The following is a 288,358-nucleotide window of genomic DNA, read 5'->3' on the forward strand; positions in this document are numbered from 1 at the left end:
TGTTTAATATCTTCATCAATGGCATAGACAGTGGGATTGAGTGCACCCTCAGCACGTTTGCAGATGACCCCAAGCTGAGCGGTGCGGTTGACATGCCTGAGGGACGGGATGCCATCCAGAGGGGTGTGGACAAGCTTGAGAAGTGGGTCCATGCGAACCTCATGAGGTTCAACAGGGCCAAGTGCAAGGTCCTGCACCTGGGTCAGGGCAACCCCCGTACCGATACAGGCTGGGGAATGAAGGGATTGAGAGCAGCCCTGCTCTCTGAGGGCTGAGAAGGACTTGGGGGTACTGGTGGATGAAAAGCTGGACATGAGCCGGCAACGTGTGCGCTCGCAGCCCAGAAAGCCAACCGTATCCTGGGCTGCATCAAAAGGAGCGTGACCAGCAGGTCGAGGGAGGGGATTCTGCCCCTCTGCTCCGCTCTGGTGAGACCCCCCCTGCAGTACTGCGTCCAGATCTGGGGTCCTCAGCACGGGAAGAACACGGACCTGTTGGAGCGGGTCCAGAGGAGGGTCACCAAGATGATCAGAGGGCTGGAGCACCTCTCCTATGAAGACAGGCTGAGAGAGTTGGGGTTGTTCAGCCTGGAGGAGAAGGCTCCAGGGAGACCTTGTAGCAGCCTTTCAATATTTAAAGGGGGCTTATAAGAAAGGTGGGGACAGACTTTGTAGTAGGGCCTGTTGCAATAGGACAAGGGGTAATGGTCTTAAACTAAAAGAGGGTAGATTTAGACTAGATATAAGGAAGAAATTTTTTATGATGAGGGTGTTGAAGCCCTGGCCCAGGTTGCCCAGAGAAGTGGCAGATGTCCCATCCCTGGAAACATTCCAGGTCAGGCTGGACGGGGCTCTGAGCAACCTGATCCAGTTGAAGATGTCCCTGCTCGTTGCAGGGGGGTTGGACTAGATGATCTTTAAAGGTCCCTTCCAACCCCAACTATTCTATGATGCTATGATTCTATGAATTGTAACACTTAGATGGAGTAAAGAGTAAAAGTGAAAGGCTGGGAACAGAGATGTATCTCTTCAGCTGAAGAGACACCACCATAATGATGCTGGTAGTCTGACTTAGAATTTTTGGTGCCTTACGTAATGCTGACTAGCTACTCTCCCCCCCCCCCCCCCCCCCCTTAATCTTAACCCTTGAGACTTAAATGTGCTAAAGGATCGAGAGCAATATTTACCCTCAGTTTTCAAATTTCAGTGTCTTCAAAACAATGAATGTAACTATCTTGTTCAGTGGATGAAAACAAAGGCAATCTTTGTCCAAGCCACGGAGAGCATTAATAATGGCATTTTCCTACTTCTGTCATGCAGAAAAACAATGCTTATTATAATAAACTGCTGTTTCCTGATAGAAATATTTTTGAATAGCCTAACACTTCCGTGAAGTGACAGTATTTTAGATCAGCTGGATATATACACACTCCACATAGTTACACTCCAGTGTAATTGTATTCCATGTTAACAAATGTGTGTTACTAAACATATTTTTTCCCCAACTTTCTGAACGGTGATACGTAAGATGTTTTCAGTTTTAACAAGATGGGTTGTTTCAGGATTTCACACTACAGTAACAATTTCTAGAACCACTTCCTTACTACTCTTCATGTAGCTGTTGATGATAAATTTTCTTCCAAAGTTCCAACGTTTCTAAATTGGATTAAGTTTCCCAATAACTACACTGAAGCATGTGCTAACACAATCGAGTTTCGTGTTGTTATATGCTTAAAGGAAATTACTATGTGCTGGTGCATAGTAGAAAATAAGGCTAAATTAAAGCAGACTGCCAAAATTGTGAAGAGTGAGGGAATGGAAGTTTAGCCCTCTTTTTCCTCCGCCATATCCCGAGGAAAGTTATTTCAACACATAACAGGAAAAATCCCAAATGTGATTACAGTTCCCCTGACTTGTGGCCCTTTCTGCAAGATCCCACGATAAGCAAGCAGGAACTAAAAATATAGATTAGACTTTTTCGAGACAGACGTGAGCCTTGGGCTTCTGGCCAGTCACAAAATACAGGGACAATTTTCATTCTTTTTTGGCAAAGAAGATATTTTCTTGAGCTCATGGAAAAATATTCAACTGAGATCACAAAAGCCTCTTTGTTTGTCACCAGTTCTGCTGTGCAGGATAATAGCATGATAGTAAAATTGGCCCAATTAGAGTAAAGAAGCTGCAGAGCAGAATGTATAGCTTTTGTCAGTTTAAGTGACTACCCCAAGTGACAAAATGTCATCTTAGAAATTTCACCTTGTCATCTCCTACATTGTGATTGATGATTATTAGGACCCCACAGGTTATTTAATCTGTCATGTTCTTAAAGTTAAATATTTTAGACCTTCCTTTTTCTCGGCAATGCTGTCATCATTAACAAAACACAGAACAGCCTTCACCTTTAGAAATGACAAAATGGGGATGTGTCTCAAAACCAATTAATAGCATCAGTGAAGGCAAAGAAATAACATCTAAATCTTTTGAATCGCATCCCCAGGAATAATGCAATGAGTTCTTTGGGGCAATGACTCCTTTGAGTTGAGTAGAAAGAAGAGAAGTTGAGAAGAAAGTATCCCATCAGCACGGTGGTACCACTCAGCAGTTAGTTGTTAAGTCTTGTTTCATACTATTCCAGAGGAATCCAACTGCCTCAGTCAGTAAGCACTGTGTTTTCTTGAATTTTTTTTTAAATGCTTTAACCCTCGGATCAAACAAAGACTTGTACAAATGAACGAAGCTGTTAGGTGCTATAATTGGGTACTCGCCGCATTTCAAATAGAATCTCTGATACACAGCAAAGTTTCGAGCAGGAGTACTAATGTACCTGTAATGTAGTGCGTGCGTGTGTGTGGGATGGAGGGTGCTGGAGGGGGGGGTGGAGGAGGAGCCGGCGTTTGGATTTAGCAGACTTTACAGGTAACTACCATGAATTTCAATCACACACCCTGAAGGGACGGTTGCACGTTACAGAATCTCTTCACAAATCCAGCACTTGGCAAGAGCGAGCCTCAGGATTGCCAAGCCCACGCGCTGATCAAAAGCCTCGCTGCGCACCCCACCCGGCGCTGCGCTCCCCAGACATCGGCGGCTCAGCACCGTCACCCTTCCCGCTCCGCGGCTGCACGTGCCAGAACCGCACGCACCTACCACGTCCCTGGGGGCACCTAGAATGAATCCATCTATATTTCCATATAGGCCACCAAGGTTATTTCATTGAGAGTCAAGATCTGGCTCCGGGTTGCATGACTCAAACAGGTCTTCTGCATTTCAACCTGGATCGTAGCTGGAAACTCTCCAAAGCCCCAGGTTTCCTCTCTTGCACACCTCAACCTTTGTGTCCTGTCGCTATCCAGTCCCTCCTTCAGCCCCTACCCCGGCTCCCCATGCTCTCCTCTTGAGTCATATTTTGTAATTAAAGCCTCACATGTCCCAGCTGTGCTTAGCAGCCCTACCGTTAGCAGTTTATGTATAGGCAGTAAACATTTGAGTTAGTATTTAGGAAGAAAACTCTTCAAATTTTTAGCAAAAGATTAGTCTTCTGAAATTGTCCCAGGAGGCTTAATCTCAAAAGTTGCTGCCTTTGTAACTGGGATGAAGGCTGAGGTCACCAGGACCACCAGATGTGGACACGGTACAGCTATAACTGAGGTACTGCTGGTCCGACTGCAAAGTGTACTGCACAGCTGTACGCATGCAGGCTGCAAGCATGGAAAATCCCTGCGAGACTTTCCTCAGAGAAAAAAAAAAAAAAAAGGTTATGTTGTATAGATATATTAAGCCTGTTTTCCCCTAAAAATATCTTCCCATCAGATTTAAGATAGCAACAGCTGCTCAAGTTAATCAGCTGCTTGTTTGTGCAATCAGTTCTCATAGGGTTCCTGTTGACAAAACTGCCTGGACAGACCGACTGAAGTCTAACCTCTCGCTCTGGTGAACCTCTTGCTGGTCTTGCTCAGACCGATTGCAGCCTGAGCTCGTTTTGCTGCGTTTCTTCTTGCTGCACCCCCACCACCTCCCGCAACCCTCGCCTCTCCAACCATGAGTCAACTCCCCCCCTGCGCTCTTCCCACTCCTCGCTCCGTGTTCATCACCCAACCTTGCCGTGTTGACCAAGGCTGAGGAGCAGCGGGTCTTTCCCGACCCGAGACGCGTCCTGCACCCGGCCCAGCACCGCCCGCACCTTCTGATGGCCAACCAGTAGCCAAGCTTGGATGCTGTGACCAGTCAGACACCAAGAGGGAAGCCTACGGCCTCGGCGGGCAAACAGCATCCACCGCCTCTTCCCCCTGCACCACCGTGCCGTGCCCGTCTTGTCTTCCCTCTGCTCTGGTCTCGGACGGCTTGCGCTAGATTTTGCACAGCGACCCTGATCCGAAGGGAGAGAGGAGCACAGCCTCCCTCCCGGCCTGGCAAGCAGAAAGTTGAGAAGCCCTTTGATTTAATTTTTCCTCCTTCCCAGGCAAATGATTTAACGATTAAGCTATTAGGTAACCAGAGGAATATCCTTCGGTCTCCTTGTGTGCAGTGATGGGGAGGTGGGTGCCTGATCCCTGATATTAAAAAAAAAAAAAGCATAAGAAAAGCAACATTTCTACAGAAAATATAAAGATAAGCAAAAATGCAGGAAGTCAGGCCAACTGAATGCAGCCCGAGATTGTTGTCAAATTTCCTGATGCGTTTGCCGTGTCTAAATATCACGACAGTGACTTAAAAATAAACTGCAAAATTTTACTTTTCTACATTTTTGACATCAGAAAAATGTAGTAACTCTGAAAAACTGAACAGCAGCAAAAAAGTTACATAGCCTTCACAAAAGTGGTGAAGTTTTAAATTCTACTATATCTGCCTAGCTCTGTATATATGACAGCAAGCAACCCCCAAAATCAAGGAAGTAACATCAAAGAAGCAAGTCACGTTGTACAGCAGCTCTGCACTCAAGAGATCAGGTTTTGGAGTTTTACAGGTCATTTATTTTTTAGGTACATGCAGTCTTGTGAATGATGTAATTAAGAAATACTTATTTACAGGTCCTGGAATTCTATAACTTCTTTGGAAGGACAGAATAAGCACAAAAGAAGAGGGCAAAGTTGCAAATTATTAATCCATATTAACCGGTTAATTATATGAAACTCTTGCATATAAACCATAGAATTCCACACAGGGATTCCTGAATTCAATCTGCCAATTTATAACAGACCTTATACATTGCAAATACCCTTTTATTTTAAACTGAAAGAGATATGGAAGCAAATTTACAACGCAGAAAACTATTAACTGTCCTTATGTAAAAAATTAATTTCATTTCCACTTCAAGCTTTTCTGTGTGGTTCTATAAAGTGACAACAGTGCTCTAATAAGGGCAGAGTTCAACTGCAGGAGACAGAGGCAGCCATCATATGGTTTTGGCAATTAAATAAAAGCATTTGAAATATCAAAACATGCCATCAACTTGATAAGCTGTTACTCTTCTTGAAAATGTAAAAATATTTTTAAGGAGGAAGCAGCAAAACAAGAAAACACAAGTTTTTTCTTTGAAGAGTGTAAGATATCCTTTCTGTTCACAACCGTTTTTCTGACCGTAAATACTTCTCTGCTGTATCAGCAAGGTATTTAACTTGTTTTCAAATCCACCAAATACATTTCTGAACAGAGCTTAATTTGTGACTGATTCTTCATAAATTGTTTCCAGTCTCATTACAAGTTTCTTTCTGTTTCAACACATGTTTTGAAGCTTAGCAGTTCTGGAAATCAACCAAAGCTACAGCTCTAGTAAAAAATTATCTGCAGAGGAGTGTCTAGAGGCTGTGTATGTTACAGTTTCCCACCATTTATCACAGCTCCTCTCTGCCTGAGGTTACTGCTTTCAGAGCAAAGCTGGCAGAACAGCTCAGGTAAGCATTTCTTGCCCGTTTTTGGTACAAAATCAACCAGGCCAACTTTAAACGCTTTCGAAACCGCTGCTATTTAATAAATGAAGCTGAAGTAGGTGATACAGCACTGCGAGAGCTGAGGCCCTCTCTCATCATACCTCCTGCCAGCTCTGGAGGGAGAGACGGTGTCGGGCAAAGGACTGCTAATGGACACCTGAATATGTGAAAAATTACATCACAGCCTGTGGCAACCATCTGACTGCAGTCAGCTACTAAGAATAAACAAACATGCCAACAGAGTGAGCTTGCAAATCACCCGTCCCAAGAACAAGCGTGTTAACTGAGCATAGCAACATAAAAACTGATATTTAGTCGTACCATGTGATCTTCAGAAACATCAAAGCACAACGTCCAGTTCTGAAGTTATTCCCTAGAAACTAGATTTACGAAACCCTCCCTTCTTGCCTAATTTCCAGTTATATGAGGTGCACTTTGCTCATTCCAGGCAGCGTTTCCCAATGACAGCCAGGACCTCAGAACATCAGTGGGGCAAAAATAACCAAATCCACTGGCTGCTGCAGCTGGAAACAGATACAAAAGAGAAAGGAGTTTTAAAGTGCTTTTTCTAAAACACTGCCTCTCTGGGTTCAAAAAAAGCTTTTGAGTCAGTCGGTTTGTTTGCTGCAAGTACTGATGTGCAGAATTTATTTCCCACTGTAACTTTGAGGACAAAGATTCAAGTTTTTGCCCTAGAAAAATAACACCAGTTACATTTTATCCATCTATTGGGAATATTTACTTTACCGTGTACAAAACTGATTAGCATTTACAAAAATTTTCCATTTAGAGTTCAGCCAAGCGTAGTATCTCCATTCTTTATTCCAAGGACTATTGTACTTTTCCTTTTTCTTTTTTCTTCACAATCTTTCGCAATCTTTTTCTCTTAAACTTAAGCCACTTCTGGTTGTTTCTCTCTTCAAATCTTGTTTGACTTTTTCAGCCTACCTTTAGAAATAGCAAACTAGAACATTTTGTCAAATGGAAGTTTTACAAAAATAGTAAAGCCTTTTCAGCAAAAAAACCTGTTAACCAATTTTTTTGAAAGACCTAGCATTTAATGTAACATGGATTTAACTCAGGTTTAGCATGTTAAGGTGGGTCTAGATAAACCTCATTATATTAATTAGGTAGCATAACAAAGATACAAAAGATGAAAAAGCCTCATAGTAATCAGTCAGGCATTTCAGCTTGTGAGAGATCACCTGTTTTCTTCCCCTACTTACAACTATCTGTAAGTTCTCTTCTCCCTTGTGTCTAGAAATATGATCTGAAATGTTTTATCGGAAGCTCCTACTGGGTTGTAAAGCTTTAAAATTGATCAGTTTCTTACTCTGGTATTTTAGGAAAATAGGCTAGAATAATAGGCCATCTTCCTATCCAGCACAGAGTCGGTGGTATCTTTGTCAGTCCTGAAGCAAGCAGTAATAAAGAGCCCATGGTCTCCCTCGACCTACTCATCTGAACACCAACCTTTACTCTTAAATAATGTCCTTTAGTGTCTCACTTACAGCTCCCTCGCTGCACTGTGTTACTCACTCCCCTAAAGAATGGAGAACAGACTATTCCCTTTCTTTCTTCAGAAGCCTTCTATACATTCAAGGTCTGTTAACTTGTGTCTTTTCAGCCTTTTCCAGATTAAACAACCCCGCTTACTTCAGTCCTTCTTCACAGGCCATGTTTCCAGCAAGCTCCACTTGCTGCTGTCCTCTGGACTCCAACTTACTCAAATATATCCAAAAGGTGTTGTCTGTAAATTAGCGGTATATTCTTGAAGTGGCTGCTATTCGAAATAGGATGAAAGTATTTACTTACTTCTCTGGACTCGATCAGTAGATGCCAAAACACTAGAACAGGATCCCTCAACGATTTTACTTTTCTCTGATACAATATAGATATGAGTTAGCTCCTGTCGCTTATATATTTTCTGGGTCAGAGTACTTTCTGTGAACTCTATCACCTTTTGAAGAACACAGCAGTAGGTATGCTGTTTATTTTTATTATTTAAAGTACTGTTATCCAAAATATTGAAACATTATTTAGAACTAGCAGTGGTCCAGAACAAAACAAGGTGGGATCTTTGCAAATGAGAAAATACTAAAAATAATCAACTGTCAGCAAATGAGTTCAGCCATATAGTGGTTTTGATCAACAAAATTATGTTGTGTATTGAGAGGCTCTCTTTTCTGAGTGCGTTATGATGAAATTAGACATAGCCATTTCAGATTTGTTTTTCAGCTAGGAAGTCACTGTGAGCCTCAGAAGCCATTCCACAGCTTCTCCAAACATCGAAGAGCTGATGTGCTACTGAAGTTTTCTGTTAAGAACCCACCATATATATTGAACAGAAATGTTCACAAGATGTTTTCCTGACGCTTTCTGGAAAATGGTAATTGTATGTGACTTTAAAACATAAGCATTTTTTCAGACAGTACAGCATTTTCCTAAAGAAGGAAATTCCAGCTCTGTCTCTGAAGGAAGATAAAAGTTTGCCTACATGGGAGTTGTTCCAGAATAGCTACTTCTGATTAAATACAGGAATGTGCCTTCTAAATCTGAGCTAATACTGTCTGCTTCCAAATAAGTTAACCCATTTTGAAAAGCGATTAAGTTCATTTGGTACAAACAGTCTCATTTTCAGTCAGGATGTCCAACACTTTGTACGAATTAACTGCATAATGTAGATAAAGAAGAAAAGGGATTTTTTCATTTAATTTAATCCTTGCTTTAATAGAAATTAATTTTGCTGATAAACAAGTCACCAGTCCAAACACATTTCTGGTGCAATATAAATGCCAGCAATGGAAAAGTGTCAAAAGCCGTTAGACGAATGTGTTGTACAAAGCTGGAAAATGTACATTATCTGAGAACTAATTATTCATCCAGCTTTGTAATATATCTGATTATTACAGGACTTTCTCAAAATATTAGTATCTATTATTCCACTTCCTTCAATAAATGCACATTATATAAGTTATATAGCAATTATGTCTCTAAATATCTGTTCATTTAAGTAAAAATGCTATTAACTTTTGGGCTCCAGTCATTACAGCCATTCTAAGTCATCAAGTTTTATATTTTAGGGCAAAAAAATCAAAAACATAAAGAGCTCTCTGGGTCGTATTGGAATGAGATCAGTAAGCACTGGCCTTTCAGCGGGAGACAACTGCAGTGAAACCTGTTTATAGACATAGGCTTTATACTAGGGCTCTCTCTTGCTTAGATGAAGAGTCACTCGCTATCAAATGATACTATCGTAGCACCCTTTGGAGCACTAGCCTATTCGAAGTATATTAGAACGGTCTGTAAAAACACAACTGGTATTACCAGTGGACTTGTATACGATAAGGTTTGCTTTTCAGAGAAAATCCCTCTAGCCAATTCTGTGTCACAGGCCAAAAGCCCAAAAGAAGCTCCTTTTGAGCAGTTTAAATCACACCTAAGTATCGTTACGTATTTGAGCGGTCTCCTTTTCTCTGGGAAGCCACTTAAGTTCAAGGCGGGGATGCGACGTTTCAGACGGACTATTTTGTATTTGCGGATCTGGCAGCAGGCACCCGAAGCCGATTCCAGACAGGGGTGGGAGCGGGGTGGTGGCAGCAGGTTTGGCAGACCGGGAGGTGACCTCTCTAGCTGTACGAAGTTCTTCACTGCCAGTCGCAAGGGCTGGACACCACACTTTTCCCTCAAAGGGTACGGAAAATTGCTGCCCAGCCCAGACACTGAGCAGGTCTGCACTCCTCTCTTTCCTATGACTTCTCCTCCAGAATCTGGCTCTCCTCTTTTGTGTGCCAGGAGAGGTTGAGAAACAAGTAAACACATCAAATGGTGAGACCTAGTGAAGCACAGACCACCTTAGCACGGATCAACACCTTCACCGTGAAGACCTACCCGGGGGTCTCGTGTAAGGGCATCCCCAGGGGTGACGTATTTGCCCTTGTGCATGGCGGGGACGTTATGGGAGGAATACTTCATCCGCCCCACCACCGCGTTAAACTCGCCTTTCTCTGAATTCGTTTGCAACCTGCTCCGTCTATTTCTTTTTCATCTCACCTAGCACGGAGCTTCTATCTGTAGCAGTGACAGGGAGAACAATACTTTATGTAAATAACTTCCAAGTGGAGGTAGTCATTAATGCAGACAGTTCTGAAGACGAGTGAAACAGCGTTTGGCAGCGAGCACCGTTAATGAGACTGTCCCTTAGGATTGTAGTCTGATTCAGAACACGCCTTTCTGACTTCCTTATTTTTCACTTTTTTTTTCCAGGAATACAATCCCCCCCCCAACTATAGGGCTTTCTCCCATTGCAGCACAGATTATTTGGGAAGCTCTTGTTAGCTCCAGTGCGGAGAGGAGATATGGGGCAAGCAAGTGCAGGCTTGAATGACAGCACTGGAAGGAGGGATGTGTTCAGTATCCATCATTAATCTGTAGTCTGTAGGTTGCCAACCTATGCAAACTCAAACTCAAGCTTAAAACTACACCCACAGCCACAGGTGCATACCTCCCAGCGTTCAAAATTCAGATAGCGTTAGGTAAGGGCCAGCTTGCTCTTTGTGAGTGGCCTGCTCCTCTCCTCCTGCCCCGGCACGCAAACGCAGCAGAGCACGTGAGCATATTTCATCTGAACGTGCACAGCCCCATAAAACGTTCTTGTGCAGATGCCAGCTTGCAGTGGCTGCACACAACAGACTGGTCTCAACTGAAGGCAAGAAAAAGCAGAGCTAAGTGTCTCATGTAAAGGGTTTTTAGGGGAGGATGAAAGAACAAGCTCTGCATTGTTGACGGAGACACTGCAGAACGCTTGCGGGATGTGGATTATTTTGCTTTTGATTTTTTTCCGACAGCACATTAGGAAAGCTGAAAGATTAGCAGGGAAATAAATGAACATCTATTTTCTCAGGCATGTGTTACCACACATAAACCCAGAGCCAGTAGCTGACCCACAAAATGTGCAGTTCAGTCCCCAAAGTGGGACACCTGGCAGGTACGTGCTCCCTTGTCCATGCTTAAACTACAGGAACAAATCAAAATCATAGGATAAGAATGCAGGTTGGAAGGGATGCCTAGAAATTGTCCAGTCCAACCCCCGCCAACGTTTAGCAGCTCTATCACCAAAGTGATAGACGGTATTCTAACCTTTCAGAGAAGGTTAGAGTGCTTTTTGTTGTGGGAAGTGGGAGTTTTAAGTGTAGCACCTGAGTTATATAGACAAGATAACTATAAGGAGAAGGCACACCTAAATGATGTGAAGAAGAACAAATGAAAAACACAGTAGAGAAAGGAAATTGGAAATGGAACGAGATGTAGGAAAAAATATAGAACATTACTCACACTTTCTGAAGGGTACCATACCCACACTATGTCTTGTCTTTAGGACCTGCTTCTCTCTCCCTCAGACTCTGTGGCCCTGTGACCTTCATTAAATGTGGGCTAATGAAATACACTCTGTAGTTACATTCATCCCGTTTCATACGAAATTTGTTGGAATACGATGTGGTAAATAAATAGCTTTGCCTCACCCTCCAGAGGAATGGCTGGTAAGTTCAGAGCCAGTGCACAATCTGTTTTACCCTGAAGTAAGTTTTCTGTGGGGTTAGGGGTTTTGTTTTTGCATAGGCACCGAGACATAAGATAATTTTCTGTAATTTCCTAGGGAGACTGAGAAAAGAAAGGGATCTCAATCTTTTCAGAGAGTGAATTAACATGACATTGTGGCAGAGCGTTATGCTGTGTGTATGACCAGTGAGTGGACACGCAATGAATCAGAAACGTGAGCCCGGATAGCCTGTATTTTTTTTCCAGATATTACCTTAATTTTCCCAAGGAGTAAATGTTCCTTTCTGACCCATCACAGTGTAGAAAGCATAGAAAAGTTTAACTCTGTAACCTTCCAACAAAAATATATGTTCTGCCTCACTCCAAAATTACTCATATACTGTGCTTTCAATGTTTGCATTTAACCTGTGGAACTTGGTTTCCATTCCTTACTAGTTACTGGACAGTGAAAAAAGACTACAAAACCACATGAAAATTGAAAACAAATACTGTGCTAGGTGATGTGGAAGGAAAAGGAGGCGCTAAGTGAAATTGTTTACTGATTTCCAAGTAGCACAAAAGGTTAAAATTGCCTGGGCTGAGTGATCCCTAATGAAGAAAGAATGAGAAAATGTATGGTTTATGTGATGCGGAATTTTCCTAGAATATTCACTGAAAATTATCTTTTATATACCAGCAATTCTATATGTTCCATATAAAAGTGAATGTCCTGCCTCCTCAGTGGAAACTACTGGAGTTTCCAATATTAAAAGAGAGTCTATCTATATAAAGCCACTTTAGAACAGCCACCATGTAAGAGCTCTACCAAAGTTTATATTCTGATTAATTTTCTGATGTTATACAACATTCAGAGTAGTATTTCTAAGTCTATGTTTATTTACAACATCTTGTTTTGCAGAAGGGAGCAAATGGCTGCAATATGACACAAGTCTTGAACTAAAAGGAACAACTCATACAGCCAGTGAGTTTCCCAGCCACACATCGTCAGGCTCAACAAAAGACCAACTAAGCTCTCTTGGATATTAAAACAACAACTAATTTGGAAGGAAATGCCAGAGTACTGAGATGTTAGACACTAACATTCAGATGAGGATTTTCATAAGTCTCCATTTAGTTTCGTATCCCATCATGACTGCACAACAAGCCCAGAATGAAAAAAACCTCAGATAGAAAGGGCTACTGTTCAAGCATCTAATCATGAGCTTTCTCCAAATCTCATCTAGGAGCCAGTGTAGGGGTGACGGTGTCAGCACCAGCTGTGGGGTTCTGAGAGGCCAAAGTGGCAGATGGTGTTAAAACGTGATGCTAGGAAGAAGGAAAGAAGCCAAAGCTGTTTCAGCAAGAAGCTTACTCAGGTGGCATACCTGAGTATTTCTGAGCAAGAAAAATGCTTGCTTGCTGGTTTTTTATTTCTCTGGTTAGGCAAGCAAGACACTGTGTTTTTATTGTGAATAAAGATTTTACTAAAGGCGTAGCTGTTCCATGTAATAAACTTTTCATCCTAATTGAGAAGAAGTAGCAAGGCCTTATTTTGGGCTTTAATAATGTAAACATATTTTAAAACATTAACTTGTTATTAGTATCAATGTTTCAGCAAAATTTTCAGATGCAATGTTATTTCACAAAATATTTAATGAACCTATTTTATTTTGTACTAAAGTAAACTAGAAGCACATTTATAGGTACAGTTTATCCATAGATACAGACAGAGGAAATTACAATATCTGGGTTAAAAGGTGATTAAACTTGCCACATCCTAACTGCCAAACCCGATCGCAAGACCCGTCCTCTAGATACTTAAAACCTCACTTAGTTACTGAGCATCAAAAACACCCACTGAAGACGGTAGGTAGCATTCTTCTCCATAACTTGTGAAAAGCAGACCCTGGCACAAGGCAGCGGTTAGAGATTTTGAGCTGTGTACCTTAAGTCCTTCTATTCACATTTCAATGTATTTGTAAGCATGTAAGTCATCTCTCACTTAAAACTTGAAACTTTTCAGGCAAGAAGTGTATTTTGACTGAAATAAACAAATACATCCAGATCACCTATTGCTAGAAGCCACAACAAGCACTGAAGTAGGGCAAATTCTGAAATGGCAGTACATTTCTAGGTGAGAGATGTTGTAGACCGGGGAGCCTACAAATTGGCAATCTACTTAGTGAGGTAACACCCAAGTATCAAGAGAAAATCAAGGCCTTTCTGTAATCCTGCCCTATCTTCTGCCTTCACTGAGCTTACAGGATCAAAAGTACATTTCAGGGCAGCTTAACAGTTAGCAGACTTCAAACAGAAAGAGAGAAACGTCCGCTGAGCTGATGTTCAGGCTGTCATTGATCTCAGTGAAAGCTAGGAGAAAAGGAAACCTTTCCGTGGCGATCAGGTCACAGGAGTGGGTAGAAGAGAGCCGGCACAGCGCTCAGCTGATGGGGACGCCAGGCAGCCTCACGGCGTGCCCCAGGCTCCCAGCTTTGCTCCTTCCACAAGCAATATTGGAAGAGTCTCCACAAGCAATACTGGAAGAGTGTCCACAAGCAATATTGGAAGAGTCTCCACAAGCAATATTGGAAGAGTCTCCACAAGCAATACTGAAAGAGTCTCCACAAGCAATACTGGAAGAGTCTCCACAAGCAATACTGAAAGAGTCACCACAAGCAATATTGGAAGAGTCTCCACAAGCAATACTGGAAGAGTCACCACAAGCAATACTGAAAGAGTCTCCGAAAGTTTCTGGCAGGCTTTCAGCGCCCATCCTCTGCCCCGTCCTCGATGGCGGCGTGCCCAGCCCTCACCCCTCCCTCCCACCGCCCCGATCCGCATGGTCCTGCACGTCTCCACTCCTCCCCTTGCCCTCCTCTCCTTTCCTCAGCCCCACCAAGCTCTTCAACGTCCAACGCCTCCTTTACGTCCTTCCACTGAACTCTTTCTAGCCCCCAGAAAGCTTCTCCTCTCCACGGCGGAGGAGCAGCCGGGTCGGTAAGCGGAATGGTGCTGGGAGGACCCAGCGAGCCCCAGGGGCAGGAGCAGAAGGACCCGTCCCAGGCAGGGCTGGGTGCGAGGGCTGGGAAGGAGGAGGAGGAGGGCTGGCTGAGGCAGGAGACAACCTCCGTCTGCTCTGCCAGGCTGCCAGGTCCCCTCAGCTGCTTGCAGACATACAGCTTCAGCCTAGGGCGATGCAGCTAGAAGGTCCGACTTCCTATGGACTGCAAGAGGTGTGTGACATCAACGGGTGAAGAGGGGAAAAAAATAGAGGAAAAGAGCCACGACAGGCTAGGTGGAAGAGGAATACCCAGGTGCATTAACTGAGACCGTGACACGCAGCCTTCTGTTCAAAATCAAACCCAAACTTTTTTGCAACGGAATTGAAATTGGATTGAGATATGGTATTAATCCAAATGATGACAGTTACTTGTAGGAGACCATTCATATATGGAATTACTCAGTTATGTAGAAACTCTGTATATAAATGTTAAATCTCTATCCTCCCAGTGGAGAAATACGACAAAATAAATTTTAAAAAAACATGATGAAGGGAAATAAAAAAACACAATCTTATTTATTTTTCAAAAACCTTAGTGTCAAAAACTGATTTCACATTTATTATTCTGACTGACAACCTTTTCTCATATCTGAGACTGATAGTATTACTGTCGTCTCCATTTCCTCCCTACTGTCCCTCCCTAGGAAACTTACTCTTTTTCTCTTGGCATATTTAGTTCTCAGACCTAATGGACTAAACGCTTCTAATTATGACAGAAGATTCTCTGTCTATTTTCATCCCCTTATTTTTTGGTTCCCTCTTGAGAAAACGTATCAGATCTGCTTCCTTCCACATGGAACATTTCTGGAATACTGTGAGGAACAGCCAACAGTAGCCACTTCAGATATATTTAGCTTGTTAACTCTTTTTTTCCCTTGCTCAACTCAAGGATTATGTATGTCAACACAATAAAAGTATTTTTATTTATAAAACTGTGATTTTGCCAGTTTTCATAATCAGATCCTTTGTAAATGAACAAAATTTTTCTATGAATCCATAATGTGTTAAACTGACAACTACAGATAGACTGTATAAATATCTTACTCAATAGGAAAGGAAGCCCGCAAATGACTAAGGAATTACTACTACACTGTTCCCACCCTCCCGTTCCCATCCCCCTCAGAAAAACCTTTAAGAACTTCTCTTGAGTGAATGAAGCTCTATAAACTTAGACTAGATTGCGGGCAGACTAAAAATAACTAGATCTCAAATAGAAGTAACTTTTTTTATTCAAGCATTACTTGCTAGCAAGCTAGATCAGATCATTTTCGTTAGAAAGATGAAGGAGTATAAGGATTGTGTTGAAGCTCTTAATTTTCACAGGGTCTTACCAGATTAAAAAAAAAACTCCACATCATACTAATCAAAAATGATACCCTCTTTCACTAAATGAAACTTCGCATTGAAACGTACAGAAGTATCATTTGATATGAACTCAGCTTATAGAGTTAGCAGTGTTTCACTCATTGCTTGAGTAATTCTGCTTTTGAAATGTGAAATGTACTTCCTGTTAAAGTACATTGGCTATTATTTTAAGAACGCCAGTCGGAAATAATTCCCTCATAATCTTAGGAAAACTCAGAACTCCCATCAGGTATTCACATACACATTGAGTTAAATCTAGGAAACAGACATCCATAAAAGTTTTATAAGATTAAATTTCACATCAGTGGTAATGAAGATGAGAGAGAAGGAGAGAACAGGCTGGCCCAAATCCATTTCGTTAATGCCTGGGGAAGGGAGTATTAAATGCAATTATTCACCTTAGCCTATGGGCTATGTTTCACTGAACAAAATTGTCTCCCATGTCTTTATTTAGTTCAATCAGAATTAACTTTTCCTCCTCTTCCTGTCTGTCTGTCCGTCTCTCTCCCTTTTGTGTGAGAGCAAGAGATTAATAAAATTTGTAGAAAAACACGGGCTTTTTTGTGGAATTTTCTGCTTTGCCTCAACTAATCCAGCCACACTTAATACAGGCTTTCTGCTTTCTAGAGGTTAGGTGGTCATAAAAATTAGCCACCCTAGGTTCAAACATCAAAGATCTATGTTTGTGTTTGAGGCAGAGGGGTTGTTCTCCAGTGCAGCAACTGGCTTCTGAAACCCCTGGCTTTGACACTTTGAGCTGTGCTATAGCGTGCGTGTAGCCCCGACCCGCATCAGCCGAAACTCCGAAGCTGCCCACGAAACAGCACCCAACTTTTTTAAGGAGTAGTTTTCACCGAGAGCACGCATTACTCTGCTAGATCGTAACTGTGCCTACGCTGTCAGTGACACTGTCCCCGGGGACGATTCCCTCAAGTCCAGGCCAAGTCGCGCAGCGTGGGTCACGTTCTCACTGCAGATGGAGATGCTCTTTGAAGCGCACGAGCCGTGCGCACGCTGAATAACACTTGGCCCAAAGCCCTCCTCTGAATCTCATGTGGTAGCTCTCTGAACCGTGACAGATGTATCATTTTGTTGTGATTTTTCGCTTGAAAGTACCTAAAATAACACAGTGAATGCCACAGAGCCCAACAGGGCGGTGGGATGTTGGTGGACGTCGCATACACTGAGGTATGGAGTAAAGGTGAGGAGACTTAGGTGAGGACTCCGATCCTGCTGAAGCAGAGCAGGGACACTCGGATCTCGTCCAGAGTGACTCTGAGAAAACATTACTGGAGCAAAGCACTTCCCAAGCTACGTCACAGAGGGAAAACCGACCAGTTTGTTCCAAACAAGAATTTAGGAGAGAACTAACGTATTTATTATGTGCTAAAGAAGATGGGACCTGAGGAGAAACCAGAAGGTGAAGTTACTCTCAGCTCGTCTTCCCTGATGGCTGTCTGCTTGTCCTCAGCTGGAGGTAACATGTCCAAATTCCAAAGAGGATTTGTGAACCTGTCTCTCACCTTGCCAAAAAACACTGGCTTTGTGTAACACAGTCCGCATCATCTGTCACAATTCCTGTTTATGTTTCCACTTTTAACATTATATTTATGTATAAAAAACAAACTTTGAAGAAAGGCTTCTGTTGTCTACTGTTTTGCTTTGCTTGAGGGAGCTTTTCGTAAAGAGTAGTCTTCTGAGATTTGCCCAAAGAGAATTTGAAATGGAGTTTTCCCTTTAAATAGAAAAACTGTTTTGAATGAATAATTATTGGGCAGACTTGGATAACGAAAAAGCTGTTTTTATCAACTCAGTTTAGTCTTATTTAGCTATGGTTTTTACTGCCTAGTAAGGGAGTAAAAACTATCAAAGAGGATTTGGGCAAAAAGGGGATGAAAAAAGCCACCATCACCCGTACCACAGCCTGGCTCGGTACCTTCAGAAGGCTTCTGCGGATGAGCCAAAGGCTCCCAAGCCAGCTGGCTTTCAGGAGAGCACCGGCATTGTTTATGGCTCGGGTCCCTAAATCATATTCCTGGACTAGATTTCTTATCTCAATTCTTGCATAAAGCAGGGGCGATGCTGTGCCCAGGCCCCTGAATTCCTCTAAATATCCTTTGATCTCAGCTTAGCCCTTCCTGTAAACGCTTAGGTTGTCAGCATTTGAGGCTGGGCAGAATCTGTCCTATTTGCACGAGCCCTTAGGCTACGCGGTAAAAGGCAGACAACGCCGGCTCCTGCTCGGTCTCCGGAGCTCTTGGCTGGGAAATCGTGTCCCTGGGACCCGCACCCCACCTCTGCCGCGGCCTCTGCCTGCTCCGCGGGAGCGAACGGCCCTTCGTGCCCGGGAGATCGGCCTCGCCTCCCCTTGGGCCATGGTTTCTGCCACTGGTTTCCCCAGCATAGACCGTGGGTTTGATGCCTTTTTAATGAGCTGGCATTTCTCCTAGTGCAGCCAATCCTTCTCAGGAAGCAGCGTTAGGTCTTTCTAGGTTTCATAGCTGCATGGGCTCTGGTGGTGGTGGTTTTATGCATTTATTTTAAAAAGCAAATAAGGAAAAAGATATTAAAAAGATGCAATATTTTTTCTTTATCTTTCTTCTTTTGCGTGATTTTCTAGTAAAGGAGATAATCTGCATTTTCAAAGACCTTGTGTATGTATCCTGAAATAATCTAAAACCTTTAGAAAACAAATTTCTTCTCACCAGCCCTAACGATCACAACCAGAAGGTAGGGCAAGACATGAGGTGGAGGATCTCTTTCAAAGTTCCTTTTTCTTCCATCCACAACTATTTACTACAGAATCTCTCAGTTTGCTTTAGCAAGTACTTGTAAGCTGATTCAAAATCCTGACGTGAAAAGTTCTACTGCAATACAAAATGTCATTAGCTTTGAACTAGAACTGCTTTATTAAAGAAGGCTGATAGTAAAAGAAGTACTAGAAGGCCACTCAAAAAGATTTTTAAAGGGACTGAGGTTGTTGGCCTCTTCACAATGAATCGGGACAGTGTTGTATCATTTGTCTTTGGAGAAAACAATCTCATTTTTGGCCATGCTGCAACTGCCAGCAATAAGATTTGGATTTTTTTTTTGTTCATGTACGTTACTTGTAATACACAGAGATTAAACAACAGAATTACAATGATACATGTTTCTTTAAAAAGAAAGGAAGAGACTTATTTGTTTGCTTTTTTTGGTCTGCTGAACAATACAATGGTGGGAGCCAGTTTATTACAACTTTTCCCACAGGCCTGCCCTTGGGAATAGCTCTCTATAAAATCCCATTCTTGTGGCCCTACAGAAATAGAACGTAGTGCCTTTTTTAACTTGAAAATTATTACACCAGGCACCCTACTGCAAATGAGCAAGAACAAAGCTGTGTCCTGTAGTATGATACTAATTTCTCTGAATATGGCCATATGCTTTGATAATAGAATATTTAGGGACAGTGGCAGAGACGCAAAGCGTATAAACAAAGAATAAAGTAGCTGTGGCATTCTCAGCAATTTTTTAGTGTTCTAAATGGAAGTAAATTTTAAAATATAAGCAGTCATTTTAACTTGGGCTTTCTGATAAGGTCTGTCACAATCACCCTAGCTGAGACATAGAATACCTATTCTCCACCTGTAATGTTTAATATAATGCAAAAAGTAAGAAAATATTTATATTGCATCACAAAACATCCATCAACACGCTGGCACAAAGCGTATACAATCCCCAGAGCAGTCTGCAAGGAGCACAAAACCTAGCCAAAGCCCGGAGATGCTAATGCAGATTCCTTGGGATTCTGTGGATCGTCTCCTGAAGCTGCAGAAATGCTAGTGGCTTTAGATAACATAAAGAGCTTGCCAGAATTTAGCAGGGGGATGGGAGAGAAAAACATCTTTTCACACAGGAAGGTTAGATTCAAAGTGACTTTTAGCAGGGTAAGGTTTTTACAGCCTCCTAAGACATTCTGAGTAATCCCTGCAGATCACAGATTTTCTCAGCATTTAACTAAGAGAAATAATTGAATTGCAGCTCGCTCTCTCCAATGTCATTCTGTTTGCACTTGCGTATGCAAATTGCTTTCTGCCTGAAGTTCTGCAGAATCTGCTAGGACCTTGTAAGGAAGGAAAAAGACACAAAATAGAAGAAAAGCAGATGGAAAAGTAGATGAAATTTTTGCATAGGTTGCCACTTCTCATTTCTATGCAACATATATATGCATAAGCTGCTAAGCCCAGGGTTGTAGCCAATATTCAGGCACACTGTGATGGATGTGGAGATCAATTGTTTGTGAAGGCAGAAAGGGTTCTAACCCAAGCTGATACTTTTCAGTTAAACAAATTATGTCACCTTTTTTTTGCATAGCCACAATGTTTACAAATATTACCTGCTCATATGTTATGATCCTTTCTTTTTCAGAGAGCCATAGTCTAAGCTAGGCTAATGTTGTTTGTTTTTTTAATTTGCTACAAGAAATCCAGGGCTGTAATCCACATACTTTATTGACACGTCTTTCAAAAATTCACTGAGAATGTTACAGAAAGTGTCTCCCGTAGCCTGCAAGGGCAATTGAGCCATAACTTTAAAAAGTTCCAGATAGATAACCAGAAATGAAGAATGAGGCACAAATTATTTCTCAGTAGAAACTCACTTTATTAACATAACTTGTTGCTGTGTGTAGTTTATTCTGGTGCTAAGCTGTTGTTCAAAGAAACTTGAAATCCACAACCATCCAAAGTGATCCATTAATGTCATGTCCGTTGAAACTGCCTTTCAAAAGTCAGAAAAAAGCTGTACTATTAGTACAATGTATATGTCAGTATAACATGAGGTTGTCCAGTTATGTTTCTAGAAAATATCAGGGTCAATGTGAAAAGATACCATTCATTGACTTAGGAAGTAGGAAATGCTTTTGCCCTGCAGTGAATGAGTTAGCTACTCGCTCAGCTCACCTTGAAAATAATCCTTCATTTGCTGTATGGAGAAAGAAGGCTAGCCCTGGATCATACCCAAGAGACATTAACTTTTCCAGGTTAGATAAAGCAGATACTTTTCTGGTGGCAGGAAAGTTGAAACTTTGCCCAAAATCGTCAGCCTTGCAGAGGCAACTTTCATTCTGTTAAACCTCAGCAGGAGAGTTATGATATTTGTGAAGCAGGAACAGCAAATCCAGGATCTACTCCCGTGAAGGCAGTCGGACAAAGTCGGGTTGCTTACAAAACAGGCTTCAGAGGGGAAGGCTGTGAAGCATCTGTCAGCTTCCTAGCTGACCTCTGCAGGGTGGAAAGGACCTTGAAAGCTAAAATGCTGTGTAGATATACGTTACTTCTTTTTATTTCTGAATGTTTGCAAACAGCGTCATATATTTATATTTGGCAAATAAATACTTCTTTTGTTTGTTCTTATGTAGCCTGCCTTGAGATAAAAGCTGATTTAAGTGTGTTGCCTGACCTCACAGCATTCCATCCTTACTGACATTGAGAGCTTAAAAGCAGGTCCTGGTCCAGGCTGACAACGTTCTGTTCCCAGTGCATTTCATTAAAGGAGCCAAGAGTAGTAAGAGCATGCTTCTGTTTAAGCTGAACAAGCTGATTTGAAAGATGCTAATGCAGATGTCTGGGAAAAAAAAGACTCTTCTGGGCAGGTGCTAATACAGCTTGATTTCTACCAAAAGATAATTTCTTTCATGAATTACACCTCAGCTTTATTGTGATGAACACAAATATTATTGAGTGCAGTGTTAGTCTATCGATGCAAGTTAGTCCATCAATGCAATATAATAAAAGTGCCATCAATGGTACTTGCATTATCTTTAATTTCAATTTCGCTTTATCACTTGCATACTTTAGTATCCCATATTTTTATTACTATAAATAGAATTAATTAAAAAAAACCCATACATTTTACTGCCATTATACATAGCTGAAGAAAGCCCCAGTTGGTATTACTGGAATTTTCATAATCAGAAACAACCTATTACTTCTCATTTTGCAGATATATGGTCAAGATAATATAGGAAGTTTAGGAAGTTGCTTTCCCAATTTATATACTTTATTGCGGAATCGCTCTGGGAATGTTCTTCAGTGACAATGGTCCTATGAAAGGGACTCTAGTTATCATCCCTGCTGCCCAACAAACGTACACTGAGATAAAAACAGTACTTTAAAAATTTGTTTAAAGAGCTTGTAAGAATAGGACACATGTGACACATGCATGTATGGTTTGTAAAAAACAAAATAATTTTGGTTTTGATCAAACAGGAAAGACAAAGACTGGCACAGAACACCTGTCCAGCAATGAAATAAACACACACCAAAGACCTCTGTCCCTAATCTGAAGAAGTTTGTTCCAAACATAACTTTTTAAAAAGGTTTACAAAGTATCGTGGCTGAAAAAACAGATGCCACAAGTCTCACAAAAATGAACTACTTATTTCAACAGTCGATGCAATAAATAAACTTAAATAAATATGTGCGAAGATAGCATCTTCAAATTTAAAACTTGGTTAAAAAAGTTTAATGCAAATTTTTTATATCATCCTTGCTAAAAATTCTAGACATTGTAAAAAGATCCTAGACACAGGTAACTAGATAGCTCTGAAGCAAATATCCACCCTCCCTCACGTTAGAGTGCTTCCAACGCTAACAGAAGGCAGCGTTTGTAGTCATGAAATCACTTAGCTTTCACGTGACATCTTTAGTTACTTTTGCAGGTGAGCAACCAAAAGTACACCAGGAAGAGAAGTTTACAGTAAGGTTTTGCCCTTCAGCCGAGGTGCAGAACGGCGCGTGTCCCTCTCCCAGCACGCCCCCACCTCGCCGCTCTGTTTGACCGCCGCCGCCGCCTGCCGCTCCCTCCCTGCAACCCAGCACGCCCCAACCTCCCTCCAGCCTTGCTACCGCCTTGCTCGCCCCACGCTCTCCTTGGGGCGTCTAGGAATTACGGTAGCATCCAGCACTCACCCCAGACCCTCCCGCCTGCCTGTGCACCGTGCACACCCCGTAAGCCTTCACGCCTCTCCCAGGCAACTCTGCTTTCTCGTTCTGACACAGTTTTTCCTTTCCCTTCTCTGCCTCGTTTGCCTACGGGGGCTTTCCCTCTGTTGCCATCACAACTTTTTAAGGCTGCTCAGCCCACTCAGGTCTTCCCTGTTCTCTTTTATCAAAAAACATCTCTTGTTTGTAAGTAAGCGGCTAAAATATAGCATCCCACCTACTTTCTGCTGAATTTTTTACTATTTGGTTGCCATGGTACCGAAGGCTTGCGGGGGCTGGCTAGCCTTCTGTCCCTTGGTGCTCACTGCCCAGACTCACATATCTCTCCACTGTCCTTGTTCTCCTGCGTACATGACTTGAGGGTCATACAAAATGCTTCCCAGCTGGAGCAGAACTCCTTCTTGCCCAGATCAAGGCGCAGGTCAGCGGCTCTTGCGCTCCACCGAGACCGGGGAGGAGAGGTGGAAGTTAGGGAGCTAAGAGCTGTCTAAAGTCAAGAGAACAGACGAGATGTTTTAAAGTGCAGAAATATTTTCTTATTGTCAAATATGAAAATATTTTTCTTTTGGCAAGCACAAACTGTGTTGGCCCTGAAAACCAGTCCATACTTAACAGACTTCAGGAACTGACTGCCCTCTTGGAAAACTAACAGAAAACAACAGAGAGAATATTTACATCTAGGCTGGGCCTTCTTGCTGGCCAGGACACATTAGTCAAAGCGCAATGAGAATACAAGAAAAGCCACCCTTTCCTACTGGGGCCATCTGGACTCTCTCAAAGCCTTTGAGATTTACGTGCCCGGAGGCCCTCTTCAGGCTGTGGTCTGCGGAGATTGCTCACAAGAAGTCGTGGCATACACATAGCGGCAATGCTCCTGCTTGGCCTTTCAGAGCAGTTAAGGAATAAAGTTTCACCTACAACAGGAACCTGTGGCCAAAAAGCAGTTAATAAGAATAAGGGTTGTTTCTCCTCTGCTTTCATAATAATGGATTATAATTATGAGTTTTAATAAGTGGGAACTGGGGTGTCTTTGAAAGCCCTCAAGAAAAATTGTCCATTGGGAGAGGAAAGAAAAACCTGATGGACCTTTACTGTCTTGTAGACCCATCCTGCCAGGCACCATTCCCAAACACTCCCTTGTCTCTTCCTACCTGTTACAAGAGCCATTTCTTTAGGTCAGGAAGCCTCTGCCAGCACCACTGCCATTCTGACTGCAGGCCAAGGCCCACCGGGCACGGACATCTATGGAGTTACCCATTTAGTGGATCTGCGAGAATGCCACCTGTATGTTAGGAGCAGGGAGAAGAACTGCTCTGGTCTGGCTGGATTGCCAAGTATTTGAAACCTATGGAGTTTGAAGCCCTCTAAATCCCAGCCCTGGTGCCCTTTGACAATCTGAGACAAGGTTGTTCTTTCACCATGTCCTGTGGCATGAGTTTGTCATGCCCTGGTCATAAGAAATGCTGCTGGGATGATGCCAAGTTATAAGCCTTTGGAAAGAGGCATCTCGTTGTTATCAAATGATGGTCCTGCTCAGGTTAGTGGACATTCCAGTTGGTTTGGTGTCACAAAAATATGAGGCCTATGCATATTGTCCTTTTCCACGTCAGAGTCAGAACCTTAAGTGTTCTCCTCTTGCCTCATCCTTTCTACTTTGCAATGGGATGGATTTTCTTTTATCTTCCCAAACTTCTGAGAGGCATAAATGCATCGCCACAGACCTCCCTTCTATGGACCTTTTACCCTCAGGACTTCTGCTATAGGTCTACTTGACCTTGTCCTTTTTGAGACAGAAGAGTTTCTTCTTCACCGTTCTTCCTTTGCCTCTGCTCTCTCTCACCTCCAAGCAGTTATTCCCATCTTTGATCTTGCTGCAAAAGTGCTTTCACCTTCATCCACCACTGATCTCCTACCCTCATATAACACAGCTCACCACTTGATCAAAGATGTAAATAGCTATAAAGAGCCTTTCAGCCATTTATATCCTTCCTCTTCCATGGAAAGGAACATATGAGCCTCCTTGAAGATTCAGAACAAGCAATGTGTCCATTTGAGACAAGTGCTATTAGATTTAAGTGGAGTCATTCAAAACTGTGTATCCATCGTCCAAACTGTTTCTAAAAATACTGTGGAGGGCATGGTAGCTAAGTGGTCCTGATATTTTACCCTTAGTGATATTTTAGCCCTCAACATATTACAAAGGGCATTCCAGGAGCTAGGAAGTGGGAATGGTCAAGGAGTTTAGCCTTTAGGATGACCACAGTGCTGTTGTATAAAACAGTGCAGCACAAGCCACTAGTGCCTGGCTGATTTTGTAAAATGAGGTACATAAATATGATGCTAATGTCAAGGGTTTAGAAGTCTGCAGCCTTCCGATTTGTGGTACTTATTAATCTGACAACATTCATGCTGCGACACCGTTCTCAGTCTGGTAGCATGTATCTCTCTGTCACACACATTCGCAGCTACTCTGTCACTTCCATGAGCCAGACAGTTTGATCCGCAGGACTCTGATACGCAGGAGAAATCAAGGCCTTGCGCTTCAGCAGAGGAGCGTACCACAGAGTGAATTTCTGAGCTTGTAGCCGCCCCGCTAGAAGAGACCTGAGCAAAGCTCGGTGCCAGAGCCTTCCTTCGTTACATAAATGGATCCAGCACAGACTCCTCATCATAGAGTGGAGAAGTGACAGCTCCCTATTTATGTTGCAATGGCAGCTAGTACTGCAATATATACTGTAGCTAATGGCAGACTTCTTGAATAATACATTACAAAAAGCTGCATATAGATTCTGTGTGCAGTCCAGTGCTTTATGTCTAACTATTGAAATCAAGGGAGGTAAATAAGATGACTGTGTTGTTTTAATTTGAAGGTTAAAGAAATTATTTATAGATAAGGTCAATCCATATGTTTCTAATAGGGCAAGGCATTGTGAAGAGAAGGTGAAAGACCTCCATGTCTTTCAGTGCATCAGTATGTCTAAACAGGAGCACTGTTTATACTGAAGGGCTATGTTTATGTTGTTATCAGATGCATAGAAGCCAGGATTTAAAAGATTGACTTGGTAATAAGCTTAGCTCCAAATGGATATGGCTAATCTTCTAAAACACCATTAAAGTATGTTCCTTTCCAAAATGTGTTAAAGAAAAAAAATCTTCTACTTTTCTTCTTTATAGAGCAGCCGACTCATTAAAATATCATATAGCATTTTATTCCCCAATAGACTAGATATGCAAATAATCTTATGGCTAACTGACAGCTTCAGTGTGTCAGGTCATAGGCAGATCAATACATAACACAACTATCAGATGTCCTGTTGAGAAAGGCTGGTTAAAATGGGAATTAACAGTTATGTAGCTAGTATTTACAAAAGCTATCCAAAATAATAAATACTCACTTACAGTATATGGTAAAATGTCATCTAAATGTATCTTGAGACTTTTCCAGTACCTGATTAGCTGGGCTAGAAGGTAAAAGATTTGCTTTCATTTCCAATGATGTTAGGTACCAACCAAAGAATCGTCAATAGTTATTATGGAGAATGTATCAGCCTACATGTGAAATTCACAGTAGTTAGACTGATCAGAAGAGTTAGAAAGAATTTCCAGTGACTTAAATTGAAACTGAAGATAAAAGTGAGGGAAATTTTGGGTCAAAGGTGTTTAACTGAGAACGATAATGATAGTAATTCATTTTTTTAATGGGCTTCTTAGAGTAAAGAAGATAACAGTAGGACTTTTAATCTGATTAGAGCAAGTATGTTGTTAATAATCTTGTCTGATTACTCTGTAGTTAGTTAGAAATCTAAGAGTTAAAACTTTGACTAGAAATGTTGATAAGATTATCTCCTTGTCGTGCATATGATTCACCTAGAAAGAAAAATCTTTGTGCAAAACCAGAGATATTCACCTAAATTTCCTGGCAAACGTGCTGTCTTTTTAACCACAGACCCGTGACTAGATCTAACTTACGCTCAGAGAATGGAGAAAGATGCTTCTCCTGGAAACAGAGAGAAATGACCTCCCTCAAGTGGAAAAGAGAATTAAACCTTGACTTCTCACTTCCTCTGTAAGTATTTTAATCAGATCAGAAACAAACTCTTTCCTACCATTGTATTTCTAGAGGGAGGGAAAAAAAAAAAGGAATCAATAAACTCATTTTGAGAATAATCCAAGATTAGCAAAGCACATTAGCTGCAGAGACTTACTAGGTTGGTCCATCACTGTATTCCTTCTAACCAGTTTTTGGAAACCCATTCCAGGAAGCATCTGCTCAGTTGCCTTCGTAAAGACAATAGAGTATGTTCACAACACAGTTCTGTTAAATACGCCTAGGGAATTGTCAGGTCAAAATGGGAGAGACAGCATGGTTGGGTTATTGCTGAGCATTTCAGATGATGATTTGGGATTTGGGCACCTATGGCCTTTAGTTGATCTGTCTCATGATTTTGCTACTTCCTGAAATGCTACAGTCCTGAAATGGAGTGTCAATACGCTGGGTAATTTTAAAATATAATAGCAAAGGTACCCATTTTACAACATGGGGAATAAACTCGATGGGACAAGGATGAATGTCCCATCCATTTAAGAAGCAGCAGGAGGGAGGAACACATCTTTAGCTGTGAGAGAAAAGCCAAATGGCCTTTACGTTTGGGGATTCCTTTGGCACACTCTCTTAACTGGACTGTGAATCAGATTAATACCAGACAGGCTAAGTTGTTACATTTCTGCCAAATCCGGCGGGGAATTCTCAGAATTCTTGTTTTTAACAAAGGTCTTGTTTTTAACAAATGAGTTTTGTAAATGTATTTACGAAGTGAGGGTCCTGATATGTTGTTGTTATAACTTGTCACAGTTCCACTGATTTCAGAAGTGTATAGCTGATTTACACCAGATGAGAGTGTGGACCAGTGAACAATGCCACAAATATGAGATCATCTTAAACAAAACAGGCTTAAGTCCACAACTAGGAAAGCCATTATCCCCATTTTTTCTTTGAAAAGCCTGCACTCAGGCCTTCCATAATATTTTGAAAGACTTCAGAGTGCCTGAAGCCTTCCTGCTGTTTTGAGTCCTGAGAAGGATAGTTCCCAGGAACTCACAAAGAAGATGACTACTGAAGCCAAGCCTGTTCAAACTGGGAGAGCCTGTATTTTAGGCTTAGCCTAGCACTGGATGTTAGCACAGATGAGTGGAGGCTGTGTCAGTAGTCCAATTGATGTAAGAGATTGACCAGTCTCAAGTTCTAGCATCCTACTTATGGCTAAGACTACCTAGTTATTGTATTTGTAGAAGGGATGTGCTGCTCGGCTTCAGCCTTAAGCAACTGGATGAGATTTGACTACTGGGTTGTATTCTGTAGGAATACAACTTTGTCTTCTCAGACACTGTTACCTAGACATGCCAGGCTTCCAAATGAGTATTCTTCCTAAGTTAAGAGGAGGAGATAATAGCAGTGCATCAACAATAACCCTACTCAACCCCATAATGTGACAAAGAAGAGGTGTATGTTATGTTATGTTATGTTATGTTATGTTATGTTATGTTATGTTATGTTATGTTACCGGGGTTGCTATATTTCCATTAACACTTCTTTGATAAATCTAAGTTTGCTTTTGCTGGCTAAATAGGTGAAAACACTAACCCAAGGAACCCATCCCTTCACTTCAGCACCCATGAGCCAACCCCAGAAGGAAGAGTATTGCCATAGGGAGACATTTACCTGCCAGCTTTCCACATCAGCCCACTAGCTTCTGGTCAGTTGGCCCTACAGAGCTCCAACAGAAAAGCTGCAAAACTGTGCATGTTTCCCACGTGGGATCCTATAGCAGGCTGAGACTGCACTTCTTCCACACAATCTGTAAGCAACTCTGATTATATTTTGGAAGGGCAGTATTGTTTGAAGGAGAGTCTGAATATTTCTGTAGAATACATTTTTTTTCCTGATCTCTGTAGCCTAGAAAGTGAATATAAAGTAAATCCCATTCTCTTCCTATAAAAACTTGGATCATTTTGAATGTGTGATGGGTTCCAGAAGTCAGAGAGACTGTGTACAAATCTATGCATTACTGTACTGCACAGCAGTGCTGAGTGAGTGTACGCAGAGGTTAGTTTCAGACAAGTCCTGCTACATTCTTTCTCCAGTTAATGGAAAGAGATGAGCTACTCCAGGGGGCAATCCAGAACATCTTAAGAGTTTCTGAATTGTCATCTGAAATAACCTCTTTCTATTCCTCTAAGAACCTCCTCTTTGCTGTAGGGAGAATCCACCAAAATATCATTAATCTTTGGGCCTGTTCCCTTTCTCCCTTGAAAAAAAACCATTCACAGTGAATGTAGATTCTTCCCTAGTCACTCCTCTTAGGAAATGAAATTTCAGCTTTACCTAACAAGCTATAGTTTTTTCTAGAACTGATACCAGTGATACAAACTTTTGCATCATATTTCTCTTTCTCTCGTTTTTCTTATTTTTCTTCCTTTTTCTTTCTTTCTTCATCTTTTCTTTCTTCTTCCTTCCTTTCTTTCTTCCTTTGTTTTCTTTTTCTTTCTTTCTTCTTTCTCTATCTCCCTTTTCTTTCTTCCTTCTTTTTCCTTCTTCTTTCTTTCTATCGTCCTTTCTTTCTTTCTCTTCACTCCCTCCCTTCCTTGTCTTGGACTCTCATGTAATTTTGCCCAAACTTGCATAAACATCCTGTAGCTTATTATCCTACAGCAAATCAGGGGCAGAATTTGAAACTCTGCCAGACATCCTGACTTATTTCACTTAGTCAACCAAACAAGTATCACATCTGAGCAGTCTTAATCTGTCATAATTAAAATTGATACAGGAATTTTCCTGTGAAATAACTTTTGTTGAAAGATGTTGATTGACTGAAGCCAAAATTTTTATGAAGTTACTCAGTTCTGGGATGAGATAGCTGATGACAGCTAGTCTAGCTAGAATAGATCAGGCCTGTAGCAGCCTTATAGGGACTATAGCACCTCAGCATATACCTATGAAACTGTATGGACTCTAACAGCTCCTACATTTAGTCATTTGTTCTATCTGCATTTTCTACAAACTAAAACTGATAATTGGATCTGCTTCACTTTCATGACTGGTTGTTTCACATACACAAAATGAAAAGTTTCATTAACTAGTGGCAAGGCTCCTTCAGTCTGTGGGAGACCAAGCTTCAAGTTCTACCTCTAAATTAGACAGAGATGGGAATTAAACTTGGCCATAAGACAGTTTATATGAATAGTTTGGCTACTCAGTGGTTTTCCTTCTTGCGGAGGTGTGAGAAATTTCAGAAACATTAATTTCAGCTGTACAGAATACAACCAAATTCCCTTAAGCCACATTTAAACATGACACAGCCTGACTTTCACCAAGCAACTTAAAATTGTAGGCTCTGATGCTCCAAAACCTCTACTGCATTTTCTTTCATGCAAAACAAGAATCAGATGTGCTTCCATTGCTTACTGGCCCTTTTCCCAAAGTAGATGATGAGAGGCAGGCCTAGAAGGAAAGAGAGATTTGGGCAAATTATTTCAGATTATTCCTATTTCTAAATTGTTATAAGTCAAAATTGTTGCCAACTGGCCCTCAAGTTAATAAGAAACTTTTGTATCTTTATATTCTTTTTCCTTGTACTTTCACTTTATAGCAGAAGTGTTTGGGAGAAAAAAAAAAAGAAGTTTCTTTATAGCATAATGGTGTCTGTCTTATCAAAGCTTTCAAAATATTATGGTTGCTAATGATATTCAGTATGATCAGCACATGTCAGAACACAACTGTGTCAAAGCAAGTGATGTGTCCCTTTTTAGTATAACAATAATGTTTTTTGAAAGATTTTCAAGGTTCTGAATTTTCTATGCTATAAATAATTATATAACAAGTCAGATATGTTTCTTGTTTTCATTGTACTTTTGCCTTACAAATGGTTTAATTAAATGCCATTTATCAAAAACACTCATAAGCAGGGTGTTTTAAAGCAGTTCTCATTTGGTGCTCCTCTTGAAAGTATATTATAGGCATACAGACAGAGCTGTTGATTCTCATGAGCTGGAGCAAAGCAAAACACGCTTATAGTGTAGCCCCAGGATTATATCCACAAAAGATGTAAATGGCAAAGCTGGAAGTAAACACCCAGGTCAGAACCCTCTAAATCACTTTTCAGTTATTACTCAATTCTCAAGGCACTAAAATACAGAGGACACATAGTTTTTGCAAATAAGAAACCTGAAGTTCAGCCTGCGGATATGACCGGGATTGTTGTATCTCACCTTCTGCTAGACATCTGTCTCATGTGTAAGCCTAGTCAGAATTCAGGGACTGGACATTTGTCTTCTCCCTTGTGCATCCTACAGGCAGTCTCACTACACCCCAATAGATCCAATGGGAGAAAGTACACCCAGTTGCTTCAGTAGTGCTTGGGATGCAAGAGATTAAAGGTCCGCTCCTTTCTCTGTTACGTGTCCATCACTATCTCCTGGAGAGATCGCCAAACAAGCAATTCTCAAGCCTTTTGTAGCCATGCATCACATGAGAAAACTGGTGTTGCTCTATGTTCCACCTACTATCACCCAGAGCAGCTCTCTCCGCTTCCTTGCTTTCCTGTACCCTGCCCAGGGCTGCTTCCTACTCCTTTCCCTCACTGCTCTGTAGATTTAACTATTACAATTTACATTTTCATCTCCTGCACTTTCAGGACACCCATTTCTGAGAGAAATCATTTGCTTGGATTGTGTCTATCATCTTGGGTGAAAATCGTGGTTATTATATGTTCAGGAATTAGGTTTCTCATTATCACCCCTTTAAGCTGCTCCACTTTACATAGCAAAATTAAGTATTCATGAGACAAGAGAATGTAAGAAAGAGTGTGATCCTGAGGGCATTCACCTGGGAAGGAGAAGAACTGGACTCCAACGTCTGCTCCAATTAATATTTTAATTTTTTTTTCCTTAAATTTTCTCTGACTCAATGAATATTTCCCTGCAAAGCTGAACAGCTCCCTCAGACGTGTTTGAGAAAATCACAGCCAAGAGTACTTCCTAGCAAAGATGAGAAACCGTTCAACCAAGGTGTGCCGTGTCACTTACGTAGGAAATGGACAGTTGTTTCTGTCGCCCTACCCCTCTTCCCTTCTGTGACTGTGAGTGCACATGCCACAAGGCCAAAACCCACATAACAGTAGAAGAGACTACACAGAGCTCCAGGTGCTAAGGGTATGGACAGTAGGTCAGGAGAATTTGTCTCTCACCTTTGGTTTCCAAGCTATCCTGATTGCAGGATGTCTTGGGTTTCAATGACACAGTCAAATAAAATCTCCAATAATTTTTATTTTCAAGAAACAGAATGTAGGTATTGATCAAAAATATGAGTATGAAAAAAAAGATGAAGACATAGAACAGAACAGAAAATTAAGGTGTGAGATGTTATAAAGCTGTTTGTTAGTGATTTTGACTACTCTCAGTGAAGCAGGTCAGGAAGCCTTTGCTTCCCAATCTGCGACTGTAGTGTCATGCCAAAGCCAGCCATACTCTTCCTAATTTCTGCTGCAAACTGAATTATTCCAAAATTGTATCAGACATGGGAACGTAACTAAGGCATAAGACCATCTCCACAAAGAGTAATTTGCTTTCCGACGGAAACAAAAGGGTAATTGTCTCTACTGGGAATCCAGTATGATGAATGCCTGGTAATATATTATTATTTAACAATCCCCATGTGTGCTTTTAAGTAGAAGAATGGTACATAGATTGCTTTGTAAGCAGTGTTCTTTTATTGCTTCCCTGATGTTACAAGAAGCTGTTCTATAAAATTTATGCTAAATATCACTTTTTCAGTTCTTATTGCACCCTAGAGAAGTTAAAGTTTAATCATTAATACATGAGGGAATTTTTAGAATGAAACTGGACCTTGTTTTTAGGGAAAGATGAGATCAAAAGATATTCACTAGAGGCAGGTATGATATAATTAGCAATAAAACAATGACGCTTATGTCATATTGGCTTAATTAATTATATTCTCCAGTAAAATTATTTAAAAAAATAAATATTAATAACAAATTAATAGGCTGTGAAGGGCTTCAATGTGATATTATAAAATGGAAAACTTGCTGGAATATGAGTCACTGTTCAACAGAAAAAAAATTTATTGCAAAGTTATTTATTAGAATGGCCAAAACTCGTAAATGGAAAACAGCACAACCAGACCTGAATGGATGACCAATAACAATACATCCCTGATTCCCCCTGTTATGTTAAAACCCTTGTTTTCTAAAATCCAGTCTTTTTCATATACATTCATTATTTTCCCCCTATAAAATTATTATATCCTTTTCATTGCTAGATATTTTTTTTGTTCAGCTTTATCTAGCTTACAGCACATGAGATTTTGAATCATATCAGAAATGGTAACTTGCATATTTTGTTTCACCTCTTCCAGCTGACCTAACTGTTTGGAAGTCTGCTTATCAAGTTAATTTAATTAACTGCACCTAATTTATGTTAAAGGCAACTGGGGTTATAACAGCCAAAACCCCTCAAAACTATCTTGAAGTTAAAACTATTATAAAATTGCCTGCTTGTTCAGCATTACTATTTGCTAGAGTGGTTAGCTGGACTCCAGTGACTTCAGAAAGTCTCCTTTGAGACTGACTTCCCATTTATTCCATGTTTGTCTAGAAACATACTTTAAGTAGTCAAATCAGAGCTCTGAGATCAAATATCAACTGTGACAAATTAGTAATTAGACATTACATTCTACTGTGTATATAAACCCTTCCAGATAGTAGGTGATACTCTATACTTAGAGAACTGCTTCCCCCTTCAATCTTCAAATTAAGTGTTTGCAGCGTATTTCAAAATAAGCTCTCAGGGGGGAGGGGGCGGGGGAAGACGTGCAATATTATTGCACAGAATGGATTCAATAAGTGAGAAGCCACAATATTTACAAACGTTTTTTCCAACCCAAGTTTTTATTGATGGAGTGGGTGGGAAAAGAAAGCAGTGCAGTTCTCTAATTATTCCCCATCTTCATGTAACTCTTCTTCCCCAGCCAAAGATAAAATCAGCTATGATGTCAAACACTTGTCCAACCTTTCTTTAGTATCTTCCAACCATGTAAAATGAACAACCTGAGATGAACCTCACTCTCTTTTTTATTGGAGACTTTTTCTTGATGTCTACTCTTATTGTAGTTTACATTAAAAAAAAACTTTTTAGTTTATTTATTTTTTACTGCTTCCTTCTACATATTTTTCTCTGGATTAAATATACCAATTTCTCTGGATTAAAGGTATCATTTTCTTTCAAGAATTCACCACAGATCACTTTTCAAAACTTCCATCATACAGCACCAGATAGCACAGACTTACTTAATGCATTTCACAGAAAATACTTTGATTTATTTATTAATGTATGACTTTTTGTCTTTTTTTATAACAATATGAGAGATTTACCTTATTTTCAGCATGCGATTTACTATAACTGTACATGCTGCTCTGAAGTATTTGTGCACCCTCCCCCAAGCTATATTTGTACAGCCAAATATTTCTGTGTAAAGATAGATTTTGCATTTATCCTACTGAATCACAGCATGTTTTCATCAGACCATTTCATTGATTTGTCAAGATGATCTTGAATTCTAAATTTGCCTCAAAAACGCATGCAGCCAGCCAGCCAAGTCACTAACAGAAGTGTCAAACACTCATAGGTGCGGGAGAGAACCCACAGAAACCTACTTGATTTAGCTGCTAGTCTGACAGTGGAACATGAATGACTGTTCCTCTGGATATATGTTTCCAACCAGTTGTGCAACTGCTTCATCCCATCGTCATTTCCCTAGCTCCCTCATGAGAGCGCCTTTATAGTAGCACCAGACAAGACAGATAATATCTGCCAATTCCCCCCTTCCAAAAAAGGTTGCTACCTAGTCAAAGTAGAGGAGTAATTTTTTTTTTTTAAAGTAGCATATTTGGAGAAGTCCATCTTGATTGTTACTTATCTCCTTGTTATGTTCTATGTGCTTAGAAAATATTTGCATTTTTTTGTTTCATCAGGCTTGTTTGTTTGGTTTGGAACTGAATTTAAATAGACTAGCCTAGAGATCACTAGTTCCTTGTTTTTATTAGTACATTTGGATGACTCTCTTATGCCTTCAAAGTATTTGCAACTCATCCAGCTATTGTATAACCCATTCTTCCCTTACTGAAACAGTGTAAACACTTTTTTCTCTGCTGCACCTGTACCAATTGGCTGACTACAGTTGACTTTTTAAGTGACAAAAAGAGAACATGAAGCATACTGTCAAATCAAGATAATAGCTTTCTGTGCTGCCTCAGGAACAAAGTTTCTCCTGAGTCAATATTAACCCTTACATCTCTTGTTCATTTTGCACCTTGGACTTTTTGACTGTGTCCCTTTATGTCGGTGTTACCACTTTCTATTAATATTTAGCAATATCAGTTAGAATCTACTTTCTGTGCTCTCCCTTCTTGTTTTCAGGGTGACTGAAACCTGGTCCAACCACGATGATCTTCCAGCCTGTGTGTGACAACTGATGCAACCCTGTACCATATACATACAAATTGTGTGTTTTGTAACAAAACTGTGGGCAACAGAGGGAGGCTCCCTGACCTGGCTGCCGTGCTTTTGGTGCCACCTCTTCTGGAAGGGAAGAGGAAAGAGGAGTTTGTTCCTCCCCTGAGACCAGCTGAGCATATCCAAGAGCAGAGAAGCCCTTGGACAGCAGCACAGGGCAAGCAGCCAAGGACAGAGAGTAGAACGGGAACATGAAGCATTGAGATAAACCAGTGGGTTTGCTCCTGAAAGGAGCAAGGGGCCTTTTCGAAGCAAGAAGTATGTCCAAAGCTAAGACTCAGAAGCAAAAGAAAGCAGGAGAGCCAGAAGGGACTGTGTGGAGTTTGTGGAAACCCAGGAAGCTACTGAAAGTTGCTGGAATGGACAGCAAGGCTGAAGAAAAGGATGTGTCCTTGCAAGGGCACAACTGGCAGGGTACTGGTTTCTTTCAAACATTTAATTTCCATCACCTTTGCCCAGGAGATCTGCGGTTTTCCTTTGTAAATATCTACCTTGGGGAGGTTTCATATTTTGTGTTATAGTAAAACCAATCTTAAGACACTGGTTATATTTTTTTTCTGTCCTTGTGTAAGGAATAGACTAGACAATTCTACGTCAAAGTTTTGGCAAATTTAGGATTTTCTCACACCATATGTGGGGACCAAGTCCAAAAAAAGAAAAGCATGAGGATTCATCATCTGAATTCTTAGACTTCTAGAGCTGACTAAAGCCACAAGACAGTAAGTTCTCCTAAACAATTAGTAAAGAGGGAAGGAAAGGGAGGAATCATCAAAGAGTTGAGACATGTTTTGGTGCTCTATTTGCTCTAAAAGCAAACTAGAAAACCTCCAGGTATGACTTAGGAGTCAGACAGCCACAAAACAACATTGGAGTCAAAGTGCTGACGAGTTAGTACCTTAGTTCCCACAGATGAACTACAATCATAAGTGTCCCTAAACCAACGAACTGCCAAGCAACTAATCTCTCCAGCAATGGAACAAAGAACTGCAGGGGAAACTGCAGGGTCAAGAAAGTTCCTCCGTTTATTGTCTGTGACTCTGCGTTAGGTGGTGTTTCTCTGGAATAAAGAGGAGGAGGCATCCTTATGAAATCTTTTGGCTTGTCTCCATTAATTAATACATTAGAATAAATACTATATGAAATTATCCAAGTATAAAGGTCAACATGAAAGAAAAAATCATCAAAATTTTTCTGGAGTTCCCCCTACTCTCTCCACCACATGAAACATAAAAAAGCAGAAAGCACTGGAGATGAGCCAGCAGTTTCATCATTGGTGAGAAAGAAGTTTCCTGTTAGGTGGAACACTCAGCCATATTTCTATGGGATGGGCTGGGATGCTACATAAAGAGTTTTCCCTGCATTTCATAGGTTTTGAGGAGCAATGCTTGGGGATGGGGTGGTGGGTGAGTTCTTACCAGCTGACACACATGTGCCAGGTTTAGACTTAGAAAAAGCTACATATTACAGTAATCTTTTCTGTTGCCTGGAAAAACTGCTTTAAAAAACTATTGGATCTTTTGTAAAAAAATCAGCCAAAGTATCACAATTACTTTTCCAAATATAAGCTTAAGATTAATCAGAGCTGTTCTAAGTGACCCACCCACCTGCTAATCTCAATTGTATCTGTTCCTTCTTGGAAATGTAGCTTCCTGTAAACTTGTGAATCTCATTTTCAAGATATTTTGTTTTCACTGGTGGTTTCGGGTCTGTTGGCGGTCAAGAAAATCTCTTTCTTTTGAGAGTTCCCCTTCCCCAGCCAATTCCATCCAGACATCAAAGCCTCAGGGTTCTACAGCATTCCCTGCGAGCTTTAGCTCTGTAAGGACTCTGCTGTTAGACCTCCTGTCTCAGTCCCAACAGTTATCTTTTCCAGTCCTCACTTCTTTCTCTAATTGCCATTTTTCATACTTTACAGCATTTAGGTTACTTACGCTGGACTTCTAGATTTATTATGATTGAATTCCAGAAAGCAGGTGGAGCCCATGAAACAGAAGTGATTGTTCTGCCAAGTCTTTCTGTGTGACAGATAGGCTTTGACTGATTCTTGCTGCTTATGTCTGAAAGACACTGTTACATCTTTCACAGTGTTATGAACTCCTTGTGATGCTTAACGACTAATTCTTGAACTGCGGCTTGTGCTGTAAGAAAAAGGTTATCACAAATTGATTGCCTTCGATATAGCAAAACAGAAGCATCTCAGCAAGTAATGTATACACTTAATTCTTCAAAAAGGTTAATTTCCCAAAGGTGAGAGAAATTGCAGATTAAACTGTCTTGAAGGAAAATAAAACAACCGTTTTCTTTAGAGGCAGTTTGGTAGTAGACAAACCCAGAGTTCATGTGATATCAGTAATGAAATGGGATATACCAGAGCAGATTTGGGATTATAATAGTAATAGTCTGCCCTCTAATTCCTGAAAGTCTGTCTGTACACTTTCATGGAAAATATGTCTTTATCGTGCACTCCACCGTAGCATAAATAAAGTGTACTTTACATCTGTATATATCCTTATTGAGGTGCTGAGATACTCTTTCTAGCTTTAGTCTGTACTTTTTTAAGAGTTGTTAAAATGTCTCTCTTAGGGAAGATGCAGCCATAAAACCAATGCAAGTACTGAAAAAAAGCGTAATGGGAAGGGTAATAAAAAGCTCAGTCTGTCAAGTTTTTCAAAAGATTAAGAGACTACTGTGTACAAATACATTCAGAGAGAGGAAAACAAACTACTAAAGTGGCTTTTATTTTAAGGAAGAAGACATAACAAAAGCCAGTGTTTGAAAGCTCAAGTCAGAAATCCAGAGGAGAAAAAAGACACATGTTTTCAGCAGTTTCAGTAAAAATCATCCAAGAGGTGTCTTCAAATCAACATTGCATGACTTTCTGAAAAATCAATTCTACGTACACTGGTATGGTGTAGTGAAATACAAATTACTGCATCAAAAGGGGGATAACTAAATAAAATGTAACTGCATATGACATTCAAATTAGATTATGAATGTTTTCCTTTTAGCTTTTAATTCAGTAAACGATAAAGAAGTTTTTTGCTGAAATGTCTATAGTTGAGTATCTCCTCTATAATTTGCATGTTCTTACAGAAATGTATGAAAATGGATGATAATACAAAGAAAGACCCATTGGAAAATCTTTGCCCAAAGGTGGATCAACTTTGGAAGCAGTTGGGACTTCAGCTACTGTTTACCCATCAACATAAGTGTCTTACAAACTAATGATTCATATTATCACAATTTAGCTACATAAATAAACTTAATTAAAGCATGAAAAAATGTCTCCCACTTCTGAAAGGTTTTGCATCTTTTCTGTGGTAACAGTCTAGACTCTCCTGTTCCATGGTATTCTACCAAGTGAGAAAGAGTAGACTAAAATTATTGGTGGAGCTCATATGCTATTGCTCCTTTGAGGAAGTTGCCATTTTAATGTATGTTATGAATAGGACCTTTTCGCTCTCCAGTAGAAACCTACTTTGATTATTTGGGAGTGCTATTACTGTAGGTTTGTTGTCATGGATTACATGATTATTTAATTTTTTTTTTTCTTCGTGTGCACCAAACAGCAAAAATAACTAATTGAGCTATTTGTTTTTATAGTTATTTTAAACGATCCCAGCAACTTGGTGGTATCATGCAGGTATTTGTAGATTGCTCAAACCATAAACTATCCTTTCAAGTACTGCTGTCATCATATTTTCCCCTGTATCTTTTTTTTTTTTATTGTCTGAAAAGAGTCATATTTCAACCTTCGCACTGCTTCTTTTAAACAAAAAGATGAACCGCTCCTCATCGCTGGCCTAGATGCAACTTCCTGTTGTGCTGCAAAATGTAACCTTAAATATTTATAAATATTTATAGGCATTAAAATACACTTGATATTCAGTTTCTCGGGTTTTATTATGAAGCATACACATGCACACACAGATAGATATATACACAATTATGAATAGACTTCATTTTTCAACTCTCTATACTTGAATTCACCACACATCCAGAGAACAAGCTGTTACATGGTTTGAATAAACGTTGTGCATATCCAAAATATTTCCTGCACAGATTGAACAAATCCTTCCTGCAAAACAAGAAAACATAAGCAACTTTAGATAAAGATACGTCTATATATTTTAGCCTGTTTAAAACCTATTCATGTAGTCCTAATAGATGTATTTTAACCACTTTTTCCAATATTCCTATAGGGATACCAGGGTCAAAGGAAATCTTAGTAAACTTTTGCAATCTAAATACACCAAACTGCAATTTTTTTTGTCTCCCAAGCTAGAAAATATAGAGAAAGGGAGAAAATAAACAAAATACTAGCTAGTATAAACAAGAAAATGAAGGCTGCTGCCAGAACATTTTTCCTGTTTTAAACTTCCTCCCACACCAGTCATAATGCCAGAAGACATTTTTCAAAGAATTTTAAACACTGTTCAAAATAACTCAAAGATTAAGATGGTTTTGACATATAGAATCAGAGAATCACAGAATCACAGAATGGGTGGAAAGGATGAGGTTGGAAAGGACCTCTGGATACCATCTAGTCCAATCCCCCTGCTCAAGCAGGGTCAGCTAGAGCAGGTTGTCCAAGACCGTGTCCAGTCTAGTTTTGACTATCTCCAAGGATGGAGACTCCACAACCTCTCTGGGACGCCTGGTCCAGTGTTTGACCACCTGCACAGTAAATGTTTTCCTGTCTTCAGATGGAATTTCATGTGTTTTAGTCTGTGCCCATTGCCTCTTGTCCTGTTGGTGAGCACCACTGAGAGAAGTCAGTGGCTCCTTCTTCTTCATTCCCTCCTCCCATATTTGTACACATGGATAAGATCCCCCTGAGCCTTCTCTTCCCCAGGCTGACCATTCCCAGCAATCTCAGCCTCTCCTCATATGTCAGATGCTCCAATCCCTTAAGTCATCTTCATGGCCCTGCACTGAACTCACTCTAGTAAGTCCGTATCTTTCCTGTACTGGGGAACCCAGCACTGGACCCAGGTCTCCAGATGCGGCCTTACCAGTGCTGAGTAGAGGGGAAGGATCACCTCCCCTGACCTGCTGGCAACACTCGTCCTAATGCAGCCCAGGAGGCTTTTTGGCATTCTTTCCTGCAAGGGCGCATTGGTGGCTCATGGTTTGCATGTTGTCCACAAGGACACCAAATTCCTTCTCTGTAGAGCTGCCTTCTAGCCCATCAGCCCCAGTTTGTACTGGTGCCTGGGGTTATTCCTCCCAAGGTGCAGGACTTTGCACTTGCCCTTGTTGAGCTGCATGGGGTTCTTGTTGGCCCACGTCTCAAGCCTGTCCAGGTCCCTCTGCATGGCAGCATGATCAGCTGGTGCATTAGCCACTGCTCCCAGTTTTGTGCCATCTGCAAATCTGCTGAAGGTACACTCTATTCCATCATCCAGGTCATGAATGCAGATGTTAGACACAGTTTGTCCCAGTATTGATCCCTGGGGTATGCCATTAGTGACTGCCTTCCAACTGGACTTTGTGCTGCTAATAACAATCCTAGGATCCCAGCAGTTCAGCCAGTTTTCAGCCCACCTCACTGACCATTTGCCTAGCCTGTATTTTATCAGTTTTTCTATAAGGATGTTAATGGAGATAGTGTCAAAAGCCTTGCTGAAGTTGAGATAAACAACATCCACTGCCCTCCCCTCATCCACCAAGCCAGTCGTCTCATCACAGAAGTCTATCAGATTGGTCAGGCATGATTTCCCCTTCATAATTGTGTGATGGCTTCATGTTCGGTGTCCTGGTTTCAGCTGGGATAGAGTTAATTGTCTTCCTAGTAGCTGGTACGGTGCTGTGTTTTTGAGCTAGGTATGAGAAGAATGTTGATAACACACTGATGTTTTCAGTTGTTGCTAAGTAGTGTTTAGACTAAAAGTCAAGGATTTTTCAGCTTCTCATGCCCAGCCAGCAAGAATTTGGGAGGGGACACGGCCAGGGCTGCTGACCCAAAGTGGCCAATGGGGTATTCCTTACCATGTGACGTCACATCTAGTGTATAAACTGGGGGGGGATTCACTGCTCGGGGACTAACTGGGTGTCTATCAGCGGGGTGGTGAGCAATTGCACTGTGCATCATTTGTATATTCCAATCCTTTTATTATTATTGTTGTCATTTAATTAGTGTTATCATTATCATTATTAGTTTCTTCTTTTCTGTTCTATTAAACTGTTCTTATCTCAACCCACGAGTTTTACTTCTTTTCCCAATTTTCTCCCCCATCCCACTGGCAGGGGGAAGTGAGTGAGCAGCTGTGTGGTGCTTAGTTGCTGGCTGGGGATAAACCACAACATTTGGAAATGGTTTCCAGGAGGATTTATCTCCATTATCTTCCTAGGTAGGTATTGACGTAAAGCTGACCAGCCTGTAGTTCCCCAAATCCTTCTTCTTGCCCTTTCTAAAGATAGAAGTGATCCAAAATGATCAAGAACAACATCAGAGCGACATCAGCCAGCTCCCTCAGCACTTATGGGTACATCCCATCAGCTGCCAGAGACTTGTATATGTCCAGTTTGTTACATGTTCGCAAATCTGAACCTCCCCTGTGAAGGGTATGTCTTCCTTGCTCCAGATTTTCCTATGAGTCTCAGGGACCTGGGATTGCTGAAGACGAGTCTAACCAGTGAAGACTGAGGCAAAGAAGACATTGTGTACATCAGCTTTTTCCATGTCTTTTGCCACCAGGTCCCCTGCCCCCATGTAGCAATGGGTGTGCATTCTCCCTACTTTTAATTCTTTTTTTGTCTTCTGTATACCTTAAGCACATACAGCTCCTATCCTCTTAATACAGAAACTAAAGCTATTATTTGTTTAGAAGAAATTAAAACAATGAAACTTGACTCATTATACCAAGATCTAGTACCCAACCAGTCTCAAAGCCTTAGAATTCGGTTGAATTGGGCTTGTTTTATCCTGAGTTCTACAAAATCACACTTTCATTCTGTTTAATTTAACCAAAAGTTGAAATGACAGAGTCTATATGAAACAAACAAACATTGCCTAACTGCTGATTAAGTGATTTTTAAAGCAATCTAGCTATTGTTTTCAGCTGAAAAACAACATGAGGGAAAATTTAAGTATCAAGGAAAAAGTACTTAAATTTGGCCACTGTGGCAGCTAACAGTGCTAAATGAAGCTCAGGGTTAAACTACTGTCTTCTGGGAGTTTCCCTTTTCTGTTTTATGGGTGTGTGGAAATATGTGCAAAGAAGGTTTTGAATTTCATAACAATATACAAGAAAAGATGTGATAACTGAAATTTGCACATGGATTTCAACCAAATTATTATCCTTACCAAAATTTAATATATACCAGTAATTCTTTCTCATATTCAGTCTTCATAGTGCTTTTTAGGGTTAAATTTCTGTCAGCATTCAAGCTCTGATGAAATGGGGATTATATAACAAAGAAATATATTTTTTTAATTAATCTGTCAAATGAATCTCATTAACACAGAGTCTCATCATAATAATTGCTTAAGAATCAGGCATTAGAACATCTAACATCTTTAAAAGAGTTCACTGTATTCAACCTGATGTTGCATAAGTGTCTTTGAATATCATTTTTATCTCCATATTTATTTCTGACAAAGTAGAAATAGTAGAAGTAGAACACAGTATAGAATAAAAAATCAACAAGAAAATAGTGGAAACACAAAAATAACAAACGGTATTTCTAGCATTTTGTTTTCTTTCACTGCAGCAGGTTCTAATACCAAATGTAAATCACTTGGTTGTTAGATTTTGTCCTTTTGAAATGCCTTAAAGAATGATAATTCTGTGGACCAGACTGATGGATATCTCTTGCAATGTGGCTGTGGTGACATCTGATAATAGAATGCCTTTGATCACGTACTTGTCGTACGCATACACTTGTTGCAGTAGGTCCACATAAGTTGTGCCAGAAACACTCCCCTTTCAAAAAATTCAAGAAGCAAATAGGCAACGAATTGAAAATACACTAAAGCTATTTTACAACCTGCAACTCCATTGATGCTAGGAGAGACTACAAGTATTTAGAAGAATGTAAATCAAGTCTGGGGGAAATCCAGACACCTGATGATCAGATTAAAGAGTGGACTTTCTAGCATCAAGAAAATGTAATGCAAATTCTCTTGTGAACAAAACTAGTTAGTTCCAATATAAAAAACAGAACTGATTTGGCTAAATGTGAGTCATGTTTGTATGCCATGTTCGAGGCACACCAGACAAGAACCCATTATAGGAAATACACAAAGAAACACTATTGTGACCTGCTTGTGTTGCACCATCACTTCTAGTAGTGAGATCTGGGAGGTTTCTGCAATGATTCAGTAGCCTAAAGCTGTGAAATCCATGCCAGTGGAAGCATTGAATTAGCCTGATTCAACACAGAAAAATTTACAAAACAGGCTTTGCTCCCTTTCAGATCCAGATCTTGTATCCTCTGCTTCCAGAGACAGGATGTTAGATATTTGTTTTAATCTAATATTGTCCAAAAATTATTCTTAAATCAGTGTGATATTCTGTGCTCCTGAAATCTGTTACGTAAATAGTTTTGCAATAAGTTCTCTTTCTTTCAGTAGAGTAAGGGTCCTGTAAATCTTATTTCATATCTAATTCTTAAGAATAAAATCCTGGCAATATAAACCATAAGTCCCTTTTATTGTATTCTCACTTTTACAGGGAAGTTTCATCTTTTTAAATTTTGCCTTTGCATATAAATACAGGTCTACTTTACTAAATAGGTCCTTTTAGTAGAACCCTGCATTGACACGTTCTTTCTTTTTACAATAAAATATTTTTGATTACTTTTTTGCATTTATAAATTTCCAGTACTCATTGCAAAGAAAATGTGAACTTTTAGAGGGAGAATCTACTGAATAGCTCACTAGGATAATTTGCACTTGATAGATGTCTGATATTTTACCAAAAAAGTGCAATATTATTCCTTAGCTTCTGAGAAATACAGCCCTGATTTGGGTAGACCACTATTTTCATGTTAAGATCTAGGCCTTTACTGGGAGAATGGGTTTTGTTATTCAGAGTTTTCTCTGACCACTCTGGTTAATCTCATTCTCTAAACAAAACTGCTTCCTTATATAAACACTAAAATGTGCATTTAATTTATCACTACTTGCAGACTTGGAATTTATTGGATTTATGGAAGAGGAGAATAAAGCCTGTTGTCATCTATGTGGATCAAAACACTTCTTTGTTACTGGGATGTGCACAAAGAGCACTGCTACTGACAAAATTGTATCTTCAGAGCAAGCCCTGTAAAGATTTAAAGTTGGAGTAGTATTCAGAGGTGAGGAAAAAGGACATGGCAGAAATAAAAACCAATAAGGTGGTTTAACTTTTTAACTATAGACTACAATGAAATAAGAGATTCTGTTTCTTTTGTAGCATTTTCATACTGACAGCTGTACTTGTTTTCTTGTTTCCTGAATATACAGTGCATATTGCCAAGAGCTCCATGGTATCCAAAATAAATTAAAGGTGAGATATTTATGTATTAGATTTTGCTCAAGACACACATGAGTACAATAAAAGAATATATACAGCAGGTATTGAGGGTTTGTTTATTTCAATGGGATTTTTACCTGGACCTCAGTGAAATTATTTCTTTACTATCTGTTTCTACTTTTTTTCTTATGCAGTGCAATTCACTACAAAATAGCTAGTGGACTCTTTAAAATACCACCAATATGCATCTGTTGTGCAACACGTAAATAGAGGGTCTAAAAAAGACACTGTCACTCTTGCCTAGAGGACTAATTTTGGCAGGATTTTCTTTAAAATTTACTCCTATATTTTGAAAGTGACAGGGAGAATTCAGGGTTCTTTAATACTAATAGTACTAAAGGTACTATTTTCAAAGGAATAACTGAAAAATCACAAGATATCAAGAAAAGAGTTGCAGGGTTTTTTTCCCATGAAAACCTTACTACAGCATGTTTCCTATATGCAAACCCCACAGATGTCTACATTTTATAATACAGAGATATTTTTAGCCAATCCATCATCCATGCCTTACTGCACAAAGTAGCTCAACACAGGCTACCATTTGCATGAAACCTTTAAGAAATCCAACACCTGAATCATCACAAGTGATAATATTTACATTCACAATCTCTTTTGCCTTCAGGGCTTTGCAGATGCTACTGATAAAATGTAGAATATCCACAGATGACACGTTAGCACCTGAAAAATAGTTACACAAATCAAAGATATTATTTGTGAAGTTGTTTATTAGAGGATATGTGTAAGTGCTGCAAGACAGAACTATATGAAGACATCTAAGCTAACTCTAAAAACACATTGTCACTAAGAGGAAACGGCATTGTCATTCTAATGTGATATTCTGCCTTGGCCGTGGCATGCCATTTCTCAGCCAAGCTAATTTCCTTGGATGTAATTCCACAGAGATGCACGCAGCTCTCTAGCACTGACTGAATGAGACTGCTCTGTGCGAACCTGGATATCTCTGTGATGTTCTGCTTTGCTATGTAGACTGACACATAAGACAAATTTTGGAGGTTTGGTCCAGTTCGACTTCTCACGGGACACAACAAATCACAGCTCTTACACGAACTAGCAAGGACTCTAATTATGCAACTCTGAAAATGAAGAACTTGACAGCCCTAAGGTCACAAAGAGGATGAGAATGCCAGAGGGTTTTTGTGCCAACATTTTTGGGATCCTTTCCGAACAACCCTGAGTATAAGATGAATACTAAATTTATATATGAGAAACTAAATAGAACTGTGCAGATGAATTTGAGAGCCTCTCTCACGGGATTAAGAGATGATTAATATGGCAAGCTGAAAAGATGAGTGAAAGGTTTATTTTCTTTAATTGGTCTAGCTGCATCTGAACAGAGGAGAAATTAGGTGCTTACACAATTCAAAGGCGGATGACAAATGCTAAACTTTACCAAACGATTGATCTATCATGGATTTGTTTTACATAAGGGTTCTCCTCCCTCTGAAGGATGCTTATTGAACTACTCAGATATCTAGGGAGGGTGAAAATTGTCCTAGAATGACTACGAGGGTCAATTTTTACATGAGGCTGGTAGTATGCTTTAAGAATCACTGCAGTTTTCTTTCTTAACTAAAAGTACATGAAAGCAAAACCAGGTAAGAGAAACCATTTATAACAGCTTTTAAACCCCAAGTTTATGTAGAAATATGGCTTAGACACATTTTTTCTTAGCAGTGACTTAAAGGACTTAAAAATGCACAAGATGTGTAAAAGCCCTGAAGAACTGCAAAGACTGAGGTGTGGATAAAGAGGATCCCACAAGAAAATCTAGGACTAGGGAGAAGTTCATTTACCTTACCTAACCAAGCTGCTAAAAGAAAAAACATGTTTTGGCCTGGGATTCTGCCTTGGGGGTGGGGAGGAGAAGTTATGTTTTAGGAAATAGTTTTGGCTAGTAGGTAACTTGAAAAATGTAAGGTTCTGAGATAAGGAATTTTGCGGGGGCAAGAAAGGAAAAGAGTGTCCTCTTTTCAGTTCACTTTCTCTGCTATCCTGCTTGTGATGAGATATGGTGTTGAAGACATAATTTTCTGTCTTTTCAGCCTGCATTGACTAGATCCTCCTTTAACCCTTGTAATGGGTTGACCTTGGCTGGCCACCAGGTACCCACTAAGCAGCTCTGTCACTTCCCCTCCTCAGCAGGACATGGGGGAGAAAATAAGATGAAAAAGAACTTTTGGGTCGAGATAAAGGCAGTTTAATAAAGAAAAAGCAAAGGCCATGCACAGAAGCAAAGGCAAACAACAAGATTTTATCCTCTACTTGCCATGAGCAGGCGATGTCCAGCCACTTCTTGGGAAGTAGGGCTTCAGTATGTGTAGCGGTTGCTCCAGAAGACAAATGCAGCTTTTATTGCTGAGCATGAAGTCATATGGTATGGAATAACCCTTTGGTCAGTTTGGGTCAGCTGTCCTGGCTGTGTCGTCTCCCAGTCTCTGGCCCACTCCCAGCCTACTGGCCTTTGGAGGGACAGCCTTGATGCTGTGCCAGCACTGCTCAGCAGCGGCAAAAACACCGGTGGGTTATCCACACCTTTCTAGGTCCCAGTACAGAGCACAGCGCTATGAGGGCTGCTGTGGGGAAAGTCAACTCCATCCCAGCCAGAACCGGTACACCCCTGCAGGATTTGAAGGGCATTCAAAATTTACTTCCAGAAGACTATCTTAGCCATAAATCCTTAAAACTGAAGGAAACATGCCACTGTCTTCTGCTGGGGGGAAGGTCCTAGCTCTGAGAAATATTTATTTATGTGTTGCTTATCCAGATGTAAAACCAAATCTAACATGGTTCAAATTTACTGTGTTTTGCAACAGATCTCTGATTTCTTTAAAGGGCTGTAAAAGCTAATTTCCTTACATGAGAACTAACACAAGTATCTGCAACCAAGCGCACAGAATGAAAAATGCAGCATAATATCACCTCAAGCAAAATCCCAGTTCCTTCTTCCCCCTATGAGGTAAATTTTTAATTATTTCCACTGTTTCAGCTAATCACTTTTTATTTCTTTATTTTTTTTAAGGCTAAGAGACATCGAAATTTTCTCAGATGCAAAATGGTTCAATAAATCTGCTGATAAATCTGTGGCAACTGCTACTCCCAACTCAACATCCAGCCCTCAAGAGGGCCCTATAATCCCCAAAAGAAAGGAACTTCCTCAAATCCTGACAACTGAAACCAGGGTCTGAAATCATCATCCTGTTGGAGGACTAGAGGAGAACAGTGGATTAATCTCTTCCGTAATTCTTAAAAGGGCTGGGGATAAAATACATGTATCCTTTTTTGCTGGCAATCCCAGTAAAATAAATTCTCAAGTTTTTCAAACTGTGAATGCTTACAGGCAGCCTATTAATATATAAAGCCTGTGTAATTTAATGCCTGCCACGTCTATGGTGTTTAACTGCACATTATCCACACAGACGAGCTATTAAACAAGTATGGGTATATCACAAAAACTTATCATCCCAAAGTTGGACCAGTTACACAGGCAACAGGATAACTGATGTTACTTTTTCTAATATGGTGTTAGGAAATATCCATCTGTCTAAACAAACACAAAAGGCAGATTTATGGTTAAATCCTTAAAAGGTAGGTCAGATTTCAGGCTTCTGGAAGAGTCACATAGCCTGCCATAGAAAACAAATGAAAATGTGATGAACACACACAGTGTTTCATTATAAAGTAATGTACATAAATATATATATATATATAAAAACCAAAACTTACGTTGCATTACTTAAACTATCTTAAACTACTAAACATTTGCATTGGATTGCAAAAGTACTCTGGAATTACATGGCAATGGATGGTAAATACAGCTCAAGGAAACCGCATGCTGCAAACCTTCCTGTATTTTTTACAGTTGTTACACAGCCTGTTAAAAGGTGTGCTACCACATCCATCAGCCATTATCAAACCACAGTCACCACATGTTCCCTAACCTCTGGCAGTGGGCATCCTTCCCTGCACATCTTTCCTTCACAATCCGCCCCATCTGACCCACAAGTTCCGCAAACTCAAGTTTTCTTTGTCTGCTTTGATTTTATCAGGCTTAACTCCTGTTATGACAAATGTGGGCAATTTTCTTCTCATTAGTCACATCTAAGACATGGGTAACATGTGGTAGTCTCTCACAATATTTCAATGTGAAAACAATGACTTCTTAATATCTCGGTTTTTTTCAATATGCAAGTTTCACATGCAAACGGTAAAACATTTCACATGAACCTAGAACAGATTCATTGTTTTCACTATTAGATTGCTAAATTGAATGTAAAATAAATTATTCTATGTAGTATTTTACTCACCGATTTGAATTCTCCATTGTCTCTTTGGGCTCGGACAGAAATGGCAAGACAATGTTCCAGTATTTTAGATGTCAGAAGCAACTTTTGACATTGTGTGGCTTTAGGCCTAACTTGTTTGTTTTTCCTGCTGTTCTTCCTCAAGTTCTCCACATTTTGTTGCAATAACCCAAAACATTCAATACCTCAAAATATATATATCACTATTTTTTTTGGCTCTCCCTATGCAAATTCCATCCCATAGGTTTCTATTAGTGCTGGTTCTTGTGAGGTCTTCTAGGCTACAAATAGAAAGGATTTGGACATACTATGGGATTCTATCTAACCCCTGTCTTCAGGTCAAACCAATTAATCTTATTTTAGCCTTATATGATTTTGACTAACTCTTACATAAGGCATGAATAGTAAATACTTGTTTTTATAAACTTTTCTGGATCTAAATAGTGCTGCTTCATCAGCTAGAGGTTTTCTGCCTTGGATGCAATCCTCAAAAAGACAATCCATAAAAATATTTTGCAAGGGTGTCAATAATGTGTTTACACAGTAATTTTTACGGGGAACGTAGCAACCATCAGAGGCCATGGATGTGTATCCTGTCTTTGGCCATTTTCCAGGCTTCCTAGTCATGTTAGAAACTTATGAAATATCTGGGTGACTGCCCTTTCATTTTATTTGATTTGTATGTTATTCATTTAGACTTACTATTTAACTATGCATGTCCTCACTTCATCTTCAGCTAGATCTCTTATGTTTTCTTTATTTCCCACAAAAAATTTTGCAATTACTAGAACACAGGCAGATTTCACCTTTCCTTATGGATAGTTGAAGGTTTCTCTAAATGTAAATTCTGTACCATATCCTTTTATCCTTACTTTGATAGAATAAAAAAGAACATGTTTTCACAGATGTTCCCACAGTTTCTCTCAGGCTAAATGAATTGACAAACTAAGTAGGGATTAGCAATGCTGATCTTTGCTGCAAGAAACATTTGTACTTAGATCAAATATAACAGTTTGTCCTTTAGTTGTACACATCCCAAGATGCTGTATTTCAGAATATGGGAAAACTTCTAAGCTTTCAGTTTTCCATTTTTGTGTTTCAGCCTGGCTGCATAATGATTTAGGGAAGTCGTGTTCAATAGTTCTGCAAAATATTCTGTATTTGACAGCATCTATCCATATTGTTAAGTTGGAAAGAAATGTTTGATTGAATAGCATAACAAGTCTGTATCTCAGATGAAAATTCCTCCTTTTGCTCTATGATAGCTCTCAAAAAATGGAAACTTCCTTCAGTTTAAGCATTTTTCACTGGGCTGCTCTGTTAGTACATCACTAAGCCACAATATAGTCTTCTCATCAGACAGAGGCTTATTAAAGGTCTGCTGCATGTCTTTTTCTACTGACAGAAGAAGATCCCAGCAGGGAGGAGGCTATAGTCAAATGCTTAATTTGGTTATAAATAAAGGATTCAAAAAGCAGTTCTCCATTCTTGACAGATCCATTGATTTCCTGAATTTTTGGCAGGTTTGTTATGGCAGATGTGCTCAGTAGAACTGTAGGGTATGCTTATAGCTACTTACAGATTTTTGGAAGCTGCTGTTTCTGCTAAGTTATTCAGTTTAGAACTGGAAACCCACATTTTATAATAAGACTTGATGACATCTGTCACAGCTTGATTACTTATGTTGAGGTAGTACCTTAAGTCCCTTAGTATGAATAAATAACAGTGTGATAGTGTATGTGTAATGCTGCATAGTGTATGTGTAATGCTGCCATATATCCAAAGGCTAAAATCAGTTTTCTATCAAGTCTTGAAACAAAAAGTCTCCAAATGGGTATAAGGGCAAACCTTTTCACCCTGAAGACAGTCAAGCTCAGGTTTCCCAGAGCAGTTTGTGCACTCTCATTATTGGAGACTTTTAACCTAGACTGGTTAAAGCCCTGAACAATGTGGTCTGACCCTGCTTTAAGAAGGACTTCTTGACATCCCTTTCAACCTGAATTTTCCTATGATTCTGTAAGAACTGGTTTGTTTCTGATTTAGAAGAATTGGTGTATTATTTTTGCTCCATGGAAGTTCTAACTGCACATCACCTTAATCAGATATTAGTTAATGTGGCACATCCAATGAACATCTCTATAATTTTAACTGTCAAAGTCTATTTTTTAGATTTAATATCAGAGGAAATTTTAAAATGCAAATAAAATGTTGGGATGACTTTCCCCCTATTCTGTAATTCTTAAACTTTGGCAATAGATGCACCAATAAAACTTAAATTGCTTGAGATATGATGAGGAAGGAAGTACACCAAAATAACAGAATTTTATTGATAATCTAGTTTCAGTCTACAATTTTATGGACTTTCCAATGCTAAACTAAAGGAACAATTACTTACTCTTCTTTTTATTGTAGTTAGTAATTCAATGCACTAAAAAGATAAATTAATCATAGAAAGACAAAATCAAAGTGTAAGAGCAGCCATGACTACAAAACAATATCCACATGACTTAGAATGTCTCCAGAAACAAGACTGAATGCAGACATAGTGGAATAACAGAGAAGGGAGAGGAAATTTTGGTTTTCTTGATGAAGATTTTTAGTAGCAACAGTGGTAGAAAGGCACTACTGAAATTCCAAAACATATTGCATTGCTGTGTACTCTAAAGGGAAGGCGATAAACATAGTTCTGTAGCAGTTCTTCAGAGATAGAAACCACAGAGCACTACATATACCCTAATTTGTAACAGTTCTGCTTTCATATACCAGCTCTACCTGTAAATTGCCCAAAGCTGTCATCTACCTGAGAATTAAATAGAAAATTTTACAGAAATGGCACTGAAAGGCTAGAACTTAGGGTGGACTGTAGGAGTTCAAATGACTTTGTAGTGTCAGGGAATCAAACACTAGTTTTGTTTTCATCGTGTGACCAAAAGCTCTCTCTAGAGACTACATTTCTCAAATAACGACGGAGTCCATTAAAACTTACTGCAATATGAAAAAACTAGACTAGGGCTTTAGGAGGAAATTCAGTTCGTGTGAAAAGTAAATTGGACTTATCCAAGATTTTTGTCTCTAATTGAGACAGAACAAAAGGGGAATATATACCAAGCATTCACAATGTTAATCTGTTTCATTCTTCATAGTTCAACTATGAAATAAACAGGAATAAGGCAGTGATCATTATCTTTAGCTAGCTTGAGGCAAATTCTCTTTGTAATCCTAAAATTGGGTAACTTCTGAGTACTTCATGTAGAACTAAACATGTTCTGCTGAGTTAAAAAATGATACTTTCAACACCAGTAGTAATTTAGGCCCTACTTTATGGAAGTACTGTCATGTGTCCAATGCAGATAACTATCTAGTAGATTTTACAGGAGTCTTCAGGCACCTAAAGTTCATTGCAAACTCCATCTGTGGGTACTTGTTTGTTGTACATTGTGGCCAGCAGATGCATCTAACATTAGCATCCTATAGTAACTTTCAGAAGTACCTCCACCCAAAAAAAATGAAAGCAAAAACAAAAAGGAAGAAAATGCCCAGTTTATATCAAATTAATCCCATTACTCTGAGTATGGCAAATGTAATCATTTTTCTGGGCATGCCCACAGGTAGGCTACACCCAGGTACACTGGGCTTCAGGGTTTAAGTATAACACAACTAAATAAAAATGCTAATTCTTCTCCTGAAAGGCGGTTAGCTGAGATGGAGCTGGGAACAAGGGCTAAAGCTTTCAACAGCCGAAGTCCCTACAAACTGCTTCATGCAACAGATGTATTCTAAAAGTGTAGGTGTGAAAAGTGTATTTCTGGTATCCTTTAAAAGAGAGCAGACAGCTTAACACAAACACCCCATATAGGAATAATTCAGATCAGAAGTCTTCTCTTAAAGCCCATGTTGATCAGCCAGTAAGGTAACAGATGCTATGAACATAATTGACTCTGAGAGAAATTATAAGATGAGGCAAAGACACTGACTGCAGTGTCCAGGCGAACTGATCCATTTGCACTTGATCACCCCAACTGTACATTCATGAAGGGCAGGTGATATTTTAAACTATTCTGTTGCCTTAGGGAGTGCTATACGCCAACAAGGCAACGATTGTTCTATGGAGACAGGTTATTTCCCGAGCATACAAAGGGTGTTCTCAGTGTGTGGGTTTAGGAAGACTGCCTGCACTGTGGGCTGCTGTGCCTCACGGTGCACCCTCAGTCCTCGTGCGAGGGGCTGCTCCTGGAGCACGCTGTGACTCCCACCCTGCCAGACACAGCGGGACGAGGGCTACCGGGTCCACCTCACCCTGCACGTCTCTATGGACTTGCCATGAATTCAACTGGTACCAAGGCAGAAGGAAACTTGTCAGTCTGCAGCAAGAAGGACAGAATAAAACAACCTGTGAGGGTGTGGCTGGTTAGAAAACAAACTAGCTTCTCCGTAGGGTGGGTCTGAATTTATGAGGTTATAGGGAAAGTGGTGCCTGTCCCCTGGTTCTTCTCCTCTCTTTCCCCAGCAAGCTGGCTTTCTCTTTCTGGTGCAGCACTGGCCTCCGTTCTGCTCAGACAAGCCAGAATGCTGAAGGTGCCCTCGGAATATTCCCAAAGCCAGTACTCCAACAAGAGAAAGCCATGAGTTGATCCCTTTCTCTAAGTCATTGGATGAGTTGTATCTGAACTGGGCTAGACTGCGCTTCCCGACTGCTGCCTTTGGAGCTGCCGAATCTGTGCCAGGTGGATTGCTCCCCCACTGGGAAAGCTGAGGTGGAGTAAAAGCTTCAGCGTAGAACCTAGACCACAGGCATCACTGTATCCTTTGGATCCAGGGATCACACTCCATGCTCTCATTGCAGGGTAGGATTCAGTGTAGAGGTTAAGACATCTAAGTTTACGTGTACATGTATGTGACTGTTAGGATCCTAGCGATCCGAGCTCTTCTTGCCAGTGGAAAGCAACTCACCCCAAAGGAAACGTGAAGCAACTATCAGCTGTTTCACTGTATAAGCTCCACTGGCTGTATGCCAACATCTCCAGTCACTTTATTTGGAATTGAGTAGTGCACATCTGGAAGAATAAATGTAGGTGTCTTAAATTTGGACAGAATCCCACCCTCAATTCTCTACAGATGAGCTTTTCTTCCAAAGCTGGTAGAGCTATAAGGGACATTTTCTAAAGAAATCACACAAGCCCAACAAATTATTGAACTATCCTGCACAGCATCCTACAAGATGGCCTGGTATGTTTCTGTGTTCATTAGAAGGCAATGATAAAATAGATTCATCTAGTGTGAGGATTTATACCCAGAACAGAAATCAGAAGTGCTGCACTTCTGCTGGTATTTTTCACTATATATTTTCTATACAGAAAAGTTGCTGTTATAGTCCATCCTTGTTGAAGCTGCTGTTGCTCTGAATAGACCAAAGTCCCCTGTTTTTTCATGTGAGGCAGATTAGAATGTCTCTAAGGGAAAATGACCAAAAAAATAGTGGAATGGTGGCCAACAAGGAAAGTCTATGACAGGTAGGTAAACAATAAGTCATTTCCTGTTCACCGTGTCTATTGTTTTTCAACTATGTTTGGATTTTTTTATAGTAAAGGTCAGAGAACTGTGGTCAGGTTCAATACACAGGGGCTTTCATAATTTTTCACCAGATCTAATATGAGGCAGAGAGGAAGCAATCCTCTTTTAGACAGAAAAAGAGACCTCACAATCTCACAATGACTTGAAAGTTTAGACATCTCTGTATCATTGTTGGAGATGATCCCACTATGAAAATAACTGCACCAATGTAGAAATCTTCCTGGAGGAAGACCATAATTGGGATATCTACATTCTCTGGCACTCCATATGTCAGCATCACCCATGATGCTATCAGAAGTAACAGGTTTGAGACTATGCTTATCAGGACAAACAATTCTAGTATGCTTATAATTAAAAGAGCTGTCATCAGGGGAGAAAAACTTGAGACTAACTTGCTGTTACTACTCCAAGATGATTCAGTTCAAAGCTGCTGTCAGCGAGCCAAGGATCTGTATGTCAGCTCTAACAGTCATCAACTCCTGGCTCCCAGCAGAGGCTCTCAGACTACATCTGTATCACAACATTTAAGAGCACCAAGCCATGGGCTCCATCCCAGGTGGAAATCATCCATGCAGCACATCTCCTGGCATACTTTGCCCCATGCTAACTATCACTCCATGGTTCAGGTACTGTTCTCAGCTGGCAGCACAGATGAGGGCAAACTATTTTGCATGAGGAGATGGATATAAACGCTTTCATGACGCTTACTCTGCAGGAAAAAGAAAATGAGGGCACTAATAGGGCATTAATAGGCCTTAATGTCCCTGATCAACCTCACCTGTGGGCCCAGAAGCTCTATTTGAGCTCAGACCTGGGTCTGAGTTAGAGCAGTGCTGGTCTCCAGTTCAGCCATGGTTATGGCTGGTGGTGGACCTTGTTGATCCAGACACCAACCTGCAGGCTGACTCCCTGGTTTTTCCTTAGCCCTGCCTCATCACTACAGGCCTGCCAGGTGATTCTTGGACCTGATCCTGACCTGCAGATTGACTTCCAGGCTTGATTTCAGACCGACCTCATCACTGTGCTACTGATCTGGACTGATGGCTGGACCTGGCTGCCACCCAAGAGCCTGACCTGTTCCTATAGGAATCCCTGCTGCTCCCAGCCCTCATCCCAGAGGGAGCAGCTGGCCTGTGCTGCTCCCTGATGGCCCAGGTGTATTTCATTTATCAGTGTGAATTTAGGTCTGCAGTGCCTGTGCTGCCAGGGTGTCGGATGCCCGGCTCCAGAGCTGGTGTTCGGAGCAGGTCCTCAGGGAAGGGTCCTCCAAGGGGGGATCCTCCAGCAGTTCTTCTGCCGTGCCATTAAACCAGGTAGGGACACCAGTGTTTCCAGATTCCGGGCCAGCAACAACTTGGGAAAAGTGGTTTCAAAAACAGTTTCACTGTTTTGTGGTTGGGTTTTTGTCAATCTGTTCTGGTTTAAAAAAAAAAAAGAGCTCATGATATTTCTGATGGATCTGGCCAATGTCAAGGTTTGCTATGCAGTCTTCCTTTGAGCAGACTGTTTTTGACTCTTCGTGCTACAAGGGGTTGGTATACCTGCTGTATTCCTGTACTCACATTTAAGGAAAATATTTCTATGGCATAAGCAGACATGGGCGGGGGGAGAAACACTACAGTATAGAGGCGTTAGCTGGAGCTTGCAGTGCATATGAACGTATGTTCTCAGCCACCGCCACTGTGTTTGACTAAAACTTTTAACAAGTGATTTTCCTGCTCAGTGTTTCTATTACAGGTCTGTAAGACAGCACAAGTTTGTTTGTCTGAGAGCTGTATTAAAAAAAACAAGCTTACAAATGCAAGTGTTGGCATGAATATGCAGTGCTAATTTATTTCTATTATGTAACCCTACCATGTATCACTTGCAGATCTGCCCAGACAAAGCTTTTCTTTGTATAATAGGAATCTGCTTCAAGAGTGGTCCTTGACAAGTCCTCTGGGATTACTTGGTAATTACACTAAAGGCTTCAGCATTAAACACATCCTAAAATACCAAGCAAGATTTTGTACCATTTAAGATATTCTCTTCTAGTAACTACTTTTGCATTTCATAAGCAAATAACTTCTTTGATAATTCATCTGTAAATCTTTAGTGTAATCAGCTATTTGCAAAGTGATGGATTTCACTGGAGATTGTAATTTGTGGATTTAAGCAGCCTAAATTTGTGTGGTGAATTATGAAAACTGCAAACTTAGTGTCTGGTGCCTGTAAGATGAACAATTGTCTCTCCAGGAAACCAGAGGACTGCAAATCATCCTGCGGTGTGGAAGCGAGTATGTGTTCTGTTGTCCTTTTCTCCTTAAACAAAGCGCTGTCTTTTAAGCCGACTTATTTGTACTCCTGAGCAGGGCATGTTAATTCAATGGGTGTTAGGAGGCCACCTCCTTTTTTTTTTTCCCTGATGACTAGATAGGACCTGAGATATTGTTTATTAGTTACCCTAAAATTTGAATCCAGCCCTTGTTCCTATGAAACAAAGCTTAGCAGTAGGCCTTCCATGTTGAAATTAAAGCCAAAAAAAGTATTAATATGATTAGGAAGACCTTTATTATATTCAAAACAATTGCACATTAAAAAAAGGTCATCTTTTGTCACCAACAACTTCTATTTGGTAGGCCTGAACATCTCTGCCCTTTGGGTACTTAATTATCTTCATGTTATATTCTCTTAATTAAGTATGCAGAAAAAGAGTGGGATTCCTTACTAGACTTGTTCTGTATTGTGAAAATGGATTTTTTTTTTCCATTGTACTCACACTTCTGAGGTCAAGAGTGAGTTTAAAATTTTTTTATGATATTTATAAATGAAACCACAGTTGTGATGGTATTGTCTTAACAGCAGTGATTTTGGAGAAATATCTTCTAAATTATTAGCTGTTGTTCCCAGTTTGAGATTCTTAATGAAACCAACTGTAAATATGCATAATATAAGTGGTTTAGAGGTATTTTAGGAGGTCAACTGCTCTATGGATTGTCCGGCTCATAGTTCACAAAGGAGTTTCACCATGTCTAGCGCACACAGGCGGCTCACGGGGAGTTACAAAAGCGACCCAGCCTTGGGTTGCCTTGAGGGCCTGTCTCTCTGCAGAGATGACTCATGGGGGAGCTGTGTGGACAGCTTAGCCCTGCGTTGTCTGATAAGCCCTAAACTAAACAGGGCGGTGGCTGGGCCATTCAAAGAACCAAAACCTGAACTGAGCCTTGAAATCCCTTAAGAAATAGTTTGCCCTGAGTCTCAATCCAACCACTATTCAGTTGCCTAAGGAAGCAAGGTGGGGAAAAAAAAAAAAAAAAGCTGGAGGGTTTTAGCTTCAGTTTCAAATGGCAACCATGCATATTCAAACAATCACAGACCAGCAAAGGAAAGATAAGGGGAAACTCCACTCAGATATGCATAATCCATTTAGGCATATATCATAATCCACTCAGACACAGTCATACACACCATTCCACAAGTCAGGGGATAAACCCCCTGATATTCAGGTTGGAAATGGGGGAGTCACTTCTCCAACTATACAGTTGGCTTGTGAAGGAGACCCTTCCCCACCTTGATCGGGATGCCGGTCGAGGTAGCTTCCCTGGGATTGAGAGCCCTTACCTGGAGGGGTAAATGAATATCGTTTATGCTTTAAGTTTGTAAACATGTGTGTGCTTGTGGTTGTCTGTGAATAGCTTGTGGTTGTAATGGTGTACTACTCTTGCTTTAAACATTGCAATAGTGCATTCCTTCATTGTATTTGTAAAACCTGCAATAGTGGCATGTTAAGACTGTAAGTGAAGTTGAAATAAATTGTTTGCTTGAACCTTTTCTGCCACAACTGTGTACCATGCAAGGAAGATGTTAAAAACAAGCAAACAAAACTAAAGTAGTAAGCCTCAGAAGCCTCAGTCTCTTGCTATGGATGGTAAATGGTAGAGCCTGGAGCTTTGTGTCCTTTTTTTTTTACCTCTCCTTTCTCCTCCACACTAGGTTTATTAAGACCACTTTTTGCCTAGAGTTTTAGTATGTAACACAAACTTATACATCATGTTATTTTCTAGTCAATGAGTAGTTCCCTTTGAATCACTGAATGGCCATATAAATGTCTGGTTTGAGCTCTGGTCAGTATAAAAGTACAAGAAAATGCCCTCCATAACAGTTTTTCTTGCAAACAAATAAAAAGATATTGTAGACATAGCCTTAGGTTGCAAATTCTTCAAAGCAAGGATTACAAGTTACTTTGTTTGCATACCTCCTACAGCCCAATAATATATCTAAACGCTAAGATGTTTTGAAAAAGTTGGAAACTAGTGCTAAGAGACACCTGCAGAAAGCCATAGTAAATAAAAGATGGCTATTGTTTTATAACTAAGTAATAACAGAGTGATTACACTTCATCTGTTTAAGTAGACAGTGCTTGTTTAATTTCTAGTGAATGTTACAAAAAAATCTGACAAGCATATTTTAATCTTCTTTTTTAATACTTCTCTTGTGGAGTTAAAAAAATAAAGTGTTCATCTTCTGGAAAATAAAAGAAATGTTTCTTCATGTGATGAGATGTAATTATGCAAAATAGAGAGAGGGACACCTTAGATATATTCCAATTTTGTAAATACTGAGAAACAAGAAGAAAATACTGTTTATTACAACATAAATACTAGTTACAGCATGACACCATCCCATCCCTTCTTTTAGATCCCATTTACATCTGGGGTCATAAAATACTGTTGCAAAACCCTGCTAGAATGTGTTAATGAAACATACACACTAAGTGCTGGGTCCAGTTCTGGGCTCCTCAGTACAAGGAAGCTATGGACTTACTAGAGTGTGTTGAATGTAGGGCCATGAAGATGACTTAAGGGATTGGATCATCTGACATATGAGGAGAGGCTGAGATTGCTGGGAATGGTCAGCCTGGGGAAGAGAAGGCTCAGGGGGATCTTATCTATGTGTGCAAAAGTTAGGAGGGAATGAAGAAGAAGGAGCCACTGACTTCTCTCAGTGGTGCTTGCTGACAGGACAAGAGGCAATGGGCACAGATTAAAATACATTAAATTCCATCTGAAGACAGGAAACACTTATTTACTATGCAGGTGGCCAAACACTGGACCTGGTGTCCCAAAGAGGTTGTGGAGTCTCCATCCTTGGAGATAGTCAAAACTAGACTGGACACGGTCTTGGACAACCTGCTCTAGCTGACCCTGCTTGAGCAGGGAGATTGAACTAGGTGGTCTGCAGAGGTCCTTTCCAACCTCAATCTTTCCGTGATTTCCAAAGCTAAACAATGTATGAGGGTCAGCAAAGGTGAATACCTAAATAATGTCCTAACAGTGTTTTGTAACAATTCCCACCAGGGCCTGCTTTAAGCCACCAGTCCTCACCATACTCTAGCAGAACTCCATAACCACAGCACGGTGTTCCAATGCATAACCACCCTTCCACTGAGAGTTCAGTTTCTGGTACCATAACAATAAGACTGAAGAAAAATTAAATTTAAGTCTTATCTTTGTGCTTCTTCCTCATCTTTGTGCCTCTCCCTTAAATTCACACACACATATGCATGTCTTTGTATCCTGTTTCCTCCCCATTCCGGCTGCCCAGGTCATTATTCCCACATGGAGCATGTTGAGGAAAGTGCTAGCAGCTACTTCTCCCCTAGTGAGTCAGCAGGAGACAGCTGGCAGCTCCCCGGAGAGCTCCAGTGCCTGAGAACAAGAGACTACATTTTTCCTGACCAGGGTAAGTTATGTGTCAGATAGCTGCTGAATCATAAGAAATTAAACAACACGGCAGTTGCCTGAACACAACATTGTTTTGAGGGAACTACAGCTCAATTACAGTGGAAAGTCTGATACACCCTTATGGCAAATACTCTTGAAAAATTGAGAGAGTGAAAACAGTCCTTGAAAGCATTTAACAGCTGCAGACAGGCTCAGAACATAATAGCTCTTTGATCTTGTGTATGATGGGAAGAGCACCACTGGGAGCTTAATGCCATCATTATATGCAAATGTCACGGAAGGAGACTCCACATAGTTAAATTGTTCCGTCTCAAATACAACATTTATGAAAGCCATCGCTTCTTCATTATCATCCAGGTGGATACAATAGATCATTATATAATAGAAATTAAATCTAAATGTTATCTTTGGAGAACTAGAAGATGCCTTGATGAGAGCGAGCTGCCTGTGATGTTTATAAGCCTGTTTGCAAAAAGCTACAGTTGAGAAACACCAATTGTAACTAATAATGCAAACCCTACCATATCATAAGCAAAACCCCATATAAACTGGCAACTGAAAATGCACAAAGACAAAAAATAGTCATTTTAACAACAACAAAAAAAAAACCCTGGGATACAATTTCCATTTTCTTTGTGCAATCCTATTGTGACTGAGATCAGCAGAGATTTTTTTCAAAATAGGCTTCTGCAAATAAAAGATCTTTGAAAACATTGTTAGCAATGTTTTCATACAATGCGTTTAAATTAAAGAATAGGACTTCTCCTACCTTATCCTGAAAAAAAATAACGAAGCAGTGACTTCTGACCCTGCTGTAAATTCAGTCTTTTTTTCAGGGGCTGCAAGGATGTTTTTATCTTATTTATCTAAATAAAAAGGTGTTTGTTTGATTTTAACTTTCTGGTCTTTCACAGGGTGAGTCCATTTTAAAACCTCATGAAAACAAACATGATCTTCTGAGAATACTCTGCATCTTTAACTTGCAGCAAATGTTTCTAAAGTATAGCTGAATGTTTTTTTACTGCACAAGAAAAAAAGTCTAGGAACAATATGCAGAACGTTTAATGAAAAGAATAAAGCAAATCAACTTCTACATAAGACCCCTTGGTTAAAAACAACTGAGATCATAACATTTTTGGTTCACTGATATGCAGCCAAAAACCAAAGCCAATTGAAATATAAAAGTTCAGGGTCAATCCTTATCCTGGACTCAGGAAGGTTACTAGATTTTTTTTCTCTTGCTCTCATTTTTACAAGTTACTGGCTTTGACTTAAATTTAAAAAGTAAGGTGCATATCACTGAAATGTAAGATTTCCACTTTAAACGTAAGGTTTTGACGGTTATAGATGGTAACTAACAGTTACTTTTAATATGGATTGATCCTGCATTTTTAATAACAGGCAGCATAGCGAATACAGGCAATTCAAAGAGTTGTATCCAATTGTTACAGTAATAGCAGAGCTTTAGATCAGATGATTGCAGTTAACTAGTATTACCACTTCAGAAATAAAGTAGTGTTAGATTTGTTATACTGCTTTCTGTGGGAAGTCTATGGTTTTTACGTATTTACTCGCTTATTTTTGTAGTAGCAGTAGTAGTATTAGCAGTAGTAGTAAGTTCTCCCTTTTGCGCTGACCTTACATTAACAAATATAGAATTGAGGAACTGAAGTAGGAAACAAGAATTTGTAAACTGAACTCTCCTCCAGTGGGACCATTAATAACCTACAAAGCCTTATTCCTATACGATTTATGACTTATATGTCAGTGTTCCCCCCACCGCAAGAAGTAACCAGCTCTGCGCATAAGCCGTTCTGCAGGACCCCAACTCCTTCGCTATGTTTCCCTCTTATGCTTTGAATTACTGCATGCTATCACTGGTGACACACATCCAGTTAGGCTGGTTGCTAGACGAATGCTGGTGTGCTGCAGTGATGTCTTTTGTGCCAGAGCACATCAGAGCACAGTAAAACCCTTCCTTGGCTCTCCTTCAGAAACCTTTCCTAAAAAGGAAAGAAAAATAAATCTCTCATCTACCCGACTTCAAATTTTTATAAAGCCTATAGCAACCTGGTATAACTTTGATACCTCTGCCCCTTTGACAAATTTGGTTGCAATTAGACAGCAAGTTCAAGAACTATGGGGAACATATTAGTAAGAGATAAACATGACACCTTCATCATATAATTGAAATTGTATCTGCCAAATTGAATGTATTGGGGAAAAAATAGGCTGTATTGTGGGGAAAGAAATCATTAAAATGTTGTTCAGTATTTAAAAATTTGTACCAGGAAATGTAACTGATCAATCAATATTAGCAAAATTTAAAAAGAGAGATGAAAGACCAAGTAGGTTTCTTATAGAATAAGTAACAGACAGCATACCTTTTTACTATTTAGAAATGTTTGTAAAAAGCATATAATTGTTTTTGCAAGAATATTCACTTAGGAGAATGTTTTCTTCAATTTTTCCCAAAACAAAAGATTCATCTATTACAGAAAGACCTGACATGATTCCCTTTTTACATAATGCTGATGAGCACAGTATGTTTGCTAAGGTAGTGCCTAATAAAAATTCAGTTTCAGAGCCAAACCCTGGCAATGCTGGCACACTGCTACAGCAGATGTTTCTTACTTGAAGATAGCTGAAATGGCTCTTAACTATATCCTAGAACGGAAGAGCACAAGGGGCAGAATTTGACAAGAACAAGGTATTGCGATTCATAAAAATTGGGCTTCATAGAAAGAATGGAATTGTCTCCTTAGCTCAGGGAAGTCTGTTCTCAGGGTCTGACTTTGTTCTCTTGCTCTCATACAAAAAAGCATTTTAGTGGGATTTATAGTAGTTCTTCCCGCATCTTATTTTAAATATTTAATTTTAATGTTATTTCATAAACCAAGACTCTCTACTCCATGTTCTGCTGTCAAAACCATACCCCTTGGTATCATTTTTGTCCCTGAACCCTGCTCCAACAATGGGTTGAAACATTTACTGAGCCATAGATCAAGATTCAGATTTTTCCCATAAGTAATCCTGCTATCCATAGATGCAGTTCTACCGCTTTTGGGGCTTGAGCTCGTAGTTCTGCCTAGTGCCTTCCTTTATCAGGAGGACATACTCTATAGCTTTGAGCAACTCCAAGGTCTGATCTGGTGCTCTGTTGAGCCCTGTACAGTTTTAGCTATCCCCTCTTGAATTCCCATCTCTGAGGAATTCCTGGCATCCCCGTCAGGGCAGATGATGTCAGTTACTCCATTTCTATACTGCTTAGCACAATGGAGCTCTGTTCTTGGATGTCCCAAGGATGCCACTCTAACACAAAAAATAGTATCCTTTTCTGTGCTCTAACTATTGAATTTCTCTTAGAAATCCAGCAGAGCCAAACTTTCTTTGAATTTTACTTCTTGACATCCTTCTCAAAATTAAATGACTACCTTAAATGTCATGGGCCATGTCTACAAGTCGTGTGTCATACTGATTTGCACAGAGGTTTTTTGCAGATTCACCAGGAAAGCAAGCATAGAGAAGATTCATTATAGCTTGCACTTTTTTTCTCTTTCAGTAAAGGGTGGAGCAGTCACATGAGTAACTGCTTGCAAATATTAGCTTACCTTTCTCACATTAAAATACCTTTCACCTACAACCTGAACAAGGTATGTCAAATTACTACATAGTAAATAATCACTTTCCACTCAGCACTCAAAGTGATGCTTCCTCTATTAGTCATTTATTTTCCTCATAAAATGAATAATTATCTGCCCAAGATGAAATACAGAGGCTGTTGCAAGTTCTGAGCTGTTGCAAGTTCTGAGCTTTATGTGAAGTTAGCGGGTCCTCAAAATTCAGTAGGATTTCCTCTGTTTTTCTTCTTAATTTTCCTAAACTGAAATGCAGTTACAAGATTGAATAGTCAATGAAAACAGGCTTACTTTTTGCAGAAGCCATATGTCAATCCCTTGAAATCACCAGATTTTTATATGGGTTGCTGTCCCTAACAGAGCTGACTACAGGTATGGGACCAAAACACGTTTTAAAAGATAATTCTCTCCGTGTTGGGTAAATACCACAGGAAAAAAGGAAGTGTTCAAGTCTTTGCTGTGTTTTATGAGTACACTGTAGATGATTATTCCTAACTTGACCAGAAGTCCCTGCCATGTGTTCTTTCAAAAAAATGAACCATAGAATCAAAGGAAGGTGACTGCCATGGACATAAGGTATGGCTGGATGTGACAGCACTGATATGCTGTATCTACAAAGAAGAGGGAAAGAAGCAAGGAACTGTCACTGGGCCAAGAGGCCCAAAATGCTCGACCTTTTACAAAAAAAAGTAGCTTGGGAAAGAAAAAACATGAATTAGAAAGTAATTCTTGTTTTCTATATCCACAACAGAATTCATAGCTCTATTTATCCCCACGAAACAAAAACTTTACGCAGTGTTCCAACATCTGCTTAACAGGATTGATAACACCCATGGCCGTAGGGGGACATGGCCATCTCTAATTGCAAAAGCACCTGACAGGTAGAATTGCACTGGCAGAGATAAAGCTCAGGAGTGTTCAGGCAGAAAGTAAATTGTAGGCGTGACACTTGCTCACGGTCTCTTCAGTCTTGCCATAATCATGTGAGTCCTGACACGGCTTCTGTTGGTGCTCTCTGAGTGCTGGGACATACAAGTCCCAGCTATACAAGCTATAGGCGCTTCAGGAGATAAGTCCCCAGGTGGTAGCCCATCTTCCAGTCCCTATGAGGTCATGAACAACATTTTCTCAGGGATGAGGTTCTGAAGACGTGCACTGCATGCTATGTGGAGCTCAGAATGATCGGGAGCTTCCTGAGCTGGACAGACCCAGTGGGAGAAGCTGTGAGTGAGGCAGAGCTGGTTTAGTCCAGTAAACAGGGTATTTTATGATTATTTATGACTATTATGACTAAAAGTCAACAGGTTTGGTGTTAACCTGGCAGTGTAGGAGCTCCAGCGCTGTCTGGACTAGCCTATGACCTAAGCTGATTTTAGCTTGTTTTAGCTACAATAGCTATTACCTAGCAGTCAGGTTTGGTTTAAGTTAGCTTTAGTTTATAGTGAGAAAAAGTAATTATTCTTTGTAGATTGAACTATCTATGATCATAAAATAAAATACAGCTTGCAAGAGTGTAAACACAGAATGGTACCAGAGATGCTGAACTAAACAAAAATGACAATGGTCAGCCAGCAGTCACTACAGGAATACAATCTTGTTAAACCAGTTTAGACGTACAAAGAGAACAGAAAACTAAGCAGCTGAAATCACATGAAAATAACTGAGAACAAATTAAGAGAATGCTCACGTACACATTAAGAAAATGGATAAAAGTAAACACAAGTGGACCCCAAGACCAAGGAGGAAGGAACCCCTTCCCTTTTCCCAAGAAGTATCAAACTGCTGCTGGTATAGAAGTGGGGACATAAACAAATTGCTGGCACCCTTTCTTGTCTCCTCTGCTTGAGAAAGACTGGCCAACAACCTTAAAGACCTGGAGGGACACTGAAAACTGAGCCTAGCACCAGAGAAAATAAGTAGAGACTAAGAATTTTTTTCTGTGTTATTAGCTGTATTACAGACATTTTCCCATATTAATTTGAACTGTGAATGGTAGTACTATTAATAAATGGTACTACTGTGTTAGTATTATTATAACTCTTTGTTTTACTTTGATTAGACTATCAAATTAGACTTACAAAAAAAACATGGCTCCACATATATAGACTGAGTTTCCTTCTGGCAATAACAAGATTTGGCATGTTAGGCATGCAGTTTCCAAGTTCATGCATTAATAATAGCTGTCTCCCTTCCATTCACCCAGAATTTAGAAAACCTTCACATGAGCAGAGCCTCACCACCGATCACCAGGAAAGGGGAACACCGTGTTGCTGCGTAGCAGCTTGAGCCAACATAAAAGGGGAAGAGGGAGAATGCAGCCAAGAGTAGAGAGAGGGATTCCCTCTTTTGAAGCCAGGCCACAACTGGATTGGATTGGATTATGCTGAGCTGTGAAACTACAGGACAACATGGCTGTTAACATGCATACTCAAAATAGGAATTATTGGTAAGGTTTTTTGTAATATTATTGGTAATATTTGATAATATTTTCATGAAGAACTTGATTTTTCTTACTGCCTCTACTGAAGCAAATTAGTCATCATGCTGGTTTTGGCTTGGACAGAGTTAACATTCTTCATAGTAGCTGGTATGGGGCTGTGTTTTGGCTTTGTGCTGGAAGCAGTGCTGATAACCCAGGGACGTTTTCGTTCCTGCTGAGCCGTGCTCACACAGAGCCGAGGCCTTTTCTGCTTCTCCCCCCACCAGCGAGGGGGGCACAAGGAGTCGGGAGGGGACAGAGCCGGGACAGCTGACCCCAGCTGAGCCGAGGGAGATTCCAGCCCATAGGACGTCATGGGGGAAGACGAAGGAAGGGGGGACGTTGGGAGTGACGGCGTTTGTCTTCCCAAGTGACCGCTTTGCGTGCTGGAGCCCTGCTGTCCTGGAGACGGCTGAACGCCTGCCTGCCCCTGGGAAGGGGTGGGTGGATTCCTTGGTTTGCTTTCCTTGCACTTGTGGTTTTTGCTTTCCCTGTTCACCTGTCTTTATCTCAACCCAGGAGTTTTCTCACTTTTACCCTTCCGATTCTCTCGCCCATCCCTCTGGGGGGGGGAGTGAGCGAGTGGCTGTGTGGGGCTTAGTTGCCAGCTGGGGTTAAACCACGACAGTCATTCAAATTCATTGTATAATTCTTATAATGCAGAGACTCTGTCCTCCTTTACCTTTTCAATTAATTTACTGCAACTTGGAAATATCCACAGCAGTAACATTTTTTTTGAAACCATTGTTATTTTCCAGTGCTTTATGATTGTATTTCCTCAGTGAACTTTTCCTTTCTTGAAGTATTGTACAAATATCTGCATTTGAGTCATTGTCTGCAGTTGTGAACAACATTTATATGTCATGTGCATTTTAATTCCTTAACAAATATTGTAGGCCTATGATTATGATATCTAAAATTCATATCTCCTGTCAGTAGTTTACCTGGTTCATCAGATAGACAACCCAGAAAAACATAAAAATTCAGTGGAAAAAAGTTTGACTTCACCTAAAATCAAACAGAACAGAAAACAATAAAGATTAGTTACCATATGTAGTGCTGGAATCAGACCTTTTTATGTTGACTTAAATTAGGGTAGCTTGATGTGTCCAAGTCTTGAATATGAATGCAATGTGTCTCACAATCACAGAGTTTCTCAAATAACAACAACAAAAAAGTATTATATTTACTGAAAAAAAGATGCACTGCAAGTTCCGCCTCTCAGTTCCTCTCCCCCAAAATCTATTAGTGGCTCCAAAGCCACTAGCGCTTAGATTCCAGCCCACCTCTCCATGACCTAGTGTAAAGCCCTCTAGCACACCAGCCTTCCCACTTCACATGCTCTACCTCACCTCTCTTCCCTGGTGATCAAATTGCCAGCACAGCATCGATGGCATTTGGTGGGATCACAGATATTGTACCTGTCTAGTGAGAATTCTGGATTTAGGTTCTTCTTTCTCCATCTGCTGTGCTGGCACACTTCAGGCCAATAATGTTTCATCATTATTTGATGAAACAAAATAATGAATATCTATAACCACTAATTACATGCACACATAAAAAGAAATAGTATTTTGAAGCAGTTCCTCACTTTTGTTTATTGCTTTGGAATCTCCAAGGGGTCTCACTTCTTCTTTTCAGGCTCTATCAGGAAGGAGTTCACATACCTAAAACACTATTTAGAGCTTAAATTAGCCTTGTTAAGGAAGCAGTAAGGTTTGTATGACTTCTGTGTTAGGACAAACTCTACAGTCCCTCAGTACTTTGTTGAGCATGAGGCATGCTCTTGCCTCACAGGACAGCTTTCTTAGTCATTTATCCCTTGACACTAGAATGTAACTTTGAGATTTTTGTTTTGTTTTTTAATAGACAAAATAAAGATGGCAGTTACAGATGTTTATAAGAGACCCATGTGAATATAAGAATTAATGTCATATTCAACCTCCTCACATAGAAGTAAATGTTCATAGTTTCTTTCTCTCCACTTAAATGCAGCTGGCTGTCCATGTGCCTTTAACTGATGCAGCTCTCAGATACTATGCAGCAAAAAGTTTTTCTTTAGTAAACCGTGGTAGTTTTCTAGGAATAATCTCATTTTCCTCTAGTGATCACAGTCACATTCAATTCTTTCTCCCCAGAGCTAACCACCTTTAACTTTTCCTGGATGCCATTCTGGCAGTACCTTTCTGCTAAAGAAGGGACAGTGCCACCTGTATGAAGATTCCAGTATCTCTGCACTTGACTCGCCTACTAGTGATTCCTTGAGTTATGAGTAAAACTGCTCCGAGTCTATAGCCATCAACAATTTAGTATAAAATGCCTCCATCCGTTGAAACTTAGTATTTATTTCAACATCTAATATGAAGAATACTCTTCACACAAATGTGTGATTAGTATTAAGCCATGTAGCTCTTCTCTGGCTCTTGGTGGAGAACGTTCGTGATGGCAATCACCTACTTCACATTGGACTCAAATGGCCTGGATCTCCTGAACTACTATTGAGAAACACTGTAACTTAAAAAAAAAGAAAAATATCTAGAAAATGTAATAATCAGGAAGGTAAAGTAGTAAGAAAAATAGATCAGAGAGGACAGATACACATTGAAGAAAAATAGATTTTTTTCTTGGTGCCAATTTAACTCAACCTAATGGAGATAGATCAGACAAGAAATGTTTGCTTCCTTCAACTGGCTATAAGAGGGGACTGGGATGAGTAGCACAGATGCAGAAGTCTACCATGAAGTGAGATGAATTGACCCTGGATATTTCACAAGAGGCTTGTCATTTAAGCATTTGCATTTAAAACAAACAGCACTGATTTTTCCCTTTTTTACACCATTGATAAAGGTTTAGAGAAGAGTAAATAACATAAAATGGTAAAGCTAATAAGAGCTTTATTTTCTTTTTAGAAAAATAGGTTTTAAGATCAAATCAGAAAGATACACTCAAGTGTAGGTCCCTTATCAAAGGTGATCAATATGTAAATAGAAAAAACTACATCAGGATGAAACAAACCTTTGTTCACTGGTTTTCTTCCATACTGAGTGTAGCCACTGATGTCCACCCTTTGTGGTTTGTAAATTGAACAGATGAAATAATATCTGTAAAATTAGAAAATGAAATTGAGTTATTTCCTCTTCACTAGAAAAGGTACTTTAGGAAAAACAAAAAGGAAGCTTCCATAAGTATCTTTTTAGAAAGCATTGTGTCTGTGACACCATCTTTATAAAAGTGGAGAAAATTATCCTACTTTAAGGAGAGCAGAAAAATTAAAAGCAACTTTGAAAAATTCAGAAGCTGTCCATAGTGAAGATGTTTTAATAAAATGGGAAAAATGGAATTTGTAATGTTGTGCAGTCCAAAGGTTGAACCAACACCAGAAGAGGCTCTACTTTTTAATTAGAATCTCATTCACAATAGAAAAAAAAAAATCAGGAATATTATTACTTGAAGAAATGTGTCAAAGACAGGAAGGAATACTGGTAGGGAGAGTGTGCCTTGATATTCAGTGAAGATGCAACCAGGACATGTGAGTATATTTTGAGGTATCATATAAATGGGCTTGGCCACTTCTTATCAAATTGTAGACTAAATCAAATATAAAATTACATTTGACAGTATGCAGTGCAAACACATTGATTTAGAAGCTGATGAAAAGTTGGGGGTTTATCATTGGAGATGGCAGAGGAACGAACTGGATGTATGGGTCAAACACAGATGATCATAAGCCAAAGAAAGACACAACTGAGAAATGGAAGTTGAGAGTACGCGTAGATGGATGTGAGGTGCTCATTTCCTTGGAACTGGGAATCTTAAACTACCCTTGGGTTAAGAAGTAAAGGTGCAACAAGTCTGAGGGAAATGAAAACACTTTATGGCTCCTGTCCCCTTTCTCTTTTCCTGCTGTTTTTCTGTGCAAATCGTCGAATATATTTGTTCTAGCTTAAAGTATCCATGGCATATAAACATTACATTCTTTTGATTCTTGTCCCAGAGCAGAACAGAATTGCTATAATCATTTGTTATGAACTAACACAGCTCTCAGGCACGTAGAGCTGTTGTTGTAAATGTAGTCTGCAACTCTTCCATTTTTTAGGCAAGGTTTAAATGCCTGTGTAGTTAAATGCCCACAGCTCACTTTTACTGTGCTTGTAAACCCTGGCAGTTAAAACAGTTTGCCAGTCTGTTTTCTCTACTCTTCAGTCAGGTCTATTAGCTAACCTGTTATCCCTCCAAATGTGTTCTTTTGCCTTTCTATTATGTGCGCTCTCTAGACTAAAGGAGCATTCACTATGTTGGCCGCAGTCAGACATGCCTCAGTTATTCCTTTCCAAAGCTAACAACACAGAATACAGACAGGAGATAAAAGATTTACAGAAAACCCAAGCAGATTATGCTGTCAGGTAAAGTGCTGACACGGTATGGAACCAAGCCCACTGCCAGAGGCTGCATAAGGCACGGAGCTCCTATCATTTACACTCAGAGAGAGATGCTGAAATGCAAGTATTGAACTGCAGACTACAAATGCTATTACCGTGAATATCAGTGGACTTTTCCAGGAGTCTGAAACACGGACAATAGCTGTGTTTTCATTAGTCTTTATTCTTGCTTATATTGTTGGGAATCTATGGTGATATGAAACTCTGGGATTTCTGGAGACAGTAGATCTCCCTAACACATATGAAAAGGCAGTCAGGTATGAGTGGCACAGTGACATTCGTGATTTACCTCACTTCTTGGACAATGGCTTTCTCTCAGTTAAATGCAAAGCAGATCAGATGCTTAGGAGGTGCAAAAGGAACTGAACTGTGCTGCAGGAGCAGAAATAAATGGCCTACGACAGGGAGAGAAAGGAACTCCATGACCTGGCATTGCCAGTGGAACTGCTGTACTGGGGAAGCACCCCAGTGCTTTCATTTCCTTTACCCTCCACGCCTCCTAAGTGCACTACAACTTACTAAGTTTCTGTGGCTCTGCACACATCCAATTGTTTTCCGATAACATCTTCATTCTTAGCCAACAGCAGAAATCAACAAATTTAATTAAAGCAAGCTTGCAGCTCATGCTTTGGATTTATTATTTCAAAAGAATCCATTTTGTATAATATATATACATATATGTGTGAGCATGTATATGATAAATATACAGTCAATGCATTATGGGCATTGCATATATATATTTGTGTGTGTGTGAATACTGTATACACAGGCATATACATAATATATACATATATATAAGTTTTATGTATTTTAATATACATATATATGTAATGTCTATAGTGCATTGACTTTTCCCCTTTGCACTTTGCCAGGAATCTTGCAAACAAAATAATCTACACTTTCTGCCATGTGGTTCCCCTGATTTATTGCAAAGTACTAGAATTTCTAGCTGAAGAACTAGCTAGTCTGCAAACTTTGAAGCCAAATAAAAAACTAGTAGCACGTATTTAGCACTGACTTGTTTTTCTGCCAGAAATAAATGGTTATAACTCTCAGTTTTGTTAATTTAATTCCCAAACAACTTGGGGGGCAGTAAACTCCTTCTGTAAACTAGAATTAGTATGGAAAAGCTCATTACTGCTAATGTTTTCTAAACCTCACAGTATTAAAGTCTTTTGCAACCCCTGTGAGATGCAAAGTTTGATAAGAGGTTGCCTAGGTACAGCTCAGACACTAGACTGACTGAAAACTGTGCTGTCAGTGTAACATTTACACTTGCATACTCTGTCAACAAGAGTGTTTATCCAACAGAATTACAAATATTTCAAAGAAACGCAAACAGATTTACAGGGAATACCAAAACCATAAATTTAAGACGGAAGCAATGAAATAATATTTCAACGATCAGAATTAATACCTCCTCTGTCTTTGGAATATTTTTTCTATTAACTACTTAAAAATGTTTGTTGTAAGTCTTGCTAACTAAATTTTAGCATCCATTGTTTCAAAGCAGCTACTCTGTCATTTTGACATTTCAGATTCCCAGTCTACAATTTATCCATATGATCTAACACAGCAGGAAAAGAGCTCATGTGGACAGAAAATATTATTATGGGAAACGAAAACAGTTAGTTCTGCCTAAGAAGTAAGCCAGAGAGAGTAGTCATTCTGACAGATGATCCCTGAGGGCATACACTGAAAGAAAAATATGTAGTTGGAAATACTTCTGGAGTGTCATATACATGCATATTATAGTGTCATGGCTGACTTTTCTGACCTAAAATAAACCTCTGTTAATGAACACTTCCCCTATCCATTGTTTCCTGATGTGAATGCACCAGAAGTCTCTTCCTGCTTCTGTGTAAGTGAAGAGATAAGAGAAGCATCATCATACCAAAGCCAGTTTGCAAAGAACATTCATAAAAGCATTTCTCTTTGCTCTCCTTTGCAAAATTACATAATTACAGTCTTTTTCCTAGAATGTTTTTTCTACAAATTAACGAGAAACAAATTCAGGTGACTGTATAAGCAGGTTTTTTTGGGGGGGGCACGGTATTTCTAATGTGTAAGCTCCAGTGATGTGTCTGAGATGTCCAAGGAGTTTAAATGTTTCTGGTTTATGCATGATATACATATATAATTTAAACCAAAAGAGGAAAGAACATCATATAAAGATCTAACAGTATAAAAGTTGGCCTCTTCCCTCCCAGTAATCATGTGAAATACAGCTTACTTGAATTTTGCAAGTAATAGGCAATACATGACCAAAATCCAACATATGACCAAAAGACCAAACAACGTATGCTCAGATTGTGCAGTCACTATATTCTTACGACATTTTCTTTACATTATGGATCACCTACTTCAAAAGAAACAATTGTCAGGCAAATCTTTTTCCTAATGAATAATACAACATACACCATTAATTTTTCATACCAGGAATTCAATTTTAACACAGACAATATGGAAGTGCATATTTATCCACAAAAACACATTGCTGAGAAGGTCTCACAGTACTTGTACCAGCAATAGTTTGCACGGCAGGGCTGGCCCACTGTAACACACCTGCAACCAAACCCAAATATCTATCACATGGGAAGGAGGGAGCTGTTGGGCTTAGTTAAATTTGACAAAGGTTGGCTTCATTTACCTCCTCTCTGACAATCACAACTTTTTAACAAAACACCAATGTCTGCAGCCCTGACCCAGACATCCTGTCTCCAGAGCTAAGCTGCTTTACTTTCCAATAGTGTATCTTCGCCTGCCAGGCTAGCATAGTACCAACAATAATGAGCACTTACGTAATGCAGAGCTTTAAGTACTTCTGAAAATTGTTCAGTTATCCTCTGAGATACCTTATTCTGCCATTTGGTTATGAGTATTGCCTAGAATCAACAAGGCCATTTGTTCTAACAGTACCATGTCCTGGGGCTTGCATGTCTTAAATCGATGTTTCCAGGACAAAGTGCAGAATAAACGTTCCTTATCCTCACCAATTGAACATATAAAACATGTTGATGACTCCTTTCCATCATGTGTCCAACTAGGGTGGATGTGTAACAACTCCCTTAATGTTTCACAGTGGCAATCATTGACTCCTACCATATGTATCACCCGCACCATTCTTCTGAAATACAATATTTACATAGGGGTTTTTTTAAGTCTTATCTGTCCATTTTTATTTTTTCTAATTCACAGTTCTTCTTGAACAACATGTCAGCAGTTGATAGCATGTTAATCTGGGCTATTCCATAGCAACCATGCTAAATATGGATCAGTGTCTGACTGCATTCATTTTCAGTACACATTTTATTAGTCTGATTATTTTTTTTCCACCAGCCTATGTCACTGGGTTGTAAGGACTAACAGCTAAATATCTAAATCCATATTTCACTGTAAACTGCCTAAATCATGCCCACATCTATCAACAAATAGACCCCTGTGAATATACCACAGCTGAAAAAAACCCAGAAATGATACACCTTATCTACTGTTTGTCCAGTAGAAGGAAAATAATCTAATGTAAATGAATAATTTGTCTGGTGAATGCAAACCTGTTTATACTTATTTGCTTTATTTACTTACAGGTTGGTGTATATAAAAAGCACAAAGTTTCCTCAACGTTGTTGTTTTTAGGGATGAATATAGTACTGGGGGGGTGGGTGGGATAGAAATAGGAACATGGCATGCAGAAAGACTGTACAAGCTTGCAACCACTTTCCACTACCACCACCAAAGAATGCTTAGAGCAGTATGGTATTAACTGGGGTGCAGGGAAGGCCAGTTTTTCTCAAATAATTTACGAATTAGAATCTGGAGGCTGTCAAGCAAACCACTTCAGAGAACTTTTGCATTCTTCTGGCATGCACAGGGATCTGCTTGGAAAACTCCTATTGGATACAGTCCTTCAGCAAAGAGGGTTCCAGAAGAGCTAGGTGATTTCCAGGGATCACCTCCTACAAGCTCAGGAATGGTCCATCCTGATGAGTAAGAAATCAAGCAAGGGTGGCAGGAGCCCTTCATAGATAAGCAAGGAGCTCCTCAAAAAATCCAAACTTAAAAAGGAAACAGACAAGAAGTGGAAGCAGGGTCAGGTCACACAGAAGGAATATAAAGACACTGTTTTGTGTGCAGGGATGGTGTTAGGAAATGTCCAGCAGGAGCTGAATCTGATAAAGGACACGAAGGGCAACACGAAAGCCTTCTACAGATAGATAAGCAGCAAAAGTAAGACAAGGAAAAACACAGGCCCACGGCTGAAAGGGGTGGGACACCCAGTGACTTAGGACATAGAAAAGACTGAGGTATGCAATGTCTTCTTCAGCTTGGTCTTTACTAGTTAGACCAACCTTCAGGAATGCCAGCTCCCTGAGACAAGTAAGAAAATCAGGAGCAAAGACAACTTACCCTTGGTGGAGGAACAATAGTTTAGGGAGCACTTAAAACAAACTGCACATACTTAAGTCCATGGGGCCTGACGGGATGCACCCGTGAGTCCTGTGGGAGCTGGCAGATGTTACTGTGAGGCCACTCTCCATTCTCTTTGAAAGGTCATGGCAACTGGGAGAGGTTCCTGAAGACTGGAAGAAAGCAAATGTTACTTCAGGAGGGACAAGAAGGGGGACTCAGGGAACTGTAGGCTGGTCAGCCTCTCTTCGGTCCCTGCCTGGGAGCATGATGGAGGTAAATCCTCCTGGAAACCATTTCCAGGCACATGAAGGATGAGGATGGGGAGTATTCAGTACAGATTTATGAAGGGGAAATTATGCTTTACCTACCTGGTAGTTTTCTACAATGAGATGACTGACTTGGTAGATGTGGAGAGAACAGTGGATGTTGTTTACCTTGAGTTCATTAAGGCTTTTGACACTCTCCTGTAGTATCATTAATGACAAACTGATAAAGTATGGGCTAGGCAAATGTACAGTGATGTGGACTGAAAAGCAGCTAAACTGCTGGGCTCAAAGGTATGGGATCAGCAGCATGAAGTACAGTTGGAGGCAAATCACTAGTGGTGCACCCCAGGAGCCAATACTGGGACAAATTCTATTTAACATCTTCATTAATGACCTGGACAATGGGGCAGAGTGTACCCTCAGCAAGTTTGCTGATACAAAACTGGGAGCAGTGTCTGATACACCAGAATGTTGTGCTGCCATCCAGAGGGACCTGGACAGGCTGGAGAAATGGGCCTACAGGAACCTCATGAAGTTCAACAAAAGAAAATGCCAAATCCTGCACCTGGGGAGGAATAATACCAGACACCAGTACAAGCTGGGGGTGAACTAGCTAGAAAGCAGCTTTGCAGAGAAGGCTGAGGGGGTCCTGGTGGACAAGAAGTTGGACATGAGCCAGCAATGCACCCTTGCAGGAAAGAATGCCAAAAACCTCCTGGGCTGCATTAGGCAAAGTATTGCCAGCAAGTCAAGGGAGGTGAGGCTCGGCACTGGTGAAGCCATACTTGGAGCGTGGCATCCAGTTTTGGGTTCCCCAGTACAAGAGACATGGACTTGTTGGAGTGAGTCCCATGCAGGGCCATGAAGATAATTAAAGGATTGGAGCATCTGATATATGAAGAGAGTCTCAGAGAGCTGGAACTGTTCAGCCTGGGGAAGAGAAGGCTCAAGAGGATCTTACCAATGTGCACAAATATTGGCGGAGGGCCGGGGGGGAAGATGATGAAGTCGTACTTTTAGTCATGGTGCTCAGTTTAAGGGTACAAAGTGAGATACTGGAATTTCCACTTCAACAAAAGGAGAAATTTTTCCACTGTGAGGGTGGTCAAACACTGCAGCAGGTTGCCAGAGAGGTTGTGGAGTCTCCATCCTTGGAGATACTCAAAACCAGACTGGGCATGGTCCTGGGTAACCTGCTCTAGCTGACCCTGCTTGAGGAGGGGGGGTGGACTAGATGATCTCCAGAGATCCCTTCCAACCTCAGCCATTCTGTAATTCTGTGATTATTTGGTGTTAGGGGCTGGAAGCATGCCATCCTATTCAACCTGTTCTGATCGTTTCAATCATTCTCCAGAGTATCTTAAATTGAGCAGCAGATTGGACAGTTCATGTCCTATTTCATCTGATACTGGCTATACTCTTTGATTTAGGTTAAAACATGCTGCTGTAAAAATTAACTTTGTAATTTTTGCAGATTTTGTAAAGATTGTGTCTGCAACCTACTTTCATTTTCTATCCCATTTTTAACAGCAGCAGCAAGTGGTTTATAATCAGTTTTATCCAGTCTTAGTTAAAGACCTGAAATTTTCTTATATGCATCAAGTTCTCTGTTCAAACTGATTATATACATCTTTATGTATTTGGAGCTACTGAAACAGAGTAAGAGTAATATGACTAAATCCTAACAAGCAAAAAGTAAGGAAGATGAATCAGGCCTGTTCTTTTCCATTTTCTCAAAGGCCAGGTTTTCCAGCATAGATACACCCATTTTCAGTGCAGGTTTCACAGTACAATAATAAATATCTTGGGATGAATTATTCTTTCAATTTTCATTAGTGCTCAAAATACCTAAACCTCTAAACTTGATCTTACTTCTTTAGAATAGAACTGTATCCCTCCCTGGAGAACTAAATTTTGTACTTTTGTACTGACTGAGAATTTGAACTTTTGTAAGTTTTCATTTTCTCAGAGTCTTTATCTGCCTTGCATGTCCTTGGGGAAACACTGCTCAACAGCATTCTCAAGACGCTGGGTCAAGCAACAAAACTGAGTAAAAATTTCCAAGTATAATCTGTCATTCCCATGGACACTCTCCTTGCCAATTAGGGCAGACACCTTGGTGGTGATCTCAGCTGCGCTGTGATCTACATGTACATGTCCTGTGTTAATTTCTTCCAGCTCCTTTTTGTTCTCTATTAAGGGCTTCTCTGTTCTCTGGGAGACATTTTTAAACTACTTAATTGTTCTGGACCTCTGAACCCTTGGTGAGGATATCCTCCTGATAATAGCACAAACTTTGGTGCATGGCTAGTCCAGTAACAGCAGCTCTTTTCTTTTGCATTACAATATATCACTTTGAATTTGTTACTCACCAATGTACATATATCATATGCTCCTTTAGGAGGAATGTGCATCCTCCAGCTTCTATTGGTTTAATTTTTTAATATATCAGTAGATCAGACTGCTGTCTCTCCTGTTTTCATTCATTCATTATGACTTCCATGGTTTGAAAACTTCTAATTTTTTTTTATTTTAGAGATTAATTCCAAATCTTCCAGTAATCAACCCCTCTCTCTCTAAACTTGTCTGCAGTGCCAGCTGTCAAGAATAACAAAACCAGGAGAAAGTAAGCCTCTCTGAGAGAGATTTTGTGTATAAAGGGGTGGTGAGTTGGTGTCTGCTCTACCGTGGACCTCCCTGGGCTGCAGGGGCACAGCCTGCCTCACCGTGGTCTTCATCACCACGGGCTGCAGGGGAATCTCTGCTCCGGCGCCTGGAGCACCTCCTCCCCTCCTTCTGCACTGACCTGGGGGTCTGCGGGGTTGTTTCTGTCCCATACCCTCACTCCTTTCTCTCAGCTGCTGTTGTGCAGCGTTTTTTACCCTTTCTTAAATACGTTATCACAGAGGTGTCACCATCATCACTGCTTGGCCCAGTTTTGGCCAGCAGCAGGTCCACCTTGGAGCCACCTGGAGCTGGTTCTGTCCAAGATTGGGGCAGCTCCTGGCATCTGCTCACAGACACCACCCCTGCAGCCCTCCCCACTACCAAAACCTTGCCACATAAAGTCAGTACTCCTTGCGTTTTCAAAATCTATCATATTCAAACACATTAGTCTGTTCCGCCCGAGTTAACTGAAACTTTGTGAACTCAGTCAGTGTTTCAAGACACACGACAGTCAAAAATAAAGCTGCTTCTTTCCTTTCAGTTGGCCAGCCATAATCTGTTGGCTGTCTCTTACAACTTCCAATAAAACCAGTGCCAATGTTTAAGTCTTAGTTTGCCATGATTCATATAAACTACTCCCTTCTTTGTTCTTAAAAAAGTTTCTGTATCTATTTTTGCAGTTCACAAACACACATACACACACACACACATAAATATGCACACATATATATTTATATATAAGTGGATTACACTTCACTAGGAGAAAAGCTTTTACTCCGGAGAATTATATATATGCTAAGGTTTGCTTTCTTGAATTAGTGCTTGTTTAGCCTCAAGCTCTTTACAAATGGAATAATGTTCTAGAGGAATAGTTAAAGTATATGGTTAAAGTATGAAATAAGTGTGGGAGTTAACTTGAACATCCCAGGCAAATTCTAACTCCGCCAATTGCACCTTCTATTACACCTTCTGTTTCAGCTCCATCTTTTTATGTCTGAGTGAATGATAATGAGAATTGTAAATAAATATTTGTAAAGTTAATTGTAAGCACATCTTTGGATTAAAGTTTAAAAATATAATCAAAAACTGAAAAGTACACAAGGGGGCTGGCGTAGTATTGCAGAGGCAAGTTTATTTCTGATATTCCCTAAATTTTAAGAGCATCCCTTTGCAACCTAATAACAATATATGAACAGAAGTGCGTATAGGTGGATAAAATATAAGGTAAGGTGATCCTTCTGTGGAGTCAGACATGAAAGTCCTACTTGTCCTAGAATTCAAAATGTTTTAATTCTCAGACGAGCTAAAATTGACATTGGAAGTGACAATACGGACATGCTTTGTGTTTAAACAACAAAGACAATGTTAACTTTTAGAACAGAGAACAAGGTACTGACTAAACTAACTGCGTCTTTAAAGATGCCAGACACAATTCTAGGAAGTTTATCAAAAGTATCCATTTTTAAAAACAATTAGGTATAGAACATGAAAGAAAAAAATCTTGCCAAGATTTTAATTAACTTCTGCAAATACTGAAACCTGTATTTCATTTAGGCATTTTTAACTTGCCTGTTGCCATGCTATTATACCTAACATATATTCACATATATACACTTGACTGTGTAACTGCTTGTACATAAGCAATGTAGCTGTGGTATGTCTGTATGTATGTTCAAAATATAAGTCATCCCATCTAAATGATTTGGATTAATTTTCACATGAAAACTCTACTTTCATTTCAGTTGCCCCATATGAAGAAATCTGTTCTTTAAGGGGGAAATCATTAGACATTCTTCAATTTCTGCAGTCGCTCTGCTCTTCATTCTCTGAAAATATCTGTTCTCTCAATTGACAGTAATGGGACCATGCTAACGCAGCTTCTAGACAACTTCCTGAAAGAAAATTACTATCATATTTGAAATAATAGTACTACTACTTACTACTAATGGCTTTATACTAAGAAAATGGCTGTGGGTTTTTTTATTTTTTCTGAGTGAAACAGAGCCTTAATTAAATTTACAGCCAGACCCAATAACCAAATTATAAACCAGTATAAAAACTAACTGCAGGCTAATAAGAAATATTAAATTGTTCAATATTTAATTAAATATTAATTAAATTTCATTAAAGTTTTGTAAGAAGAGGCTCAAATTGTAATGCTTAGGTAATCGTCATTAAAAAATGACATATTTTTGAAGGAGAAAAAATAAAGCATTCATTAGCACAGAAACAGAGCTTTGCAATCTACCTTTGACTCAGCCTTGGCTAGGTGACTTCATCCATCTATTCCTCTGTATAGTCTCTTACAGTAACACCTAAATGAAAAAACAAAGAAGAATCTTTAAGCTTACAAATTCTTTGTTTCCTATAATCATATTGCCTCTGGTCTTCAATAATCCTTAAGTGCTTTTTAAAAAAAAATCTTAATTAAATTTTCTTCTCCTGGAAAACAAACAAACAAAAGAACTGTAATGTTTCTTCATTTTGAAACATTTATTATTACAAAGGAAATGTCATGTTTTGTGAAAAAGCTTAATAAAGACCAGTGAGCGCAAGAGAGAAGAATTTAGCAATGTCAAGAATAATAATTAATGTCCTTCCTTACAAAATGAGCAAATAAGCAGTAAAGCGGTTTTGGATTTTTTTAATGACATTTAAGTGATTTGGTTTTGGTAATAATTAGTCAAAATCCTGAAAAGAATTTTCCTCATATCTCTTCCTTCGTATTTCTATCCCACCTTCTTTTATTCTGTTCTCATAATATTCCGTAAACCAGCATTTGAATGTGAAAAGATGATTTAAAGTCTTTCTCTTCGCCTCATCTGTGCTGGTGTCTATGATTCCTTTTGTGTCATTTTGCTAACTGAAAATGATTATGTCAGAGCGCAGCTCTCCTCATAAACATCATGTATCTTTTGTATGTCCAAGAGAATGGAGTCCATGTGACGTGTTTTAAATTAGATTAAAATAGTGTTTGGAAAAAACATATATTCTCAGCTTTTAAAAAGTATTATTAATTTGCAGCATAGGATTTTTTTGAAGAAGATCGTGAGATACGATTCTGATGAAATCCCCCCTATTTCATGCGATTACTTCTTTTCCCAACACATCCAGTCATCAATGTTTACAGAGGGGAGCAGCAGGTAAGAAGAAGGTGAAATACATAGAAAATAAAAGGAAAAATAAAACCCCAGCACCCCAAAATTAGAATTTTTGTAGCTGTATTTAGTCAAGTACAGCGTTTAAGACCAGAAATTTAAAACCCGTTTTTACTTCAAAACTTGGAGAAGCGAAATTTACCCTTCATTCCCCAGAATTAAAAAGAAACCGCCATCTACCGCGTAATTAACGCGCGATGCAAAAGGGTCTCGGCTCTGCCGTCAGCCCGCTCGCCTCCGGACCGTCACCGTACGCAAGCGCGACACCGTCTCCCGTCAGAGACTCAACCTCCTGGAAGTACCGACGTCCCAGCAGACGAAATTATTAACCCGAAGCACCCTCGCGCAGCCGCGGTGCCGGCCTCGCCGAACTTCCAAGGCCGCGGTTCTGGCCGTATCCCCGGCGGGGCCGAGACCCGCGGGGGCGGCCGCCGCTTCGCACCACGCGGGGCCGAGGGCTCCTCGCCCCCGGGGGCTGCCCCCACCGGCCGTCCCCTTCCCGCCCGCCGGCGCCTTCCTCCTTCCCTCGGGACGGCGGGGGGCCGGAGGGCGGCCTGCCCCGAAGCGGAGCCGCCAGCCGGGCCGCGGGTTTTCCCCGCGGTCGGCCCCGTGGGTACAGGCCGTTGGGCACCGCCACGGGTAACCCGCGGGGCTGCGCGTTGGTGAGCTCGGGCTGGGAAAAGCTGCCGTCAGCGGCTTGTGGGTTACTGGTTCTGCCTTCGGAGAAAGGGCTGCGCCGGTTAACGTCTCGGGAGTCCCTGGAGAAAACTTCCCACCGCTCTGTGTCCTCAATGACCTCAAACGTGGCTATCGAAGTGTTCCTGAAAAAGAACTGTTCATCTGAGAAGCCACGCTGAGTAAAGAGTTCCAACCAAAGTTTTCGTTCTTTTTTTTTTTTTTTTTTAAATTACCACAATTATCGTAAAATAAATATACCTAAGATGTGCAAAAGACGTAACCAAATCTGTGAAAGTACACGTGCACATCTGTTTTTCAGTGATTTTAATCATTAAATTCATAGAGATGGATGAACTGTGCTCAGAAAAAATAAAAGGTAGCACCGATGTAGTAATGCAATGGGAACTGACACTCTTTTTGTAGGCAAACTACGGATTGTGTTTGCAGAGTACTAGACGTTATTTTGAGACAATCAAAAAGCTTTTGACAAACAAAAGAAAATCAATTGAATTCAAATTATCAAACTGAAGTGAACGTCATCTGAAACTTCCTTCTACGGTTCCAGTAAAGGTTTTGGAATTTGGGGGAGTTTCACTTTAAAAATTCAATAAAAACACAGAAAGCAAATTGGAATCTTAGAAACAAGAACTTGAAATTATAATTTTCAGCCTGCCTGCAATTTTGTATTGTATTTCTTGGATGTCCCAAGCTCGGTATGTTCCCTCTATTGAGCATATCTTTAAACTTCCTGAAGTTAATATAACTGTTTACATGCTTAGTTAATGAGGGTTCCTACATACCTTCTTAAATTGTGGCCTACAAGAAGTAGCTCTCATTAGAACTATTTGCAGGCTACTATTTTTGTGTTTATTGCAGGCCTAATTTGTCATTCACTAAAATACACACTCCCCAAGGACCCTTCTAAGAATCAGATAAATTCCTGAGTCCTTTAGAATGTAAAGTTTAGAGAAATGGAGCAGTATTTGTAATACCATTTTCCCTTGAAATTTCTTAGAAACTCATTTATCCAAACAGTGTTAACACAATTTGGTATTCATGCACCCCATTAATGGATTCCTCATTGAGAGGTATGAGTCAAATGTGATTTCTAGTCCCTGATCCAATGATTGCTTAATATGAAATACTGAAGCTTTCCTTGGAAGCAAACGTTGGTCTACTTTGTGGTAAGTGAGTGTACTAACCAACCGACTCACTATGATTCAACTAATACTTTCTTGCAGGACAAGTAGAACAATGCTGTCAGGAAAGGCAGACTTTTTTTTCCTATCCCTTCTGTTCCCTCTCTTTGCAGGTCCTAACATTTTAAATCTCGCAGGGCTGAAATTTAAGTTTGTTGGTGAAAGGGAAAAAGGCCATGACAGGTTAGAGAATAGCTCGAGTGAGGATGTCCACACGTTGGCCATGGCATTAGAGCAGAGCAAGTCATCAAAAGAGCCTGGCTCTCTACCCAGCTGAGACTGGGGGAAATTAGAGATTTGCTCCTTTTATACCTTGAAGACAGACACAATCCTTGGAACGTGGCCTCAAAGTTAGCGTCTCAAACTAGTGTCTGAGCAATATTTAACGTCTTTGGGCGCTTTACCGAGGATTTGTGTTCGTATGCTTCACGCCAGGTGAATGTGGAACACTGAATTCATCAACCCATTTCAACTTTTTTTGTTTTGAACGTTATCTTCTGATATCAGAAAACTATACCTGCTGGCCTCTCATCATTAATTAAGATTTTACAAGGAATGTATTTTGTTTCCCTAAGAAAAATGATTACCTTGTATAGAATACTTGTCATGGTTAAAAGCACATGGAAAAATGCCAGGAATAATCAGGCAATTTAGATTTCTAGCAAGACTAGATATACAGTGGATGGCATTGAGAAAGTTACCTAAACTTTATCTGCACTTTTTGGATCAGTATGATAGACCTGACGTACGTACATACCACAAAAACTAAGCAGATGACATGCACAGTTACTGCTACTGGTATTAATTTCAGGGTTGCTTTTCAGTTAAAACTTCAGATCAATATTTCAGTGAAGTGCACAGGTTCTGTTACCAGAACATTAGGAAATGCTTTATCATAAATGTAAATACTATGTTCTAATTCTGTTTAACATCAATATCAAGTGCATTGTTTGATTTAACGGCCTGTGCAGGAAGTTCACCTTATCTCAAAAGTCTACCAAATTCACTGTCTCTTTTACATGAAAATTATTAGTTTGAGTCAACAGTAATCAATAGGCTTTAGACCTGATGCAAAAGTTTTAAAACTGTAAAGAATACACAGAACAGAGTAGAAATCCAGCTGGATGACTTTTGATGTTTGATATATTTAATCTCTTCTATGCCCAACAACCAAATACATTATAATAAATAAGAGTTCAACAATTTTGAAAAGTATTTCTGTAAGAAAAATCAGACTAGAACATTTAAGACAGAGGCAGAATTAAATGAAGGATACCACATGCAGGATATGTAGAAAAAACAAGATCTGAAAACAAAGTGGTATATTTGCTCAAGTAAGATTTGGATCCACTTACAAAAAATGTAATGAAATGCTCTATCCAAAAGTTGAACTAGGATGAGAACAGCCAAAGAAATGGATATTTTTCAAATTCATGTAGCAAAACCTTTTGAAGAATGAAACTAATGTTCTATCATTTCTGAATTTCTACTCAAAGAGGGTAGATATACATGGTCCATAGTGACTTAGAAGATAAATATTTATCAAAAAAGAAAAGAACCTCTTCTGCAAAACTTGGAATTGCGCATCTGTTGGGAGCTGAATCAAAACAAATACCGTCATGCAATAAGTTCCTGTAAAAGTGCAGTATAAGCCAGCTTCTCTCTTACAAATGTCATCTATATGCACTATGTATGGCTACACCCTGCTCTCAGGGTCTGCTCTCAGTTATCAGACAGTGGCACAGAAAGAGGCATTTTGATGGTAAGCACCAGGTAATTTTGTCCCCCACATTAGTACAAATACATAGCTTAAAAAAAAAAAAGAGAGAGAAAAAAAGGCAGGCCATGCCAAAAAAAAAAGCAGTGCCAGCTGGTCTGCTAAAAATATTTCCTGCAAATAGTTTGGGAGTTGGGACTACTGGGAGCAGGGCAGGGAGCGTTCACTTCTCACCTACACAGCGTTAAGGGATGCAACACAAAGGCAAGTCAACTACACACACCTCCTAAGAACAACTACTTTACTATTAAAAAAAAGGGAAAAGTCTAAATAAATCCAAATAAATCTGAACACACACAAAGAAACCCCAAAATCTTAGTTATTACTTCTATGACATTTTATGAATGTCCAATTCACAGAGGTCTTCCGACAGAGATTACAGGATGTCAGAACAAGAATTAATCCTATCTCCTGCCAATAAGAGAAGACCAAAGTTTATTTCTCCATAACCTATAGCAGGTCTTGCCTAAGTGCAGCAATTAAAAAACTTGTAGCATTAAAAGGTAACTTCAGTCTCGTTTAAAAATTATTAATAGAAAAATTAAAATTATACACCCTTAACAGCACTTAGTTGAACTCTATATCGCTAATAAGTAAGACTCAGTAAAGTTAGTATGTTCCAGACCCTCCATTAAACTAAAGGTTGATTTCTGGTACTGTATCATGGCTTTTTTTCTTCCTTTCAGTTGTTTTGCTACTGCTTATAGCTTGCTAATGAAAACTGAGCGCAGTCCTGAAAGTGCATGAGGTAAGATTGTGCAGAGCAGTAAATTAGAAACCAGAAAGCAAAACCAGAGATTCATTATTCTTTTTTTTTCCTATGGTCTCATCAAAATTGGAAGGTCTTTCTAGGACTTAGTTATACACATATAATAGCCTCCAATATTTTTCAGTTTTCAAGACTGTAATGGGAATAAGGCTTACTGCATTCTTGACTTCATTTTTTTAATGCAAAATCCTCTACTGCAGAAAATATTGGTTTGCTTTTTGCAGTGGGAATTAATAAATCATCCTTAATGTTAACATTTTAGCCTTTTCTTTCTCTTTCAGCAATTTTTCTGGGGTATTCTTTTAATTCTGTTAGGATGTAATAGTAATTAAAACTTTGTTTGGACCAAATAATAAATATATTTTTAATGTAAAAAATTAGAAAGTCTTTATTTTTTTTTTTAGTGGTAATCAATTATAGTACCTTAGTACCTTCCTATATTTGCACATAAAACACTGATTTTCACGTAAAAGAGGTATCAGGCTTGTATTACACAAAGGCTTACATTTGAATACTTGTAAATAAACATAATAATAACATTGATTTTCAGAGAAGGAAGAGAAGGATAATTAAATACTGGTAAATGCCACTATCTTTCCCTCTGACTCACTACTTCCAAAGTATTGCAGGATACCATGGGTTTACCTCAGAAGAAACTGAGCCATGATTTCATGTGACTACTGAAATCAAACCAGCATAAGCACAGACAGGACAAAAAGGGAAGTGCTGCATCAGTCTGTTACCTATATTCACAGATAGGAACCTGTTTATCCATTTAACCCTGAGCTGCTGAAATGGAATTTTTTTCCAAATATTTCTTAACTCTTACCAGTTATACAATTGACTAATTTTTTTTTTTTTTTTTCAGATTTGCACCATAATGCATCACTGTATGTATTTTCACAGCATACTTAAAATTGATTACTAAGTAAATCTTGCCAATGGCCCAAATCAGTGTAACTTTGAAACTCCGACTTTCTGCTTTTGGGTTTCTTCAGAAGAAAGAATGTAACCCAAACTAGTGAACCTGTTACAAAGACAACAAGTATTTTCATCTGCAAGGAGGAGACAGGCTTGACATTACCAAGATATCATGTGAGATACGGCAACTGTGTTTTACTGAATAGCACTGAGAACCTAGCATGTGTGCCTTCAAACTGTTTCAGCTAAAGCACCTTTAGAATTCAGATTTATGACTAAATGCTGTCTTTCAGTGAAGGTAAAAGATATTCACACGTGCTATTTGTAATAAAGATATAAACCCCCTGATAATCAGGATTCTGCTTTAACAGAATTTGTTTAATTTTTGAGAGCAGCTTCCAGTAAATTGGAAGATTTTGGCCCTGACTCTCCTCGTTGTATGTTCTTGGCTACTTCACTGCTAAGAGAATTAGCAAATCTCCTAAGAAGATCACATTTCAAGGTCATTTATGAGGTTATTCCCAAGGTCAATTACCAGGTCATTACAAGATTGGTGGCCACGCTGCTCCCAGCAATGCAGCTTTTCTGAGCCTGCTGCACATCCACCAAAAATCCTGGCAGGTTTTCCATATCCCAGTGAGATTCCTGTGTTGACATCCCACAAAATTAACTGAACCATCAAAAGTTCATTTGAGCAAAACACAATAAAACTCTATAAATTGTCTTTTTCAACAATGCTTTACTTAAGAATATTTATTACCTATTCTACTGTCAAATCACTCCAAATGTGACTCTTAGGAATATCACAAATAATTTTCCTATGTCCCTTCATATAATTCACTCTCATTTTAAACATAAATTTTCTGAAGCATGGGAGTAATTAATTTTTAAACAATCTAAAACAACTTTGTGTTGTACAATGGGAATATTTGTTACAATTGAGATGACTTATTTTTATTCATTGATTTTCCTAAGTGTATCATCTACCACTTGTTGTACAACAGCAGTTGTCCAGTAGAACGTCGGTGCCTTGGGTTCCAAACAGAATATTTTACAACCTGCCTTTAGAATACATCCACAGCTCCTGTTCACTGAGATAAACACCTACATCACCACCATCAAGAAAGAAAATGTGCTGACCTGATACAGCCAGTGAAGAAATGAAAAACGTTGGTCTAAAACTGGACTTGGCAGTAAAGAAGCAACATAGTTAACAAAGGAAATAATTTTGAAAGGTTCCCATTGCCATTTTAATAGGCTTTGGTTACCAGTGCAGTCCTATTCTCACAAATCAGACAGGTCCAGAGCGGCAGCGAAATGGATATGCAAGCTCAGACTCGAGCGTGCCCTTGGATGCATGGAGGGACTCATGTGCCTGGACACGTCCAACTGCGCACGGTCTCACGGCACGGCGGGACAGGTTACAAGCACGGCAGCTGCGCGCGTACGTGTATGTCCTTTCTTTGTACAGAAGGCTGAGGAAAAAGACCTTAAAGAGAAGTTTAGACGACTGTTGGCACTAAATCTCAAACAGAGTCACTGGCAATATTGTTTAGCCACCAAATTTTGCCTCGTTCAGGTGGACTGCAGGCTTTGATCCCTTCTCAAATGACACCTGGCTGGTACAGTTAGACTAGAAAATCTCATTGCTTACACACATCTCACCAGCACATTGCTTCCCAGGTTCAACACAGATCAGATCTACCATCTACCTCCCATACCAGCTTCCCATTAAAAAAAAAAAAACAAACATCAGGAACATGCAAGGGTTCATCATTCTTTTTCTATAGCCTATAGGGGCAGAACACCTAAAACTGCCTAACATTCAGGGCAAGTAACTCTGCTTCTGTGGCACAAGAGAACTGTCATAGGGTAAGGCAGGTTCTCAGGCTACTCAATGAAGGGAATATACTTGTCAGCTGACCTGAAACCCTGGGGTAAATTCCTCTAGGAGATAGGACCTGATCTGAAGACAAGACTCACTTATACAATCACAATTTTTTTTTTTTTTAAACATACCATCTTGTTTGATGTTAAAAACAAAGAGCAGTAGTTCTATAGCAAGCTTCTTGACTGTGTTGCTTGTCCTGAAAAGGAAAGGATAACTGATGTAATTATTGTTTGTCAGATTGTTTAAAGCAATACTGGCAGGCAGTAAGATACTATTTCAGAGCTCTTCTCTATAAGTAGACAGGAATATATACCCTTTTCTAAACTTAGCATAAAAGAATTATGGAATATGGAAAAATGAAAGAAAAAATAAAACATGGATGTAGCCAAAATATTTGAAGGCGTAGAAGTTTCACAAGCAAGCTAACATTTGACTAATGATTACTGACACCAGTAGAGACAAAGCAGAGTTTTCTTTGGAATTTCATTAATTGTTCCTTAAGTCCATTGTGAGTAGAAAAACTCTATCTCCTAGAATTCATTGAAGGCAAAAGTCATAACAATTTAATTTTTTGTATAAGTATTAAAGTCTTCAATGCAAGTTACGTACACAATATGTACACGGAATTCAGTTTTGATCAGCATAAAAAAGATAATTTGGGCTTCATTTAGTTCACTAGCCAGCATATCAAGGATAAGTCTACTGGAAAAGATTCCACCAAAAATTTTCATGGAGTGCAGTATTTCATACTAACTTTTTAACATATTTGACCTTAAAAGCTAAGAATTTTTATTTTGGTCATGTAAAAGTGCAAAAAGGAAGAAAACCGAAGGCCACATATTCAGTGTTTGCTGCTGATCATCCAAAAGAAGTCTAGTGTTTATTCTAACAACCTGAGATCTTATAGACCTACTATAAAAATGGTCTGGTATACAACCAGAAGTGCTGACCTCTACAAATGCAGAATAAAAGTTGAATCTCCAGTAAGGTCAAATAAACACAGGTGTTATAAAGATACTCTGAAGAGTTTAACTTTTTGCATACTGTTTTGAAATATGTAGTATTAGCAGCATTAATTATGAACAGGCTAACTGTAACAAATTATGAATCAACATATTTTCAGGAGTCATCTTTCAGGTCTCTTTGGAAAGTATTCCTCAGATTCTCAGTCTATTAGAAAGATTCATTTCTGAGATGTACCTATACATACACAGAAAACTATGTATAATAATATTAAAGGTATTACAATATTATATATTGCTGTCATCAAAGATCCCACTCACTGAAGCTTAGGCCTACAGAATTTGTTATTAGGCTTGTCAGAATTATATTCCCTCCATCACCTTATCTTCCATATATATTAAAAATACAAATATTTTTAAAATTTCATGCCAAATTTAATCTTCAAGCAGGAGGTTATTTTAAAGTTAAATGAATTCATTGCTGACTAACTTAAAAGTATTTGCATAGTCAGATTGTCATAAACCCACATGAGCTTCTCTGGGAATAATGTGTTTTCATGTGTAATGAGTTTTCAACTCATTAGAGATTAAAAAATCCAAACAAACACTGTGATTTAACAGCAGAACAGTTTATATGCATGTGAGAGTTACGAAACAGGAGATTTAACCTCAGGACCTCCTCTTCTTCAAGTCCTTTTGCTCCAGATCCCACACAATTTGCTTCCTCATCGGATTTCACTTGTCTTTCTGTGTGATACGCTTACACAAGTTAACTCAAAATATATGTGAAAATTCCTATCATTAAAGGAGTGCTTCTATTTGGATAGTAGTATTTCCAATTGTAATTACTCAAGAGGAATAAAAGAGCAACCAAAGTGTAAATAGAAATACAATTTCCATTTCCAATGTTTTCAGTTTGTTTACATAGTAAAAAATGAGGTATCTGTGAGAATAGCTGTGATTATGGCTCAAGAAATCTTTTTCAGAAATGCTATTTGAATAGGGAGGACAGTGAAAAATCTACATTAGCTGTACAAAAATCCATTTAATCAAAGTCATGTCTTGCACAATACTTACTCTCCTGAAATACTACAATGGGGTTTTTTTATGGTTTATTTTATTACTAATTTGAGTAACATGGCTCATTGAGAAATACTGTAACAAAACTCAGGACAGGTTACCTGGCTCTCATTCTCTCATTGTGAGAAAAAGACAGGTTAAGAGTCTGCAACGCATTATTTGATTGGAAACTGCCACCTTCAGCAGTGTTACATTCCTTTCATTTACCATGGAATGAAAACATGGGCACAAGCAATTATTGGGGTGCAGCTAGTACATTGCAAAAAAATCCATAACTTTCCTCACACTTAATTTCCTACTTTAGTCATATGACAGTTTGTCCATGTGGCCAGTAGAAGTCTTTCTGGAAATTTCAAAAACTCCTCCTACAGGATCTGGTCCAATGTACTTTTTGCCTTAAAAGAAGAGAATGTAGAAAAGGGAGAAAAAGGTAATTTAACAGAGCTATGAAAAAGTAACACGCACAGACTCTCCTAAGAAACTCAATAAAATGTATGAATAATAATGTGACAAAACAGCCAGAAAACTTTTATATACATATATATTATAAATGTATATATAATATCTATTGCACAATATTAAATATTATATATTAATATATAATAATATATGTGTGTGCGTATAAATATTGCATGTACATATATAATATATATGTGTATATATGTATAATTTCCCCCCCTCCTTACTCCCCCATGGGTTTTTTCTTCATATTAATTTTGAATTTCACCGCAATGATATTTTGGGAGCAAAATTGACTCAGCAGATTTAAGAGTTTCTTTTGCCTGTTACTTTTTTACCCTATCATCAATGTCATGGTACACTGTATTACTTTTAAGTAAAATTGCTGCTAAGACCTTAATAAAATATTTTGCAGGACTATGGCTGTCTGTATCCAAACTATTTCATACTTTTTTTCTATAATTATAGAAGAATGTAAGATCTTTTTCATAGATCTGATAAATCTTTTCCTGGATTAATTGTTTGAGCGTATGTGTCTTCTACATTAAGGGATACCTTATAAGCATTTATTTGAACATACATTTTTCCCTAACAGAAAATGAAAACAAAACAGCTTTCTTCACCAGATTCATATTACAGAACAAAGAAACAAAAAACCTACTCTGGAACACTAGTGACAAGAGGAGGAAAACATTTTTTCCACATCTAGCCTCATCTATCCCACACTCGGGATAAATCTAATCGAGATCCTTTCCTCATACGAGGCATATCTGGTGTCTGAGTTCAAAATGGAATAGTTAAGCATTTAGCTATTGTAGGCCAAACTCTGAGTTATTTAAAAAGAAAAATCCTTATAGTCATATATTAGGTTGTTTAAAAATGTTTTTTTTTCTGTACAAAATAAATCGGTCCAGCCAGGAAAAAAAAAAAAAAGTTCCACAGGAACAAGCTCTTCTCTGTGAATACAGGAGAGAATTAAATAAAAACAACAAAACTGTCATCTTCAATAAAGATGAGATAAAGCAGCATGAAAGACGATGCAAGTTGTCAGATGTAACGTGAATGGCTCCAGCGTCAGGGGAATTCCCCTGACTCGTAACAGCTTGGGTCCTAAGGAAGACTAAACTAAATCCCCACTGCTCTCAGCAGAATATTGTCAAGAGGCGAGTATGAGAAGCATGCCTTAAAACGTAGCCCCTCTGCAGTCGGAGGGCAGTCTTAAATTAAGAGGCTAGATTTAAGCCCAAAACGTCGGCATACAAAGCAAACCCCCAATAACAGATTGTCAGACCCCCCCAAAAAAACCCCAAACACCAAAAAAAAAAATAAAATTAAACCTCTTTTTCTTGATTTACGTTTTGCGCAAGGCTGGATCCTCCCGACGCATTTTAAGAACGGGAAAGGGAGTAAGTGTCCGTAGGAACGCAAGCTCGAGTGCGCCCGTCTCCCGAGGGCTGAGAACGGAGCACTTCGGTGCCCTAACGACTCGGGACGGCGCCTGTAGCGACAGAAGCGTCAGCCCCGCGAGAACTCGACGAGCTCAGTCGTGGCAGCGAGCCCCGCGTACGCGAGGAAAAGCCTCGGCACGACCCGACGGCGGAGCAGGTTTCCCGGGGACCTGCGTTTCAGCCTCGCGTTTAAGGACCTCACGGGTCCGGTACGTGCTGCTCAGAAAGAGGTGAAACCAAACGTCTTCGAGGGAGCCGAAGTTCTGAAGGCAGTCAAGGGGTTCTGGAAAGACTGCTGGCAAGAGAAGAACAAATCTCGTGCTTTTTAAGGGCGGAGGGGGAGGAAAGAAGTGGGAAAAGCTGGAATATAGAAAATAGAAAAAGCTTTTGTTCTGCTCTGCGTTTTAAATTAACTGTCTGGTAAACTGGCTTCGTTTAAGGGAAACCTGAGATAGAGCTGTATGTACTTTTAACAGTTTGTTGCATAGGGATGGATGACAAACTGCCTGTATCCTTTCTTGGGAAGACAGAAGCGTGAAGGTTGGGCCACCAGCACAGCGGGTGGAGGCACAGGGTCTCTACTGGTGGCCACTGGGAAGTCAGCTCTGGAAAACAGGTGTTTCGACACTGAGAAGGCACCGAAGGACGAGGATTAGGGCAGCTCCTAGGTTTTGGATTAAACCTCTGCTGCTCAGAAAGAATGTCTTAAATGAGGCACAAGGCTGCAGTGATTTAATCCTGGTTTGGGATGGTGGCGATGGTATTCAGCATCTCAGAGCAGCAGTAGAGGTGGTGAGGGCTGCCTGCGCTTCTGTACGTGCCCAGGCACGTTTGTGAGCAAAGTCTCCAGCACTGCAGTGTCAAACCTTTACTGCGATACAAACAGGAAAGATTTCAAAATACAAATTGTCACCACCAAAATTTTAATAAAGATGGTGTAATATTGATTGAGTATAAATATGTGTTTATGCCTCCCAGGTGTCAAAAATTTCAAGACAGACCCTCACCTGGCATTTCAAATATATGACTTCTGCTGGAAGAACCTGTTAACCGATGGGAAATAAAATGATAACTTGTCATAATTAGGTTTACATTTGGATCTTTTCTGAATTACACAATTATTATTCCTTTTAACATAGTGCAGATACATTCTCTAGATCCTCATGCTCTCAGAAACAGAAAGGAGACACACAAAAAGCTTGGATGAGGATCAGACCACATTTTCCAAAAATGTGTTCAATAATTTTAAAAAAGAAAACCTGGAAAGTCCAGGAGCTCATTTAATTTTTAAGTGTACATTCTCTATGTTCTTTGGTACTGTCATTGCTTCATTGTCATCTTAGAATTGCTTTCACTGCTCTTTTTTTTTTTTAACATATAAAAGATGTATCTGAAATAATTTTTCTTTTTCTTTAAATGTAACAAATTATTTCAGCAACCACTGTTTCCATATTGCCTGAAAAACAGAATAAAGTAGGTTCTACTTTTGTTCTGTATTTCTTTATTACCTTAACTGGTTAAAATGTTTCTAGGAGACAATCCTATGCCTATGATTTACTTTTCATATAAAGCCTGAACCATGTATCATATTAAAAAACAAGAATATAATCTAGTACAAAATAATGCATTTTCCATTTCTTTTTGATTTATAACCAGTTTTTCATTTTGACTGTTATTATATTGTATAATAAATACATTTTATTATAGATATGGTTGTAGCAAACTGTGTCATCTTGGCCTACAAGCCAGAGGGCATGGAAACAAGAAAAAAAAGGGAGAGACCTGCATATTCTTCTCTAACTTCATATTACCCACAATACTGATCACTCCAATATTTTGTAAGGCTTTCACTACCATCTCCAATACATATAAAAAGGCAATATTTGCATCTTCATAAAAACTGAATTCTACTGCAAAGTTTCAGTTGCCTCAGGTACTCCCCCACGAACTGCACCAGTAACTCAGCACACGCGACTATGTGGTACTTTGTACATCACGGGATTTGCCTTAACGCCGAGTTGGCCCTTTAAAAGTTCCTTTATTTAACTTATAGCGGGAGCTTCTTAATTCAAAGGAGTAAGATGGAAAAATAATTCAGGAAGAAAATAATCGCGCAAGTCTAGACAACCTATTTTCATTGTTGCATTAAGATTTCAGTAATATTATAACCACTGAAAACAGGCAATTTTAATATGATCTAATTTTGCATAGTTCTGTGCAGAAAGATTTCATATGCAAAATACATCAGTTTGCGATAGGCATTGTTACTTTTGCAGGAGTACCTCCAATTTAAACATATGCTCTAAAATAAAGAGAAGAAGGGATAGAATTTCCTATGATTTCCTAGCTCAGAGTGTTTTAAGGAAGCACAAAATTAGAATGAACCTCCTGGATCACAAAACTTCGTTCTTTGTTATTACAGGTAGCATTTAATGCGTTCACTTTCAAAACTGTTCACAGCCTTAGCTTAAAATAACTCCTTTTTTCTCCCCCCCCTCCCATTCTCCTTTAAAGATAGCCCCAAGATATATTGTTCCAGTAGACTGGGCCTTTTGCCTCATTTCCAGCCCAAGTTTATTTATAATTGTTTTCTCCCTTTTTGTTCTTGTACAAACATTGGCTTTTAGCCTAAATGGTAATTTTTCTTCCAGTTTTTATCCTCCTACTGGATATCTTGATAACCACATGCCCTTTTCACTTGTTTAGCCTCAGATAACAGGCTCTAGCTCTTTGCAGAAGGTAAGCCCCCTGCCTTCCTTAGTCATCCAGCAGAGATTTTGTGTAATTGTTTTAGTCTGAATTTATTGTTCTTGGATGTAAGTAATCAAAACTAAGTGAGTATTCCAGATGAGCATCACCAGTGTCTTGTAGTAGGAACATCTCTATTTCTACTGGAGTTACCTTTTCAACACAGTCATCTCATTTTGTGGCTAAATGACTTCAGTAATTTAGAAACCTGCTATTATTTAGGACAGACAAGTGCATTTCTACCTCAGTTCTTTGCAAACTTGTAGCTTTCAACAGAGGTTTGATACCAGTACCAGGATGCGTCACCTTATATTATCTATTATTGAATTTCATCCCATTTCTACTAATCCAGTCCTAACAAGTGTTTTTTATGCAATACCCTACCCTGTATTGACAATGCTTACAGATCTATATTATCAACACATACAATCAGCTTTTTTACTGTATTTCTACCAGGGCCATTACTGACAATATTAAAGAAGTTCATCACCAAGTTCTTTTAGGAACATTGCTAGTAACTAATGCGCTACCAAATATTGCAGGGCTGCCTGTTGCTCTTTCCCCTTTGGATAATTTTTATCCACCCTCCAATAACTCCATCAATTCCTATCATTTGTAGTTTAACTATTAGTCTCTCCAGAGCTGAATTTCAGAAAGATGGTATCAAATGTTTTCTTCATCTGCTATATCAACTACAAAATAGCATCTTAATCTACATAGAGAAGTTTATGGTATTTTACTTCCACCTTTCTCTATATTTAATTTATCCTTTTAATTGTCTTAGTACGTCTGTGTATAAAAATCTGCCCTTTGCAAAACCAGATTTAAATAACAGGCCTACTTATTTTTTCCATTTAATTAAAAATAAATCAGTTTGTACCTTTTTTCCCACAAAGCTGGTTTTTTTACAGCCAGAGCCTCTCAAATGCCCCACTTCTTATCAAAACTCATTTTGATTAATGTCACCTTTTGCAAGTTCACAGCCTAACTAACAATTTGCTGGCCAGCATGCACACAAATATCCAGGCCTTACCATATTCTTAGCATTTGTTCTCTAGCCCGTACCTCCAAAGTTGAAGATCCCACAACATTTATCTATCCAAAAACATTACAGACAAGATCTTCATCTATATTTATATAGCCAAAACTAGGGTTACAATAGATAATTGTTTATTCTATGTTACTCCAATCAAAACTTTTCTACTTTTTTCTCTAATGATTTTGAAGATAAGAATAATATTTCTTATGGCATGGGTCAGACCAAAAGTCCGTTTAGCTTGCTATGGAGTCTCTGACTGTGTCTACTGCCAAGTGCTTAGGAGAAGAGTTTAGGAACAAGTTTAGGAATAGCGCACGTACATGATGAGCTTTTTTCTCTTGGTATATCCTACCAAATTTTGGGAGTTTGCACACGAGGATCTCCCTAAACCAGAAGTTGCATCTATTTCCTTGCGTTTAATGGTATTTCATAGATCTTTACTTTCATCAATGTAGCTGTTCGGTTCTTGGGATCTTTTATATCACAGCAACCACATCTTGCAATGAACTCTAGAATTTAACTATGCATTCTGTGAAGACGTTCTTTTTACCAACAAAGTTTTTATTGATTTAAGTCCCCCAGCCTGATATTAAGAGAAATAAAGGGAAGTAATTTCCTGTTCACCTTTACTGCAAACTGCATGATTCTTCCCTGGATCTCTTCTACCCTGGAAAGCCCTTGCATAAGTAATGCATGACCTTTGCAATGCCTTTGGATCAATGTAGTTGCTGTTATCCTTCTCTGTACCTTTTTGAATTCTGCCGTGTATACCTGGAGTAAGCCCAAACAGTGTCTGTCGCAGCAAAATGACTTGCTCCAGCTCTGCCGAAATGGTTGCCCAGTACAGTCCTGTTCCCACAGGGACGTGACTGCTGAAGAGCCTGGAGCAGGCAATGTGTCAAAGGGGTGACGTGCCTCTGAACAGCGCCATCATCTGCAAATGGGAATGCTGAGAAAAATTATTTTCTTGCATTTAATTAGAATTGCCCTTGCTGCAGCTTGTGTCCATTACCTTTCGCTGTGCGTCACCGAGGAGAATCTGGCTCCAGCTTCTGTGCAAATACCTACAGAGAGTTAAAGATTGCAGTAAGAAGCCCCTATAGTCTTGCCTTCTTTAGGCAAAACAAAATCAGCTTCTTCAGCCTCTCTTCACACATCATATGCTACAGCCCCCGACCACCTTGGGTACACAGCAGAATTCCTTCTGAGAGCGGCCACACTAAATTAGACCCTAGTCTATGTAACCCACTTTCACTCTCTGAAAAGGAATGCTTAGAAAAAGAGAAGTGAAAAGCAAGTTGGAAGCGATATTTCCCCAGTGTGTACTCAAGCACCCAGTAATCTGTGGAGTGAAAACGTCTTGACACACTGGTTGTATCTTTGTGTTCAAAAATCTTGGATGATGGGGTTTTTTTCCTCCTAACCCTTTCCAGTCATGTTGTACATGCAATATTCCAAACGTGGCCTTCACAGCACTATTCAGTGCAATTCTGCATAAGGGCTCTTCAGGCTGTATGCATAGTCACCCTGAATTAAAATTAAAAATTTGTGAGTAGGGCATTTGACATTTAAAAGCAAATTACTATTTTTCCTCTAATTCTGAAGTCACAGAAAAGCAATAAATTCTTAAGAAGAAAACTACAGGCCTGGAGGGATGTTAACAAGCAACATCATGAAGATCGTTGCATTTCAGTAGAATTAAGAAACTTCGTAAGACCCTAAATGATTTATTGCTCGTCCCCAAAATACAATGGAAATGCCATTTTTATTTATGTCCTAATTTAGATCATCACATACTTCCATGATAATAAGCTTCTTGGGTCAGAGAGGCCACATCTTCCAGTGGTGTTATTCAGAGAACCTCAATTTATCCTGTCACATGGAGAGCATGGGGTGGATTGCTGCTTACAATTTGTGTTGTTACTGACCTAAACTGTACCAAAGTTGCTACTAGGACTACAAGGAAGACTATCTGTAAATAGCTAAATGCAGGACAGAAATATAGAACAACACCAGCTAATTACATCCTTATCCATAGATCAGCTGGCTTTGATATAATCATAATATTCTTGAAATATTGTTCTAGTTTAGCTTGTTGACTCTACCTTCTGCTCCTCCCTCTAACAAGATACTTAGCAAGAGGTCAAGTACAAAGATAACGGCCTTCATCTCTGAAGTGATGATGGACAGCAGATGAACAACTGCTGCCCCTGGAAGCAGAAACTACTGCCAGCTCAAACCCCTGCCAGATCCCGAGCAATAAATAAACCAAATCACAAGACAGAACGGCAAAATTCAGTTACGTGGTGTTATGCTCTACATATTATACAACTCCATAGATTTATTTATGTACGTCTCTGCACTTAGCTGATCATTTGTGTGATTTATGCAACTGCTCCGTACTAGGTAATAACCTGAAGCAGTAACTTGGTCATCACCGCCTGTAGGTTTTTTCCTGCACTGCTGTTCCAAATAGCAATAGTAATATTTTTCAATAATAAAGCGAAATGAGCACTCTTCCAAGCGAATGTTGAAATAATTGTGTTGCAGTTCTTTAGCAAAGACTTACATAAATGACTTATATACATAAGTACCTTATAAATATATATTTAAATTAAAGGGAAAAAACAGAACACTGAAGATGCTTATTAGTAATACATGTATAAAGATTTAAAACCCTTCGGTTAGCCTCTCTCCTTTTTCTTTTTCCTCTTTACAGCCTTCTGTCCTGGAACACTGGCAGTGGGAGGAAGTACCACTGCTGCAGAAACAAAAGAACACAAGAGAACAAAGGAGAGAACCTAAAGGTATTCAAGAAATACAGAGACTGTGTTACTGAAATTCAATTTCACCTTCAATCCCTTTATACCGTTTCATCTAGAGCTGAAGAAGGAACAGTATACTAGTAAAAACAACTGTATGAAAAGGTTTTTAAACTGTGAAGAGCCAAAAGGCTCTTGGGACACCCAGACACTAGACAGCCTGAGATAACAGTGTTTGTTGTTTTGTTATTAACTTTTAAAACAAAAACCCCTAGATGTCTTCTTGCATTTCAGTTGCTTTCTGGTTTATGTTTTTTTCTTTTTCTACGGTCACAATATGTTTTGTGTTTGTAAGCTGAAGGATCATCTGCCAATTTTGTACTCATAATTAAAAAAAAAAAAAAAAAGCTGTTCTTTAGAGGAAAAGGTCTTAACAGACAGCAAGATCATCAAAAGGTAAGAGGAAGCCAATGGAAAGAGGGCTCCTTTTGTTATTTTTATCACAAGATAAACCAGTGCAAATAATTGGAAAATCCTTAGAAAATCCTCATGCATCATTTTAATTTCTTAATCTTTGTAATTTCAGTGTTGCTTTTATCTTTGTGCAATGCATAAATTTTTGTTCAAATATATACTTTTTCATGTATATTGATCAGAAGGAAATTACTCCCAAACATTAATTACGCTCCTTATTTTTGCTTTTCATGAATATTCTAGCAAATTAGTTGTTTTGCAATATCTGTAAAAACAGCTGGAGGAATATCCCTGGAAAGGTAAATTTCAATGCAAATATTTGCACTAAAACCTTCACTGAATTCATCCAAGTAAGGGGCAGAAATGTAGTACGGCTCATCCAAATAATGCTCATCATGACAGCTCATACTTTACCTTCATGCAAACACACTCATATAAATACATCTAAAGAAATACTACCCGTTCAGCTTCTTTTATGTTTCTGCACAGTATTTGAATTTCACAAGTTTTAAGCTTTCATATGCCTTTCATTGTCTGTATTTATTTGTTTGTAGCTATGGAAAAGCGATAAATGTTTATGTATAGAGCTGAAGGAAACCCAGCTCTATACATTCCAGACCTGTTTAAAGCTCGTTCAAAAGTGTAGAAAGGGTGTTCAGAAGCTCCTTTTAAAGTTCTTTTATCAGGTGTTGTCTTTGTTTTTTTAAACTGAATAAGACATCATATTTTTTGCATCACTTCAGAGCACAGCAGTTATTGCATACCTTTTATCTTACTGGATTTCAATAACACTTAGCATTTCTTGTCATTTGGTCTCCCTCACTCATACCCTCTACAGCTTTCAATATCATCACGCTGTTTGTCCGCTAACGAGAAGGCACGCACTTACAGAGAAATTACTACATCTTGCAAACCGAGATGGTCATCCCTAACGTCCGACATTCCTGCAGATGAAACGAGCAGCGCGCCCAAAGAGACAAGCGAGCTCCGTTATTCGCTTGGGGCTGAGGAGAGAAGAACTAACGCCCCGCTCCGCCAGCACCGCCGGTCACCGTCGCCCTGGAGCGCTCGGTGCTGGGGACTCGGCGCTGCAGCATCGCGCTCCGAGGACGATCACCCACAACAAAAGCGTAGGACTGGGTTAACAACTGCAAACGAAATAAAGGTGAGCGCGTGTTCAAGGTGGTGTTTTAAAAATCAAGATTTATGACTTCTACTTTTGGTAAGACATCCTGTAATTGTTGTATTTTCCTCCTCCGCCTACTCTCATTGTGCACGCATGAATACACATATAATTACAAATACCTTGGTATGTGCGTTTAAAAAGACAATACCCTGATAATTACGCGTAAGGAACAAACATATATGCTGAATAGCTGTAGAAAATCTGAACAACATGCTTTATTTTAATGCTCGCTTCTGTTCTACCTGGAATCCTTCAAGGCTTCACATTCATACAGTTATAGCGTAGAAAAGACACAGAGAATTCATAACCTCGTATAAAGCTTGTAAGTTGTATCACCCTCCAAAATATCAAATACCCCAATTTGTCTGCTACGTTGACCTACCAGTAACTAAAATATTGGCAACTATATATACGTTTCCACAATGCCAAGGTGTAGCCTGGCATGCAAAGCCCCACAAACCCCAGCATTTCATTTCTTTCTCTGTTTCTGTCCCCATCTGAAAAAGGCTGAGCTCACCCACACCAGCACGTAACCTCTAAAATTGCTGTAAAGAAAGCTAGTGCCTCTGTATGGACGTTTAACAAAAGACATTTACAGTTCTGCAAGCATCGGTGAAGACACCAGCTGAACAGGGACTTTTTACTCACTTTTTTTTTATAGTATATTTCTTACGCTGGTCAGGATGTAGCAGCTAACAGTTATTTGCATTATGCTGGAGTATTAACATTATATTAATATTTTATTTTAAACAGAATTCCTTAGTTCAAAGTATATGGTATCTATAAAGTCCAATTCTCTTTCTACCAATCTTTGAAAGTGTGACACTGTGGCAGGGAAGGTTAAACCTGTTTTTCTGGAACTGTTTCCTAGCCCAAGAATGTTATATAGCTTATTATGTTGTTCCCATCCCAGGATAATTATGCAGAAAGTTCTGTGATGGTTTTTTTTTATTTTGGTTTGGGTTTTTTTGTTTTGTTTTTGTCATTGCTTTTTGTTTGATGATGTGCTTACACAATTTCTTCTGGCTGCTTGCAAGAGAGACATATATCCCGCATGCAGGACCACTGTTTTGTAGACAGGCAGTAAATATTAGACTGCAGAAAGCAGTTTTTAAGTTTTCAAAGAATACTAGCTGCACTAACACTCACTGAATGCTATAACATGGTATCTATCTAGGATTATTTAAAAAAAAAAAAAAATACGTAGCATAGTAATGTACGTAACAGAGTAAGCTATGTTATTTTGATCCCAGGCAGGAATGTCTTACCTTTTCGTAAGCTATGTTGGAGGTTTGGGGGGCAGATTCTTCTTGATCGGTTGAAACACTATACGAAGAGCGTTACAGTTTTGTGTGGAGAGGTAGTGAGGTGAAGGACGGGTGGAAGGAGAGGCGTCTTCCAGCCTTCCCCTTCTCGAGGTTTCTGTCTAAGCAAAGCAGGATTCCTAGGCTGAAAGCCGCAGAAGCGTAATTTTGGTTACACGGCAGTGGCTGAAGCAGGACTCTACAGGAGGAGCAGGTTCTGCTGCCGTCCCAGACATTTTGCCAGGCAGAGGCGGATTACAGAGCCTCTGCAAGAAAAAGCCCAGCCACGTACACTCACCCAAATTGGGACTCTTCCCAGTGCTTTTGTGGGATGCAAAGTTTGCAAGAGCCTGGGGCGGGCTGCTAACTTCCCAGAATTGTTTTGATCTTCATCGAGTCTGTCCAAAGAAAACTTCAGGAAGGAACAAATGCCTGCACGTTCAGCCCAAAACTCCATACCCTGGAAGAAGGTATGCGAGCAGCTTTACAGCTACGAGGCACGGCTAGATCTTGCAAAAACCTCATCTGACAACGAAGTGGCAGACGGCTGAACTACTGCACCTGAAGAGCTGCTCTCAGCACCCCTTGGTCTGGGAACACCCAAGCGCCGTGAGGAAGGGAAAGCTGCCGAGATGTTGTGGACAACCTGCATGCACAGCGCCAAAATGTTTCAGCAGCTTTTGCTTTGGGTGAGTGCTTACTCCTCTACCAGAAAAATGACATTTCTCACAGGTCAGTGCTTTGCTCCAAGTCCCATTAAAGATGAGGCTGCCTACCCCGCAGGCCGAGTAATAAAACATACTGTTGTCAGCAATTTAAATCCATTTTGGGGGAAGTCAGTAACCGCACTGTCATACCTCCCGGAAAACAAAGAACACGTGCATCTTTCGCATCCCGTGGGCACAGAACAAACCTGTGTCCCCTGCAGAGCAGGAGGATCTTCGGAGCCCATCTGCTTCACGCCAGAGAGCCACTGGGGAGCTGGATGAGAAGTCCCTGTAGGTTTTACAGCTATGCAGGTATTATTTCACAGGTTGAAGCTGAGACCCACTTACCTAAGACTGCACTAATTACATGAAATTTTCCTTTTAAATATACTGAAATTGACGTTATGTTCCAAAATAAGGTGCAGTTCTTTCCATAGTAAATCTCCACAACTGAGCAGAGATCTAAAGCTTCCTATTTCCCTCAAAGACTCCAGCAACACACGTGTTGCATGTTTTCTTGCTTTTCTTTATATGAAACCTTCCATCCACAGCAATTTTCCTGTTTACTCCTGCTTGACTTTATCTCTTCCAGTATTGCCTAATGCACAAACTGCATTGCACATTGAAAAGAATTTCTGTCCCACTTCATCATTTGTGACTCCACTCTCCAACACTCTGTACATGCCCGTTTGTAGGAAAAGGTTTCCTATTCTTCACAATACCCAGCTATTTCCCTGACAGAGCTGATAAAAACCAATAGACAAAAAAAAAAAAAAAAAAAAAAAAAATCAGATCTGAACGATCATGTTTTTAACTGGTTGTAATGCAAAGAGTAATACTTAGAAAATGAAGCCCTAGGATGTTTCATGTGCAATACAGACAAAAAAATTTCCATACTCAAAAGATTAACCTACAATTGCACTCGTCTTTCTGAAACTGCACTACCCGTAAGTATCCAGTTGTCCCAACTATATGCGTGTATATCCAATTAATCCTTATGTTTACATGTATTTACCTCTCTTTATGCATATACTCACCTGCAAAAGATCCAAAAATTAATCCGACAAAATGCACGAGACTGCACTGAAATTATATGCACAAATGTGTATAACATTTAAAACGCTTATTGCAGCTGTAACATGTAAGTTTGAACAATTTGTGTATATATGCAAAGATGATATAAAACATCTCTTCAGGTTTCTTCAGCAACCACTGCCATTGCATTGTATAAGAAGAGGGCTACAAATTATTTTAGTATGCCTGTCCCATCCTTGGAAGTTTCCAGTTCTTGCATATTAGTGAAATAGGGAGTTCTGAAAAGGGATGACATTTATGGTGTTCTTGCACATGAGGATGACAGGGAGAGGAGAAAAGATAGGTTGAACTGAAAGCAGAAGAATGCCTGTCGATTATTCTGTTCTATCTGCAAGCAGACAAAGCCAAAATTATTCTCTTTGATAGTTTACCTATGAGAAAATGCTATTTTGATTATTTTTCAGAAGTTATGCCACTTCAATTTACTGAACCATTTTTCTCATGTGAGTTTAATTTTAATATGGTTGACACATCCTAACAGGCTAAATACAACTCAGCACACTGACATTAGTCAAAATACTTGTTTTTACTAAAATTTCTTTAAAAGAGACAGAAGGGGCATGGTGCCTGATAACAGACTGAAAGACTTAACTCCAGCATCCTTCAGCTTACATTAGTCTGATGATTTTAGTTAGTTAAACCTGATGGCACCTCTTAGTATCAATAAACCTAACAATTCTTGCTAGTCCCTAAGGAAGAGCTACTTGGATGGTCAAGATGAGAGCAGTGTGACAGAGGCTCAGCTGCAGAAATCCAGAATGTGCCTTTACTCCCCTCTTCAATTTACAGATCGAATGAAAGTGTTGCGGCAACAGGACTCCGGGAGCTCTTGATATCAGAGAGAGGAGAATCCTGGCCTGCTCCATCACAAAGTACCTTTTCTTACTACTTAGTTCCTTCCATTTTCAAATGAATGTTCCTTTGTATAACCCAGAACAATGACTAATTCTTTTGTAAAACAAAGGTTTGGACGGAAGACTTAATATGCAAGTTAAAGTTTCCATAAAGGTCAACATACCAGCTATTTTAGCTACAAGTATCCGAGTTATTCACAGACAAGATAAAACTGCGATTTTCAAGGTGTGGTCAATAGATTCCTGGGAGCACTTCACTACAAGTGGCACTTAAAAATTTTTGTATGAAGAACAGCTGCGCACCACGTATCTGTTCCTGTCCGCAGCTTTTAAATCATGTTTTTAAAAACCCACTTCCCCCCCCGCCCCCCCAGTTATTAACCATGCAAGCAATTGTTGTGGTAACATTACAAATGATACATAATAAAGAAAAAGTCTGTCCAAGGCCTTCAACCACTGAAAATCCCTCCCACAGAGATAAATACTACATCTTACAGCTGGATTACTGCCTGAGGCAGAAAGCTGAGCAGTTACAGAAAGGATTAAGTTTAAACAGAAGAGTTGCTAAGGAATACTTCTACATCATGAAATAAGACCAAACATGAAGAGTAAGAGTTAGATTTAATGATTAATTAAATTATTACTGAACCCAGCTCTTACACTTCTTTTCTTTCTCATAATTAAGGAAAACATCAGGTTTAGGTAATCGGTAGTATATTTAAACAAAAATATATGCATTGCACAAGGATAAAAGCAACACTGAAATTGCAAAGATTTTCATTTCATGTAAAAAATTAAAATGATGCGTTAGTGGAAAAGCATAAATGGGAATATTTTAGTAGCCAAAATAAATATTTAATAAAAACCACACACCCATGACAAAGTATCAAAACAACAGAACTTAGTATTTGGAAGAATACTGTCTACATTTCCTTGTGTTAAACATTGCTAAATTCAGTGGCTTAATTATTATCACACTTCCTTCAGCAATCATTTGCTTACATTAGTGTTGTAAAAAGTCATGAGAATAGAAATACTGTTCCAATGACAGAAATAGTAAAGCCAGTTTGCTATAAACAAGAAAGAATTTACTACACACCAAGGAGTCAATCCACAGCCATTGATACAAAGTCAACAAGGACTACTGCATAGCATACTGGTTACTGTACCAAAAGTGCATTTATCAGCATTCAACGAACTGGGGAAAAAGTGAGAAAACCACCCTTTTTTATATCATTTTTAAAAACAACCAGGTGATAGACAGTTGAAGAAAAAACACACATTTCCTTTAAAAGTAAAAGCATAGTCTAAAGATCTTAAGAGCACCATAAGATTTCTATCAGGTAAAACAGTACAAACCATTAGCATTGTAAGTAAAGAACAATTAAAAGGTTACTATATCATTCCATATTTAGAATGCAACTGAAAATTTTAGTCTGTTGTTGCATCCTCCTATACTACAACCAGTGGCATTTTGATGACTTTGTTAAGTTCTGGAAACAAATAATGCAAAGATAAACTCTTTTTCATGTACAGCAGAGGTCTAGAAAGATTTAAACTGATGATGTGTAAACTGAAATGTAGATAATGTTAATACAAACAGATTTATATGGGGGAAAGCAGCAGTGTCTGGCTTATCCCATTAATTCTCCATTCAGTTCTTAAGCTGATTCTTTGAAAGTAGCATTACTGAACATCCCTGACTACCAGTGCTTTTTGAGTGCTATTTTCTCACTATTAGGATTCTGCATCTAAGATTATTCTCAACTCTTTATCCTTCGATTCCCACCCCCCCATCGTATTTAAAAGTTGCAGTTTTCTCACATAAAGCACTGTAATGCCTTTTGCTGCTTGCTAAGTGATATGCAACTTTATTTCTATTTTCAAAGCACTGAGACCACTTTCCAGTTGGATCACATATTAAACAATAATTAAAAATAGTATTCTCCCCTTACTCTATCGTGACATGATAAAGACTATTCACCATTCAATATACGTTCAATCTCTTCTAGTCTTTTCAAAGCTGCAACTCTCTTTTTCTCAATGTCTTTGATTTCTTTTGTAGATTTTTTGGGAGTCTCTTTGTCCATATTGTTTTTCTCTGTTCGTTTCTTATTTTTTGAGTGCCCTTTATTGTTATCAACTGTTGTTTGGGTGGTTTTCTGCTCATTTTTTACTTCTTTCAAATTTTGAAATGAATTTTTTTTTTCTTCTGCAGCTGCAGTTGCAGTCCCATCTGCTGGAAGCGATGACTCTTCCGTAGTACCGAGTGATGCAATTTTACTTCTAACTATGTTTAGATGACGCTGAATATACTCTTCGTGAGGTGCCAGTGCTAGCGTTTCAACCAAACATTTTTCCGCTTTTATCAAGTCTCGTTCTTCGAAGTAAACCACACAAAGATTATGTTTTCCTTGTACATTTTTGGGATCTAGTTCCAAAATTTTCTCAAAACACATTTTTGCTCCAACGATATCCTTCTTTTGGTTCATAAGGATATCTCCTTTCAAAATCAGACCTTTGGTATGATCGGGGTAGTATCTCAGTAGGTCTTCCAGGATGGGCAATGCCATCAATTCTTTTGCTGTCTGAGAATAAAGCAGTGCCAAATTGAACAAAGCACTTCGGAAGTTTGGCTGTAACCTTATGGCTTTCTTCATCCATGCCTCTGCTTCCATATCCTTTTTGTCATCCATTGCCAGCATACCCAAATTGAAGTACCCATTTGCATCCTGTGGTTCTTCTTTCACATAATGTAACAGCCTTTGTTTAGCTTCAGGTCTAAGCCGAGCATCACCTAAATGACAGAAAATGCATTTAATTCTAGATTTACTCTGAAGGATTTTTAGACCAGGCCTGTAAAATGCTAATTTTGATACAAATTAAAACGTACCATCTTTAGTACAACTGTAAAAGGGAAAGCGTTTAAAATGCTACTTTTTATCATTGTTGTGTAACAGAAAAAGTAAATGACATCTACCTTCTTTACAGAATGAAACTACTTACAGTTGACTCATAGCCAAAGCCAGCATCATTATTCTATTATCTGTTGAATTATATTTAGGTTTGGTATAATAGATGCAAAAGGTGTCTCTACAAGTTTAACAGAAGTTATTTTCATGTATGGTTGAGCAAATGGAATGCAGAGAAGGTATCAGTCCTGACAAACCAGCTCTTAGAGAGGCAAACTTGGAGTGGAAGATCTCATTTTGTTAAAGATAGATTGAAAGAGTTTAAAGACAGAGATCACATAGGGTGACTTCAGAGGTAGCCAGGCTAAAATATCTTCTAACACCAAACCAATAAAATCTATAACTCCCATATGTTAATTTGCCTCAAAGTCTGAAAAAGATACAATAAAATAATCTTGTCTGATAATACCAGGATTAGCTAGACTAGCTTGTAGTCTGTGCTATTGTTCTGAATACTCCAGTGAACATATTTCAGTAAGGAATTCCAGTCACAGACTTACTGAAGGATGGAGGGGCAGGAAGCTGATTTTAACCACCTTCTTTCACCCCCTTAAACAGTGCTGCACGTTCCAGTATGAATAATTGAATAGTAGATAGCTAATGCTTCTGCTTGTTTGAAGCACCTTGTGCTTCTACGGACAAGAAACAAGGCACTTCTTGTACTACCTAACTTACAACGTGAGAAGAAATGGAGAATAATCCATTTATGCATCAGATCCAATCAACTCCATATTATCTCTTTCTTAGGGGTAGTTTACCATCCTAACAAAAGGGAAACAAACCTTACTAGTCACTTGCCAAATACTCTTTGCAACAGCCTGAATTCACGGAAGGCTTACACTTACCCATACAGCTAGAAGCTAAACATATGAAAACAATAAACTCATGAAAATCCGACCTAATTCATCCTAATTAGGAGTATTACAGAGGAACCTATGAAAACATTCACATTTCCTAGGGCTAGATTTAAAGCGCACAGAAGTCAGCTATATTTTTTAGTCAACAAAGAATGAAATCAATCAATATAAATGCAAAACATAGTTATTACACATATTTTACTAAATACGTTTTTTTAAGATTATGTAGGCACAATTTTGAAGATGTTTGTGTAACACTATTCTTTATAGGTATAAGATGTTATATTGTAAAACAGCTGATCAGCTAAGGTATATATACACTTCGCACAAATTCCATATGCTATGAATAAATTACAAAGCTGGCTATTACAATAAACAGTTTCTTCCTTGATGATGCTACAAAATTCTGCTTTCCCAAACTAAACCAGTTCATTAAAAATTAAATAGTATGGATCCTATAAATGCAAGTACACAATATTTATATAAGGGACAACTAACATACCAGATTCCTGCATTAGCAGTGCCGAGTTGAATAATGCCAGTTTATGCGTTGGGTTGAGTTCTAGTGCTCGGTTGAAATTCTTCAGGGCTTCTGTTGGATCTTTCAGTTCAATGTAAACAATTGCCAAGTTGTACCACAGGTCTGCATTGGTTCTGTCTAGTTCTAGAGCTCTAAGATAAGCTTCCTTAGCTTTCAGAGGTTTGTTCATTTTTAAAAGTAATTCGCCCCTGTTGAAGAATCAGATTTAAGCTTCAACTTTTATTCACACTAATATGAAAATAATTCAGTTTTTTTAAAAGTTTGCCCTCCTACAGACAGTAGACGTGAGATAACAGCGTTTTTTGTTTGTTTGTTTCAAACACAAAACAATGCAGGACCTTCTTTACATACCATTCCCAAAGCTTTCAGCTCTCAGAAGTCTGTTTACAACAAACATATACGCAGGACAAAAACCAAAAAAGTGATCAAGGGTTCCTGATATTGGCCCTGTAATTACACTGCAACAGCTATAGTTCAGGCATCTTTGTACCTCCCTAAGTCCCAAGGGAAATCACAACTAACAAAATAGTGAACAGAAGCCTCAATACCTACAGCCACATTACTCTTATCTATTTAGCTGACATTTATGTGCTTTATAGTTAAGTCTTGCATTTTCTGGACCACCATTAACAAAGAAGGATAAAGCAAGGTCCACAATTCAGACTAACCAAAAGCTTTTTAGTTCAAAACTAAACTAGGAGATTAGAAATTTGAGTTTGAGATTCATAAAGAAATCTAACAGAAGCGTCTTGCTCTACAGTGTTTGAATACACAGCCTATGGGGAAACACACCATTTGAAGCAGGAATTTAAAAGAACAGGGCTTGTAATGCATAACTGATTATTGCCCCAAATGTTCATCTTCTCATTTGGAAAAACGAATCAATTCCAGCAGCTAATTCAACTGTATGAACTAAATACTGCTCACAGCACTGCAAATACATAAATGTTTATTCAAGAATATATATCTCTAAAATTAGAAAAGATACCTGCTGATGTAAGCCTGCTTGAAATCTGGCCTCATACTAATTGCTTGTCGATATAATTGATCCGCTTCTTCAAGGCGAGATTCATTTGCTCGAATTAAGTTTGCAAGATTAATATAAACATTCAGATGGTTAGGAGCAACTCTTGCTGCATACTTTTTACCTGGAATAATCTGTAAAAAAATATATGTACCAAACACAGATAAGTAAAAATATAAAAGACAATTAATATAGATCTCTTCATCACATTTCTTTTAGGGTATCACTGGACAGTAGTGTGCAGGCTCTTAGTGATTACAAGTAGCAACTCTTCTTTCCCAGAAAATAATACAAAAATATAAACAGAATATTTTTTCTTCTTTAATTCTATGAAGGAATATATGACTCATATCATATTTAACATATCAGTTAATTAAGCTCTGCTACCACCTAATTAGGCTCATGCAGATAGCCGTTAGAAACACACCAGACCTTGCAAAACTTTCCCCATTCAGACAACGAATATTTCCTAAAGCCTAAACTGACATTCTATCAGACATTTTCATTCTTTTTTTTTAACCCTCCAGCCTAAGGTAAGTGTAAGATTTTACCAGCCACTGATATAGCAGATGAGAAGTAGTCATGAAAGATGAAAATGACACTGCAACTGTTGTAGTGTTTATACTTTATCCATGTAGAATCTTCATACTGTTTCACAATACAAACTTTTTAATGCCATACTTCTATTCAAGGGACTGCTGATTTTTGTTGTCAGCCTCATTTTACCCACAGCTTTTGTTACCTTTATACATTCTCCAAAATATTCCTCTCTTTCTCCTACAGAGCTAGAATAAGTAATATTTGCTAGGTATAAATATAACTTGACAAATTGTAAAGGCAACAAAGCACTTGTATTTAAAAGTATGTTCAGGCAAAGAATTTCTTTGTCGCTGCTGCGGCTACCTTCTCCCACCTCCAGTGCTGCATTTAAGACTTCTCTTGGGAACTCAGTCATCATCAATGTATTAGCTGTAAGTGAAAATAAACCCACTGTGACTAGAAACTGTAGGTGTACATTTTTAACTGCTGCTTTCTTTTATATCCTCAATTTCAGCAAAAAAAACCCAGAGCAGTATAAAAAGTAACTTGAAATAGTTTTACTGAAGAAGTTCCAAGTTAGCATTTTTTTAACAGCCACAATTGTATACAACCCACTCTTTTAATAGATAGATTTAAAAAAACCCAAAACCCTAACAACTTTAAAGTATACAGCAACACAGAGCTTCAGGAAAAATACAAAATAGGTATCATGAATATAGGTCTGAAAGAGTTCCCTCCTGTGGTGGTAGATAAAATAAAGTTACTAATTACCTGTGGCATCAATGATTTAGCAATCATATACGATTCTTCAGCTTCTTTAGTTTTGTTTAAGTTTTTGTAAGTTCTTCCTACATTCATGTGGGCACCAATATCATCTTAATAAAGAAAAGAATGAAATTTCAAATACTTCCATGAACTAAGTATCACAAAAATAAATACCTATGCCTTCAGAGTAGCATGAAGTACAGGTACTGCAGAAAGACCACCACCAACAACAAAAAAGCAATTCTATATTATTGCTTTTTTATCTTAATTATGAAGCTAATAATTTAGCCATGAACCAAAGATGGATTATAAAGTTACTTGGAAAATGGTAAAAAATCTGAGGTCATACTTTCACATATCTATCTTTAATCTCTTGCTATAGTAGAGACACTTAAATTGAAGGTTATTTATTAGGCTTCTAAAGGAAAAAGGAAAGGTTGTCCAGTACTACCTAGAACTTCTTTTGCAACAATATGTAAAATACAGCAAATGTGCACTTTGATACTATCTAGATTTTTAAATTTTTTTTATATACCTCCTTAGTTTTAAATAAGAAAATTAAGTAATAATTGTTTCGTAAGAAATTACACAGAAAGAATGTCATCCAAATAATCGTTTTAAATGGAAAGTCTTTGCATCTTTTTATAGATAGAAACTCTTCTGGAGGACTTCTCTTGAGTTTATTTCCAAAAACTATGGATCAATTAACTTAGTGTATGACACTGTTTGATGCTCAGTTGGAGAAAACCAGATCATTGAGACTATCTTGTTAAGTAAGCTAAGCATACTGAAATACTAGGAATGCGGAGATGCCATTCAATGGCAACGTCAAAGCTTTTACCTGGTTGCACCTGCGTGGCTTGTATGAAGAATTGCAGAGCTCTTTCAAAATTCTTTTCATTTTCTAACGCATGCCCCACATTGTTCCATAGTTTTGCATTGTTCTTATTTACCTAAAACCAGAAAAAAGATACCAGTGCATAAGGTATTAAGCTGAAATTACATAACAACTGATTTTCTTTTAACTATGTCTTAAAAGATGTAAAAATGCACAGCAAATGACAGATTTCATCAAGCTGCTATACGTTAAGAATAACAAAACACTGCATACAGAATGGTTACATTGAACTTGTTACTCGACATCCATTTATTTTAAGTTATTTGCCCCTAGATATACCAAACATTTTAAAATTCATTATAATTGTTATGGGATGTTGTACAAACTATTCTATCCTGCCATATGCACATTGAAGAAATTATTCTATGCATCAAACTTGTTGTAGATTTTTGTACTGAAACATATGCTTTCATCCAGATATGAGATTACATTCAACTGCTTTAACACAAGAAAAAATTATCATGTATTTCTTGCACATGAATTCCCATGTGTGCATCACACTGCTTTTAAAGCATTCCCAAAAGCAACTAATTAGATGTTAACACTGTCAATGTAGGAATAAAAGTGGCAAAACAAGCATCATTTCTCTCCATTTTTATCATGCTCTGCAGCTTTTTGAGAAGAACAGCAACACAAACTTTCCATTATCCTTTTCAAATAGAATACAGTACCTTTAAAGCTGACATAAACAATGTGTACTCTGACTCCCAATCCCAGTTTCTGTGCAGTGTTTTTAAGGCATGAGTGAGTAGTACCGCAGCCAAACAAACCCAAGAAATTTTTCTTAGCACACTATTAAATAAAACAAAGATTTGTTATAAGCACACAAACAATTCTAATTTATGCTAGAATAAGTATCTCATACGCTAGGAGGCAAATAAACCGAGGACCATATTTGTGAATGGTATATTCCAATTTATTTGCCTCATCACCAAATGGTGCACTCCAAAATTTGAAAGGAAATAATGTCCAATTTCAAGTTAACTTTGTTATTTACCTAGTTTTTTGTTATCACTATGTAATTCACTTAAGAACAAATACAATCCACATAATGCAATGTAAACAAAAAATATACAAAAAATATACTTCTGTTAGAGCTTATCTGTAATTTAAGGCAATGAACATGATCATGATGTCAAACAGTGAGATTCTTCAAAACACTGTACAATATGTTAAAAAAATGAAAAAAGCAACTAAAATATCATCCCATCCTTTTGTTTCCTATCAGTCAATTCAACACAAATTCTTTACTGCGCACATCACCAATCCTTCTGACACTGCAGAACACATCTTAATAGAGAGGTCTGCTGTGGAGACTACCCAATCTTCCATAAGCAAATAAACCCCTAGTGCTACTGTCACATCTAAAGAGGAGAAAGGTTTAATGTCTTTACAGCAATTTTATTTTTAAAACTGCACATTGGGGCAGAAGTCACTCTCTCTGACAAGGTTGTCAGGAACAATCTTCTGGATTTCGTGCAGTTTACTTTTCTGGAGTTTAAACATGACTGACTACAACCACAACAGCTATAAAACATACGCTTTAACAATGCTGGTCATTTGATCTCTGAATTCTAATTTAATTATGAAAAAAATATGTTAAACAACCAGTAGCCTCCTTACAATTATGAATATCATTTTGTTTTTAAAAATCTCATTCTTGAGCAGACATACAGCTATTCACCATTGCCAGCTATTTCTTACACCTGACTTACGCAACAGCTGTTCACACCACTCTCTACTTCACAGGGGTTTGCTAAAAACTGAAAGGTTTTTTTTTTCCTTCCATTTTTAAGATATACAAAATGCCGTACACACTTAAGACTACTGTGCTTGGCTTTAAAAGATATTAAAAAATAAGAAGTAGAACAGAAGAATTAAGAGAGAAATTCTAAAACATTAGCAAAGCAACCAGTGAGAACTGGCATACACAGTAATCTATATCCTTATGAGAAAGTCTTTTCTTTCCACACATTTCTAAAGCAAGGAGCATTCTCTCTCTCAAGACTTTTTAGAGTGCTGATTTCCAATAATTTTGTAGTAAACGACACTGCTGCCTAATTTTTCTCCCCAGCCGTCCTCTCCTGGTTCCTTGCTTTCTTTCACATCACTTCTATTTTTACTGCCTCGTAGTGCGACTTGTGGTAATACTTTATCCTCACTCCCACAAGATATCACTAGTTTCTCATTATCCAGTGCTGTCAGCTTTGGCAGCATCTGTTAGCGTTAAGTTATACTGCAAGGCCTCACCTCTAATGACTGCAGACAACACAGACTGGGAATTGCTGCCTTTTCATTTGTCTGAACTAGCATTAGGATGCCATTGGGGTAACAAAGGTAAAGCATCCAGGTCAGAGGGAGGTACGTGCAGATCAATGTAGAAGATAGCAGAAAAAAAAGGTGCATGCAAAACGTGCTTTTAGAGCAGAATTTCCTAAGGAGAAATTGTTATCTAAAAAATTCTTTAGTTAACAAATAATGAATGGCTCTGATGTCCATTCCTAGCATGGCATGTCTGAAAATTTAATCAGTAGAAGACATTCTAATATGCTATGGACTGATATACATGCATTACATAAACTTCAGTCAGTAATCACCTTTGAATAAAGTACAAATCAAATCTCACCGAGAAATTTTTTTGCCTAATCCTTAAAAATGTCTAGGATTCAAACAGAAAATATTTGTATTTCTTTACAAAAAAGAGATGGGTTATACTACTAGGCTTATACGTAAAGTTCATTTTGTAGCAATGTGTAATGTTAAGTTACACTGCATTCCAAAATGTTTGGTGCAGTCTGAGGCTTTTTTTAATATGTATGCTTATATATATATAAAATATATATATGTATATACATGTGTGTGTGTGTATATATATACTTAATTAAATGTTATAATACCCTCAGAATAATTCACTGGTCTCCTAAGAACTTCCTTGTCATTTGTTCACACAACTGCCAAATGGTTTCTTGGTCATTACTCTGTGTTAAGAACTTGAAAGAGAATAAGAACTATAAGGTAATAAATTCATACTGGTAAGAGCTCTACTGGGGAAGCCTGCAGTTATAAATACAGTTATCTTATGAAATTAAGAGAGATGAGTTAAACCAGTCATAGGTAACACTACTTTACCTTTTATTTGATAATTTCTTCCATCCATGTGCTACTAAAATGCAGAATCCCATGCTAGGAACATATAACACTCGTTCTGCTACTACGAATCCAACAGGAAAAAAGAGGTTTGAAGCAGGAATGAATGGTAGCACTATTAAGCAGAGTGCCTAGAAAAGAAACACAAATGAATTAGTAATCAAGATTAGGCAGTGACAAATTGTACCCAAGAAACAAATTATGAAGCAATTACAAAAAAAATCCCAGAAAAACAGACATACATAGTAGATCTTTGGGTTTTTGCTTTTTTCTTTTAAAAATCAAGATCTGTTTTACATTGAGACCATTCTGAACATGGCAAGTTTTAACCTGCAAATGACACTATTCCTTACTTAAGGGCCTACAAGTGTATTTGCTTTTCTATACTACAGAAAAGAGCAGCTGTATAACAAAAGACTAGGATCAAAGGATCAAATTCAACACAATGTTTTAATAAGAGTTCCACATACAAAACCGTGACAGTCTGAGAACCTTGGACATTATCTTTTGTAACAATTAAAAATCTATACCAGCTTATATGATGCATAAAGCAGTTATTTTTACAATACAATAAAGTGCATTTTGAGTTTCTGCAAAAAACGTGAAGCAGTAACATAAAAATCAGAATCAGCCACTGAATAAACATCAGTGTTTAGATAGTGCACCAAGTACACCCTGAAATATCTAAAATGACAATGAACTTAAGAACTGCATAATTGCAGCTCTTAGGTTGGTGACAGACATCTTAACAAAAGGTGTGTTTATTAAAAGACAGAGAAATCCATCCGCTGCAAAGGAAGTGGACATGACCATTTGCTTTAAGTCCTAGGTGATTGTTAAATAGCAGCTTTATAATCTCTGGTACCAGAAAAAAAATAATTATTTCAAAACATCTCGCCTCAAAGTTACAAAAAACAAAACCCATACAGAAATGGAACGTTTCTTTGAAGAGAGAAAGAGGAATTTTCTAGAAATTTTCAATACAACTGGCTGTCACCTTCTGTCTAGATTTAAACATAACTTTAACTGCTTTTTCCATCCTAAAATAGTTAACACATCCAGTTTGAAAGTCAGTCTAGGATTTCATATATAAAAATGCAACACTGATTTAAAACTTCCAAGTAACATTTTAGCTCATATTTCAAGGGGCCAAGAATATGCACATGGATCATTAACACAGCTCAGCTGATCCACAGCAATTCATTAAGCTACACGAAAATAAATACATAATTGTGCCTTGAAGGAATCACAAGCACAATATAGAGAATATGTTGATTACTTGGGGACAAAATTTAATTTAATGCCATTTCACATTCCTCTCCCTTTCTCCTTTACATTTTTATAGTACACGCTCCTTGCAGAGCACCTACCAATCTGTAAAAGTAAAAGCCTCAACACAGAACTCTAGACAGATTTTTGAAATGCAGGATTCATCATGCTATCCCCAAGCCAGTCCTCTAGTTTAGTCATAGGAAATGCCTTCACACTTTTGGGGGTGGATTATGGAAAGTGAGGGTATCATTCTGTATTTCATTCTGTTTTGAGCAGCCAAATGCATTTCTGAGTACAAAAGCACGTTCAAAGTGTGCTTTAGCTAACAATGTGCTGTTTCGCAAATGTTTTTACTGCAATGTGAATAAACTCTATTTAGCTTTATAATGTAAAGCTTGTACATAGGCTTAAATTAACTAACTTATTTTATGAAATCTTCTGATAAACTCATTTGAAGAAGTCACCTCTTAAGATTTAAAAAAATTATTGTTTTATATTATTGCTCAAAAAATGCAGGGATTTTTGTTTTGGTTTTAATACAGTAAGGACATCGGTCGAATAGCTCCATGAGGTCAACAGATGTATAGTGAGAGCCAATTCTTTCCATTGGGTTTGAGTGGAAAGGATTTTCTGCTACTGATATAGCAAGTGCTCGGTCTCCACTGAGTGCTTATGATCTAGGCGTCTACTAAAAAGATTCTTGCATGTTCTGCTCTGTGCAATTCCTCTGACATCAAACGTTACACAATGTTTTGCCGAACTTCTCTTTAGATCCTTTTGCCTCTCCTTGGTACGCTGTCCTTCAATTACAATTTCTTGGGCAATGGAATCAAAGCCCTAGTGCAGATAAAAATGCCTTCTCTTCTGTTCATCTATTCTTTCTTTTTATCATAGTCCTTCAGCAAATGTAGAGGCTCCATTCAAAAAATATCCTGGTCAAGGCAACTAAAAAAAAAAAAAAACCAAAAACAAAAAACCACACAGAACAAAAAAGACAGAAACCATTAAAGTATGCAGGAAGAAAAAAGCATATGACAAAACTCTAAAATATGACCATAAGCTATGAAGAGTATCTGAACTGCTAAGTAAGCAGTCAAAAGTTCACAAGGAAACATTTCAAAGCCTGAGTGAGGTGTAAGCACAGGGAGTAGAGAAATAAATATTGTTAAATTTAGAAGTACTGATGTCTTGGCACAACACTTAAAATTGTTAAAAACTTACTCCAAGAACCCTAACGACACCTGTCTGTTCCTGACAGTTGCACAATAACAAGCCACCAAAGTTTGCAGCTAAGTAGCACGGAGTGCTGTCTTATCAGAAGGGAGGTAAAGCACCCTTGTTTAGGACACTTAGCAAATACCGAAAGATACTAAAAAGCTGTTATTAAATTTCACCAGCCAGCAAAGGAATGTCTGTACCCAAGAAATTCTGTGAACAAGGGCCATGATCAAAGCTTGATTCTGAAACCTACTGAAAAGCCACCAAAGTAATTTTAGATCAGTACTATTCTTAGTACTCAACACTTTCAGTATGTATAGTGTAACCTATTTATAAAGGTCACTTAGTCTGACAGTCAAGTTATCTGACTGTTCACAGGGATAAAGTAAACAGAAAATATAGGAGAATTTAGCTGCTCACACATTGTTTCCAGGGCGTGTCCTTTACTAATATAAGAATAATTGATTACTTCAAGCAGCATAATGACACCAACCTGTCAAAGCATGTGTTCTGACTTATAATATACAATCCCATTTTTTGGTAGTTTAACACTGTCAGCTGGTTAAAAAAAAAAAAAAAAAGCATTTTATCTGTTTTATCCTCTCATAGTTCTGTTATTCTGAAAAGACAATTTTAGAACCTATGGCAAAAATTAAAAGACAAAATAAAACATAATGTACCCACTTACCGCGTTTATTTTTTCTAGAGATGACTGGTATCAAACAGATGAAAACTGACTGAAAATGAGTCCTTCAACTTTTTCATCTCCCAGTAATGAGTTCATCCTGTGAGACGGTACTTGGGGAGAACTGTGAAATGTCCACTGGCACATGAGGAAGCGAGAGAAGGAATCCCTTTTTCTGTCTTGTCCCTCAGGCAGTACAGCACCAAATCCATATCCACATCAGCAAATACAGAAAGACACGTTCAGGCATACTTGTGACCTCCCTTCTCTTTTGCATTTTGTATCCCTCTCTTTTGCCTTTTTTTTTTTTCCCCCCCAAAGTCCAAATAAACATCTTTAATTCTGCAGCAGGTCTAAAGTTGTACCTTTTGTGATCTCATAAAAAAAAATAACTTGAGACTCTTCCCTTAGATCAGGCTTCAGCATGACACCTCAGGGTCTCATTGAGCTAGCAGAAGAGCCAAAACATGCTAGAGATTTGTAACGGCAAAAGCTCTTTACAAAGCCCTTTATTACTCCTTGAGAGTGACGCTCATTAGACTGTGAAACATCAAACAGGTCAATCATGGTACCAGCTGTGATGAAGCCACCATTATACTAATACCATGTGGCATCCCGATGGATAGCACACAGAATTCATACCTGCCAGGGTAGTAGTTTATTTTGACCAGCACAAATGCAGGTTTTTATTGGCAGAACTGAGAACCAAATGTGGAAAAAAGTTTTTTAAAATTAGTAATTCAACACAGTTATCTGGAACATTGCCATAATCTGTGTAAATAAAGATTCACCTTCTTCACTCTAAAGATGGTACTACAATTTCTCTAATAAGTGAGACTGAGAAGCCATCAGAAAGAAATTGTTCTCTCCCCCTCTCTCTTGGCAGACTACCCAGTCTACATAAGGACATTAATGGCTTACTGGAAGGCAGAAATAGGCTTTGGCCTACAGTGTTGTTGCATGTTATAGTACATAATAATTAATTTTTAATATAAAATATTGCACTCTCATTTCCTAGGAAATTAGCTTCCAGGCACTTACATATTATGTCTGAAAAAAATCAGCATCATACTGAAGGTTATATACACAACATAGGTATGTATTAAAGGAAAATTACTTTCATTAAACAAGGATTATATTGTTAAGCAACACAGACTCGCACACTGGAGTGAATGATCTCAGAAGACCCTTCCTACAAAAAACACTTGGAATAATAAAAAATAAATATAAAAAACCCACCCTCAAACAAAAACTGACTTACAACAATGTATGCTGACAATTCCATTAACCCTTTCCTCTTCTGAGCTTTACTGGGTAGGGAGTAAACATATTTAGGGAAATAAAGAGCCTTAAAGTTCAAGAGCTGTTCTAAGAAAAAAAGTGAACCACTCCCCACACACATTTTTACTGCCATCAGTGCAGTGGAGAAAAACTGTTTCAGCTTATGTAAGAAGGAAGATTAAACTACCCGTTACATTTTTTTAAGTGCTGTAAAACTATAACCTTTTTTTTCTGGGTATGTCACCTTGCACATTTATTATATCGATAAGCTACCTAAGTTTCTTTTCTTCATACACAGTTTCCAAATTCAGGACAAGAGGCTTCATCAGCAATACTATAGATCATTTTCACAGATTTTTCTAGTGAAACAAATTGCCTCGCTCCAGTGACAAGACAAGAAAAACCATATGAGTCAGAACTCTTAGGTCTCTGAAGTGAATCAAAGTTTTTCAGCTGATCAGTGAAGCAATCCTTAGTCTTAAGTTGTGCACAAATATACCCACCCATCTGAAACTTTTGTTGGCTGAGTTACATATTAAAAAAGTACATTATTTCTGAAGCAGACTAAGATCTGTGCATGCAGGTTTGTTGTACACATAATTGCACCACTGATTTAATAAAAAACATGGTATCAAGTAACCATTAATCTTGTGAAAATTTGCAATGGAAGCATTCAAAAACATGACTGTGTTTGGATGAAAAAATACTTGCTCATTTGCTCCTTTCCCTTTCCTCCAAAATATTCTTTCCTGTTAATCCATTTCAGTTTTAAGGTCATATAATACTGAAAAACAGTAACTGATCTTACAGGTTGACAAAATTACTTTTTCCTTAGAGTATGGAAAAGACTACAGAAGAGTGCCTTTGTTAAAAGAACAACAATAAAAGAGGACAACTTATATTCCTAAGTGCCAAAATATGTCCTTTTCTTTTATACCTATGAGAAGGAAAATCGAGTCTTGCTAATACACAGTATGACTACTGACATCTAAATAAGGTAGACAGTTAGCAGGATGGAAATGCATTCTGATCCTTAAAACATATTTAAGTTCTACTTAAAACCCCCATTTGCTAGTTGAGTTCTGAATACCTGAGAAAGGCTGCAATACAGTTTGCAAATACATAACAGGGCATATTTATTCTCATCTCTTGTCTATTCTTCTCCTCATCCCTGACACTGTCACATACTTCATTGCAATTTAACAGTTCTGTTGCTACAACAATTTTCCTCTTTTCTCATGTGTTCATTCTAGCCCAAAAGGAGATGCACGTAATATCTCTGGGTCACAGCAGATTAGACATGTAACCAAACAACCTGAGCCACTTACACTCTTAAAAAAAGGACAAAACCAATGCATAATTCATACCATCAATACAGTCTTGGAGGAATCCCCAGGGTATCGGAGACTGAAGACAATCAAAGATCCCAGAAAGCAAAAGAAGGTAAGGGTGGCAACATTTCTAACATCTAACAAAGACTCCACGAGAGGAATAGTTCCCATCGTCCAGTCACAGCATAATTCTGAGGGGTTGAGAAGCAGCCAAGCATTTACAGGGAGGAGGTAGTTGAAAGTCAGCTGTCTTGCTGGGGATGGACTAACAGCAGCTGGGTTATCAAACCTAAAGCAAAAGAAAGAAGAAAAAGGAGCTTTTAATGAAAAAAGATATGGTCTTGACCCATTTTGTGCTCAGAAACCAGCAAACTTCAGATTCATAGCTAAAACTACCAATTACAGACATGTACAATGTCCTAATCTTCCTGCATTTGTCAGGTGTGTAACTTGGGAACCATGCACGATGATTCATCTTAGTGTGGGACACAGCTTCCTCCAAGTTTAAGAAACTGGTTTGGGATATAATCAACCTAAGTTCGAAGAAACAGAATAATTTACACCTAAAGTTGGTTTCGGTGGTCCTTGTTCGTGTTTTTAATAGTTTGCCTCATTTTTCTAGGAAAATATTAGATTCTTGTATTTCTACATTGCTCAGACACTTTTAAGATAAATGACAGTTCTTCAGTTCTAACATTATTCATATACACTTAGCTTCAAGCACTGTACCTGAAGTCAACCATGCTTTCTGCAGAGTACATACCTAAAACCAAAAAAATGTTTTGTATGCAGAAGGGGAAAAACTTATTAAGCGGTTTGGAGTATTCAGCCACGTTTCAAACACATAGCCAATAAAAAATATTTTACTAATAAAACATTTAATTTCTGAATTACTAAGACAAACTAACAATCCTAAGTTTTTAAAAATTAATGCCTGCTCAGATTATCTCAGTATTTTGGATGTTCTTGTCAACAGGTACTGAAATATACCATTTATCAATTTCAGAAAAAAATTTAATATTGTACAGTCATTGCTTACTGATATTAAAATGAGTTAATAAACACTTAAATTGATGTATTTTTGGCCATTTCATTCAGACCTTATTAAGCCACATCTTATTTACCAGTGTCTGTGAATAAGAGACACTTTACTATTACCTTGTAAACACTGGAAGTTGAGATTGGATAACCTGGACTCTGACAACTACAAGCAGCAGTGTGCTGAACATTAGGACTATGAGCTTCAACAGTGTTTGGAGCATAGAGAAAGGAATACTGCCCTTCCCTCGAAGAATCTGTACAGCTGTGTCCAACAACACTGGAAAGGTGTACTGCAAAGGAAAAAAGTGTTTATAATCAGATAGCGTACTCATTAATCCCTTAGATAAATATGAGCTACCTTATCTTTTTTTCGTCTTGGTTTTCTCTAAAAACCTACTCCCAATAGTTACTTATGTCACCTTTTTAGAGCTTTCATGACAACCCCCAAAAAGAAGTCCACTATTCTAATAAAAATAACTCTATTCAATTATTCTTGCTAACATTATCATAGCTGAACTTCTATGCCTGTATTCCTGTATTTTGCACTGACAGATTAAAAAATTTGTACCATCTTCAGAGACTTCAATAAATCAAGTATGACCATGAAATAAATTTTGAAGAAAAGAAATCACTATTTTTAGAATTATCAGCCCCTCTGAAAACTTGTCCTATAAACAAAATTCCTCAGGAACAGTAGAAATACTATTCACTTCCTGATTGGCCTTGGATTTCTATTTTACGCCTTTATTGCAGTAACCCATCTCTCTCTGCCTCATGAACATTATAATCTTGCACAGTTCCCTATTACATACCCTAATTTTTTCCCTATGTATCTCTTTCCCTATGCCTTCAGGTCATGTGCTAGGAATGATTTATTGCTTCACATATACTGGTTGGCTGAACTACAGCTATTGATAGGTTTTTGAGAACTGGTCAAACTCTTAGTTCATGCCACACCTGTGCCCTCAGAAGAACCCTCACTTTGGATTTTATCTTTCATACTCAGTTGACTTACACAAACTTGTTAAACTTTCATGAAATTGAAGATCAGATCAAAAGTTACTAAAAGAAAAGGAAGAGTGGATTGAAAAGTATGGCCACATACTGGTCATTTCCTTAGAAATCCAGTTTTAAAATTATATGCTTATTCACTAGTCTTGCAAAGGCAACAGTTACAAACACACGTACTTCTGTAAGCACAAAGAAAACGTGATTTTGGTATTTTGGCCTTGAATCCAAGACAAATAATCTTTTCGCTTTTACTGGTGCAGTTTTTGCAAAATATTCCTTCAAGTAATTAAGGAATAGTAAACTAGAAAATTTTCTTAGAATACGCAATCATACATTTTTAAATTGCATATGGTTTGACAATTAAAAAGCCAAGAACTATTTCACTGCAGGAACATTTTGTTTCTCTAAACAAAAGAAGTTACTATTAACTTAACAGTTAATGCTTAAGATGAAACCTATCAGATTAGAAGTTAAATTTAAAGGTATTCTTAGAACAACAAATTTCATAAGACTATTACTGATTCAAATAAGACTACTCTAAAGTTTCTGGTTATTCATTAGAATGTGATGAAATGCATTTGTATATAATATGTTCTCTATTTACTACAGGAATTAAAAACAAATAATCTCCCATCTTTATGCACCTCAGACTTTAATCAAGACTGTTACATGCTAGTCTTTGCAAACCTCAGTCAACTAAAACCTTAGGTTTCCATTAAGACATGTCAATTCTTTACTAAGTATATTCGGTAACATCTCTGTATAGCATGTAAAGGACAACTTAGAAGTCACTGGATTCCCTCACCATGAACCATGCATGTTAAACATTAGTTGAGTCAAAAAAAAAAAAATCTGAAAAATGTAACAGAACTATAGAGTCAGCCTGAACTGACAAAAATCAGTGCTGAAATATGACACTTCAAAGTACTTAGTCTCATTACAGAATTCCTGAGAAGAAATCCAATTTATTTTTCAACAGCTTACCCCTTGAGCAACAAATACTTCATACACACAGCATATCCCCACCACTGTTATTCCTTGTTCTTTACACAGTGTCGCAACAGCTACTAGAAACACGGTCACTGCAATTGGAGTCCACACTGCAAATAAAGAAGACATTATTGAAAATGTTCTATCTTACAACAAAACTAAGTATTTAGTAAAATAACCTAAAAAGTGAAGGCTTTGGCTCTTCATGTTTGAACATGCTATGTTCTATAAACTTATTTAGTATACCAATTGTTATTAAAGGGAAGATGACCAGTTTTACTCTACAGAAAACAATATACACGTGTCAGTTTTAAAACTGCCTCCCTTAAATTGAAAGAACTAAATGAAAGGCAAAAGACTAATCTATGATAGGAAAACAAAAAAACCCAATCCTTCCTAATTCACCAGAACACTTTTTCAAATGGAATGTTTTATAGGGAGTCATGAATTTTCACAAGGTCAATTTGACTTTGGAAAAGAGGCAAGCCTCCTACATCTCCACAGAAACTTTGCAGCTTACTGTGACCGTCTGTGGCATCTCAGCATAATTCCACTTACTTGCATTAATAGAAGTCAGTGCAAGAGTCCCCTACCCTAGGTGTCACAAAGCAACTGAAAAAGTGCTTAAATCTTGAAGAAAAAAAAAAAAAGGCAATTTATAATGGAAAGTACTATTACATGGGTATCTTGGGGCTAAAGGGGTTTTGTACACACTTGCTGAATAACAAATACAGCCATATTACCATTTTAAGAGCTCTATTATCAGTGATACAGAAATTAAGTTATGTATATATTTATCAATCATTTACCTATGGTATTATCTGGCCCTTTAGATTTTGTATATGACAAAAAAGCAGCTAGAAAAAAGATAGATGATAAAAGCTCTGCTCTGCCCACAACTCCAGTTACCTGAAAAGAAAAAGAAGAAAAAACAAGATTATTCTTCTAGTGACCATTCTAGTACTGGAATAGTGCATGACTGATATACTATCAAGATATGCATAAACAAGATCAGTAAACCAAGCAAAAAAGGCTAAGAACAGTAAGACTGCTTTCAGTTCAATCAGTACTGAATTCAAGAACAGGATGATACAGGTGGCTGTTGGCCACCTTTGGCTGATGTACTTTTTTTTATCTTTAATAACACCAGCCACAAATAGCATTTGAGGCAGAATTTGGGCATGATAACAACTGCTTTCTTCATAATACTTGGAAGAAACTAGCTTTCATCAATAGAAGCTTTAAGTGAAGCCTGACACGGACCGTTGTATATATACATCCTACATACAGTGGCATATAAAAACTATGATTGCTATTCTTGTTCATACCTTTTCTGAGTGAACAGATCTGAATCTGAAAGAAGCATTCTCTTGACTGGTGCTATGGCAGCTCTTAGGTGAGCAGTCAAGAGTTACAAATAAATTGATGGCAAGCTCTGTGTAATGGAGTTAAAGAATTACCCAAGCTTTACTACAGGTCTGACAATTTTCTGAATGATAATTCGGTTGGCAATATTAAAATTGCAGGTAGTGCCCCCTTTGGCAATAAGACAGAGAGGAATGGATTTTATGAAAATTTATAGAAGTGCTAAAATCCATAAGGGAGAAGATTGTTTCAGAATCCCCAATGAAATACAGATGAATTTCCATTTCAGGAGCTGTTTTCAAAAAACACTAAGGTGCAACCAAGAACCAGAGATGGAAGACAGGTCGCTATATTAATGGTTACTGCAGTAGCCACTGTGCTGACCACAGTACCGTTTAGGCCTGCCTTTCTTCCTCATTTGTCCTCTTCTGTAATGCCTCTGCATCCAAAATTCTGCAAGTAAGCTGGCTGAAAAATGGCATGCTATCCCAAGGTAGACAGTCATATTTGGCTAAGGAAACCTCACAGCTCACCATTTAATTATGATGATGCTGAAAACTGACTTTCAGCCATCCGGACCCAGCTGGAAGTATTTATTGCTAGGTACGTTCTTGGTCAAGCATGACTGATCCAGCACAGCATAAAAAGAGAAAGTAACTCAATATCCAAGGTCACAGTGTAAAGAAAAGTATTCAAATCTGAATCTGAAATCATGTTCTGGTGCTTCCATTGGGACTACTGTATGTTTACCAAAGGACTCACTGAAACATGCACTGACAAAGCATGTTTCAGAGTCTGTGTTAACATTTTTTGATAGTATACAGGTGTTTGCTTCCAAAACGTCCTAAGATGTTTCAAGGATTCCTGGTCTAGGTTTCAAAATTGTCCAGCATTAAGACAGAAATTCAAGAGAACTTTGTCTGTAGATTACTTGAGAGAGATCATTAGTAAAGTAAGTGTGCTGGTGTGCCTCCACAGTCCCCTGCCAACAAAACAGAGATTCTATTTCTGGATACAAAGGTGACTTATGAGAGAAAATTCCAGCATTCACAAGGTTAGTTCACATCCCATAGCTGTAAAGGCAGTCAACATGCCTCTGGCCAGAACAGTAGCAAAGTATCTAGAAAGACTGAACTGGAATTTTAAAGACAAGGACAAATGAAACTATGATGCTGTTATTCAACCCATTTCCTCAAAAATTCTTCCTCAGAAAATGATCCACTACCACCGCAAGAGTCCAGCTTCTCTCTGAAGTCAAGCAGAAAATTATTTTTTATTTGTCCTGCTCTGCTAACTTTTCCAGGAAAAATCCATTTATTATAAGATAGGTAAAGGTTTGAAATGTTTACGTATTGCATCTGCTGTTTCAAACTCTTGTGCAGGGGAGTAATAAGCAGGACACTAATCTGAAGGAATTCAAATCAGATACATTTCAATTATACAAGATACAAAAGGTGCCATCAAATGATATAAAAACTGGGAATGAGACCTGTTTTGGAGTTTTCACTAAAGTCTAAGTTAATCGGCACCCAAGTCCCCATTTCTAAAATACAGGTCATTATTACCTGCTCTTTTCCATGTACGGAAACTTCCAGTTGTTTTGCCTTTTATACATGTGCGTAAGTCTCAAATGCCAACTCTAAGAATCCTTTCTTGGTTGCACATTAGGCAGAATTCTCAATGCAAACACTTGAAAGGATAAAATGCACTGTTTCTCAAAAGCAGAAAGCTGAAATTGAAAAAGGTGGGGGAAGGAGGAAGAAAACCCCTTAACAGGTTCTTCACTGAGTACCTAAGTACAACAGCAGGGAAATTCAATTACAATTGCACTTCAATCTCAGAGTCTTTAAGTGCTTTAAGTACAGCACCAAGTTCTACCAATCACACAGTCTTAAAGTGCCCTCATGTGGCCAATATCAGGGATTACACACTTATTACCAAATTGCTTCATAACTGTATTTCATAACTTTGTAATATATTGTCTTACACCACAAGCTTTCATTACAGAATGTTTTTAAGGATTTGTATGATACTTTCTACTAACTCTATTGCATAGTACTAAAAGCAACTGTGTTACTGTTATCTCATACGGAATCTGACAGTTCAAACACGATAAAGAATCATCATATTTGCAATGAAAGTGATAAAATTACATAGGATGATCTAAGCCACGAGCCAGTAATGTAAGTCACTAGCAACTTGCTAATGCTCCTGTAAAGATACTACCACATTTACTACAAAGTGGCAAAGTCAAACTTCGAAATTTAAAGCATGTTTTTTCAAAGAAAGAGAAAACCAAATGAAATTAACGAATTATTTTTTAACCCCTACTTAACCCAAGATTTTATGGGGGTTTGTGGTTTCGAGCACAAAAGCAAGAAAAAATTTTTAGGTGTTTAACTTTTGCATTTTTAAACATGCCACTAAATTCTTTTAGCAAGGACATGTTACTAGCTCAAATAGCAGCCAATTATAAACCCCATGAACTTAACTCCTATAAATACTAGCTCAAAATACAAAACTAGCACAAAATACACAGATGCAGGCTACTGAATTGCTACTGAAAGGGATTTGTGCCTTTAGAGAACAAGAGAGAGAGATGTAAACTCTTTACCCAAACAAATCAGGACCAAAAAAATACAACATAAGGTAAGAGCAAACCTTTCTCATTTTCTTAATTTCAAAAGACATTCCCCCCCCCACAACCACACACAAAAAAAGGGGGGGTGGGGATAACTCCTCCAAAGCGGCAAAAGGTTTAACCATTTGTCGTGGTTTAACCCCAGCCAGCAGCTAAGCACCACGCAGCGGCTCACTCACTCCCCCCCCACCCAGTGGGATGGGGGAGAAAATCGGGAAAAAGAAGCAAAACCCACGGGTTGAGATAAGAACAGTTTAATAGAACAGAAAAGAAGAAACGAATAATGATAATGATGACAACAGCAATAATGAAAGGATTGGAATGTACAAATGATGCGCAGTGCAATTGTTCACCACCCGCCGACCGGCACCCAGCTAGTTCCCGAGCGGCGATACCCCGCCCCCACTTCCCAGTTCCTATACTGGATGGGACGTCCCATGGTATGGAATACCCTGTTGGCCAGTTTGGGTCAGCTGTCCTGGCTGTGTCCTGTGCCAACTTCTTGTGCCCCTCCAGCTTTCTCGCTGGCTGGGCATGAGAAGCTGAAAAATCCTTGACTTTAGACTAAACACTACTTAGCAGCAACTGAAAACATCAGTGTTATCAACATTCTTCGCATACTGAACTCAAAACATAGCACCGTACCAGCTACTAGGAAGACAGTTAACTCTATTCCAGCTGAAACTAGGACACCATTTTCTGGTTTTGAAAATCAGCTACTATAGGAATATATTTCCTATACTATAGGAAAAAAGAGACTCAGAACAGTCTTTGCAACACCTGTGAAATGGAAATCTAGGAAAGCCAATCTAAGTGGTGCAGAAACAGCAGCAGAGAATTCCACAGGTCTGCTTTATCAGTGTTTCTGACAGAAACACATCTAATGAATGGCAATCGCAAGACTCCATTTACTCCACAACACCGCAAGCCTCGTTGACCATTGTAAAGTATATAATCAGACAGCTTGTATAAATAACACTTTCCATAGCAGTGAAAAACTCCTTCAGAATCAAAGGAAAGGTAAATATGCGAGGAGAGAAATGCATTTTCTCCTTCTTATATTGGGTATGTTAAAAAATGGAAGGTTCAAACAGAACGGCCCTAGGCTGGATGTAGCATAGCAACAACAACCCTAGAAAAACTCCTGATGAGATAAAGATATTGACATAAAAGAAAGTGGACAGAACAAACTTGGTGACTAGCTAGATGGGAGTGCTTAGCGATTCTGGAAATTAAGAGGTATTCACAGTATTTCCAAAATATGATACTGGATGAATCATCACAGAACACAAATATCTATTTAAGCTAAAGCAGCCATCATCATAAAAGCCAATGTTCATAGCAGAGACCTAAGTTATTAAATAACTAAATTAATGTTTCTTTAATTATTTTTCATTAGCTGCACGGAATACCAAACAACTCAGGATTAAAATTTGTCACCTCCACCACTTATTGCAAAGGGCAGAGTAAGTACAAGGAAAATCACATACTTTTTGGAGTTACAATACATAAACACATACAAAACCCATTAAATCTAAGGTTAATTAATACAGCTTGAACAAATTAAACACATCACAGCTATACCTACCGCTTCAGTATGTATTGGGTGCACTGCAAAGAGCAAGGATGCAACTACGCTGCTCCTGTTGTCCAGAAAAAGCTTACAGACCTTGAGGAAGACTACACAAACCACCACATGAAAGACCAGATTTAGGAAGTGGTAAGAAACTGCATTTAACTCGCTGAACAAGTAGTTTAAGCGAAACGTAAGAACTGTAAGGGGCCGATAAGATTTATGACTCCTCTCCTAAAAGAAAATAAATAAATAAATCAGTCACCACCAACTTACAAAGGGACTTTTACCCAAAAATATCTTTCTAAAAATCTATGCATACATGATTCCCCCGTCTATTCTCAGGCATCTACCTTTAAAATAAAGACCTGTCTGAAAAACAGTAATACTAAAAAAAAAAATAAAATAAAAAAATCTAGTAAATTAAACAAAAAATCAATGTAAAATTAAAATGTTAAACAGATAAGTTAGTTCTGACTATTTTTCCTACTTCCATATAGTTTTAACATATTATTCAAGTATTTTGATTACTCTGCCATTTCATGTTTTAGATCAGTATTTTATAAAATAAAAATTTGGTGTGCTCAGCTAAATGTATTATCTACATATTTTCAGTATGTCTACCCGTCAATATGGCTATGTTGCCAGTTACTCCATTCATAAACCCTTTTGAAAACTACAGCTAACACCATCTTCCTGTTCCAAAAAGCATTTGTCAACCCACAGCCTGTTGATATTTTCCTCAATATGTTGGTAAAACAAAGGAAGAAAATCTAAGAAAAAACTGGGGGGCGGGGTGGGGAGGTGGGACAGGGAACCAAATTGCACATACAGACAGACAAAAACACAATATAGGAAAAAATATTTTAAAAGCCATGAATGATCAAATTAATCTGACTTCATTTAATTAAAATTAACCTGACTTTCAGTTAGTTTTAAGTGCAAAATCAACACTGAATGAGATGGCTTTCTCCCGCTCCACATGGGTAGGGTTTTTTCGGACTAAAAACATGTTGAAAAATGCTACTTAAAATTTTACTTGGAGGAGTTTAGGAAACCAATTACTCTCAATGACTACAGGACTAGATGGCATCTGAAAGAGTCTAGAAGCTTTCATTACAGTATTATACGAAAATTATGTACCAAAGTCTATTCGTAGAGCTAGCAATTAGTATCTCACAAGGAAATAACCCTGTATGTTACAGACATAAGAAAAGAGAAGTTTACAAGGCGGAATGCCTTGATAGGCAAAAAACCTATGACTGTCAGAGAATTTTTATTCATTTGCTCAGCAATGGCACCATTTCTTTCTAAATTATATGTAAATCCTTAGCCATTGCCATTTAACAATGTTTATCAACAATTTTAATGCCAGTGCAGCTTTTCAGATAAAAACACAGCCACTCTACATGGGCTACAAACCAAAACCTCTGAATTCACATAAACATACTCATTCAAATAAATGTAATGGATTCAATACCCATTCTCTAACTCCTAGCTTTGTTGCTTAAGAGTGTTATCTTTCCTTCCAGACTGCAATTAGAAGTAAATACCCTTGTATGTCGATGTCTAGCTTTTGCAGGAGGAGAAGGCAAAATGGTCAGAGTTGACCAATTTCAATAATGGAATTAGGTAACACACAGCATCTTGAAGCGTGATACATGACTTCATTTTCTTTCAAGTTCTTTTTTTGAACAAAGGGAAAGAATATAAGCAACAGCTGTTCGTGATCTTATAGTACAAAACACTACCACCACCAAATTCCATCAGAAGCAAACTATTCTGTTAAAACCACATTAGGGAAAAGAAGTGTAAGAACTCCCTTCAAGGTTTTTTTCCATTTCCTAAATGTCTCAGTATTTCACAAACAGTTTACCTCAGACATTGGAGTGCCCCAGAAGTCATTTTGAAACAGATTTTTTAATGGAGTAGAAGGATGCAAGTCTTTATTGTCCAAAATCGCTGAAACGTCATCAAAAACAAAGCCACAAAAGAGACTGTTCCAGTAGCAGGCTGCCACCACACCAACTATTAGTGCTGCTTCCTTCAGGCTTACATCAGCCATCTTCTCTAAGAGTTTTCATGGACAAAAGCTGAAATATATGGACAGAAACTTGAGTAGTTTTACTGATTAAAAACTAAACTTGATAAATAAAGTCAAATTACAACATCCGGTATTTTAGAAGTTAATGACACTACGTATCTAAAAATCAGTAAGATAGAAAGCTCTCCTAAAGTGTCATCCATCTTACACAACTTAGTGTTTTAAAGAAACACTCTCATTAAAAAGTCTCACCCCTAAAAAGCCCTCATATGAGCTAGATACACTGCTACATTTCATGTTTTACTAAAAAAAGAAGATTGATGATAAATTGTGATGTAGTTTTTAAGCAGACAGCTATGCAGTTCAAGTGAATGCTGCAAACTATGAAAATTAAGTTCTCTAGAACCCTGAGTTGTTTAACATACTGACACAGAATACTAAGTTACCAAAAAGGCAGAGAGTGTGTTAATTACGCATGTTTTTTAGGATAAAGGTGTTTCTCAAAATATTTCAAATGCAATTAAAAAAACAAATTTCAAACATTCTGAAGAACAAAGAGGAAATGAAGAACTTCATAAATACAGGTGTTCAAGAACAGGTGAAGAAGGACATTAGTAATAATAGTAAGCTAAACTTACCATTGAAGCTCACACTTTTTTCATTTGCATTCTTCATAGAAGTTCGTGAAAAGTATTTTTTTTCTCAACTCTGCCAATTACTCCAATGCCACTGAATATTCATGAGTCCTGTCTAAAGAAAAATAGCATGCAAAAAAGACTACAAATGAACTTCATTATGTTATTTTCTCTCATCTTGCATAAACTTCCTAAGCCCTAGATATTATTAAGCAGAAGTTTTATGATTATTTAAAAAATACATGGGTGACCTGATCAAAAGGTGAAATTACTATGTATTGGGTTGTTTGAAAACACTGTTCTGCCGTGGAAGAATAAGAAGGTAACTACAGGTCAAAGGCATTCTTTTTGACCACTGGATGACACAGCATGTATTACTGGCAATTGTTGGGATCGAAGATATTGGAAGGGTACAGACAGTTGAACACTGACTTAAGTTTTGTGAAGAAGGAGAGATGACTGAACAAAAATATATAGCATTTTCCCCAAAACTAGAAAGGGGTAACATCTGTAAGGGCACAGAACAGCTAATATTACCTGGATAATGTAGACCCATAAATACGTAAAAACACCAGCCTTATGTCTATCAGGGCTCACACATCAAAGCTGATGAGTTATTTGGAAGCTATAATCTCTTTTGTTGTCCTAAACCCTGAAAAGCTAGTGATTTTTTTTTTTGCTTTGGTTTGTTGGGGGGTTTTTTAATTGTGTTCAGGTTTAAGTATACTATCTTCTAAAAAGAGGTCACAGAGATACCTCATTCAGATAGGTAATCTCAGCTGTGGTTTGCAGCCTGGGCCTGAGAGCATGACAATCGCCTATCACAACTAGTGGTAAAGGAGCAGTGGTACAGGAAGGAATGCATGTGCAACAGGATGCAGGTGCAATTAAACTAAAAACCAGGACAAAGATCATTTAAAAGGAATCAAACCAATCCATTCAGTGTTACTCACATAATGGCAGTGAAGGTGTTTTCTTCTTTTGTAGTACTTGGAGCACTGGCTATTGGTGTTACTTCAACCAAGAAAGAGCCTTTTTTCAAAGCTGCCACCACCTTTGTAATAAAAAAAAGAAAAAAACCACAATGTTAAATGTTAAAGGGTGCTGCTACATCTGTTTGCCAGGCTGGATGACAGTACTTTAAAACACTAAGCCAAGGTTAAGTCTGAACACATTTATGGTTTTCTTGGAAGCCAGAGAAATCTTATTTAAAAAGAAAATAAAGCATACTGCAGGAATACCTGAAAAGACAGCCCACTTTTGAACTTCAACTCACCGAAGTTTTTTAGTTCTGCCCCCAAAGAATGTGGAGAAGAAGAAACTGCTGATCCTCACCCTGCTAGAAACAGAGTTTGAAACTCCTTGTTTGCAACAGGTTCTCAACAGTGCACTTCCTACTTCTTGAAGTTCACTATTTCTACTGAAAAGCAGTGACATCTGAAAAGGACCTACAGCAAACATGTAATGATTTTCCAACACACATTTTTTAAATACTGTGTTCCAAAAATTAATGGGACAAGATAATATTGCCACACAGAACCAACCATAAGGCTTATTTAAATTCACCCTTTAAGAAAAAGCATCACAAGGGAGTAGTTTTTTGGTGATCTGTGACTTCTTTATTAACAATGTAAGTTTATTGTATTGGTTGAAGCAGCAAGCCCTTGCAGATACTACTTTGCATAACAAGGAGTAATTCTGAGGTAATTCTTTAACAACCCTATTTCAGAAACAGCTACTGCTACCCAATTAGGAAAAAAAAGGATAGATTCCTAAGTATAGCTTCCTATCAAAAGGAAAAACTTAACCAACCTTAATTGCTAGCTCCTCAAATACTTTTTGTAGGTTTTTACTTTTCCTTTCCCTACACAGAATATATGTCAAGACAGCTACTCTACTTATCCCTTAATCCTAAGGCAATTCTGATGCTTTCACAAGCCTTTCTTTTTGCTCTGAATTTCTAGTATTTCTTCCACTCAGAACTCTAACTTTACACCACTACTGACCACGCTGTTCCCTGACAGAGCTACGTTACATGCCAACTGTAGGGAAAATACTGTTTTCATTTGAATGAAAGGGAACTCTTAGGCATAAAGAAATAAATTAAGATTTTTAGCTACATCCAAAGTCAGGTTTAAGTGGCTAGCCCACCAACAGAGAACGCTGTTTAAGAACTCCAGAAAAAATTCACTTTTAACATCACAATTTTTTAATTTGAAATTCGCCCTCTCCTTTACATGCACATTTCAACCACAGACATGATTGCAAATACATGCAAATATATGGCTATAATTTGGTCTTTCAAGCCAAACATTTGAGCCACAGACACTCCACGCAATTCTGAACAGCTTACTAAATTTACTGTAAGGAATGAACATATGCAACAATGCATTGTTCTGGTTTTAGCGGCAAGGCACAGAACACACTGCTTGAACTCTGCCAAGCTTGGTAACCTCAAATGCATCACACATTAAATTTTTGTTGTTGCACACATCAAATTGCAAAAGCACTAGGAGGTCTTGGCAACAGACAGGCATAATGGATATCTGAAAAGCCCCGATTTTCCAGCAATCTACTTCCAGGGCAAGCAGAAAGAGAAAAATGGGAAATGCAAGGCCACATACAATCTGTAGATCGCACAAAACTGTAGCACGGATACTTTACTACTTCTGACTTGCATTCTGGCATTCCAAGGTCTTATTTTCCTAAAATTTACTGTAGAGATACATGAAGTTAGGAAATTACTTTTTCCACCTGGTCCAGTAACAGGGTAGTCTAATGTTCTTGCTGAATTAAAGCATAAACATGGAAGAGATGTTTTTCCAGTCCTTTATGTTAGCATAACAAGGCAGATTTCAAGGAAGGCTAACCATCAGAACTACTAATTTGTATCTGCTACTACAGCTGGGTCCACAACCAAAATCCAAGCTTCAAACCTGGAATGACCATCAACATGTTGAAAATGCAAGACTAAAACTGAGGGAGGCTTATAAAACCTCATCTGTACTTGGTAAGCCAGGCAAAAGTATGTCTGCCATTAATCTCAGTGGAAAACAGCAATTGCTATTTGGCAGCCAACACTCTTTTCACGCCAACTATCTGTTACCAGTTTGATGTTGGAAAGTAAGAAGCCATATAAGGAGTATGCAAGACTGAGAACCTCACAGATCACAGATGTGCAAAAGACTGCTGAAGCCTTGGTATGATTGGGGTCCTCAAGTGAGTGGATATATTCCCCTTCTTGCCCAACTGACATGTTGAAATTTGCTATCAACCCAAGTACGGACTTGCAAGTGCCAGTATTTCACCACTCCCAGTGATGGATGTATTGATAAATACCCGTAAAATGCTGCCTAACAACTTGTTTGTTAATACTGGCTTGCTGTAGTGGAGAACCACATCACTGACTGCTCCAACACATGTAAACAGATTGACTGTCCCTCAAGTTTTTTCATCTCACCTACTTGCTACCTTCACAGCTTGTCATACTGCCCATCAGATACCTTAACCAGCCCTTGGGCTGTACAACTGCCAGTTCGTGGTCTATGGAACAGACACAGAGCCCCCATTTGACTGGATGAAATCAGGACAGACACATACTTTATTACCAAGATTTCTGTTGGATGTTTTAATTTACAACAATATCTGACCATGTCATGAAGAATATACAGCTGAAAACAATAAGCAGCAAGATAAGCCTTGTGAGAAACTGCATGATCATGAGACCTGATTGTGGAAAAACAGAATGCCCAAGCTGTGCAAAACACCTGATTGTTAGTCTAATTTTCTAAAGGTGTTTGGCACAGAAATCTGCGTTTTGCACTGTGCTGTTTTCATGTGCGTACAGAGACATTAAGTGGAAAGGAGAGACAAGAACCAGAGCTCTCAAGCAGGTTTGGCTTGTAAGGCATGTCATTTTCCTTTTCCAACTTCTTGAGAACTCTACCAGTTCATCCAGTCTTCTACTTCAAGAACTACAGAAAAGAGTAACACATAACAACAACAACAAAAAAAACCCCAAACCAACCCAAACCAACCAAACACCAAAAAATTTTAGAAAAGTAGGAAAACAAAATACTTCTCTACAATCACTACCAAATCAATGACACTACAGATGGTTTAGCACAGCATACTGCAAAATATAGTAGTCTGCACAAAAAAATTCAACACAAATGAAAAATGCATAATGATGTTCTAAGAGTATCCTCAGTTGGGAGATTTGGGAGTGTGGAAGCCATTTTCTGCCCACATGAATTTAGGAAAATTTAGGAAGTACATATTTAGGCAGGAATACAGCTGCAATCCCTAGATATGCAACAGCTAATTAGCACTCCATAATTAGCTATCACCTAATAAACATGCTATCTGCCACCTTACATCAACAAAAAACCCTTGCAGGAGCAAATATGTTTGTGTTGATTAGACACATCTTACTACCTAACTTTAGAAACTTAAACATAACAGTTAAAATTTTTCTTCTACTGGGTAATGGCACTTTTACACCCTGAAGGGCATTAATAACAACTTCTGTTCCAATCAATCCTACTTCAAAGAAAACTTTCTATGCAAGTCACCTTGTTCTTCTTTAGGAAAAAAAGACATGGGTAGTGGCAGTAATAGAGAATTTGAGAACCATGGCACTTCCATATGGGAAAAAGCTTGTACAATCTACTTAATCCTGCTCAGGATTTCCACAGAAACTGACAGGAACAAACATGACCATTAAAACTCACCTCAAACAGATGTCACAATTGCAAAGTTTCAACCTGTTCCAGCTTTTGTATGCAACCTCTTACTACTCCTGAAAATACCCAGCATAATTGACATATTATTGATGTCAAGCTGTCAGAAACCTTTTTTAAAAATTCACCTTATTCACTGTCCATAACAGAATATTAGTTACTACAATCTAAAGATTTTTTTTAATATCTCATATTTGGAGAATATTTTCATTCACACTTTATTAAATATTCATAGATATTAAAAATATACCTGACACTTTTCAGTCATACCAAGATGTCAGCATTTTCAACCATAATCAAACTGCAGCTGTTCTCTGAAGATGACGATGTAAGCATCAGTGAAGCAACAGTCTGCAACTCCATAGAGTCACTTTGATGAACAGTGCTTTGAGTGTGCAATGTGAAGCATAATTATTATGTAAATCTCAAGGAACTTAAATTTGTGTTATATTAATTAGGCTACTGCAAACAAAAACCAGGCAATTTGCATATGGATCAGGCAGTTTCCTGAAAAGCTTTGAAAACAAACTAATGAGCATTTATGCACATACCTAATCATAAAATGCAGGCTTCCCACTCTCCTGTTCGGAGTTCTAAAGCCAGTGGAGAGATGGACATACACAAAGGAGCTGCCAAAAAATAGTCGTGCATCTCATTTACTCTGGAGACATATACTTTGATAACCAATGAAGGTCCTGAACTGTTTAAAACATACTTACAGTTCACACAGAAACCCATCAAATTATCAAAGGTGGAAGAAAACTGAGAACTGTTAAAACCACTCCTAGATTTATTTTTAAACAGGTGAGCAACAAGTTCATCTAAGAGCTGGTGGCTGAACTGACGAATATCAGCAGAGATATACACAATGGGTTACTAAACCCAGTAGTATTATCATTTAAAAATGGCGTTTTAATTCAGCTTCTGAGGCTCTGCTAATGTCCTAATTTGTCTTGCCTACCTGCTACCCTTTCTTTATTTTTATTTTTGGCTGAATTGAATATTGTTTCTGCTGACTTGATACCAGTGTTCAATGACAGAAAGAGATCATCATTTTGTTTCTGTTGTTACCTTCCAACACAGCCTTTAAATTTATCTTCTCTTAAAAATGTCACTCCAACGTACAGCTCCAGTATGAAACAACTTAGATGCACAGCTGAGATTTAAATGATTGGGTTTCAACCTCATATAGGTGAAGGCAAGCAGTATTTGGGAAGATGGGAGGAGGAAAAATGCAAAACATGCCTGGATTCCCATTTCATCTTGCCGAGATCCTACAGCAGAATAAATATAACAAGAAAAGTTTTATTGTGGCAACCTTCCTCTGCAAATACTACAGGATCAAGAGGAATGGGACTAAACTGAAGTACTCTTCATTCCCCAGGAAGGCAATGGCCCCCAGCCTTCTCTTCATACAGTTCTGAAGCATCAACTAGATGAGGAATGGCAGCTCTGACATGGGGTCAGCACACGTGCTGCAGGCCAGAGGAAAGATTTCCCAGGGTGAAGACTGTGAAGAGCTTGCTGGCAACCAAGCAGCTGAACTAACACTCGGGACGTTTTAGGGTACTCTGGTACAAACAAGGATTAAAACATAAAACAATTTAAAAACAGGCGAGATGAAGATACTGTTTTAGCTGGTGGTTTACCTTCAATTTGTTCAATGCAACTGATGCAACAGCAGTTGAAATAAAAACCACAGAGATATGGTTTGTATTTTAAGGTATTTTATAGTTTAAAATGATTAGCAGGATCTCACACTTCAAAGTCAAACCTTTAGGGCTTTTGTTTTGTTTTTTTCTACACGCAAACAGTAACAAAATAATACCTTTTATATTTAGAATAACTACATAAAACACGATTTGTTTCCTCATAGGACACTGATGCAAAAATAGTGTCTCTGAAATAATTCTGATCAACACTCCCAGTGTTCTAGAAATACAACAGCAGAAACTGCATGTTTGTTAACTCCAAAGAATAAACGAACAAAAGCTACATGGGTGGCATAAGCTGAAAAGACAGCCTTTAGACTCTGCTGTGCATGTCCTTATTTAGCATGCTTGGTCTGTATATGACTTCTTGTGGTATTTTTAATAACATTCCACTGGGTCTTTCATATTACAGTTTTTGTATTAGGTCTTTGAAACGGCATAGTGTTATCAAAACTGTGCTTTAACATGGATGCCTAACTCTTCTATCAGGGTAGGTCAAGCTGTGTACTACAGAGCTAAAATGTTCTTTGGTTCCAGAACCACAAGCAGGTATTCCCACTAAAAGAAGATCCACTTATACAAAGGTTGTCACGTGATTAGATGTGATGCAGAACAAAAGAAAAACCAATTCATTTGCTCTAAGCCATTCTGTATTTTAAACCTTTACTCATTTTGTGTGGGGTTAATACTTCCATTCTTTTCACTCTTTTTTTTTCACTTTTGGAAGTTTTCATGCCCACCTCAAAATCCCTTTTGGTTCTGCATCAATCTTCTTTACTAGCTGCACTACACCATTATAACCTAGATGTGGTTTCACCACCACTATATGTAATGGTGTATTTTCTGTTGATTCTGTAAGTCAAAAAAATGCTGAAGCACATTAAATAAAGCACATTAAATAGCTACACTGGCCTTAACAGCTTGTTAACATTAACCTGATGAAGAGGATTAAAAAAAAGAGTTATTATTCGAAGCATCCTAGCATCAATGGATTATTTTATTTTCTATATCACAGGGGGATCCAATTCCTGAAAGCTCATCTTGTAGCAAGGCAGCATCACTCTCTGTGGATCACCTGCTCCACCTATAAAAGGCCCTCCTGCTAAGAAATCATTATTTTACACTTAACCATAATGAATTTTATTTTTAGTAACATTTCCCATTTATGAAACATAATCCGGTCTCTTTTCCTTCCCTAACCACACAGTTTGCTTTTCCTACCCAGTACAGAGGTGTAATTAACCAATCTCTGGCTAAGTTATAAAAGTCTTTGCTTTCAATCAAGTATTAAGAGTTACGCCACGACTGGAACAAGTTGCGTAACTATAAGGAGTGCCAAGCGTCTTGCGTCTTGTCAGCCTCAATTAAACATCAACACTAATCAGGAGATAGCAAAGAAAAAGAAAACAATGAATAATCCAGGAAACGGCAAAAGTCCAAAGGTGACATTATGACCACCTTTCTCTTTCCATTAAGAAAGAAAAAACCAAATCCTCTTCAGCTCTCCACAGCTATTGAATGAATACGAAGATATACACACACCTCGATCGGTTGCTGGGTTTCCGTTTTTATTTGAAAAGCCGCGTTCACACCCATTTACCTAAAAACACAGGATCCCAAACTTTTCGGGCCACCGGACCCACTACGAACGCTCAGACTTCCTCGCTGGCCACCAGTACCCGACGGATCCGAGCAGTTTACAGATGCCATCATTTCCCTGTACTGCTCCGCACGCTACCTCCGGGGCTCCGACTCTTACACACCTGCACGCGAAGCACAAACGTACCCGGGCGGTACCGCGGCCCTCCCCTCAGCCGGCGGTGCGGGAAAGAGCAGGCTGCCCGCAGCCCTGGGGCGAAGCTGGAAACGTGAGGCCAGGCCGGGAGGTGGGGGGGGGGGGGGGCCGCCGGCGGGAAGGGAGCGGGCCGAGGAGCCAGGCCGCGGGCCCGTGCCCCCCCTCAAGCGGCGGGGAAGCGCGGCCAAGGACCGAGGCCGCACCGTAGCGGAGGGCTCACGGATAAGGCCCGGCCAGCGGAGAGAGAGAGAGAGAGAGAGAAACCACCCGCCGCCCCGGGAAACTACCGCGGGCAGCAGCTACGCCGGACCCAAGCCTCCCACCCACCCCAAACCCCCTCGATGAGGGAACAGCCCGCCGCTGCCCGCCCTACCTGAGGCCGCAGAGGAAGCGGCTTCACCGCTACCGGCGCCGCCGCCCGCACCTCGCTCCACCACACACTGCGCATGCGCACAGCGCCCCGCCGCCGCCGCTCCGGCCAGCAAAGGCCGTCGGGAAGCCGCCCCCCGCCCCGGGGCGGCGGGCCCTGAGGCAGGCCGGGAGCCGTGCGGCACGCCGGGACGCGCAGTCCGCCGCCGTTGCGGCGGGGAAGCGGTTCGCCCGAGGGGGATCGGTGGGCGACCTGCCCACCCCCACCCCCCCGCACCGCCGTGCAATACCTCGGGATTGGGAGCGCCCGGCCCGGCACCCTGCGGCCCGTCGTGCCGGCGGAGCGTTGACTTTCCCCGCGCCTACGAGCATCCGGGTCCCCAGGAGCGGAGCCGGCGGGAGAGTTTGATGGCGTCGCCTAGCAGCGGCCTCCGCCACCGCCGCCCTCCCCGGCGAGCGGTGAGCTCCGGGGCGGCGGAGGGTGCTCTGAGGAGGAGGGGGCCAAAATGGCTGCGCTCAGCGTTGCTGCCGGCCGGAGCGGCCCGCGATCCGCCGGGGAGCGCCGTGGACGGGCGGGCAGCCGGGCCGGGGCCGCTCCGGTGGTGCGGGAGGGCCGCGGGTGACGGGCAGAGGCGGCCGGGAGCCGGCGTCGGTGCCCGGAGGAGGTGACAGCCCGCCGTGTCCGCTCTCGCCTGCCGCCTCAGCCGTGCCCCGTTGTGAAGGCGGGCGCAAAAGAAGGCGGTTTGTTAATTAGTTCAGCAGAGTCAGGAGGCGGAATTGTCTCCCGGAGGGATCGCGGTCTGTCACTGTATCGTTCCCGGGGCTGGGTTATACAAATTGGAAGAAAATGGGAACCCTGCGCAAGATCCTGTTTCGGTTGGGGCTTTGTGGTTTTAAGAGCCAGCGCTCTGTGGAGCCAGTGGATGAGAGCTAGTCTGGGTAATGTAGTTTGGAAATCAGAAGTAGCTTAAGCCGGGTTAGTCCTGGTAAGCTGGTGCGGAGTTAGCAGAGCACATCTCCCGCATGACTGTGCTGCTGCTTGGTATTTGCTCTTGCTCAACTATGGGTGACGATGTGCTGCACGTTATACACGCCTTTGTGGAAAACGAACAGCTGTTCCTACTGATGCTTCATTTCACTGTGATGATAAGGTGTCATCATGGTAGCTTAGCTGCCTCTCTACGTGGCTTCTTTCCTGTACGCAGCGCAGGACATTATTGTTGTTCTGATAGTACTTGAACGTGCCCCCCAGACCGCCTTTCCTATCTGCCCTTGCTGAACTTTGTAACATCTGGCCGTTTTATGTATGTCTGAGTCCTTGAGTAAGTCAAGAAAATCTTGTGATAACTAATGTCAAATGCAGATCTATTTCACACTTTTTGTAGAGCCATGATCTCAGTGTTTCACCACACAGATCATCTGTCAACTAAAAGCACAGGTTTTAGTTGAGGACAAGGGATCAACTAAACTTTATGATGGAAAACTCTTCAATTAAATGATTTCTCTCTTATTGTCCTTAAGTATGTACATACTGTGGAACATACTATATGCTTAGGTTGTGCCCCCTGCACCTTACTACAGCTGGTCTCCCAACAAGTTGGATTATTTTCTTTATGTACAGATATCTCTACTTTTGGGTAAAATTCTAGGACTGATACTTTCTTAAGACGTGGTTTTATAAGTTAAGAGAAAAAGAGATTTGGAAGATGGAAGGTAGGAAAAGATTGACAGTAGTAAGGTTGTGTATTTGCCTTCAGAATAGTTTTGATTGTTGGGCATTTCATACCCATAATTCCTACATCTCATTGTTTAAGAAAAAATTAATGTTTTAAAAAAAACAACCCTTAAGTATGTTAATGAAATCAAGTAGTATTCAATTAACTGAAAGAGTGCCAAGATCAGTATATATGCGCCTGCATGTGATTTTCTCATATTTTCCTTTACTATGACAAAGCAGAAAAGCAAAAATGTATATATGTCATTCTTATAAAGTCATGCATTATATGGAATGCATGTTTTCTAAAACACTTAGCAAACACTGAAGAAATGGTAAATACAGGGGACCTCTTAAGTAGTTCGTGTATTCAGAAAAGATGAGGGAAGTTTGATTTTTGTCCTCCCTTAAGCATACAGCTGGATTTCAAAGTCTTAGAGCTCTTCTTTCAGACTGCTTAGGCATATTTTGGAGGAAAGTAATACCAGTTCAGCCTTCCATTAAGGAAGGAACTTGCAGCTGTTGAGTCTTTAAACTGCTGAATGATGAAGAGGGTGCATGATGGAACAGATCTCAAAATATCATGCTTAGCATAGACCATTGTTACGGTTATTGATTGAGCTTTATTTTTTTTCCTATAAAATATGTATCCCTGCTGTGTCATTAGTTTTTTTTGAATAATAATGAATTTAATATTCTAGTTAGTTTTATTTCTTTCTTAATTTTCTTAACTATTTGTGCCATATTCATAATTCAGGGCAAAAAGTAGATTAAAAAATGTTCTGTTTTAAACTTGGCAGAAACTATTTTTTTTGAAATACTGATAATAAAGGCTAGAGACAGCGCAGAGAATAGAATAATCCAAGACTTCCAATCCCTTCTGCCTTTTCAGATACGGCTTTGACTTTCAGGTATATGAGAAGCCACTGTGGCCCACAGCAACCAGTAGGTAAGCAGCAGAACAAAACTTTGCACCACTTTCTGACCCGATTTTTGTCAGTTTCCAGGCTGTTTACTGTCCTTTATCAACTCAAATATTCTAATCAAAAGGAAAGGATATTTAATACAAGAGTTTAATATCTTAGAAATTAATGTCAAGAAGTGGATACTCATAGTATCAAACTAAAGCAGGTGTTGGTTGTGTTTTAAATATTAGAAATAATGATTTTGTGACTCTACAGAGATGTTTATCCTACAAGGGCTGGTTCAAAGGACATCTGATTGTGTTTGATTGTTAACATAAAAATACTGCATTGAGAGGTGGGAAGGAAAATAGGGATATTAAAGTTAAAATAGAGGTTTCACATGTGTCCTGATCTTCACTGTTAGTGTCAGAAATTCATTGAGTATGCATGATGTAAATTTTAACTTAAAGAAAAAACAGTTTTACTATAGTCATCTTGTTTGCAGGAGACCAAAATGTGAACACAATGTTAATCAATGTTACAAAATCGATAACCATTATTAGAATAATCTCGTGTGGTTCAGTGGCCAGCCTCCTTTAAATCATTTGACATAAAATTGATTGGCACTGATAATGTCTGATAATTGTTATTTTAATTTTTGTTCCAGGAAAAAATTATAAATTCAGTATGGCACCCATTTTAGATTGGAAGAAGCTTATGAAAGTTGATCCAGATGCTCTGCCTCGTCAAGAGGAACTAGCGGAAAGGTTGCTGGAGAGCATGTCCAAGGTATTCAAGGGGAAAACAGAACATAAGAGTTTTGTTATACATTCTTCCCTAAACTGTCTCTGGTTCTTCGCATACATAAATGATTTATTTTGTGGATTTCATTGATGTTTGTATAAAAACATTGTTGTCTCTTTCCTCAGGTTGATGGGAAAGACTTAAAAACTCAAACTCAGGAACAGCTGATACATCTTTTTAAAATCACTCAGTCGCTATTGAAGGTTTGTATTAATCCTCACTTTCTACAATTCTGCAAATGCATTTGTTTATTTTTTGTTTAAATGAAAGCATCATTACTGTCTTTTTTTTTTTTCTTTTCCTATTCCTGCATTGAAAACACTGGTTGCTCCTAAGAGCATTTATATGCTAAATGTGTGCTTACATCAGAGTATCTGCTTGCAGCTGTTGGGATTATGGCATGTAGCAGTTGGAAGTGAATAGGCCTAACATAGTTATATAGTTAAGGAGCCTTAGTTTTGTAGATGGAAAATACAAACAAATATCTCAAAAATTCATTAGATGTTTTAAGCTATTGGTAACGATTTTAATTTCAATAGAAGTTTTTGTGGTAGGTTGATGTTTTAGAGTAAATAAAAATGTCACCATGAGTGAAGAAACACTGCCATCCTAAAACTGATCCTATAAATCTATCATACTTTCTTGTATTTACTCATAAATGTACTGAAAGCAAGAAATAACAGCAGCATAGGTTAGTACATTGGTTTTAGAGAGGCTTTTTTACTGTTTTTAATTCTCAGCAGTATGCTTTTGAACGTTTAGGTAGCCCTGTGGAATAAATTACTAAAGAAGTTATTTCAACAATCTGAACTTCTTAATTGTCAGTATGGGGAAAAATGGGAGCGGCTTCATTTGTTTAAAGAGAGAAAATCGATATTCTTTTGTAAATGTTTTCATCACTTTAAACATGAGGTCTATGGAACAATCTTTTAATTTATGTTAGTAATAAATATTTCTTCTTTGTTTACTATACTTTTTTTCCCAGATGAAAGCTCAAGAGGTAGAGCTGGCACTAGAAGAAGTTGAAAAAGCTGGGGAAGAGCAAGCCAAATGTGGTAAGCAAGCCTTTTTATGCTGATCCTGAATGATTTGTTAAATGTATTTTTTAACTGTGGTTTTTTTTAAGTTTAGGGAACTGAATAAAATACCAACTGCTCTGAAGTCAATTGCTTCAGTAAAGCCAAATATTTAAAGACTAAGGTTAACCATTGTTGTTTTATGTACTTTTACCTTCTTGGGTAATTCACTATATCTGTTCTGTTTTAACAGAAAATCAGTTTAAAACAAAGGTGATGAAACTTCAAAAAGAATTAGAGGTATGTTTTAAAATTTTGTTAGTTTATAGAGTCCTGTTTGGTGTTTTTTTTTTAAATGAGGATTTTTAGACTAGTATTCTAATCTAGTAAAGAGATGTAATAGCCCTACATTTTAGCTAGTATTTTGTATTGGCTTTTGAATATTCACAAGCGTCAGGTTTGCAAAGACCTGTATATACAATGAATTTTTTTTTATGCTTGAATTAATCCCATTTGTTTTTAGAGATTTCTGGTTTTTGTTGAAACAAGCTAGTGAGCCCTTCCTGTTGCTGTTCGTCAACATTAGGAACGTTAGTCTTAGCATCAGCTTTGGTTTTTTAGTTCTTTCTATTTTGTAGAACTGTACTATATTTATAATGTTATTTTAATGCTCTTAAGACGGCACAAAGATCTGCTGGTGGTCGTGATACTCGTTTTTTGCGTGATGAGATCCGCCAACTGGAAAAACAATTAGAACAAAAAGAGAGACAGTTAACAGATACAGAAAAAGAGTTGGAAAAAGAGAAGAAAGCGAATGAACAGGTAAGAAGGACCTAGCCTGACATCTCTGAAAGCTGGTCTGGCACATCTTTTGAAAAGTCGCTGTTCTGAAAAGGGCCTCTGAAATTAAAAAAACCCCACTGATTAAATAGGACTGCTGTGCATTCGTTTTCTGTTTTGTTTCTGGAGTTCTTTGTTTTCATAGTTTGTGTTGTTAGTGATACGTATAAAGGTTTTCCCTGTCGTTCTAGCTTGCTCTTCGAAATGAAGATGCCGAAAATGAAAACATCAGATTAAGGAGAGAGGTTAGTAAAGAATTACTGCTGATTTACTGTATTTTTAACTTTATGTATAAATACATTATTAGCTTTCTGTATTTATAATCTTTGGAGCGGCATGATGTTTAATTCTGTTTTAGAATGTTTCCTGGTTACTGGTACAAAGAGAATATGGAATTTTAATCACATTTAGCAAATATATAGTACGTCTGCTCCAATGAAGCTTAGTTAATTGAGGTCACGAGGTGTCTACATTTGAATTTACATAGTGCATTAATTTTGTCTGGATTTTGTGTTTTGAATTTTTAGTATTTTTCTTAAATACTATTGACAAGTAGATTTGGTGGATATTAGAAAGGATGTGGTTTATGCTTGCTGCCTTTGCTAAGATTGTCTGATTGGTTAAAATAAAATTATAAAAAGCCAAAAGTACTATAACAGTAAATGCAAAAGTAGAGTTAACATTCTTTATTATTAGGAATTTTTTTTTAATCATTCTTGTCAAACATTTTTTTTCTATCTGTTTTTAGGAAAAAATGCATGTTTTAGAGCTTTTAATACCTGTAATCTTGGCGTCTGAGAGAATAAAACAGACAGCAAAAGTTAAATTAATGTCCTGGGGGGAAACCTTGAGAAGCATTCCGCAGAATGCCCTTTTACGTATGTGTGTGTAGGCATGTACATGCATGCATGGGTATATAGAAAAAAATATTTTATTTTGTCTCTATGTTGATTTCTATTTAGTCTTCCTAAAGCAAGGATAATTTCTAATATGTTTCATGCTTTGTTCTCTTGGTCTTGTTCTCTCCTTTTTAATCTGAAGAAAAAATGCATAAAGAAAAAGGTGAGGCTTCTAAGTTGTTTTTTTTAAAAGCAGACTGTAGGAATTCAGACAGTTTTTGACTGTCTTAGCTTGTTGTGTTAGATTGCTAGAAAAGCAGCAACTTTGTCTTCAACTCTTCAAAACAGATTTAAGTTTGGATTGCTCTCTCTGCAGAATGAACAATTGCGTCAGGATGTAGTTGACTATCAGAGGCAAATAGAGTCTCAAAAAGAAACAATTCTATTACGAAGAGGAGAGGATTCTGATTACAGATCGCAGTTGTCCAAAAAGAACTTTGAGCTTGTCCAGTATTTGGATGAAATTCAGGTAAAATCTATGCATACTATTGAATATTTATTAGACTATTACTGGCGGTAGTGTTTTTCACAAAGCTACGTCAATTTACTGATCAAGTCATGTGGAGTAAGGGAATTCGTAATGAAGTTGGGTTCTGTGATGCATATTCTCTGCATCTGTGAATCTGGAAGAGGTGAGGTAATGAAGTTACTGGCAATGGGAGATGTGTCTTTTATTTGCTGTTAGGATTTGTTGAAATTGATGATCTAGAGGTGAAATACTCTTCTGTGCTAATTTTATGTTAAGACTTTCAAGGCTTGCATTTAAGGTAGCTATCAATTACTGCTTATTCAGGTATTAAGATGTGCTCTTTTTAAAAGCAACTTTTTCTTTAATTTTGCAGAATTTGACTGAAGCTAATGAGAAGTTAGACATTCAAAACCAAGAAATGAGGAAGAATCTTGAGGAATCAGTGCAAGAAATGGAGAAGATGACTGATGAATATAACAGAATGAAACTAATTGTGCAACAATCTGATATTGTTATCGATCAGTTAAGAAAAGAGAAAGAACAGTACAAATTTCAAGTAAGAACTGACTCATATTATTGACTGTAATTTTATTTTAGCTTTATACTGTATTTTCATATTTTAGCTTAAATTAAAAAACATTCAACATATCCAGTTAAAAACACACGGTCTATTGAAATAACACTCTCTAAAAGTAGTGTGGTCTTTAAATTTGGTGCAAATTTTAAAACTTGACTGCAGATCACAAATTCTTTTTTGTACAAAATGTTAGTCATGCTGTTCTTAAGAGTCATGACCTTCTCTTGCTGCTGTAATGCTAATCTGTTAAGTTGTATGTGCTTGATGTAGCGTGTTTGTACATACACATTGCTTAAGCAAAACATTTTTTGTGATATGATGTTCATCCAAATGGCATTTCTAGGTTCAGGAGCTTTCAGACCAGCTGAAAGCAAAGAATGAGGAGGATGATCCACTCATGGCAGCTGTAAATGCAAAAGTTGAGGAATGGAAGGTACTTTTTTAATACTTTTTTATTATTTTTAGGAATTATTTCAAGTGTTCTGATGGTATTTTATCTTCTTTTCAGAAAATCTTAGCTTCAAAAGATGATGAACTCCTAGAGTATCAGCAAATGTTGTTTAACATGAAAGAGAAAGTGAAAATGGCCCAACTTGATGTAGACAAGAGCAATATACTGGCCCTTCAGCAGGTACAGTCTATGTGAGAAATTACACAGATAGAAATTACCATTCACTGAATATGCTAGTGACCAAATAATTATTTAGCCTTTCACAGTTTACAAATACCAGAATATGTATTACTTATGCTTGAGAATTATGAGACAGGTTGATTCATTCCACTACAAAATTAGCTTAATAGACAGCGCACGAAGGAAACTTCTCTTGCTGCACGTATGAACTGTTGGCATGGATGCTGTAGGTATTTGGTTCTGTTACTTTCATATTTATCTTTTCTAGCTGTTAGTAGAGTGATTGCTTTAACATCTAAGCATCCATAATTTAATGTTTTTAAATTATAGCTTAATTTCTGTCCTCTAACTTTGTTAGTAAAGGAAGTCTTACCTAGTGTTTAATTTTCTGTGTTTCTTTGTCTCACCTGATGCCATACATTAAGTCAGTGGTTCAGCCCATGATAGAGCTAGCTGAATTTAAGTATGTCTCATATTCACGCAAAATTACATAGTTCTTTTATGATTTTGAATTTCCCCACTTTCTTGAAAAACATAAAAAGAATAAATAAATAAATAATGTGGCCCATTAGGAAGCCTGAAATATGCATTCTGGAAAGCCTGCTGTATACCAGGATGATTTCCTGCCTTGCTTCAAGTTTTTTAAGTAAATGTGTCATGACATTTTTAGACTGAGCAGTATGGTGAGATGTATTTGTGCAGTCTTCCAAAACTAGGAACAGATAGCCTCTCAGGAGAAGAAAAACAAAACTGAAGTACAAATCAGCCTCTGATGATCATACGGCGGCAGCTGAAAGTAACTTTGATAAGTAGTTGTAGAGTCTGGTTTTAGCTGACTAGATGGCTGCAGGAGTTGCTTTTATGGATAACCATCATTAGCATGACATTTTCAACAGTTTTGTGGAAATAAGCATATTTTTAAAGCAGACACTTAAAAGTTAAATCAAGTTACTGCACTGTGTTTTAACTCAAAATGGACTGAGCTTGGTAAAGTTCAGTTTCTGTTTACATTCTGAGGGGTTATGTTTAGCTTCTTACAGCTTTGCTAAGCTCTTTACCTTTAGATTTGAAATGTGGTTATATTTGTCCCCTAAGAAAGCCTGAGTTTTTATTTTTCATAATATTGGTATAAAGTAAGGTCAGCAACTCTTGACATTTTTACATTATAATTACTTTCTGTAATTTTTTTGCAAGTCTCTTTTTTATCTTTTTCCTCTTTTTTCTTTTGTCACAGAAAAAATAACATTAAGCTGTCTGTGATATTTCTAAAATTCATGTATAAGCACAGAAATAGTACAATATAAATAGAAGTCACTTTCGCAGTCTGTGTGTACTTATGGTTGTATATGCATGCAAAACAAGGTGTGATGTGAATTTTTAAAAGTTGGATGATTTGCTGAAAGGCAGTCTGCAATACGGGTGTAATGTATGATGGATTGTTAGTCCTCCCAATCTTGAACTTGTATCTCTTGGTTCCCACTGGCAATTTTTTATGAGGAAGCTGTAAGAAACCCATATCATCTGAAACTTTTCATCATATATTGGCGAACTCTTAGAGAACCGGTCCATATAAAATTGATATAGTAAAATACTACTTTTTTGTGTGTGTTTGAATGCTTTATTTTTACTCTTTCTTTTATTTTTCCTGCTTTGCCTTTATATACCCAACTTCTAGATAATATCTGAACTCTATATTGTAAGTACAGTATATTTGATGTTCTATAAATTGTGTTGTATTAGATACTTTTAATTTCTTCATTTACTGTGTGGTGTTCTATATTGGTAGCCTGCCTGTCAGTAAAGAAGAATTCTCTAATGGAGTTTCTTTTTTTTTTGTGTGTGTAGGGTGTGCAAGAGCGAGATGCTCAGATAAGATTGCTTACTGAGCAAGTTGAACAGTATACCAAAGAAATGGAACAAAATGCATTTGTTATTGAGGAATTAAAAAATGATCTCCAAAAAGATACAGGTAACATGACCATTTTATTTTAATGTTTATGGAAAGGAAAGTAAGAAACAACAAGTTTACTGTGCAGTCTTTATTCTCTAGAAATACAGAAAAATATTTGGAGTATTTGAGTAATATTAGTCTCTAATTGTTTTTGTTCATTTACGTTTATCGAACATTCATGAAGAGTTTAAATTTATTCACAGTACTTTGGTGGGCTTTATGGGTAATACAGTGCCTAGTAAAACTATACCTGGTCTTTAAGGGTTAGAGTATAACATGCAAGGTCTCAGCTCTATCAAGAATTGCAAATGAGTAGTAGCATGCAATTCAGAATAAATTCTGATGTCCCTTCCATGCACTTACTTATAAATATTGTTTGAGTGAGCAACTGGGGGGAAAAAAAAAAAAAAAGCTCTTATATGTAGTCTTTTGTAATTACTTAATTAAAAAGAGCAGAAAATTAAGGTCTCCTTTATAACATCATCTGAAGTGTTTGTTTCTTGCTTAATGGCTGACAGCAAGAATTCCCAGTTGAATTGTAAACAGATCAAGGTTTTTCTTTCCAGGTCACTCATCTCTTGCTCAGCAGAATCGTATTGGGGATATGCAAGAAAAGTTAAAAATGCTAGAAGAGAGAACCAAGGAGGCTGAGAAATCAGCAGAATTAGCAGAAGCAGATGCTAGAGAAAAGGACAAAGAGCTCGTTGAGGCTCTGAAACGAATGAGAAGCTATGAACTGGTAAACAATTTGTCAGAGTGGACAGGGTATTTGATCATATTTTTAGGAGATCATTTTGTCCTTCCATTTTTTATTAACTGTGTTCTGATTAGAAATTAAATGAATGACTTCTGATGCTGTTTTGTTTTTTAAATTTTCTTTCATAGTAACATTTAGTGGTCATTGCATGCAACTTGTTAGCCATCCTTTACAATTTTTACAAGTTGTCAGTTTTAACATATTCGTATCGGCTTCTGAAGTCCATTGAACAGTAATTGAACACTCAAGATAAAAGTCTTCGAAGGATCATGTAGTAAGAGGACTAAATTTTGAAATAAGCAGAGACTGCTCTCCTGTAGTCAAAAAACAGATTTGTGGGATCTGATTTTTATTCAGTAACTTTTTTCACTAAACATAGTGCAGAAGAATGATACAGGTTGCAAAGCATTTTCCTTATCTGTGTAATGATGAAAGATTCATAATTTATTTTCTTACATCTTCTGTTCATTGTTTTGATTTTACTTCCATTTGGGTTTTTACAGGGAATATATGGTTTGGAAGAGGCTGTTGCCGAAATAAAAGATTTAAAAAAGCAAATCAAAATACGAGATCATGAGATCGAAACATTAATTAAGGAAGTCAATAAACTTGAACTTAAAATAAATGATTTTCTTGATGAAAATGAAGAACTCAGAGAGCGCTTAGGTATGCTATATCTGTTACGTTTTCGATTATTTGTTGTGTAAGAATTGAAATAACATTATATCATGGAAATCTTTTACTATACCAAATAACTACTTGGGAATAATTTTGTATATTCTGCTAATATTTGCAAGTAGTTTTAGTTAGTTAGGACAAACTGCATGAATGTACTTGCCTAACTTGGCTTACAGATTTTTTTGACTGAAGAAAGTAGGAGAATAGGTTTTGTAGTGCTTTTTTAATTTTGGTTCCTCTTTGACTGTACACTGCTTAATTTCATAATAGGGTATTTGGAAACCATAAGATACTGAGGTTGTAATGCTAGTCTGAAAAACACAGAGAAAACTTTGGACAGGCTTATTTTTACATAAAAGAATCTAAACATAAATACAGTTAATTTTAGGTGGCATTTTATTGCATTTTGGGTTTTGAGTAACTGAAGTAAAACTGTGCTTTCTTCTGGTGTTATTATACAGGGAGTATAAGATGTGTATACATATAAAGGAATACATATATATATTCAACTATCAACGTATTTTTTTAATTCTATTTGAGTATGTTCTTATTTAAATTAACTGCATTGTAACGATTACTAACATTAATGTTCCTCCTTAATGAATAATTATACAGCATATACTGTGTTTTAGGTCTTGAGGCAAGGACAATGATTGATTTAAGTGACCTCAGAAACAGCAAAGCCCTGAAGCAGCAGCAATACAGAGCTGAAAATCAGATTCTTTTGCAAGAGGCAAGTGAAAAATCCTGGGTTTGTGTAAGAGCTACATAATAAAAATGTATTTGAACAAAATGAAATACTGATCTGTGCATAATAATATGCAGATTGAAAGACTAGAAGAGGAAAGAATTGAACTGAAAAAACAGGTTCGTAAGTTGGCTCAGGAGAAAGGAAGAAGTGTTGCAACAATAGGTAGGGTTTTTTTATTATAAACTATCCTTTCAAAAACATGCTGTCTATACTTATTAATATAGCTCCGTTATATTTATTTGTTGTTTACATTACAAGGCTAAATACATTTCATTGAATCTGTAGAAGGAGGTGAGTGGTTTTATATTCTGTAGTCTTACAGCCCAGTAGCTTTTTGACTTGAGATGGCTAGTAATGCATCACTGAGAGTTGTGTCATTGGCTTGCAGTTCTTGGCTTGCAGGATGATCTTGCCATGACTTCCAGTAAATCTATATAATGTATGTGTTTCAAAAATCTTAAAATTTCAATTCTGTGCCACCCAGGGAAGCATAATGTGCTCAAATGGAAAGGTTTACAGCTCCTTACTTTGCAGGTAGAAAACTAGAACTCAGATATACTAAATGGCATATATTCCCTTGCTTGGAGACCAATTAAAAGTTCATAATCGTTTTTTACTTGTACATTTACTTGCAATTAGGCTTGGGTGCTGGTGATGTGCAGATAACTGATAGCTTTACTGAAGAGAAGGGAATGAATAAGAGGAAGTTGGATTTCTTGAACAGACATGATATTGCTGAAGTAAAAGCAAAGGTATGTTCATAAAGCAAGTTCATAAACATTTATTGTATTTCTCTTTCAAAATAAAAATAATGTTATTTTGTAAATATGTGTTCAAATATTTGTCCAGATTCTTAAAAAATCAAGAAATAATTTGTAATTTTTTTTAGGAGACTAATGAGTATTCTATATTTTTTGTGAATATAGGCTAGCAGCTCGTGTAACGTGGAAGGGAGAAACACACTTGCAGATAGAGAAGCATCAGTTAGACTGTTGAAGTCAGAGAAATATATAGCTGAAAACAGTAAGGCTGTGGGAAAGCTACGTGGAAGAACTTCTGGCACACTTGAGAATTTATATGACTTGGAAAAAAATAGAAATACTTCTTTAGTTCATTTAGGTTCAAAACTTGTGACAGAGTGGCAACTAGTTAATGACAACTGTAATTCTGAAACTCTTACTATAAACGATCTTTTCGTATCACCAGAGCTACAATTTGCACAGTCATCAGGGATAACAGATTATACAGACAATAGAGAGATGTCAAAGGACTTAAAATCAGACCACACAGGTTTGTTTTCTGCTTATCAGCAAGCATGTCAGACCTCAGAGGCAAATAACCAAAATTACAGAAACAAACCATCTTTTCAGAATCAAGTGTCCATAACTTCTAATTCAGACCAAAAAAGTCAGGAAGATTTTTGCCCAGGACACTCTCTCGGCAATAAATCTCTGATTTCTTGTGCATCTGCTCTTGGAAAGCCCTTAATGCACAAAACACAAATGATGACATTGAAGGATAAGCAAGACTATTTGCAAGTAAAGTTTTCTGATTTAAGTTCCTTTCAAGAAGACAGAGAAGGAAAGAAATGCCTAACAGAATTGTTGCAAGTAAAAACCTTGGAAAGTGGACTTGAAAATGCAGAATCAGAACGCTCAGGTCAGGTAGATCCTGTTGAAAATCTCATAGAGCAATTGAGGAGAGAATTAGCCCTTCTTAGATCACAGGTGAGACACCTTTATAGTATGTGTATGTTTATATCTGTTGCAGTTATTAAGAAGATAAATTCAAATAATAAAGATGTGTTAGTTTACTTTCATCTTTATTAATTAAAGCTATAAAGGATAGTTCTAATAGAATTTAAAAATTGTTTTAAATAAATACAGAGAAATACAAATGGTAATTTACAAGCATTAGTTTAATGAAGTAGGGACTGAATCAGTCCTTTGGTATGAAAGATAGAAGATGAGGTTTCTGTTAAAAGACATATGTTATTTGACTAGAGGATGTCTCCTACCTCCAGGGAGAACAGAGGTGTAAAGTTAGATTTTTAGAATAAGAATGGCCTTTCCTTCTGGGAAACATCTAAGAAGTTCCTGAGTTGGTTCTTCTATCCTTTTATCCATTTCCATGCCAACTAACAAAGATAATGTATATCTTTTCAGAAAAAAAGATTTCCAATTAAAAATTCCATTATTTATTAAAATTATCTCTAATGATAAAATCTTTTAGGTTCTCAAAAGGATTTTGAAAACTTTTTATAATCAGTGAAAGAACGGGTTGATTTCAGGATGCTTGCTGTGTTTTCTTTTATTCACATGATAAATCATGTAAAAAAATTATTCACAGGTAGCTTCCTAAATTGGTACCTTGAAATGCTATGTTAGTTTTCTGTAAAGTGGAGAACATTGCTTTGGTTGCTAGAGATGCATTCGGGGCATGGATCAAGCCAGTCCCTCGGAGTCTCTCAGACTTTTGGTCCGTACCAGGCCGTTCCAGCTGATGCCTGACCCAAGAATACACGTTTCCCTAGACAGTGTTACATCGGGCGCGCCTTGTGTAATTCTTCCAGTGAATTCATCTCTGTTGCTCTTGCATTTCAGGCAGGAGACTCATATGTGGACTGGGAAATTTTCATGAAGGCATGCTCCAAATTTGAAAAAAGGCTGGGATTAGAACATTAGATTGCTAAAATTAGAATCTGTGTATTTTTTGTCTGGGAGAAACCATCTAAGAATGTGATGAGGAAACATCATGGTTACAATGTGTAAGATAAGCAAATAGGTCTTTCCTATCTTTAACTGAAACGTTTTGGAGCTGGTGGCATTTCTGTTGAGTCCATTGAGCTATGTAATTGATCAATGGAAAGAATAATATATATATATCAGACTTTTTTTCAATTGTACAACAGTTTTTCCATGCTACAGAAGTATGCTTTGCTGTTGTGATTTCTCTTAAACTGCTGTGTTAGCCAAGCCGTGGAATGAGTAATGCCTACTAATTGTATTTTCAGTAGAAAAGAAGTGGGTTTTGTTACATTGCGGAAGAAAAGTCCTTGAAATATAATTTTTTTTGGTATACAAATGAAGATAGAATCCTATACTAATAACTTACTGTTGGGTTTTTTTAGAATGAGCAGATATCCAGAGATTTGTTGATCAAGAGTATGCTAAATAGTTATATAGAATTAAACCTTGAAAGATGCAGAAGCCAGGCAGTGCAGGTAGTACAAGGCTTTAAAAAAAACAAAACAGGATAAATATTTATATAAAGTTTATTCATGGTTTAAATAACTTTTTCCTGATAATTTTGTTGCTGCGAAGATGAGGCTATTTCTTTGATTGTTGCCTTCTATATAACATGCTCATTTTGGTTTACACACTGTAATTTCACTGTTGAATATATACGGATTAGCAATATTTTCAGGCATTTATTCTCATTTAACCACAGTCTTAGTGAAAATTCTAATACCAGAATTCCTAAATTACAATTTTTGAGTTGTCTTTGTTCTTTTCTTTAGAATGAGTATCTTGCAAATGAATTAAGTGTGAGAGAGAGAGATTTGGAGAAGAACAGGACTGTAATAGTCAAATTTCAATCTAAATGTAAGTTGCAACCTGTTTTAAAGCTAGGAAATACTATCAGGTACCTGCAGACAGTTTGCTTGTTTAGTTGTTCTGTTTCTGTGACTGTGACCACAAATATCTGACTTCACAGTTTCTGTTTTAAATGCAGTTTACTTTGGTATCTTTCAAAATGATAGAATTTGCTGTGTACGTAGAAGGTTATTATACAATCATTCTGATACAATTCTGAACTGTGGAAATTATGGTTGTGAATTGGTCCAGGTGTGAACACAATGATTACAAAACAATGAATGTAAATGGCATTTATCGAATTGGAATTTCTTTGAATTCTCATTAATGACTTTTTTTTTTAAGTTTTGTGTTTATATTAGTGTATATCTTTTGTATGCATGTGTATAAATACGTATATAGTGTTGCTAATTTTAAACTTAAATTAGTGATCATACCTGAAACATAGTTTATTCATACTAAATACATTAAACTAGGATCTCTTATGTTTTTCCTTCCTGAATCAGACCTAAAAAGGGTTTTAAGTCTGTGAGTGATCCCAGTTACAACAATTATACAAGTTACTTGTGTAATTGTAGTGCTTTTCTGGCTCCAAGGAAGTGTTGGGGAGCAAACCCGCTTGCTGCTTATGTATATATGTATGTTAGCTGAAGTGCACTGCTTGCAAACTCTGAAATAAAAATAATGCTAATTCCTTTAGACAAGAATCTTAATTTTTTCCCAGAGAATGTGAGTTCTAAAAATTCTTTTTGACTTTTCAAAATAGACTTGGTGAAACTGCTCAAACTGCTCCAAGTTTTGCAGTTCACTTCTGGGTCTTCAGGACAGTTAGCCATATTGTTAAGATGCAGAGAATGTACTGACAGGTTTGTTGTTTTTTTAAAGTTTCCAGACTTCTTGCCCTGTGCCAGAAACTCTGGAATTCCACCGAGAAATTAATGGTGGCAGGAAAATTGTATGTCTTGAGAGTCCTTATTACAGACAAATAATTTAAATGTTCTTTTTTCGCAGTCTGCAGCAGGAATTCAGGCAATTCCTGTATACTTCATTTTTACACCAACACATTTCCAAGATAGCAAGTTTCTGGATTTGTGAAAGCCAGTCAGACAGGCTACTAAAGAAGTGAAAAAAGTGGCAGGAAACTTTGACGACTGGAAGGTTCAATAAAGTCAAATGTGTTCCCATGAAGCATTTCATTATTGTTTTCTTGGTATTTGTCCAGCAAAATACACTCTCTGGATGTTCCTAGCAGCTCTACTTTTAACTTCCTAATTGGTTATGTCTATATATAATATGAACATTCTTTTTATATATCAAATCAACAAGCATTATGATGAAATGTCCTAGGAAACCTTAACTCATATTTTTAGTGCTTTTAGATGCATTTACAATTTTTATTACAATTTTATTTATTAGTAAAAGAATTATCAGAAGAGAATAAACAACTTGAACAAGGAATGAAAGAAATATTGCAAGCTGTCAAGGAAATGCAGAAGGATCCTAGTGTGAAGGGAGAAGAAACAGCCTTAATAATCCCTAGTCTGGAACGTTTAGTTAATGTAAGCTTGCTTTCTGAAGTACTGTTTAGCTTTATAGGATTTACAGGCTTTTTTTTTTCCTCCTCAATTATTGTATAATTAAATAGTAGCTTCCTTATACATATGGTTCCATAGTTACAAGTAGGAGTACATAGTGTGATACCTCTTTAAAAATGCGAATTAAAAATATACAGCAACAAGAGATTGCCAATAAAAATTAAAAAAAAAAAAAATTTCTTCAGCTGGATAGTATAAAACTGTCTTTGACAAGTTTATTGTCCCAGTCATAAAGCTTAGGTAAAAGTTCATTTGCATGTCTTTTATCTCTATGGGACCTGCAGGAAATGTTTTAAGAAAAATTCTTTATTCAAACATCTTACAAAAAAAAATCAGTGTTTTTACAGGAAAATTTAACCATTTAAATAGCAGTCTATGGCAAATATACCATCAGGAAACTGATAAGTAGATGCTAAAATGTTACAGTTTCATGCTTTTTGCTAATTTCATGTAGAACAAAGCTTTTCTGCACTTTTTCTCTGTTTTGCTAATTAAATATTTACTGCATTAGGCAATGGAGTCAAAGAATTCAGAGGGAATCTTTGATGCTAGTGTGCACTTGAAAGCTCAGGTTGACCAGCTTACAGGGCGAAATGAAGAATTAAGACAGGAATTGAAAGAGACTCAGAAGGAGGCAAGCACTTTCTCTAATCAGCTGGCAAATGCAAATGAAAAGGTATACAATTTACTTTATACGATTTATTTTGTACTTGAAAAGTGGCTGCGCTGATAAGTTAGAACAAACCACACAGTCTATAAGATATTGAATTTAGCTTATATGAAGAGTGTAATTATACAAATCTTAATTAAGTTTATGTATTGAATCTACCAATTTGTCCATTTTAAGTTCAAATCTTACTCTTCTTAATGTTACTGTATCCTTGGAATAGCCTATTGTGTTAAACAGCAAGCGTGCCTATCTTTTGGGGAGAGCTGTGCCCAAAAAAGCTCACAGATTTCTTTCTTCAAAAAGCCACTAGTCTTGCATTTGTTTTATAAATAAGTAATAGAGATGAAGTGTTTTAAAATGATGAATTATTCTCTAAAATCCTGTCTCTTGTTTTAAGTTGTACAATTGATTCTGTGGAATGCTTCTTCCAGGGCAAAAATGAGGAATGGAATATTAACCTTACCAGAAGCGAAATTTAAATTTGCCCATTAGAACAGCTTTGGTGATGCAAAAAGATTTGCCAGTAACTAATATTCTAAAATAGTGTTTTATGTACAGTTAGAACAGAGAACCAGAGAGCTTTTAAGAAGTTAAATGAAACAGCAAAGATTTGTTTAGAATAAACCATCAAGTAACCACTGCAATAATTCTTTCCAAAATTTCCATCTTTTTAAAAGGAATAGAAATGCACTGTGCTTTAAATAATTTGGAATAAAACTGTGGTGAATCCTTGGTATGTGAAGCTGCCCTGATTGCTGGAGTCATTTGATAAATTTGGCTTAAGATATTATGCATTTAATGATTTATGGAATGACAGCATTTTAAAAAGGTTACGTTAAAGAGTGTTTGAAAGCTTTAGAATGTAAGTGGAAGTGAATTAAGTTGTTAATAACAACTGATGTAGCACAGGAAAACAATATATTTTCCATCTTTTTTTTTTTTAATTGAATAGCAAGAGCTACTTCTTTATGGTTTTGTTTCTTTTCTTTAGATTGCACAACTGAAAAATGAAATTTGCTTATTACGTCAGTCAGAAGGTGCCAATATTGTCTTCCGAACAGTGAATCTTCCAGAAGGAATGGTTCCTTCAAGTGTTAATATGATTAATTCTCTGAATGAATATTTAATACGTCTTATACAGGTAACTCATTTACACCTTGATGTCAAGAATATTTGTAACATATAGCTAATTCCTCCAAAATCTAGTACTATGCCAGGTATGGACATGGGAGAACTCTCTAAAGCTATCTTGAAGTTCTGACATCCAGTAAATTCTTTGGGCTATTCTGTTTTTTTAAAGCTGTAAGTATTTTGCTGTGTTGTAAGCCTGGAAGGTAATACTTAATTAAATTTTTGACAACAATGTAGATTTTTTTGTTTTAAATCTGAATTTTGATCTAAATATTTGCCCGCTCCTACTTCTACAGTTGCACTCTCTATGAGAAATTCTTTCTTACTGCTGTCAGGATTCCACACCTGAGTCTGCAAGTGCAAATCCTACTTGAACAGTTTTTCTCTATACAGCAAAGGTCTCTATTTATTTACCATATGAATATTCATTCCATTATTTGTCAAAAATATGTCAACATTTGTAAACAGAGGCATAAATACGTTGAAACCAAAGCCAGTGATTCCCATGGAAAGCATAGCAGACAAGCATATAGTAAAGAAGATTTGACTCTCAGAACTGGAGTGAAAAAAACTTACCTTTTTATTATTATTATATTATTTTGTTCTGTCTTTGATCACTTTTGTTGATTAGACAATATTTTTCAACTGTATATGATAGTAGAAGAGTATTTGGGAACATGAGAAGTAAACATTGCTTTCCAGTTAGACGTTCAGTTAGTATTCTGTGTGTGGTAGCAACGTCACGGTGTTTTGAACTTTGAGGGCTGTAATCCACAGTGCAATAATGCACTGTTTCACACCTATTAATACGAATGCCAAAGTTTATTGCACTTTTTTTCATCTGTTCCTTCTAAAGAAAATACACTTTTCATACCTGCAGTTCACACAGTTCATGACAGAAGCATCTATTGTGAAAATACAAGGGACAACTGGCATTTTCATTAATCCCTTCATGTTTAAAACCTGTGTTAATCACTTCAATATTTTTATTTGGAAAATAATCACTAGGAACTGGAAAATAAAGAACAGTTACTTAAACAACTAGAAGATGCAGTAGAGGACTACAAGCGAAAATTTGCAGTAATTCGTCATCAACAAGGCTTACTGTATAAAGAATATCAAAGGTATTGTTCTCTTTTCTGAATTACGAAAGTTCAACTATCTAAATGTTTAATAACTCTGAATAGAAGATTTGCTGCTGTGTTGAAGTAGTTCTTTGGTTAATGTCATAAATGCAGCTACTCTTGGATATGGACTCCGTATATTTTCTTTAGTCCTGTAAAGATTCAGAAAACTCTTACAAAAGCATTTTCTGATGGACTCTTTTCATATTGCATACTTTATAATGAGGATTACATTGTGCTTTCTGCCTCTGATATCTTGTATTTTATTAGAATCTGGTATTATGGAGTCTTCAGTCTCATTTTCTTTTGCTTTCAAGTATGGGTCCTAACAGTTTTTCTGAGTGGAAAAAAAAAAACCTGTTATCCAAATACAGTCGCACAGATCTCTGTTTCAAAGTTTCAGATCATCGGGACTTCATAGTTGGTTTTCTTTCAGACTCTTTGTTCCTTTATATGCTTCATTGAACCTAATTTCTAGAAAATTTTTCTTATGGTCAAAAATCCAGGATTTTTATCTGTTAGGCGCGTAGGGATGAATATTGGTGATTTGGGTTCTTCGGTTAACAGACTGTTAGTTGTGTCCTCTTTATCTTTGGATTGGAATGAACAGTCGCTGGATGGCTTTTGGAATAAGGGTGTTTCACCTCTTAGGACCTTCTTTTTGTTCTTTGAATCAGTTAAGACTTCCTAGATAACATTATCTCTGTTTTAGCAATTATAGCTTTTTGAAAATATTAAAGGCTATAATATACTATCTCATTTACTACTAGATTAGAGATCTCCAATGACAGGGATAAGATGATGATTCAAGGCTCCTTCTCCAAACCTGTTACAGATTGAAGATAGGGGAGGGGATTCTTTGACTTGGCATCCTATAAAGACTCACTTTTAGAGCATTTTCTTTCCTTTTCCTCCATTTTCTTCCATTATGGAAGAAACTAAGAAATCCTTTTGAAGACAAAATACTACTTCTGAAATACCCTTGATTATTTGTTTAAACTAGCCTAAACTATCCTATACAGTCTATAGAAACTTCCTTATTAAACATGTATAAACAGTTCACAGTCTTTTTTTGTTTCCAAATAAATGAATAAAAGTAGATAGAGGAGACTAGTTTGGGCCAAAGTGAAGTTGAATCTTTTTATGTTTTTGTTTCTTTTTCACTAAAATAGAAAAACTATGGTGGGAAATTCTGTCCTTTATGCATTTGAAATAAAATGAATGTAATAGAAGGAGGGATTTGCAAAATGATTGAAAAAATTGAGGAATATTACAGCCATTGCCTGCCCTGTTCTTTAGAAGTCTGACCTCTAATGCAGAATTTGGATATGGGAAACCTAAGTTTAATTCTGTCCCCTTCCTGAGGGAAATTTGGACCAACATCTTTTAAAGAAAAAGCTAGCTACTATGCTGTGGGGAATTCTCACAGGATGAGCAAGTAATCTTTTCCTTATGATACTGTACCGTTCTATATGATGAATTAAAAATACTTCAAAATCAACTTAGGTATTCTGTCTCTCAGAAACTGCAGAAGCCTTGTTCCCCTTGCAAGTTGTCTCTCTTAGCTAATGAATGTGCAAATGCTTCATGCAAAGGAAACGGTTATGGAAAGAGACATTAATTATTTGTCAAGCCATTTTATCTAGCTCTAAATCTTATCAGCCAAATTATTGGGCACAGTTGTGAATATCTGCTGAAATCTGCTGGGCCTAGTCTGCTTCAAAAATAAAAGGCCCGTTTCCAGACTCACAGCATGGTAAGTACCAGTGGTATGATTTTTGTGTCCCTTCCTATAAAAGGGAGACCTGCCGTTTCCAGAGAGGTACTCAAAAGTGGAAATGTTTTTATTTGCAAAGTTCTAAACTTCACCTATTTTTACAAAGACACATGCAAGAAAATAACTTGAAATACACGTGTGTAATTTAAAGCAGATTAAATCCCATGTGTGTATATTTTTGGGGAGTAGGGCATCTCTATCTCTGCACTATAGTACACACGTGAAGAAGAGATAACACACTTTAACTCAAGAATTATTTTCATCATTAAACCAGCTGCAGCCTAAACAGAGGGGATAGTTTTTCAGGAATCCATCTACAATTTATAATGTCGTTTTCAAATTACGTTACTGCTAAAAATAAGTATCTTGGTCTGCAATATTTCAGGGTTGCTGTTTCAGTTACAGTTTTAAAAATCATCAAGTCTTTCATTATTCTAAATGAAAATATTTAATTACTCTTTTAGTCAAAAGGAAAGCTGGCAGAAAGAATCAGAAGATATGAAAGAGGAAAAGAAAAAGCTAGAAGAGCAAAAAGAACAGGATGCTACAAAAATAAAGGCATATTCTGTAAGTAATTTTGTTGCTTTCATTTTTCAAAAAGGTTTTAATACACAGAACAGAGGGTTTAATACAATACTGTAATTTGTTAGATGGGGAAAATGTTGCAGGGAAAAACTGCTCAATTCAAATCAAATCAGAAGGGAAGTGGTTTATTGATTTATTAGTGGAATGTAAATAACTAGCAATCAGTGAACTATACATGCAGAATCAGTATCAACAATACAAACGGTAGATCCCAATATTAAGGCACATACAAAATGTTACTGTAGACCTAAAAATCTCTAAGCACCATTCAGGAATTAATCCCAAATATTTCTCATCCCACACATCCACATCCTCCCTTTCCTATACACACACACACACACACACACATACACCCCCCCCCCCCCCCCCCGTGTGTGCTCCGGGGTGCTGTGTCCGTGTGGGGTGCTCTGGTGTGTGTCCGTGTGGGGTGCTCTGGTGTTACGTGTACCCGTGTGCCTCCCTGCAGTCTGCTAATCCGTGCGCTGGTGAGAAATCGCCCCAGGAGGTCACATACGCGCACCCGAGGTGTGGGTGCCTGCTTGTGGCACTGGGTACCTCCAGCCCATTAGCCGTAGTGCCGAGGCTCGTGGCGTGCAGCAGGGAGGGGGCACTCACATCTGCAGGGACGGTGGGGAAACTTCTGAAGCTGAACTAGGTTAAGAGTGCTGCATTATAACTCTCTCTGCCCCCGCTGTTAGAAGTTTTCATGCTTCTTTTATACTAATTTTCAAGCTGACTACTTCTTTATTTCAAATCTCTAATTTTATGGTTACTATTCAATCTCGTTGATGGCCATCTTTCTCTTTAACATTATCAGTTTTGAGCAAATGCCCCCTCAGACAGTCTCAGGTATTCTGTTCACACACACTATTTACACTCACGCTGCTCTCTTAATGGCAGTTGTTATCCAGGCTGTTTGATTGGGAGGAGGAACAGTGCAGGCACCCCCATGGAAAACACATTAATTTATACTAAGAATTAAGGTTATTACTTTGAATTACACCTTATTTATGTATACCTGTTACTGTATGTGTATCAGTGTTTCACAAAAACAGGAAACAAAATTCATCTTTCTATTTTGATTTACTTCCACCAAGACTGAATTCAATATTCTATTAAGAAAACTGAAAAATAACTTTTTAAGAAGGTGGTATTTAAAAGTTCCTGGAATTGATGCAGGCACCTAATCACAGACATAGTGCAATTTTAGATGGCTTCAGGTGTCTTTGTGCAGATACCAAAAGCTGCCAAATACGACAGAAGACATGTGGGACACACATGTCCTTTTAGAGAAGCAGACACAGGGCAAGGACATCACATGGTGTTGAACATGACTGCAGATGCCTAAGTTTGGACAGCTGAGTTCTAACCCTTTTCTTTTGCTGAGTGGTAACTGTAGTGGTATGTGGTCCTGCTTATAACCATGTTCATAACTGTAATTGATTTGCAAAATAATTGTATCCTAAGGAAATGAAGTCTAAATATATTTCCAGAAAAGTGAAATTGAAATTGTTTTGCAGATGTTTCTACTGTATATTTAAAAAAAACAAAAGAAAGATAGAGTGCCATTTTACTTAATCTGTCCAGTATCTTATTCTGCATTTCCAAAGTCCCAGGAGTAGATTGTAGCAGGATTAAGATATTTCTGGGATTATTTTTTTAAATGTCTTTAAAATATAATGGAGTTTTATGATGTTAGCAGTGCTATCAAAGTATTGCTGAGATGTTTCAAGAAATTACTGTTTCCCAATAGCTTTTGTTTCCAGAAACACATCCTATCTAAAGATAAGAAATATGTACTATTATTAAGTGTTATTTTTTGTTAGTATGTAATTTTGATTAGAATTAGGTGAACATTTTCAGATTAAATGTTTCTCTGAAATTAATTCACTGTGAATGATCAGTGAAAATGTGTTGCTTGCTCTTAAAATCTTAAGAAAAAAAAGGCTTCTCGATCACATAAGCCAAATCTTTGCCAGTTGTCACAGAACTAGATTTTTTTCATGGCTTCAGGCTTCCAGGACTCTGGAGTTTTTTTCTAGCTACTTGCTCACTTTTCTTCGTTAGTCTCATAGGAATCTGGGATTCTACAGCTTCAATTTCTACTCCCTGTCTCCATGGCAAGCTGATGTGTGCGACAGCAAAGCTAAAGCTCACATGCCTTCTGCGACTTGAGTTGCTGTAGTTCCCTCTCCCCCTGCCGCCCCTCCTCAGATTTATACATGCATGCAAACACATGTGTGTGCACACATACACACAAACATACATGTTTCCTGTGGTTACTCTACAAATACTGGTTTGGTCCTCACAGTAGGATGTTATTAGTGTTTGTTAGGAGCCATAGGGATTCTTTTTGGTTTAGGAAATTGTTCCAGTACATTTGTTTTGATTCTAGTAAAAGGGGGAAAGACTGATGACAATGAACGCATAAAATTATTTTTATTCTAAATTTTGAAAATTTCAGCACTAACTAAAATTCCAGTTAGTCAGCGAGATGTATTTAGTTTCTTTTCCTCAGAAACTAATGATTTTGAAGATTTAATTTTTTCTTTTGTTATAATAGAATATTGTATGCCCGTGCATGTGTTGAGTGTGAGTATATGTTTTATTAGCAAAAAGAAATTATTTCAGACAGTTGAACAGAATTGTTACACCTAGATTAAAAAATGTACAAGAAAGCTTGTCTACATAGCTGAGTTTTACCATATTTCTGTACAAAGTTCTTATTAAAAAAATAATTTTACAGAATTTACTTAGTGCACTTCAGCTGGATCCTGATGAAACAAAAAAAGTGCTTGCAGAAAATAATAGAAAAATAACTGTTTTACGAGTTAATGAAAGGTCACTAACAAGGCAGTATACCACTTTACTTGAAACGGAACGGCATCTTAGAAAAGAAAATGAGAAACTAAAGGGTGAAATAACACATATGGAGACTGCAGTTGTAGAGAAGATTGGAAACTTGCAACGATTCAAGGTATGGTTTATAGTAGTAATAGTACACATTTTTATTTTTACAATTTGGCAATAAAGACACTTTTTTTAAATGGAGGCAGTACTAGTTTCTTGAATGCATTACCCAAATGCTTGTTAAATGCTGTTATAAATATTGTCAAAACTTTCTTTGTATTTAAATAAGCATCATAATACGAAACCTGTCAGTTTTCCCCTTCTGAAGTTGCTTCAACAAGTTCTTTTTATTGAAAGCGTCATATGAAATCAAATCTTACTTTTTGGCCTTGCAGGTTGCTAGGGCCTGTATTAACTCATCTTTATAAAATATGTTTTTGACAGTGCCTTATGACTGAGAAGCAACTATTTATAAAATTACCCAGAGAGTTGGAATACCAGAGAAATTTTGTCAATGTGTATTGCAAGTAATTTATAAAGATGGACAGTAATTTAGTAAAATAAACCTGTATTGTGTTCTAAAGCATTATATTAAGTGGTATTCTTTTTCCGTGGAGTAATTTTTCAAAGATCTAGCAGACCTTAGTAACACATTGTGTTGATTATTTTCATAGGAAATGGCTAGCTTTAAGATTGCAGCTCTGCAAAAAGCATTGGATGGTAGCGTGCCATTGTCTGAGCTAGAACTGGCTAATAAGCAGTATAATGCATTAACTGCTAAATACAGAGATATGTTACAAAAAGATAACTTGCTCATCCAACGGACAACAAACATGGAACACATGGAGGTAATGTTTGCGTTATGTTTGAACCCTAAGGGAAAAAAAACCTCATTATACATTTGTTCTGCATTGGTTTTTGTCCTCACTTAATAGATGGAAGAGAAGTCCCAGTGCTAGAACTGCTGGTTATAACAGTTCCATAGTGGGTTGTAGAGATGTTGTAGGCAGTCTTACTCTTGCTATCAAATTTTAATTTGCTTACCTGGTATTTTCAGTAGATTAAGAAACATACACAAAGTCCCAGATTTTGTGTCAATGGGCATACACAAAAGCATTTTGTTTAATTGTTTTGGTGGGTTTGGTTGTTTGGTTTTTTTGTTTGTTTGTTTGCTGTTTAAGTTAAGCTCTGAGTATGTTCCCTCACAAAGTGTTTTTAGTTCTTTGATTACCAAAACAAGGCTGGCAGAAGGAATATTTGCTATCATCCTCAGTTTTGGAGGTCATAAGGAAAGTAGAATGAGTGTAAACACTTTCAAAGCTTTCTCTCAAAGTAAGTGCTCTTACTAATTCCTGACTTACAAGAATGAAATGTTCAGTTCCAAAAGGCAGTAAACCTTTGGAATTTTACTTCAATAAAAAAAGTAAATAACCAAAGATTGTTCACAGTGTGTTTGCAAAATGTCATAGGGACTGCAAATATGTAAACACTCCTTTGAAGTTTTATTCTCATGTAGGAGGGAGCTTCTTTTCAAGAGCTGTGAAGCTGGCTTCAAAGATGCGTTACTACCTCCCACTTTTCATTTATGTCAGAAATAATAGTCCAAGAAAGCAGTAGTTTAACCGGTAGTTAAAGCTCATGTCGTGTTCTTGTCTGTTGGGTTTCTGTGGTTGACAAGGGTTAGATACATGTGGTGGGTAAACTTACTGAACTATTAAATTTGTGTGCTTGGGAACAGGTAGGTGCATTTGTGTTAGCTAAAGAATGATTCCTTCTCTATTGTATGAAATTTTGTGTGTATGAAAATTTGCATTGTCTATTTCAGCAATTTCATAGAGCTAGAGAATCATTTATCAATAGCAAACTAAAAATGCGTTTAGAAAACTAGAAATTGAAAATTAATATGAAGTATTCAATTTGTTTTACTGGTTAATGTGGAAATTTGTGTCTCTATTTGGAGAAGTAAAAGAACATTTACAAAACTAATGTTTGGCATGATATTAGGCGCCTAAAAGAACTAAAAGAAGCATATGCTCAAATATGTATTTATGTGCAAGATGAAGTGTCCTGTGCAGGATGAAATATCCTCCAGAAGTTCTTTGCCACTGTTAATGAGGTGTTTAGTATGACAAACATAGATTTCTTATCTAATCCTAGACACTCTAGGAATCACAGTCACTGTTGATAAATATTCACAGTAATACTAGTTGACAGTGAGATACAACATAGAGAGCAAAGACTAGCATTTTCACACTTAGGAGGAAACTTAGGCTCTTCTGTTGCCATGTATGTAGATTATGGGTTGTGCGTAGGTAAAATCTGTTAATTTAAAAGATTTTATAGATACTAAACATCAAGTCTGCTACAGTTAAGTAGTTTGCTGTTACGTTGTTACTTTTTTGTCATACAGCGTGAAAATGAATCCTTGAAAGCACAGATAAATTTATTGAACAAGGAACTGGAGATTACGAAAGAGAAACTTCACACTGTAGAACAGGCTTGGGAACAGATGACTAAACTAGGCAAGTATGAAAGTTATTGCAACATTAAAAATCAAATGCTATGTCCTGTTTAAAAGTAATATTTTAAAATGTTCTAAAATTGATGTATCTTAAAACAACAACAAAAAAAGTCAAAACTATTTTGTGTCTTTCATTAACAGTCTTTATTTTTTTTGGTGAATTTTTATATTTGTTTGTTTCATTTTATTTATCTGTTTGACCAAAACCACGTTTGGTATTTTCCTCTGGAAACTGTTCCACGTTGACTTTTCTTGGGTTACTGGGTCAAGGGCTTAAAAGCTGGAACTTGTAAAGCAACATCACCTGATTTTTTTTTTTTTTTTTTTTTTTTTTTTTTAATAAGGTGCAATATGTTCTAACTTGATTGTCAGCCAAAGTATTTCATAGGTTGTCAGGAAAATGATTTCTTTTTCCTGGTGTCATGCTCTGCAACTAAGTATTTTTTCTTGATAGCTGGGGCTTCTTTGTATACAATTTACATTCCCATTATTCAAGAAGAACTCATCCACATCTATTTCTTTTACAGATCTTAAATTAAATTTCCTGAAGATTTACCAGCTGAATTAAGGATAAAGTGAAAGGCTACATTGAAAATAGCTATCAGTCTCAATAACCATGGTTGCAGATATACCCATTTATAATTGATAATAATACTTTATTCAAATTAGGTATTTCTCAAACATGTAATAAGGCAGGATAACCATGCCTCCAGTTTAAAAAAGTAATGCAGGAGGTGTTTCAATAAAGTTTATCTGACAGAGAAAAAGCAAAACTCATGTTCTGTGTCATGATGCAAATTAGTTGAATCAGCTTGTGTATTCCCTAATTTAAATATTTTTTTAATGTAGGGGATGACAATGCCATGGACAAGGCCACAAAAGCAATAACCAACACTGAGATTTTGTCCATTTCTAAGAAAATCACAATGTTGGAAATGAAGGAACTAAATGAAAGACAGAGAGCAGAACATTCGCAACGAATGTATGAACATTTACGGAATACTGTAAAGCAAATAGAAGAACGTAATTTTGAATTGGAAACAAAATTCGCTGAGGTAAATCTGTTGAGATTTAGCGACATAATTTGGTGCATCTTAAAAGTATATTTTTGAGCTTTTCAAAAAGTATTAATCTATTCTGTATCACGACTGGCAAATCAGCTTATGATACAAAATACAGCTGCCTTTAAGAGCTGCAATTTTGCATGTGCAGGACATTTGTAAAAAAATATAACTAATTAATTTGTCAGTAGTTTATTTCAAACATTAGTTAATCTCTGTAAAACATGTGGTATCTTGACAGACAGTTTGCTAATTTTTCAGCAGACTGCTAGAAAAAAGTCTGTTCTTGACCTGTTATTTCTTGTGTCTAATTCATATGATCCCTTTTCTGCTATTTTTCCCTTAATTACCAATGTTCTGAAAAATGTTAGACCTTTGCATCCCTTTTGCAAATGATAGTGTCATGATTTGGCTGGCTATGTCCTCTGTCACATGCCAAATATTATAATACAGGAACAGAAGAGAAGTCATGTGCCATTGAAGCTGATGATCCTTAGTATTCCTGTCATACCAGTCTTAATTTTCTTAGATTTTTTTTGTGCCCACTATTTGTATTTGAAGTTTGTTACATAAATTCATTATTTAACAGTAGGAGACTTTATTATAATTTCCAGTCCAAATTTATTTATAGGCAGTTGTACACATTTGTTCTTGTGCCAGTGTTGGCCTATAATTTAAACACAAGGGAAAAGAAAGAATAGTTATGTTGATGGGAACATTGATAGATTGTATTCATGCCCCCTCTTTGTGCTTTGCTAGACTTCAGCCTAGCTATTTTAGATTGCTGTTAACTGACTGTTGTTTTAGTAGTATTTGTTACACTGTTTTGATTTGGGACATGGAATAACTGAAAGTGTATAAAGCTTTTCAGCAACTGTATTGTTAAAGCCTTTTCTGATGGCATGACTTCTTTTATTTCATTAAGAAATACCTCAGGTGATGAACCCTAGGATCACATTTTCCTTTTTTGCATATATCATTATCTGTCTTGTGATATGTTTAGGTATGCTGGTCTTCCTTCATTCTGAGTTGATGAACTCCTAATGCCACAATTTCTTCGTATTAGTTCCTCTGTGCATCCCTTTTTTCCTCATTTCTGGAGCTCCAGGACATACATTTTCTGTTTTATATACTCCTGTTGTCAGTGCCTCCTAATCTGGCATCACTGCTTTTTTTTTTTTAGAGAGAGAGACAGACATATATCTAACAAGATTGTGCTACGGTAATTAATGAAAGTTTTAAGTGATACCGGTTGAAGAACTGGTAACTAGAAGAAGTCTACTAGTCATCTTCTACACTCATAAATCTACTTCAACACAATTGTTAGTTTTCCAGATAGTACTGCCTCAAATATGTGAAGTGCAGATAATAAGATACACCACGCTTTTTTTGTTTGTTTAGGAAATCAGTTATTTTATTAAGGAGTGTTATCAGATTAATCTGCCACAACTGTATTTACTAAACTAATTCCTAAGGCTTCTCTATGTTGCCTCATGCTTTCCAGATATCTATCTCTTCTTAATGCTCTTTGGTTTGAATTGAAACATTGATTACTCAGTATTTAACAATCAACTTGAAAAATCAGGCTGTTTGAAAGAATATCACTTAATTATGAAAGTTCTTTTTAGAAAGAACAAAAGAACTACACTATTGTGAGTCTTGGCACTTATAACCTGTACTTGTGTTGCCAATCCTGATATACTAGACAGTACAGAAATATATAGGTAAGCCTGTTCATTTCCTAAAGAGTTTACGGTCTTATTATTTTTTTCTTTTTTTCTTATTTTAGTTTAAGAGCAAGTTATTGTGGTAATGTTTTTAAGAAAATTCACTAATAAAAATTGTGTTTAATTTAGAATCCTGTTTTGGGCTGACCTGTGTATCTGTTCCTATGTGTATGCAGTGCTGCAAACAAAAAGACGTTTAAGCAGAGAGGAAAGGAAATTGTTTTTTGAACACAGCTGAACAGTGTTTTGTAATGACTAAAAAAGAAAAGATACTTTTGGTACTGCTTTTTCTTTGCAGGGTTGGGAGCAGTTGTGTGCTTAGGATACCATTTTGTTTGTTTCTGGTTTTGTTTTTTTTTTTTAAGCTCACCAAAATCAACCTTGAGGCACAGAAAGTCGAACAGGAATTAAGAGATGAACTGTCAAAGAGTGTAAGTAAGGCAGTAAGTGATGCAGATAGACGACAAATCATGGACCTAGAGAAGCGTGAGATGGAGCTCAAGACTGAAGTATCAAAGTAAGTGTTGAAGTAACGAATTTCGAATGCAGTGTTTTCAGAAGCACGCGAAAATGACTATAAAGAAAGTAATTTGCTTCATTTTGATTTGAACAAGGAATTAAGTGCTGGCCTGGATAGACATGGATAAGTGTGCACTTAGATACTTATTACTAGTATTTTTAAACTAATTAATTCAGGTTTATTTTGTTTCTGTGCCACAACCTCCCTTAAATTTACGAAAATCTCATAAAAAATATGGGGAAGTGATTCTTACTTTCAAAGAGTCATAGATATCAAAGATTAAATTGCAGGGGTGGTGCCATTTACTTACAAGGGATTAACTTTGTATGCATAAATTGAAAAACTGATATTTTTAGATATGTTGATATGGTCATTTGTCTTTGAGTAAATAATGTAATCCTGTTCTACTCCTAAACCAGCAAAGTCTGTGGGGATGTTTGCAGTGATTTTTGACACTGAAAATGAGTGATTAGACTTGGGGAAGCAGAGAAAGGAATTGAGAATGAAACTGTTTGAGCATTTATGTCCTGAAGTGGGAGAGAAATAGAGGAGAGATGCTTAGTTCAGGTAAAAAACATGGCATTGTTTTCCTGGAATAGGTTAACTGCTAGCAAACTTCTGTATAACTTACAGGAAAACGTCCTGTGAAAAAGTTGAGAGGCAATATAGAAGAATTTTCGTAACAAGGACTCTGAGTAGTAAAGTATGGTGAAAAGAACAAAGTCTTCAAATGTTTTGATATGAGGAAACATACTAAGCATCTTTTCTTAGCATCTTCTATGTAGAAAACTTAATAGGTTATTCAGTGGTTTCAAGTGACACAATACTTGTTTTCCCTGCAAGGTTAAGAGAACTGTCTGATGTAGCAAGAATGCAAGTTGAAGCTCTGGAGGCACGCCAGCAATACAGAGATAAAGAAGTGGAATCTCTTAGAATGCAAATTTTAGACTATCAGGTAAAATTCAACCTTTATTAACACTGCAGTTTGGATTTTTCTCCCTGGAGTGAGAAGAAATGAAGTAATTTTACAGTGAATTAGGAAACTGCAAAAGCATTTCAGAAGGCAGTTGCCTTGTAGTGGCCATACCCTTTCAAGAGTTCTCTATTACATTAAGTATTCCCTTCTCCATTTTTTCCATTTCTAGCTGTACAGCTATTACAGATCCTGAGCTTTTTTCCATGTTATTTAGGTAATATTTATTCCTATATGATTAATAGCTCATGGTCAATATTTAAATATAATATCAGGAAAGTGTGATCGTTTTTTATAAGACAAGCAATGACTTGTAAATCTTGAAGACTTGCAGTAGACTTATTAAATTGCTTTGTTATTAGCTGAAAGAATTCCTTGGGATTTGTTTTCATGTTCTAGAATGGTTTGAGTCTCTAAACACAACACTTGTGTCAGCTTTTATGTTACCATATTTTCTAAGTTCGGGTATACATTTCTTCCTCATCTCCTCTGCTTTGGAAAGATACAATTTTTAAGATCAGTATCTGAAAAGGTGCATTTCTAAAATCTGGCTGTAGAAACAATAGTGGAAAAATAAAAAGCTGGTTTTAGAGGCTAATTCTTGCTCTGATCTATGGAATAAAATACATGCAATATATAAAATACAAAAAAAATACTAACTTGTTTATATTTACATATAAACTCCATTGACATATTCAAAATGAAAAATAAATTTGTTCTGTAAATTTTGTTCTTAGGCACAGTCAGATGAAAAAGCAGTTATTGCAAAACTGCATCAACATATCATAGCCCTTCAAGGTAGTGAATCTGTTGCTATAGGCAAATTGGAGACGCTTAAATTGAAACTACAGAAGGTGGAGATCCATAATCTACGTTTAGAACAGAAGCTTGATGAGAGAGAGCAAGCCTTATATTTTGCCCGACTGGAAGGAAGAAATAGAGCCAAACATCTACAACAGACAGTTCAGTCTTTGCGGCGACAGTTTAGTGGTGCTCTGCCTTTAGCACAGCAAGAAAAATTCTCTAAAACAATGATTCAGCTACAGAATGACAAACTGAAGATCCTGGAAGAAGTTCAGCATGCCCAGCAGGAGCGTCGAAATGCAGAAAACAGAGCATTAGAGATGGAGTTAAAACTGAAAAGTTTAGAAGAATTAATAAGTGCATTGAAGGATACAAGAGGAGCTCAAAAGGTTTGCTGTTTTACAACTTTGAATAGCTTTGTTCATCTGATCTGCATTTAAATTACATTTCAGATCAGCTTGTTCCCTAAACGTCTGTTTTAATGTAGAACTTAATGATTTCAAAGTACACTTTATTAGAATATGACAGCTACCATTTTTTGTTTTCCTATTTTAAAAAAGTAATACATCATTAGTTATTTGCCCTGTAAAAGTCAGCGCCATCAGATTTATGAATTTTCTTTTGTGGCCAATTAAGTGTCATAGGAAGTAGAGGCTATCTATGAATTCAGTTATATTAAATTGAAGTAAATTATGAATTGAATTAAATAACAAATGAAATTAAATTAAACACAGAGTAGCATTCTGAAGTTCTGTTTCATGAGCTTGCATTGAAATCTTTACTACAAATCCATGTCCTTTTAAATAAATCCAGGGGCAATAATTTAGGCAGCATGGTCAGACGTTATTGTACGCATGTAATTCTACTCAATCATATTTTGCTGGTGTAAACAATGATGCCTTGAAATTTGAATAGTTTTCTCACTTCTCTTCCAGATCACTCTGTATTTTATAATATGTTTATATTTGTCATAACTAAAGATGTCTGCATGTAAGCGACAGTTGTAGCGCTCTTGGCATGTTTTAGTTTTAAGCCAGTTTTCAAATATTTTTCTAGAGCATTTTGACATAAATATGTCTGTTAGTACATGTGCATTTTTTAACACATACAGGTTTTAATGTTTTTGAAAATCTTTTGCTGTTTTAGAAAAGTCAACCAAACTTCTTGCATGCTTTTTTTTGTTCAGTCTGGACAGAGGCATAGGGTATAACTTAGTTAGGTCATTTGAAAATTATTTGCAATGCACTTGTCAGCATAGGGGAAACCTGTTGCCTCTCAACTTGTCTGCTGCACTTTTCAGTCATTCCGCTTGCAGTTTCATACTCTTGCCATGCCTCCTCACTCAAGAGAAGTGAAGAAGCTTAAAAAGGCAGAACGTTTTTCTTCCTGTTGGTTTGATAAGTGCCATACTGCCTCAAAGAGTGTAGCTGCATCTATTTGACCTGTGGGCTTGGTAAATTACAATACTGTGTGTCATTCATTATTAGGTAATTGAATGGCATATGAAGATGGAGGAACTCCATCTACAGGAACTTAAACTCAATCGAGAGATAGTCAAGCAAAAGGAAGAGGTGAAGTATTTGCATAATATAATTTCTGAATATGAACGTACAATCAATAATCTGGAAGAAGAAATTGTCCAGCAGAACAAGGTATGTATTTCCTGCATGCTGTTGGAAAAACAGTCTATTCCATGTTTCACTAGGTGATTTTTTAAAAAGGAAGAGTCTTCCTAGTAAGGGCTTTAACATAGATGTTTGTATCTTGGTTCCATAATTCTTTTTAATAGCACATTTGAGTATTTTACATTTTGGTATCTCTTTTTTTCTGTTATAAAATTGTGGGTTTTGGTTACAAAATTCCCATTGCCTTCAATAAATAAAATACCTTTATCAAACATTTGTTACAGTTCCATGAAGAAAGGCAAATGGCTTGGGACCAGAGGGAAGTAGAACTGCAGCGCCAATTAGACCTGTATGATCATCAACAAAATGAAATACTTAGTACAGCTGTAAAGGTACATGCACTGAATTAACTAAAAATAGACTTATAAGAACATTTTTCAGAGCTGTCAGATTACATGAATATGAATCTTTCTGTGCAGTTAGAAAAGGCTACAGGATCAGTTCCAGACCCTAGCTTGCCACTCCCACAACAACTTGAGTTGGCTTTGAGAAAGATTCAGGAGCATATTCGAACAATCCTGGAAACTAGGGCAACCTGCAAATCACTGGAGGAGGTAATTAAATGTATAAATTATCGTATAAAGGGACAAAGTTTGTATTTCTATGCCCTTTAATTTTTATATATAATGTCGAATCCCTTATAAGTATTTAACACAGAGAAAATGTAAATAATATAATCACACTGTGACTAAAATGAAATATTTTTTCCATTGCAACAAATTTTTAGGGAAAATATTTGAATATTTTAGATTGTTCGTTTAGTAGGGTAAGATGCTCTTGCTGTACAAAATTCAGTTGACTGTAGCTAGTTAAATTTACCAAGTGTTACATTAAATTTAACAAGTAGCACAGCAAAATCCTTTTATCTTGGGTTGCTAAATTGAAAATCTGTTACAGAAGATAATTTGTGGTTCTTAAGAAATTTGAAAAACACCAGCTTCTTAATTTGGTAGCACAAAATGAGTTGCATAAGAGTCTTGTGCCAAGCAAATAATACATAAAGACATGGTAATGATATTCTGGGACTTTTTTCATGTAATAGTAATCCCATACAGCCAGAACCGAGTGCAAAACTTTTTGTGTTTACAAGTCTGTTAAGACAAATCTTTCTGGTACATTTTTAAAAAGTAAGATCTTTTTGCGGTGTTTGAATTCTGGAAATGCAACAACTGCCTTTCATTGCAGAAATTAAAAGAAAAGGAAACTGCTCTGTGGAAAGCTGAACAAAATGTTTTATCAAGAGACAAAGTTATAAATGAACTAAGACTTCAATTACCTGCAACATCAGAAAGAGAGAAGATAATGGCTGAATTAGGCAAACAAGAAGATGATCCAGAGTACCATCATGCCATAAAAATTGCTCATCAAACCATTGCAAATATGCAAGCAAGATTAAATCAAAAGGAGGAAGTGTTAAAAAAATACCAACGTTTCCTTGCTAAAGCAAGAGAGGTAGTTAAACTTTTTGTACAAAATTTCTTCTACTTTTAAGTTGTTTTAGTGATTCTTTGTTTCTCTCATTGCTAGTGAAATCTTAAGAAGTTTCTGACCTCAGAGGTAACAGAACAGAGATGATTAGTAATTTTTTATGTAGAAAGTTCATGTAGAATTTTTTAACTTCTTAAAATAGGAGACTTGCTCAGTCAAGAGGTTATGTATATGATGTCTGTCTAGGAATTAAATTAGTGTGACAGGAAGAAAATTAAGATTCTGCTGTGATAAGTGGTCTCAGTATATTGTATATTTATGTGGGATATTCCAGTACTTGCAACAATGATCTCTGGACTGCATCTTGCAGTGAATTTGGAAGGTACAGGAAAGACATGTTAAGGCATATTTTAAATTAAAGCATATTTTAAAGCATAAACAGTGTATCTAAGCATACTTCATATTCTTTATACCCTTAAAGCATATTTTAAAGCATAAACCTTGTGCCTAAGAAGTACTTCAAGAATAAACATGCATCAGTTTTGGTGTGTTTGTGTCAGGAGCATATTTCTGAAGCAGACTTCCTGTCATCTTAGCTTAGTGTGCTGTGCTTAACACGCATAGCTGTTTCTTCTGGGAGAAATGAAGTGTTTTGGTTTGGAACTAAACCAGAAGATACAGTCTAAAAATGAGCCTACTGTGCTCTGTCTGCTAGCAGACATTCAATCTACAGGATCACACTGTAATCTAAAGTAAATAGACCTGAAAAGTACATAGTACGGATATCACTATCCATATGGATATTCATAGTTGGTGGGAACCAGCACCAACTGTTTTGCTCTCCAGTTCCTGTCCTGTTGTGCCATACTGCTTGCTACATAGCTTAAAACTGCAACGGTAGGGTTTTTTCCAATAGTGTTAAAAAGGGGGGGAAAAAAATTATTGATTAAAGCAAGAAGAAAAGAATTTTAAAAACTGCCAGAATTAGAGGAAAATTTGGGGACCAATACTGAGCAATGAGTGAGCAATCAACATGAAGGTACTGTAGTTTCATGACTTTCTGGAATAGTGTGCATCAGTAGAGTTGTATTTTTATTTTGAACTAACAGGAACAAGAGGAAATAGCAAAGAAGCATGAGGAGGACCTTAGAGTTCTACACCAGAAGTTAAATTTGCATAGTGACAATTCTCTTAATAAATTCAAACAGACTGCTTTGGTGAGTTATATGTATTTGTGGGATTAGTGAAGTTGTTCCCAAATTTTTAAAATTGTTGCTCAAAAGAACAGTTCTGCAGTCAAAAGTCAGTAAGAAATGATGGTGGGAAAAATAAATGGGTGGTTGATGCAGAATTACTGTATTATTCTTGAGAGAATTTGCAAGAGATGGATTAGAGTCAAGTGTAAAAAACCAAAGTTACCACCTCCGTATATACGAGTATTTTTCATATCTTCCTCATTTATGGAGACTTCTAGGAGAGGTATATTTTGTTTTCTGTTCTTTTCATTGAATCTGTGGTTATGTTAAACTAATCAATTTCAATACAAATTTTCTCTTGACACTTTATGATGAGGTGAAAGCTGTATTTAACTAGTTATTCTGTAGATCATTAGATGCACAAAGCTCTTTCAAACCAGTGTGACTGCTTTCTCTGCAGACTGAGATTCACATCTCAGTAAATAAACATTAGATATTAATGTTTGGTTATATTCAGGATTGAGTTTAAAATGCATCAATAATGTTTACCTTTGATTTAAAGCTTAAAATGTTCATCACATGATTTGTTCTGTTTTACAGGAGTTAATGAAAAAGACTTCTTTATCACTTTCCAACAACAAACATTTTCTCCGCTTAGTTGAAATGGAGCAAACTGTAGCAGAACAGGATAATTCTCTTGCTTCACTTGTGGGAAAATTAAAGAAAACATCATCTGATTTGGAAAAACAGAAACAAATTACTGTAATGAAAATCAAAGAGTTTGAGACTATCAGAGCCCAGTAAGTTTTTAGATTGTTAACATAAATCACAATTGGATTGGATCAAGTCAATTATGTATTGCTGCTACAGGACTGGTCTATCGAATTGAACATGTTTTTGCTTAATTTAAGATTTGGCTGAAAACACTAACTCAAAAGAGTTACTATGGTTGGTAATTGTAAATTATTTTTAATCTGTAGCACTTTTGGGGGGCTAATATTGAAAAAATGTGGCTTGGAAAAATGCCTTTCAGTTGTTAGCTTTGTGCCATTCAGTGGAAAAGAAAGTATTCAAGGAGTCTTGGTATGAGAGTTGTCTTTAAACTACTGTGCTACTTGCTGGTTTGTGTTTTGGTTTTTTTTATCCCCTGCTACATCCATTTGGGCTTGCTGCCTAACAAGTTTAAACTCACAAAAATTTAACCCCTATTTAAAAGGAGAAAAGTATGATGCTTTCTTTACCTCTGAGGGCCAGGAGTTAGAATGAACAATGCTCTAATCTCCTTTTGCTGATCTTCTTGAGTAATTTTCTTATTCAGTGGAGGCTCCCTTTGTTGAGTCAGTCTTTTTTTGCTGTTTCCAAATCTATGCGTCATTTGCTTTAACAATAATAAAAAATATAACATCGTGCCCTTTGTTATTTATTTGGAGTTTGCTAACTTGGTTATTGCAGTGTACCCTATTAATGGTTATTTTTTATTAGGCTTCAGGAAAAGCATACAGTTGATGTGGAACAACTAAAAGATGAAGCAAATGAATTGAGGAACGTGTTATGTCAGATGGAAAAGGAATTAGCAAATGTAAAAGCTGAACTAGAGGTCCAGAAAGAAGCAAATGATAGAGCACCCACAGCAACACTGAAAAACCTGGTGGAACAGCTGAAGAGCCAGTTAGCCATAAAAGAGAAGCAGCAGAAAGTTAGTCAACAAAAATTTATCCCTATGTCACATAAAGGTTTAATGTTGCTTAATGCTTAAGAATTCTACGTACAATACAGCAGGAGGTAGAATATAATTGCATAATATAATATAGTAAAATATAATTGCCTTTTCTTGTTTTGTAATGTTCATATTAGCAGCTTCTTCACTTAAAAGAACTTGAATTTATTATTTTTAGGCTTTGAGCACAGCACTTCTGGAACTCCGAGCAGAAATGACTGCTAATGCTGAACAGCAGATTATTTCTGCTGCGTCACAAAAAGAGGCATATATGAATGTCCAGGAGATTGTTGACAGGCAAACAAAGGGGCTTACGGTGAGTGCTAAGTAATATCATTGTATTGCATTGTTGTATTGTTGATAATCCTGACTTTGGGGGCTTGCTGGTTTGTTTGTTTGTTTGTTTGTTTTCTTCTAGACACAGATAGAGGAATTAAATAATCAGATTACAAAACTTACAGATAACCTCAAAATAAGTAAAACCAGGGAAAGTTCTTTGTCTGATGAAAGGGATGAGTTGAACCAAGAACTTCAGCGGAAACAAAAAGCATTTGCTAAAATGTTGAGAGAACAAAATGAAATGGAAAAAGAAAATGAAGAACTGAAGAAACGGATTAGGAGGCTAAGCAGTAGCATTCAGGTAGAAGTGATTTTTAAAAATATGTTTGATCTTGGTCAAGCTTCTGCATAGATGTGCTGGTTTGGAGGGGAAAGATGAAGTACTTTTGGCAGGCATTGAGACTTATACTCGATTTTAAAATTTATTTTTGCTCATCAGCCGGGTTACATGTGAGCTATTAGCTTTTGCTGTTGGCAGCATGCCTCAAATAAAAGGAAGAGACTGAAAAATACTTGCTCCTTGAACTATGTTTGAAAGAGTTGGAGGAGTTGAATTACCACTTTCAAGGCTTCTTTGAAAAATGGAATTTTGTGGTCTTTCTGGCTGTCCTTATTTCCCCTTTCAGAAGAAAAGTAAAGGATTTACAGTAGAATCGTCTAATTTATTTTTTTTAATTCAGCTACTCGCTGCTGTTTATTCAGTTTAGAATGCAAAGTTACATTCCAATACTTTTAATTTAAAGATAATTTTTAAAAGATCATTTAGGTTGTAAACTAATTCTACCACTTGGAATTAAAGTCCTTATTTTTTGAGTGGAGAAAAATACTTAGGTAGTGGTCATTAAACTTTAAGTTTGTAAAAGTTTGTAGTTTTTCAGAGCAAAGCTGATGAACAAAATATGATAGATGCACTTCAGAAAAAAATTAAAAAGCTGGAAAGTGAGCTTGAGAAGAAGTGTGAAGAAATGGAAAAAAAAGGTGTAAAAGAAGACAAGGTAGGTGATACATAAGATTGTGGCTTTGAAAGACATCATCAGCCTAGGTCTAGGCAGTTTAACTCTCCCTATTGCCTTTAAAAAACCCAACCAACAAACCAAACTTGATCAGAAGAAAAGCAGTTTCATGAGTGTAACCTCTTCGTGTTTCCCATGCTCTTTATTAGTGCTCTTGTTGCTTAGTACTGGTATATTAATGTTTCCCTGCCCTTTTTGTAGAATTAAAGATCCATTACAAATCTTAGAAAACTAAGATTTTATAGGTAGCAGTGAAATTGATTACGTAAGTGCTGTCAAATGTGCATTTGCAAAATCAATGCAATGATAAAAACATGAAGTACTTAGGAGCAAAAGTGTGAATCTTAGAAGGGATCATGTCTGTGTAAGTGATTATTCTTTGCAGTAGTGATCTCCGCATACGAGAGGTTCTGATTGATTGGAGATGTGTTCATTTTACCAGCTGTTTTGTTTGGTTTTTTGCTTGTTATTTTACTACTTCAGTAACTAATTAGCGGCTTGTCAAAGTAATCATAAAATATGCTGGAATATTATAGCATGCTTGTATAATGACATTCAGACTATGGTATTAAATACTATTCTAGGACTGTTGTTTAGTGTCTAGAGATATTTTTCTCAAACTTGGCATGTTTCTTCCTTTTTCCAAGATTTTGCTTTCTGTCTGTCCCTTAGTAGCAGTAACTGTTCAGAATGAAGACAGAAAATAAAGTACAGGGGCTAACTGGCAAAGAGAGAAGTCCAATTAAAAAGAACAGAAATTGCTTACAGGAATGTTGACTGTGATTTTTCAGTAGCCATTTGTGATCACATAAGTAGAGGTTTTAACTGATGTATAATTTATAGTTACTGAATTGTAACTTTTAAGTAAAAATGACCAATTTTACAGCTGTGCAGCAGGGACATATAGACTCCTGGTGAGCTGCAGAAGACAGATCTGCTGTAAATTGGCATAGAAAAACACTTCTGTTTCTTTAATCTGTCTTCTTTACTAACATGTAATTCAAAGTAAAAGGGTATATTGCACTAGCACCTCTAATTTCATAAAATGTGTCACTCCTTTTTTTGTAAAATAAGTATTAAAAGCTAAGGAAGAATTTGGGAATAGCATTAAACTGCATCAGCTTTATACACCAGTCACTACAGTATACTTAAGGTATCCAGCTGGGCCTGCTATTTACCTTATCTACCATAGGTAGATAATATATGCCTGCTGTGGCTTCATGTTTTAAATTGATAAATGAAGAATATATCATTCTTGGTTTTCTAACGTGTTTGCTTATTTTGCTTTAAGAAAAAAATTCAGAAAGAAATACATAATTTGTTTATGTGCTTCACAGACCTCCAAAGAGGAAATAATTAGATGGGAAGAAGGTAAAAAATGGCAAATCAGAATGGAAGGATTGCGGAACAAACTAAGGGAAAAGGAAAAAGAAGCAGATGCTGTAGCCAAACAGCTGAATACATTGAAGGAAATTTATACCAAGTGAGTTGGTTTTAACAGATTCTGCTACAAAATGATGACATAAGGGAAATCCAAATATGTTTGCTACGTAATAATTATAAGAGTTTGTTATGTTTATAAGACTGATGTCTAGAATTTGATATTGGTATTGAGATTAAAAAAGATTAGTTAATTTTCAAGTAGCAGGCTACTCCTCTAGTATCCTTTCCCCTGTAGAAGCCTTTAGTAGAAGAAACTGTCTTTGAATAAAACTAATTAAAGTCCTTTATTATGCTTCTTGCATATAGCGTTCTGTTATTCCCATGAAACAAATAACAGCTTTATGAAGACAGGCTGTTTCTCACCTCTGTATAATTTAATCAGATTACTAGGATTGGATACAGTGCTACTGTTACATGGAGTGCTACTGCAGTACTGGCACTTCTAGGATTATGAGATGGAAGCCCTTTAAAAAAAACACCTGCGCAAACCCTCTGCAAATGTTACATTTACTTCAGTACAGTAATGGCAGGGTTTTACTGATAAAAGGTGCAGAAAAGAAAGGAAACTGTGATGGTGATTGTAGCTGTCCTTAGATTGTGGTTTGAAACTGCTTCAAAATGGCATTTAGTCTTAGCAAGTCTTGCATGAATTTCACATAAAAAGCAGGCAAGACCAGCAAGGTTTTTATGACATGCATAATACTGATTTAACGTTCATTGTTTTTTCCAGGTTTGGTTTTTGGTTTTTTTGTGGGCTTTGGGGTTTTTGTGGTAAAGCTGTACTGTCTATAAGGTAACCTTATTAAACAGAAAAGGGGTTGTGGTTCAGTGAGCAAATAAATTGCAATTGTGGATTCTTTAAGACAGAAAGTGTTTTCTCCTAAAGAAAGCAAGTTAGCAAATAAAGTTTTAAATGTAAATTTACTGGATGTTACAGGACTGAAAAAGAGAAAATTGCTTTACATAAGAAACTGAAAACTACTGGTGTCACTGTTGACCGTGTTGTTGGAGTAAAAGCCTCAGAGACTGAAAAAGAACTGGAAGAACTAAGAAAACGGAATCTAGATTTAGAAAACGAAGTTGCTCACATGAGGTGAGAGGCATTTTAAAAGAATCTATAAAAACTAAAAGATCTAAATGAGAAAAAAATCTGTGGAAAGAGATAGAAAGTCTCTATTAGAGCAACTGATTCAATAAGGAAAAAAACAGATGGGAATTTCAAAAATCCTTCTTTAAGTCTGTGATGAGCAAACTTAAAGCTACTTGGGAGCAATTGTGCATGTTCAGAGAATATGCAGCATTGGTTCATTATTCTAAAAAGCTAAGTAACATGAAAAACATCTGGCTCCTATTGTGTAAAATTATAAGTACAATTTAGAGTTGGTGAAAGTTACTGGAACTGCTAAGTTGCAGTTAGGGAGTGTATTCTTAATCAGTGTATCCACTATCACAGTGGATAGTGTACCTGAGTAATATAAGCTGTACACATATCAAAAGAGCAGATTCCTTTTGCCAAAGTAGGTACTTTCAATTGACAGGAATTAGCTGAAATAGCCTGTGTGGCTAACATTGATTTAGAATAACTAGCCCAGTAATACTAGAAAGTCCAGTCTAGTAATCCAGAAGTTCATGGGGTTTTTTACCTTAAAGGATGCTTTTCTGCATTAATAGCCATTTGTTTGTTTTGGCTTGATTTTTTTTTTTTTTTTTTTTTTTTTGGATGTAGAACACAGCAAGCAATCCCACGAGATTCTGTTGTAGAAGAATTACATTTCAAAAATCAATACCTCCAGGAAAAGCTTCATGCATTGCAGAGACAATGTTCGAGAGAGACGTATTCTAGACCCTCGGTAAGTTAATAATGTAACCATATTACCTAGAGGAATCACACTTACTTAACAAAAATATTTGTTATCCCTTTGGTATTCTGTGCCATTTAAGTGGTTTTATTTCAAATGGTAGTATTCTAGATCAGGATAGAAAATACTCAGCTTTTAGTGGTTTTAAAAAACACAACAAAACAAACCAAAAAAAAAAAACCCAAACCCAAAACTTAGAGTTTCTGTGTTCTACAGATAGAAGCTGAAATATCCAGCATCCTAGCATATGTGGAGAAATAAGGGATATATGTATTTTTAAATATGTGAGTCTGCAACTGAGAGACTACTATATTCCATAATGATGGAAAATTCAGGATACAAAGAGTTTGGGGAAATACTGAGCTGCTTTTCAGTTACCTGAGGTGTTTTTGTTGTGTTTTGATTTTTACAAGGTTCATTATACTGCAAATATTGCATTATTAGTTTATCTTAATCTTTCAAGAAATCGATTTAACAGTACATTCTAGTTTTCTTTATTTCCTGTTTTGTTTTACTGTCTTCTGCTTTTCTTTCATGCTTCATTCTATCTTCAACTTGAATCAGAGTACATGTGACCAAAGTGAACTGACCAAGTCTGTTCCTATCAGTATCAGTAAACAAAAGTATTTGAATTCCCTTCAAAAGAAACCTATTTCAAATAGGGATGAAATCAAGCACCAGACTAATCATAGCATTACTGATGGTAATGAAATAGATGAGGAAGCAGACACGCAAACATGCATCATGCATAATGAAGGCCATGAGGCTACTGCGGATGCAAGCACAGAAGCGTCTCCTGAAAACCATCCTGAAGATGGTGAGAAATGCAAGGACACAGATATTTCTAGGGAAGAACTGGAAAACAAAAATATAGCTGAAGCTGATGAAGAGAATTGCAGTGAAACAGAAGAAAATATAACGCAACCTGAAAATGGAAAACTTAATGAGGAATTTGAGGAAGAGGAGAGGAAGCAAGAAATACTCGAGCACTCGAATGTTGATGAAGAAGAAAGTGTAGAAGAGCCTGATACTGGCAGAATGAGCTGCAATCAGTCTGATTCAGGGGAGCCTTCTAATCAAGCTAATGACTATGAAGCAGAAAAAATAAATGTGAATAATGAAATGAATCAACACACTGCAGAGGATAAACATGAAACTTACCAAAGTGGTACAGAGGGGCTTGAAACAACCCCAGAATTTTGTGAAATGCCTGAGGTTTGATACTGTAGAAGTCCTCTAGCATTTCTTCTGTATAAATGATGTAGAAATAGAATAGTTTGATCTTGATAATGCAATGATTTCCTATGCATGGTCTGCAGGGATACTGAAGCAGTCACCAAGTGGTCCATGAAGCAAACCTTACACTTTCATGATAGGCATGCATGTCAGCTCACAATTAAGCTACTGTCAATTCTAAAATTTTGATCCAGAAGGTTTACAAATAATCCCAATGAAACATGCAGCTAGTTGATGACCTTCATTCTTTAAGAGACTTATGATGTGTTATTACTTACACTAAGAAAAAAATATGCTTTATTGAAGCAAATACTTTATTCCTATCATTATTAGTGATGAATTAATCAATCATACTGTTAATTCCATAATTACATAAGTAAAACCTGCTGATTATTATATCATCAAAAGGTTTTACTCTTTACTAGTCAGGCATAATAATTTACCATATAGTTATGATTTGAATTGGCAATATAAGGCATGCAAAGCACTCTTTATGTAATAGAAATTTCTGGCCTCCATGGATAAACACTTAAGATTGCAGGAACTAACAGACTAAGAATTAGAGTTACATACTACTCTTCCTGACTTGCTCTGTGATCTGTTTGACTTAAGTGAAATTCCTTATGCCATATGTACTATTTAATAAACATACCAGAATATGTCCTTAAAATTAGATGCTGTTCCCAAGTACAGTGTCACAGCTTACTACACTCAGTAGCTTTTTTGTCTTTTAGACTTTGAGATTAATTTCTACCCAATAGTTTGTGAGTTAATTTTGGTTTGACAAAATTTTTACTGGTTTCTACTGCTTTGTAAACTTGCCCTAAAGGTTAAGCAAGTTTAGAAAATGTAAGAGGAGTTAAAGTTGGAGCAGATTAGATCAAAACTGGCAATACAACTGTAATCTGTTTTATTTCTGTGAAAAATACTAATTCTGTGTTGCTCTTTATCAGCTACAACTGATACAATGATTAGTGCATTACCACTTAATAATTTTTTTCCCCTCTGTTTTCTCAAGACATCAGGAATAGGATCAGATGATCAATATCGAAGAGAACAAGAGCTTTTAAAGGAAAATTTAAGATTGTCATCTGAAAACGTTGAGCTAAGATTCCAGCTAGAGCAGGCCAATAAAGATTTGCCAAGACTAAAGGTAACATCTTCTTACCTTTAGTCCCCTTTACCCTGACACAGGTTAGGGGATTGCTTAAAAAGAAATTGATGTCTTTTCTGTGCATACTGTAAGTTTTTAATGGCTTTATGGAAGATGAGAAGGCTGAATGGCTGGTAAAAATGATGAAAAATGTCATTGTGATGGGAAATTGCTTTTTCTTTACATTTTTCAAAGTAAACCCACTGTATTTTTGTTACTGATAACCTCAGTTTGAAATCTAAATAAGTTGCTTATTACTTTGTTTTTTTAGGACCAAGTAGGTGACTTAAAAGAAATGTGTGAACTGCTCAAAAAAGAGAAAGCAGATGTTGAACGAAAGCTGGGCAGCATTAGAGGGGTGAGTATTGTAACAGCATTTTTCATCATAATTAAGTGAAACTTAAATACAAAAAAGCACAATGTTTTATTAAAGCTAAATTATTTGGAATCAACCAAAAGCAAAAAGGAATTGTTCTTACTTGTTTATTTTATTGCCAAAGTCCTATAATAAATGAATGAAATTCAGTTAATAGGACCATTAGAAGGACTAGAGCTACACTATTAAATATTTGCACAATCATGGCCTTATTTTGTCATTTGGATTAAAGTTATCTTCAGAAACATATTTGTACAAAAAAATAGGAGTTGCAGCCCTAGTAATGAAAATTATAGTCATGTATTTAGGTAAATGTGTAATACAGTTACAGCTTTATGATTTAAAAGATAGGATTTTATTTGATGCAAATGTTAAAAAGTGTAAGTTATTGTTAGTGAAGTTTTTTGTTTGTTGTACTATGCAAGATGACACAGTTAAATTTTACCCTAGCTACTGTCAGCTACTTTAATAGAGCAGTACTTCAGAAGTTACAGGACAAAAAGGCTTCAGTACTGCCTAATATCTCCCTTGCCACTAACTTGTCAAACTATTTGTGTGACCTTTCAAAGGAAGCTGACTTAATAAAAGCTCTTAAGTGCCTTCATAGCTCTTTCAGTATACAAGGAGAATGAGTTCTACTTCTGGGTACCTGGAAAAGATTGTGTATTTCCCATTCTTTTACTTGTACCTTGCATGGACTGCTTGTGTATCTGCCTGTCTCTAATGCAGTGGTAGTTTTTGGATAAGGAAATTCAGTTTATAGAACTGCTTCATGCAAAGGTTCTGAGGCGGCAGCAAATTCTGAATCTTCCTCCCTTTTCAGGCACCAAGATCTGACAGAGGTTTTTCTTTAACTCTGCTGTGTGCCAGCACAAACCTCCTAATCCCTCCAGTTATTTTAGAGAAGAAAGAAGAAGTCATTTTTACTTCCAAAACTTGGTCACTGTATAGGTTTATCTAGGGCTCCAGGGAGTACAATCTTCCGGTTTTTCCACTGTACTGTGTTCCTTACCTCAATAGAAAGAAAAGGAGGTACTTCATGGGCCCAGAATTGGAAACAGCAGCATCTTTAAGTTATTACTGCTGAGGAAAACAGTTGCTACAAAGATAATGAGAAAATAAATGCATTTAAAGACCCTTTAACAGCTTTTCTACCTCATAAATGAACATAGTGCAAGAACTAGAATGGACAAATTACAAGCTTTTTTCTCCATATTTATTTATTTATTTATTTATTTATTTATTTATCACTCTGCAAGGAGAATATATGCCTTGGGAAAGGGAGAAGATTTACTCATGCTTTAAGATGCAGTTCTTCTGTCACTTTAATCCAGCAGAAGTATGGTTGCTAAAAAAGGGCCCTCTTTTCTTCCCTCAAGCTCCCAGCCTTTTTTTAAAATTTTTTTTTTCCCTTCAGACAGTATTTGCTTTCAAGCAATTGCATGGTCTGTTGTATCAGGGAATTGTTCTACAAGAAAAGCTAAAAAAATAAAGCAGTACTTTGATTTATTTTCCTATGTTTTAGTTTAGTTCATAAAGTACAGCAGATTTTGAGACTAACTGCAGCTTTCGTGGGTAACACAGAAAATGAAGGAGCTGACGACTTTGGGGGTGAATATATCACTAAACATTTTGGGGAGCTAAGTATGCAAGAAACTTTACGGTTCAAGTCACACCAAAATATAACATCTTTTTTATAAATATAAATTTCAATGGGAAAATAAGCAATAAAGTAAGATTTGGAGTATCTCAGAATGTTAAGATGAACTGTTTACTTCCTTGCAGTTTTTTTTCTTCCCTCTCTATAGGCTGGTAGAAGTGGAAAGACAGTCCCAGAATTGGAAAAAACAATTGGCTTGATGAAAAAGGTTGTAGAGAGAGTCCAAAGAGAAAACGAAGAGCTGAAAAAAGCTCCAGCTGTGGTTTCTAATGAGAAACTACTTGGTCTTGAACAGGAAAATGAGAGGCTAAAGGTACTGATTTATCTCCAGTAACTACATTTAGATAACAGTTTATATGCATTTTAGTAGGAAAATGGAGCAGCAAACCTATTGTTGACACTTACTGGCACAAAAGTGTTTTAAAAATACCAAATACGAAGCGTGTAGAACAGAAAAGCAAAACTTCATTTTAGCATAACATACTGTATGATTTATGTAAAGGTACTCTGTATATATAAAATATATACATATATTTATGTATATATGCATATATACATAAATATGATGAAATGAATGTGATGAAATGTTATGTTCACTGTGCTAGATGGCTGTAACTATGCTGTGCTTTAAAAATGGAAATCTGAAATTTTCTACTAAGCAATGTATATGTGTTTTAACAAACCATTTGCTATTTAGTCTGAAATAGAAAAAATGAAACTTCATCTGGGGGGCCAGCTGAGTATGCGTTATGAATCTAAAACCAAAGGAATGGAAAAAGTCATTACTGAAAACGAGAGGCTGCGTAAAGAACTGAAAAAGGTATGATCATTGTAATGCATCCCTTTATTTCCATTAGTTACTGGTTGTGGTAAGTATCTTTTTTTTTTTTTTTTTTTTTTTTTTTTTTTTTTTTTTTAAAGTGGTTGATATGGAATGGACACTTTTCTAAGCACTGATATTGCTATGACAGAATTTTTACTTCTATGTGGAGAGGAGACATCCAAGGAGCAGCCCAAGACAGAGTTTGGAAGTTGTAGTGCTAATGATCTTGGGTGCACTGTTTTCCTCTCAATCAGCACTGACCCTATCTCACCACCATTTTAGATAATCCTGTGCTTCATGTGAGGTGAAGTATTCCATAAAGCTTTGTTGTTTTTATTGAACAATAGGAAGCTGACAGTGGAGAGAAGCTACGAATAGCAAAGCATAACTTGGAGATATTAAATGAGAAGTTAACTGTACAGCTGGAGGAAACCGTTAAGAGGCTCAATTTGGCTGAGAGCCAGTCTGACGGAGCTGACAGCAAAAGCTGGAAGTCCGTTGTTACAAGAAGGTAGGAACTGAGAATGAGGTAAGGAAGATAATCAGAAGTGTTAATTTCTCTTTAAATATTAGCAAACAAATTAGACTTTCATTTTTGTAATTTTTTCTTTCCTCTTTTGAAGATAGTTTTATATTATCCGTATTTTATTTTCTGATTCTGTATTAGTATGTAGAATCAGTATATGGGTCTCTGATACGAATCCAGCAGAGATCTAGCGTCCTTAAGTACTGGCCTTGTTATCTGCTTCTATACAGTAGCCAGGTACTTATCTCCCTTCTTCAGATCAGCTGTAGACTTCTGGGTAGTTCTGGTAAAGGAAGTACTTTGTGTTCCTTCCTGCTTAAATGTATTGTATTTGTGCTTTGTGGAATAATGTCAGCATTTTTGCTGAACATAGAAAGTATTTCAGTACCTTACCACATGGATGACAATCTGAGACAAAAACTGGAAGCCAGCAACCTGCATTTTCCAGCCTGGCTGTATTCGAATCTCCATTTAACCATGTGAATGTGCAGAGGTTGTGTTAGAAAACCCACTGGGATTTCTGTACTACTTGGGACATGTAGGCATAGCTAAAGATCCTTCATGTGTGTTCTGAAGGCCCTGAAAGCTAATTGCAGTCAGCCAGTTGATTCTGTTATCTGTAGAAGAAGGAGAAAAGCTCTGAGACTAGCACTGGATTATCTTTTCCAATATATAAAATGAAGTGTGGGAATCGCCATTTCTAGAGTTTTAGATAAAACTCAGACTTTGAAATCAGCTTCAAAAATGATTTTTTGTTTGGTAATAATAGTAAATGTCTACAAGTCTTTACCAATAAGTTATCTGAAAGTTACCTATCAGTTGTTACAAAATTCAAGTATCATCACTTGCATGACTCAGTGTGGAACAAACTAAATAAAACAGTTTTATGACACCGATTTCTGCTTTGCAACTTAGGTATATATTTTTAATTTATCTGTACTTCTGCAATTAGTTCAGATGCTTTTTCTATGGCAACCTACTTATACAGGCTGTAGATCTTAACTCTATAGCCTGAACAACTTTGATTGCATTCCTTCCTTTGCTAGAAGCAAGCTGTTTAGTTCTGTGTTTTGTGGTTTGCTTACAGAAATGATTTTGGCAAACTGTCGCCCCAAAACCACTGCCAGTCCAAAAAGCATTACTATCAATCACACCTGTTTTAAATTATGAGCTATGCACAGAGATGCTAGTTATATGTCATGCTAGCATGTTTAGTAATGAACAGACTGATACAGAATATGAAGTTTGATGTAAGATACATTCACATGAAATATGCCTGTGATTCATCAAAGTGGACGAGGAAGGAGAATTTTACCCCTCTTGAGGCAAGAGTTTTTAACTGGGCATCATCTCTTGTACTGCCATATCTCAGAAAAGGATGAGAAAATGAAACAATGCTTATGCTAGTAAGAGAAATAAACAGCCTGTGTCCTGCATAAGGATGGAAGAGAGCAAATTTTTTGGAAGAAATACTTAAGTCCTGGACTCCTGGATGACCTCAGGATGCAATAAGATGACATTTTGCAAAAGTACTCTTTAATAGTTGTAAACAGAGGTGGAAGGTATCTACAAAACCAGACCCTCTGACAGCAACCTTACTGGGGCAGAAAATCAGCTGGACAGGAGCGAGACTTGTCTGATTTCAGCTTAGCTCAGATCACTGTTGAACAGTCTATCCGCTGATGCCCAAGATTTTACCCACCTCCCAGTCTTGCACTTCCACGGGATCCCTTGGGGGAGTTCTAGTGCTTCCCTGACACCTTGCTGAGCCATTTCACTTCACTGGGACTTCAAGAAAGCCATTCCTTTTTTTTAACCTTTCCCCTAACTATGTAGCGAGGTAAAATGTCTCTGTGCAAGGGCAGATGACAGCCATATTTAGCGTAAGGAAGGACGGCAAAACTGGCTGAGAGTCACAGGTGGAGGAGGACAGGAACATGCAGGGAAGATGGTAGGCCCTTAACAGGTAACATATCAGCTCAGTAGTTTGAATATAGGGGCTTTTTTTAGTTCTTCATCTCCTTGAAAAACATTTCTACTTAGTTCTGTTTAGTTGATATAGAAAGGTAGTTGTGTATAGATAGATATAAAATACATGGTTGTGCTTAATTATATTTGCCTATTTCAACTGGTGAATAAAAACTTTTATTTGCATTTACTTTAACGTGGTTTTAAAGTAAGTGAATAACATGAAGACATTACTAAGCTAGAGGAGCTCACTGGGGCACTTTAACATGCAATCCACCTCACCAGTACATCTTCCAAAGCGTGTACATGGGAATAGAAAGTATTTGATAGGGCAGACAAAGGCGTCATCCAAGTGACCCTTCGGAAGGCTCTTTGGCAGGTAGCAGGATGTTGGAGATTGTATTGCTAGCTGAAAACCCACTTCACATGGGAGGCTGGACTACATGATGTCCAGAGGTACCTTCCAACCAACATTTCAATGATTCTACAAAAACCTTTTTGTAGCCTTGTATGGCTCAAAGCAAAACACAATCCTCCTCAGACTGCTGTCACTCTAGGGTAAACGTAATTTCTTGCAGAACACTTTTGCTCTTGGAGTCTGCATCTTCTGTATCTGTATTAGCCCTTTTCTCAGTACATTATCTTCCATAAATTATTAAATCATAAGAAAAATACTGTCAAAGCTATGACACTGAAGTAAGACCTGACCTATGTGCACTCTACATCAATAAGAGACATGCCTGTTTTTAACAGGAGGTAGTCTGGGGTTTATGTGCAATACCATAAAAAGATTCCAGTCCCCCTTTAATGAAATGTAGACACAAAGTAAGATCCACAAAGGTGTAACATTTGGAAAAGCCTTTATTCTAAGATTAAAAATGTATTTTTCATTATGCTTCTTTCAGCTCACTTATAAACTTAATAATAACCAGTGATTATTTCAAGGCCAATGCCTCAAACATATTTTAGGGTGTATTTTATGGCATTTAATCTCCTAAAGATATTTGAATCTCTACTTCTTCAAAGTATCAGCTTTTGCTCTTATCTTTTTCTAAATAAAAATACTACCAGAATGCATGAAACGAAGATGAAGGAAATGGAAATGGATATTGCTAAAAAAAACCAAAGCATTGCTGACCTTAAACGGCTGCTTCAGGAAGCAACAGAACGTGAACATGAGGCTGATAAAAACGTACAAGATCTAAAAGAACAAGTGAGTAAAATTTAGCCAGATGACTCTGAGAATACATTGCTTAATATTAATTTCTTTCTAATGTCTATATTGGCAGAGTACATTTTTTTTCTCTAATCCATGCTTTTATAGGTTTTTTCAGTCCTAGTTGCCCTAATTGTACATTTACATATTTTAGCCAATTAATAAGGTTTACCACATATTGTCAATATACTCATAGACTATTCTATGCAGTCTTAGGGGAAAATTAATCTTTTTCTACTGTATTCTTCTGTAGGGTTTTGTTATTATAGTTTCATTGATCCCATGAAAGCCTGTAGGCACAGATGCTTCAAATGGTCTTAAAATCTTTCTAGCTTGTTCCACAGAGCAAGTTTGCTGCAGGGACTTCCCTCTTCCTTCCAGGTCTTTTTTGGGGGATTGACTTTGCCATCCTAGAGGGGATCTTCATGGCTGTTTCCCATATGGCCTCTTACATGCAGTCCCTAATAAGTCTTACAAATGTTATTTCACACATGGAAGAGTTGATGAATTTTAAACTCAGGTACCCTTGAAAAGATGTATCAAATTTTGGCCTTTAAGTACTCCCCAGATGTAGCCCTGTGACCATCCACCTAGATTAGCTTCCATCTTCTCATTTATTAATACGTGCATGGTTTTCTTCCCCAGGCATCTTGTACTGGCCATTCTCAGTGTAAGGTATTGAATACACAACTTTCAATATAGGAAGTCATATATATTATGTAAGCAAGTAAATGTGTTCAATAAATAGAACTTGGAATTGAGTCCTATAAAACAGTTATTTTGTTAGTTTTTGCTTGTTTTCCCTTTTCTGAAGTCAGCATTATTAACGTGAAGTGTGTACCAGCAGCAAAATTAACAGAGAGATAAAATTATTTCATTATGTGATATTACTCTGGAGCAACACACTTTCCAGTTTCTTTTGTGTCTCAAATACTGATGAAGGGATGTGATCATGGTTAACTACATTTCAAAGATTGTGGAAAAAACCCAAATCCTTACCATTTTGGGTAATAACAGAACAGAAGCCTATCACTAACAGTAGCCTTACGAGAATTTATAAATTGTCACTGCATTCAAAAACTGTATATAGTCTCACATCTAAACCACTAATTTTTTGCTCCTGCATCTTCTACTGAAAGGCACTTCCAGAGGCCAGTGCCCTCTCTGGTCAGGGACCTGTTCTAAAAACTGCAGGTCATTTCTAGTCAACATACACACATTGGGGTTTTCATTGCAAAATCACAGGTTTTTCATATTCTGTTAAAAAAGGAACTTGGACACCTAGGTATGCAAATAAGCACATCAGTAGTATTTTTAAAGCACTTAAATGATTTACGCGTATCACTTCCTTAAGCATGTGTATAAATTATACTAATGTAGCTATGTGTCTTAACTTTCTTTGTAAATCTAACTTTTGAATACTTTTTTCTTCACCCTTCATGAAATATGTAGCAGTGATGTATACTAACTTTAAAAAGGCTGTAGATAATTAGCTCTGTGGAAACTGTTACTAGGTGAACACTTGGGGTTTTTTCTGTGATAACCTAGTACTTGGTTATATCCTTAGTATTATTTTCATTTGTTTTTTAATCCTGTATCAAAGAGAACTCCATCTGAACTGCATTATCCACGGATACTGTTTTCAACAGTAAAACTTTCTTACTTTTTCTTCTAAGGTTGAGCTTCACAAACACTTTCCTGAAGGTGCAAGGACAGAGCAAAGCCTCATCAGGGAGCTTCAGCTTTTAAGGTAATGTACTTTTAAATAACTAAATAAATACCTCAGCCAATATACATGAAATAAGAATGATCAGGAAACGGCCATTGCGATTTTTAGTTATATATTTTATATTCCAAAATATTTTAATATTTTTTTAAAAATTATTCTAAAACTGTTTTATATTCCAGATTAACTAATAATCGGTTAGAGAAAGAAAAAGCAGAACTAGCTCACCAGGTGGAAGATTATAAGCACCATGTACACACATACACAAGTGAAGGTCCTGCAGCCGGTAATCATTTTCAATGCCTAAAACTATTTTTACTTAATATGTGTGTACAAAATCATAATAAACCTATGGAATTATTTGAATAATATTATGCCAGAGTACTGTAAACTGGAGCAGACTACGGTCTTGGATTTTTGAGTACTTATACAAGCTTTTTATAGAGAAGTGTTAGTAAAAATCTCCATAATTAATTATCTTGAACAAGGGGCTGTAATCTTTGTAAGATTTCCCCCTCCAAGAAGATGCATAGTTCATGCTGCCCTTTGCTTTATAAATCTCAAAAGACTGCTTGCAAGATGTCAGTCATTCACCGAAACCCTCTTGCCTACCCCTTTTGCCTTGGCTTCCAAGCTGCCAGAGAACGTCTCTTTCCAGATACCAGCTCTGTGAATGATTTAAGACTTAGCAGGCATCAGTCCCACAGGAAAAGCAGAGCACTAGAGAGCAGCACATTGCCACGACTGGGAAAAAAACCCAAAACAAAACAAAACAACAACCCTCTTGAAATTATGAATACAATTAACAAGATCCTTATACTATGTTATTTCCAAATTTCCTGCATTTAATTCAGAGAAACCATACATGTCATATTTCTCAGAAGTGTGCTAATACACTGGCCACTGGAGTACTGCATTCAATCACAGGAACTAGACACCACCACCGAATTTGTACAAGAACTAAAGAAAAGCCCAGATGACTTGAATTTTTGGTGGCTGTTGATCCCAATTGAGTTTACACGCTTTAACTGTTTCAGCTTTCAAGAGATGCAGTTACTGTAACAAGATTATTCATGTCATTGATTTTTCACTACCTTAAATTTCATAACAAATTATCATTATTTTTGCAGGACATAATGAAATTGTAGAGAAGGATAAAAATGACAAGTTAATGACAGAAATAGCTGACCTTCAGACACAGTTGAAAGCCTCAGAGTTGGAAAAACTGCAATTAAAGGTGAGTTGCCAGGATCATCCTAGGCAAGATAATGAGCAAAATTACAGTAAGCTAGAAAGAGCTGTTTAATACCTAAACTAATATTTAATGACAAAGTAAGTCATGTGCTAAACATTAACTTTATGAAGACTATTTTGTTGTTAGTGAATGTGCTGTTCGTGGGTAGATTTTTGTGTCTCTGGAGAACATGCTTATTTTCTCAACATTTAGCCCCCTAAGAAAAAGGCAAAAAAAAAAAGCTGCTCTTGACGTGTATTTCCTAAGTTCTGGATAAAGGTGGTACTCCTTTGTTCTTTTTAATAGGAAGAAACAAAAAAGCTGAGAAGAGAACTAGAAAACTTTGACCCTTCCTTTTTTGAAGAAATTGAGGATCTGAAATATAACTACAATGAAGAAGTAAAGAAAAATATTATCTTAGAAGAAAGATTAAAGCAGCTTTCTGAAGAGTTTGGCATTCAAGTGGATAGTCCAGGCAACGTTTCTGTTGATTAGACTAATGTTTAGTATCCTCAGTATTGATACAGAAAATAAATTCTGGGGCAGTTACATAATATTGATTTATTTGTTTGTTTTTATCTTGGAATGATACAAGTCTATTAAAGTTACAATAGTTTGGCACACACCTAAGAGTGCAGAATTGGATTAGTCAACAGATTATGGTCAATATTTATATACACCAGTCAAAATAAAAGTAAGTTTTACCTCTCCCAACTCCTTTGCAATATTTTAATTCAGAATAGTAGGATGGGTAATACACAGGTGCCAGGTGAAGTTGAAACCTTGGACTTACTTACCCTAAAATTGAGAAACTCTTAAAATGTGCTAAGTATGCTAAGTTCCAGATCAATAAGAATATGTAATTTGTTCTTGCTGTCTCGTGCTATCATACTTCTTAAACTATGGACTCAGGGTCAGCATGCTGGATGTCTGTTCTTACCTCCCTGGTTATTTTTACCTCAATTTTAGAAAATCCAAGAACAAAGAATTGAAAATAAAGTTATAATATTTCAGGCAAACTAATGGTATTTTTGTAGATAAATGATTTTTCATTTTGTGTACTTTATATAGCTGGATGTATGCTTTTATAGCACAGATAAAATAAAGCCAACTCAAATGATCATGCTTTCTCACCTTTATTATTTATATGCCATCTTACTTAATATGCCCATGATGAAGTTTCCTAATTGAGAGGGTCTGAAAATGGGTATGTTAAGCCAAGTCATGTATCTCTCTAATGACTAAGCATCTCCAAAATAGAACTAGTATACTTTCTATTATTTACTCTTTTTGTCCCAAAATAGTGGAAGTACCTGTAGGATATAGCTTAATTAGGTTTTCAAGTAATTGAACTGGTAAGCTGCAGCATTATGCTATAATACAGTGAAAAGTTTTCCCCAAAAATTAAAAGAAAAGAAAATATCAAATTTCAGGACTGATTCTGGTCCCACCTGAAATATGTCCTTTACTGTTAAGAAACAACTAGATACTAAGTCTGAATCCTACATATAACAGTGTCAAAATAATTATATTTATAAAAGTGCAACCTATGGAATTTTGACAGCTGATGGCACTCATTAGCTAAGCTATTAGGACCAGCCAGTGTTAGACAACATTCTTCTTACACTTAATTATAACAGTTTCCAGAAATGGCTTCAGAAGTTAAGGATTTTTCAGAACTCAAACATGCTGAAAGCTAGATCTCAGCTCTGGGTGTCGGATCTCTCATTATATAAAATCAGTCATTCTGGAAATACTTAAAATGATACGGTACCTAGCCTGCTGCCTAAGCTAGAAGATTATTTGTGAAGAGTTCTGTGGTAGACACAAGTAAGAGGAACGCAGCACATACATAAAACAATTAACTTACTTAAAAGAGAAAAATCATTTCAAGCATCAAACTTGATATCTTTGAGTCTGTCAAATCTTTGACCATCCAAGTTTGAAAAACGGTGAAACAAACTCTTTGGTTCAAAGTCACAGTCATATTTAGTTCTATTAAAAGAAATTACAACGGGCTGAGAATTCAGGTATGTCTCTGCAAGTGGCCAGTGTAAACCAAGATGATGGCGATGGAGCTAAAATAAAAAGAAGTAAGATCAGTTTAGAGATTTTGATATAGTAGCCCAACAGTTCCCAACTTGCGGGGTGTGGGTGTGTGCGCTTTAATTCTAGGGTCCTCTGTATTAGGGCACTTACAACCATTAATCAGTTACCTGAACAACACAAGTAACAATGAAGCTCAAAAGGGAAATGAGACCCAAGGTGTCCTCCACAGCTTCAGAAATAACATAAACTTGCTAATTAATCAAAAATCACATTCTTATTAACAATACTTCTTCTGTAAGTCAACATTATCAAGAAGTGAATTTTTTAAATAAAAGAATTAACATTTTAAAGCTTAAGTGATTCCTATACAGGGAGGCAAGAAAATACTATTTTATGCTCTCAATTACTTTAAGTTAGTAGCATAATGTAGATAATGAAAAAGTTTAATACGTTGTCATTGTAGTGATTCACTGGCTTGACTAATTCTACCATCACCTGATTTGCTAGGAGAACATTTACTACTAAGGAATTTGGAAAACAAGATAAAAAAAGAATACCTGACAATACTTCACATATTATGAATTATTACAGTGGTTTCCACATGCCTGTCTATATATTTACCTTGATTAAACACCCATCACGGCAGTGCCACACAATTCCTTCAACTTTACCCTCACTGCAGCCTTCAAACCAAGACACTATGTCAGTTTGTTTCAAAGTAGGTGGATTCTTTATTTCAAATGCTCCATGTGGTACAAGAAGATGTACAGGCTGCTTCTTGCTTCCTAATCCTATGTTAAGAGAAACAAAAATCTTCCTGCTAGTTACATATGATAACAAGATTTTCCTCACTTTTGTTATTACAGCTATCTTAAAAGCTCTCTATAAAGGCAGACTTCTACTAGACACTACAACATTGTCCTGCCTTTAAAAAAACAGTTAAATATGGTTTTAAGTGTCAAATGTAGCTTTTTCCTCCTCATGTAACTTTTTATCTACATAAAATAAACATAACAGAGATTTATATATTTGTCTGGTTTTGTCCTTGTGGTCACCTCCTCAGTAACCATAAAGCTACTAGCTAAGTTCTTCAGGCTTCAGATCATGATCCATAGCACAAACATCTTAGTTCCTGAAAATCTGGCATATTTTCTTAGGAATATGGATTAATACTGAAGCCAGGTTGTTAACAAATGCATTGCCTCTTCCCTGACTGTTCAACAAAAATCTTCCTCTAAGAATACAGCTATTAGATTTTTTTATTGCAGTTCCTTTACATTCTGTGAAAACTCTTAGACCTGGAACTACTATTTTTCCTATCCATCCTTGCAAGTTATCCTAACAGCAAAGCTCAGAAGCTAGAACTCACTTGTGCTCACACCTAATTATTTTTGTCATAAGGCTTTTAAAGGGAGAAGCCACAACCAAAATGTAGCTTAAATTACATTTCCTTAAAAAATATTCATAATATTTAATAATTTAAAAACTGCAACTTATGACTAACTCCAAGGACTCAAAAAAAAAAAAAAACCCCTGAATAAAATTTTCTACTTTAATGGACTAAACAGCATCAGAAGAGCAAGTAAAAAAAAGCCAAGAAAAGGAGAAAAGGTACCAACAGTCAATCTTAAAAAATATTTTAACAGTAATATTTAAAACAACTTTTCCAGTCAAAATATTTTTTGAAAGACTAAAGCAAAGCATTTTTAGAGTAACTGGTAAAGAACAGGTGGAAGGAGGTTTAATAGACATAAACAGTCTCATGACAACTCAGCTTTCTGAGGTGAGTATTTTTGGTAAAGTGTTTTTTGAGCTAGCCCTTTCTCTCCTTTCTAAAAGGGTTACATTGCTACCTTAGAACTTTTTTTTCAAACTTATACAAAGAAAATGCATCGTTTTCACTCAAAAATATCACTAAATAAAAAAGTATTTAAGAACAGATCATACAAACTTACCATATGGATTTGCATTAATATTAGTCCCAATAAGCTCCAATGTTTGTTCTAAAATTTCCGATAACGGCACTGGACTGATTTCCAGAAGCCCTGGGTCAGCATGGTGTTTCAATACCAGCGCTATTTCAGCCTCATAATTTACAACAGATGAGTGCCAGCAATACTGCTTACTATTTTTCTCCACAGGCACCCAACCTATGAGAAAACATTGCATTTTACCAAAGTAAATTTCTGAAGTTATCAAATGCATACTAGAACTGTACATGCATTAAAAAAAACCACAGTTAACTACAAACAGAAAGAGTAACAAGAAAAACTGTGTCCTATCTCAGAGGAATGCAAATGTGACAACTATGCCTTCAGCTGAAGCCCTTTAAGTACATTAACTACTACTTTTAACTCTGGAACTAATTCTATTTAACTTCAAAAATTGAAGCCCCCCCCCCCCCATTTTACCTGTGCTGCATCATAGGTACCTGGCATATGTCCATTCTCATCGGGCAAAGGATTGCCATTACAGAACTCTATGTCCTTTGCTGGAATCCAGGTATCTGGAACAGGCTTGAAATCCTCTTCAACATTCCAAACAAATTCTAGACAGATAAATGTAACATTTAGTTTTTGGCAAACTGTTAGCCAATTTTATGTTTTGATCATCTTTCAATGCAAGTATTAAAATACCACTGATCTAAACCTTGTTTTACAGACAGTAGTCCCAGTTACTTTGTACAAGCACCAAGATCTGGCACACTCAAAGCACTCTACTATTAGGGGGTTTAAAGAAGCATAGTAGCCTTTAAGTAGTTTAAAAGTTCAAAAGTAACTAAGATCAAAACATAGCTACCTAAATAGCTAACCTTATATTTAAACTAGAGCAAGAGAAGTAGAATAGAACAGACTATTTCAGTTGGAAGGGACCTACAACAATCACCTAGTCCAACTCCCTGACCAATTTAGGACTGACCAAAAGTTAAAGGGCATGTTCTTAAGGGCATTGTCCAAATGCCTCTTCAACACTGTCAGGCTTCTTTCTCTGTAAAGAAATGCTTCCTAATGTCTAGTCTAAACCTCCCCTGGCGCAGGTTTGAACCACTCCCATGTGTCCCATCCCTGGACCCCAGGGAGAAGAGCCCAGCACCTCCCTCCCCACGTCCCCTCCTCGGGAAGCTGCAGAGAGCAATGAGGTCGCCCCTCAGCCTCCTTTTCTCCAAACTAGACAAACCCAAAGCCCTCAGCCGCTCCTCACAGGACATGCCTTCCAGCCCTGCCACCAGCTTCGTTGCCCTCCTCTGGACGCATTCAAGGACCTGAACATCCTTCTTAAATTGTGGGGCCCAGAACTGCACACAGTACTCCAGGTGAGACCGCACCAACGCTGAATACAGCGGGATGATCCCCTCTTTTGACCAGCTGGTCACGCTGTGTTCGATGCACCCCAGGATGGGGTTTGCCCTCTTGGCTGCCAGGGCACGCTGCTGGCTCCTGTTGAGCCTGCTGTCAACCAGCACCCCCAGATCCCTTTCTGCAGGGCTGGTCTTCAGCCTCTCCTCTCCCAATTTATACTTGTGCCTAGCCTTACTCTGTCCCAGGTGCAGAATCCAGCATTCAGACTTGTTAAATTCCATGTACTACAACCCTTTTTGCTCTGCCCTTCAGCCAGTTCTTCACCCAGTGCACCATGAACCCCCTTATCCCACAGCTGGACAACTTGTCCAGAAGGATGCTGTGAGGGACAGTATCAAAAGCCTTACTAAAATCCAGAAAAACTACATCCACCACTTTCCCTTCATCCATGAGGTGGGTGACCTCATCACAGAAGGATATCAAATTAGTTAAAGCAGGACTTTCCCTTTGTGAACCCGTGCTGACTGTGCCTGATGATTGCATTAATCTTAAACACTATAGGTGTTTTTCCAACTGGATAACTTACATTGACAAAAAGAAGGAAAGAAATCTTCACTAACCTTTGCAATCTTCCAATGAATACAAGAATCGTTTAAACCTTTTTTCAGCTTGCTTGTTGGGTTTTCGATCCATCCTGGCCCATAGATAGGGTTGTCCTAGAGTTTCGAGAGGGATAAAAATCAGCAGTTTACTGAGGAAACCACACCCTGCAGAGTACTGAAATCAACCACATAAAAGGCACGATATGCCTTCTCATTTGCCACTAGAGAAATCTTATATCCAAAGACACTACTTAAATTCATAAGTTAACTGCTGTATATGAATCTAAAAATCTATTCATAGAATCATGGCTAGTGTAATACAAAGCTTCCTTACAATTGCAGGTAAAGGCATGAACCCCAGCGATGCAATGAACCACCACAGTCTTCTCCTTTCCTCCCAACTTTCATACTTCTTTTCATCCTCCCCAAGGAAATTAGACACCCCTTATTATACAGGTTCTAGTGTGCAAGGAAGATTTTACTAATAGGAAATTTTAGAACTGGAATAGGTCCCCAATTGGCATGTTCACTGAAACTAGACTTCCATGTATTTTAGAGAGTAAAATCTGTAACAACTTTATAAAACACCTCCTATGTTTATGGTAACTCTTACTTTGTGGTCAAGGCGGCTAATGACAGAGGAATTCACAACAGCTGTGATCCAATGGATCATACAATAAAAGTGAAAACAAAGTAAAACAAGGGTTCTACCCAACATAAGAAATCTGCATATGGATCTTCTTTATTACCTTTATAGGTAGTTACGTAACAGCAGGTTCCGTCCACCTTTTCAGTAGGGATTGCATTGTATATATCTGCCTCTAACGCCTTCCCGGTTATAGCTTCAGTTGCCAAAACTTTAAATGGCTGAAAAGAAGACAGGTATTTTAAACCCTCATCATGGCTGTTTCTCACATGGATCCTTGCTCCTCACAGCAGGCCTCTGTAAGTCCAGTACTACACATTATGTTGCTGATTTCTAATGCCATTGAAATACACCATTGTTTCTTCAAGACACGACAGTCTGGGAAATGATCTAAGACAAAAGAACAAAGGCAATCTGTTTGCAAACTCTCTCCCTCTTCTCCGTTCTCGATTACTATTTACAGATGACTTTGCCTTCCGCTGCAAACAGTGCACATAAACTAGAAGGGTCCCAGTCCAACGCTACAAAAGTTTGAGACGTGCCTTCCTCTGTTACGACGGCAATACCAATTCACCATGACTAGCTGCTCTGAGCTTGCAGTTTGGAGCTGGAAGTCAATAGCACCATGTTAGTGCAATACACAGACCCTTGCGATGCAAGGTGGCAAAAGCATCCTGGCATTAAATACATAGTATCGGTGCTGCCAACTAAACACGCTTCCGCTTAAGAAGAGCAAAGAAAGAAGTGATCTGGGGGTCCGAAACAAATATCCAGCCACAACTAGCCCCCATTTCCAGGAGGGCTTCTACAGGGCTTCTCTAACAGTTTCCCTGCAAACATGGAATCAGTTGTGGCTGGATGCCAGTGTTTTCCTGGATAATCAGCACCCCTCCCTCCTCTCTTCCCAGCCAGCTTTGACTTGTGAGCTGGGCACTGTCTCTTTCAGCTAGCAAAACACAAAGCAGGTCCTTGTCTGAGGCAAAAAAGCCTCAAAACAAAATTCAGAAGTCATAAAGTGAGAAACTTCTACGCGCTGTTGTTGCGTTACATGGCTGTTTTCTATTTCAGTAATCAGATGTGGCATATATATTTTAGGAAGATTACACGAAAAAGAAAACGTTCAGGGGGGAGAGAAAGCATTCCTGTTGCTTTTCCCACCACTGCCACTGTTGCCACCGCTGCCCCCCTTCTTCCCTAGCAGTCATCGCGCCCCTGTATTACCCTTGCCTACCCTTGAAAACCACAGAAAATAGCGTAGGCCACTTCCAGACCTAACCCCCTGTCAGCTTTTTCTGTGTGAAGGAACAACAGGGTAGGGAGGTACCCTTACGTGACCATTACCGAGATGCTGTTGGTACCAGCAGTCAAACAATTAAGTTACCGACGTTTTGGCAACCGTTTCAGCTCTGCCACCCAGAAGGCAAACACCAGCGAGACAAAGTCACCCAGATGCAGCCGACAGACAGCATTAGGAGCCACTACTCAAACCGGGAAAGGCAAGCTGGAGGTCTACAGCTAGGCAGGGGAACGGCACCCCGGCCTGTCCCGACACTGCCTTCTGCATCTCGGGAAGAGACAGCTCTGACTGGGCTCCACCGCTTTCACCTCGGTACGCACTCCACGTCCCGCAGCCTCCAACGAGTCCTTCCGTCGGAAGCCTGAGGTGCCAAAACAACAGCAAAAAAAAAAAAAAAAAAAGAAGAGAGACGCGCTTGGCTTCGCCCCACGAGGCTCACGGGCCCGCGGGGACGGCAGGGCGGTTTCACACAAGCTCCCAGGGCCGTCCCCTCGCAGCGGCCTCGTCCCTCGCCGTGCGTGGCCGCTGCCGACACTCGGGACAAGCACACGCGACACCGGGCTCAGCACCCCGGACTCCCCTTGCCAGCAGAAGAGCGGGACGGAGCCAAAACGGCTCCCACGCGGCCTCTCCTTCCCGCGTGGAAAGCGGGGAGCCCTGCGGAAACCTCCGCCGTGCACATCGCTCAGACGCGGCCCAGCGACTCCCCGCCCCGAGCCCGGGCCCGGCCCAACGACAACCCCCCCCGCCCGGCCCCGTGCCCCCCCCGGGCCCACCTGGCGCTCCCGCTTGGCCGACGGCTCCTCCTTCACCTCGGTCACGAACAGACACGGCACCTTCCGCTGCACCGCGCCCCGCCGCCTCATCGCCCCGGCCGCCCGCCCGCCACAGCGCCCAGCCGCCACTGCGCCTGCGCCTGCGCCCGCGGGGCGCGGCGGGAAATGGAGTCCGTCGCCGCCCGCCGGCCCGCGACGCATGTGTGCGCCGGGGCGCGGCGCGGGGTCGGCCGCTTCTCTTCGGCCGCCTCTCTCCGGCAGCCCGTCTCCGGCAGCCCGCGGCCAGGCGGTGGCTCCACCGCTCTCCGCCGTCCGGCCCGACCCCGAGTCCGAGCCCGACCCCGGGGCGGCTCCGCTCTCGGCAGCGGCGGCTCCCGCCGTGTGCACGGCCGCGCCGCGCCAGCCGTGCTCTGAGGCGCCGGCCTGAGGCGGCGGCTCGCTGCCGCGCCGCGGCCGTTGGAGGCCGTTGACCGTCCACCCTCGACCGTTCCCCGGGCCGGGCAGCCCAAGTTCCCCGGGGCTGTCCTCTCTGCTTCCCGGGGTGCCGCACGCCCGGGCCGGGGGCAGGGATGCCGTGTCCCCAGGGCGCCGGCACCTCTCCGGCTTCGCCTGTGCCTCCCCTGGCTCCCCAGTACACCTCGGCGGCTGTGGTGGCTTGACCCGGCGGGACGCCAGGCGCCTGCTCGCTCGATCGCTCCCCTCCTGGGCCGGGCAGCTCCTCAGAGGGCTCCTGGGCCGAGATCCCTCGCCCACCACCGGCTCGGGCAGAGCAGACTCCGCTCGCTCGGGGACGGCCGTTCCGTTTATAGCCGATGGAAGCCCGGCAGGGTAATGAGAAGGCCAAACCCAGCCTGAAAACGCCTTCCCCCGAGCCCCGTCTGCTTCCCGGGCTCGGCTTTGCTCCCGACTTTCTCTCCCTCCTCCCCACGAGCGGCGCAGGGGAAGGGGGTTGCCATCAGCTCCTCACGCGTTGTCCCTGCTGCTCCTTCCTCCTCACGCTCTTCCCCTGCGCCGGCGTGGGGTCCCTCCCACGGGAGACGGTCCTCCACGAACCCCTCCAGCGTGGGGTCCTTCCCGCGGGCTGCGGTTCTTCGCAAGCTGCTCCAGCGTGGGTCCCTCCCATGGGCTGCAGTCCTTCAGGCACAGACTGCTCCAGCGTGGGTCCCCCCATGGGGTCAGAAGTCCTGCCAGCAAACCTGCTCCAGCGTGGGCTCCTCTCTCCATGGGGCCACAGGTTCTGCCAGGAGCCTGCTCCAGCGCAGGCTTCCCACGGGGTCACAGCCTCCTTCGGGTGTCCCCCTGCTCCGGCGTGGGGTCCTCCCCGGGCTGCAGGTGGAGATCTGCTCCTCCGTGGACCTCCCTGGGCTGCAGGGGGACAGCCTGCCTCACCATGGTCTTCCCCACGGGCTGCAGGGGAATCTCTGCTCCGGCGCCTGGAGCACCTCCTCCCCTCCTTCTGCACTGACCTGTGGGTCTGCAGGGCTGTTCCTCTCCCATACCCTCACTCTGCTCTCCGGCTGCAGTTTCTGAGTCCCGGCAACTATTTTTCCCTTCTTAAATATGTTATCAAAGAGATGCCACCACCGTCGCTGATGGGCTCGGCCTTGGCCAGCGGTGGGTCTGTCCTGGAGCCGGCTGGCATGGGCTTTGTCAGACGTGGGGAAGCTTCTAGCAGCTTCTCTTAGAAGCCAGCCCTGTGGCCCCCCCGCTACTGAAACCTTGCCACGCAAACCCAATACAGAATTAATTCTTCCTGACCGTGCCTTCTTCTATGCCTCCTTCAGGCACAGCCATGCAGCTACAAAGAGCCCCTGTTTGGATAGCTCTTGGCAGTGTTAACACTGCCTGCCTATGGCTGCTCCTGCCCCCAACAGTTCATTATTCATGGCCCTCACCTGCTCTCCTGAATTTTCCTTCCCCTGTGCCCCCCAGTCAGTTGCAGGGCTTACGGAACTGTGGGAGCCTTTTCACATCGCTTCTCCGTTCGCAGGTCTCGCCAGTACTCCCCACCTCCATCCCAGTCAGCAGTTTCATTCGGTACTTTGGTGGCGTCATTCCTGTCGAAATCCCTTTCTTCCAGTGACAAAGTCCCGGTGGCCAGGCATGCGGTATTTCCCTTCGCAGTTAGTCTTCAAGGGGCCACCCGCTGATACTCGAGTTACAAACAAGTTGATGGGCTCCTAGAGAGACGAGGAGGCTTCCAGTCGTTTCAATGGCTTCGTACTTCTTCCCCAGCTTGGCTGAGCCAGCCTTGTACCGCTTGTGCCCACGGGGTCACTGGCGCCCGCTTCTCACGTACGCATCGGTCACCGTGCCCACCGGCAGACCAATGGTACAGTACAGGTGTGCTCCGGGGATGAGTCCGTCCAGTCCAGTGGTGCTGGTTTTTTCCAAGGAACCACCAGTCACGTGCACTTCTGGTGGTGCTAGGAATCACTGCTCCTCTTTCTTGAATTCTGCCTTGTATCTACCTCCCTTCTCTTCGGCTTCATCTGTATCCTGATGATCTTCAAGCGATGGCATCCTTCTCTCCTGAGCTCGCGGCTCCTTCTCCTTTCTGCGCTGCCTTTGATGTTTCACTTGAAACGTTCCCAGGCTTTGATCTAACAGTGCTCTGAAGCGTTCATCTCCGAGTCACTGATGTCTCTCAGTGTTGTAAATCTGACCCCCTGTCCTGGGGATGACAGTAAGTCTTACCATTTGCTGGGACTGAAACTTTCTTTCCCCCGCAAGGTATTTTTTGTTCAGAGGCAGCCTAGAACCTGCATGGGAACAGAGGTGTTAATTAGGGACACAAGTGTACGCTGCTCTTTCTGCTTGAGCTGTGGCAGTGGCCATCATGGAAGCAAGAAAAAGCAATGAACCCCAACAGTGGAAGCAGTTAACAGCCAACAGTGTACTGGCAGGAAGGAGCAAGCTGCTTTGTCCAAAGAAGGAGGTACAGTAAGAAAAAATGCATTGGGCACCAGGATTTTGGTTTAAAAAGTAGTCAGAGAGTACGATTTGTCTTTGTGGTATCAGAGATTTGTTTCCAAGACCACAGTTCCTGTGGCAAGGAGTTGGGCATTATTTAAAACCTGCCAGATAGCTTTGCTCCGTTTTACGTTAAAGAGGCACCGGAAGACTCTTTGAAAGGGTCCAATCTTCCCTATTTTACTCTGAAGCAATGGAGATAAATGAAGATGTTCAAGCCGGACAGGTCGCAGAGCACCACCATGCTGATGTCATGAACTGGAGGAGCCCTTGGCAACAGCCGAAGGCTAACATTCTATACCGGCCAACAACTGCCTTCGTAGGTTCCGCAAGCCAGGAGAAGGCAGCAGCTCCTTCGTTCAGGTGTCTTTTGCCGTCTGGTGGAGTTTTGTTTCAGAGAAGAAGCTCGGCTAAGGTTCTGAAGGCCCAGATTTTGAAAGAAAACTACCACTTTCAGGCTAAGATTACGGTTTGCCTGGATGTTGACAGCTTTAACGTTTTCATGTATGTTCCGCTGGTACTAAGAGAGTGGAGGAGAAGCACCAGAGGTGAAAATGGCCGCAGCTGGGAATGACCGTTATTCCCATTTTCACTCTCCCTATTCACAGGTAAATGCAGTAGATTTTAGTGTGGTTTGTGTCCTTGATTTTCTTGATATACCCGTGCTGAAAGGGAGGCTCATTATGTAATATTTGCATCCGTTACTGCATCCATTTCAGCACCGGGGATTTAGGTGTCAGTGCCTGGGAGGTGGGCTTTGGCTCCAGACCCCAGCGTGTCTCAGGGGATGGCCCAGTTGTACTGACTCCAGTCCAAAAGTGGCACGCTTTGGAGATGCTGCTCCTAGACCCAGCTGTTAATGTCTGGAACTGGGTGAAACTTACCTTCAAGTATTCAAATAGTTCCCAGCGTGACTTTGTTTTCCTTTAAAAAAACACACACAAACTCACGCAGAAATGACCAGCAACCTGGCATTTCCAGCTCTCGGCTGGGATAGAGTTCATAACCAGGACATAAACCTGAGTTCACATGTTCAGGGTAATGGCCATGACCACTTGCCTCTTTGGAATTATGAGTTTATCACGTGCTTGAGGAAGATACCTCAGGTTATAAGGAGAAGTGAATTCCATAGTCGGAGATGACGCTAATATCTGTAAACTTTAATAAGGCAGAGGTACAGAAAAATAATTTTAAGTATGACTAACAAAAGTGGCTGTCGTTGTGAAAGTGCTTTCTCTCCAATATTGTGCAGACTTTTTAGCTGGCGACATATTGAGCGATAGAGGGAGAGCAGCAGTGGGAGTGTATCTATGAGGAAAGCAGCAATAATTAAACAAATAATTAAACAAATCCTGTAGATATTCTTTTGCTCCCATGAGGCTTCTGTTTGTCTTGTATAAAAACAGCTGCGAGATGCTGTGAGCAGAGAGTAATGACAGTCGTCTCACAACATCAAATCCTGAGTATTTGCAGTAACTTGCAAATGCTTGTCACCGAAGTACCGTTACACGTGGACTACTGCATCATCTCCCCCATGAATCAAAACCAAAATGTTTCAAAAGAGGAGATTCACGTTTAAGGCAACCGCTAGGGTATGGGAATCTAGTGTGACTTACCCACAAAGTCATTTTCCTCATGAGGGTTCCAGGTGCAGGTTCTGCCACTGTGAAAAACCTCTTGGCTGTGATTCTGTGTGCTCCTTATGGAGACAGGGGAGATGTTCATATCTGTTTGGCAGATTGAGAGATATCGAAATAAAGGTAGAAAGGAGCAAGTCCCTTCAAGCACGGTTTTTAGTCTGAAAACAAAAGTGACTTTCTTCTGCCGAGTTGACGTTCCCAGTGGGAACTGGAACAAAAGATTTTCTCCCGTGTTTTGAAATCCAAGTCTGACAAGTCTGTACGAGGATTGCAAGTTCCCAAATTTTTAGTTTTTCAGGTTTTGTTGGGAATCTTTCTGGGTTTTGTTTCTTGCTCCTTATTTTCCCCAAGGACCCAGATCCTTTAACGGTAGGAGAGCAGTAGTGTTAAGATTGGCGCTTGTACAGCAGATTTCATCTGAGATTGATCTGATTATCCCATTGTGCAGGCAAGGAAACTCTGCCACATGTCCATTAAGTGACTAATAGATTTTTTTTCTTCCCAGCATCTCAGGAAAAGTCTGCGGTGCAGTAAGCACACTGCTTTACTCCTATTCTTGTCTAGGAACAGTTGTACCTCATGAAAGCTCCACTGACCTAACTCAAGACAGCTTTAGAGCTACCTGGAGCTTAAGATAAGTTTAGAGGTAACTTGTCAGAGACAACTTGTTAGAGATAAAATGTCAGAATGTGGTCCCACAAAATCATAGTCAGGTGTTCAAAGTGGTACACCATGTACGAAGCCACTTAGTCCATTTTTATTGTTATATTTACAGTATCTGTTTTCTCCTGCAGCGGAAGTACAGCAACGTCCCCTGTTTCTGGGAAACACAACCCGTAGGCTGTGTGAGGTTCAACTGTGCCTTCCATCATAGCAAACCTCGTAATATAAATGGACTTTTTTTGCCACCTACCAACAGTGAGTAAAAATGTTTTCTCAACAATTTGTGCATTAGAGCAAGTAAATACACAAAAATGTCCTTCCGGTGCTTATGTAATATATATTAAGGCCCAGAAATGTACTGTGGCAAATCAATCAGGTGCGACCTGCTCTCCCAGCAAGCTGGAGGCCAAGAAAGGAATTGTATTGGCATTTGAACAGGGTTGCCACATGAATTTTTTTAGCTCTCATGTTACGGATCTTTGGAACTATCAGGGACATGAAAGATGAAGTCACAAGTGGCAATTTAGGTTGCTGAGACCCGTGGAGTAAAAAAGTTGCTTTCCTTGGGTATTTGCTAGATGAAATCCCTCTAGCAGTGAAAATGGTTAGTAGGCAGGTAATCATTTAAGAGAAATGAAAAGTAGTGTGTGTGGTGGGGGGAGGAGGTTGGTAGGGCCACTAGCAGCAACATCTGTTGATAGAGCACAACATGTTACATGGATGAGACACCCCTTCTACAGATAACATAAGATTGCAGTGCCGTGTGCGCAGATGTATTTCCAGTTCATCGTTCTGAATAAGCCTTTCAGGCTTGAACATTGGGTGCAGGCTACTGAAGTACAGTAATAGTGTGTAACGCAGCACAACCCACCATTTGAAGTTGGTTTTTTTCCTCAGTCCTTTCAAAAAGGAGCTCTTGTCTGCCAGGAGTCCTGGTAGACAGCTGGAGCCTGGAACAGGGTAAGAGTCCAGGGCAGGGAACCAAGACAGCTGTCAGAAATCAGGCAGAAAGAGGAGTGAGAGCAAGGCAGCACGACTTGTCATGGATGCACGAACAAGTGGACTAAACCAGAGTTGTTCGTGGGCCTTATCTCCAGAGCTGGAGACAGGTGTCATAAGAGAAGTCCACAAAGACCTCTAGTCAGAAGCAAACACCTTCTGTTCCTGCAATTCCCCCCGGAAAAGGTAGCCTGTCATACCTGGGCATGTGGAGCCTAACTAACCACACAGGACCAAGGCAAGAACTTGAGTGCTGTTTCTATGAGTGCCCCTACGGCTTTTAGTACAGTTCCCACAGCCACAGCATCGGTCCCTGGCACCTAGTGCTGTCGTAAATATCACATAGGCACGCTTTTGGGTGCGGTGTAAGTCAGAGACTGTGCCCAAGAGGCACTGTGGACGAGGGTATCCTGCGTAAGAGCAACATTCAACAATCCAAACGAGAAAATGGACCCAAGCCTTTTACTTTGTACTGCAGTACATATAAATTCAAAGTCCGTGTGCTCCACAATAACATTGCAAACATTAAAACTTCATTTATTCGTTTCAATACTTACAAATCTTGTTAAACTAATTCAAGCTTGATTTGGCTTACCCTCCCCAGAGCTAATAAAATCCTGTTCTGGACAATGAAAAAGGCTCTATCAGGTTAAAATGTTGTATCTTACTTTCTCTTGCAGGAGATACGACAAATCTGATTTGCAGTAGCGTTATTAAAATGGGTCTAATACAATACACATGCTGCTCATAGGCAAGCAAGAGATGCACAAGAATAACAACAACTGGACTAAAAGAAAATGCCCATGCTTCATCTTTTTCTTTAAAAGCAGAAAAAATACCCAACTTCAATCCTGATTGTATCTATAGTTGCAAACTGGTCGGCTTGAACAGTACAAATAGGCTCACCATTTTTCATCATTTTTATTTTCAGTCTGTTGCATTTCCTGGCTCTCCCAAAATGCTATCCCAGTACTGAAATACTTTTGTGGCAAACATTATGGGTAAATTCCTAAGGAAAAGAGTATCTTTCCTGATTGTCTTCTAATTAAGTGTACATTATTTTCATGAACTTCATATTCCTTCTCAAAATCTACATTTTGTACTGAGTAAGAGAGAGACTTGTCATTCAGAAAATTCTGATAGAAAAAAAGTGTCTACAAGCCAAAAATAGGTAATCCCATGCTTAGTGCTGCTAAATTCTTCACAATTGATGCCATGGGGAGGGATACAGGCCTGCCTATTACTTGGCATGTTTAAAATATTTTCACAGGTGGGGTCCTAAACTGCCTTACTCACTTCAGCCCAGGTATTACTAATCACGTGTTTCCCTATGTTGTAAATCTCTACCTGTTTTTTCACACCTTCTGTAGTGGGAAGATGCTCTTTTGCCAGCCTCCGCAGAAGATTTTTCCTAAAAGGCACAATCTGCCTATTTAATGACTCCTCCAGCATGATAATGATTTCAAAACTATACCTGCTGGTCTGAGCCTGGATTTGATATTCTAGTTCCCGCCTAACAAAATAAATATAATGCTCTTTTCTGCAGGTGCCCCACTGCAACAGGGTGTCCAAGGAGGGATTCTGCATCCAGCACATCGTCAAGAATTACTCAGAAATCAAAAGAATATTGTACTACCAATTCATCCTCCAGTGATTATAAACATCAACGACGATGACGATGATGAAGAGGACGATGAAGAGGAAGAGAATCGTAAGTGGGTTTTTTCTTTATTTGACAAGCAAGTAGGATGGATTTTTTCAACTCTTGCAATGTACTTCACAACTGACTTCTTATAATAACCATCACATTTTTAGAGAAGAGTTCTTGACAAGTTTTTGAAATAGTTTCCAGCTAATCCCCCAAATATTGGAACTGCTCGTCACCAGATGTGAGTGAGGCAACGTTTTCCAACTCCTGTGAAATGGCTAGCTGTATATTTCAATAGTGGCAGAATTCACATACCTCTTCCTCATTAAACAGAGTTTAAAATGTGATCCACAATTCAGACGACCATCAAATACTCTTCAAATTTCTCAAAATTCAGGGGCCAAATTACAGGTTTAGGAGGCACCGCTTTTCTGGGAAACAAACTTTTGAGCAGGGGCTGTACACACTCATCACTGAAGGTGAAGTCACAGGTTTGTTTACAAAAGACAGGTGCGTGACTTCAACTTAAGTAATTTGTTCAACTGACTTCCTAAACCCTGTAGGCAGTCTCACTTTACTACAGGAAGTTCATCTTAAATCTGGCAAAGAGAACCCATACAAAACTCTTCACTAGTTTAACTGAATGTGAATGTGTATATATTTATTTTCTTTTCTTTTTCCAATTTTTTTCCATGTCATTAAACCGTTGCCTGAGAGACCAGAGATGCATAGGGAAGGAATGAATTGCACATTCCCAGAGAGTGAAAGTGAGAGAAGGACCTACTCTCACGCGTGCATTCTGCACATTACTGTGCTAGTTCTCAGGCAGCCCCAAGCTGCTTTTCACTTTCCCCCTGCCCTTCAGGTTGGCTGGCAGGGCTGCCTGTTAGTGCTTCCTAACTCGGCTTCAGTCTGAGTAAGCCACGTTAACTTAAATGGTATCAAAAGCAGGGCTCTGCTAGCTTTAGGAGCCTTCACTGAGGCAGGTAAGGAGCGCTCGCTTCAGCAGCTCTGCCTCAGACATTACACGACAGTAACTTTGGGCAGAGGTTTTGCGACAAGCACTCCCTGGTGACATGTTTAATCAGAAGATTTCCTTTTGGGTGTAAAAGAAGGATCATTTTCAAAATGGGCACTGAAGGTGGTTTGGAATCCTTTTAAACCAACAAACATTAGCTTCTTAGTATGGGTTGTAACTGCAGTTCCATTGCACTTGGAAATACCCAGTATTAAGGAATCATTTTTCTGTCCAGAAGCAGAGGTCACAGTCAGTAAAAAAACAACCGTGACCAAAATGAAAGTCACTATGGTCCTTGATTATCAAGAATTGTTGAAGGTCTCTGTATAGCTACCTAGTAATCTTTTAAAAATATTTCCTACAGGTGTTCCTGAGTGGGTGCCTAGGACTGCTGCAGATCTTGAAGAGGAAAGAGCAATAAAAGAAATATGCTATAAGTCTGGTAAATATGAAACTAGTCACTCTTTCCTAAACAGCAATGCTGCCAATATAGTAAACTTTGGGTTTTTTTTTTTCCCTTTTGGGGTATGTTTAGGAGAGTATTACGGGATTCAGTACCCCCACGAACACCAACCAACAAAAACTGTGTCTGCACCTCGGGAAAATGAGCTATTGCCCTTGGAAGCTACTGAGCAACACTTGCAGAAAGGCAAGTACTTTTCATCTTCTTGGACAATATTTACCACTTTTAAAATTACTGTCACAGGGAGAAACTATTACATAGCTTGCCCCTCCTCCTTGCTTCTTTAATTTAGTGACAATAAAAGACAGCATATTACAAAGAGCATAAAAAAACTTACTTAATTTTCCCCCGTACAGATATACATAAATAGTGTCACACATGTGGTGACTACCTGCATCGATTGTAGATGGAAAAGGTAGAAATGGGCTATTAACCCTATGTGTACTTTCCTGAGATACACAACATAGGTCTTTCATGTAATTTTTCTTCATGGTCAAGATTTATGTAGTCTAACTTTAACCACCCTAAGGCGAGGTGTGTAGCTGAAATGTCTCATCCGGGATCTCTGTTGTTAAATGGAGAGACAGGCACTCTTACCGGGCTGTTTATTGCATCGTAAGATAGTGCTACAGGAAGGTGAGATGAGTCACTTGCCCAGAGGTGTTCGCGCTCTCTGCTGGCTGTCTTGGGTGTCTAGATGATGAAATGTAGTGACACAGCAAACTTTTCTATAACTAAATTGAGATTAAGTAAATACCCCCTTTAAAGTGTCTTCTAAAAGACAGTAACAAGAGAGTTCCATTTTGTTTTGACTGTTGGGCTTGATCCAACATAATTAAGGTCAAAGGAATACAAATTAATACATATTTACCCCCTTCATTAGGTTTCGCCTTCATTCTTGAGCAAGTGACATGACTGAAAGAAATCTATATTCATTTTTTTACTGAATAAGTAATATATGACGCCATATTAGGAGAGAGTTATGTTCTTAAGGTAACAAGACACCAGAGCAATCAGTAGATCAGTCATCAAAAATTGCTGGGCAGAAATAAGACCTGCTATTTTCAATCAAAAAAATAATAGTTGTTGAATATTTCGTGTAAATTTCAGGGATAAAATCTTGATAATACTGTTTTATGTAAAACAGATTTGAATAGGATGATGTGCTAATACAAAAAAGGGAATGGAAAAATTGTCTCCATGTCATGCACTTTTAACTGACACTTTTTCCAGCCTAAATTGCTCAATAGAACTGGGCAGAATTATTTCCTTCTTACTTCTACACCTAAAATGTTTCATATTAGAATAGCTTTGATAAGCTATTTCTGGCAAGTATTTAGATATATTTAGACTACAGATGAGGGATCAGTAACAAATACATGAAGACACCTTGTAATATATGTCTTTATTTATCATTAGCTACATTCAGGAAAAAGCATAGACTACAGTCTTCATGAAGATTTTCTAATTCATAATGAGAAGAATTCTGAGCCAGCACTGGTCAAAGCCATTGTACGAGTTCAAAGTAGCAGTAGTCTTTGTGTTTACAGTCAATTTTTGACTTTGCTTTCAAGATTTTGCGACCATGAACTCTGAGAGAGGAAATATATCACTGCATTTTTGGATATGAAAATTTTGCGTGCTTTTTAAAGAAGTAAATATGTGCTATTTTAATCCCACAGAAACCAACCACACTGAGCTGGTAAAGAGCCATCACTATCAAGAAGTAAAGGAAGAGAAAGGGATACCTGAGGAGCCAAGAAATTCACCTAATACAGGAACAGGCAAAGGTATTTTGAGAAAACAGTTGCCTTCCTCATTGTTGCTTTTTAAACTGTTAGATGATTTAGCACTATCTATTGAATTTCTGTTCTTGGTGTCAAATACGGACAATCCATATTTCAACTGGACTATCTCATCTTCCAGCCCCCAGTGTCCTGCAATAGGTCAAATCTGGAGTAGTAGCACAACGTTATTGCTTAAGTTTGTTCTTTCACTTTTAGGAATCCACGCTTCAGACCCCAAAGCCAAACCAAGTTACCAACCAAGGGGTCAAAGGAAGGATGATCGAACTGCTTCTTCTTATATTCCTTATGAGAGAGAAACTGGAAGAAAGACTTACTTCTGTTCTTCAGAACCTCGAAGATCAGCACTTGCATTCTACCCTACTGTCACCATGACCCAAGAACGAAAGTTCAACGGGTCTACAGGTGGGTTCCTGCTCACAGAGGAGTCTTAAAATGCCTCAGACGTACCTGTCTGTATCACGCTGCTTTTGATTTTGTCCCTGCATGTGAATATGAACTGATTTATGGCTAAATATGGGCAAGAGTAAATTTGATCCAGCATAATTTTCATAAGTAGATTGCAGCACTATCCACAGACAGAAATGTAAAGCTTCATAAAACTTTACAATTAGTCCGACAGAATATTCACAAACAATAATAGAGCCACCTTCATAGCAGGAATTCACTTCTCTGCCCAGCAAAGAGGGATGAATGCAACGATGTGCCGATGGGCACAAATACACTGATCCCCACTTTTTACAGCGTCTTTTATGTGATTTATTCTTTGGAAATATTTAAGAAGCCTCATAATAGTCCCCCTTTAACTTCTCAGCCTACTGCAAATATTGATAGTAGTAGCAGTAATTCTGCAGTAGAATTTCAGTTTCCTTTGAAGAAGGGTTTCTCGTTCAACTTTTTTCCTCCCAGCAGGGGATGAAAGAATGGTCTTGCTTTGCATGGTATTTTTCCACACCTGAGATTTCACTGGAGTTTGGATTGGGCTGGATTTATGATTGTTTGGGCTTTAAACCAGCCCCCCAAACTGAAGCAGAAGTACAGAATTTCTGCTGCATTCTGGCCTGAACTGAGGGGAACTAAAAGTGCTTATTTACATTAGCAGGGGAAAGGGAAGAACAGGCAAAGCCACGTCTTCCTGCAGAGTAGCAGGGGCCAGGTGAAGAGCACTGTGGTTGCTTCATACTGCAACTCCCCTTGTGAAGTTCTGTTTGTAGTTTGAAGCGGGCTTACCTGCGCGACCAAGGCTCTTCCAAGTTTAGCCACGTCATTTGTAGTATTTTGTTACGTTCACAAACCGCCCATGTCCAGGATGTGTCTAGACGCTACAGACAGAAGAGGTAATTCATCGTTCAGCCAGAAGGTGTCCTTCGGAGTGCATTGGTCTCCATGGGCTCAACCGTGGATATTGCAGAGGTCCATGTACCACCTGTGCAGTGCAGAGAAAGGATGTATATGGGCAGGTAGTCACCACTCAGAGGACAGTAGTGCATGAGGGGATTGTGTTCAGGGCTGCATCTAAGACAGTCTGAAAAGACAGATACATTCAGAGATGTTTCCCCAAAGCATTGCCTCAGCTGAGTTCTCAGAGGCTTTAGGTACTATGATGACATGCATCTTGAAAATACCATAAACTCAATTGGATAGGGCTCATAAATATCATTCATGAAAAGTGAGGGACTAAAGAATGAGCAGGTAATTTGTAGCTGGCTCTTTACTTTGCAGCCACAGTCGTCTTCAACCTGTGTGTTATGATATCTTCTTAGAAAGCATGAGAGTTAAGCGTCAGGTGCTCAGTTACACTAGACAGGATCCAAATAACTAAAAAAAGAGAAAGAAGACTATAAAACGAGAGGTTAAAGGAAATTGCACTGAACCAATCGCTAGCTCATCGAGGCGGCGGGGGGAAGAGAATGGCAGTGCCATTCCGTGTGCTGCTTACACACAAGCAGCTAAAACCTTTCTGTTGCCTTTCCAGGTGATGGTAATGCAATTCCTACAAAATTGAATAATACAAAGAGAGAAGGAGAGACTATAGGAAGGAGAGGACCAATAGAGACTATTCCCAGAACAGACTGCAGATCCTCTGAAAACGGAGGTAATATACTTTAGCATCAGCTTCTCATTGCTGAACATCACATGGTCAATAAAATAACTGATTATATTTGGATTGGGCTGTCCACAAAGACCATTTTTTGAATCTTGTCTTCCAACCTCCTGCAATAGGTCAAATTTTGAGTAGTAGCACAACATTATTGCTTAAGTTTGTTCTTTCACTTTCAGGAATTCACACTTCAGACCCCAAAGTCAAACCAAGGTACCAACAAAGGCGTCAAATGAAGGATGATCGAACTGCTTCTTCTTATATTCCTTATGAGAGAGAAACTGGAAGAAAGACTTACTTTAATTCTTCAGAACCTCGAAGATCAGCATATGTAGTCTACCGTACTGTCACCACCACCCAAGAACCAAAGTTCAGTGGATCTACAGGTGGGTTCCTGCTCACAGAGGAGTCTTAAAATGCCTCAGACGTACCTGTCTGTATCACGCTGCTTTTGATTTTGTCCCTGCATGTGAATATGAACTGATTTATGGCTAAATATGGGCAAGAGTAAATTTGGTCCAGTCTAGTTTGATCCAGTCTAAGTAGACTGCAGCACTATCCACAGACAGACATGTAAAGCTTTATAAAGCTTTACAGTTGGTCAGACAGAATATTCACAAACAATAATTTAGCTACCTTCATAGCAGGATTTCACTTCTCTGCCCAACAAAGAGCGATGCATGCAATGTTTTTCCAATGGGCACAAATATACCAATACCCTCACCTCTGGATGATTGGGGTTTATTTTCATCTGTCACTTCATCAAAAAATTTACTGGTAAATAATTTCAGTGATCATAAGTTAAGAAATTGATTTCACCTTGCCAGTTTCCATCATCTCTCTTGAGCTGGGTTGAATCTCCACCTTGAGGTGCCTCCCTGTCTTAATTTCCAATAAAAGGAACCTCCTTCACACAGAGTAACCCCTACTTTCAGATGAATAAAGGTAAGTGAAATGAGTCCCAACATCACTGCTTCGTCTTGGGCAGGAATAGTTGCGGGTTTTTTCTTTTAATGGTTGCTTTGATTAAATGTGGACAGCTTGGTATAGAGGTTACAGAGAGAACATTCTTAATGTGAAGAATACATCTTACCAAATTTCCAGGTTAAAAAGAAGCATAGAGCATTTAAAAAAAAAAAAGGTGATCAGCATTTTTGTCATAAGAACAACCGTTACCATTTTTGCTACCTTTCTTTCCAGCAGTACCTGAGCCACGTGGTTGGAAAGGCTCCAAGCAAAAGAATCAGCTTGATACTAATAGAAGATTTTGGACCCAAATGGAAAACTATGGTAATACTTACTTGTTCTGCATGAACTGAAAATTTTAGGATTATTGTGGAATTAATAATTTGAATGAATGGAATTAAGCTGGAATTAACAGAAACCCAGAGCATTAATAATATTATTTTTTAATCAAATTTTACAGAAAATGGTTAGTCATTAGGCAGCTTACTCTCCTGCAAAATCAGCTGTCTAGCACAAAAAACATAATATTGCCTTGCATCTAGGGCTTTCACAAGCAGGGATAAAACACGAGATTAGTTTACAGATTAGTTTAATCTAAGAACAACTGATGCCTTTGGGAAGATTTTCAACACAGGAACATTCACTTTGTTAAAGTCAAGGGTGTCCGTGGCAGAATCACCTTATTTGGAAGATCCTGTGAGCCTCACGCAAATGCCGCAAGATGACAAATGATCTCTAAAGTACTAGAGAGAGAGTCTGTATTTAATACTAGCTGGTATTTCAGCGGTGAATACAATTCACCCGATGCATTCATTGATACTTCAGCTAATGTAATATTTAATTCACATGCCGGACCAAGAGAGTCTTTCCTGAAATCGTAGCTGAAATTAAGAAACAACGTCTATGTTTTTTCTACAGACAAATATACTTCAGGATCTTACAATGCACCAACTCAGAGGAAAAGAAATCCACATGCAAAAACGTTCTCTAAGTCTAAAACAACTATTCAGGTAACTGTTTGACAGAAATTGTTACAGTTTAGTCTTTTTAGTAAAAGGGACGTGTCTCTCCCCACCTAGAACATGTAAAAGTGCTATTAAAACTTCCCCAACCAAAACCCGCAAGAGTCTAAGCAATGCTGAGTAGTCTGAAAGAGCAGTTAATGGTTTCATTTGTTTGCAGACATGTACTTTTGCCTGGTTAACTAACCTGTGGTTTCTCATTTTTTACAATATTACTGACGAGAAAGCAAAATACGTACCTGCCGTTAAAGCGAGGAACTACAAGAAGTGGGTTTTGGCCTGTGCCACTGCACAAAGCACAGCAGAGACTGTGATCTATTTGTCTCGCTGGTTGATTGCTCGCGAAGCATCTGCAATCGCTGAACAACAATCAGCCGAGGTCCAAATTCGTAAAAGGACTCAGGCTACCAAACGTTCACAAGACACCCTAAGGACCATTAATACATTTTACAGCTGTCTTGAAAGCAGAGATTAGAACCCCTATCTCATGTTCCTCAGATGAATGGCCAAACCTTTAGTCTGCAGTCGGTGCTTCAGTGTGACATTTCCTTATCTCCAGTCTCTCTGTGTCACCCACGGACCTAACAGGTTGTTTGCTCTGCGGTTGCACAGTTCGAAATGTGAACTAGTAGAGCATCCTCATAGTTCTGGCAAGCTTAGCCTTCTAGCTTGCTATGAAAGTGCTTCCCTGAAAGGGCAAAGAGATAAGTTTGAACCCTGTTGAGCACTGCCTTTTCTTGGATGAATCCTTTTACTGCTACTTTATTTTATAGAAGATGGTCAGTAACACTTTTTCCAAGTGGTCTTGTTAGTTTTTGAGAGTATGAGTCTGCTCCAGGAGACTAGTCCAAAGCGGGTGGCTCAGAAAAGTGCAACTTTGTAATTTTGTGTTTCAAAGCTCTCCAGATGGCCCAGTCGTCAGTATTCCTATGAGTTTAACAAGGACACATCCAAACACAGCATTAGGCCATTTTGATTCCAGTCTGAGATGCAAATTCTGTTGAGGCACCACATAGATGAAAAGCACCTAAAACCACCTTCTGTAATCCCTCGCCAGGCTTGCTACCATATTTGGTTTCTTTGTGCAAGTACCACATGGTTCTCAAACATCTGCTTGGGAGGGTTTTAGAGGGAAAATACTTGAACAGAACGGTGAATGGGTGAATTATATTAGGATGAAATATTTTTATTTCTGTTGCTTCTAGAAGTGTTGAAAGTTTACTTCTTAAAATGTTTCTGAAAGAGCAGATAGTTTTACTCTAATAAATTATGCACAAAATGTTCTTCATATTTATTTTGACAACAGAGCCAAGAAGACATGGAAGTGAATAGAAAAGGAGAACGATATATAGACAGAAGAAAGAGATGAAGCAAGTAATTCAATTTATTACAAATAAAATCTAAATTGAAATAAGGATATTATCAACTGGAAAATCCAAAGATGATAAAATTATAAATTCCAAAAATAAGGTGCAGCAAGTACACGATAACATTTCAAAACTGATAAAATGGAAATTAAAAAAGTGTGCTCTTGTGGTGAGTTGACCCTGGCTGGATGCCAGGTGCCCACTGAAACCTCTGTATCACTCCCCTCTCAGCTAGACAGGGAAGAGAAGATATAACAAAAAGCTTCTTGGTCGAGATAAGGACAAGGAGACACCACTCAACCAATTACCATCATGGGCAAAACAGACTTGATTTAGGGAAAATTAATTTAATTTATTGACAATCAAACCAGGGTAGGGTAATGAGAAATAAACCTAAATCTGAAAACACCTTCCCCCCACCCCTCCCTTCTTCCTGGGCATAACTCCACTCCTGAATTCTCTACCTATCCACCCCAGCGGTGCAGGGGGACGGGGAATGGGGGTTATGATCAGTTCATCACATGTTGCCTCTGCCACTCCTTCCTCCTCTGGGGGAAGACACCTCACACTCTTCCCTGCGCCAGCGTGGGGTCCCTCCCACAGGAGATGGTCCTCCACAAACTTCTCCAACGTGGGTCCTTCCCGCGGGCTGCAGTCCGTCAGGAGCAGACTGCTACAGTGTGGGGGGTCACAAGTCCTGCCAGCAAACCTGCTCCAGCGTGGGCTCTCAACGGGGTCACAGCCTCCTTCGGGTGTCCCCCTGCTCTGGCGTGGGGTCCTCCCCGGGCTGCAGGTGGAGATCTGCTCCACCATGGACCTCCGTGGCTGCAGGGGGACAGCCTGCCTCACCATCATCTTCCCCACGGGCTGCAGGGGAATCTCTGCTCCGGCGCCTGGAGCACCTCCTCCCCTCCTTCTGCACTGACCTGCGGGTCTGCACGCTTGTTTCTCTCCCATACCCTCACTCCGCTCTCCAGCTGCAGTTTCTGAGTCCCGGCAACTTTTTTTCCCTTCTTAAATATGTTATCAAAGAGGTGCTACCACCGTCGCTGATGGGCTCGGCCTTGGCCGGCGGTGGGTCTGTCCTGGAGCCGGCTGGCATGGGCTTTGTCAGACGTGGGGAAGCTTCTAGCAGCTTCTCTTAGAAGCCACCCCTGTGGCCGCCCCGCTACCGAAACCTTGCCACGCAAACCCAATACAGCTCTGTATGGTCACATATAAAGGTCTTCAGTATATTCACTAAGTTTAATCTGCTATTAAAATTTGAGAGTTGAAATTATTTTTACAGGCTGTTTTAAGGCATAATTCCTAGTACGAATAAATACTATTCATTTTACTTAGCAGTTTCAGAGGACTTTTAATGTAAACAGCAATACTAATGCATTCTAGAAAGTTGCTGGGTTTTTGTGAAAGCCAGATTCTTAGATAGTTCAGCTGTTTGCCAGGTATTTGGGGTCTCAGTCTGAGTTTGATCTTGAGATTTTGCCATTTTAGCAGGGCAGCAGAACTCTGTTATGAACTAAATGAACTTCACAACAAAACTCTCAGAATTAACTATGTTTTTACATACATTTTAAACTAAAGTATAGAAGATTCGGTAAAGACTGAGCGGAAGACTGATGAGAAGGATATTTTAATATTGCTTTCTGAAGAAACAAACCTTATACTAAATTGTTACATATATGTAACTTTATACCTTTGTCTCAGACATTTTTCCATTTACCCAACCTTTGGTCATTCTTAGAACATCATCAGTTTTGGAGGAGAGCCCTTCAAACTTCTTTCTGTAACACTGGGATCCAGTAATTATCTTGGTGGCACCCATAACTGTGAATATAAAACTGTTTTGCTTCCTTGGAGCCTTTTCTTCATTGTGACTGTTTAGAATGTGAGGATGGATCAGGTACCTTCCAGGGTGCCTTCTAGGTGAAATGATGCTATCATTCTATGAGAAATATAGTCATACATTTCTCTATCCTATTTTATTGAGAATATCTTGCATAAACCTTGGGTGGTAGTGGTGTAATTTTCATTCCGTTTTGAAATTTAATTTTTAATAATTTAAACTTTGTTGTGGTTTAACCCCAGCCAGCAACTCAGCCCCACACAGCCGCTTGCTCACCACCCCCCCACAGAGGGATGGGGGAGAGAATCGGAAGGGTAAAAGTGAGAAAACTCCTGGGTTGAGATAAAGACAGTTGAACAGGGAAAGCAAAAGCCACGCACGCAAGCAAAGCAAACCAAGGAATCCACCCACCCCTTCCCAGGGGCAGGCAGGCGTTCAGCCATCTCCAGGACAGCAGGGCTCCAGCACGCAAAGCGGTCACTTGGGAAGACAAACGCCGTCACTCCCAACGTCCCCCCTGTGCCCCCCCAGCCTGCTCACTGCTGGGGTTGGGGGGAGAAGCAGAAAAGCTGTGTGAGCACGGCTCAGCAGGAACGAAAACATCCCTGGGTTATCATCAGCACTGTTTTCAGCACAAAGCCAAAGCAGAGCCCCATACCAGCTACCGTGGAGAAGGTTAACTCTATCCCAGCAAAAAACCAGCACAGACTTAAAAAACACTGCAGTGATTGTAAACATGTATGCAGTTAGGCATCACTGCCCGTAACTGAGAGAAGAACAGAAAAGTCTAGAGTATCTGGTATAGCTGAGAGTTAGAAAATGTAAAAAACCAGACAAGAAATATCTTTTTAAAATCAAGGACTATGTAGATTTAAAATGTTCCGCCCCCCCCCCCCCCCCCCAGTTAGACATTGGAGTTTCAAATTGTAGCACATGATGCCTTGCGGCAACATTTTGTATGTTGTGTGCCTGAGGCAATTTAAAATCTTAATTCAGAGGGATATTGTGTCCAGTTACATAAGGCTTCCTGCCTGGGCTCACCTTTAAGTAACAGTGCAGCGAGAAGTTCTCATGGGAACATCCTTTATGTTTGACCATAGAAATGAGGAATAGAGCTGGCTTATTTGGGAAAATCCTGTAAGAGCTCAAATGATCAAAATGGGGTAACTTCTCCATGGACAGGATCTGCAGGCTGTGCTGGGCTGTGGTCGGACGCCCATTCAATGCTGCAGAACTTGCGGCTCTCAGCATCTGGAGGGTATGATTATCTATACTATCCTCCTTTTCAGTGTGATCTCAAAAACCCTGCATCTTAAGAGATGCTTTATAGAATCTGAGTGCCTTTATGACTGGGATCATAAAGAACTAGCACATCCTGGGGCAATTTAACCCACCTCCCCACTCTGAAAAGCCAACCCAACAAGGCAAAGCCAGAAGAAAATTCTTTTCTAGCATCTTAACATGCCAATATTCCCAGCAGAGGACTGGGCTAAGTGTCAGGCCCAGCTCGAGGGAAAGACAAAGGAATGCAGGAGGAGAAGGACGTGGCCATGCGGGCAATACCTGTCTGATCCCGGATTGTCGTGGAACCACAGCCTCTGCACATTACCTCTTCCCTTTTCGCTGGAGCTTCCTGTAGAGACATTACAAATACTGTTCTCTTAGTCAGCACTTGCTCAACCCAGCAAGTCACAGATACTAAGAAATACCTCATCACTGTAAAATAAATACATGGCTCAACGAGATATTAACAGTTCCTGTGAGTTGTTAACTACTCCTGACTGAAATCAGAGGAACGGAAAGGCATCAGTGCTCCATGCGATCAAATCCTTATTAAATAACATTTCCCTTTCACAGCTTCAAAGGCACCGACATCCACTAAAATCATAAAAACACATGTGTGTTTCCCAGGTGCATCCCCCGGTACATCACTTCAGCCCCTTCCACCTGGTTGTCTCTGTCTTCAGGGCCCCAAAGAGGGGTCAAGGGAAATGGAGGATACTCAGCATTTCACGCGGTGAGGCCCCAAAAACTGCATTTCTGTGTTTTCACATACTCGCTGCGTGACGGATCCCCCACCCTGGTTTAAACTAACACTACGTGAAAATAAGTCCTGAGATAACAAGCCAAAGATCAGAGGCAGAGGGGTACTGAAGGAGGCTTAAACTTGCCCTGGTATTATGTATGCATGTACATAATCTGCTGCTGAATTGAAAGGCCCAGGGGAAAGAAATGATGTGTTGTTTTCACTTTATACATGTTAAAATATGCTAATGTTTTTCCAGATGGTACTTCTAAAAGCACATCAGACATCTAGTGTAGGTGAATCATATTAGACAGTAAACAAATTAACAGTGGTATCACCTGTATTTTATTAAAAGTTTGCAAAGCTTCCAGCCTGAGATCCTGCGTTCCTGAACAAACTTATACGGCTAAATTAAAACCACTATCTCCCAGCATCTTAGCAGCACTGGTATTTTAAATAAGCTGGTTTTTAATTAAGGTAGCAAAGTCCATCTCAAGTCAACACCTGAATGAGAAAAAAATTGGTTGTTATAAAATGAAAACTGAACGAAACTTCCCTGGGACTTGTAGGGATTGCTTAAAAAAGAAGCATTTTGACAATTTGCTCCTAATGAAGACATTTTCTGATAAAAGCTCCCTTGTATAGCAATACTTTATGTAAGTATATATATTTATTTAAAAAAAAATAAAGTCTGCAAATGGTTTACCTGGCTCTGCAGTCACTAGGGGTCAGTGCAGTCACAGGAATGGGCTCGAACAACGCCCAGAGTGAACTTTCGTCGGAATGTGCTTGACTCCGGCTCTCTAGCGCTGAAGCCTCTCCGCAGCGTCCTGCAATGACTTTAAATTAAGAGAAAAGGGCCCAATAGGCTTGTTACGCTTCCTAACGGGCAACTCGGGGAAGAGGTACAACAACCTATATTCAAAATCGCTAAATAGCTATTTTTTGTCTCTTAAAACACAGTGGTGATGTAACCCTACTTCTCCCTCATTCTACACGCTTTCCAAAAGGCATTTCTGGTATCCCCTGATCTGGACAGCCCTCGCCACCTGGTTCTTCTCAGAGAACAGTCTTTGAAAACAGGTTTCCAGTCTGGAAACCTTTTACATAATTTTACATATCTTTTAAATGTCTTTGCTTCTCATATTCTGTTTTTTTTTACAGGTGAAAATAATGATAGAAACATGCTACTGTGGTACGTAATATTTGAGGCACCTGAGAGTACACTTATTATGCTTAAAATACAAGGGAAGTCCTGCTGCTTCTTTCCTCTTTTTATTTCCTAAGAAAAAGGCAGTTAGGCAGAACTAAATATTAAAATTTACAGGACCTTTTGAGAGGGTAATGTGAACACCCAAGACTCTTTACTTGGTTTAAGAACTCATATACAAAGGACACTTTTGGGATTTTTTATGACACATTTTGCTTCCCCTGGACTAAAGCAATGTCTTTCAAAGGCTGGTATCCTTGTTGTTGCTGTTCATGCATGATGAAAGCTTATTAATGAATTTCCACTGTAAGAATAGAATGTGCTTCTTACAACTTCACAAGAAATTCTGTCCCCCAGGAGAATTTTCAGAGCAGATTTTGAAGATTATACTGCCTTGTAGGAACGTGCACCAAGCACTACATACTCTGACATGACCCATGGTAATTCTATTGACTTCAACACAATTATTCATATTCTTAAATTCAAGTGTATTTTGACTGATCACAGCAGAGTGTCTTCCAAGGTTTTCATTGCAGTATGCATTGCAGCCTGCCAAATTGACATTATTCTTGGAGATGAATGAGGATGTAAAATCCAACAAAACTTGAACTTCTGAAGCGAAATCTGCAAACTGGGCAAATATAATAGAGAAATGTAGGAGGAACAATAAATTATGGAAACATGACAATCAGTTGCAAGTTAGATAAATTGTGCCTCGCACCAGCTGTTTCAGTTGGCCAGTGCCAATCAAAACCTTTCTTCTGTTGGCATAGGGAACACCTGATGGTGAAGGGAAGACAGAAGTCTTCAATAGCTTGTGCTCATAACTACCAGACCATTAACATTCAGAAATGAAATATTTGTTTTGGGACATTATTTGGTTTATGCCATTATGTTTACATCTGTAGGTCTTTCTTATAGGCCAAAGCACATGTCAGCAGGAATAGTGCCATAACAGCTTGGACGGGTGGATTGCTGAAGTAGACACTGATATGATTTCTCATGTCACTGCCAGCTGTCAAGAGAAGTCTTGAGGCTGTTAAAGAACTAAAACTGAATAGTTTGTGGCTGTATTTTTGTGGCCAGTATAAGGAATTGAAAAATATAATAACCAAAATATTTTGCAAATTAAAACTGGATCTTTGGGAGAGGGAGTTGTTCGGTGTTTTGTGAAGTGACAGTCATGTATTCCTTACTGAAAATGCCACATGACAGTAGCACTGAGATTCCTGGTACACTAACAGTAAAATTTCCTTCAGGTAAGGCAGCTGCAATGTTTCAAGTCTGGAAACTGGCAGATGTTTAGCATTTCTTACCTTGAGGCCACAGATACCTGCTGTTTGATTTAAGGCATTAGAAAAACTATCAGCATGGCTTGAACTGAAGTTGCTGTAGAATAAATAGCCACAACAGTTGAACTCTCCTGGTTTCCTATTGTTTTATTTGCCCTAGACTGCACAGCACTATTTTAAAGTGACACACCTCAGCGATTCACAGCAGACTCTCCTCCCCTTATTCCAGCATGACTGATCCAACATTTGGTTTGCTAGAAAAAGCGGTTTTAAAAGCTATTATTTTAAATTCTCTAGGATGGTGCACACTAATGTTATTTAAAAGCCAAGGAATAGCACTGCATAAGATCTACTCTAATAGACTAGCAACCACTTTTTATTTGGGTACATAATGGAAACAGGTTTTAGCTTACCAGATCGTATCATTCATCTCTCAAGAATTTGATACATGACTCTCATCAGAGCTGCTTTAGAGAAAACCAATCTCTTAATTCCCATGTAAACTCCAGGTGAAGAGTAGCAAAGAGCTAACGTCCTGAAAAGAAGGTTTCCTGATTTTTTTATAGATATATATATACTTTTAAAAAAAAAAAGTACACTATTTTACTGTTGATAACAGTACTATTTTCCACGTTACATGGGTTATTTCAGTGACCTCCTTGTACTCTAAATTCATAACCTGTACCTCCTTTTTCTTAGAATCTACAAGTTGCAGTGCCTGCAATTTGTAGTCCCTGCATGCATAGGATATCTGTGCTGATTGAAACTCTAAAGGATAATAAACTATGATTTCTTCAGGCAGAGTACCAATCCAGATATCCCAATGATCCGTTTCCAAGAGTGACCAAAGGAGGGTGCTTCAGGGAAACTGCAGGCATTTCCAAAGCAGGGAAATAATCAGCAGTACATGCATTGGAAAGTTTCTTTGTTTAGTAGTGAACTTATGGCTTGAAGTGAGAGATTTTTATTTCCTTTCCAATTTTATTTTCCTCCTGCCTAATTGTCGCAGTTTATCCCCAGCCAGCAGCTAAGCACCACGCAGCTGCTCACTCACTTCCCCCCCACCCAGTGGGATGGGGGAGAGAATCGGAAAAAAAAAGTAAAACTCGTGGGTTGAGATAAGAACAGTTTAATAGAACAGAAAAGAAGAAACTAATAATGATAATGATAACACTGATAAGATGACAATAGTAATAATAAAAGGATTGGAATATACAAAACAAGCGATGCACAATGCAATTGCTCACCACCCGCCGATCGATGCCCAGCTAGTCCCCAAGCGGCGATACCCCCAGCCCCACTCCCCCCAGTTTATATACTGGGCATGACGTCACATGGTATGGAATACCCCGTTGGCCAGTTTGGGTCACTGGTCCTGGCTGTGTCCCCTCCCAACTCCTTGTGCCCCTCCAGCCTTCTTGCTGGCTGGGCATGAGAAGCTGAAAAATCCTTGACTTTAGCCTAAACACTACTAGCAACAGCTGAAAACATCAGTGTGTTATCAACATTCTTTTCATACCGAACTCAAAAACACAGCACCGTACCAGCTACTAGGAAGACAATTAACTCTATCCCAGCTGAAATCAAGACACTAATATAATTGGAATGGTGCGTTCCACAGCTTTTTTTTTGTGATGTACTAAATGTATTCTTTTTTAAAATCAGGTTTCAACTTCTTGACTTTCCTCTCCACTAAATGACGTGCCCCTTTTCTATAAACAAGTAACTACACTGAAGAGAGACAATTGCTATTTTTATTCTGTTAAAAATTCTGATATTTCAAAAATTATATAATTCAATATTTCATTCTGTACAAGTTGTGTCCCCCCTGCCCCTTTGTCATTTTTGTGAAATGAGAGCAGTTCGCTATCTCAGTTCTTAGGAATTTTATGATGCCACTGTGCCTGTGTTCCTCTGAATGCTGCAAGGGTAGCTTTCCACAGGCTGTTGTCAGAGAACTGGGAAATTGTAAAAATTTCTTGGATTTAAGGATAAAGTAAGGAGTTCCCCAGATTAGGGGTAGAAAGTCATAATTGTGCATATTAGAATGCCCTGGGGAAAAGATGCATTCCCAAGCACTCTCAAGGGAAATTTTTTCCTGCAAACTTTTGCCATCAGGACAGTGGGCCTCATGAGGGTACGCTGCTGCGTCTTTTCACCTGCCCCACAGAGATGATGATTGCACATCAGCCCACCACCCTCAATGAAGTGTGAATCCTGCTCCTCCTCCTCCATTTCCAGCTTTCTTACCCGTGACGTTGCAGTGCCTGCTGCCCGAATCGCTGCTGACCCCTGCAAAGGCCCACTGAAGGGTGAGGGAATGGACAGGCTTACTGACCCAGCTGCAGCACACCTCTGAGAGGACACCTTGATGGCCTGTTCCCAACCCTCACAGATCAGGAAGATGGGTTAATAACATCCTCAGGGGCTCTGCAGTTGCTCTGCCCCTTGTTGATCAGAGATTGTGTCTAGAGATGAGCCAACTTCCAGCTTGTGGGGCAACGTTGTCCTCAGGGCAGGGGATGACCAGCAATGGATGCAGGAAGACCTTTGGATGTGGAGGGGGCACAGTGGAGGCCTTCTGCCAAGAACCAGCGCCATGACTTTGTCATTGCTCGGCAGCGTTTCAGGAGCGACAGTTCTAGATGGTGGCTGTCACCCTGCACAGCCTTATTACACCCAGCCTGGCTACTCAGCAACTCACCATTTTGAGGTAGCTAAATGCAAACGAAGACAGCAAAAGCTATCATCAAGGTAGCCATTCTCCAACCCTATTCTTATGGATAGCATTAATGGGAAACATGAATGAGATCATCCAAACCTTTACTCACTGGCAGTGCCCGAACTATTTGGATTCTGCAGATATCATGCACTCCCAGTCCAGCACCTAAGCCACAGGAGCAGACCTAAACTGAGGTCTACCACTAAGTTGCTCTTTGGGCTTTGGAGGGCTGTTGGTGCAGATTCACTGTTGTCTTAGAAGGCTTCTTGGGGAAGACACAGTGCCTGCAACCTTTGGTTCACCGTGGATTCGGGTCTGTGTGTACCTACTCAATTCCTTTATGAAGAGGAGTATGCTAAATGAACAGCGAAGAATGGTATGTGCTCAAGCCATACTTGTGAAATCCTGAGAGACCCAGCTTGGGGGGATTTAAGATTTCCTGCCTTTCTATGAGCACGGTGCTATTGGATCCAAAGCTCCCAGAGCACTGGAAATTTTGAGTTTCAAATTCTTGGTTGTCCCTAGAGTGGCTTTGCCCTGGAGTTTTGAACCTAAATAATCTCTTGTCCTATGTCTGAGGAGGCCCATGACACAGATCTGCCACAGAAAGCTGGGATCCCAGATAGATAGCCTGCTCGGAGGAAATAAGGCATGTTTCAGTGGGAGAAAAGTCCTTGACAGGCAGAAACCTTGGCTGCAATTCCTTTGAAATCATTTTTTTTAAATGATACATTCCCACAAATTACTTCTGTTTTGACAAATTCACATTTTCTACTGGAACTAGGCAGTTAGAAAATTCCCAGCTCTCCCTAAGTTCAATTTAGTGAATGTATTATTCATGGAACCCTAAATAGTACCTCTCAAAGCTGAACTGTCCCAGTCATTTCATTCTCCACATAATCGATGTTTTCCCAAGCCTCTCTTCATTTTTGTTGTCTGTCTGTAAACCTTCTGCCACATCCTTTTTTTGATGAAGTGATCAGCGCAGAACAGTGGTTCGCAGGAAGCTCTCTCATTGATTTATATGATGGTGTTCGCTTTCAATATCGTTTTCAACATCGCGCCGTTTGCATCCTAACATTGTTTGCTCTTTTGATCGATGCTGTGTATTGAACAGAGACCGTTATTGAGTTTTTCACAGAAGTATCCGAGTCCTTTTTTCCCCTCTGTGGTTGCAGGTAATTTAGAGCCCTGTAAGGTGCATTAGTAGGTCAGATTATTCTTCCCAGTGTCTATCATTATCTTTTCTTTCTGAGCCCTGCGAGGCAGGCAGGCAGTGGTACCGCAATCAGGCTTCCCCCGAAGGAGCACAGCTTGAAATTTGGTCTGGGACTCTGTGAGCACACTGCACCAGCAGCCGTCCGGGAGAGGCACAGAAGTAATGTCTTCCCCACAGAGACCTGTCCTCTTCGTCGTCGCTGTGACCCCCCCTTGCTCTCACAATTACACACTCCAGCCGCAAGGTACCAGAGGAGCAAATACTAAGGAGAAGGTGACACGTCCTTAGGTTTCCCAAAGAACTGTGCCTCAGAAGCCTAGGTTTTACTGCAGACTGTATGATGTATGAAGAAATTATTTCCTAGTATTACCCTAAAAATCACCTGATACATAACTGGTCAGCGCTATGGCTTAGAACGAGAACTGGCAATATAATTTCCTTCATTTAAATTGCTAATCCCAGTCCTATAAAACTGAGTGTGGCCTTTGCTTAAATGTTCCGTTTTTAAGGGACCTGAAGGCTTCCTGAAAAACTAACCTCTTGGCTGCTGTGGAAATGCTCAATGTTTTGGGCTTTTGTTATTTTTTTATTATGTGCTTTTAATTAGCCTTTCTACCACCTGTCTGCAGACTATGCTGTGAGTTGAGCACACCAACAAAACAACACAGGCTCTCTCCTACACGCAAATACAAAGAGCAAATAACACACAGGGGAAAAAATTACAAAATACGTTGTAACATGGGAAATTTTTTTTTAAGGTTTTCTACCACCAAAAAAAAGTTTAATATTAGAGTGGTCAGCATGGAAAGACATTTAAATGGATAAATGATCTAGATTTCATGGATGAAGATTTTCGACATCTGTAGGCAACTGCTGCGAGATCATTTAGCCTCTTGGGCTTTTGCAGCGTAACAGTTTGCTGCTTGTAAAACAAATAACATGGATTAAACTAGATTCATTTTTCTGGCAGATTAAGCAGCTGTCTTCTGTCAGGTTCCCCGCTCAATCCTTCTTGCCAGTGCTCACTCATAAAAGAAATTTGTCAGCTACTAAAGCATTGAAGTAGGAATGATTCTTTGCATACATTTATAGCTCAATAGCAACACAAGTTATATTTCCAATTTACCTTTCAATTACTTCCTGGAGGAGTACTGTCCAGGAGAGAGCCTGCTCATCGTAACTTGCTCCGTCATGTCCTGGAAGTATGATTAAAAGCAAGTGTCAGAAGGAACTCTTCCTTCTAAAGGAGGGGCATTACACATCCTACTGAATATTGCTCTTGCAAAGGGATGTAAATACAGTATAACTGTGTGTTACCTCTGAATAATCTCCTAATATTAACAGTCAACCCACTAAAAAAACCCACCCCCCCCAGTCTTATAAGCTGCTAACGTTAAAACCTCAACAAGGCCTCCAGAAATACAAAATTCTTGGTTTTATTTTTCTTTCCCAAGGAACCATCAATATTGAAAATGAGGAGGAATCAAATTAACTTCTCTATGACTCCTGTGCAATCTCCACTCTCCTGATTAATTTATTAGTAGCGCGCTGGCAGACGCAGGGCCTGCAGTCAGGATTGCTGAGGTATAGCTTAGCGGAGTTTAACAGATAAGCTTGTTAATGAAGCATGAGAAGTGGCAGCATCCTGCTCAGCCTCTCTGCTCTGCTGGCAGGGGAGTGCATAAGCATCGCTTATTTTGCAGAGGTTTTTTCTGTAGCTGAATGGAATTTAACTGCAGAAGTGTGAGAGCGATCGGGTAAATGGTGCCTTTCCTGTAAGGTGACGTTTCTGTTATTATTAGGTGAGACAGTGCTTTTCTGCTCTCCGGTTTCTCCCTTCTCACCCGCCCCCAGGATTTTCACTTACAAATGTAGAACAGCTACACCATTCCCGGGGACGTCAGGGAGGGCAGTTGTTTTGGTCCGGGTCTTAAGAGGAGAGTTTTCTTTGCAGTGTGAGCCGTAAATTAGACAAAGAGAAAACCCTGGGCAGGGTAAGAGGCTGCAGCAGTTTACAGTCGCTCTCCGAGGCACCGTCTGGGGCCCGCGGTGCGGAGGTACCCCACACTACCGTTTAGGCTGATGGGAAAGAAGTTGTCACGGAGACACGCGCAATCAAATCAAACAGGTGTGTATTGGTTTTGTTGGCAAGGTTTTGGTAGCGGGGGGGGTTACAGGGGTGGCTTCTGTAAGAAGCTGCTGGAAGCTTCCCCTGTGTTCAAGAGAAAGCCAATACCAGCTCTAAGACGGACCCGCTGCCGGCCAAGGCCGAGCCAATCAGCGATAGCGGTAACGCCTCTGTGATAACATTTTTAAGAAGGAAAAAAAAAGTTGGGACAGGCAGATTCGGCAGCCGGAGAGCGGAGTGAGGGTATGGGAGAGAAACAACCCTGCGGACACCAAGGTCAGTGCAGCAGGAGGGGGAGGAGGTGCTCCAGGCGCCGGAGCAGAGATTCCCCTGCAGCCCGTGGGGAAGATGATGGTGAGGCAGGCTGTCCCCCTGCAGCCCAGGGAGGTCCACGGGGGAGCAGATCTCCACCTGCACCCCAGGGAGGACCCCACGCCGGAGCAGGTGGGTTTCCCGAAGGAGGCTGTGACCCCGTGGGAACCCCGTGCTGGAGCAGGCTCCTGGCAGGACCTGCGGATCTGTGGAGAGAGGAGCCCACGGAGCAGGTTTTCTGGCAGGACTTGTGACCCCTTGGGGGACCCACGCTGGAGCAGTGTGCTCCTGAAGGACTGCACACCGTGGAAAGGACCCATGCTGGAGCAGTTCGTGAAGAACTGCAGCCCGTGGGAAGGGCCCATGTTGGAGAAGTTCGTGGAGGACTGTCTCCCGTGGGTGGGACCCCACGCTGGAGCAGGGAAGAGTGTGATGAGTCCTCCCCCTGAGGAGGATGAAGCGGCAGAAAACAACGTGTGATGAACTGACCGTAAACCCCATCCCCGTCCCCCTGTGCCGCTGGGGGGATTGGTAGAGAAGCTGGGAGTGAAGTTGAGCCCGGGAAGAAGGGAGGGGTGGAGGGAAGGTGTTCTGAGATTCGTTTTTTTTTCTCATTACCCTACTCTGGTTGACTTGTAATAAAGCAAGTTAATTTTCCCCAAGTTGAGTCTGTTTTGCCCGTGACGGTAAGTGATGAGTGATATCTCTCCTGTCCTTATCTCGACGCACAAGCTCTTTGTTATATTTTCTCTCCCCTGTCCAGCTGAGGAGGGGGAGTGATAGAACGGCTTTGGTGGGCACCTGGCAACCAGCCAGGGTCAACCCATCACAAGGTGTTAAAACCAGATTTTATTCTTCAATAAAAGGGTCGGTTAGAACTCGCATAACATTAGCGAACCGCAGGCTCAACGGTGTAAGGGGAAGTTAGTACTACACAGCCCACTTAAGAATTTTTAAGGCGTAGAAACGATGACTCAAAAGGCCCATACCACTCACATAAAGACGAGGGCTCTCAACCTCGAGGACTTACCTACAGCGGCGTCCCGACCCAAGGGGAGAGTCCCCGACTGCAGACCCGCTGCTCTGAGGACGACTGGCTCAAAATGGCCTCCGGCGGGGCCCCATCCACGCCCTCGCCGAATCTGACCTGTGGTCGTAGATGGTCATTGTCGTTCCCACCGACCGAGCGTCAACAGTCCCGTGTTCCTGGCGCGCGTACCTGCTGACCGTGCCGTCACAGCGCTGCGCGGCCTCGGCAGGTCACCTTCCCACCCGCCGCCTCTTCGGTTATTTCTCTCTTCCACGGCCAGAGAAGTTTCCGTTTCTGTCAGGGCGGGTGTACCTGCCACAGAAGTGAGGTCTCAGTGTAACCAACCTCCCGCCAACCGTGAGGAGTGAGAAGGGATGAAGATTTAGCCTCATTTCTGGAATAAAAAACCAAGGTAGCCACGTTAATCGAAGTGTAACCAAGATCACCGAAGTGGTAGGTGCGGGCCAGGTAGAGACAAAGCATGAATCACAGAAGTTATTTGGGAGATGTTGGAGGCCAAATAGCCGAGGAAGACTCATCTTGGGGGAAAAAATCCACTGGATAACTCGAATGATGTACTGCCTGACCGTTTGGCAACTTCTGCTTTATGCAGTCCCCAAGCACAAATAGACACCTGGGCTGCCGGGTAGATACAGTGAAAATGCATCAGGGAGAGTCCTCAGGAGAAGCTGGATGGGAAGCTGGTCAGACATGAAATGTGAGAAAAGCAGCAGATCTTCTTTACTATTACAGAAGGTGGAGGTACGTCTTCTTTCTTAGTACTCTGAAATGCCTTTTGTATTTAGCTTTCTGTTTGTACAGAATGGGAGCATCCTTCCCTCTGCATCCTTATTGCATGGTACATTGCAGGTGCTCATTCTAATGGTGACCTCTGTGATTATCAACCCAAATCCAGTCCTGCCTACCTGGTGTGTGTCACCTGTTTGCACCCAGCGGTTTATTAACCCATTTAGATTATGTTCCTACTGCTCTTGTTAAAATAATATTTAAGACTTGCTGCTTTAATAGAGTTTATGAAACTATAAGTGCTTGGTTAAATAGACAGGCAGAAAAACATTGCAAATGGATGGAGGGAAAAGTCTAAAATAAGATCAAGAAACAAATAAATGAAAATATGTGCATGATTGAGAAGTACAAGACAAGTACTTAACAGGTGAAGGAGTTGTAGGAGAACAAGTCAAGGGGAGGAGGAAAAAGTGTTATGAATTTGATGCAAATGGGTGTTATTTTATGGCCATTGAGTTTGGACTAGATGCTTACAACTGCAGCATCTAGCCTACAAGTGGCTTTTATATGTTAGAAAGTTAAAAGTTAGCAAAAGAAAAGGAGGAACAACTAGAGGTTTTTAAAGAGCTTTTTCTGGAAATGCATCCTGACATTGAGGACTTCTGTGGTTCTTTGATACTTAATAATAACTGAGTACTTATTGTGACTTGGGAAGGAGAGGCAGAATTAGGCAAAGGAGGTTTGGTTTTGTTGTTTTCCCCTTGTAGGTGGCTGCCTACTTTTTCGTAGCATTTATGGGAACTTTGATATTTTGTTGTACTCTTGTTCTTCTTTTGTTCTACAAGTTTCTTGGCACTCAAAACATTATTTTGCACAAGATCGAACCAAGAATACAAAAATGTGAAGCTTATGTGGCCATTTCTTTTGGGAGCTGGTTTCTTTCTGAAAGAAGATTAAAAACTAGAACAAATCGTAAAGTGTAGCTATAAAATAAAACAGAAGGTAACTGTTTATTTACACTTCTGGGTCTTTGAATTAAAATAAATCCTGCTATCATAATCGCTTCATTTGAGCTGCTAAGTAGTGATCAAAGTCTTATTCTTTCTCAGTATCCTCTGCCCTTGATACTCTGTACTGACGTAGAGAAAAAAGCACTATTGTACTTTACCCGGCTTTTCATAAATGTCTGCTGTCACCATTGTGTCAGTACTTAATAAATAAGAAATCATTTTCATTTTGCCAAAAGAAAACAGTTTAACAACAATCAAGACATATCTTTTGTGGCCAGTCTTCTCTGGCCTTGCCTGATCTTTTCCTGTGAGACTCTGCTATATCTTTTATGAGGTTAAACTCTCAGGTCTTGCAAGGTTCTGCCTCTTGAGGTCTCACAGGCAATCATTGTAATTATATTACTTTCTGTCCAACCTTCGCTCTACGAATGAATCACTCATGAGCTGAATGCCGTTATATAACCTCAACTTCAGAGTTTAAGAAGATTAAGACTTTAATTTTCATTGCATGATATCCACTGTGGGCAGAAGGATGTGCTGGAAATGGAAGTGTTAGCATTGGTGAATTATGGAGAAAAAAAAAAAAAAAGTAGGATGCTTGTATTTGAGCTGTTGTAAAATACAGATTGAGAGAAAATAGAAGTGTAAATCTGTCAGAATGAGGAAAATGAAAACTATTTAGTGAAGAGGTAATCAACACAATACAGCCTCTTTGGGGAAGTACAGACAGATACAGCATAGGATTTAGTTCATGTTATACCAGGTAGGCACAACCCACATATTCCTGTAAACCAGGGAGTAACTCTACAACAGAGTGATCTTTCTTCACCAAGAAAGAGTAGCTGCGTGGGGGCTCCAGCAGGAACTCCACTGGCAAATGTTGCCTCTTAAATGCATTGAGGTACTGGACCTCTTAGTTTGCTCTTTTCTCTTTCATTGATGTTGATGTTCTAGGGTGGGCGACAGACTATGGCTCTTCTGAATAATCAAAGTTAGAACCATCCTGTATTACTGCTGCAGTTACGACCAGGTTTGATTTTTTTTTTTCTATCCAATTGCTTTAGTCTGGTTCTATTTTTATTTCTTCTTCTTTCTCCTAATAAATATCCAGAATGAATCTATGCCTATACTAGAGTTAATTGCATTCACTTCTTAACTAAAGAGGGTGGACTACAGCATAAGATCTAAATTATACATGCCTATTTGTTAACACTGTGCAATTTTTGCATGAAGGAATGTAGATAAATTCCAAATATTAGGTGCAAATTCAAACAAGTGAGGTGTAATGGAATGTGGGAGAGAGAAATGCTTCTGCTTTCTCCTCTTGCAAGCAAAGAAGCAACATATAATTGCATACCTTTGTGACAGGGTTTGTTTTGACAATAAAGAGATTTTGGCAACTGAATAATATGACAAATAGACTCAACTGTTCAGGTTAGAATAAATGCCCAGACTTCTGTATCTCTGCATCTCAGTGCAGGATCATAGACTTGTTACCAGCCCCTTTCTGTTCCCCCAGCTATTTTAATCCTTTTGGTTACTGACTGTGGTACTGATTGGAGGGGTTCATAGTTTGGGATAGATATACTATGCAGTTTCTGAGAGATTCTTTACTGCATGCTGAGTATGTCTAATGAGTCAGGTTTGCTAAGTATGCACAGATCAAAGGTAAACTTAACACTGAACTTACTACTATGTATGATTTATCTGAGGAATACCTGCCTTTTCAGAAGCCTGATAGCTTATACTGTTGGATGTCTGAAAAAAATGCAAGTATCACAAAAACACAAGGAAAGTTATACCCTTGTGTTTTGTTTTACTTGAGCTAGAACATAGGATTTTGATGTCTTCTGTGGGATAGCTGATGATAATGCCTTTGACTGATGGACTTTGGGGAGGAGAGGAGGGAGAGGAAAACCAGAGAGAAAGAGGCCTTTCCAAATATGTTATCATAGAAATGCAGTTTTGTTTCCTAAACTGAAAGAAAAATGGGAGGAGAGAGTGACAAATACAGCTTTCAAATTAAGGTCATTGTAGTCTACTCTTTGTCTGAATAGCTGTATTTAAATATCTTTGTTTTGGGTGAAGATGACCTTAGAGAAATCCTTTCCAAAACTCTTTCTTGCCCTCCCTGGCAAACTCCTGTGGCAGTTGACTTACTGATTGATGTATGGTGTTTCAGTAGCAGTTAGGCTCTTGTTTACCAAGATTAGACAAAAATCTGTGAAACTTCGCCCAAGGCCGGTAAAATGGATGATTAAAATATAAAAGTGACAACTTTTTAGTGTGTGCGCATGATAGAAAAGAAGAGTTTGCAAAGTTCTTCAGATTAATCTTAGAAGGAATATAGTGCATAAATTTAGGAGAGGAAATAACATGAGTTGTTTGTAACACCTCCTAGGTTCTCCAACCTGGTGCTGCAGAAGTCTCAATTGTAAGGCTTGCAAAAGAAGCTGGGGTTTGGGTACCTTCCACTCTTTAGAAATAGATCCTCTTACTCCTTTTGTTTATTTGCATCGTAATACTTGTGAGCAGAATGCAACATGCACAAGTCGTAGTTAACAGTATATGGATATATTCCAGTTTTATCAACACACACACACACACAAATATTTGACTTCAAAAAATAGCTTCTTTCCCCTCAACCAGAAGTATAATTTTTTAAAAAGAAAAGATGCTTAATATGAATAATGTTCATATGAAAGGATACAAGCATATAACTAAACAGGGTTTAATTAAGTGTGAAGGCGAATACTGAGTATAGTATGGCCGGTGAGGATGGATTCATTAGTGAATAAACTATTAGTTTCTGGGGGATTAGCAGCTGTTAGAGATGAGCTGAACAGATCCTTCCTTAAATAATTATAAGGCTGCTGAAAATGATGCAGGATTTATGATGTTAGATAGCAGGGATATGGTGAAGTGGATAAAGTATTTATTTAGGAAGGCAAATGCACAATGGATTTGTTTCTCCCCCATATATTCTTCAGAACTCCCTCTTCTCTCTTCACCTTTTAAACAGTCCTAGCCTGCCAGCCTTACTAAAACACTTCTATTTTTAAAATTTTAGATTTAACAATATTAACCATTTAAGATGTTAATAACATCTGTTGCCCAAGAAACACTGCAAGTATTTTAGTGGAATTTGTTCTTTCATGTTAAGATAGGAAAGCCCTGTTTTAAAAGGTCTTTAACTGATAACATAAATGGTGTCAAGTGCTTTTTTCAGTTCAGCTCTGGGTTTAGCCTGCCTAACATTAGGAACCTCTGTATTTGTGCTTGGGTTCCAAGAGTTGGAATTAACTGTGTTCATGTTACTGACAAACACAGAGTAGAAAATGGAAAGAGGAGGAAATTTCAGATGCACCGGTTTAAGATGATAGAAATACATGAACATATGTTCAAGCACAGTCTATAAACATAAAGACATTGGGATTATGTAATTATTAATTTCCATTAAATATAAACTGGCACTCTCCTAGTTAAAAAAAAAAAAAAAAGCCAGCACACACAAATGGAAAATGATTGTTTAATTAAACTATACTGACTTTTACTGTGGTTATTGTACTGACACTATTTTTGTAGAATGAATGAGAGGGTTGATAGATTTGTCACTAGTCTCTCCTTCAAGGAATCCTTCACCGTCTTTTAGTATCTCAGTGTTGCCTTAGTTCTTCAGCATCTGTTTGTCCTCTGGTTTTGGTGCAAATCAATGTATATTATAGATTCCTGCTCTTACAGCTTCACAGGATTTTTTTCATATCTATATTATACAAGAAATAGCATACTAGACAATGAACTGTTTAGTCATTTACAATTTATTGTCTGTCCTCTACCAATGGGAGAGTAATGGGACTTACATCTGCTTATGTTTAATAAAACCATTGAAGCTTGGACAAGATTTTCTACTCTAAATTTTTTTTGTTGTGTTTTTCTTTGTGAAAATATTGGTTTCAAGAACCATTCCAGAAGATTTCATGGCATTTATACAGCAATCGAATGAATTAAGAGGAAAAGTCCAACTTTTTGCATACAGTTAAAAAGACTCTTCATGGATATCCTGCCCTTGCAGGACAACTGTCAGAACTAGGGTTTTAAGTAATATTGTCTAATTTAAAGGCACTTCTTACGCTTTTTTTCATAACTAGTAACGGTCAACATTGATGCTCCAGTTGAAACAATTTGGTTTTCTTTAAGGATATATGGTGAGGTCTTTATTGTTGGGGCTTTTTTCAGTCTCTGGGGTGGGGCAAGGTGGGTTTTTTTACATTTGAACTTAGTTCTCCAGAGTTTTACTCATTTGCTCTCATGAAATGGTACTTCAGAAGCCTTTAATGTGTTTTTTATAAGATTCAAAAGTAAGTTTACTTTCTAACGGCAACTTCCAGCTCACTTACTTTGAAGTGCTATTAATGATACGTGAACTGTGTATCATCGATACTGTGATCTTTCTATATGCCTGGTTCTGGATCATTAAAGCTGTGAAAAGCTTTGCTGTTAACTGCAGTGAGCATCAGAAGATCCATGCTACATCATGCTTATAGAATTAATCTCCTTCATAACAAGGCAGTATAGGATCAAAACATATTTGATTCATCTTTTATAAATTTTATAGTTCTCAACTTCTTAGCTTGTTTCCACCTCCCACAGTGTTTAAAGCCTTCATGACTTGTGCTGATCTGGATTTGTAAAGTAATTATTAAAAGCCTTTGATATTTATAAGAGATCTGAAACATTTCTACTAATTAATTATTGATTCCCCAAGTGGTTCAATCTTAACAATTTGTAATAAATATTTAAGATTTCCATGGAATAAAGAGGGTTGGTTTGTTGGTTGTTTTGTTTTGGTTTGTTTTTTTTTAATTTTGCCTTCATGGTTTTGAAGTATGAAACAAGATGACTTTTAATAAGACTCAACGTGGTTTTATCTATGTGGATTTTAATGTGTGCTGTCTATATTTGTGTTGGTGTTGATGGCTTGTCCTTGAAACAAATCAGTTGTTCTATTTCCAAAAATATGCATTAGGCCAGGCTCCAATCCTGCAACAGCTTGTGTGTGTCCATAATTTCACACACTCAAAATCCTACACTGGAGGTGAATGGTCTCAGAGAGGATTATGAAGGCTGATGGGGATCTTTATACAGTGTGTTGGGAGAACTAGAACTTCAGAAAGTGAATAAAAAACCATCCCGATCTTGGTTGGAGGCCACCTAGAGCTGGTGGGAAACAGTAAGTACAACATCTAATCTCTGTGGAGCTTCGGTGCTGAAGTCAGACCGTTCTTCAGCAAAAGACGTGATTCTGCTTGAAATTCAGAAAGCAGAATCTTATCCTGAGAGTAGTCCCCTAACTTTTTTCAGCACTCTCTGAAAGGACTGGTAAGACCTAATCACTGAATTCTCAAAGCATGACTGCTGTAGAAGGAGAAGGTAGTGACAGCGTGGTAGTGCCTTCCTCTTAGATTATTTCCTGACAGTTAAAATAATAAGATGTGGAAAATATGGCTTTTTTTGTCTATCTCAACTTCTTTTAAATAATTCAGGGTTAACTTAGCTGGAGAGAAAATAAGATATAGCCAGAACACCAGCACACTCTGCTGAGAGGTCTCTTTCCACCCACTTTGGGCCACTTTGGGATCTTTTACCAGTCACAGAGCAGCTCTGCAGCAATTGCTTATTGGTGACTGTACACAATAGATAGCTAAGATTAATTAGCTAGGAGGCTAAGTATTAATATACTCACCAGGTCCAATGAAAGGCGTGTCTGACAACCCAACAGTTGCCCATCAAGTGGGGAGGTATTAGCCTCTGTTGCTCATTAGTATAGGCTAATCCTTCATGCTGTTGAGTTGCTGTCTTATTCTTTGCTTTTCTTCCCTGCGTCCCCCTTGAAGCTTCTTACCCTATTATGTTAGTATTTTTACTCTTAAATCATTGAGTTCCTTACTGTCCCATCTCAACAATATTTGCACTTCTGAAAACGCCTTCATATGAAATTTTGTCTAGCTCACTTCTAAGTCACTTTTTGAATTCAAAGGTTTGAGACTTGTGATTTGTAGGTTGCTTATCTGCACTTTCAAAGCTTCTTGATGAAATCAAATATGTCAACAAGGAAGGTTTTTTTGGCCAAAATATGAAATATTTTGCCCTCTTTGATCCTTCCATGTGGGGGCCACCTAAGCATTGGCTAGGCTGTTATCTTTGTGGGCTGAATCTGCTGGCATGGTCTTTCTGCTTTTGGAAAATAATATACAGGCATATTTTAAACATGGCTAAAAAATCCTCTTTATTTCAAACATTTAAGGCATTATACAGTGTAATTTTCTTTCATACCACTGTCAAGCAGAATCGTGTATTGTCATGGCAGCTATTCACAAAGCTATTCCGGGTCCTCTGCTTAAAAGGTCCTTGCCAGCCTGGGCAAGATGCTGCTGTTAGCATTGAAGCATTCTAATGTTATTACTGCTTCTCTTTAAAAATCAAAGCTATATTTTCCTTGAGAGAGACTTAAATTCATGAAGCTAAGCTCAAAAAAGATGTCTAAATCATGTAGTCTTTCCTCCTCAGTATGACAGGCTATCAAATTTTACACTGCTGGCTTACATCAAACCCAAAGACTTGTTAAGGCTTGAAGTCCTACCTAGACTGCTTGCGGTAGGATGTTATCTGTAATCCAGCTCACTAGGCCACTTTTGTTTGAGGTCTTTTACCATGCACAATGAAAACAGGATATACACAGCTTAAGAGCTTTATATCCTTTCATGTCAGTACTTTTCCTCCTGAATCCTTGAGCTACTCACTATCTCAATAACTACGCTCTGTTTTTACTTTTATTATCTGGAGTGGCTTTAGCTTACTAACTTATTTTGAGCTTGGCAACAATGTTCTTAGCAGATCTGAGCGTTGGCCACGTAGCTGTGCTGTGTCAGCTGAAGCCCTGTGCAGAGAGTTGCAGTATCAGTGTCCGTGTAGGAGGAACTGATTATGTGAGACATGGTAGACAATCCAAGTAGTGTCTGATGTTGCAGAAAGATGACTTCATTTCTCACATAAACTCAATATTCCTGTTTTAGATGTTTTAAGGTTATTGTGACCTCTTTCAGAAGATGTTTTGAAGACTCGTGAGGCGATTACAAGATTGTTGAAACGCTTCTTAGTCAATAGACTTGCATCCTAAGGATGTAACCGGCATCTGAGTTCTTGGACACAGGTCTCTGGTATTTGACTGTATTGTAACAAACATTGTAGCACTGTGATCATTTGTTCAATGATTCATGTTCCTGTTTAACAGTAACTTTCTAATTATTTACTGTTCTTTTGTGAGGTTCCAATTTGATTTACATCTGTTTCTGGGACAGTATTGAATACATTTGCTGTATAATTATTTGTATATACCCTCTTTTGATCCATACTTTCCATAAAGACACATCCATAATTAATGTCACAGGTCTATATTTATTTCCAGAGATAAAGAAAGTATTAATTCCCATAGCTCATTTGGACCTGCAGGGGAATAGCAATTCTTAGACCTAAATAAGCTCTTCAGCATTCCCCTTTGGTATTAATATTTTTTTTTTTTCAGAGCAACTACTTGAATGTGTACCAAATGAACATATTTAGCACTAAAATTAACTACATTCAGATAACTCATCTGTTTAAAAAAACCCTGAGAAACACATGCACATAGATCTTTGCAACTCTGAATGTAAGCAAAAACAAGGGAAATACAATCACTGAGTATAATATTGTAATAAAATATCAAAACACATAAAAACCTCAGTCACCAAGGTATTGGCTTCGTATGGACTCATAATTAATTCATAGTCTGCTTCAACTGCGGCTGGGGGAAAAGACATAAACAAGGAATGTGGGGTTATGTTGTTTTCCCCTCTGACTTCTTTTCTGCTGGATTCCAAATGAAATGAAACCAAAGCTGGCACTACACAAAATTTGATTCAGATGAAACTTCAGACACTAAAGCCATTAAGCATACATTTCCTAAATAAAAAATGAGTTGTCTGCAAGCTGCCTTGACGTGGTCTGCAAAGTCTAGTACATAAAAAAACAGCCCAGTGAATCGTCAAATGCTACAGAAGTAAATAAAAAGAAAACAAACCTCCTCTGCCCCCTCCTCCTTTATTCTCTTACAAATTCTGTGTGGATGTAATACTCCAGATAAAATAGACAGTTATAAGCCTGAATGCAGAAGCAGAATGATTTTCTGTATCACCAAGTAATTGCAATACAATTTGAAAAAATGAGATGTAATCATTCACTATTTAAAAAAGTGTTTACACTTTTTTACGTTTCAACTTTTCATCCAGCAAATGAAGAACTAGGATTCTTGCCTCTTCCCTGCAGATGTTAACTGTAATCATACTTCCTTAGAGGTTAAGTCTCTTTAGCATATTCTAGGTGTCCAAACTATGGTACTGAGAAAGTGACAATGAGTTTTTTGGATGTCTTGCTGTCTAGGCACTAGTAGTGCTTTCTAACTGGTATCACAGACCATGTTCAAAGATATAATGGGCAACTTATAGAGCAAGGCAACTGTTAATTGGTTTCAATTTGCTATACTTAAGCCTGCATGACCACTGAAAATAATTAGACGCCTATAAATCAAAGCTCTTGGGAACTACTGGTATGACTGTTAACTACTGCTACTATGACTCTGCTCATCTTGATGGAGTCAGCCAGTGAATTTCATCTGTTCTCAATCAGCTGTAGTTTTATGCTCACATCCCACAGTGTGTATGTGGGGCTAGTGATTAAAATAAACATCTAGTTATTATCATGTTGTATCCTGAGCTCAGCTGACTCACTGCAGCTGTGTAAATTCCTACAAATTTGTTTAACTGATACTGTCATGAGATCCATTGCGGTGGCTGACAATAGTTGCAATAAGGTCCATGATTCTGCCTGACAATTTCCTCATCTATAAATAACCCACAAAGAACATTAGTAAAACAAATGGCAAGTGAACAGACCTTCCCCTCTTAAAAAGCTTTCACTGGCACAAATGACACAGTTATATCATCACCTCTGTCTCAAAAGAAGATGATGTGCGCCAGAAATCAATCAAACAGCTTGAATGAAGCAAAATATAATATAAAAATAAAAAAGAAAGAAATGTCTTTATGTAAGAAGAAGACAAATCCAACCATTTCTGTGGATCTTTAGGGAAGTGCTATTATTGTTATGTAGAAGAAGTTTGGATCATGAGAAGATAAGCTACAGAATGATACCTCGAGTAGCGAAGAATACAAGATGTGCTATACTATGATATCTATTTTATTTTCAACTACTTGTGTTTTTACACTGTCCAGTTAAAAACTTTTCAAAGACAGGCTTCTCAGTATGGAAGTGGTGAAAAGTCTTTAAACGGAACTTCAGTGAGGAAGAGTCTTTAAAAAGTGTTATTGTTCTTACAATCTTATAATTTTGATCTTGTACATTTAAAGGGAGAATCTTTTGTCTGTATTTTATGTTTCATATGAGAGTTCTGTGTAATATGAGTAACACATAAGGAATTCGCATGTCAGACCAAGAATTAGAAAAAATAGAAATGCAATCCAATCTTAAAATGAAATTTTAGTTCCTCTCATGTTTTTAGTCTCAACTTGAAGCTTTTTTCCAAATGTTTGCATGTTCTTTTTTTTTACTTTTATGTGATATGATGTCTCCCATTTGTACAACCTGAGAACAAACCATAAAACAAACTGAGATCAGCAATGGCTAAAGAGGAAATCTAATAGAGGACTGTTTTATAAGACATAAGTCATATGACAGTGAAGGATTCTGAATTAAAGCCTAACCGTGAAAAATTTAATAAGTTATAAGAAAAGGTTGGTTATCAGTTCCTTCTTTAATGATAAACTATATGAATGAAGAATGTACTAAGATAAAGTGTCTGTAACTCCTTGCATGAGTTATGAACCTTACTGTATCTTCTGTTCTTTCTTTTTTTTGCTGAGTGAAGGAATCTTGCCAAAAATGTATTTAAGTGGGTAAACGGGATATTATTAAAACGCTGGGGTTTTTTTCTGGAAATCAGCACACTAGTTATTTTGTTACTCACAAATGCCATGTGAGTTACATGAAATCAACTTTTTAAAGAAAGCTAACATATATCTGAAAGATAAGGCAGAAACTAACTTTCTTAGATCCATAGTTTACTGCAAAAGCAAGGACAAAAATCTTTGTGTTTGGTTTTCTGTTTGTTTTGTAAATAACTAAAGAGGCTGCAGCTTTAGGTCTGAGACAGAATGATTAACCTGCTGAATTTACTCACAAAGGCATTGTTTAATCCTACTGGTATTGCTAATAGTAGTATTCTTAGATCATCGTCAGTGTTAGAGAAATTATCTTTTGTCTCCCAGCTACTTCTCTGATTTACATGAGGTCTTCTGGAAATGTTTTATGGGGGAGAAACAAAGTGAAGCATAGAGTTAACCAGCTTCAGAATTGGAAAGATCAATGTTGGAGAGAAGCAGCAAATTTAAATATGTAAGAAGAGGAATTTTACACACACACACTGAAATGTATATTCTGCGTAGACACAGAAAATCTTGGATATTGAAAAGGTTTATCAAAGTCAATGAGAAAAGCTAAATGTTGTAAATGTAATCATGTGCATAAATCGTTGTAGGATCCAGGCCTTTGTTAATAAGACTTGTGACAGTTTTGTTTCATGATGAAATGATATCTTTGAACAAAATAAAACATGTCACTTTGAGAATTTCTTTATTTCAAAATGAGTTGAAAACTAAAAACCCCTAATCTGTAGATATACCCATACTTTTCCTTGAAAATGTAATATTTACTGGAAAAAAATCACCACTTATTTTTCCTCAGCTCCTGCCTCCCTCTTCACCTATATTAGTGTAAAAAGTATCCTTAATAAGACACCTTTTTTTCTAAGGCACTTTTAAGTTAAGGTTATGTGTTCCTCTTTTAACATCTATGAATAATATAATTCCATTTAGACCTTATAGGTTTCACACAATGGCATAAATTCTAATACTGCATGCACATATACAAGTTTAACCATACCATTTTGAATAGTTCTCAGTACTACAGTTAGGAAAACATGTAGGGGTGCAGTTAAATGTCAGCAAATTAAAGACCTAGTGGTTAACATTTTACCTTTACTCTCTTGTAGCAGATCATTTCCTAACCTGTACCTTTTCAGTGGGGCGGGAAAGTTTAATGGCAGATTTAGTTAAGAGAAATCCTCACATTAATTTTATAAAATGTGTCCTGGGAACATGTCAGGTAGTTTCAAACTTAGGTAACTCTTGTCCTTTTGTCTTCATTTGCAACCCAGTAACTATCCCTCTGGGTGTCTAAGTTTTTGACAGAAACACATTATGAGCAAGAAATTAGAAGTATGTTCTTCCTCTGTCAGACACATACACACCTTTTTCATGACTGCAGACTTTTCTCCTCTGGATATGAATATGTGCTTTGGCCAACCTGATACTTCTAATCCTCTTTTGGTAAAACATGTCTGTGTCCATTTCAAAATCTTCCCTTGGTCTGCATTTACAGAAAACTTTCTTGGGATAGCATCTTTTGTTAGGAGATTTTTGTTCTCTGGTCCCAGGTTGCACTGTTGACAGTAGTTTTCTGTGATTCTACCTATCCTCCCACAATGTGTTTAAATCGAAAGGATCTTAGCTCACATTCCCTACTTCTTCCCTGAAATAATACTGTTCAATTTTTGCACATTTGCTTTCTACATCTTAGATCCTGGCCTTTTCCATGCATGCACAGTGCCAGAAGGAAAAGGTGCTATAAGGAGAAGATGATGTGGTAACACAGGCACATAGACTTATAGGCTGGTGGACTTCAGATATTTGCTGAATAGAAAAGGTCTGTGGTGGTGGGAGAAGGGAAACAAAAGAAAGTCTGAAGGCTTGCCCCTGGTTGACATCAACCCGGAGGAAACTCTCAACACTTATTTTAAAATCACATAGACAACCCCTGCAGCGTGAACTGTGTTAGTCTGAAAGACGTTTCAGAATGGGGCAGGCTGTTTGTGGGCGATGCTTAACTCAGCCCAGAAAGGAAAGTATGGAAGCTGAAATGTCAGCTCTTCTTCTGGCTGTAGATTGCTTGTATCTCTGTTAATTACGTTAACTGTTAAATGATAATTAATTTAAATGGCAGAACTGCGATCATTTTTTGGCAGATGTTTAGGTAAGATGAGTGATAGCTGGAACTAGGCTCCCCTGTCTCTGAGTTAATGAACCCTCTAAGGGGGAATATAAAGCTTGTTCAGGCAATGATAAAAAGCAGTGGCTGAGTGATGATGAGACCACAGCTAACAGGGCAGTCTGCACAGCAGCTTTGCTCAGGAAGGACACAAGTAAGAACTCCTTGGAGGGAGGGGAAGCTCAGGGAGCGTTTAGCTCCTGGGAGCAGAGGATGTTTCTTTGGTAGCAGTCCTGCACTTCGAAGAGCAGTTGGCAAGTTTGCTAGAGGCAAATAGCTGAAGCTTGCTGTGTGCTTACCTCTCAAGGCTATGTAAAAAGGGTGTGAACAGGCTTAGAAAGACCCTTTTAAAGGGATGAAGACTTACCATGCGGGTGAGGATAAAGGCCAGTAGCTTAATGACTTGCAGGCAACCAAAAGGGCAGTTTGCACTGTATGTATTGGTGAAGGTGCAGAGCAGCTCAGGTCAACCTATTCCTGTTGTCTTGGTACACTTGGATATTTCTCATGTATTGGTAGCTAGCCTAATAAGCGTACAGCTGGGTAAGAGAAGAGCAATCCTAAGCGTTGCTTCAAAAAAGAAATTAAATTAATATAAACTTCCAAAACCCAATAAATTTTAGCTCAATATGCAGATAGAAGTCCCCCAGCAGAATGAATGCTGCTAGATTTGTTGCACAAGGTGCAATAGATACTGTGTTGGGCAGCCAAATGCCATGCCAGTGGCAAGGGCTTCAAGTAGGGTGTTATAAAAGTGAGAGATTAGACAAAAGGTGGCAGCTGAGTTTCAGTTTTGACTACTTTAAGGCAAGGCATATAAGGAAGGCATCCAGGTTGACACTATGTTAAATTTAGAATTGGTGTTTACAACTCAGGAAAGAGATCTTAGGGTCATTTTTGACAGACCTCTGAAATCAGTGCCTTAACGTGCAGCAGCAACCAAAATAGTCAACAAGGTGTTGGACATTGTCAAGAAGGACATGAAGACCAAGACAGAATTTAAGTGCTGTAAGGAGACAAGAAGAGTTAGAAAAAGGCAACTGGAACCATCAGTGGGATAGAACAGCTGCCTAATGAGGAAAGACTGGGACCTCTCAGCTTAGAGAAGGCTGAGGAGGAAGTTGACTTTGGAACTGTTATTCACTAAGTCCCATAACACAAGAATTAGAGGGCACTTGAAATTAGAAAAGGTTGAATTGAACAGGTAGAAGAAGGTAATTCTTTATACACTAGGCAGTGAACCTCTGAATGTTGCTACCACAGGTTGTAGAAGCAGAGGGTATCATCAGGTTCAAAAAAGAATTAAGCAGATTCATAGAAAAGAGTTCTGCTAATGGAAAATAAGAGAATAGGCAAGGATGCACCCTCTAGTATCACAAATATAGTAGTTGCAGGTGCTGGGAAAGTAGAGGGGAAGCAGATGTAAAAAAACCATTCAGGCTTGTCTCCTGAAGTAGCGTCTCCTGTTGGCACTGTCTGAGGCAGAGTACTGTGCTAGGTGGACAATTGCCTGACCCTGGAGGGTACTTACTGTGTACTGATACGGGTGATCTTAAGCTGGAGTTTCTGGACAGACAATAAATACAGATGAGTACTCATGAGAGAAAACCACGAAGTTCTAACATCTGTTTGAGGCCATTTTAGGGCTTGACCTGAGCCACATGTGAATGAATGTACCAGAATAGCTCCTCAGTGCTGAAAACAAGTCTTAATAGGACTCCTTCTTGCTCTGTGGTCTTCATAAATCACGGTATCCTACTTCTGGATGATGAAAGTCAACTTTGTCTTGTATGCTTTCTGTACTGGAATGATAAGACCATAGCATGTGTATAATACAGAGGGTATACAGGAGATATGTCACTTAAACAGAGAAAAAATATCTAGATATGGGCAAGGAAGGATGAAAAGGTAACAATGACAAAATACTCCTTAGCAATACTGGAAAGAGGTCCTGTAGATACATTTGAAATTTCTGTAGTACGTCACTAAATTTTCTAAGTTTGTTCATCTGTTTGATACTTCTCATTTCCTGTGATTTTCCACACTTGTGCCTCATTGTAGATAGAAATGATCCTTCCCTTTTCTGTTGCCATTGTGAAAGGATATCACCTCTAATGCAAATAATCTGGGAAAGAGTTAATTCCAATACTTAAATTGTACAGCAAGTATTTTTCAGGTCACTTTGACAATAGTACTATCTTTTCAGCACTACAATAGTGGTACAATAAAACCAGTTTAATTGCCACAGATGAGGCAATGCAGTGTCTTTATACATATGAACTAAAGTAAAATCTTCGCACAAATATTTGTATTTTGTACATTTATGGCTGTCCCTCTCTGGCTGAGCATATCTTAGTTATTTCATCCATGCATGGAAATTATTGCCTTACAGCTGTATAAGCAGTGAAAATCAGGTTGACTAATTGACTAATCTCTTCCTGTGTTTGTTTATGTTAATAGGTTTACTCAATTATGCTATCCCAATGTGGGCTGGAAAAGACTGACTTTGTGATTTCAAGCAATCTTGAGGGTAGTTAGTTTTTCTAGAAATGTCCTAGATAAAGCTGCAAGACCACACCAGAGATTCAGAGGGCAGTTCACTCCTTATTGTTTTATAGCTACACCATAATGCTTCATTACAATTGTGAGAGATGGTTTTGATAGAATAATTTGGACAAAAGAATCAATGATTTCTATACATAGATAAATGATGCTAGCTCTTTAATGAGAAGGTTTCTCTGATGAAGCTTAAGAGACACATGTGAAAACGTGCAGTTCTACAGAGAGAGAGACTGAAGATGCAACAACATAGTTGCACAAAATTTCTGTATCCTGACATAAAGATGAACAAGTGATTTCTATCTGCTCTCTGTAATGAGTTCAGTGAACTTTCTATGTAGCTGATGATGAGATACAGCTGATAAGAGTTAGCCGAATTGATGTTGGTGACTGAGCACGTGAGGTAGTTGAGGAGGGTAGGATCAGTGTTCCTTCTTGCTTGTGAGGAGCAGGTTGAGTGGTCAGAGCTCTGTGGCTGCTGGGAGGTGGTTACTGAGTCCTCGGGAGGCCTCTGGCTTTTGGAAGTGGACTCTGGAGGTGTTAGTACAGGATCATATGATAGGTATGTATTTGTATTTAGACTGTAAGTTTATCTTGTCTTTTCTGTTCCCAAGAATGATAAAACTGTGCTGTATTTGCATAGAAAAATCTGCTTTTTTGGTTTGTGTGGGGTTTTTTTTGTTTGTTTGGTTTTCCCTCTGATTCCCTAAGCAGCAAGAATACTGCTTCATCACAGGGGAATACCAAAAGCAGTTTATGCTGAAAATCCATTTTTCTGTTGTTATAGCCAAGGTGTTCATTTTTAGGAAACTTTTGCAAATGAAAAACTTTTCTCCTGACCTTTGTAGCTATTGCATATATTATGTTGCACAGCTTGGGATGAAGGAGAGGAAACTGTTTTCCAGATGGTCTCCGCCTCACTATATCTGAGCATAGCTTTGATATAATTGGCAATGTGTCCTTGCATGGTCCCTCTGTGATGGAGGCAAGGAAAAAGAGATGGTGGTGTGACTAGTCAACAACCCCACCGCAGTGGAAGAGTGCTCAGAGGAGGTGAGCGCGGGAAATTGGCTCGTGTAGCTCAGGGAAGAAAGCAAGGAGTGACTGCAGTTATTGCAAAGAAAGCTGATTTTAGGTCAACACAAAGGGGACCGGAGGGTGGGCTTTGTTTTAGATCAGCTGGCTGGTGAGTGGATCAACTCGTTGTGTACTTGACTTTTTTATTTTTATTTTTTCTTTTCTTCCCAAGTTAATCAAGAGTGTGAATGTTTTCCTGAGCTAGCCAGACCAGCATGGAGGACATATCTAAGTTGCTCAATAGAGTACAAAACCTGAATAGCCAACAGAATGAACCTTGAAGATAGCAGTGGGCTTGAGCTGGATTCAACTTACGTGTTCCCTCCTGGTGACTGGGGATATCCCGTGCCATGATAGTGAACATATAAAGAGCAGTCATAGAAATCATATTTGTATTGGGATCCAACTGTATGTTGAATCGTTGTGTTCTACTTGTATTGTAATTTTGCTACATTGTCATATCCCTCTGCTAAATCAAAATCTAGCGTAACATGAAATATCTTCAAGTAAGTAAGTTTGGTATCAAACATCAAACCCTTCTCATGTGGAATGTCTCAAAGAAGCTGCTCAGAGAGTCATGGGCCCTGACAGGGCATACAGGATAAAAAGGGGGCTTATTTTGAAGGCTATTTTTCAGCTCCTGTAGACACATGTCAGTCTGGGGAGGGGGAGAACAAGGGGGAGTTAGTGGAATTGCCAGTGTGTTATGTTCAGTTGTTATTCCTTGTTGCTTTCTGTTGAAATTCATCTTGCACAGATGAGTTTTTGTTATGCAAGTAAGAGAATAGTTCTCCGAAAGTGGAAGAATACAGATTTCTGATGATTGACAATCAGCTACTTTATACATAAACATGTTTAGTTTGCCACTAGGTGCCCCCACAGCCATAGGAATGTTAATTTTAAAAGACTGATACAATAAAATGTTTTGAAGAAAGTGTAAGCAGTTAGAAATTTTTCTGACAAGTATTATTTATGCTATAGCCTATATCAAAGATCCAATAATGCCATAAAATTGTTGGGTTTTACAAGTTATGTAGCTTTAAAGTGCTTTCTAAATGCAGTTAAACTAAGTGGTGGGTTTTTTTTTTCTTCATCTTGAAATAGTCCATTATCACCATATTTTTTTTTTTTTTAAATGAAAACTGAGTAGTGTGTATAAATGGTTGTACGATTAGGTTGGTATGTCAGTCATAGCTCTGTATGGGATCAATTACCAAGAAGAATCATTCTTCCAAAACAGAAACTTCTATTTGAATACTAATACTAATTCAAGGTCATATATATGTAATTTTTTGGCTGGGACAGGATAGCTGAAGACCTGGGATATGAAAGTTTTGGCTCCTATGCAGCCAGCTGTACTTACAGCTTAGAAGGGTTCAAATTGCTACTGAATGTATTTTTAGAGGTCTAAATAAAATGACGTGTTGGCTCATTAGAAACACTTGTTACTTATTATATTTGGCTGAGTGTAGGACTACGTTAAAGTGTAGCAGAAAAAGGTTTTGGAGAGGGAAAGATAATTTGGATTTGTCCCTGTGTTTACGCTTTGACATGCCTCTTAATAAATGGATATGACCAGTTAAAACTGCATTGATTCTTTTATAGGGATGTTCACGTGTTAGCTAAGGCTCTGTTCTTTCTGTCAATTCTAAACCTTATGTTTGATAGTGACACTAAAACCAATAAACTATTGAGAAGAGCCCTATGTGAAATTTCTAAAGCTGTGGTAAGCACTGAACACTTACGTATGAATACTTACATTATCTGGGAGTAATCTTTATTATTTATCTTGCACCTTGCTATGTATAATTAATTTTGTCAATATTTTGCCATTATCTTTCCTTAACATGGCAGAGAATAATAAAGTTTTACAGAATCATAAGATGAGAAATTTGAGGGGAAGAAAAGGACACATTTGATTTGGGGCAAGTGTTACTCTAAGTCTTCGGCTGTGAGGGCTAGAAACCACATTTCTACTTCCAGATACAGAGAATAGGCTGTTAATCCATGTAGTCCATCAATCAAGAGCACAGCTCAAGAAAACAGCTACTTAACTATTCTTTCTCATTGAAAATGAGAATGGTTAAGATGGTGGCTGCACTTTGATTTGTATGCCTTAGCTTTTCACTTCACTTGGTGCTCTATACAAGCAGTGTATATCAACTAAGGAATTAATTTGACAACAGCGAACCTGGAATATGACCTCTTTAATACTTTCTTGTGTGATTAGTATATCTCTCTCCAGAGTGAAGTGGTTCCTGACCTTCTCACAATCGTACTTTGATCTTTCATTCTCCTTGTCTCCAATCCTACGAAGCAGCTGCACCCTTCTTCCTTGAGATCCTGCTGTAGTCATCTCTCTCTGTTTGGCCCCTCCGAGGCGGGGGACTAAGCAGGGGAATGGTGTTGGGTGATGGGCCGGAGGGGTGGTAGGAGGAAGGGCTGTGGATGGGGCCAGCGGCAGGGAGGGAGGTGGACTGTAGAAGACAGTGATGGTGTGGGCCTTGCAAGCTTGGTAATACAGCATTACTCAGACCAGCTGAACTGTTCCTGCCTTCTCCCTCCAGCCGCCTGTTTGGTTACCGTCTTCAAAGAATGGAAAATGGCCACAGGTTGGGAGGTCCAGGAGATGTAACCTGGCTGGCTGTATGGAATAGGCAGAGTGGGCATGGCGTTATTCCACTACCTTTGTGCCCTTTAGGTACGCGTGTGTGCCGGGCGCCTGTCTTGAAGTGGCAGGGGAAGTAGCGAGTGGAGCTGCTGGAGTTGAGCTCAACCCCCTCGCTAATGCAGGCAGAATTGTGTTGGAACTTCTCACTTCAGTTCACTGTTCAACTCCTTTCTCCCTTCTACTTTGTAATGCTATTTTTTTTTTTTTAAAGTACAAAATTAAAAATAGTTAACCTAGTTCCAAGGAAACTGGATGTTCTTTTCCTACCTCAAGAAACACTCCTGTAGACCTTTTCTTGACTAGTCAATGTAGCTTCTCCCTCCATAAGCACTGGAAAATTGGAAGGCACTATTAAGAAGTCAACTTTTAAACTAAATAACTATTATTTTAAACTTGTTCTCACTGAATATGAATTTATATATTTAGGACTAAAAGTGAAAACTAATATAATTTCCCCAAACCTACTTGTGCATTCTTTAAAGATGTTATTTTCATTTCAGGAGGGGGGAAAAAAAAAACTTGTGTTAGGACTGTGACAGTCGGAGACCATGGAGATCACCTTTCAGAAAATTATTCCTCTTTCAGGAGATTGAGAAATGCAGATTATCTTAATGTATGAATTTAATGACTTCTATCCTCCAACTCATAATGTATAAAAGAAGTGAAAATGTCAGCTGGGGAAAGGCAAAGTGTGCTTTGTCACGTGTGGGTCATGTAACCTTCGTATGTGAGGGGTGAAGAGGTGGAAGGCATCTATTGTTGACTTTGTATTTCCTTTCTAATGGCATGGAAATTCCACAAATGAAATATTTAACAGCTGGGTAGTTGGTTCACAAAATAATATTGAGGACTATAAATAATTACCCAAGTTTCAAAAATTTATGCAAATTAGCAGATATTAACAGATCTTAGAGGAAAAACCAGACAGTTGGATAATTGGAACAGACAGATGATCATCTGCAGTGTCATTACAGTTTGAATTTTCTGTGTAATATTTGTTGTAATGCAACTCTAGTTTGTGGTTGTCTTCTGTGACTTATATTTCCTTGCTGTGAGGGTTATGGAAGATTTTGTGATGAGAAGATTGATAAGACAGGTCACCTCTGTGAAATTTTTCATTCATATCCTAAAATCACATCTGTTATATATTTATAAAGAATTAATGAACTAAGTGTTACCATTTCAATTTTTCATGCTGCTTAGAAACGGACTGTGTGCGTTCAGACATGGCTTGAAATATTTAATCCAGCTGTAGTGCAACTACAGTCTAATGTGGTGAAATCTCTAGAATAGTTTTTTTTTATTTGTATCTCAAGGGCAGAGATTGCTTGTTTACTTTCTGTGACATCTAAAATTACCCCCTTTAGACTGACTGGTGAGAGGCTTTGTAGGGCAAGGATACCTCATTCCAGAATCTTTAAAAATGTAGCTATTGGTTGTACTTATCTCCCACCTCTCCCACACCTACCTTTCTGTGAAGGAAGGCACTGACTCCATCTGTACTCGTATCTCTTTCCTACCAGGTAATTGTTTAAAATGGAAATCACTGAAAGCATGGAATATACTTTTCTAAATATTTGTATTGGAAACTTAATAAAGGAATCTGATCTTTAAGGCTGTACTGCTACGATGATTTCTAGATAAATACTATTTGTCTGCACCCAGTAGAGAGGGAAGTAAGAATGGGATAAACATCAAAACCAATAACAGGTGAACTGCTCTGTTACTTAATATTGCTTTTCTTGTAAAATGTTCTGTATTTTGCCCAAAAGGCTTATTGGCCACTTCAGCTGGGGTACTAAAATTGAACGAGAATGTCTCAGTGTGCATCAAGCTGGCATACAACAATATCCATACAGGTAGATATTGTATCTCGTGATACTTTGTAGTGTGGAAATGTCAGCATATATTAAGCAGAATAAAATCATTGCATTAGTAGTCAGACCACAATATTTATTTATATGAAATCCATTCAGTTTCCCTAAACTATACAGTAAATGGCAAAAGAGAAAATTTTAAAATCCTCATCCCGCAAGAGCCTTTTCTGGTCAAAAGAGTCCTCTCCTGAAGAGTTTCAGTTGTGTTTCAGGCTTTAGTTCAATAACTTATGTTCCTGGCTATATCAAAATGATGACTATTTTAGAACTGAAAGCCTTTTCTTTATTCCCTTTGCTTATTTAATTTCAGTTTTTGTAGGCTTTGTTCTTTGAGTCACTGCTGACTTGCATGTTAGGACTTTTAAAGAAAGCTGCATCTTACCTTGGGACCACGAGTGAGCTAATTTTCCACCTAATAGTAAAAGGTAATTTATATTACTTTAACAAGTATTCCTTGTTGTTTTGATTTCCTTGAAACATCATGGGGAAATCATGAATACAATTTCTTGTGTAACAGGTCTGATACCCTTAATCAGTAGAGAAAATATATGGAATAAAAAGGAGCCAGTGTCCATCAGATCGTTTTATACTAAATATCACTAAAGAGTGTATATGTTGAGAGCCTGACTGTAATTTCTTGTGAGCAGTTCTTCATTCTTTGCCCAACATCCTGTAATTTAGACCTAAAGAGCTAAATTAAATTAGCTTACAGAAGATCTGCCTGTTGCACAAAACAGCAACATCAGTACAAAGGGAATTTTTTCTACTCCTCAGACTATCAATGGACTGTGGTACTGCAGGATCTTGCATGTTTAAGAACAGGAAAATAAGGGAGGAGATACAGGTGACTTTTTCTGCAGCTCTTTCAACTGTCTCAGAACCTGCAACTGAGAGGAGCCCAGGGGAGCAGTGCCAGCCCTTCCAGCACAACTTCTCTGGCTACCGTGGGACTCTGTAAACAGGCACTTCTCCTGACTCTGCCTCGTAGCTGACTCATGTTCCTCCGTACAGTGAGCACCTGCAGATCTGAGTAGCTGCTCTGAGACTGTTCTTCCAACGGGGAAAAGTATGTAACAAATTCATAAGCACTGCAGAAACAATCCAGTGGTGAAAAAAGCATTTAGCATCCTTCTAAGGGCATAATATCCGCCCTGTGAAGGGAAAAGAAGAAATCATTGCTTTCTATTTCAGTTCTTGATTATTTCCATTCTTATTTCAATTTAGAGTTTGCACTGTTAGTATCTCTTACTACCTGTGTCTGATTTCTGGGTAGTCATACCAGCCTGATTTGAATTCCAAGTGGGGGCTGTTTTATTGGAACGTGCATTAAGGGAAGCTAAACCAATAACTCTGGTTTCTGTGGAGCTGGAATGGAAAAGAAATCTAGCTTTGGTAGCTGAACAGAAACGTCTTAGTCTTAAAAGTGGCTAGCCTCTCTAATGTTTGCCTGACCTAAGGATGTGTTATTGTTCATAAGGGATAGCAAATGATAAAACCTAAACATACTGCATGTTACAGCTCTCTTGGATTTAGGAAAACGAGCAGTCTTGAGTCATCCAGTGAAGTGTAAACAGAAATATTGTAAATGGCAAGTTTACAGGAAACTATGTGAATTTTCTGATTTTCTTGTGAATTATTTCTGTTTCATCTAGAATTGGTCTTAATAAGTCATCATATTTTATCATGGAAAGTGTATTTATAAGAAGTTAAAGCACCCCTGTTCAATTAACACATTCCTCTTCATGGTGCGTTATGTGGTTTTTGTTTGAGTCTAATAATAATGAAAAGAGTTATTCAAATACTGGATCTAGCTATTACTTTTCTTAGGTGCAAAACTTTATCTGTGGTAGTGTCTTTAGTATTTTGTAGGAAAGTAGTAATTAAAGAAAACTTCTGTTATGTATTTGAGAGGGAAACTTTGAGAAAGTTCAGACAAGATGGTCAAACAGCAGCCCTCAGGTGCAAAGACAAGACCAAAGAGGGAACTAAGGTTTCAAGTCCTGAAGATCCACTAATAGAGCACATTTTCTAGTATGACTTCAGACAGAAAGACTACCGCGTGTATTCTTCGATGTACAATGCAAACTGATGTGTTGCGGGTAGTGATGATTGGGAGACCTTCAAAAGCTCGCTCCTAATCTGAGCTAAACCACTCAAGTTTGGGCACCCGTTGTTTGTCATCTGGGTAAGACACTGAAGGAGATGAGCTCCAGCACCAGTTCTTGGTGTCTTCAAACTAAGTTTCAAAGCTTTCGGCTAAAATGTTCCTTCCAAAAAGGCAAAATACAACAAGGTTAATAGAGGGGAATGTAAGGTGAAACTTGATTACTTAATGAACATATAGGAGGCCAGATCTTTGGAGCAGGTCCAGTCTTTGGAGCAGAGTTGGAATAGTCAGGGCAAAGCAAAATAGATATTGTAATTCTAATAGCTGAAGAATTTGAATGCCAGGGAGGTGATGTTGACATGTTGTGGGAGAAAACCTGATTGCTGGTAATGGTGACCCAGTTCAATGGAAATCTTAAACTTTCATTTAATAGAGTTGCAGTCTGGGCAGCTTGTTGAGACAGCGTTGTTATCTTTAGTTGCAGTAGCTACAATGGTATGGTAGTAACATGTGAACAGAATTGCAGCCCCAATTCTTATAAGCACAGGATACAAAACTTATTTTTTTTCCCATCTTTTCTTGACCAGCTTTTGCCATTATATATGGAAGATGGAAGTGAGAGCATGTGGCTGCAGCTATGGCTCCAACAAAAAAGGGGCCAGCACTGAAAGCTTTTGGCAGCCCTTTTGCAGCCCCACAAACACTGGGACTCTGTGCTTTCTCTCTCCAAACCCTAACTGTAACCCTAGACAGAGCCCTGGTCCAACACAGACCTCCATCTATGGCTCCTACACAAAAGGGGCCAGGACTGAAAGCTTTTGACAGCCCTCACCTTCCCTTGGCAGGCCCTTTGCAGCCCTACAACCGCTGGGGGTCTGTGCTTTTTCTCTTGCCAAACCCTTACCCTGACCCTGAAGGCATACATGTTCTTCTATGTCATATGGGTTCTCAAGGACAGGCAGGATTGTTAAACTTTACTTTGGAAACATGTCATGCTGTTGTTTGTCCACCCCGAGAACATACTTTGCTAGCAAATCCTTTTTCCAGAGGGGAGATTTAGGTTGGAAGTACTGAGCACTCTCCCTGTGGCTGCTTACTTCAATAACGGCTAGGGTCTGACTGGAGCTTGTCAGGTTTTGTGGCTTCTAAAATTTGTCTGATTTGTCTCTTTCTCTCCTAATATGATTCTTGCAGTTTCTGCTCCTATTTTGCTGGTTAAGAACACGCTAGTCTATGCTTCATCTTGAAAACTAAGTTCACGCTTCCAAATAAACCTCTTCTTTTCTTTTTCAGATTACCCATTGTTAGATCTTTATCTGTTTAATGAATCCTATGTGGAACTTCCAACTGACTATACAAGTATTTAAAAAATAAATTCTCTTTCTGTTGAACTTAAACATTCATGACTTTGCCAGATGAGGTTATTTGTGGGCCAATGATGGCTGATGGTATTGTTTTCTCCTCCTTCCCGAGAGCGATTATGTTCCAGAACCTTAAAAGTCAGTGCCAGAATCAAGCTGCCTACTTAGAGCTGAAAACATGCCTCTGCTCAGTGTCAGAGGCACAGAACAAGATAAACACTTGCATAGGTATGCTGAGCTATACATGTGACATATTAAAATTGCATTCGCTTACATTTCATAGCTTTGATCATTTTTTGTAATTATTCACAGTGATTTTTGTAACATCTCTTGTTACTATATTACACTTTGCTGTGCTGTTTTATCTTACCATTTTGCTTCATTTTGTAAGTAAATGTGTTGTAATATAACAAGATTTGCTACACAAAAATCTGTTAATTTGGCAACATTTTAATTGCTTATAAGCCAGTCATAGACATGTTGCTAATAGATGTATCCAGATGGATTTCTAAGGAAGCAACAGAAAAGGTATGGAAAGGAAATAAACCAAAAAAGCTTAGACTGTGTCTCATGGTACATCCTCACTGTACAAAACTGCTTGATGAAAGAAACATTTATTAAGGAGCTGCCACTTCTCATTTCTTGATATAGGTTTATAAAAATTCTTGACAGTGCCCTTCAGACTATTAGAATTTGTCTTAATTTTCTGGGGGAAATTTCAAGTTTGATTAATTTGTTTAACATTTATTTGTCCCAGTGCTCAATCTTCTGTGAACTGGAAAGTTTCTTACTGTTTTTTGTTGCAGTCCATTCAGATTTAGTGTGTTTTATGAAGGAATAGAATTTGGTGCTTCATGTCTAGCATGATTCAGTGGTTTAGTTATATTTTTTTAATACCTTCTAGCTCAATATGACTTCTAAGGACTACTTGGAGCAAGCATGTAAAAAATCCTGAGATGAGGTCATGTAGTTACAATTCTTTTTCTGCTGATTATAAAGAAATACATAAGTGTAGCTGAAGCAACATGTAGATGGGTTTTTCTTTTTTGTCAAATTCCTCAGCATTTCTTTAACAAATTGTGATTTTTGCCTTCTGCTGTTACTTAAGCCTCAGAGGGATCTAAATTTTGCTTGTTCTCTTGTTTACCTCATCAGATGTTTACAAAATGTTAGTTTGGGAATCTTTAATTTTGGAGCTGATGGAAGCCTGCTCCCCTTCTGGAAGTAGGCTTACTATCCATGATTCATTTGGCTTTACATCAGCATTTTACTAGATAGGCAGATCTAGTTCCTCTTTGATGTGTGAAGGGTGTTTGTTCCCTCATGGTTTCATCTGAATTTAGAGGCAAGCAGGCAAAGAAGCAGCAAGAAACAGTGGCCATAAGTTTGTAATACTCTGTAGCAACTTTTTTTTTTTTTCCTTCCCTTTTGCTCTTCATTTTCAGTAGCTGATAAAGAAAATAATCTGGAAAACTTGCTTTTACTTACTAGGAGAACTAATTATTCCTTCCATGTCTTCTGTTGGATACCTGTAGCGGTTGTGAAATAGTAAGCAGATCCATCCTGCAGTTGACTGAGAAACTTCAGTTTTCTAGTTGATCTAGTTAGTCCCTAGATCAACAGTGTTGAAGAGCAGTAAGTCTGAAGCTGGAGTTGATTGAATGCTTACAGATAGTTTGAGAGTCTATAGTGGGGATGGATTGTTTGTTTGGTTTTTATGAGGCTCAACATAAGTGATTGCCCCTTTATGGGCATTTTAAGGTAGAAAAGAATATTTCTGGTCGAAGTACAAGCTTTCTGGCAACTGTCATTTCTGTAGAAGCTATAGAAACTAACACAGGTTGTGGGGTAACAGCACAAGATATGGAAAAGGAATGTTTGTTCGGAAAGGGAGGGTAAAAAAGTAATCCAAAACCAGACTCTATCTTCTGAAAGTCAGGAGATGGGGATTAATAAAGGTCTTCATCTCTGGGTTGTTTGAAAACACCTGAAAAAATTTTAGGGCTTTTTTTACATAACTAGTTACAGTCAGTTAAGTATTTCAAGGGAGAGTTAATGTTAGATCTAAAACATCTTGAAAGCTCCAGGGGAGGGGTCATAAACCATTTTGGTTGTGGAGCCAGTTGAACTGGACAATAGGAGACTTGGAGGTACCTTAAGAGAGAGCCTTGAAGGAATGTGGGAGCACGCTATGGACAGGTTGGAGGGTATATTTGTGATTTCAAAGGGATTACTTTAGATTTTCTGGTTTTGGACTGACTAAAAAAAGACTGAGGAGATTTTTGAACCCTTTGATAATTACATGGGGTTCTTGACTGTCCAGTAGGCTAAAATTATTTTCTGTCTTCAGTGAACAGGAAGACTAACATCACGAGAGAGGTTCTGAAGTGATCTTGGATCTGAAGGATAAGTCATGTTGTCAGTGTTTCGACTCTTCTTTGGCATTCTGCTTGCCTTCTCTGAAAATTATTGATCTTTAATAATAGCTAAGAGAGAAAAGATGAACAGTATGATATAAAGTACACATAACTAACTTTCCATTTATATACCAATTCACACACTGAATAATAGAGCGCTGAAGAAGAACAGAAAATTAATGTGGATCCATAGAAAACTATGGGATATGACTGGTTTTTAGACATGCTTTCCAAAAAAATTATTGCTGGATCCAGTAGCAAAGCTTTAGTTTGCTTTTCTATAGTGTTTTTATTACCATTTAGAAAAAGCCTAATTACAGTTTTTCCCACATAGTTACAGCTGTAACTATTAATTCTGACCTTTTACAGGATAATTCAAAATTCCAACTGTTCTCAGGGGTTACAAACACAGGTCATGTAGTAAATAATTTTCTTTTTCCAGCTAGAATGTCTTGTGAATTCTAAGTACTGAACAAAACAACATACTTATGGTCTGTGTATGCATGCGTATTATACCTTTCCAAACAATTGTTTTAAAATGCTGCTCCACAATATTTCATAATACAGAGACAATATTGCTCATAAGTATCAGTTTGTTAAAGAGTTGAATTCTGTGAAGGCTTTCAAAAGCAATATGGCAAGTTTGAGGAGGATGTAGTTCAGGCAGTCTTCACTTGAATACTTGGTGCATGCCATTGTCTTTGGACAAAACCGGACTATACACCTTCAGTAACAAGTTCTGGCATCCAGGAGCCCTTGCAGGGCATAGCTGAGTCCCTCGGCTAAGATGGTGGTGCCCCTGGGAAAACGTGTTTAAGAAAGGGCAAAAACACTGGACAGAGAGAGAGGAGTGAGGAAAAAAATGCCTGAACATAGTGTCAGTGTTTCCCTTTGGTATTTTACTTCAAATATAGGTCTCTGACTTTGCTGCCTGAGATCCCAAACCGACCTTTTTTTAATATTCCACTAGCTACAGAACATCAGATTGATGGAAATTTCAGCTAACCTATTACTGATCATATAATTTGCTAAGGTTAAGTTTTTGAACCTCTGTTTTGCAAAAGGAGCACATTAAATGAACAATGATATAAACCCAAGTTTCAGCTCTGTGGGAGAAACAACATGCTTCTGAATTTTCCACTGTTTTCCTCTCTCCTATTGCATCTCTAATATTTTCTGAGAAAATAGCATCTGCAACTAATGTTTCTTATCATCGTGTGTCTTTAAAAAGAGCGTTTCTTTTCAAATCCATCCTTTGTTCTTATTCTGTACTGAGATTTGTTCAGTTTCTGACAGGTGGTGCTGGCAGAGGTTTGTTATCTGCTGCCCAGAGCTTGCCCCACTGAACGGGTAAGAAAAGGCTCGTCAGAATTTGATCACCCCCTCAGCTGGGCAGAAATCTTGGACAACAGCTCCTGGCCCTTGTTTTCACTAACGTAGCAGGGGAATCTATTATCCCTGTATGCAGCAGAACAGTTGAGGTGAAAAGGCTAAATTGATGTCCCACTTTTGATCTTCTGAGAAAAGACAAACTTTCCAGTTTGTCACACACTTGTGGAAACCAGCAGATTTGTCAACTGGGTAACACGAAATGTTTATTTTAAAACATTTGATGCAGCAGATGTATGGGTGATAAAGCAGTGTCACAAATTTAGGTCATTCATTATTAACTGGATGTGAACAATTAAAGACAGATCAAGCTAGTTAGCTGAATATTGTTTTTTATTTACTATTGTTACTGTAATATTGTGTCTAATCTTGCATAAATTTGAATTTTACTGGCAGCTGTGTTCAATCATTAAAAAAACCCCAAACCAAAACAAAAACCTGCTATACATCAAAGTCTTGTGCAAGTTTAAAACACTTATCTGTTTGGGGAGAAAGAGCAATAAAATGGGTGACACTGACCAAAGACAGCTTAGTCAATAGAGTACAACTTTATTGTTCATAAAGAATTTGACTTTATGTCTGTGAATTAAGTTTCAGCTTACACATTTAAGGATATGTCTGTTTTCTTTTAGACTACTTTCATTTTGCTATACATATTTTAAAAACAATTTTGCCTACGTCAAGACCTTGATGAATGCCATTTGCAATTTTTTACAAATGTGAACTGTAAAGGTTGTGCACTTTAAAAGCAAGGAAGTAACTTTGGAAAGAAAACCTTGGAAATAGTGCCCTCAACAGTGAGGACACTGAAAATGGAAAGGAACCAGTAAAGGATGGGCTATAAATTAATTTTATTGAACAAGGTATTTTGATTCCCCATCTTTGTTAAATCTAATGCTTGCTGGGATGCTCTGAGGGAGTTTCAGGACAGTAGCAAATATATACAGTTATTCTGGCCCTTTTTGTTAAACTCTGGCAATTCCTTCTCTGCACAGGACAAATCTTACTCTAAGTATTCCCTTGTGTTAGCTGTGTGGGTTTTCTCCTCAAGGATGACTGATGGCACTTAAGGTGTTTAATGAGTAATGACCTGGCTGAGATTTGCAGCTTCAGAGTATATATCTCAGGTTGTTCTCTTTGGGGAGAAATTGGAGCACATTGTTTCATTGTATCCACAAGAGAGGGGTTAGAATTATCTCACAACAACCACACACACCATGGAGTAATTATCTGTTCCTGGTCGAGTCATTGCAATAGCATAAACCGCCAAATTAGTTCGTGCATTTTAAAGAAGCTGAAAATTAGCGTGTTTGAGCAACAGACAAATCTGACCACAAGGAGAGGCCTCCCCTTGTGTTGCCTCAATTGCTTTTTTTTTTTTTTTAAAGACATTAAGCTCCCTTTTTAACAAATAGTTTGTTGTGCCTTCTTACTTTTTTTTAGCAACTTCATACTTAGACTTGCTAACAGTTTAAGGTGCACAGTAATTATGTCTACCAAAGACAGGATCGTGCTGCTATGCTCTCTGATTGAAACCAAGCCCTAAAGAGGTGGGGATGGGGGAGAGGAAGTTGATTGAGTCTCTTCAGAAAGGATGCTGTTATTGTCCTAACATCTATAGTAATTGCTTTGTAATTGCCTTACTTATTGGGTATGTTGTTGGGTGCTGTTGTCTGTATATGTTATTCCTGTGAAGTCCTCACCAAATTCTTAAGGACTTCATTTCTTTTTCCACTCTGAAGAGCATTGATCTTGTGCTGACACTAAGCAGCAATGTCCAGTCGGACTCTGTTCAATCCACTTGAGCCTTCTAGAAAGTGAAAACTCTAGATCAGTTTCAGAAATTACTCCTAATGTAAGGGACATTTGCTATCAGAGTTTATTCTAGTGTTCAAGTCCAGCTTTACTAATTGCATTGTTGATTTTGGCAGAGGTAATTGCTTAAAGAAATGATCTATCCAGAGTGCAATACCTTCCAAAGTGAATGACTTGGCCTTTCAGATGGGATGTACTGATGTTTTCAGGGAAATGAAATTATTTTTCTCTTTTTTTACTGAGCACAGCTTGTTTCCTTTATGATCACAAGATAACTTCAGGTATAAATCTGTTCCCTTTGTCTTTAGTTGAGAAAACTTGAGGAAAATAAAGCAAAGGTCAGCAAGTCGATCCTATTCTGTAAAGAGGTACAAATAGGAAGCAGTCTCCTTGTTCCCTGGTTTAAAGACTGCCCTAATTTATCTGGGCTCTTGTTTTTTAACAGTTCCCTTGGCACCAGCAATTAACTGCATGGGACGAGGGTGTGTACGTGTGGCTGCAGTCCCAGTGCTGCCTGAGGCTTGTGTGCCTGTCGCTGAAGCATATGTAGTCTTCTTTCAGTCATCTGTCTCTTGGGCTGCCTTTCTCTGCCTCCATCTCTCTGTCTCTAACTTGTTCTCTTACTATGTCTCTGTCATTCTCTGTTGCTCTGCCTCTTTCTCTCTTTTTTTTTAATAACACCTCAAAAATATTTAATCAAATTTGACCTAGAGATTTATATGTGAAGCAGTTTTGATCTGGGAAACTGTATTTTTTGTTCCTTGTGCATACTATATACATTCTATATATGAACAGATACCTTGAATATGTTCCCCTGATGCATCTGAGTTCAAAGGAGAGCTTGGGGACCTGAGGTAACTATACATTTGCTCTGTGACTGTGGCACAGTTGAGATGTGGTCTCTGTTTTATAAGCTGTGGAAACAATTGGTTGTAGGTTTGTGTGTGTGCGCGTGGCTATTTTTATTAAGTGCTGAACTAATTGGAAATCTGGAAGATTTGCTTTTAACTTTTTAGACTCAAATAAGTTAACTGTCATTTCCAAAGTCTGTTTCAGTATGAACTTTAGTTTTGTTTCCATGCTTGCTGATTGTAATCTGAGCTGGGGAGACATTAAATGTTCTTTATAAATGTACTTTATCTCTCTCTAGCTCCCTCTTTCTCTGTCTCCATCCTTCCCTTCATTTGCATTACGTAGCAGTGAAATGTCTGTAAACTAAGAGTCAGTTACCTATGGGTTTGAATTTCAGATATGACAGACTTGCTCCAGTTCCCCAGTTTCTTAGAATGTGCAGAGCCGAGCAGTAGTTGCTGTCCTGTGGAAGAGCTGTGAGCTGGGAACTGAAGGTGGTTAGCAGCATAAAGGAGGCAGAAACGTTTGAGCAGCTTGTTGTTAACGTCAGTTATTCTCCTAAGGACTACTTATTAAGGACCATTAGTCAATAGCCTTATGAATTACTATAGTGTCTAGAAAAAGTATAGACCTGAATTGTGTCCAAACACTCTTAATATTAATCTGTGAGATCAGGGAGTGTAATCTGTGTAACAGCTTGAGCTGTGTGAGGTAGACACCAAAGCGAAATAATATATATATATTTTCCTCTACATGTACATCACCTTCCCAGCCATGCACTGCACTCTTTCCTCTTTGAGAAGATCATACATAGGTGAGCTCTCAAGAGTAGAGTTCATTGCATATTGCATATTTGACAAATGTAGCTCTACCTTCATTTTAGAGATACTGTCATTGTAAGATACTGAATGATTAGAAAAATTTTTAATCTAATTTTTTTTTTCTGCTATCTAGTTTGGCATCAGTGCATCAAATACAGATTTTTTTTTTAAATTTTTTTTTTTTTACTTTTTAAGGGCCTGAATAAGATGGCTTATATTTATCATTGCAATTGCTTTAATGGTGTGTATGATTTGGTGATCAGTACTTCTGAATATCAACGAATTATTAATTAAACTGGGTATGTCATGAATTATATTAGACTGTTTCTGATTCTAAATTAATTGAACTTAAAGAACTATGAAATGTGAATTCTGGATAATAGACTTTCTATATGAACATACAAAAGACAGCTATGCATCTATTAATTTACCTGAATAGCTATTCAAAGAGCTCTGTAGTGAAGGATGAACTCAACAGCTAACTATTTTTTTTTTATTGAATATTCACAAATATCTTGGAGTAGTAGTCAAAATAAGTGATGGTTTTTTTGAAGAAAATAACCATATGTGTTGCTGCTGCTTGTCTGCAAGTTCTGTTTAAATCAAAGAGCCAAAGGAGGTAAATAAAATATATTTGCAATTTTCAGAAACATGGATTCTGTGACTAGAGTTTCAGTAAGCAAAAACATCATTCTATCAAATACACAATATCAAAAAGCACTAAAAAAATTACTTGGAAAAGGGACAGAAGAAATTCAAGTAGTTGAAAGTGGTTTTGTGTCAATTCTGGAGTTTTAGAAATCAAGTCAATAAATAACACCTCACCCATGGTCCATTAACTTGGGTCCATTAAGGAAAAAACTGAACAAGATCAGATACTGAGAATATTGAACTGTAGTCTTGATTTTAAGATATGATCCTAGACAAAGTTAAATACCTTATTGCCTGTTGCTAAGAACCTAATATAAAATACAGGCTTACTAATTGAAGCACTGGAAAAGATATGTTCACTTGATTGACTGCTGCGTGATCCAAAAGATTTGGAACATGTAGAAGCTGAATAATTTTGGAAAACTGATAGCAAAAAAAAAAAAAAAAAAATTTCAAGGATTTTCTTGATGGAGATGATCCTTGGAGTATTGGTAGCACAGAGGGATTGATCATTCTCAGTGTTTCTGGTGAGCCCTGTAAGAATTATATATTTTTTTTTTTTTAAACCAAGTCTTCGATGAACTGAGTATGCTAAAGGCCAGGATTTAAAAAATGATTTATTACTTATTCTTCTATATTGCTCTCTAATTAGCTCCCTAAACACTATTTGTATATATATTATCACTGTTAAAAAATATCTTAAAACGTAAGATTTTTTTCTTAGGGATATAGAACTAATACATAAACTTTCTTGTTATAAATCAAAATAACAACTTGTAATTATTTGAACTAAAAAAAGTCTACATATCTTCCAGTGTCTTTCCTATGATTTAATTTTTAATTTCTAATATTTTACCTGCTTTAAATATTTTTATTATTTATTCATCACTAATGCTTCCTCTCAGACATTCTCTGAAATTAATGAAGTTCACCGAGTTTTGCAGATGTTTGATTCAGGTCTCCAAATGCTGTAGGACATACAGGGTTATACCTGGTGAAATTTGAAATCTAGTTTTAAGTTCGCAGTAAGTTTCAGGAAAAAATAGAGGAAAAGCTTACATTTTATGTGAAATTTATCCTAGCCCTGAAGTGGTGAAGTATATATATTAAAAAGCAATTGTAAGACAATAAATTTGGGTGATGTCTATACTTCCTTTTTTCCTTGAGACTTCCCATACATACTTAGAACACCTTCAAGTATAAGAATGGTTCATCCTAGTACTCAGAAAAATGCACATATGTATATCGGGAAGCTAGCTTGGCTGAACAGGGAGCTCACGACCAAGCTCCAACACATAAAGGTCATATATTGGAGATTCAAACGAGGACAGGCTGCAAAGGGGGAACTTGGAAACATTGCCTGGGCCTGCAGGGATGGTGTCGGAAAAGCCAGAGCTTAGAATTGAAATGGCAAGGGATGTTGCAGGCAGTAAGAAGACCTCTTACTGCTACCTGCAGTAAAAGAATAAATGAAAATGTGGGTCCCTGATGAAATGGGCCAGTCATTTAGTGATGTAGAGAATGCAGATAAGGTACAGACATTTGCCTCCTTCCTTGCCTCTATATTCACTATAAATTCTCCCAAAGTTTTGTGCCTAGACACAGACCTCAAACAGAGGAACAACCAGCAGTGGCAGTTGTTCAAGTCAGAGATCTCTGTAACTTTTAAAATGCTGTACAGACTGAGGGAATTCTCAAAGTCTGCAAAAAAGCAAATGTTGGACTCATTTTTTCAAAAAGGAAAATGATGATGGAGGGAGCTACAAGCCAGTCAGCTTCACTCTTTGTCCATGAAAGGGACTTAAAAATTACTTAAGGGAAGCTTAAAGTTCTTTGTAAGAAAAGCGGTCTATATCTATGTGTATGTTTTGTTAGTGCAATGCTAGTACAGTTTCTCTGCATCTTTAAATAAGTCTTGATGTCTTGTATTTTAACACCCTAGTTTGAAATATTTGAGAATAGTGGATAGAAGTAGCTTTGATAAGACTTTTTTTAAAGCAAATGGTTTTATCAACTTGGAGATTTCCACACTTGCCTCATCATAAACTGAATGTCAAGCTATTTGTAGAATATGCCATAAGTTAATTTTTTTCTTTAATGTGTCTGAAAAATGTAATATGGGAGAAGAAAGTTGGGCAAGAATTACTTTAATTTTTCTCATGGGTAGAGAAGAGTTGTGGTTTAACCCCAGCTGGCAACTCAGCCCCACGCAGCCGCTCGCTCACTCCCCCCCACAGAGGGATGGGGGAGAGAATCGGAAGGGTAAAAGTGAGAAAACTCCTGGGTTGAGATAAAGACAGGTGAACGGGGAAAGCAAAAACCACAAGTGCAAGGAAAGCAAACCAAGGAATCCACCCACCCCTTCCCAGGGGCAGGCAGGCGTTCAGCCATCTCCAGGACAGCAGGGCTCCAGCACGCAAAGCGGTCACTTGGGAAGACAAACGCCGTCACTCCCAACGTCCCCCCTTCCTTCGTCTTCCCCCATGACGTCCTATGGGCTGGAATCTCCCTCGGCTCAGCTGGGGTCAGCTGTCCCGGCTCTGTCCCCTCCCGACTCCTTGTGCCCCCCTCGCTGGTGGGGGGAGAAGCAGAAAAGCCCTCGGCTCTGTGTGAGCACGGCTCAGCAGGAACGAAAACGTCCCTGGGTTATCAGCACTGCTTCCAGCACTAATCCAAAACACAGCCCCATACCAGCTATTGTGGAGAAAATTAACTCTACCCCAGCCAAAGTCAGTACAAGAAAATATTTTAATAGAATCTGTGGAATCTGCTAATTGCATCATTTCAGAGCTGCTCAAACTCTTGTGAAATAGGATCAAAGATGATACTAATTGTGAAATGCAGTACGTTATATCCATTTAGAGCGGCCGACGTGTATTCCATGCAGAAAACTATTGTTGTCCCTTGCCAGGAATTTGCAGATTAGAACAGGGAGGAAATAAAACATAAAAGTAGATATGTAAAGGCTGCTAACTGTATCTTCAGAAAGGTCCTATAATGTTTCTGAACTTGCTCATGTCAGCATTGCATTCTATTCAAAAGAAAGAATTAACCCAGAAGACATTCTTATGCATTGTGAGTCCTCTGGGCGAAATAAGTGAGAAAGGGCAGGCATGTCCCTGAATGTGAGACTTGTGCTTGAGTTCTAATGCTTCTGTGGTACTGTAAAAACGTGTCTCGTACTCCTTCAATCTGCATGATATTGCTTATGATACCAGTTGTTGGATCATATCTGGAGTACTGCATCCAGTCCTGGGCCACCCAATACGGGGAAAATATTGATAAACTGAGGAAAGCTCCAGCTAAGTATAAGGTGGGTGGTTGTAAACTTTTGAATTCCAGGTTCCCTTAGATAGACTCCTTCTGGAACTGGTCCCCAACTTGTGTGGACAGATACACTTTTCTCTCACTTATGTACATTAATGTAGCCTGATAGCAGGTTTTACTTGAGAAACATGAGAGATCTGCAGTAGGAGTAAAAGTTTCTTTGAATAGACCTTAGTTGTCAGGCATTAAAGATTATATTTACAAAGAAATAATAACCAGTGTTAATAGAAAAATAGAGATGTAATAGCTAATTAATACGAAGCTGATGACAATTTCCAAGTGTTTAGTAAGTCAAGTCTTTTCAGGTGTGATCTTCCTTCATATCAAAGAATTGTTGGCTGACCTATTTATTATTTTTTACGTATAAATAAATAAATGGGTAGATATTGAGGCAAGGCAAGAAGGATGACTCATGGCATAAGAACAGCAAATGTAACCTGGCTATTGCAGAGTAACTGTATATTCTGGTGAATAGCATATCTCATAACAGTACTTCATTTCTTTCCCTCTACAAACCTTATTTTACTTTGTTGTTTTTTCCTTCTCTGAGAATTACTGTTTTTCACTATCCTAGGTGACCAGGTTTTTTTTTCCACCCTACTCTGATGTTTTTACCTTCAACTTAAATTAGCTGCAATAAATCAAGTAACTCAATGTGACTCCTAATGTTGGATGAGATGAGCAAGCCTCCATAGGGACTACAAAAAGGTGTTGTGGGGGTGTGCTTTAACAGATCTGTTGACAGACTTTTTTTAATATCCATTTAAATATCTGATATCTTCAAAAAAAGCTTACCTAGTTGACATCTGCGTATATTAAGAAACTACTGTTTATTTGTTTCAATCAGATGTTTAAAATTTTAATCAGAAAAATGGTCAGGCTGTTTCTGGCATTTCCATGCCGTGTATAACAAGGAACAAAAAGCAAAGGACAACTGTTGTAACAACCTCAAGAAAGAATGCGCTTCTGAAATGATCAGATTTCAGAAATTAAATAGGACAGCTAGATATACTTAACAGACTGATACTAGTAATATGATGTAACATTGCAGTCACATGGAAGTCATTTCCAGAAACTAGAAAAAGAAGTGAGTGGGAACAGGCCAGCATGGATTTACCAAGAATAAATCAAACCTGACCAACTTGATTGCTTTCTGTGGAAACAAGGGTGAGCAGTGAATGCATGATAGCATCAATTATTTCAACGATATGCAAAAGTCAGTTTTTTATTTGTCTCTATATGAATTTCTAAATCCATGGTCTTTATCTCTCTCCTCACCTACATCGCAGTTACTCTTACGATTTCTACTTTTCAAAGATTTCATAGTACAAAAAAGCATGTGTATTTACACACATGAGTATAAATTCACATGACAGTGAATAATGGGTGATTGTATTTTCTGTGCAGTTTATTGTGCTCTCTGTAATGTCAGTCATTATTCTATCTGACATGGATAGCATTTTCAGATTGATGCGTTTAAAATTAATGAGGCATTTCTTTTCTCAGTGAAGAAGCTAATAAAGAACGTTTTTTTCCTATGAGTTATGTAGATGAATTAATACAAATCAACTTAATTTTCAAAGTTTTGTGATTTTTCTCTTTTTTCTTTTTTTTTTTCTAGCAATGCATCCTAACATTTAGAGGTTGAAAGAGCTGCAGTGACTGGAATACTAAATTTCCATGAAAAAAAATTTTTATAAAAATAAACAAAATGGTGTCATTCTTCAAGGACGAAAAAGGAAGAGCTTAATGAGATGCATCAGCTTTTCAGTGTAGAAAAATAAGTTTAAAGTTACAGAGATTTTTTTTTTTAACAGGGAAGAATTTAGGAGTTCAGTTATCCAGAGGATTGAACCTGGCTTTGAAAGCTAACAATGTTTGGGTGGGTTTGTGTTTTTGTTTGTTTTTCTTTTTTTTTAATTTTTCTTTTTCTTTTATTTTTATAAGATTACTGGTATAGTGAGAAGTATTTTCGGTAGGTGGAGGACATAACCTTGTATGTCAGAACCGTGGTGCATTGTCCAATCATATATATTTTTCTTATCTTCATATGTATGTGTTGGATAAAGAGGCATATGTATGACAGCTGCTGATTGCAGAGAATCACATACAACATGAATATGACTGAGATAACCTACAGGTTCTAGAATAATGTGAGATGAAACTTGGTATTCACCCTGAACTGTAAATTGTTTCAAGTGCAGCGCTCATTAAAAAGATCACAAGAGAAGAGGGGAAGAATTGGAGACAGAAAAGCCTTGAATACAAAAAGGTACAGGCTATTATGTATCTTTTTGTTTGCAAATAATTTTACCAACTTGCTGCTCATTATAGTAACATTTTGAGATAAAAAGGGGAAAGAGTCTTCAAATCCTGTCTCTAAATAACAATCTTGGAACTAAAATGCACCCTACTATCTCCTAGTGAGGTCTATGTATGTAATAGATACGCTAGAATATTGTAAATTTGTAAAGTCTTTACATATAAACAGAATGTTTTAATGCAATGATGCTTAGCAGTTTTAAGCATTTTTTTTTTTTTAGTTTATTTTTCCTAACAAAATTATTCTCTGAACAGATGAGAACTGATTTACTCCATTATATTTGCACTTGGGAAAATCTATTATTTTCCAACTTTTGTTTTTTTCATCTGGTGACGCTTTTAATGAAGAATGTCTGTCACTCTCCCAGTTTCTTGATTTCAGTAAAGCACGGCTGTTTACACCAGATTAACCTGTGGGTATTCTTTGGTATTTTGGGGAGATTAGGTTCAATTATATGCCAGTGTGTGGCACTGGTTTTGAGCATAGCATCTTCCCTCTTCAAGAGTGTCTATGAAATTATTTCCAGGAAATAAAACAAGCTCAGTCTGACCATGCTGCAAATTAGCCTGCTCTTAACTGCAAGGACTCAGCGGGCTCGTTAGCTTGGATACAGTACTATGTTAGATACAGCTCGAGGTCTCTGGCTAGGTGCTGGCTTACAGCAATAGTGTGCCCAACAGGTATGTCTTTATTTAACCACGTAAATATTCTCATGCTTACAGTCTTTACAAAAATAGTTGCTTTAAAATAGTTCCAGTCTTGTAAAATATTTCATTTGCTATACACATGTCTATGTGTATCTAGATACACTTGCAAGCATTTAGTTGAATGTTCTGGTCTGGATGATAAGGTTTTGTTTTTAATGATTTATGCAATAATGTCACTGAATTGAAAGTGAAGTGCTCTGAAGTGAAAGGGTGAACTGTTTAGCCAATACTATATTTGCATGTTAAATTATTTGCACATGTAATACCACAGTATAGACTGGAACACATACTAGTCTATGAAAAGGCAAGTAAATAATGTGGTTTTTGACACACAAATTCCAGAAGATATGTGTAGGGTAACTAACACTTGGTTGAATGTTTTACACACATGGGTAACTCGGTCTTGCTAGTGATAAAGCAAGCTAAATTACTTCAGTTCTCATCTTCTTCCATCACCTTCCAAAGTGTCCAGAAATACTGACAAGTTATTTCACAGTTTATTGGGAAGGAACTGGAATAATTCATGCAAAAAGAATCATAGGGTATGTTTCTAGAAGACTCTGCAACAGCAAGGTGCAGTATTTGTGAGGAAATGGTTGCTCTCAGATATGGCTTTTCATTTTGATGGCCTGCACTAAGTAACCTTGAGCACTCTAATCCTCTGAGCTGACTTTGTGACTAATTAACATCCAAAAAGGATTACACCCGTAACTCCCATCAGGTGTCTGACTGAATTTCTTTGCAAACTTGTAAACTTCAGAAAGCAACATTATAAAAGTCTTTTTATAAAGTTAGCTGCTTTTAGATCGTCCCCTGAATTACTTAAGGATTTTGAACCCTTACACTACTTAGGACCTACATACCATCTTTTGTTTTCTCATTTTTTTTGTTCCTTAAAGCCTGCCATTCCTTTCTAAATGTCATCTTGTACAGCTGCCAGCTATACAAGCATAAATGCAGAATAACTCCTGTAACTGTTGCCTATTAAATTTACACTGAATTTAGATGATCCTGTCATCGAAACAACATCTGGGCTACTACATTCCTATTTAGTTCTGCCAAACAGTTTAGAACAACGGTGTGAATAGAGAATACTTTTCTGCTAGATATGCAGTAATTTATCTTTGTTGCTCTGCATGTGTAGTTATGCAAATATCACCTTTGGAAACTTATTACATTGATTATGGAAGAGAATACAGGTGATACAATGCTCTCACTAACTTAACTATACAAAAGACAACGGTGGAAGTGAGAGTAGAATTTATGATGATAATTTTCCTACATATTTCTAATCTTCCTAGGAATATACCAAATAAGCAAAACATAACAAAATCAGCTGGAAGCATCCTCTGCTTTTATTATAAGCTTCATCATTCCCTTCTACCTTTTTTCTGTCTTTTAGCATTCTTTAACCATTTTGAGTTCAAATTATGAACAGTTTGAAAGAGGGGGCTGTCTCCTCCAGATTAGAAAATCTTCCTGTTTAGGATCTCCTAAAGCTTCTTATGCTGTATATTAAATTATACTTCTTTAAAAATTTCAGCTCCAGTACATTAATCAATCTGTTATAGAAATTAGAATATTTAGGAGTACTGCTCTCATCTCAGAAAGTAGCAGAGAAGCAGCTTTTAGAAATCTAGATCAATATTAAGCTACTCAAATCACACTTTTAAATTTGCAGAACAGTTGGTGTCGATAAGAATTTGGCCTCTTGTACAACAGGATGCAGCAAGCTGGAATACACTTCCAATGACGTTGTGATCTCAGCTGCAACACTAGTTTAAATCTTCAGTGTTTGCAGTAGTTAACAAAAGACAATGCAGAGGACACCATTTTCTAAAATGTAGACTGTTAAAGGACTAAGGAAATTTAGATGACTGTTTAGTTTTAGAAATAGAAGTTTATTGGCTCTGCTCTGTATATGTAAGAATCATGGAATCTTAATTTGAATTGGAAGGGTTTAGAGCATACTTTTGCTCTAAACAGGTCTATTTAGACCAGGTTGTTCAGGGCTGTGTCTAATGCCTCTCCTCCTATTGCTGTGCACCCCCAAGAAGGGTCTGGCTCTGCCTTCACTGTATGCTCCAATTACGTAGTTGTAGACAGAAGTGAGCCCTCTCATTGCCTGAGCCTTCTCTTGTTCAGGATGAAAAGGCAGAACTGTCTCAACATTTCTTCATAGGTCATGTTCTCCAGCCCTCAACCATCCCAAGATGGTGGCCCTCCACCGCACTTGTTCCAATATGCCAATGTTATACTTGTACTGGAGAGCCCCAAACTGGACGCTGTACTCCAGATGGACTTGCTGGGACCGGTTGGCTATGCTCTTGCCAATACAGCCCAGGATGCTTTCGGGCTTCTTTGCTGTGAAGGCACACTGCTGCTTTGTGTTCAGATTGTCTTCTGCTACGACCTCCAGATCCTTTTCTGCAGAGCTGCTTTCTACACAGCCAGACCCCAGCCTTTGAGTCTGGAGGTCCAGCAAATTTTCTGTTCACTTCATTGCTTATCAAGCCTGTAGCTCATGGATGTGGTGATAAGAAGACTATGGGAGACTCTCAGAGGCCTTGCTAAAATCAAGTTAGAAAACATCCACTGTCCTCCCCTTGCTCACAGCACCAGTCGCTTCATCACAGAAGACAATGAAGTTGAGCCGGCATGAGTTGCCCATGATAAACCCATGCTGGCTGCTCTCAGTCGCCTTGTCTTTCACATGTTAAAAAAACATCTTAGAAGAGGATTTGCTCCATAGCCTTCCCGGAGACTGAGGTAAGGCTCCTTCTTGCTTTTCTTGAAGATGGGTGTGGCCTTTGAGTCTTTCCAGTCAACAGGAACCTCCCCGACTGCTGTCACCTTTCAAAGATAGTAGAGGGTAGACTTGCAATGACATCAGCCAGCTGTTTCGGCACCCTTGGATGTATCCCATCTGGTACCTGGGACTTGTGCGTGTCCAGGTGGGTTAAGTGATACCGAACTCTTTTCTTCTACTACGTTCTCCTTACCTTTCCTTTTGTTACTGATGCACACACCCCTCATTTTGCTTTTCTCGTTTTCTCTTGGTGATTTCAGTTCCGGATGACCTTTGGCTTTCCCGACTCTGTTCCTACATGTGCAGGCAATGTTTTTGTACTGCTGCTTCCACCTGATGTCCCACCCACTGTTCTCCATCTGAGCTCAGACGGGAGCTCCATGTTCACCCACATTGGCCTTCTGCCATGCTTGTTTGTCTTCCTGCACGCTGGAAAGGACCGTTCCTCTGCTCTGAGGAGACTGTCCTTGAAAATCAGCCAGCTCTCCTGCACCCCTTTGCTCCCTGAGGCAGTTTCCCATGGGATGCTGCCAAACAGGTCCACGAAGAGGCTAAAGTTTGCTTTTCTGAAGTCCAGGATTATAATTTTGCTGTCAGTCTTGGTCACTTCCCTTAAACTCCACAGTCTCAGGGTCACTGCAGGTCATATTCTAAGGATATTGTGAGTGGAAATACCCATAATAAGATTAGCCGTTGCTGAGAGCTATAGCTGTGAAAGTATTGCAGATAATGTAAATTAGTTTACTAGAGAAATATCTCCTATAAAAATATTGAGAAAGATGACCTCCAGATGGCACAAGAAGGAAAGCTGTAATGATTGTCTTAGTCTACATATTATATCAGTTTAACGTACAGTGCTAATTTTACTCCCGTGAAATTGCGTGAGCAAGCCAAATAACTAGAAACTGGGTTTAATTGATGGCAAAATGGTCTCTGCTTCCAGAAATGAGAAAGCAAGAAGTACTCAGGTTAAATTATTTTAAGGGAGACAGATCACACACTAGGAGCTTATAAGGGTGAGTAAGTATGCTACGAAGATACAGTCTTTCCCATGCTAGAAGATTAATTTTAGTTCCAAGTTTTAGAAATGAGTGTCTAGAATGGTGTAGGATAGTTGATCCAGGTTTGGACTATGGAGATGAAATACTCTATTTTTTTAAAAAAATGTTCTTATGATTAATGACATGGCTTTCCCCTCCAACCCCCCTTTTTCTAGCATACAATAGAAATGATTAGATCTTCCTGGTTTTATCCACTCTTTCAGCTGTGGAATATATTAATACATTTATCAGGATTACTATTTTTTTAAAATGTACATTCAAAACACCTCTCTCATTGTTATGTATTTTGTGCTATTTTTCTCTTGTGTCCCTATGCCTACCTTACCAATTTTCTTCAATTTGTAGTTTTTTATTTGCATTCATTAACATTGTTATCCTTTCTGACATTCATTGTAAGCTTTTAATTTGGCTGCACTTTTAATCCAGTGTGGTTTTTTTTTCCTAATCCAGTGTGATCTCTTCTTTGCATATCTTGTAAAAAAAAAAAAAAAAAAAATCTAAGTGATTTCTATGTATCAGAGCATGTTTCTTTTTTCAGATGATGCTTGCTGAATTTGTGAAAGCACTAGTTCTTAAAGCACCATGTCTGTGTATTTCAGCAAGATACTTTTTTTTGTTTCTTGACTGAGTTTAAATTATGATCGCTTGTTTCTGAAATCTCACAAATTATCCTAAGGGATGGAGTTTCTCCAAACCCTGTGAAAATAGAAAAAGCAGATTTCAGTGTTTTACCTCTTGCTGAATGTCAGATGTGAGAGAGATACTGCGAACATTTCAGCTATGAAAAAGTTCAGTCAGATCTTGCATCGTTTTATATGCTAGAGAACTCACCATGAGACATAAATCCATAGAAAAACACAGTTTTGGTCCTGCCACTCCCAGATTCACTTGTCAGCGCTGTGATGAATTCCTATTCTTAGTAAAGAAAGGTCTGGGATGTAGAATGCTACATTGAACAAGAGGGAAATTTGAGATGAGAGGATCTGTCTCTGTCAGAGTTCTGAGAATTTTACTCCAGAACTAACATTAACATTGATTAAGAAGAGTTAGCAAATCACTATTGATCACGCTGAAGTTCCTCGTGACGGCATATGCACTTTTTACTCGTTAGAGATAAATGTTAAAGCATGGTGTATTTCCTGACTTCCATCCTGCCCTGGCAGCTGCAAAGGACACCAGCAATTCTGAATTGCACTAACTTTATAATGGCACTGCAAGGTAAAATGGCATACGGGGTGAGGGAATCCGCTTGCCAAAGAGCTGATACCCGCAGAGTTGATGAGACAGGTGAAGTCAAGTTTAAATTGATCTTAAATGTTACAGCAGACTGAAGTTTCCTTCCCTGCCATATTTCAGATGCTGACTGCTCGGGCCTGAAGTTTTGATTCAAGCACAGATGTGGGCTGACAATTACTGTCTGTAGGAGGCCTGTCTTTAGGAGGAGGAGTATTATGTCTTCAATGGGTACTGGTTATCCTTTGGATAAATTGCCAGAATTGCTTTCAAACCACTAGTTGAGGCTTAAGCTCTTTCTGAATTTTCGAAGGAACGTTAATGTTTATAAGCAAACTAAAATATTTCTCATATATACTTCTTCCCATTTTTTTTCCCCACACTTTCTTTCTCAAACTGTGATAAAATGTGTATTTTGTCAGTATAATATATATGGAATTTTATGTGCCAGTTTGCATAATTTATACTAAATGTAGAAATTGAATTTTATGAAATGCAAGACACATTTGAATGTACATTATCTCTTCCTTACCTTTGGAACTTTTAATGTCCTCTATTGTGCTGTCAAACCTCAAGGTGAATGCTTCAGTACCTTTTCTCATAACCCAAAGAATTACTGTTGCAGCTGACTTACGTGTTCCTTCAATACCAAGTCTTAAAGGGACGGAAAAAATGATCTTTTTCCTGTTGATATTTGCATACCATTTTCAATGGTTTCCCTACTCAGCAATGGCAGATAACACACTTGAATAAAATTATGCTGAATAAACCCTCATTCTACAAAAAGTTGTGTGAAATAATAATAATTAAATATGAAGTTTGCATGTAAAATGAGCTTAAAAATAGAAAAAATATCTAAATTTTTTTTCCCCAGTGTGGAGTGAGATGTAACTGTTTTTAATTGTTATTTAAGCATGTGTTTAACATAATCTGTTTCATAGTAAGTATGTTTTATTTTTGTACCTATCCAGTCGTAAGTTTAGTAACGTATTAAATATTACATAAGAAAAACCTTTGTCTTTTAACTTTGCTGTTTTTTCCTCATATTCTTTCTTTTTTGTTGTCATCTCCTTCTTATATGGAATAACACAGATTCAAGCTAGAATTATTATTTTTTTAATTATTATTCTGTGAGACATAAGAAGAATGCTTTTGGTAGAAAACTTTCTTTTTTTCCCCTCCTTCCCTTTGAAGAAGGTATGGGGGTTTCTATTGATTTGTACCAACATAATTATTGAGAAAGAAATTTGTTTAACCACTACCAAGTTGCCTAAAGATAACAGTTGTAGTGCAGACAGGGATGAAGTATTGCCTCTTTTTCAGCTGGTTATGGAATTACTTTGGTTCTTTTTCAGATTGATTTTGAAAATAGCTATGAAGTAGAAATCCACCATTTAAAGTATGTAGTCTGTCTATTAAAAAACATAACTAATATTTATATTCTGTCATTGATTCTTGACACAAATATGCCTAGAGGGGTAAAATGTAAAACTTCTATTTTGATTTTGTTAATGCTTTCAGTATAGCTTCATAAGTGATTGTGTTGCATTACTGGTTTATAGAAAGATTAATATACCAAATCCTTTTTTGCCCTCTTATTTTCCAGAACAAGATTGAGAACATAATGCACTTTTTTTTTGTTTTGTTTTGGTTTTTTTTGCTAGGTAGGGCAGATTTTTGACCTGGAAGAATTCTCACTGATAACTGCTACTTTTTGCCGATGACCAATATCATGACCTTGGTAATTCCGTTGGAGAACAAGCCCTTTAAATGCATAGAATTGAGAAAGTTCAAGAAAAAAATCACAGTAGAAAGAGCTACTAATCTGGGAAGACTTATTATTTTTGTAATAACAAAAATAATACTAATAAAATCCATAAGGAGAAAAAAAAAGGAGCAAGGTATTATAACCTTTTTCATAAGGCTTTGGTTTAATACCTGTGTATATAATAACAATACTGAATGTCTCCAGAATGAGTATTCCACATGAAAAAAAATATCCCAGAGATGGGCTGAATGAATTCTCTCCGAGTTTAGACGTGATCATGTGCCTCATAAAAGAGAGGTTGTTATCAGCGTAATGTTCAAAAGAAAGCATTGTCTTGTTCACATAATACTTTTAATCCTGGACAACAAAACATTAAAAGACTAAATAGGGATTTCTTGTCCCAGGTGAGATGAAAGAATGAAAAATGTTATAAGAATCCAGAATATTTATGATTTTTTGACTTGAGAAGATCTCTTAAGGTTCTTGCAGTAACACATCCTCTGGAAATCTATATGGTTGCAGTAACTTATTCAGTACTGGTTTTTGTGGGTAGAAAGTCAGAGGAGTAGGTTCATTGCTTAACGAAGTAAAGGAAGATTCCTTTTCTAAGCTTAAAGCTGTGCATCTGATGCAAGCTGAACTGGCATATAATTTTGAATAGCTAGTGAGTATGTCTTTCCCTCTTTTGTGTAGATAGTGTGAAGAAACTGATAGACCTCTGGGTGAGAAGATTTGGCTGGCCCGTAATTATAGAGATGAAGAATGAAGGATGTGTATCTTTGTACTGTACTACACACACCTCCAGCTGCTTTGATTTTATTGCTGTAGACATAAAGACAAAGACTCAGATCCATACTCTTCACCAGATTCTTTTAACACCTTTATGGATCTTGAGCAGGAAAGTCAGTTCTGCATCCGCAAGCACATTGCTTATCATTCTGAATGGTAATTTGAAGTGAGGAAAAAAAAATAGTGGGCTCAGTCATCAATCGTGATTGTGAGGACTCGCCACCTTTTGGTGATTTAAGTGATCGTAATAAGTAATACCCATGTACTAAGAAATCTAAAGAAACAGAAAAGGTGGAGAAATATGTACTTCATTTTCTGTCTTAGAAAATGCTCAACTGATGAAGTTACAGCAGGGTGCAGGCCATAACTTGAAATCTAAAAATCATTGCCTGAAGAAGAGAAAATCTGCCCTACATCTCTGGTTTCAAGTTGTCTGCTGCACTGGTAGTAACATGGAGCCATATAACTTTCGTGTTCAACTTTGACAAATATCAAGAAGTAATGCATAATACGGAGTTTATACCGTAGTGACAGTTTTATGAAACTAAGTGGCAACCTTGGATTTTATGCGTCAGCAGGACATTGACTGATACATGTTGCAGGTCTCTGAAAATAAATTTGCACTAACTTTATTTCCATTTATATGTACGTCACCAGTGGTAGTGTAGGACTGCAGCAAAAAACATGAGAGGTTTTTACTTCCCCACCTTATTTTCCATAATCTCAGAGTCTTTAAAAGAGTAAAATAAACCCTTGACAGTTCTGCTACCTCAGCTAGCTTTTATGTTAACTTCTAGGCTTACAAATTGTGGCAACTGTGTGGCTAGATATCACGACCACAGAATGAGGGAAAATTACAACAGCATCTACTGATGGACTTTCCTAAATGATATGCAAGTGTGCAAATGCCTCAGGCTAGTTTCTTGCTCTACAGCACGTTAGTAGTGCTCTACGTGATATTGAAGGGATTGTTTTTGCACTATTTACTATGTTGTGACACATCTGCCAGAAGGAATCTGTATGTTTCTCCACCTGAAATAGGCTGCTACCTCTTCATCTTGTAAAAATTTGCAAAGGTGAATGCCATGCTGTATAATTCTGTATACTTTCAGTTGTGGTCTTTCAGGAACATTCTTCTCCATTTCCAAACTTATTATGAAATCTGTGCAAACAAAATGTTTGATAAAAGGCAAAACATATTTCTGTAGAAATAGATATTTCTACATATATAATAGATTTCTATAGATATAACAGGTTATAACAAGTATTAAGTAAAAAACATATTTTGAGGGTGACTTTTCTCATGGTGCTAATGATAGTGCTTCTTTCTGTTCTTCAAGGAAGAATTGTGTAATAGCCTGGGGTTTTTGTTTGTATGGTGGGGTTTTGGGTTTTTTGGGGTTTTTTTTAGATCTATTAGACATGAGTTCTGAACTTTTTCTGACTGGTTGCTGAACAGGTTCAACAGCGATAGATTATTTGGTAGTGGGAACCCCAGATGGTATTAGGAGGTCTTTGTGCTATAGGACTTATCTAAGGTTGTTTATTGCCTGATGGTGTCAGGCACCTATGTCTTGCAAATATGGAGGGGCATCCGATTAGTAGATCTGAAAATGTCTGTATACTAGCTCACATAACTTACCTATAGACCATAAGTGGGACTGTTCTTTACATAATCTTTAGCATCTTGTGCATCTCCAGATCACTTTGAAGGGGAAAAAAAAATATAAACCTCCAGAAATAGTGCTAGATGTTCTTTCTCACCTTTATAGAGTTATGTAGAAAACCTCATGAGAGATAACAGGATGGAACAAAAAAAGCTAGTGTCTTTTCTCTTGAATTTTGCAGCAATATAATGGCAATTTGGTTTTGGTTCACAAGAAAAATACAGAAACAGAGTTTTAATTACATGTACAAGTAGTGTACAATTACACATCATGCAAATGGTGTGCAGCTTTTTTCTAGTGTTTTGAAAATCCTACTGTCCCAATAAACTTTGCTGAATATCTGCAGATTAAAGATATACTTTTTTAGATATATAATTGTAATTTTCAGAGGGCTTTTGATTTTTAAATGGTGTACTTTTTATCTTGTGTGCTTTCTTCCTCTCCTAGTTTATAATTTGGGTTATTAATCCTACTCTCTGTGTAGTCCTCTTAACACTGAAATTTGTAGCAACTTGGACAACTTCTGTTCATGTCTAGGCAAATATTTTCCTCAGTGTGTTAGGCTACTGCTCATGTCTTCTGAGGTTTTCTTCCTTGAGAATTACCATTAATCCTTTCTGCATAACTTTTCTTTTACTTTAAATATAATGTAAGCTAAAAATGCATAAACGCTACTCTACATAGCTGGTCTGCTGCCACAAATGACAGTTAGATAAAATTCCAGTTGTTTCTACTTGGCACCTTGAAAAATTAGAAGATAAAGCACAAAAATAGTATAAGATATCAGGTCTCTTCTGGCCCCGTTGGACCAAATCAGATAGATCTGATTGATTGATTTTAAGAACCCTTCATTCTCTAGAATTCTTTACCAGGTATATGCTTACAAGCTGGTAGGATATCTCTTCCATAGGGATCTAAAGCAAAAATACGTATCATTTGACTGTCTGAATACAATGGCCAGAGAACCACCTGACACCTGGTATTTGAAGGAAGAGACAAATTAGCATAATCTTGAAGCCACATGAGCATGTGAGACTTTGGGCTGATCACTGTCAAGGATGCCATTGCACTATTTCTACACAAAACATGAAAAAAAGAAGTACAAATATCAAAACACTGCAAAAAATCATATTTAGAAAAACATAATAGGACATGTGGAAGAAAAGCATGTGTTTAAAGGAATTCTGTTTATGGGGGCTTGGGTGCTTTACTGTTCACAGTCCAGAATATTCCTGTGACAGTGCTTGCCAATGCCATTATTTCAAAGAAATTGCTAGAACTATCTTCTTTTAACACTGTGGTAACAGAATATGTGGATTGTACGCTTTTTTCATAAAACATCTTCTGGTCAGAGTGCTTTCCAGAAAAATAAGAAATGTGATTTCAGTCACCTCCTCTGCTGAACAGACTCAAACACCCAGTTCTGACTTTCCAAGACTACTTGGAAAGCCAGAAGCTAAGCCGTGAGTACGCGTCCCACTGTCCCTACCGATAGCGTGAGACTGGGCAGAAAGACTTCTGCAAAGGTGTGAGGGAGACTCCAGCTCGGCTTTAGAATATTCAGTATGGAGAGGGAGTCTTGGTTCCAGTTCGGACCCAAAAGGCAGGAGCTGACAGGTATTTATATCACGGCATTTAGCTTGGAGGTACTAGAGCTGTTTGCTTTTTGAGCTTCAGGTTCTGCTAAAGTCTCTGGAGGTGGTGGTGAATGTACCTGATCCTGCATATATTTTTTATTACTGCTGGAGAAACAGCTGAGCTCTGTGCTATGGAGAGTAAGAGACCATGCTCTTATGTGACTGCTGCTCAGTTTGACGTCTGAGCTCCGTTTGGATTTAGGTGGAGCGAATTTACAAGAGCCCAGATTGCCATAAACAAACTTAGATATTTGTCTTATGGATGAAAAATCGTTCTCTGGATTTCCAAGTGGAACTATGCTCATGCTGATATTGGCTCCTGCTATAATAATGCAGAAAGAAACAGTTGATCTTTGTTTTCTATTGTCAAGTTGATTAAGAAATGCAAGCCTTGACTCTGCATTTTTAGGTACTAATATGTTTGCTAACATGTTATGAACAATATGCTACAAATATAACTTAGGTAGTAGAACTCCAGATGTTAATGTTATTAATTAACAGTAACAAGTTGTTAATCATAATTTTAAATGCTAGGTCACTTTTCATTGTGGTGAAGAACACTGGCAGTTTTCCCATGGCAGGCTGTTCTGAAGAAATGACAATTTTGTGATCATTCTTGTTTCCAAATATTGAAGGCAATTGCAACTGTTCCAAAAATATGCTAGGGAAACTACCTCAGGCAATATTTCATGTTTAACATTTAAAAGTCATTGGAACAATGGAAACTCGTTATGTATCTCAATACATATCTGTTCCTGTTAGAGAGACAGACAGATGTAATTGATCTTGAAATTTTGCCTGTTGTTACCATTAAAATGGAGGTACACGCTGGACAACGCTGTTACGTCTGTTATTTCAGAACACGGAACTGCCAGCAGTTGTCAGGGAAGACTGAACGGCTGTCACAGGAGGCTCACGAAACCTGCTAGCAGGCTAACCTGAAAGTCCACTTCAGCAATGGACTTCAAACATGTGCTGAACTTTAAATGTCACTGAAATTAATAGGCTTTAAAGATGAGTTTAACCCGAAGCAAATAGTTAATTACTATACTGAATCATTTCCTATGTAGGTGTTATTTCATTGAGTGGAAAAAATTAGCTAGGAAGACTGATTCTGTAAGTATTCCTGTAAACTCAAACCCCAAACTTTTCTGGGTGGCATATCAGTGGATATCAATGGTGGTGGATATCAATGACACTTACCCCTGGTTTTCTCCTTCCTGTTGCCTGTAGCTAATGAAAAAGAAAGTTTGAAAACAGGCATGATTACAGAAATCTAAGGGTGAGAACAGTGACAGTGGTATGATTTCTGTAATAGGAATTCGTAGTCCAGCTTTTCCATTCTGTTTATTTTTAGATAGCAGGAAAAA

General features: G+C 38.4%; 4 protein-coding genes and 1 long non-coding RNA gene across 21 annotated transcripts; 2 read left to right on the plus strand and 3 right to left on the minus strand.

Moving 5' to 3' along the window:
- Positions 1-67,314: 67,314 nt before the first annotated feature.
- LOC115336150 lies at positions 67,315-102,789 on the minus strand. 2 transcript variants are annotated; one of them, XR_003921637.1, is made up of 5 exons: positions 102,314-102,789; positions 80,743-80,809; positions 69,728-69,813; positions 68,304-68,387; positions 67,315-67,720 (listed from the first exon to the last, which is right to left on the minus strand). It is a non-coding gene; the product is annotated as an uncharacterized LOC115336150 (long non-coding RNA). The 2 variants fall into 2 exon arrangements; XR_003921636.1 differs by lacking the exons at positions 67,315-67,720; positions 68,304-68,387; positions 69,728-69,813; positions 80,743-80,809 and adding an exon at positions 99,705-101,007.
- A 2,820-nt stretch (positions 102,790-105,609) lies between these two features.
- On the minus strand, positions 105,610-141,844 carry TMTC3 (transmembrane O-mannosyltransferase targeting cadherins 3). Of its 5 annotated transcripts, none has more exons than XM_030002772.2 (16): positions 141,745-141,844; positions 133,790-133,890; positions 132,840-132,951; positions 132,034-132,250; positions 130,173-130,391; positions 125,388-125,487; positions 124,573-124,688; positions 122,695-122,867; positions 121,573-121,825; positions 115,732-115,880; positions 113,274-113,394; positions 112,546-112,657; positions 111,711-111,814; positions 110,364-110,533; positions 109,337-109,563; positions 105,610-107,802 (listed from the first exon to the last, which is right to left on the minus strand). In XM_030002772.2, the coding sequence occupies exons 4-16, from the start codon at positions 132,220-132,222 to the stop codon at positions 106,982-106,984; spliced, it is 2,754 nt and encodes a 917-aa protein (XP_029858632.1). In that variant the 5' UTR covers positions 132,223-132,250; positions 132,840-132,951; positions 133,790-133,890; positions 141,745-141,844; the 3' UTR covers positions 105,610-106,981. The 5 variants fall into 5 exon arrangements, with proteins under 5 accessions (XP_029858632.1, XP_029858634.1, XP_029858631.1 ...); XM_030002774.1 differs by lacking the exon at positions 141,745-141,844 and adding an exon at positions 141,459-141,556 and having other exon boundaries at positions 132,840-132,947; XM_030002771.1 differs by lacking the exon at positions 141,745-141,844 and adding an exon at positions 141,459-141,556.
- On the plus strand, positions 141,793-198,099 carry CEP290 (centrosomal protein 290). 10 transcript variants are annotated; one of them, XM_030002763.1, is made up of 57 exons: positions 141,793-141,913; positions 144,061-144,117; positions 144,741-144,862; positions 145,003-145,080; positions 145,863-145,932; positions 146,147-146,193; positions 146,572-146,715; positions 146,925-146,978; positions 147,775-147,795; positions 147,949-148,101; positions 148,475-148,657; positions 149,022-149,111; positions 149,187-149,309; positions 150,985-151,005; positions 151,155-151,278; positions 151,827-151,999; positions 152,521-152,683; positions 153,328-153,428; positions 153,521-153,608; positions 154,086-154,198; positions 156,967-157,051; positions 158,459-158,601; positions 159,149-159,313; positions 160,299-160,448; positions 161,447-161,562; positions 163,804-163,906; positions 166,671-166,901; positions 167,449-167,622; positions 169,185-169,296; positions 170,145-170,350; positions 172,449-172,600; positions 173,447-173,558; positions 174,314-174,769; positions 175,868-176,032; positions 176,290-176,397; positions 176,485-176,619; positions 177,251-177,517; positions 178,603-178,710; positions 179,290-179,489; positions 180,172-180,385; positions 180,585-180,722; positions 180,825-181,046; positions 181,624-181,740; positions 183,096-183,241; positions 184,139-184,294; positions 184,928-185,051; positions 185,625-186,275; positions 187,315-187,449; positions 187,721-187,807; positions 189,634-189,798; positions 190,183-190,305; positions 190,656-190,819; positions 193,874-194,015; positions 195,695-195,768; positions 195,927-196,030; positions 196,875-196,981; positions 197,285-198,099. In XM_030002763.1, exons 2-57 carry the CDS (start codon positions 144,084-144,086, stop codon positions 197,471-197,473), a joined length of 8,148 nt encoding a protein of 2,715 aa, XP_029858623.1. In that variant the 5' UTR covers positions 141,793-141,913; positions 144,061-144,083; the 3' UTR covers positions 197,474-198,099. The 10 variants fall into 10 exon arrangements, 9 of the variants coding, with proteins under 9 accessions (XP_029858623.1, XP_029858627.1, XP_029858628.1 ...); XM_030002767.1 differs by having other exon boundaries at positions 185,625-186,170; XR_003921635.1 differs by lacking the exon at positions 195,927-196,030 and having other exon boundaries at positions 197,285-197,382.
- On the minus strand, positions 193,646-205,839 carry C26H12orf29 (chromosome 26 C12orf29 homolog). Of its 3 annotated transcripts, XM_041120534.1 has the most exons (8): positions 205,648-205,836; positions 203,678-203,795; positions 202,947-203,042; positions 201,459-201,575; positions 200,983-201,177; positions 199,649-199,818; positions 198,849-199,056; positions 193,646-197,000 (listed from the first exon to the last, which is right to left on the minus strand). In XM_041120534.1, exons 1-7 carry the CDS (start codon positions 205,735-205,737, stop codon positions 198,868-198,870), a joined length of 975 nt encoding a protein of 324 aa, XP_040976468.1. In that variant the 5' UTR covers positions 205,738-205,836; the 3' UTR covers positions 193,646-197,000; positions 198,849-198,867. The 3 variants fall into 3 exon arrangements, with proteins under 3 accessions (XP_040976468.1, XP_029858636.1, XP_029858635.1); XM_030002776.2 differs by lacking the exon at positions 193,646-197,000 and having other exon boundaries at positions 198,099-199,056; positions 199,649-199,812; positions 205,648-205,839; XM_030002775.1 differs by lacking the exon at positions 193,646-197,000 and having other exon boundaries at positions 198,099-199,056.
- A 3,919-nt stretch (positions 205,840-209,758) lies between these two features.
- C26H12orf50 (chromosome 26 C12orf50 homolog) lies at positions 209,759-222,566 on the plus strand. The gene is made up of 10 exons (XM_030002587.2): positions 209,759-209,814; positions 211,036-211,178; positions 213,469-213,633; positions 214,953-215,030; positions 215,124-215,237; positions 216,734-216,841; positions 219,137-219,343; positions 220,158-220,247; positions 220,842-220,933; positions 222,252-222,566. Exons 1-10 carry the CDS (start codon positions 209,759-209,761, stop codon positions 222,312-222,314), a joined length of 1,116 nt encoding a protein of 371 aa, XP_029858447.1. The 3' UTR covers positions 222,315-222,566.
- The last annotated feature ends 65,792 nt before the right edge of the window (positions 222,567-288,358 follow it).

The sequence above is a fragment of the Aquila chrysaetos genome, chromosome 26 (genome assembly GCF_900496995.4).
Source record: "Aquila chrysaetos chrysaetos chromosome 26, bAquChr1.4, whole genome shotgun sequence".
Lineage (NCBI taxonomy): Eukaryota > Metazoa > Chordata > Aves > Accipitriformes > Accipitridae > Aquila > Aquila chrysaetos.

What these genes read in the sequence shown, in the direction of transcription:
- TMTC3 (XM_030002772.2), bottom strand. Translation starts at nt 132,222, where the DNA reads ATGGCTGATGTAAGCCTGAAGGAAGCAGCACTAATAGTTGGTGTGGTG. An exon ending in CAACTTCCAGTGTTTACAAG is followed by an intron (nt 121,826 to 122,694) that starts GTAATAGTAAAG and finishes CTTTTGCTTTAG; the next exon opens with GTTTGATAACCCAGCTGCTG. An exon ending in AAGCAGGCTTACATCAGCAG is followed by an intron (nt 109,564 to 110,363) that starts GTATCTTTTCTA and finishes ATTCTTCAACAG; the next exon opens with GGGCGAATTACTTTTAAAAA.
- CEP290 (XM_030002763.1), top strand. Translation starts at nt 144,084, where the DNA reads ATGAGAAGCCACTGTGGCCCACAGCAACCAGTAG. An exon ending in CAAACATGGAACACATGGAG is followed by an intron (nt 167,623 to 169,184) that starts GTAATGTTTGCG and finishes TTTGTCATACAG; the next exon opens with CGTGAAAATGAATCCTTGAA. An exon ending in TTGAAGGAAATTTATACCAA is followed by an intron (nt 183,242 to 184,138) that starts GTGAGTTGGTTT and finishes TGGATGTTACAG; the next exon opens with GACTGAAAAAGAGAAAATTG.
- C26H12orf29 (XM_041120534.1), bottom strand. Translation starts at nt 205,737, where the DNA reads ATGAGGCGGCGGGGCGCGGTGCAGCGGAAGGTGCCGTGTCTGTTCGTG. An exon ending in TTACGTAACTACCTATAAAG is followed by an intron (nt 203,043 to 203,677) that starts GTAATAAAGAAG and finishes TCGAAACTCTAG; the next exon opens with GACAACCCTATCTATGGGCC. An exon ending in GTGATGGGTGTTTAATCAAG is followed by an intron (nt 199,057 to 199,648) that starts GTAAATATATAG and finishes TTTTTATTTTAG; the next exon opens with CTCCATCGCCATCATCTTGG.
- C26H12orf50 (XM_030002587.2), top strand. Translation starts at nt 209,759, where the DNA reads ATGACGCTAATATCTGTAAACTTTAATAAGGCAGAGGTACAGAAAAAT. An exon ending in TGAGCAACACTTGCAGAAAG is followed by an intron (nt 215,238 to 216,733) that starts GCAAGTACTTTT and finishes TTAATCCCACAG; the next exon opens with AAACCAACCACACTGAGCTG. An exon ending in TAATACAGGAACAGGCAAAG is followed by an intron (nt 216,842 to 219,136) that starts GTATTTTGAGAA and finishes TTTCACTTTCAG; the next exon opens with GAATTCACACTTCAGACCCC.